The sequence below is a fragment of the Pongo abelii genome, chromosome 1, assembly GCF_028885655.2.
Source record: "Pongo abelii isolate AG06213 chromosome 1, NHGRI_mPonAbe1-v2.0_pri, whole genome shotgun sequence".
NCBI classification, from domain to species: Eukaryota; Metazoa; Chordata; class Mammalia; order Primates; family Hominidae; genus Pongo; species Pongo abelii.
Genome location: NC_071985.2, coordinates 202,478,677 through 202,767,034, shown reverse-complemented (window position 1 = coordinate 202,767,034; position 288,358 = coordinate 202,478,677). Strand labels below are relative to the sequence as shown.

Below are 288,358 nucleotides of genomic sequence, written 5' to 3'. Positions count from 1 at the left end.
GTGTGCCTTAGGCTGGTGACTTAACCTCTCTGAGCTTCTGTTTCCTCGCCTATGAAATAGAGGTCACGTTAGTTCCCTAGTGCTGCCATAAACAAACTGCCACAAACTTGTTGGCTTAAGACAACAGATATTCAATCTCTCCTAGTTCTGGGGGCCAAAAGTCTGAAAACAAGATTTTTGGTAGGGTTGGCTCTGGGGGAAAATGAGGTCCATGATTCTCTCCTAGCTTCTGGTGGTGGCCAGAGATCCTTGATGTTCCTTGGTTTGTGGCTGCATAACTCCCATCTCTCCCCGGGTCTTTGTCTTCCCTCGTGTAGGTGTGCATCCAAATGTCCCTCTTCTTATAAGGACATTTGTCAGTGGATTAGGGCCCACTCCAATCCACTGTGACTTCATTTTGACTTGATCACATCTGCAAAGACCTTATTTCCAAATAAGGCCACATTCATAGGTACAGGGGTTAGAACGTGAGCTCGTTTTTCTGGGGAACACAATTAGACCCACAAAACTGTTGTGGGTTGTGGTGCAGATCATACAAGTAATTCATCTAAACCACCCAGCCCTGAGTCAAACTCACAGAAAGTCCTCAGACAGCAGATGCTGTTATTCTCACTTTGATTCTCCCACCCCAGCAACCAGCCCCAGCTTTGACTGTCTACCTGTTGCCCAGCCCCTCCAGGTCTGAAATCCTGACTTGTGCCCCCAACCTCTCAAAGGCTGCACTAATAATAAAAGCCTTTTTTTTTTTTTTTTGAGTCAGGATCTCACTCTGTCACCCAGGTTGGAGTGCAGTGGTGTAACCCCAGCTCACTGCAGCCTCCACCTCCCAGGCTCAAGTGATTCTCCCACCTCAGCCTCCCGAGTAGCTGGGACTATAGGTGCACACCACCACGCCCAGCTAATTTTTGCCTTTTTTGTAGAGATGGGGTTTTGCCATGTTGCCCAAGCTGAAGAGCTCATATCTATTGAGCACTTACTGTATGCCAGGCACTGTCTAGGCACTAAACAAATATCATCTCATTCTGCCCTGATAACAATCTTGCGAGGTAGCAACTATTCTTACCTTCTTTTACAAAGGAGAAAACAGATTCAGAGAGGTTTAGCGATTTACCTGGGGTCACCAGCTAGAAAGCAGCAGCACTACTCAAACCTAGTGGGTCTGGCTTGGAGCTTTTAATTCTATAGCCTTCCTGCCTCTCGAACAGCAGCCCCCAAGCACAGACCACCAACCCACCTCCGTGCCTGCTTCTCCTCTTGCCTGTTGCTGCAACTGTCCCCAAGCATCTTTCTCCCGGGGGGTTCCGCCTGACCTCTGTCTCTGATTCTCCCACTGCTGAGCCTGCCCAGGCCCAGGGCTCAGCCGTGCTGCTGGGCTCCAAGGAGAGACTACATTTTTTTTTTTTTGAGATGAAGTTTCACTCTTGTTGCCCACGCTGGAGTGCAATGGTGCAATCTCGGCTCACCGCAACCTCCACCTCCTGGGTTCAAGCGATCCTCCTGCCTCAGCCTCCTGAGAAGCTGGGATTACAGGCATGCGCCACCACACCTGGCTAATTTTGTATTTTTAATAGAGACAGGGTTTCTCCATGTTGGTCAGGCTGGTCTCAAACTCCCAACTTCAGGTGATCTGCCCGTGCCTCGGCCTCCCAAAGTGCTGGGATTACAGGCGTGAGCCACTACACCTGTCCAGGAGAGACTACATTTTAAGTGGCACAGCTGGAGGAGAGGACCCCAGTCCAGGCAGGAAAACAGCACAGGTGTGGAATTTGGAAAGAGTGAGCAGTGGAGGCACAGGAAGTGGACACTGGGCAAAGAACGGCAGGAGATAAGATGGGAAGGCAGGTTGGGGCCTGGTTGTGGGGAGCCCTGAAGGCCACACTAAGGTTTCTGATTGGGACCCTGCAGATGACGGGGCACATGGGAAGGGGATGGGAGCAGGGCAGGGACACGGTCAGGCTAGTATGGAAGAAACCCTCCTCCAGCACCGCAGGCTGGGCGGGGTGGCAGAGAGCACCTGGAGGCAGTCCCCAGAGAGAAAGCTGTCACAGACTTGGCTACAGGTGAGGGACTTGTGGGCCGATGTTTCCCGGGTGTAGCTGGACTGAGGCCCTGCTATGGCCCCTGCAGCCCTGCATGTGTGCAGACCCCCCATGTGCTGTCTCATCAGGACGGTCCCCAGCCTGGTGGCCATTTCTGTCCTCATGAGTTAGATGGATGTTCTCATTAGTTAGCAGGTGTAGAGGTGACCTGAGAGCAGGGGCACCATCTGGCCTCCGCCCCATCCTGAGCTGAGTCTCCCCAGAATAAGACAGGTCACACTAATAGCTAAAATCATATTTACTGAGCAGCGACCATGTGCCTGCTGCTGTTTTAAGCATTCACTGTGGATTAATTTCTTTACTCTGATGACCAACCCTGTGAAGCAGGTGCAATTATTATCCCCATTTTATAGATAAGAAAACTGAGGTTAGGAGAATTGCTAAGGCCACATTTGCTAAGTGCTGGGGCTGGACTTGGAGCACACACCCAGGTCCAGAACAAACTCTGTGCACCTGGGAGGGGCTGAGAGCTGGAGTTGGACAGATTTGGGATGGAACAAAAGTCAGTGTAGCTGTGACTCTGAGTGCCGGCCACAAAGGAGGAGTAGCATCTCAACGGGGGCCAGACAACCCCGAGGACAGGGCTCCAACCCCCGCACCTGCCACTCAAAAGCTCCTCTGCTCAGTCTCCCCAACTTAGACATAATCCCCAGGTAGGAGGTCCCCAAATGACTAAGATTATGTTTCTGCTATACTCAATGAAATGAGGGCTCAAAATAGAAATCCAGGTCAGTGATAAAAAAGAAAGTTATATTTCTTATGCATCCATTTTGTGACTTCATACCTGATATGAACCCATTGTACAGATGGGGAAATTGAGACTTAGAATAAGCAGTGAAGATGAGTGTGGATGACCTCCAGGGCCCCAGTGATGAGCTCACACTTCACTCATTCAGTTTGAGTAAACCTACTATACAGTGGAACAAACTGGGGCTTGATACCTTGACAGTTCCTAGGTTCCAATCCTGTCTCTGTCTCTTGGTCACTGTTGAACAAATTGCCTCTCTGAACCTCAGTTTCCATGTCTGTGAGATGGACTAGTAATGCCCTCCTTCATTAATTTGCTCCACATACATTTATTGAGCATCTACTATGTGCCAGGCACTGTACTAGGAACTGGGGATACAGGAATGAATAGACTTTTGGGGCTATGTCAGGATCTACCTGATAAATCATGGGCCATTCCCTCTTCTTTCCTCACCCTGTGGGTGTGCCCCACAGCACCTGCAGGGTATAGTAATATAAATACCTGCCTGGGCATGGTGGTTCACACCTGTAATCCCAACACTTTGGGAAGCCAAGGTGAGCGGATCTCCTGAGGTCGGGAGTTCGAGACCAACCTGACCAACATGGAGAAACCCTGTCTCTACTAAAAATACAAAATTAGCTGGGCATGGTGGCACATGCCTGTAATCCCAGCTACTAGGGAGGCTGAGGCAGGAGAATCACTTGAACCTGGGAGGCGGAGGTTGCGGTGAGCCGAGATCATGCCATTGCACTCCAGCCTGGGCAACAAGAGCAAAACTCCATCTCAAAAAAAAAAAAAAGTAATATAAATACCTGTCATGGTGGCTCTAAGATGCCACGGCTAGAAGACTGCAGTTCTCATGGAGTGTTGTCTGAGAAGGGAGACAACTGGATGAGGCTCCAATACCTCTGTGTTTTCCAGAACCAATGGCCTACAGGGCCAACCTGCTATCCTGCTGCCAGAGGTGTGGCCTCAGGAGTGGAAATGGAAGTTGCATGGCGAGGCTGGCTCTTAGCCACTGCTTGTACACAGGAAAACATTCTCATGTGTGGAGGCGAAGTCCCAGGAATCCACCCCAGCCAGGCTGCCTGGGACAAGGGCTCCCAGCCTGCCATCTGAAGAGTAGCCCCATCCAGAGCCAGCCCTGGGCAGGGTTATGGGAGGCAGGGGTGTGTGTGTGCTTGCATGTGTGTGTGTGTTTGTGTGTATCTCTGTGTGGGTCTATTTCTGTGGATCTGTAACTCTGTGGATCTGCGTGTGTTTATGGTTGTATACCTTAATATTACCAAGTTCCAGAGGGGAGGAGTACCCCAGACTGTCCTATACACACAGTCACACTGAGGCAGGAACACATAATTCATATATAAAGACCACACACAGACACACAGACAGACACATATGCATATACTCAAACATCCACGGTCACAGTCACACCACATATCCACAGTCTTCTAGGTTCATAGATTTATATGTATACACAGACACACACCCGTAAGCACAGACACACACAAACATGCCTTCACACAAGGACATATAGAGAGACACGGGCAGGTACCCAAGGGCTGGTGGGACCAAAGCTCAGGAAGGGAGGCCGGAGCAGGAGGTGATAACTAAAGGCAGGCAGTACATGCCCGAGGCTCCCAGCCTAGGAGGACATAGTTATGCGGATCCCTCACTGGAGCACACGGTGGGATGTAACTGGAGAGGGCCAGAGCAGGAACGTTGGGCCCAGAGGAGGGAGCACCCAGCTCTGTTGGACCGGGGTGAGATCAGGGAGGACTTCCCAGACCCAGTGACAGAGTGTGCTTTAGAAAAGAGCCTAGGCCGGGTGTGGTGGCTCATGCCTATAATCTCAACACTTTGGGAGGCCATGGCAAGAGGATCACTTGAGCCCAAGAGTTGGAGACCAGCCTGGGCTACACAGCAAGACCCTGACTCTACAATAGAAAAAATTCTTTAATTAGCCAGGCATAATGGTGCACGCCTGTGGTCCCAGCTACTCTAGAGGCTGAGGCCAGAGGATCATGTGTGTTCAAGAACAGGAGTTCAAGAACAGAAGAGAAGGAAACCAACAGAGTAGAGAGGGGAAGAGTCCCAGCTGATCCAGGTGTTCCTGAGCCGATACCATCCCATGCCTGCCAGGGGTGAAGCCAGTGCAGCTCATTTTTCATGTATTCTGGTTGGGTTTCTGGTACCGAAAACTAGAAGACACCTGACTAGCACAGTCCCCTTCTTCACTATTTCTCCCATCTGCCCTTGCCCCATCACCATCACCTACGCAGCCCCCTCCCCACCATAAGCTCTGTCTCACCTACCTCTCCCTCCTCCCCAAATCCATCCTCCAGAGCCCCTGCCTCTCTCCTTCAGTCCTGCATGACCAACCCTCCCCAGAAGGGGCTGTCCTGGGCTCTACGGGCAGCTGAAGGTCAGATTTCACAAGAGGGGCCTCTGGGTTCTATTCAAGGCTGGAAGCTCTGGAAGTAATGAGAAGGGACAGTGGCTGCAGGCAGCCCACAAGGCTTGGCTTCAGGCCTGGGTAGGGAACCTGGCCTTCTCTCTGTTAGCAGGCACCGATACAGCCGGCCTGCCCTCGGTCAGGCTTGGGTACCTCTGCCCCATTTGAAAGCATCAACCCCTTCTCTAGTCTCTCGGCCTCCAGTCTCTCTCCCCTCCAACCTAGCGTGCATTTGTGGCCAGAGAGAGTTTCCAAAAACGCAAATCTGACAATGTCACTGCCCTCCCCACAGAACTCTGACAGCTCCCTGTGCCCTAGGAGATAATAGCCTTTAGTCTGGTTATTAGCTAGGATACAGGTTGAGCTTCTAAAGCAGAGACCCAAAATAACTCTGGCTTAAAGAAGAGAGAAGTTTCTTTATCCCTCATATAATAATTTACATATCAACCATTAAAGGCTGGTGCTCCTTGGCATAGGGGACCCAAGTTCCTTCTGTCTTGTTAAGCTGTTGTCATTCCGTGTTGCCCTCATTCACATGTTCAAGATGGGACCACCTGCACCTTCCGCCAATGGCGGGGGAAAAGGGACGGGGCAGGCACACCACTATCTTTAAGTGATCAAAGGGAAACAGCCTACACTTCTGCTCGCATCCTATTGGCCACGTTAGTCACATGGCCCCACCTGGCTGCAAAGCAGGCTGGGAAACGTAGTCTTTCTTCCAAGCTTCCATGTGTTATGGATATGAAAGGAAAAACAGATATCATTGCAAAGCCAGCAGTCTCTGCCACATCGTGGCCATTTGGGGTTCTTCATATCTTTGCACATGCTGTGCACCACTGCCCACCTCCCTCTTTCTACCTCCTGAGTGCCTGTTCATTTGTAAAGACTCAACTCAGGCTGGGCAAGGTGGCTCATGCCTGTAATCCCAGCACTTTGGGAGGCTGAGGCGGGTTGATCACTTGAGGTCAGGAGTTTGAGACCAGCCTGGCCAACATGATGAAACCCCATCTCTACTAAAAATACAAAAATTAGCTGGGCGTGCTGGTGCGTGCCTGTAATCCCAGCTACTTAGGAGGTTGAGGCACAAGAATCGCTTGAACCTTGGAGGCGGAGGCTGTAGTGAGCCGAGATCACGCCACTGCACTTCAGCCTGGGCGACACAATGAGATTCTGTCTCAAAAAAAAAAAAAAAAAAAAAAAGACTCAGCTCAAATGGCACCTATTCTGGGAAGCCTTTCTTGACTACAACCTCCCCAGCCTGGAGGAAGAGTCTTCCTATTCATTGATGACATGGTGTCATGTGTAAGGAAGGATTCATCTCCCCCTCTAGATTGGAAACAACGTCAGGACAGAGACTGCGACTGATTCAATTCTGTGTCCCCCTGACCAACACCAAGCCTGAAATGGATGGGCATTTGGAAATACAGAATGAATGAATGAAAAAATGAGTGAGTAAATGAACTATTTAAATTAGAAAATTTTAACTGATAAGTGATGATTGATTGAGTGAATGATTGTTGGCCCAAGGAGACACCTGAGCATTGATGGTGCACTGATTAGCCAGGCAGGACTCCCCTGGGGGTCTTATCTCCTCATAGGCAGGTCCTTCCGGCAGAAATGCTCTTCCCTTTGGTGACTGTCTAGCTCCTGCTCAACACTTACATCTCGTCTTAAATTCACCTTCTGAGAGAGGGCTTCCCTGCCTCACTCCTCCCTCACTCCAACCGCACTCTTCCCTCCCGCACAGTCCACAGACCACCGTCCTTCCACTGAAGCACTCAGAAAAACTGACACTAAGTATATGCCATGTACTAGTTTGTCCATGAGACTAGGAGCTCCATGAGGACAGGGTCAGGTCTGTCTCTCCCACTGTTGTGTCCCCAGCCTGGCACAGTGCTGGACAGAGTAGCTGTCCAGTAAAAGTTAAATGAGAACCCAACTTCTTAGAGTGTATCTAAAAGGATTGACATTTTGGCCCCAAGAAGGGCCAGGATAATGTTTGTGGCATAAATGAGTAGGTGGCAGCCTCAGCTCTGCATGGCAGGTGGCACTAGGAGTCTGTGCCCAGAGGTGGCCTGGCTGAGGGACCTGTGGGGACAAGAGACAAGCAGAAAACTGCCCACAAGCATCTAATCACAGGGCCGTGGGTACGGTTGGCTATATAAAGAATAACCAAGGGTTGGGAGCCACACCTTCACCTTGACTGCTGGAGAGAGAGGGGCTTGCTGGAAGGCAGGAGACATTGTGATGCAGATGGCAAGTTACTTAACTGCTGTGTGCCTCAGTTTCTTCACACGAAGGGAGTTAACAAGAGCACCTTCCTCATGGCATTGTCATGAAGACTAAAAGATTAACCCATGTAAAGTGCCGGGACTTGGTTCACTGTCAATGTTTGCAGATCACATGAAGAGGCAATAAAAATATCTGTGCTCCCAGGTCAGACAGAGCCCTTGCTGAGCCTCAGTTTTCTCACCTGTAAAGTGGGACCACCAATATTTAACCCCAGGGGCTTGGAAAGATGCAGTGAGACAAGGCTGTAAGGGGATTGGCACCGTGCCTGGCACCAGGGAATCCTCACCCCTTCCCCTGAGACAGAGAGAAGAGTGGTGAGTGCAGAGAATGCCTGCCTGCCTCGCCTGCCACAGGCACGAGCCTGGTGAAGTGGGGAGGCCCCCTGGTGACTAATCTCGTTAATAGTAATCATCACCCTGGTTCTCATTAATATAATAACACTGGGCTCCCAGCCGCTGCCTGGCTCCAGCGCTGGCTCCTCGTTGCCTCTCATCTCTGCCTGGCGGGGGGCTCTGCAAACACTCATTACACTCTAGTCCCTGGGGAGGCCGCCAGGAGAAGCAGCTATTCCAGGCACACAGCGCAACTCTGGGCCGCGGGCTCTGCTTTTAATAAGCACCATCGTACACACTCGAGCACACACACACACTCACATGCACACACAGGTGCTCACACACACAATTGTGCAGCACTTTGCAAGCTCTTCACTGACCATTAATAATAATCGCTCACAATGACTAAGCCTTATGTGATAACAATGATCGCGGATGCCTGCTAAATACTTCCACTTGCCAGGAACAGTTCTAAGTGCTCGCTCCAGTAGTATTAACCCATTTCATCTAAACGAGCATTCCTGTCGTTTCCATTTTGCAGCTTCGGAAACTGAAGTACCTGAAGGTTATGAGACTTACCCCAAATCACCGACCCGTGGAGCCACAGAGCTGGGATCCGAATGTTTAACACTGTCTCAAAGGATATTAGCTCCTCAAGTCAATCCTCATGGTGATTCCGTCCTTATTCTCCCCACTGCACCAGTGAAGACGTGGGCCCAGAGAAGCGATGTCATTTACCCAAGAACACACAGTCAGGGAGGCCTGACCAGAGTGGCGGCCTTACCACTCCCCAGGGGTGGAAGTAGGAAGGGAAATACTATTTCCCTTTTAAAAAGGGAGAAACTGAGCCACAGAGAGTTTACACAGGGATTGGTGGAGCCCTGGCCCCCTCTTCTTGCCTCCCACCCTCACACCCACCTGTCATCCTCCCACCTTGGAGACCTTAATGAAGACACAGACCAGCTGGCTTGGCCATGGGGAACTCAACGTCAGAGGCCCTCAGGCCACCTGGGGCTCCCTGCAGGCCACTGATGTTCTGTGCCACCACCTCCTAGCTGCAGGTCCCTGGACAAGTCACATCACCTCTCTGGGCCTGCTTTTCCTCAAAATGGGGGAAAAAGCTGACACTTAGGGAGCATTTACAACGTTCCAGGCCTATTCTATGTACATTCCACATAGTATGTCTCTTTTTTTTTTCTTTTTGAGACAGAGTCTCACTCTGTCACCAGGCTGGAGTGCAGTGGCACAATCTCAGCTCACTGCAACCTCCGCCTCCTGGGTTCAAGCGCTTCTCCTGCCTCAGCCTCCCGAGTAGCTCAGACTACAGGTGGGCACCACCACACCCAGCTAATTTTTTGTATTTTTAGTAGAGACAGGGTTTCACCATGTTGGCCACTATGGTCTCGATCTCTTGACCTCAGGATCCAACCGCCTTGGCCTCCCAAAGTGCTGAGATTACAGGCATGAGCCACTGCACCCGCCTTCCATGTATTTCATTTTGTTCTCACCACAACCTCAGAAGGAAGATATTAAAAGAGTCTGTGGTTTTTTAAGATTCTGTTATTCTATAGAATAGAATTCTGATTCCCACAGAGTCTGTTATGAAAGATTCCACGATCTTAGAAAGATTCCATTATTCTGGGATTCTCAGGTACTGGAAGGTTCCATCATTTTATAGATCATGGTGTTAAAGAATTTAATGAATTGGTGATTCGTTGCACCTCAAGGGCAAGAGGCAATTTGTCAGCCCTTGGACAGCCTTGAAGGCCACCACTGTCCGCCCCCTGCCCCTGTCCCCTCCCTTGGCTATGACATCAGAGCCAGCCAAGGCAGAACAACCTGTCTCTATGGCATGGCCTTGAGTGTAAGGTCAGTGAGGACTGTGGAGACCGCCAGAGCGCTTGGTGGGTGACTCGGCGGACAAAGGGCTCTGTGCACCCGCCTCTGCTGTCCTGGCTGGGCCTCACACACAATGGAAGGACCTTTCGAAGCTGCACCCAGACTGCCCCCTCCCCCAGCCAGAGACACCCAGAGATGCAGCTGAGCTCAGTCTCAGAGCAGGCCCCCTCCCTGCTCAAAAGGTCCACGGAGAGGAGGTGGGGAGGACAGGGCACAGAAAGGCAGGAGTGTCCCCACTCTTTCTTAGCTACCAATGGTTCCCACCTCTCTACCTTTGCCCATGCTGTTCACCCTGCCCGGCATTCCCCTCTCCCTCTACGAATCCTTCAAGAGCCCCCTCAAGTCCTACCTCCTCCAGCAAGGCCTGCCGGGTTATTCTACCCCACCCCCACCCCATTTCTTCTTTCTCCAAAGTCCTGTTGGGTGGTGCTGGGGGCTCACATGGGGCTCAGAGACTCCCATCTCTCCTTTCCTGTCTGTCCTCCTTGCTACCACCAGAGTGATCTTCCTGGAACACAAATGTGTTCTTGTCACGCTCTTTCTATAGATGCACACTCGGAAGTGTGGTATGCAAAACTTCCCAACTCAGGCCCCATTCTTTGTGTCTGGCTTCAATTTCTGCCTCAAATCCATGCGCTAAAGCTTGGCCAGATGAAGTGGGGATCTGCCCTCCAGACACATGGGCACCTGGGCAGCCCTTCTGAGACTGGAGCAGCTGAGACCCTGCCTTGATCGCAAGACACAGGCACTGAGGGTCCCCTTCCCCACCCAACTTCACACACACACACACACACACACACACACTTTGGCTGCCACCAGGGAGCCCACTGGGATTGCAATGGTGTGTGTTAGTACCAGGGACAGTGCTGGGGGAGGGCAGGCTCTGAGGGCTGTGAAATCCACTGACTCAGGGGCATGCATCTGTTTCATACAGCAGGCATTTGTTGAGCACCAGCTGCATGCCCCACCCCTACTGGGTGTTACAGAAAATTCCAGAGGAAAAGACATGTTGTCACTGCCCCCAGGGTCCTTAACAGCCTGGCTGGGGAACTGATAGCCCTGCCACCAACCTCCCACCTACCTCCCTGCAGACTGCCACAGCCATTTGTATAAACCACAAATTTGACCATATCTCTCCCCCCTTTTTTTCTCTTGAGATGGAGTCTTAATACGTCACCCAGGCTGGAGCGCATTGGCATGATCTCAGCTCACTGCAACCTCTGTCTCCTGGGTTCAAGTGATTCTCCTACCTCAGCCTTCCTCCCAAGTAGCTGGGATTAGATGTACACGCCACCATGCCCAGCTAATTTTTGTATTTTTTGGTAGAAACAGGGTTTCACTTTGTTGGCCCGGCTGATCTCAAACTCATGACCGCAGGTGATCCACCACTTTGGCCTCCCAAAGTGCTGGGATTACAGGCATGAGCCACCGCACCCGGCCCCATATCTCTCTCTCTTAAAAGCTCCATGGGACACACACACACACACACACACACACACACACTCATACACACACACATACATGCACATCAATTGCTTATAAGACAAACTCCAAACCATTGAGCATGATAGTCAAGGCCCTTTCTGACCCAGCAGGCCTAGCCACCCTCCTGCCCTCACCACCATCCCCACCCTCATGAGTCCAATACTCCAGCCCCACTTGACTTCCTTCATTCCCCAGACATGCAAGGGCGCTTTTCTCATTTTTGTCCCCTAATCTAGAGAGTATTTGCCCTTCTTCTTTTTCACAGAGAACTCCTACATAGACTTCAAAACTCAAACCAAATATTTCCTCCTCCAGGAAGCCACAAAGTTAGTTGTTCCCTCCTCTGTATGCCAAGAGGCCTTGTACCTGTCTCTGTGTCACTTGGCATATTGAATTCTGAATTACCATGCATCCCTCATGTGAAACAGAAGTTAGCTACATTTGTCTGGGCCTGTTAGGAAAGGCGTGGTGGTTGCCAGAAGTGGAGGGGCTTTCTAAGAACTGTAACTGATTAATCACTGTGTCAGTAATAGTTGTATTTGACAACTTTAGATTTTCTGGAAGCCTAAAAATAATGTCAAAGCTGTGCTTTGTATGCTACTTTTTAGCTCTAGAAGCCTGTCTGTCTTATCTTTGGGAAGAGAGAGCATTATTTATTGTGTCTACCATATGCCCAATAATTGTTAGAATATGATTAAATAAAACATAGCCTCTAGCAGATCAATGCAGACATCAGATCCAGCCCTCCTCCTTCAACGTTATCGGTGTTCTCAGGTATCTGACTCCACATCTGTGTTCCCCACACCAGGCTGTGAGTTCCCTGAGGGCCGGGACTGTGTGTCTTTTATTTCCCTGGTACCTAGCATGGTGTCTGGCACACGGTAGGTATCCATCAGTATTGGGAGACTAACAAACTAGAAAGAATCACATGGGTTCCAGGGTCAGATTGCCTGGGTTCAAATCCTCATTCTGCCACGTACTTGGCTGTATAATTTTAGACACGGTTTTAACCTTTCAAAGGGAGCTCTATTTTCTCACCTGTAAACTGCGCATATTACTAGTATATGCCTCATGGAGTTATGGTGACCTCTATGACACTATGTAAAAAGGACCAGGCATACAGCCTGCCCACTAGTAAACACCTCATTGTTATAGCGGTCATTGTTATGGTCACTAACGTTGGGTTGAATTGTGCGGTTTAGACTTAAGCACAACAGGAAGTCAAAGAAAAGAGAGGGCGCCTTCACCAATAATCCAAGATGACTTGGATCATCCAGGTCAGTATTTACTGAGTACTTTCTATGTACCTTGAATTAATGATGAAACCTCATGGCAATTCTATGAGGTGGGTACTATGATTATCCCCATTCTATTTCCATAAGCAGCCAGGTAAAAGGGGTCAAAAAACTTGCCTGGGATCACCTAGCCGGTAAGCAGAAGAGTCAGGGGTCAAACCAGGGCAATTTGGCCCCAGAGTGGGGCTCTTCACTTGCATGCCACAGAGCCAACCTCAAGGAAGCTGGAGGCTCAGCTGGACTTTGCAGGACAAGCCACAAGACAGAGGCACCCCTGCTGGGAAGAAGGAACAAGGACTTCCCCTCATGCACTTCCCATGATCCAACCCAGGGTTTCTCCCGAAGGCCTGCATCCTTCTCTCTATTCTCTCACCCCTGCCTTTCCCACCCTGCCAGCCTCCCTCACGCCCTTCTTTCCCTTCTTCTTCCTGTTGTCCAGGTCTAAGAGTTCATCCTGGCCAGATGAACTGGGAGGTTCCCAGAGCGGGTGATGTTGGAGTAGGGCTTTGAAAGATCCGTAGGAGTCTGCCAGAAGAAGGTGGAGGAGAAATCAAGGTTGACTGTACAGTTGTCTCCCTACATTCTCGGCATTCTGGGAGTGTCCGTGCTTCAGTTTCCTCATCTGCAAACATGAGAGTAATGAGTACCTACTGCTTCTCAGGGTTTTAGTAAAGATTAAATAAGCTACTACATGTACAATCATTTTATTTAATAAGCACTCCTGTAGTGCTTACCACATCCAGGCACTGTTCTAAAGGCCTCACACTATTAAAAAGCGCTTAGAGCATGCCTGGCACATGGTAAATCCAATACATGTGTCTTCTGCTGTTATTATTACAGTCATGCTCCACATAGCAATGTTTCAGTCAACCACAGATCACATATACAGAGGTGATCTCATAAGATTGTAAGGGAGCTGAAATATTCCTGCCACCTGGTAACAGCATACACTGGTGTGAACAAACCTACTGCACAGCCCATTGTATAAAAGTCTAGCACAGGGCCGGGCCTGGTGGCTCACGCCTGTAATCCCAGCACTTTGGAAGGCCGAAGTGGGCAGATCATTTGAGGCCAGGAGTTCAAGACCAGCCTGGCCAACATGGTGAAACCCTGTCTCTACTAAAAATACAAAATCAGCCAGGTGTGGTGGCGTGTGCCTGTAATCCCAGCTACTTGGGGGGCTGAGGCAGGAGAATTGCTTCAACCCAGGAGGCGAAGGTTGCAGTGAGCTGAGATCATGCCACTGCACTCCAGCCTGGGCAATTGAGTAAGACTCGGTCCCAAAAAAAAAAAAAAAAAAAAAAAAAAGTCTATCACATAGGATTATGTACAGCACATAATAATTGATAATGATAATAAATGACTATGTTACTGGTTTATTTACTATATTATACTTTTTGTCACTATTTCAGAGTGTACTCCTTCTACTTATTAAAAAAGTTAACTGTAAGACAGCCTCAGGTAAGTTCTTCAGGAGGTATCCAGAAAAAGGCACTGTTACCACAGGAGATGACAGCTCCGTGCATGCTATTGCCCCTAAAGACCTTCCAGTGGGACAAGATCTGGAGGTGGAAGACAGTGATACTGACGAACCTGACACCGTGGAGGCCTAGGCTAATGTGTGTGGTTGTATCTTAGTTTGTAACAAAAGAAGTTTAAAAAGCAAAAATAAAAATTAAAAAATTAAAAAATAGCTAGAATAAGGACATAAAATGTTTTGTAGAGCTATACAATTTTTTTTCTTTTTTTTTCTTTTTTTGAGATACAGTCTCACTCTCTCCCCCAGGCTGGAGTGCAGTGGTACGATCTTGGCTCACCGCAACCTCCATGTCCCGGGTTCCAGTGATTCTCTTGTCTCAATGTTTTACTTCAATAATACAGGTGTGCACCAACATGCCTGGCTAATTTTTGTATTTTTAGTAGAGATGGTAGAGTAGAGTAGTAGCCATGTTGGTCAGGCTGGTCTCGAACTCCTGACCTCAGATGATCTGCCCATCTTGGCCTCCCACAGTGCTGGGATTACAGGCGTGAGGCAACACACCCGGCCTACAATGTGTTTTAAGCTACGTGTTATTACATGAGTCAAAAAGGTAGTTTAGGGGTTTTTTTGTTTTGTTTTTTGTTGTTTTTTTTTTGAGACGGAGTCTCGCTCTGTCGCCCAGGTTGGAGTGCAGTCGCACGATCTCAGCTCGCTGCAAGCTCTGCCTCCCGGGTTCACGCCATTCTCCTGCCTCAGCCTCCCGAGTAGCTGGGACTACAGGCACCTGCCACCATGCCTGGCTAATTTTTTGTATTTTTAGTAGAGATGGGGTTTCACCATGTTAGCCAGTATGGTCTCAATCTCCTGACCTCGTGATCTGCCCGCCTCGGCCTCCAAAAGTGCTGGGATTACAGGTGTGAGCCACTGCACCCGGCCAATTTTTGTATTTTTAGTAGAGACAGGGTTTCACCGTGTTAGCCAGGATGGTCTCAATCTCCCGACCTCGGGATCCACCTGCCTCAGCTTCCCAAAGTGCTGGGATTACAGGCATAAGCCACGGCGCCCGGCTTAAAAAGTTTTTAAAAATTAAAATTTTATGAAACGTTGAAAAAGTTACAGTAAGCTAATTATTATTGAAGAAAAACATTGTATAAATGTAATGTATGCAGTGTGCACTGACAGTCCTGCTAGCTCCATTCATGGCAAATGCCCTATACACATGCACCATTTTTTAATCTTTTATAGAATATTTTATTGTACCTTTTATTTATTTATTTTTACAGACAGGGTCCCACTTTGTCACCCAGGCTGGAGTGCAGTGGTGTAATCATGGCTCACTGCAGCCTCAACCTCCTAGGCTCAAGTAATTTTCCTGCCTCAGCCTCCTGAGTTGCTGGGACTACAGAAATATACCATCACACACAGCTAATTTTTTTTAATTTTATTTTTATATATAGAGAGGCTCACTATATTGCCCAGGCTGGTCTCAAACTCCTGGCCTCAAGCAATTCTCCCACCTCAGCCTCCCAAAGTGCTGGGATCATAGGCATGAGCCCCTGCGCCCAGCCTCTTGCATTTTTTCTATGTTTGGATATGTTTAAATACATAAATACTTGCCATTGTGTTACAGTTGCCGCAGTATTCAGTAGAGTAGCATGCTGTGCAACTTTGTAACCTAGGAGCAATGGGCTGTACCATATAGCCTGGGTGTGCAGCAGGCTATCCCACCTCGGTTTGTGTCAGGACACTATGATGTTCACAAGGTGAAATCGTCTAACAACATGTTCCTCAGAACACATCCCCGTCGTTAGGTGACGCATGACTGTACTGTGGTATCTTTGGTGTCTTCATTTTTAGTGCTGTGCACCTGCTGTGTGTCATTGTGCTGGACACTTAGATCTGCCCACTTTTTGGGTCCTCACAAATCTTCTCTGCAGCGATCATCACTGTGCAAATGACACAGAAGAGGAAGCCAAGGCTCAGGGGGTGGGGAGGAGGTGAAGGGGCTTCTCCAGGATGACCTAAGAAGAACTTGCTGTGGCTAACTGTGAATGACACCTGTATGCCCCCAAACCCATGCCCTTTCCTTACAGCATGCCGGTAAGACTATTTCAATATTTCCAGCAAGACAAGATAAAGGTCTAGACTTGGCCAGAGCCTTGAAAATGGGCAGGGGCGGGCAGTGAGAGTAGGGGATGGTGATGAACAAATCTAATGTCCTCCAAGGTGGGAGGAGTAATCCCCAGCCAGCCCATCTCCCAGGACTGATGTGAATGGCAAGCAAGACCAAGGACTTCCTGGACAGTGCTTCATGAGCTGAAACACATGGCTCACTTGGGAAGGGCTGCTTTTGCTACTTTCTCTGGCAATGGACAAACACCTCTGGAGGAGGGAAATAGCTGAAACCACGTCAGTCATGACAATTTCATGCAAATTATTTCAACAGAGCCATTCATAAGAGTCAGTTTTCATAAAACGGGAGGGAACAGGGTCCATGAAGGCACTGACCACTTGGAAGTGGATGAAGTAGAGCTGAGGAAAATATGGCATTGCGGGAGTTCACAGGCAGGGGTTGGGCAAATGGCCAGGGCCCTAGACTTGCAGCAGGGGAGCCAGCTCTGCATTTCCTGGGGGTGCAACCTCAGGCCCCTCTGGGAATTGCTTTCTTTTACTTTTTTTTATTTTTTTTTTATTTTTTTTTTTTGAGACGGAGACTCGCTGTGTCGCCCAGTCTGGAGTGCAGTGGTGCGATCTCGGCTCACTGCAACCTCTGCCTCCAAGGTTCATGCCATTCTCCTGCCTCAGCCTCCCCAGTAGCTGGGACTACAGGCGCCCGCCACCATGCCTGGCTAATTTTTTTGTATTTTTTGTAGAGACTGGGTTTCACCATGTTAGCCAGGATGGTCTTGATCTTCTGACCTCGTGAAATGTCCGCCTCGGCCTTCCAAAGTGCTGGGATTACAGGCGTGAGTCACCGCGCCCAGCGGCTTTCTTTTCTTTTAAAGCACTTTATTATGGAGAATTTAAAATGTAAACTTAGATAGAATAATATAATGAAGCCCCTATGTGCCCATCACTCAGCGTCTATAACGATCAACTCAAGCCCCATCTTATTTCCTCCGTTCCCTCGCCCACTCCTCCCCATGTTATTTTGAAGTCAATTCCAGACACCTTGTCGCTTCATCTACAAATATTTCAGTCTGTATCTCTAAAAGGTAAGGACTCATTAAAAAAAAAAAAAAAAAACATAACTACAGGGCCTTTATCACATCTAAGAGCATTGACAGTGAATCCTTAATAACAAATATTCACTCGGTCACTTGAGCCCAGGAGTTTGAGACCAGCCTGGACAACATGGCAAAACTTTGTCTCTGCAAAAAATATGAAAATTAGTCAGACGTGGTGGCGAGCACCTGTAGTCCCAGCTATTTGGGAGACTGAGGTGGAAGGATCACCTGAGCCCGGGGAGCTCAAGGCTGCCGTGAGCCATGAACAGACAGACCACTGCACTCCAGCCTGGGCGACAGAATGAGACCCTGTGTCAAAAAAAGAGAAAAAAAATATATATAAATATATACATTTATGTTTTTACTCATTCACTCAGTGTTCCATTTCCACTTGCCTCATAACTGGAGCATTTTAAAAATATAATTTGTTTGAATCAGGATCTGAATCAGGTTCCCACATTGATTAGTTAACATGTCATTTAAGCTTATCTATAAATTCTCCATCTCTCTCTTTTTTTGTCTCCTTATAATTTATGTGTTGAAAAAAAACTGGATTGTTTTTCCTATAGAGTGTCCCACAGTGTGGATTTTGCTGATAGGGCCAATGTGTTTATTGTAAACACATTTTTATGATAAAATGGGGGTAATAATTGTCTCCAAGAATTAAATAAGATAATGTCTATGAATGAACGACGATAATTGGAAGGCACCCCACAAATGTCATGTGTTAATGCTTCGTTAGAGCCTTTTAGTAACACCCTAGTGCTCCTGTTGTTCTGATGACATAACTGAGGTTCAGAGAAGCTTGGTAACCTGCCCACCCTCACAGCTAGCTCTTGGTAGGGAGGAGACAGCAGAATCCCACCGCACCTTCCAATTGCTCTAGGGCTTTGGGATTCTGCTGTTTGAGCCTCAGTTGCTCCATTTGCAACAAAAGGCCAAGAGACCAGACCTGGGGCTTAAATGAGCTAACATGATACCTGGTACCTGGCATAGTGCCTCACCCTATTCCTCTTGCTGTCTGCCCTCTCTCTTCCCTACTGGTTATCTGGTGGTGATAAACCTAGATCCTCATGTGCCCTGAGCCCACCCTCAGGCCGGCAGAGGCAGGGTGGGCGGCCCTGGAAGCTGAGCACACTCTGTTCTCAGGGAAGCTTGGGCCGGGTGGCTGTGACCTCTTGGGCTGCAGGAAACAATCAGCTATTCTTCCTCCTTCCCTCTTGATTCTGTTGCTCATATCTTGGGTGAGGGGCCCAGAGGGAAGTGCTCCAACTTCCAGCAGTGCCCAGCCTATCTGTGCCCAAATACATGGTTTCCAGGCTCTGCCCTTGGCTCTAACAAGCCTAAGTCATAGTTCATACTAGAGCTGACCCTGATAGTTTGATTTCTACCCAAGCTCAGTATCACTTATTCAATCAATAGGCAGTGTGCTGGGCCCTGCAAATAAGAATAACAGTAATAGTGATAGCAACAACAGCAGTAATAATTGCCCACATTTGTACAGCACCTACTCTATGCCTGCCGTAGTTCTAAGCACTATGCATATGAGGCCAGTACTAGTATTGCCCCCATTTTACAAGTGAGGAAACTGAGCACTGAGTTTGAATTGCTCACCCAAGGTCACATAGCTAGTCACTGACAGAGCTAGGATTTGAATAAAGTTTGCCTGGTAAAACGTAGGTGCTGCAAAGAGAATATAAATCCAGCTGCAGATGGGCATGTATGCCATGCTTCATGCCTCCAAATACCAAACTTATTGTCCTCATTTGCCTTCAAGGAAATCAAGGCTCAGAGAAGTAGAGCAAAGAGTCTGCTTGACTTCAAGACCATGCTCTTTCTACTCCTCCAAGCTGAAAATAAAATCACATCACTAGAACTCAAGAGAGAAGGGGAGAAGGGTAGGAGGGAGACGGCGGGCTGACAGCACTCAGAAAATGGGGCATTGCCTTCTGAAGCTTCCTGCGTGAACAGCCACTCATGCTCGGCTTTGAATCTTGGTAAACCAACTCCTCACATCATAGCAGGTGTCTAACTGGCCCACTCCTGTGAGGACCTCCCAGTGGCAGGTCTGGCCCCTTCACCCCATTTTATAACTGTTCAGACTGAGGCTCCAAGGAGTCAAACTGTCTGAGGTCCCACAGTGAGGCCCCGGGCACCAGGGCTCTGTCCCTGAACTGCCTAGCAGTGAGGGGCAATCTTAGTGGGGCTTGGAGGTGGCAGCTGAGAAAGAATGACCACCCCCCAACCACCATCACCATCACAGACCAGTGTCATCACACAGTCACAAGACTCTGGTTGTCAGCTATCTCCCAGATAGACTGTACATGCTCTAGGGAGAGGGGTCGGGGCTGTCGTGGGGAACCCTCGGCTCCCAGTTCCAAGCACAGAGCCAGGCACAGAAACTTCATTGGAAGGAGGGAGGGATGGGTAGGATGGTGTACCAAAGCCATAGGCCTCAGGCTCCAACCCACTCCCAGGGCCAACAGCACCCTCCCTATCACGTATTAAGAAGAAATTTCTTTTTCTTTTTTTTCTTGAGACAGGGTCTCACTCTGTCACCCAGATTAGAGTGCAGTGACGCAATCTGGGCTCACCGCAACCTCTGACTCCTAGGTTCAAGTGATTCTCCTGCCTCAGTCTCCCAAGTAGCTGGGATCCTGACCCAGGCACCCACCACCACGCCCAGCTAATTTTTGTATTTTTAGTAGAGATGAGGTTTCACCATGTTGGCCAGGCTGGTCTCAAACTCCTGACCTCAAATGATCCACCCGCCTCAGCCACCCAAAGTGATGGGATTACAGGCGTGAGCCACCACATCTGGCCAAGAAGAAGAAATTTCTAGAAGAAATATTTGTAGGACATGTAGAGCTTTCCCTCGAAGGAGAGAATTTTGTGACTGTTACACCCATATCTGGGGGCTGTCCCATTGCAAGGGGCAGAACAATCCCGCGTGCCCTCAGAGCCTATGAGCACTGGAGACGGGCAACACTGGAGAGACAGATTTCAGCTGAAATTAGGAAGTACTTCCATATAGGCAGGGTGGCCCACTGGCCCTCGGGACACACCCAGCTGGCTGGGGCAGGAGTTATGCCAAGTGGGAGCTGGAAAAGGGATTTCTACACCAAGGAGGGCCCCGAGGCTGGCCCAGCTCTATGACCCTGTGATGTCAGGAGTCGGCCTGTGATTCTGGGTCACATTCTCCCATCCCAAGGTTCTATTCTGTTCCAACGCCATCATCAGAGCCCCTGTGAGCTACGCATTGACTGTGGCAGGTGCCGTGCTGAGCATTCTACCTCATGCGGTCCTCACAACATTCCACGTTGGGGACATTCTGACCCCATTTGACAGATAGGGAAACTGAGACTCACAGAGATCAAGTGGCTTGTCCAGAGTCAGCGCTAGGAAATGTCAACACCTGGACTTGAAAACAGACTTCAGACTTCAAAGCCATCTCGTCTCGTCTCGGCTGCTCTGATTCTGGTATCCTGTGGTCCCAAGATTTTCTCTGGGGCCTAAAGCCAGAGTTCCCCTGGGGGTGAACCACAGGCCCCTCTCACCACTGCCCGGCCCCTCCCAACCACAGCCCCCATCCCGGCCTCACCGCAGCGGCTCCGTGGTTTCCTGGACACTCTCAACCAACAGCAGCTTTTACCATAGTGGTTCCCACGAGGGGCTGTTAGTCAATTTTCCCTGCTTGGTTCTCAATTTCTTTGATGGGGGAAGATGGCTGGGGCCCAGGGTGCGGCCATGGGCTGCCCTCCCCAAATGACCATATTTATCTCACACTCTGGACACGGCACAACATTTCAGCTTGATTTTATTTCCTTTTATAAATGGGCACAGCACAGGAAGTGTTAAAAAACAAAAACAAAAACAAAAACAAAAACAAAACCAGTTCCTTCACAAGGCTGGAACAGGTGAGTACCCGCAGTGGGGCAGGTGCCTTGGTCTCTTTTTTCCACTGTCTTTTTCTTTTGTTTTTCCTTATTTAAGGTTTTGGCCATGAACTCAGGACAGGTACGGTTAATAAACAGGTTACAGGGGAGAGAAGGGGCAGGGAAGGCCTGGGGGAGGGAATGGCAGACCCCCACCCACCCCAGGCAGGATCTGTACAGGAGAAAGGACTCACAGGAGGGAGGGACACTGTCTTCAGGGGGCTCTCTGGAGCCACGCCGCCTACGAAAAATATTTACATGCATTTGCCACGCTGAGGCCAGGGTCACTGTGGTGCCAGGCAGGCACCTGGGGGATGCTGGGGCCATCGGCTCTCAGATGGCGACTCCCAGGGCCCAGTCTCAATGCCTCTAAATCTGTACAGTTTGCGGGCTTCTATTTACAGGCAAGAGGCCTGGGAAGGCAAGTCCAGGGTTGTAGTTGTTGGGAGAAGAAATCCAGAGAACACAGGAGGCAGCCACTCCTACCCCATGAGGCAGAGGGTCTGCTCCCTGCGTCCAGGGGCCCCCACCAGGAGGCCTGACAGGCGGCTTTGCCAACCCCAGGGGGGTTTGGCCCACACACCCTAAGCCCTGCCCAGCCCAGGTTGCCACCCACACGCCTCCAGCGATCAAGGGGACCAGTCTTTCAGGCAAGGACCCCATCTGGCCCCCTGGAGACAGGGTCTGGGCTCTCCAGGTCCTGGCCTGCCTCGTGCTCTGGCAGCCAAAGCCCCAGAGGTGCTCAAGCCACACAAGCTCCCTCTCGTTTGGAACTCGCTGTGCTTCCAGCAAATGCCAAAGCCCCTCAGAACACTCCATCACAGGCAGGGGTAGGGGGACATGAGGGCCCTGCACCCACATTGCACCTTGGAGAGCCTAGCTGGTCCTCATTGAACTCTCTTGGACTGCCTTGCCCTGGTCAGGCCAGCCAGGGCAGATTTGGGCTGGTCAGACTCTTCAACCTCACGAGGATAAAGCCTGGACATCTGCCTTGGGTCCAGGGATCCATGAACAAGGCCCCTGGCCTCTTCTCTCAAATGCTAAGGACACAGAGAAGAGAAGCCAGTGCCTGGAGCCCAAGCCCCAAATCAGAAGCCAACCCCTGGGATGTGAGGAGCCAGGCCTGCCGGGGCCACCCCCACCATGGGCTCCAGCCCTACCGAGAACCTGCACCCACTGTTGGGTCTCTCGCCCGAGGTCCGGCGTCTTCTGGGGCTGGGGGCCCAAGCTTTCTTCTCCTCTATCCTCCCTGGTTTCTCAGCCTCGGCCTGCCCAGGCCGTCTCACCAGAGCTGTGCTCTCCAAGACAGCAGCACCCCAGGGAGCAGGGTAGGGAGGCTGAGCCTTGTGGTCTCTGGCCCCAGGACCCAGCCCTTCTGCTCCAAAGATGACTGAGGCCAACACACCCCCTCCAGATATCGGGGCCCCCCCCCATGCCCACTCTTCTAAGGCTGGGTCCACCTGGCTTCCTCACAAGCCTCTGGGCCCTGTGAAGGAGGGTTTTGGGACTGGAAGATGGCGCCCAGCCTGGAAAAGACAGGCTGTGGGACAGCCCCCGGAACCTCCCCCTCACTGCTACACACCACTACCCCTCATCCTGCAGAAATCTGCTGCCAGGGCATCTTGAAAAGGGCCCTGAAATAAAACCTGCCTTCCTGACTGGAATCTGGGATGTGGGTGAGGGGTGGGGGTGTGAGTGCCAGCCAATCACAACTCACACCACATCCCTTTGGCTCCAAGAGGCTCCCTGCCAAGCACATCCTCCCCCAAAGATCTGTGACCCCACATTTAAAATACCGATGGAAATAGCCCTACTTGCTAGGTAACAAAGGAAGTAACCCCTCCCCCACTATCACCTGGTCTCATCCCTTAAACCCTGACCTCAGGGCCTGAGGCATCTGCAGGGGCTGCTTCCAGCCATGGCCCCTGAAGCTGCAGCCAGAACTGTTTGGCCAAATAGGTGAGGGAGTGTCCACAGGGAGGGCCTCTGGGCAGGTGGGCTGAGGTTGGCCTGCCAGGCAGAGGGCAGAGGGTGCGGAGGGCCCGCCCTCACAGGCACTTTGGAGACTTGTGTCCTGGGAGGCAGAGTCAGCCCCCTAGCTCAAAGCAGGAAGGAGACACAGGGAGATAAAGGAGCCCAACCACATGCCCCCTCCCTGCTCTGGGCCTTCCGTCCTGGGAGACCCAAGATCCCCCAACAACCTGGGGCCAAATTTCCTTCCTCAGCCTTAGAGGAGCCCCCAGGCTCCCAGCTAGTGGGGGTCTGGCCCCAAACCTCCCCCGTTGCCAGCTGCAGTGGGGAGGAAGCAGGTAGGGGTGAAGCCAGGCCCACCTGCGTGCAATGCCCTAAAAGGGCTGTGGCCCCACACTTTTTCCAAGAAAGGCAAGGGCCTGCCTGTTTCCCTCCAGCATTGAGAGCAGGTCATGTGGAGTGAGACTGTGCATCCACATGGGATTGTGTCTGACACTGGCTGGGGTTGGTGGCCGCATGTTTGGTGTGGGCACCATGGCATGCGACTGAGTATGACGGGGCAACTTAGGGGGACCCAATATGGGCTGATTGTTCCTGCTCGATTCCACCCTCCCCAGTGAGCCTGAAAGCTGGAGACAATGTGTGTGGTGCCAGAGTGTGGGTGTATTTGGGGTAGGAGGAGGCCACACTGTCACTGTCATGTGACCATGACTAGTGACTTGCATTGCAGTATGTGTCTGGGGGTGTGTAAGTGATGCGTGAGGATAAACATTCTTGGAAGGATGAGTGTCTTCTGTGATATGTCTTGATTGGCTGGGCGGTCAGGATTGCGTATGGTTTTGTCATTGCATGCTTTTGTCTTGTGTGTGACTGCGTGAAAATATGTGTGACAGTGTGGGCAATGGTGTCTGTGCAGAGTCCCCTCATAGGAGGGACATCAGAGCAGCCCCTCCTCACCAGTGGCTGCCCCAGCACCCTCAGAAAGCTGTTTCTTGGGGGAAAATGCAGAAAGAAATGAAGTCTGGGGTACATGTGTACTTGGCAGGCAAGAGGAGAGATTCAACAACCCCAGAGAGACCAGGACAAAACAGGCTGGTGACAAGGGACACCCTCTCACCCAGCCAGAGAGAGGCCCTGGGATACGAGCAAGAGGTTGCAGTGTCTAGATGATTTCAAGGGCTGTGTTTACCAAATGTTTGTCCTGAAAACCAGCCTGAGTGCCTCTCTGCCCCAAAAAGGAGATCTCAGTGAGCCCTGTGGGTGCCAAGTCAGGGCTCAGGCTCATCTCAAGCCCCACCCTTTCTTCCACCACCAGCCAATCAGGAGCTTTCTTCCTCCCATCCATCTGACATGAGGTCCTGAAGCCCCAGACTGGTGGCAGGGATGAGGGGAACAAGAGATGAGCTCGTAAGGGCACAGTCTGGGGCAGATGGCAGCAGCCCCTCTTCCTCGGGGAAGATCTGTGTGAGGCTGGCAGCCTGGGCAGACCTTGGGAGAGAGGACAGAGAAGAACTGGGGCCAGGTTCCAGGCCCAGTCCCAGGCTTGGGCTGGTGGGGCCAGGCTGGGGACTGGACAGCAGGGTGGTGTCGAGGCTGCAGGGAGGCACTGTGGCTCCACTAGGCATAGAACTCCTCCTGCTTGTCAGGCTTCTGGTATGTGACGCTTGCCTGCTTGGGTTCCTCCAGCGTGTAGCTGCCCTCATCCTTTTTCTTCATACGATAGATGAGCAGTGTGACCAAGAAGGCAGCAAAGAGGGCGCCCACCACCCCGCCCACAATCACAGCTGTGGAAGAAGAGGGCACAGGTCAAGGCCCAGAGGCGGGGTAGAACCAGGGCAAAGGGTCCTCAGGGGTGGGGACCAGGGTGAGGAGAGGGCTGGGAGTCCCAGATCTGAGTTGGAGTGATGATGGAGTCAGTACTACTACTACCAGCACTGGGTACCATTATAGGCCCTCACTGGCTGCACTCTAATCACCCAACACACTAACTCACTGAACCCTCACACCAGCCCTATGAGGGAGGGGTCATCTGAGGGCTTCATCAAATTTAAAATGCCATCAGTCATAAGATGCCCCAGTATTTTATAACTGCTAGGAAAGAAAAAGCTCTGCTAACTAAATATGACATACCCCAATTACAGAAGAGTTAACATGTGAACAGATGTGCCTCTTAGAATTGATTAAGGGCAAAATGACTATCCCCATTCTACCGATGAAGAGAAGGAAGACTGGAGAGGTGAAGTACCTTGCCTTGAATGCAAAGCCAGGATTTGAACCAGGAGTCCACAGACTCCCTAGATGCAGCCAGGGCAGGTCCACAGGGACTGGGGTCAAAAACTGGGGAAGGTCAAGCTGAAGGATGGGTCAAAGATTAGCATCTAGGAAGTGAGGTCCCAGGGGGTCAGCCAGTATGGCCCAGGAAAGCCGGGATAAAAGTCAGAGTCCACAGAGGGGTCAGAGGACACTAAGGAAAGACCTAGAGATGGACATGAAGTCAGGGTTGGATATTGGGAAGAAGGAAAGTTGGGAGGAGCCCGAAGGCAGGTCCTGGGGGGTTGAGTTCTCAGGTTTCCTTCCTATCTGGCTCCCAGAAAACCACGCCCTGATCTCCTTTCTGGGTTCCTAGAGGCAAACTGAGGCCCAGCCAGCTGTCTCACTCTGGTATCCTCCCAGGCTCCCCTTGGCCCAGACCCCAAGCCTCACCTACGAGCACCTCCTTCCGCTCCAGGATACTCTTCTGAGGCAGCTGAGCAGCTGAGCTGCCCGAGTCGATGGCATTGTCCAGGAGGCCAGGGCCCGGGCGGGCACCCTTGGGCAGTGTCCCAGGTGGAGATGATGGCTTGGCCGCAGCCCCTCCCACAGCTACCACCTCATTGGCTGTGTCTGGTTGTGTGGTCTCTTCTTCTGGCAGCTCGAAGTCTCCACTGGGCCCCCCACTCACCGGCACCTCTGGCTCATCCCGGATTGTGGTCAGGAAGGTCTCTGGAGTTGGGGTCTGCAGAGAGGGTGGCATGAGCCCAGGACAACCACACATGAAGGCATAACCCCCCACCACCATCCTACTGCCCTGGGGGGCTAACATTTAGCACTCCCTACATGCCAGGCACTGTGCTACACACTATCCCCATGAAGGAGTGTAACAATGCCCCCAGTTTACAGAGCAGGAAATCAGCTCAGAGCATAAATGACCTGCCCAAGGACACACAGCTAGTAAGTGAGGGAGAGAACTAAAATTCAGATCTATCTGTCTCCAGAGTCTGTGTTTCTAACCACTAACACACTGCCTCTGTTCTTGCTCTGGCCACATCCTGTCCCCCTCATGTCCCCTCCAGCTGCCTTAGTAACACTCCTCGGGGCATTCCTGCCGAGAAGCTGTTTGGGAACTGCTGGGTGCGGCTGCTATGGACGTGGGCCTGGTCCCGGTCCATGCCTAAGGCAGGGGAGCATCCTGTAGCCTGGAGGCCAGTCCAAGAGCACAACCTGCAGAATATCATGGCCTCAGGGGCAGGTATCCCGGAAACCAGCTCAGTGACTGACAATCTCTAGGGCTCCCACCACTGGGAGGCAGGATCAGAGCTGGGAATGAGGGGACCAAAGTCGGGGCTGTGGGAGCCATTAGAGCAGGGATGTTGCTATTTCAAAGGTGGGCATGGAAAGGCGGGCCTGGTGTCCAGGCTGAAAAGAGGCTGCAGCAGTGCCCCAGCGTACACAGCGTGCACAATGGCTCCTCCAGCAACCTGGACTCTGTGCACCTTCTCCTGGGCTCCGTGCCCCATCACTGTTTCCCCTTCCTGCTTGGCCAAGTCTGTGTGAAAACACCTGGCTGCCCCAGCTGCTTGAGGAGGCGAGGGAAGGGCCTGCATCCTGCTGGAGCTGGCTGGGAAGTCAGAGGGACTGACACTGACCCCAAGGCAGCTCCACGGCCCAAGGGCCTTCCTCAGTGAGGCCAGCTGTAGAGGGCTGTGGCACCCAGTCCATGTTCCCACCTCTCCATCTTACTCAGTGCACCCAGCTGGGACCAGACCACCTCTCTCATGTCCTTGGGATTCATCCATCCCTGGCACTCCTGACATCTTCATCCTCTTCCCATCAATTCCCCTGCTCCATCCAGAATATCCCAAATGCACACACATGCAGCCCTAGCCCTGTGAGACTGCCCGGCTCTGGCACCAACTGCCTGGGTTCAAATCCTGACTGTCATCACTGGCTGCGGAGCCTTGGGAAGTGGCTTCACCTCCCTGTGCGCCCGCAGTTGCTCGTCTGTAAAATGAGATGACCACAGTGCTGCCCCCAGGGTGGGCATGAGGGCTGGGGCTAACACAGGTAAAGTGCTGAGCACTGAGCCACACCCAGGCAGCCCTCCACAAGGCAAGTGATGCATTCTCATACACCAGCTCTTAACCACCCTCAGACCCATGATAATAACAACTGTGATGACGACAGCAGCTGAGAACCCACTGGCTGTAGCATCACCAGGCGCTGTTCTAAGCACTGTGGATGTCCGGAGATTTCATGCTCACAATGAAATTGATACACATTCTATTGTTTTCTCCTTCCGTAGATGAGGAAGCGGAGGTATAGAAAGGATCAGGGACTGGCCTGAGGTCCCGTGACTAAGAAGTGGCAGTGGAAAGATTCTAATACAGCTGCCAGACCACTGAGTTAATGCTCTCAACCGAAACACTCAGCCCGGCCCCCCTTGTCACCAATGCACAAGTTCATCCAATTCCTTCCCCACCAATGTCCCATCCTATTAGGATCCAACCACCCCAGCCCTCATTTTCTGTCCCTCTTCCCTCCCTATCCGATCTCTGTCCCTTGGTCCTGCCCCTCGCCCCCATTTTGTCTGGCTCAGCTCTATAGCCCCCTGGTCCTCAGTCCTGTCCAGCTCCATCCTCCTCAACCCTCCCCTGACCCACCCTTCTCCACCCTCCTCCCTGTCCCTTCTCAACACCCTCACCTGAGCCACCTCTGTGGGTCCAGGGGCAGTGGTCCCCAGGGGCAGGGTGCTCCTCTCAGGGATGTCAGGCTCCTGGGTGGTGGCCGGCCTGGGAAGGGCTCTTGGCCGGGAGGTAGCTGTGCTGACCAGCCTGGGTGTTGGGGTCTCGGTGTCCAAAACAGCCGCCGTGGTGGGCGGGGAGGGTGCCTCGGGGGTAGTGGCCCGTGCCGTGGCCGCTGTGGTCGGTGGAAGAGGCAGAAGCCTCCGTACGCCGGTGGTCCTTATAACAGCAGTGGTGGCCGTAAAAGGGGGTGCTGCAGGGGTGCTGGGGGCGGCGGCGGCCACCGTGGCAGGCGCTGTGGCCACAGTCGGGGCCCCTGTGGTTGTGGCAGCAGTAGTAGCCATGGTAGCGGAGACAGTGGTGGCTCTCTGGCTGGGTTCTTCCGGGACTTCTGTCACCACCAGGGGGCTGGTGGCTGGCTCCGGGGTGGGGCGCTCAGAGGGGAGCTCTTCAAATGGTGTGCCCACAGGCTGGATGTTCGTGGTGGGCAGCACCGCAGGTGTGGTGGACACCGCCAGGGCTACATCTGGGCTGAAGCGCATGGCTGTCTCAATGCCCGACTCCTGCTCGAAGTCTGAGGGGGTGGGGGAGAGGGAGAGAGCTAGGGAGCTGGGTGGTTGTGAGGGGCATGAGGATCCCAGGTAAGCAATGGCCATCAAGATTGGTCTCCCAACCCCCTCTCTTTGCCCAACTTTCCCAGAAAAGATGACAGAAAGGAGGAAGGCACAGCCCGGCTAGAGGTGGCCAGTTGCTAATGTTCCCCAACTTCTCTCTGCCAAGTCAAAAATTCTGGGGGCCGCTTCTCCCAGGAAGCCTTCCTTGACTATTCCTGCCCACCCAGCCTACAGTTTCTATGAGGTTGAATCCAGGCAGCAGCAACTGAGGCGCTACTGGCTGCAAAACTTGCTGGGGCTTGCAGGGGAACACAGGAGTGGCATTCTGGGAAGAGTCAGACCCCAAAGGCACCCCTACCACGAGCTCAAGGCAGGAGTGGTACACTAAGGGCTTCCCCCAGAGACAGAGGCAGAGGGTAAGAGGGAGAAGAAGCCCTTGAGGCAGGGGAACTGCTTGAGCAATCTGGCTGATGCAAAGCCGGGACAGTGAAGGAACTTGGGAGGAAATGAGACAGGGGGGTGAGGGATGGGGGAGGGAGAAGCCACAGCCAGCTCCTGGGCTCGGAACCAGGCAGGAGGGAGAGGAGCCAGGGAACTTTGCGAATAGAGATGTGACCCAACAGAAACGGGTTTTACAAAGATTAATTTGAAAGAGGCTCAAAGGACTTGGCTAAGGAGGGGAGACCAGAGGCAAGGGCTGTGGGGAGCCAGCTCTGTGGCGTGCAGACCCCGTACCATCTCCTCAGATGCCAGCCCATGCCCTCACTGGGCCCAGTCTCAGCTGCCTTCTTTTTGCTACCATTTTGAGAGCTCCTTCTCTGTGCCAGACCCCAACTTCCTATCCCAAACTCTCCTAGAGGCACTGAGAGGAAGTCATATTTCTCACCATCCACAGGTGAAAATACAGGAATTCAGGGAGGGGGAGCACCGAGGGGCACACATGGCAAAGTGGGGTTCCCAGCGCCCTTCTCTCCCGAGATTCTGCTAGACCCAGCTGACCTGGCTCCCCTTCCCCAGGGCGGGGCCATACCGGGCACCACTTGAAGTACCTGCCCTGTGTCACTGCCCTAACCCCACCATTGGCCACAGCTTATTGCACCTGACGGGACCACCGGAACCAAGCAAGGTCTGCAGAGGGAGCCACATAGCACACACAAAGATGCAGACGTGGGACCCTGGAGAGCTGGGCATCCTGAGCCCTGAGGTCCTCCCAGGCCTTGTTCCATCCCCAGAAGGATGTTCTGCCCTTCTTTCTGGGGATCCAGAGCAAGAAGAACTTGCCGACCCATACAGTAAATGCCCCCTGCCTCACTGAAGCAAGCCCCCCGTGGGCTCCTCAGAGTTGGGGCTGGATACAGACTGGTCACTGCCCCCAGGCAGAGGTAGGGAGGGGGGTACTTACAGCCCGAGCCCGACCCCGAGTAGAGGTCATCCAGTTCATCATCAGGAAAGGAGTCATCATCCCCAGAGCCCTCCAGGTCCACGGGTCTCTCGAAGTTCTCGCTGCGCCAGCGCTGGGCCTAGGGAAGGTAGAGGTGGACACAGGGCTCGGCACCCGAGACTGGCAGCAGCCTGGGTGAGCCCAGAAGGGCGACAGGTGCCCTTGTGGGCTGAGTGACATCCATGTGGATGACAGAGATCTTGTGTGTACCCTGAAGGAAAGGGCGTGTACGTGAATAATTCACAGGGCAGGGTTGGGGCAGGGCAGGTCACCTGGGGTCCCATCCCAGAAGGCTTTCAGTGTCTAGCTGATGACTTTCTCTTAGAAACTGGTCATTTTTCATCTTGACTGCACATCTGAATATTGTGAAAACTAAATTCAGTGGTTCTAGGTCTGAGGTGGTCTCTGAGCAGCCGCAATGTTGGGCTGGCTGTGGGGAGCCCTGGGGCATGTGTGAGCAGGGGAGGGCTGCACTGGCCCTCCATTTGGGGCCCAGCCTCTCATCCCCTGCCACTGATGAGCCCCCTTCTGGAGTTGATACAGAGCCAGAGTGAGGATCTCAATCCTGTCTTCATATCCCCAGCCTCAATCACCTGCTCCAGAACCCTGCCCAGCCCAGCCAGGGCAGGGAGCCAGGAGGTGCCCCCTCACCAAATGCACACACACACATAGTCTCCAAGTAATGAATTAATCAGTATTTACTTTCTACCAGTGAGTCATGGAGTGGAACAATTAGTGTAATTGCTCCCGTGACGAATTGCTGGGTCTTCCTCCTTTTTAGACATTCTAGGAGCTCAGAGCAGTAGGGCCCAACTTTTCCCCAGCGCCCCTCTGCCCAGAAAGACAAATACTCAGGGTGGAGGAGCTAGAGCTCCCCATGCCACTCCCTCCACAACCTGAACCAGCCAACTCAGAGTCCCCGCTCCCTCCAGCTCTCTGGCAAGCAGCCTGAAGTCACACAGAAGAATGGGGACTGAGCAGGGACCCAGGCTCCAGTTCCTGCCCCTGCCCAGGGCTGTCTTCACTGTCTTTCTATCCTTCCCAGCAGGCTAGGCAGTGGCTGGGAGGCCTTTAGCTGGAAGGAGGGATACTAAGAGGTCTGTGGTCCCTGGAAGCCCCCAACTGAGGTAAATGTGGGTGCCAAAACGAGGGAGTCTCCAAGATTCCTCAGTGACCAGTGCCACTTAGCCCCTAACTTCCTGCTCCAAGAAAAGCCTGTACAAACCCAAAGACCTACCCCCAAGCCACACAGACCCTTGAAATGACACACCCCAGAGACACAGCACATGCACAGACACACACTGACACATGCTCACCTAAAAGCAGCCACAGAGGGCTCAGTGTGTCGGCATGCCTGGGGGTAAAAACAGCCACTCACATGGGGCAGGAGGAGCTGGGCCTGCCGTGCAGCTCTGAGCTCAGAGACAAGCATCGAGCCTCCTGGAAACCCATCAGCCTCCACTCAGGTAGCGCTCACCTAGATACTATTCATCCCCAGCTCAGTAGCCATCGACATGACAACCGTTACCATGACGACCATCTTCTCCATGCTAAGGACCAGGAGCTGCAGCTCCCCACAGAGATGGGGCGGGTACAGGAGAGAAAGAGATCACGGGGGAACTGAGAGGATGACAGGGAGGGGGGAGGTAGAGACAGAGACGGTGACAGACAGGCGAGGACTGAGGGAGGCCAGGGGGCAGAGGGGCAGAGACCGGGAGGGTGGGCTGGGGGGTACAAGACAGGGAGAGAAGGCAAGGGTGGGAGGCAGAGGGGAGAACTCACACATCCTAACTTAGCCTTATGCTGATGAGGCAAGGCTGGGGAAGGGGCCACCTCAGTAATTTGCCAAACCTGCTTCCAAGAGCACATTCTTTCCGAACAGCAAGCACCCTCAATGGCAGGGTGTGCAGGGGGAGGAACGGCCCAGGCACCCCTGAGCCCACCTGGGACGCTCAGCGGGAACTTAATTCGAGGACACCTGGGACCTGCAGGCATGGGCGCCGGGACTCAGTGAGGCCCTCTCAGGAACACTACAGGGGGGGGTGCTGGTAGCTGCAACTCCCAGAGGGGACAGAGAAACGGGGGTTGGGGAACGGAGGCTGGGAGGCAGCAGGGAAAGCCTTAGGAGTCACACAATGCCTGAGGAGGAGGGTGACAAGCAGCCTTTGACCCCCAAACGACCTCCGCATTTGCATAATCCATCATAATGAGCATAATTATCCATGCCATTCCCTTAAAGGAGAACTGAATCCAAAAGCCCCAGGACGCTGCCAGCTTCTCCTTGACGCTCACTGTGCCCCCTCCAGGTAAACACAACCCCCCCATGCCTGATAGGAGGCTTCCACACCCCCAAGACATGCGCGCGTACACGCACGCGCACACACACACACACACACACACACGACAGCCCAACATCCTCATGCATATACATTCTCCTGCATGTACTATGCACCCCAATAGGATACACACACACACTAATCAAGTGCAATGTTTGCCCACACCGATCTGTATACTCACCACAGCCTATAGGCAATACAGCCCAGCCCACACCAGCACACACTCGCCCATCTACTTCACCCCTAGCTGCATGTACACATGCCCTAGGGTACTCACAGACACACACACACACTCCTCTCCTCACCACACACCCCACGGATGCCACCAACAAACCTCAGCACATTCTCCTGACCCCACGCACCACACTCACCTCACCAAGGCCCACAACACGGACCCACCGCCATGGCCACGTATGTTCCCTAAACACACATCGCTCCTAGACATCACCCTCGGCAGGTGCATCCTCTGACTCAGACATGAACCTCACAACTCAGATACAACCTTTCCTCTCGGCTGCACCCCACACACACAGTGAGCGTGCCCGGCGGAAGCACAGAACCTTCTGCTTCCAGCCACCACTGATCTCGGGAGGGGACACCCAGCGGAGGCTCCCCGAGCAGCCCATGAAGCCCTGAGCATCAGGTCCCAGGGGAGCTGCTGAGCATTCCCAGAGCACTCTAGAGACCTCTGCCCACTGCTGCTGAGGGCCTGCCCCAGGCCAGGTGCTGGGAGCATGTTACTTGTGCAGCCGCCTTTAAGCATCACAACCGCCCAGGGTTTTATCATCCCCATTCCACAGATGCAGGAACTGAGGCAGGGGTTAGAATCCAGGCATGAGGCCTCTGTCTCTGAAACCCTTGTCCTGGACACTCCTGGGCCACCCCCAGACCCATTGCTCGTCCAGGGCTGAATTCATACATCTGTGCCCCGCAGCTGCCCCTCACCCCCTGCATGCCATCAACTCAGCAACGCCCACAGCCATCCACGCCCACCCAACATCCACACCCGCGCGCCAGCACATGATGGTGATAAGACTATGCAGCTCATAGCATTGCGGGAGAAGGGGCTGAGCACAGGACCCAACACACCGGACGCTCCCAACACCCTGCCTCCACATGTGCGCAGCCTACTTGTCCCTCCCTGAACCTGCCCCAGCAGACATACACCCCGCCTCACATGCCATTAACAGGCCCACAATACCTGCATCCCAGTTCCCTCCACACACACATGCACGCAAACACGCACTTTCCTTCCGAGTACACACAAGTGCACACACACATCGGGATGAAACGTAGCACCCTTCCTAATGGACTGATGCCCCCCACTTCCATTTTTCCTCACAGTCCCCTAGTCACCACACCCTCCGGAACTAACCCACAGCCTCACTCCACAGAGGCACCTCAGGATCCCAGCCCAGAAGGGACCAGGCCCAGCAGTGACCCACAGGCCCCCTCACTCCACATCCACTCCCACCGATCCTCTCCTAGAGTTTTAGAGCAGCAGCTGGGGAGGCTCCCCTGGGCCAGGGGCAAGGAGGTGTCACCTCCCAGGTTGCCCAGCCCCCTCCCTCCCAGGAGCACCCCGTCAGGGCTGTGATGGGTGAGGGTCCAAATGAGCTGGATATCAGCTAAGTCTCCTCACTTTCACGGCTACCTCTACCCACTCACTCATCACTCACTCTGAGTGCAGGGGACATGTTCAGGAAGGCCAGTGCCTTCCTCCCACCCCATCCTCCCTCACAGCCCACTCCAGAGTTTGGGGTCTCTCGTGCCCAGCCCCCACACCACCATGAGCCTTCCTAGAGAAACAGGTCAGCACAGAGGCAAAGCGTAATGAACCAGCTCCTCTTTACTACCCGGCTGGCTGTCAGGCAAGCCGTTTAATCTCGGCACCTCAGTTTTCTCATCTGTAAAATGGAGATGATGATAAGACTATGCAGCTCATAGCATTGCTGTGGGAAGGGGCTAAGCACAGGACCCAACACCAAGTGAAAAATGAATAAATCAATGTAGCCATGATTGCTGTTAGTTTATGTTAAAATTTCTATTATTATTTCCAAGTCTTTATCTCATGTAAGCCTCAACCTCCTCATGAGGGAAGCCGAATTGGGATGACTACACCCAGGCAGATGAGACGATTAATGCCCAGAGAGGTTAAGTGGCATTGCCAAGGCCACACAGCAGGGGAGAGTGCAGAGAGAGACAAAAAGAGAGAGGTTGGATGAGGGGGGTAGAAAGGGCAAGTTACAGAAACAGACAGAAGCACACAAATTAGGTCAGCAGGCTGGGGGCCAGGAGCCCGGCACCCCTGTGCAGTGCTAATCGTGTTGCAAAAAGCCAAGAATAAAATCGAGTGTAATTAGTTCTGCCCGAGCTTCCTTCCCCTAATTAGCCAGACTCAGGCCTCACCTTCCTGGTGACCAGAGGCAACATGAGCAAGGGGTGGGGGCCCAGCTTTAGGTTCTGACAGTCTTGGATTCAAATTCAGCTCTGCTTACTTGCTGGGTGACTTTGGACGTGTTACTTAACCTCTCTGAGCCTGTTTGGTTAAATGAGGCCAACGATGATACTTCATAGGGCAATTGTGAGAATCAAGTGAGATCATGCCTGCACACAGTCGGAGCCACATAAGGCTTTGTCTGTATTCCTACAGCCTGCACTTCACACCTCAGGCTGCAACTTCAAGGCTACAATGGGCCTGAGGGATCACTGAGTTCAACTCTCCCCTCCTACTGATGTGGAAACTGAGGCAAAGAAAGGGGAAAGCCTTGCTTATCACACCCACTGAGAAGAAAGGAGGGGCGAGGTTAGTCTGCCACGAAGCATTTAGAGAGGTAAAGTGATTTGCCCAAAGACACACAGCGACGTAACGGCTAGCTCCTCGAGGCAGGGAGGGAGGGCGTCTCAGCATGGCCCTCTGGATCCCTGCAGGCTCCGTCCCCAAAAAGCCCTCAGTCCTGTGAGAACTCAGTGCCCCTCACGCTCACCAGATCCACCCCGGAGACCCAGAGCATCACCGCAGGAATGTGGGCTGGGGCCAGGCTCCGGGCAGCAAGACAGCCAAGGGGGCTGCACAATGGGGAGCCTGGACCAGGAGGGGGATGTCTCAGTCCCCACCCCCACCCAGCCACAGCTGCCCTGGCCAGGAAGCCAGCAGTCCCACACCTACTTGTGGCTGGAGATGAGGGGCACAAGGACTGCACCTGCTGGGGAAGGGGCCATGGAGCCCAAGTCCCAGAGAGCAGAAGCCCGGGGAGGAGTGGAATGGGGAGGGCAGAGAAGGCCAAGCTGAACACCACATACCCCCCCAAGAAAAATCCACCAAGCCCAGACACACACCCTCCCACTCGCCCCAACTCACACACTCAAGCCTCTCACCAACCAAACCTATCCCCACCCCCCACTCCCATCTACAAAGGCAGCTCAGAGGGCAGGAAATGTTCCCTTTGGGCCCGTCCCATCCCAGTCAACTCCTCTGCAAAGACATCATGGCAGCAGAGCCCTCCCTACCCCAAGCCTGTATCTCCCCTGTCACCTCCAGTCCGCCCTCTACCCAGCCCTGTGTTCCCACCATCCCCCCCAGGATGCCCTTTTTCTCACTGTGGCACCTGCCTCCACCCACATCCCCACCCCAGCCCCAACAGGAGAGCAGGTAGCAGCCCTGGCTCAGGCGCCCACAGCCTCCAAGACCGTGGGCAAATCCTCTTCCCCCTTCTCTGCCTTTTGCCCCATTGGCAAAATGGAAAACCAAGCATGGTGGTCTAAGGGCCTTTCTGATTCTGACACTCTGGACTCCCAAGACTTTGGTCCTTAGGTCAAGGAGATCCAGGACAACGTTATTTACGAGAGGGAAAAAATGGAAATAACCCACATACCGAACGACAGGGGACAAGTTAAATAAATGAGGGCACAACCATAACATGGAATATTACGCAGCTATCAACAATTGAGTTCTCACAAATCTACACTGTCTAATTAGGTTATTAAAAGACATAAATGCATCATAGAAGGCTTTTTTTTTTACTTGCTACAAGGAATATTGAAGGATGCGGGAAAATGTACATATTGATCATCAGAAGACAAGACAGTATAGCTGTTGATAGGAATATGCAGATGGCTCTCTCAATTCCGATGTGACCTTGGGCAGACATTTAACTCTCTCAGGCTGCTTTAACGGGTAAAACAAAGATAAGAATGCCCACCTCGTGGGGTTTACAGAAGGAGGCTGGGCATGTTCACACATTAACAAATTGCTCAGTAAATGCTGGCTATTAATATGAGTATCATCATTATGTTTAAAAAATAGGTTACAAAAAGTATGTAGAACTTGATCCTGTTTTAATGAACTCACTACCAAAGTGAATTTCTAAATGCTGCATTATAACTAAAGGTTCCCAGAGGCTCTCTCCGGGTGGTGGGATTACAGGCAGCTTTAATTTCTTCTCAGGACCTTTCTATATTTTCCACAATTTCTACAATAAACCCATAGCACTTTTGTTATTAGAGAGAGCACATTCTCCCTGAGTCTCCATCCCTGGTGTTCTCTGGTCTGTGAAACTTCCGGGTCCCCTGGTTCTGCCGAGACCCCATTGAGACTGTTCGTGAGGAACCTTACGAGGAAACAGAAAAGGGGGGTGGAAAGGAAATGAACACAAAAGCCTCTGAGGGAGCTGGCAGGGCCCAGCGGCCCGACCGAGCCTCACCACAGGCGGGCTGGCTTGGCAGGACCTGGCTCCCTCCCCTGGCATCAGCCTGTCTGGCAGCCACCTTGGCCTGTGGTGCCCAGACACCCGCCCGCCCGCCTTCTCCCATCAGCCCTGTTCCTGCCTCGGCCGGCCTGGCCAGTCTCCGTTGAGGTGCAGACTGGCTGCCCTACAGCAGCCTACTCTGTCCCCTGCGCCTAGACAGAAGCTGACAATGCAATCCTGGGAAAGCCAGGCCCTCTCCTCAACCCGGGGCTGGGACGCCTCCGTCACCGCCCCATCAATCCCAGCCACCTGCCCTCTCACGTCACTCTTAGCCACCCTGACTCACACTGCTCATTGATGCCTGTCCCCAAGCTCGTGCCTGAGAGCAGGACCACCCACTGAGGCCCCGTTTCCAGACCCAGCAGCACCCTCCACACCCCGCTCCCAGCTGCCCACCCCCATACTCCTCCCACACAAAACTATTTACAGCTCTGGGAACACGGGCTCCTTCAGGCCTGTTCCTGCTTCCTGGAATACCTTTCCCCACCATCTCTGCCTGGCCAGCACCTACTCAGCTGGTTAATCAGTAAAACAAATGGTTATTAAGCACCTACTGTGTGCCAAGCACCATCCTAGGCACTAGATATGTCTTCACAAAGCTGGCTCAGCTCATACAATGCCTCCTTTGTCAGCCTGCTTGAATGTCACACACGCACGCCAACCACCTCCCTGGTCCAAGTCAGGAAGTCCTTTCTTGGGGACTCAGTACCTCCACTGTGTTGTCATTTACTAAGGGAGAAGGCCCACCAACCATGCTCCCATCACTCTAACAGGACCTTCCACCGGATCACAGTGAACCCACTCAGCTGCCCTGGGAAGCAGATAATAATGGTCTCCATTTATAGATGAGGAGACTGAGCCTGTTAAGCCACCAGTGGGGTCACACAGGAGTTGAATTCTGGCCTTGCTGAGTCTAAATCCTGTGTTCAGTGAACTCCTGAACCCCTGAGAATGCATGCAGGGAACCCCAGTTTGTGATTCAAGACTCCTTCCACTGAGCACTTTTCTGGAAAAGGCTGGGCCATTCCATCCCTTACGAAAATGATCACAGCCCCCATGGAGGGAGCCCTCACTAAGTGCCAGGCTCCTTATATGCACATTGCCTCATTTCTCTTCTCAAACACTTTACCAGAAAGGGATTGTCATTCCCATTTCACAGATGGGCAAACCAAAATTCAGAGAGGTGAAGCAACTGGCTCAAAGTTACACAGCAATGGGCCAGGATTTGAACCCAAGATTAGCTGAACCCCAAAGACCATGCCCTTTGGATTGTAGAGCACACCTGCTCCTAGCCCTAATCAGTTTCCCCTACCAGAAGACTCTCAAAAGCAGGGCAAACGTCAAGATCAGCACCACCTCACACTCAGCTCCCTGCACAGAGACAGCCTGAAAGCCTGGGAGTGAGTAGAAATGGAGGACAAGGCGCGCTCACACGACAGGTGGCCCAGCTCAGGTAGGCACACCCCGCCCCCACCATGACTCACCAGCAGGTGCCTCTAGGAGTCCGTCTCCAGGCTCCACAACTGTCACTGCCAGCAAACACGGCAAGGGTTGCCCACTCCTGGGGCCCAGGAGTCTCCGAGGAACAACCCAGTATGGAGTTAGGTGTTCCCGCCCTGGCTTCCCACTCTCAAACTGGTTACCTGATCACATCCCTTCGCCTCACTGGGCCTCACTCTGTCCTCCTATGAAATGGGAATAATGATCCCCAACACACAGAGATACCAGCTGTCACATGCCTAGTGGTGATAGGCAGTTAGTAGGCGCTGGGACATGACACTGTATCCCCACTCAAAGCTCACGTCCCTGACCACCAAATCCACCCAAATGACCTCCCCACATGCCCAGCTAGTCTGCAAAACCAGGGCTAGTCCTCAATCGCTCACCACGGCCTGAAAATTGGCTGGTTTATTTCCGGGCTTCACAGGAATGTGTCTGTCTCCCCCTCCAATTGCTCCTGGTGGCAGTGACTGGGTCTGTGTGGTCATTTCTCTAACCCCAGGGCTCAGACTGCTTCTGGAACACAGTCAGCCTCCATCAGTCTTTGTTCAGTGAATACTGTGGGTTGTATCACCCCCCAGAGATCTGCATCACCTGCCTCCTGCTCCCAATCGCTATGGGATCCCGAGGCAGGCCCTGCTCTTCTCTGGCCTCAGTCTCTGTGTGTGTAAAACTGAGGAATGGACAAGAGTTCTCTCTGGTCCCTCCAAAATCCAGCCAGGAGGACTCCAAGTGAGCTGGGATGAGGGAAGAGAAACAGATGCTGATCCCAGCATATTTTGTCATAAAATGTTTATGTAAATTATATGCAAATATGCAGATCAGTGGGCTCCCAGTGGAGCCTACATTCTGGCCATTTCTCAACCAGGACTGGAGGAAAGCAGCCTTCACTGAGCACACACTAAGCACTGGACTCTACCTTCTCAGAAGCCAGGTGAAATGGGCCTCCTTACTCCACAGAGGCAGAAAGCCCAGGCGACTTGCTAGAGGTCAATGAACTCAGCCGGAGAGTCAGGATGGGATGCAGGACTGGAGCAGGGAGAGGGAGAGCAGGCAGGGTGGGACGTGGCAGTGGGAAGGGGCTGGAGGAGCACATGGAGGCCCCTAAGAGCAGAAGGATCCTCAGCCTGACCTTGGAATCACTTGAAGCCAGGTGAGGGGGCTCCAGGGACCTCACCAGCCCTAGAGCTCTGCTGGGCTGACCCCAGCCTCCTCCAGGGAACTGAAGAGAACCTGCTGGAGTCAGCCTGAGCAGGCCCAGCCCTTCCAGCTGTCCCGGGAGCCCGCACAGCTCTGACGGCTCCCCAAAGCCCTCCCCACACACATGCTGAGCTTACACCCTGGGCACACACAGCACACACACACATATAACTGAAACGGCCCTGTCTGTAAGAATGTGTGTGTGTGTCCAGGCCTCTCCTCCTGAGGAGGCGGGCTGTGGTTCCCCGCACCCTCCTGTTTGCTGGGTTATTTATAACCAGCCCAAACTCACACACAGTGGAGATGCCACTCCCCGCCCCCAGCCTGGAGCAGTCCCACTGGCTTCTCGGCTGCTCCTCTTCAAGGGACAGAACAAGCCAGACTCAGATGATCTGAGCCACAGCAGACTTGGGAGTCACCACCACCATCACCCAGATGGGAAACTGAGGCACAGAGCAAGGCATCAGACAAAAAGCCTGGAAGAAGGGCTGGCAGGGCCCTCAAAAGCCAGCCTTGGGCCACACTTGCCCCTAGGACTGTCTCCAACCCAAGATGAGGCTCTGTGGGACACAGTGGGATGAGAAAGGGAGGGAAGGAGGGAGCAGACATGTCCAAGCCCTCACCCTCACCTCCAGAGGCCTGGGAGACACAGCAGGGACTCTGATGCTAGACTATGTGGCTCCAACTCCCAGGACGGAACTTCACCAGCTACGTGACTCTGGGCAAGTCAGTCTACCTCTCTGAGACTCAGTTTCTTCACCTACTAAATGGGCATAGTAATAGGACTGACCTCAGGGGTTGGGAGGATTAAATAAGATGATCCAAACAAGGCTCTCAGCCCACAGTCTAACTACTTCTCAGCCTAGTGACCCAGAACAAGCTGTTTGGCCTGAGCCTCAGTTCCGTCATCTGCAAATGGAAAAATGATATGGCCCAGAGGGTCATAAGGACTGAAGCACCGGTTCCCACACACAGTACGTGGTCAGCACGTACAGATTCCATCCTCTTTTCCTCCATTCCCGGGGGCCCCATGGTTCCTGACCACCCCCAGATCCTCTCCTTGATACTCCCTGTCTCCTGTCTCTGAGCATCTACTATATGCTGGGCTGGGTGGGGGTTGTTCTAGATATGATGCCATGGAATCTTCTAAACAACTCTTCAAGGGATAAATTCCCTCCCCAGCTCTGCAGTGGGCCTTCTGCCTTGTTGAATATAGATGTTCTATAAATACTTGAGGGATGAATGGATGCAAGAATGAATGTGATCAAAAAGTCAGATAATCACAAGCGTTGGCGAGGATGTGGGGAAATCGGAACCCTCACACACCACTGGTGGGAACGTAAAACAGCACGGCCGCTTTAGGAAAGAGGCTGGCAGTCTCTCAAAATGTTAAATGGAGTTTCCATATGACTCAGTAATCCTACTCCTAGGGTATATATTCAAGAAAAATGAAAATGTATGTCCACACACCAAAAAAGGCAGCATTATTTATAATAGCCAAAAGGTTGAAACCACCCAAATATCCATCAGCTGATGGATGAATAAATAAAATGTGGTATGTTCATACAACAGAATATTATTTGGCAAAAGAAAAAAAAACTAATACTGAGGCTGGGCATGGTGGCTCACACCTATAATCCCAACACTTTGGGAGGCTGAGGTGGGAGGGTCACCTGAGGTCAGGAGTTCAAGACCAGCCTGGGCAACATGGTAAAACCCCATCTCTACTAAAAATACAAAATTAGCAAGCTGTGGTGGCACGTGCCTGTAGTCCCAGCTATTTGGGATGCTGAGGCAGAATTGCTTGAACCTGGGAGGCGGAGGTTGCAGGGAGCCGAGATCATGCCATTGCACCCCAGCCTGGGTGAGAGCAAAACTCAGTCTCAAAAATAAACAAATAAACTAATACTGATACTACAATGTGGATGAACTTTGAAACCATTATGTTAAGTGAAAGAAATTGGTCACAAAAGACCACATATTCTATTATTCCATTTATATGAAATGTTTGGGATAGGCAAATCCATACAGTCAGAAAATAGATGAGTGATAGCCTATGCCGGCAGGGATTGTGGAGAAACAGGGAGCGACTGTTAATGGGTACAGGGTTTCTTTCTGGGGTGATAAAAACGTTCTAAAATTAGTGATGGCTTTACAATTATGTAAATATACTAAAAACCACTGAATTAAATACTTTAGATGGGCAAGATGTATATGAGTTACATATCAATAAAGCTGTTGTTTCAAAAATAATAATGAATATGAGACTGAGGCTCAGAGAGGATGAGAAACTTGCCCAGGGTCACACAGCAGAGCCTGGACTCAAGTTCAAGTCCTCCAGAGAAGCCCAGCGTTCCTTATCCTGACAACACACTTGTCTTGGCCCTGCTCACCTCCTCTCCCATTTGAACATCTTCTTACCAAGCCCCAGGTGAAGCCTCCACAGCCCCTGTCCCCGGACAGGCAAACGTTTACTCCACAGACCACAAGGGGGAGAGGCTCAGCTCATCAACTGCCTCTTCTAGGCTGTTCAAAGGCCACTTTGTCAGGTGGGGCCAGTGGAGGGGGACAGGCTCAGACCAGAGTCTTCAGAGACTCCAGGGACTCCAGACCCGGGCTGGCTGCCATCCCCAACCCTCGACCTCAGCGTTCCAGCTGCAGCCCTCAGTGGTTCTGGATGCCCCACCCCACCCTCTGACCATGTGCCTCATCCCTGGCTGCCCTCAGGAAAAGGCATGAGGATATGTCCCTGCCACAGAAGGGGCAGAGCCTGTCAGGGCCCCAGTGGTAAAACACGCCTGAATTTAAACTCAAGTCCATCTGCCCTCTGTCCCCATGGCTGTCTAGGGCAACCCTGAGGACAGGCGCCTCTTCAGGCCCCACCTTTCATCCTGGCCCCATCTTCACCTGGCTCCCGAGCACCAGCTCCGCCCAGCACAGCTGGCAGCCACCAAGCCCCTCGGGTGGTTTCCACTCTACTCTCTGGCAGAGGTCTGTCTGTCTGTCCTGGGCTAGGCCTGGGCTGGAGCTACCAGGCCTTTGTCTGGAAGGTGCTCGGTAACCCCCTCTCTCCTGCCTGGCTGAACTCAGGTATGAAGCCTAAAACCCCTTAGGCCCTGTCTTGAGCCTCAACACCTTGGCTTTGCCTCCCAGACTCTGATCTCTCAGCCATTAAGAAGGGAGGAGGAGGCCAGGAGCAGTGGCTCACACCTGTAATCCCAGAATTTTGGGAGGCTGAGGTGGGTGGATCACGAGGTCAGGAGTTTGAGACCCCGTCTCTACTAAAAATACAAAAATTAGCTGGGCGTGGTGGTGCGCACCTGTAATCCCAGCTACTCAGAAGGCTGAGGCAGGAGGATGGCTTGAACTCAGGAGGCGGACATCGCAGTGAGCCAAGATCACGCCACTGCACTCCAGCCTGGGCGACATAATGAGACGCCATCAAAAAAAAAAAAAAAAGAAGAAGAAGAAGAAGAAGGGAGGAGGCCTCACAGTGCCTTAGACTGCCAGGCAGGGACCACAAAGGATCCTGAGTGGGGAGGCCAAGAACTCTACAAGGACCCCCTGCCCCTCAGCAATGGGGTGCAGGGAGCCAAAGAAAACCCAGTGCTCACCCCCCCACCCCAACATCCTCCTCCAGCCTCCTGCAGGTCCTGCGTACCCCAGGTGTCCTGCCAGGCCCTCCTCCACACAGCTACAGGCTCTTCCTCTCCCCCACTGAGCTCAGAGTCCAAACACCTGCCAGGGCTCAAGGACCCTGAGTGCCCTGGCCCCTATCCCTGCAGCCCAGGGATGAGGCCTGCCCTCCACTCCTCATGTGTCACCTGAACGTGGCTTCCCTGACCCAAACTGCTTCAGGTCTCAGCTGACCCACCCTCTCCACCAGGAATAGCTCCCTGAGCCTCCCCAGGCAGGATCAGAAGCCCAGCTGTTGCCAGTAGGGAGCTCCACCAGGGCAAGGTTGCCCACCAGCCTTAGCCCCAGGCCCCCAGGCCCCCAGGGAATGAATGAATGAACGAATGAATGATCCTAAAACAGTCTACCAAACAGAAACCAAAGCTCTGCAGTAGACAGTGCTTGTGGGAGAGGAACTGGGCTAGAAAAGATGGACTCAAAGTTGGACTTCAGGCAAGTGGCTGTTGCTAGAACAGTCTTGTTCCCCAAACCCAGGACAAGGATGGGTAGTGACTGCCACCTCTGTGATGATGGTGGGACCTCATGGCCACTCCCCCAACATTTACCATGACTAGTAGCAGCCTGTGAGCAGAGCAGTGTCCTGGACTCTGCGCCAAGTAAGCCCTAGCTCTTGCAACACCCTGTAGCACCACAGTCACCCTCCAGCTTCATAGAGGACAACACAGGCTCAGAGGATGACACAAGTACAGTGACCTGCCCAAGTTCACCCAGCTGACATGCAGAGGTCAAAGTCCAAGTCCAAGTCAAGTCTCAGCTGATTCATCCTCCCCACCAAGAATCCCTCCCTGGGCCTCCCCCAGCAGGATCAGAAGCCCAGCTGCTGCCATTAGGGACAGAGTCACAGCAGCGTGGCCCCCTCCCCTATAGGGAGCTCCACCAGGGAAAGGCCAGCCCAAGAGCCAAGTTGGGCTGATGCCCAAACGCCCTCTTTCCACCATTTATCACGGCCATCCCCTTAGAGACAACACAGGACACACATCCTCTAAACATGGAAAGGCAAAAGGGAGGGAAGTGCTGAGAGGGGGGAAGGGGCAGGGTCGGGGGAATCGGCCCATGCAATCTCTGTGCACCTCCACGGTGCCCCAGGCAGTGTGGAATGTTCCTCCCTCCCGCAGCATAACAAAGACAGTCTCACCGCTGTGCCACGGTCCATACCCACCCCACCCACCAGGAGCACCCCCCCCACAACCCCACCATGTCTCATGACCAAACATTTGTCAAAAGCAACACTGTTGGTACCTGGGCAGGATGATTTTCCACCAGCAGGACTGTTCTGGACACTGTAGCCATTTAGCAGCCCGACCCCCACCCGGCCAATGCCAGCCGCACTTCCACTACTATGACAACCAAAAATTTCCAAATGCCCCAGGAGCCAGCACCCTCAATGCCCAGCTCACGCGTCTCCTCCTCGTGGAGGCGTCCCCATCCCACCCTAGTCTCAGGTGACCACTCCTCCTCCCTGCTCAGGGCCCCAACTTCAACATCTCTTGGTTGGGCATCATTTTCCCATAAGTCAGAAATGCTCTGATCAAAGAAACAGAATCACCCCCAGAAATCAGAATCCCCATGAGGCCTTAGTGCCGAAGACTCTGATCAGGGTTTCCCCAGGCAGGTGGTGAAATAAAGGGACCCGCGTCTCCTGGCTTCTCTGACCCCAACTGTCAATTTCCTCAGGGGCACAGCCACACCCCTTCTCCTGCCACCCCCAAGCCTGCCGGCATCCAGAGTTTGGTAAACAACATATAACTGAATCTCCGAAGGAATCCAAGGTTGTTTTTTTAGTGGAGGGTGCAGGGGAGTGAAGAAGTGTCCCTGGAGGTCAGGCAGAAAACAAAGCTCTGAGGCCCTCCACACACACACCACATACACTGCTCCTGCCTTAATCACCTCTAACGAGGCCAAATGACCAGCTGCCCCTCTGGCCTGGGCTCATAGACCCTGGGATTAAGAGTTGGGATTAAGGACAGACATATTTTGGTAGCTCAGAGCCCCAGCAGTGTGTGTGTGTGAGACAGTGTGTGTGAGTGTGTGTGATTGTGAGTGTGCGTGAGTGGGTGTGGGGGTGAGAGTGCATGTGAGTGTGTGGATGAGTGTGTGTGGGGGTGACAGTGTGTGTGTGGATGAGTGTGTGAGTGTGTGGGTGAGACTGTGTGTGGGGGGAAGTGAGAGTGTGAGTGTGTGGGGGGTGAGAGTGTGTGCATGAGTGTGTGGATGAGTGTGTGGGGTGTGTGAGTGTGTAGGTGTGTGGGGGAGAGTGAGAGTGTGTGTGGGGTGTATGCATTGAGTGTGTGGATGAGTGTGAGTGTGTGTGTGGGGGGGAGTGAGTGTGTTTCTGTGGGGGGTGAGTGTGGATGAGTGTGTGTGTGGATGAGTGTGGGGGGAGTGTGTGTGAGAGTGTGGATGTGTGGGGGGGAGTGTGTGGGTGTGAGTGTGTGGGGGTGAGTGTGTGTGGATGAGTGTGTGTGTGGGAGTGTGTGGGTGTGTGTGGATGAGTGTGAGTGTGTGGATGAGTGTGAGTGGGTGGGAGTGTGAGTGTGGGTGTGTGGAGTGTGTGTGTGGGGGGGGTGAGTGTGTGTGGATGAGTGTGTGTGTGGGAGTGTGTGGGTGTGTGTGGGGGAGTGAGTATATGTGTGTGGGGGTGAGTGTGTGTGGGTGAGTGTGTGTGGGGGGGAGTGAGTGTGTGAGTGTGTGGGGGGTGAGAGTGTGTGGATGAGTGTGAGTGTGTGGGAGTGTGTGGGTGTGTTTGGTGGGAGTGTGTTTGTGTGGGGGGTGAGTGTGTGGGTGAGAGTGTGTGTGGATGAGTGTGTGGGAGTGTGTGGGTGTGTGGGGGGAGTGTGTTTGTGTGTGAGTGTGGGGGTGTGTGTGGATGAGTGTGAGTGTGGGGGGTGTGGGTGTGTGGGTGTGTGTGGATGAGTGTGTGGGAGTGTGTGGGTGTGTGGGGGAGAGTGAGTGTGTGAGAGTGTGTGTGGGGGGGAGTGAGTGTGTTTGTGTGGGGGGTGAGTGTGGATGAGTGTGTGTGTGGATGAGTGTGGGGGAAGTGTGTGTGAGAGTGTGGATGCGTGTGGGGGGAGTGTGTGTGTGTGAGTGTGTGGGGGTGAGTGTGGGGGTGAGTGTGTGTGGATGAGTGTGTGTGGGGGGGAGTGTGGGTGTGTGTGGATGAGTGTGAGTGTGTGAGTGTGTGGATGAGTGTGAGTGTGTGAGTGTGTGGATGAGTGTGAGTGGGTGGGAGTGTGAGTGTGGGTGTGTGGAGTGTGTGTGTGGGGGGTGAGAGTGTGTGTGTGTGTGGATGAGTGTGAGAGTGTGTGGGAGTGTGGGTGTGTGTGGGGGAGTGAGTGTGTGAATGTGTGGACGGTGAGTGTGGGTGTGTGTGTGGATGAGTGTGAGTGTGTGTGTGGGTGTATGTGGGGAGAGTGAGTGTGTGTGGGGGGGTGACTGTGAGTGTGTGAGTGTGTGGGTGTGTGTGGGGGAGTGAGTGTGTGTGTGTGAATGTGTGGGTGTACACAGGCATGCACATGCACACATCCAAGCACATTCAGGGGTGTTTCCGGGCGTGTGTCTCTGTCTAGGTGCATCCATGTGTGTATGCCTAGGGCTGTCTGGAGTGGCTTAGATGCCTGTGTGGGTCTGAGTGTGTCCGTGTTAGCGTGGAGGGCTGTGTCTCTGAGTGGTACCTGTGCACATGGCAGCGTATGTCTGTACCTGTCTCTGTCTCTACATGTGTGCACAGGACAAGGGCATTTGCACAGGTCCACGTTCCTTCATTTGTAAGCATGCATCTGAGCCTCCCAAGGTAGAGAGAGCGTCTCCCAACTTCCTTAATCCACAGTGTTGGGGGGAAGACCCTGGAGCTGAGGCAGGGGGAGGGACAGCAGTTGGGGGACTCCTGATCCCCCTGGCATAGGCTACAAACACTTTTTCCTACAAAGACACCAGGGCCCCATGCATCAGCACAGACACACAGCAACATACCATCACACATGTTGCAGGTACACGCAAACTCTTAACCCAAACTAACATCCTAAACAGAAACATGGCCTCAGCTCCACGTGGAAAAAGGATTACCTGGCCTCACTTGCAGCCTTGCAGACCATCCCTCAAGACACAGCTGAGCTACCTCTGGATCTGAGATTGTCCCTACAAGCCCCCCAGCTCCCCAGCTCACATGAGAATAGGATCCCGCCAGCCAGGCTCAGCTCCCAGAGGCCATGTAGGGGCTTCAGCCCCGGGGAAGCTGTTCCACTTCTCACTGCTGAGTGACCCTGAACAGCCACACTTCATCTCTGGGTTCAGTCTCCTCATCTGAACAGCAAGGACAGGGCTGATTCCTGGCTCTTTGCCCCAAAACTCCATTTCAGGAGGGACGGATGCAGGGAACTGTGAGTTCTGGGGCCAGGAGGGCAAGGAACTAAAGAAGAATCAAGAATCCCTCTAGCCTTGGTCCTAACTACCCCCTCAGCCCTCGAGACCCCTGTCCCCAAGGGGAGCCCTCAGGTCCTGGCCATGGTGAGTCACAGCCAGGGATATGGGAAGTTCCAACCAGCCAGGGAGCAAGATAAGGGCCTCTAGGTAAGCAGAGCAGGGGGAGGAAGCGAGTAAGAGGAGGAGGGTGGGAAGAGGGAGGGAGGGAGGGGGGCTGAGCAGAGACGGAGGAGGAGATGGAGAGGAGGGAGGTTGGAGAGGAGGGAGGTTGGAGAGGAGGGAGGTTGGAGAAGAGAAGGTCTCCTCAAAACCGAGCCTGAGCCTCCGAGTCCACAGTTTGTCCACCCTCCAGAAAGACGGAGCCAAACAGGCTCCAGTGCACCCCTCCCCGCCTGCACCTCCACAGCTCACTGGGTGCCCACTGCTCCCTGCTGCCAGGCTCCACTTTCCTCTTCTCCCAGTCTTGGGGGTCACATGAGCAGGGGGCTGGGGAGAAAGGACCAAGTGTGACAACAGGGGAGAACTAGAAGTGAAACAGATTGAGGACGTGTGAAAGCAGGGAAAAGAAACAAAGTAGCAATGTCAGAATTTGGGGAAATGTAACAAAGTACTATGTGTGAGGGTTGGAGGGGAGATGATGTAATGGGGAATTAGCAGCTGCAACAATGTATCCAAGTGAGAGCTCCAAGGTGGTAACAATGTAACCCTGCGGGGAACCAGCCACTACGAAGTGAAATAACAGAATTGGGCTTGGCAAAGAATCCTAACAGGTAGAAGAGGCACCTAGGAACCTAGAAGACGGAGGCAGGAGCGAGGGGGCTGAGGAGTGGCTCACTGTGCTTGGGGGCTGGTAGGAGGGGTCATTATTGGATTCCCAGAGGAGGGGACATCTGTGCTGGGTTTTAGAGTATGAGTAGGAGTTCACTGAAGAATAAAGGAACAGTCCATGAAGAGGGAACAGCACATGGGTAGGCATGAAGAAAAAAGAGACAATGGTATGCTCTGTGCTCAGGGTGGCTGGTAGAAGTTTGGGATGTACAGACTGGGCTTACATTTGGGAGCATTTTGGGCTCAGCATTTTGGGAGGCTGAGGTAGGTGGATCATTTGAGGCCAGTAGTTCGAAACCAGCCTGGCCAACATAATAAAACCCCGTTTATACTAAAAATCCAAAATATTAGCCAGGCATGGTGGCATGGGCCTGTAGTTCCAGCTACTCAGGAGGCTGAGCCAGGAGAATTGCTTGAACCCGGGAAGCGGAGGTTGCAGTGAACCAAGATCATGCCACTGCACTCCAATCTGGGCAACAGAGTGAAACTCCATGTCAAAAACAAAAAACAAAGAAATAGAAGTGTGGGAAGGCAAAGGGATGAGGCTGGAGAAGTGCATTGAAGGCACTGACGGGAATTCATTTGGCATAGGAAATACTGGGCATATGGGCAGCTGGGGTGGTCAAGGAAGGCTTCCTGGAAGAAAGGTGTGGGAGGAGCTGAGCCTGCATTCCGGACAGAGCAGAGACAAGTACAGAAAAGAAACATAGTACAGGGGATAGTGCCCTGCCCAGGAGTCAGGAGACAGAGCTCTTAGTCCCAGCTCAGCCATCAACTTGTTGTGTACTTTGGACAAATCATTGCACTTCTCTGATCCTCAACTTCCCCAAATGTCATATAAGAAAGTTGAATTACAGACTCTCAGAAGACACTCATGATGACTCGAGATCAACGCTTTGGCCTCAGTGTCCCCCTTGGAACAATGAACAATTTGGACAAGAGTATTTTCAAGGGCCCTTCCAGCTGAAATCCTCTCCAGCCATCTGATCTTTCCCCAGCCTGGGTTAGCCTCTGCCCATAGCTCCATACAGACAGAAAACATGCTGCAGAGAACAGATCCATGTGGAAGCCAGGAGCCCAAAGTCCCGGGAAAGGGCCTGCCCGACAACAGCCACACAAGTTCAGGTACCCAGCAAGGCCTGATTGGCCCTACGTTCATCCTATACGGATACCACACTTTACAGTTTGCAATGCACATGGCAGCATGAAGCAGTGCTTATGTATTAGATGGGACTCCAGGGGCAGGCTGCTTGGGTTCAAATCCCAGCTGGGCCACTCACTAGCTCTGTGACCTTGCACAAGTTATTTAACCTCTCTGTACCTTGATTTCCTCTTTTGTAAAATGAAGATTACAATGGCATCTCCCTCATAAGGCTAAGGATTGTTGATAGATGAGACATTTGGCAGAGTGTTTTGCGTGTGGCAGGCACTCAATGGGCAGAACTCAATATTGTCACCTCTAAGCTCTGGCATCTCATGCTATCTCCTCATGACAGAAAGGCAGCACCCTCTACCTGCAGGACGGTACCCAAATGCCTTGGTTTGGACTCAAAGCCCACCTTGTGAGCCAGTGAGGTCTTCCATGTGGAGGACCTGTGGGGTTCAACTGTTCAGCCCAAGAACACTGAGGCACAGGGCCAGACACCCACGAGGTACCTGGCGACTGTCTGTTAAAGGCATGAAACAACACTCTCATCAGAAAAGGCGGCCCCCTACAGCAGTGACCCCTCGCCGCCAAGGGAGGCGTGTTCCCCTCTCCACATGTGGTAGCTCCCTGATATACTGCCACCTTTCCCACTTCTCAGACTTTGTCCATCCTAGTCCCCCTATCAATGTGCTGCCATCTGTCGAGGCCTGGTACAAAGGATGCCTCCTCCATGGAGCCTTCCTAGTCTTCAGGGTCTAAATCAACCTCTCATTCCCCCACAGAATTGAAAGCTTCCTAATGTCAGGGACCAAGCTGAGCCCCCTGGGGGTCCCTAGTGCTCGGCTGAGACCAGACACAGATGGACCATCAGTAAACAGTAGCACAATGGGGATAAGGATCCAGGTACTGGACTCCCTGCCCAGCCCCCAGCTAGCTTGGAACTGATGATCATGTTCCAGGGTTCAGGGAGGGAGGTGGTGCCCAGCGTGATGAGCAAGGAAAGAGATGCCTCCTACCCTGGCCCAAGAGGAACCACAGACAAGCCACGTGAAGGGAGCAGGCCTCCCCTCCCCACCCGTGCCAGCCGTCCTGCCTGCCCTTCCCCACCAGGCCAACTCTAGGTCAGGCCCTGTCTCTGGCCTCAGGTCTTTCTGATAGTTCCTCAAATCTGAAGACTGCAAGGGCTCCTGGGTCATCATTCACTCTTCCCATTTAACAAATGTGGAAGTGGAGGCCCAGAGAGGGAACAGGCTGCCTGTTACCACTTGACAAGCTAGTGGCAAATTCACCTCTGAGACACAACCACCTTGGGGAATGTATAATAATTAAAAGTCATCACCCGGCAGCAGGTTCCTTTTAACCAGCTGCACCTCCCACCACTCCTCACCACCACCTAACAGGTCAGGGATCACTGGATCCGTCTGACAGAAGAGGAGACTAAGGCTGAGTCAAGAGTCACTTAGCCAAATCCACCCACTTCTTCATTTTGTTGTTGTTGTTGTTTGAGATGGAGTCTCGCTCTGTTGCCCAGACTGGAGTGCAGTGGCGCAATCTCAGTTCACTGCAACCTCCGCCTCCCGGGTTCAAGCAATTCTCCTGCCTCAGCCTCCAGAGTAGCTGGGATTACAGATGTGCGCCACCATGCCCAGCTAATTTTTGTATTTTTAGTAGAGATGGGGTTTCACCATGTTGGCCAGGCTGGTCTCGAACTCTTGACCTTGTGATCTGCTCGCCTCGGCCTCCCAAAGTGTTGGGATTACAGGCATGAGCCACCGAGCCCCGCTTGTTGTTTTTGAGACAGAGTCGCATTCTGTCGCCCAGGCTAGAGTGCAGTGGTGCAATCTCGGCTCACTGCAAACTCCGCCTCCCAGGTTCAAGCAATTCTCCGCCTCAGCCACCCAAGAAGCTGGGATTACAGGCACCTGCTACCGCCTGGCTAATTTTTGTATCTTTAGTAGAGATGGAGTTTCACCATCTTGGCCAGGTGGGTCTTGAACTCCTGACCTCATGATCCACCCGCCTTGGCCTCCCAAAGTGCTGGGATTACAGGCGTGAGCTACCTCGCCCAGCCAAAATCCACCCACTTCTAATGGCAGAGCTGGGGCTCGGCCTGTCAGGCAGGAAGGGTAGGGCTTCCTCCCTGCTTCTCTTCAATTCCCCCCTCGAGACCTCACAAAAGCACATGCACCTGCCACCAGTAAACCTGCCTGAAGCAAGACATGGCCAGACAAGACACAGGACACACACAACACAACTGAACACTGACAGCCCCCTTGCACAGGGCTTCATATACAGCAGGTGCTTAGTAAATGTCTGCTGAGTGAGCAACGCAATCAATCAAGACTGGCGCCCATGCAGGGACCCACACGTCTGCCTGATGCCCTTGTGTGGGGAAAAGAAAGATCAAAATGGAGTTTCTTATGTCTTCCTTTTCTACATAGACACAGTAACAATCTGATCGCTCTTTCTTTTTCCCACACCCTTGAACGAGCATCTCCATAAGCACCCAGGCTCCAGGCTCAGAGTCCTGCTAACTGCCCCACTGTGGGCACATTGCTCAACCTCTCGGGGCCTCTGTGCCCCCATCTGTAAAATGGGGTAACCATGCCTGCCTCACAGGGCCATAGTGAGGACCCACTGAGATAAAGCATGTTAAGCACTTAGAACCACACCTAGCACATGGCATGCAGCTGTAAGTATTGGCCGTTATCTTTGTCATCATCTTCCTCGTCATCGTCTGTGCTTGTGTCTGTCTCCCTGACACAGGGAGCATCTTGAAGGCAGGAACCAGGTAAGATGCAGCTGCAGACACCCCCCACAACGGCATCCAGGCCTTGAGGATGGGGCAGTAAGCAAGGGGTGGATGACAGAGAGTAAAGACTGACACAGGCACCTACACCCCAACTGTGGGCCTGGACAGGGAATAGTGTATGGCTTCTGTCAGAAAAAAAGGCCCTTCCCCTGCTCCCAAAACAACAGTCCATCTCCCCCCAGCTCTCCAGGAGCCTTGCCTACTCAGGCTCTGCATCCTCCATGGAGCACCCCCAAGCCCCAGCCCAGGGAGGGGGACAGGTCTAATGAGCCGCCCGCCGCCCCCTGGTGCCCGCAATCGAATTGGCAATCAGTTTGCTGCAATTAGATTTCCCAGATCCCGCTGGTGATTGATTCTAAATTACCCTCATTAAAGTCTGGGCTGGCGGGCAGGGATGGGGGAGGGCAGGATGGATGGGGGGGGTCCTAGCTGGCAGTGCACGGGGTACAGGAATCTCTAGGGGCGCCTGGGCGAAGGCTAACCCCAGAGTGAAGCAGCAGCAGACAGCAGCCTGGAAGCCCATGGCCCACCCAGCAGCAGAATGAAGGCCCAAGTCAGTGTTATCCCCAGTCCCAGCCCCACCCCCAGAAAACCCTGGCTCTGTAGGGGATGTGATGACAAGATCAGATGGGGCTCCAGGGTAGGAGAAGGGGCAAATGAACACCAGGCTCCACCAGCTCCTGGCTGTGTGTGCTTTGGCAGGTGGCCTAATATCTCTGAGCCTTCCTCTAAATAAGGGGAATCCCACCAGCCCCTCAAGAGTGGTAGGAGGCTCAGTGGGACCATCTAAGGCTGGAGAGCCAGCCCCAATCCATTGGCAAGACCCCAGGCTGTGGCTGGGCCATCAGCTGTGGGATGTCAGGCTGTAGGGCTGGCCATCTCTCTAGGACTCTCCACCCCTGAGATCCTGTGTAAACATCAACAGTCACCTACTCTGGGCCAGGGCCCATGTGACAGACGGAACACAGCCGAGATGCTCCCTGGCTAGGAGGAAAATGGAAAGCACCCAGTCTCAACAAGTCCTGGGCTCAAGTTGCAAATAACAAGGCCTCTCTGGAGTTCCAGGACTGGAAGGGCCTGAAGAGTCCTCATGCAGGATGGACTACAGGCTGCCCAACAGCTCTGGAGAACCAGTCCCCCAGAAACTCAGCACCACGGACCCTGGAATGTGCTTCCTCTAATCTGGCTTAAGTCCTGCTGGCTCCAATTGGGAGTCCGGCCCATGGTCTCCTTCTAAGGGTACCCCCACCCCCAGAGTTCTCCTTCAGGCCATCCATGATCATTCAAACTTAGTTCCCACTCTCTCCAAAAGAAAACCCTGCTCCTCACCCGCAAGCAGTAGTTCTTCAGTAAGACCCAGAGAGGGACAGGAAAAGAACAAAAACCAAGGCAGGTGAATGGAAAAAAACAAGATTTGCAGGAGCAGCCGGCTCCTTATTTACTTTAGTACTTTATTTACTTTATTACTTTATATTACTAATTCTCAAGCAACCTTGAGGCCCCATTTTAAAGAAGAGGAGACTGCGGGTTCAGAGAGGTTAGGTGAACTCACCAAGGTCACACAGCAGGAATGTGACAAAGCCAGGATTTCAACCCTGAATCAGCTGGCTCCAGGATCCCTACTCCTTCGATGACTTCAAGCTGCCCCCTCAGGCTTGGGACACCCCAAAACAGACATAGCACCAAGGCCAGGGGTGAGGAGAAGGCAGGCCTCGGCCAGCTGGGGCAATAGGGGTTGTAGAACCCTCTCCACCTGGTATAAAAAGCCAGCATAGGCATTCCCTGCTCTCCACCCACAGCAGCCAGGTAAAAAAAGGGCCAGATCATTTGTCGGGGCCACTGCCACCCCCACTGCTGGGCCCTCAGCCATGACCGCTCAGCCTCCCCCTGTAATCACGGCTTCCTGTTTGGCGCTGAGACTGGGCTTGGCCAGTGGGGGAGGGGAGTGGCTGCCCCTCTGGCCATGGCAGGAGGGGGGCCGGAAGTGAAGGCTACCAGGCCTCCTGGAATCTGGGAAGGCTGGGAGCCAAGGATAGTGAGGGTGTGGGGGGTGCCGTCAACAAATATTTACCAAGAGCCAGCCCGATGTTCCCAGGATGTGAAGTTAGGGAGGACAGAGGCCTGGAGGGGCCAGTGAGACGGGTCAGGAAGTCCAGGACCAGCCCAGACCCTGCTCCCTGCTGGGACAGGGGTTCAGGGAGATGATGGGAGCAAGGGCCTGGGGCCTGGGCAGCTCCTGGCTCTGGCCACCCTGTCCCTTGAGACACAAAATCACAGGGCTCCAAGCAGCTGGGCTGGAGCCCAGAGCCACAGTCCCTCGGTCCTGCCCAGATGTGGTGGTGGCAGTGCCTTGGCACTCAGACCTCAGACTGAAGGCCCGCACGATGCAGCCCCCTGGCGCCTCCCAGCCCACAGGCACACGCCTTGCACGCAGCAGGACTCTGCCAGCCTCACTGTCCCTAATCCACCCACACAGGAAAGGACACAAGCCCCCGCCTGGGCTCCAAAGCTCACAGTCCTGGCTTCCTTCATTCCTTTATTCCCTCATTCATTCATTCACTCCTCTGAATCATTCACTCAAGCCTGCGCCAAGCACAGAGTGGTCCCTGGGGGTTCAGTGAGAAAACATGGCAGCCACGAGCCTGCCCAGGAAGCTCAAGGTCTATCAAGAAAGCACTGACGTCACTCCTGACAGCTGGGGCACCCCCACCAAGTCACACCCCATCTCTAAGCCTCAATCACTATTAGACCAGAGAGAATCTTGGCTGCAATGGGGCCAGTGCTCAGAGATGGGGCAGGAGGAACATGGATTTGGCCTCCGCACACTTTCTAAGGGCCAGAGGGGGTTAAAGGCAGGCCTGGTCACCTCTTCAGACTCAGCCCCCAACACTGGAAGCATCTGGCACATATCAGGGCTTATGGTGGCTTTTTAGACCCCTCTCATCCTGAGATTCCAAACATTTCCCCTCTCCTGTGCCCTGACCACATGACCCAGACATAAACTCCCTTCTGCACACACGTGTGGGCACACACACACAAATGTACACATTGCACGCACACACAATCTTGCTGACAGCCCTTCGCAGTTTATAAAGCTCTCTCTCCCCACCCCATACACCCCCAGTAGCCCTCAGAGTAGCTGCTTTTATGGACTACAGAGCCTTGGGAGGCGGTAGAGGAGGAAGAGCCCTGGCCAATCCCTCCCACATGGTGAGACAGCATCACCGACCTCCAGGGCTGTGGGAGAATTAAGTGAGAAAAGATATGGGACCAACCCTCTTCCCAGCCCCACCCCGCCACAAGAGCAGGCATTTACTAAACAGTAGCTAATGCAGACATAATCCGGGGGGTAGGGAGGCCCCAGAGAGGTAAAGCAGCTTGCCTAAGATCACACAGCAAAAGAGGGTAAATTTAGGACTGCAGCCCAGTCCCATTAGCCTGTCAGGCCCTGGTTCACACTAGCTCTGCCACATCTGGCTGTGTGACTTTGAGTAAGTCACTGAGCCTCTCTGTGCCTCAGTTTTCTCATCTGTAAAATGGGGGTTCTGGCTGGGGGTTGTGGCTCACAACTGTAATCCCAGCACTTTGCGGGGGCCGAGGTGGGCAAATCACTTGAGGTCAGGTGTTCGAGAACAGCCTGGGCAACATACCCCATCTCTACTAAAAATACAAAAATTAGGCAGGTGTGGTGTCATGTGCCTGTAATCCCAGCTACTTGGGAGGCTGAGGCAAGAGAATCGCTTGAACTCAGGAGGCAGAGGTTGCAGTGAGCCAAGATCATGCCACCACACTCCAGCCTTGGTGACAGAGTGAGACTCTGTCTCTAAATAAAATAAAATAATAAAATGCGGATTCTAATAATTCCTACATCAAAAAATTATCATAAGGATGAAATAAGCCAATACGTGTAAAGTGCTTGGTGGGCAGGGCTCTCGGTAAACATGACCTCTCTCTCCCACTTGGGATCAGCCCCCCCTCGCTCTCGCCCCCACTGCCACCACTCCTGCTGCCCCGGACCCCCCAGGGACCCTATGCCCCCTTGTATGAAGTGGGAGGAGCCACTGGGTTTCAAAAGGCCATATTTTTTGTTTTTTATTTGTTGTTTCCTTTCGCTTTTTTTCTCCAGCACAGCTCACCTCGCACCAACCCCTCCAACACATTGAACTCACAGCTGGAGGCATTGTGCTCACTCCTCCCCAGAGAGCAGGAGGCTTCAGGTTCAAATCCCAGCTCTGCCATGAGGATAGAGTCACAGCCCCCAGTAATGATTCTAAAAGCCAAGTATTTGCCCCCAGTTGACAGGTAAGAAAGCTGAAGGTCAGGGCAGGCTATAGCCTGCTAGTGTCATGTGATGACCACTTTCATTGCTTAGCTCAAAACCCTCCTCTTCCAGGAAGCCTTCCCTGTCCCCATCCATGCTCCCTCCCAGAAAGGTCCTATCTCCTGAGAGCACTACGTGGCAGGTGTGCTCGGTCTACTCAAGCAGCTCATTTCCAAATCACAACATCCCTGTGAGGCTGACACCGTTACTGTCCGCATTTTATAGACAAGGACTTTGAGACAGAAAGAAATCCCTCACTGGAAATCATACAGCAGGTGTCTGTCCCCAGAGCTCCTGGTACCTTGGGAGCTAACAGGCAGCATACAGCTGTGGTGTCCCTGTGCCTGTCCCCCAAATGCTGGAAGGGGAGATGGTTCACCCAAGAGCCTGGCCCAGAACAGCCCAGGGGCCCCCAACTTTCCATTTTTTTTGGTGAGGACTATCTCATCCTGGAAACCCAAGGCTCACAGTCACCTAGGAGAGCCTGGAGGGGAGAAGAGCAGGGATGCTTGAAACGGGGTGAGGAGGGAACAGAAACTACCAGGCCTGGGGCTGAGCTTCAAAAGAATTCCCTACTAATTTCCCCGCCCCCACCCCCACCCCCACCCCTACTCTCTCTCTCTCTCTCTCACAAACACACACACCCACACACACACATACACACACGTCTCCTACCCTTCCACTCCCCACCCCTCCCACCTTCCCAACCACAGTACAGCAACTTTGTAAAAGAACAAGAAATCCACATTTGTTGAGCACTTAGTAGGTGCCAGCCACTGGGCTAAAAGCTTTCCAAATTAAGCCCTTCCATTCTCACATTGTCTCCATTTTAAAGAGGTGGAAACTAAGGCACAGAGAGGTTAGGCAACTTTCACAAGGTCACACAGCCACAAGGTAGTGGTCTCCCATCACTGGGAGTATTCAAACAAGACTAACACCTAAGATCCCTTCCAGCCCTGGACTTTTAAAAGAACACGTTTCAAAAGCTAAAATGTTCGGCATCCTCACACTCCAAAACTTTGAGTGGTGACTTAAGTACAGTAGCTGAGGTGGCCTTAAAGGCAGATGTCCCTCAGAGTCCTGGTAACTTGGTCTGTCAGAAGAGGGACTCCTCAAAGGAGATGCCAGGAGACAGACAGACACACACACACACACACACACACACACACACACACTGCAATTCACCATCTGCAGTGTGAATGAGGCCTGCTCTCCCTGCTATCCCCATCCTGAAAGACACGAAGAAACACACACACACACACACACTCACACAAAGGCTGGCAGGCAACCCAAGGGTCATCATGTCCCTGCCCTTCCCTGCCCTGAGCCAGCCACTGCTCATCTACCAAGGCCACCCCTGGAGCTTCCCTGGCTGGGGCTCTTCTGATCTAACCTCAGTCCCTCCTGCTGCAGGCACTGCAGGGGGTTCTCCCTCTGGTGCGGAACCCCGGCAACCAGGTACCACCCATTAACCCTTTTCCTCCCAAGCCAGATGAGGACAAGAGGGATGATGCCCCTCCTCGACAGCCTGACCCCTGGGAAGATGTGAGGCCTGGAGGACACTCCACTTCCCACCACCTCACCAGGCGCCCCAGTCCCTGCCCTCCCCCAGGCCCCACCCACCATTTCAGCCTCTGGGCTCAGACTCTCGGGGTCTGCTCGATCTGCCACCCAACACTGGGTCTGAGCCACACCTCTCAGATTCAGGTCACCTGCTTTGCGAGGCCCTACTGTGCATGAAGCTATTAAATGCTCTCACTAAGTCCTTCCACCACCTCGTGGAGTATGAATTATTAGCCTTATTCAGCAAGGAAAGTGGCCTGCCCAGCGCTCCACCTGGCCTCCAAGTCTAAAGCTTTCGTCCTGAGCCCCTTTCATTCATGTGCACACCACGTGACTCCTGAGCTCCTTCTCAGGACACTCGTCAGTCATCCCATTGCATTTTTGCCCTCTGAGGAAGGGGTCATTAGCCCCATTTCACAGAGGGACAACCAAGGGTCAGAGAAGTAAGAGGACCTGCCCAAACCATGCCATGAATCGGTGGGGGTAGCAGGACTGGAACCCAGGGTTGTGTGATTCCCAAGCCTTTGATTTTAACGATGGGCTTTCAGAAATTTGGCTGAGAAGGCGACCTCAGCTGCTAGGGTGTGCTGAGTCTCTATCCCTCCCAGGGACCTCTTTCTCTCACCCCACTTGGGGGAGAGCTGGGAATGAGACATCCTGGCCAGCAGGCACTTCACACAGGTCAGCCCTCAACACTTCCCCTCCCTCCAGCTGACAGCCCCCTAGATGGGGAAGGCTGAGGAGGGGCCTGTCCATCCAAGAAGCAAGCTTGGAGCCCCTGCCTGTCCTCCTCCTGTCTTACTGACTGGTCCACTGAGGCTGGAAGAGGGAAGGAACTTGCAGAGGCTGGCTGGGCACCCAGTGTTGCTTGAGAGGCCTGGGTCCTTTTCAGCCTGGGGGATGCAGGACAGTATAGCTCCTGGAAGCAACCCGGGAGGCTGGACCTAGAAATCCCCAGCCCGCCTGAGCCAGAATCTGGACACCTGTCCAACAAGAACTCATTTGGGGCCTGGATCCCCTCAAAGGGGGATGAGGTCCTTCCTTCCTCTGCCCTCCCTGACAGAGCTGGGACCAAGCATGGCTGCTGCGGTCACTCAAAGGGACACTCAAGGGTCACCTCATACATACCATCACCTCCACCTGCACATGCTTGGTCCCCCTCAGGGGTCCTTGTCCCAGGTCCAGGGTCCCCCATGCACCTGCATGCACACACTGCTATGTGCACTCACACACATTCATGGGTCCAAGCACACGCCCACCAGAGGTCTTTCCACACATACCCTCACCCACTGCAGCCACACACGGCCATAGCCAACAGTGGCCCAGCCTGGCACAGGCACACATCATGCACAATGGGTCACCCTCCTACGACCACGGACGGGAGGGCACGCTGGCATCCACCCATGTGGCAGACACATCCTTCACCTGCACACGCCCCACAGGTCCCCGCACCCCTCACTGAGTTGGCCACACACGCCCACACACAGGGTCACCCTCACTCCCCCCTCAGGTCACCTTCACCAAGTCACCCTCCACCTCCACCTCCCCCTCCCGGGCCCACTGCCCTGGCCGGCTGCTGCGACCCTGGGAAGAACCAAATGCACACCCTCCCCTCGGAGGGGGAACCGATCCGATTCCCAAAAAGTGGCCACGGTCTGGGCACACCCACGAGGCAAAAGCCAGGCTCACTCCCACCCCAAGACACACCCAGCCGGGACGGCGACCCCCAGCCCGCCGCCGGGTCCTTCCCGCACCTCCCAGGCCAGGGCAGGGGTCCCTGCTTCGTCCCCGGGGAGACAGTTCCCGGAGCCACCGGGAGGTGGGGGAACAGGGCTGAGGACCAGCGATCGGGTTCCCGCCCGGGATTCCCTCTGGGGAGGGGTCCCAAAAGGAAGGAGAGATGCGCCCCCCGAAGATGACCAGCGGCGGGGGCGGCCTCTCCCCGCGGATGCCAGCTAGGGGGAGATTCGGGGGGGGGCAGGGTGCGGAGAGGGGCGCTCGGGGGTGGGGCGAGGGGTGGCAGGGACCGCGGCCCCGGGGGAAGCAGCCGGTGGGCAGGGAGCGGGGTCCCGGGGTGGGGGGTCGCGGGCGGGAACAGGCACCCCGCGAGGGGAGCGGCCCCGGGGAGCCGTGGCGGGGATCCGGGCGCGTGTCACTCACCCCCGCGGCGCGCCCCGCCAGCAGCAGCAGCAGCAGCGGTGGCAGGAGCAGCCCGCGGGCCCCGGGCCCGGCCGCGGCCCCGGCCCCGGCGCCAGCCCCGTGGGCGGCCCCGGCACGGTGCGGCGGCCCCGGCTTCATGGCGGCGGCGCGGGCGCGGGCGGCGGGCGGCGGACGGGCGCCTTTGTTCCCGAGGCGCGGCGCGCGGGGCGGCTGCTTGGCGGCGGCGCGGCCAGGCGGCTGGACCGACGCGCACTAGGCTCGCGGGCTCCCGGCTCGGCCGCCCGGCTCCGCCTCGCAGCTCCGCGCCCACAGCGGCCGCGCCCGCAGGAAGCGTGCGCCGCCGCCGCCGCCGCCGCCGCCGGGCCGCCCCCAGTGCGTGCGGAGCGGGAGGAGGGGCCGGGGCGGGGCGGGCCCAGTGCGCCCCCCGCGGGCTCCGCGCCCTCTGGCCCCAGGCCCAGCCCCCGCCCCCACCTAGAGGGAGCCCCGCGCTGCCGAGTGGGCACCCGGACACCTGAGTGAGCAGCCGGCCTCGCCGATCCCGGGGCTGGAGGGCGCGGAGCCCGCCGGACGCACCTCCGCGGCCACCGAGCTAGGTAGAAGGGAAGGGTCCCGCGTGGGAGGCCAGGGCCCGGGCCTGGCTCCCTGGAGTCGCCGAGCGGAGGGGTTGCATGGGCGTTTTCATCCACAGCCTCCCCCTGTGGTTCCACGCACGTGTCTCTTCCTGGACTCCCATCGTCACCCTCACACACTCAGCCAGTCCACCCAGTGGGCCAGAGGTCATCCAAGACCACGGGCTTTCATGCCTCCAGGACACCCAGGGGCTGTGTGACCTCTGACCAGGGCCCGGCCCTCTCTGGGCCTCGGTCTCCCCAGGGGACCATAGGAGTGGTCACTTCTGGGCCCTGTCACTGTGGATCTGCAGAGGAAAAGCCAGGCAGACCTGAGCGCAGCTGCTTCCACACCAGCTGTGCGCCTCCAGCAAGGCCCCTAGTTCTCTGAGACTCAGATCCCCCATGGTTGAATGGGATCACCCCCTCCAGTGCAGGATGGCGAGAAAAGTACATCTCTGAATGGCAGTCTCTAGCGCTGGTGGTCTTTCTACCCTGTGTGGTCACGGTGCCTTTTCCCCCTTCACCTTCACCCCCAGCGGCATACCCCACGCTATTCTTACTTCTCTAAGTCTCCAATGGCCTGTGAGCTCCAGCGGGGGCAGGGGTTTGTGTCTGTCTTGTTCACTGCTATGTCCCCAACACCAGCACAGGGCTAGGCATGACATCGATGCTCAATCCAAATTTGTTGAATCAATGAATGTGTTTCCCATTTACTGGGGCTCACCCCCATCCAAGTGTTTTGGGGCAAGATGGGGGAGAGTGAAACATTTCTTAAACCCTGAACACATACCAGGTGCCCAGCGCTTTCATGTGTTATATCATTTCTCAGGAACCCCATAAGGTCGGTCTGTCAATATCCTCACTTCTTAGGTGGGGAAGCTGAGAGCCAGTGAGAAGAGGTTATTTGCTGATGACAGCTGGCTGGACGTCTCTACCCTCAGTTACTCTCCTCTCTGCCCCTGTGTCCCAGCACCCAGCTTAGAGTCTGCCATTAGAAAATAGGAATGAAATCAGGCCGGGAGTGGTGGCTCACGCCTGTAACCCCAGCACGTTGGGAGGCCGAGGCAGGTGGATCACGAGGTCAGGAGATCGAGATTATCCTGGCCAACATGGTGAAACCCCGTCTCTACTAAAAATACAAAAAATTAGCTGGGCGTGGTGGTGGGCGCCTGTAGTCCCAGGTACTCAGGAGGGTGAGGCAGGAGAATGGTGTGAACCCGGGAGGAACTTGCAGTGAGCCCAGATCGCGCCACTGCACTCTAGCCTGGGCGACAGAGCGAGACTCCTTCTTAAATTAAAAAAAAAAGAAAGAAAGAAAGAAAATAGGAACGAAATTGAGTTGAAACTGGAACAATTTCCTCAAGGAAAGGGGAACCAAAACCAGGATGAATGGAGGGGCAGGCCTAGAGGAAGAGACTCTGGGGGACCAGTCATGGGTTTTTGGTGTTGGGGGAAACTGGACTTGTCCTGCAGGGCCCTTGGGAGGAGGACCAGGGGACAAAGGTCAACTCAACATAAAGTAGAGATGAATTAGAAGGGGCTCCCCGGGAGGGAGGGAGAGCCCAGTCCCTAAAGGGTATGAAAGGCAAGCTCACCACCCTTTGACAGGGATCCTGGACGGGGAAGACAGGGAGACTTTCGAACTGGGAATTCTGAGGTCCCAGCCTCTGAAAATTCAATTCTCAAATCTTTTGGAATTCTCAAATCTTTTCGCATGACATCAATGCTCGATCCAAATTTGACTGGCACCTTGGGGAGATGGGCAGGGAGGCTGATGGGGTGCAATAGGTGGGAAGCTGGTTTCTGTTGAGGTAGCACAGCTTGGAATTGAAGAGCTCTGGCTATGGGTCGGCCAAGTACCTGGGTTCAAATCCCATTTCTGCCAGTTATGAGCTGTGTTGTGTTGGACGTGTGACTTAACCTCTCTGAGCCTCAATTTCCCAACTGTAATATAGAGATAATGACCACGTGGAGTTCATTCATTCATTCATTTAGCAAGTATAAATTGGGTGCCTACTGTGTGCCAGGCCAGGTGCCAGGTTGTGAGGATTACATGAGCTCTTCCCTGACATTGTAATGGAGTTCAACGAAGGTGGCTAGGATGAAGCTTATAAAGGAAGGGACTCAGATGTAGGGATAACATCATATTTCAGAGGGGCTGAGCAGATCTCAGGAACAGACCAATCCTGAGGCGCTCCCAAAGGGCCGGCAGGGTTAGGGTGGGGATTATGAGGAGCCAGATGTCAGCTGGCCACAGACAGCAGTGGCAATTCTAAGAGGCAGTAAGTACAGTCTTGAGAGGTATTCAAGGCTCGGAGAACTATCTAGCAGGGAGACCATTAGGATGGTTTCCATGAGTAAGGTGGGCCGTGAGCATGGCCCATCTTCAGAGGTTCCTGCCAGCTCTGAGACTTCTGGAAGCAGCAACTCCACTTCCCTGACATCCTGGGGAAGAGGTGGGGGCGGGGCAGTGAAGACTCTTTGGTCTGGACAGGACAGGAGCGCCACCTGCTGCTCTTCAAAGACATGGTCGCAGCTAGAACTAAGACAGGTCTGGGCCCCTGAAGGTCCTTCTCATCTCGCTCCCCCGCTCCCCGTCCCAGGTCTCCCTGGGGTTCACAGATGCACACATTTGCCTGCCCTCAAGCACATGGGTCATCTGCACAGTCACCCTTGCCCAGGCCTCCTTGTGCATTGGAGCCACATCCCCACATACTCAGGGTCTCCTTTCATATCACCATAACCTCACCCACAGGCACCAGCTGCTGTTGCCTCCTGGCACAATACTCACAGCCCCCTCCGGACTTTAGAATACACACTGCCTCCTCTGGGAAGTCTTCCTGATGTCCTCTGGGTGATTAGGCCTGGTCCTGTCCTGCCGGCATCCTGATCACACTCATCCTGCACTCCCCACCCTGCTTTCAGTCCCTACTGTCTGTCTTGCTCAAAAGTGGGAGCATTCAGTATCCCAAATGAACAGTAGCTATAGAAGGGCCCAAGTGGAGCTGATTATGGGCCAGGCACTGCTCTATCAAATGCACACTCACATTAGCCCCATTTCCAGATGAAAAACCAATGCACAGAGAAGATAGGAGATATGCCGAGGCACCACGACTGGCAGTGAGAGCTGAGATCCTGACCCAGGCCAACAGTTAAACTGCAATGCCAGGCCCAGTGGTGTATTGGGAGGCATTTGATGAATGAATTAGAGTCACCGAGGGGATTCACACAGTCACACACCAACATGCAGACATACTCATGCAGTCTGGCCCCTGGGGAACCCCACAAGGCACGCCTAGTGGCCGCATCTCAACCATTCCACCTCACCCCTACCCCAGTCAGAGCCTTCTCTGCCCTTGACAGGGCCTCCTAGCTCTAACCAAGCAGCAGAGGTGTGGGGATGCCTCAGCCGCATCTCTGAACTCCACTCAGGTGAGCCTGAGATGCCTTATTCAGAGTGGCACGCCCAGGCCTGACACAGAGTGGGTGCTCAGTAGCTGTCACCTGACTCTACCTGTCCCCCAGGGGATTGGCTAAGCCAACCAGCTCTCTGGACCTCAACAGTCCCATGGCATCCTAAAAGCCAAGATTGATGGAGGCCTTACTACCTGCCAGGCACTGTTCTGAGCACTTGCCAAACACACCCTCATCTACTCCTCCCCACAGGCCTGTAATTTGGGCACGACAAGCTAACTCGCCTCCCAGGGCTGCCACTATGAGGACCAAATGAGTGGCCAGCCCTGGAGTCTGGCGCACAGTGAGCCCCATCCAGGTGCTTGCTCTCTACTTCGTCCCATTTTACAGCTGGGGAATCTGGGGCTCGCAGGAGTTCAGTAATTTATCCCAGGTCACCCAGCCAGGAAGTGGGCAGCCAGGATTTGAACCAGGCATGTGATGACAGAGCCCTGGCTTTTCACCCTGTGCTGAGCTGTCCCTCGTGGGCAGAGGAGACTTTATGATCCTTACCAGACCTCCCAAACACAAGTGCTGTCTCAGCTCAAGGCAATCACAGGGCTTGCAAAACAAGTCCCTGCCTCCCCTCCCCACCCCCATCTCCATCCTGCTCCCTCCCCACCCCAACCATCTCCCATCACAACTTCCGGTCTTGCCCAAGAGTCAGGATGGAGGCCACAGCCCAGGCTTGCTTCTGAGAAAGTCCAAGTGGCAGCAGTCTTGGAGGTCAGTGACCCCCAAAACTGAGGAACTAAAACAGGGCTCTGACAAGAGGGCTCCAGATCAGGAGGACCCCAAAGTCCTCCTAGGGAAACCTGGAGAGACTCAGAGGCCATCTGGTGCCCCAGTGAGTGGAAATCTCACTGGGGAAGGATCTGCAAGGCCTGTGGCGGGGCCACGGTGACTGGTGAGAAGGCTTGGCCTCCCCCAAACAGAGGTCCTCCATCGTGGGGAGCCTCCTGCCCGCCCAAGGGACCTGGCCCATGTGAGGGTCTCACAGAGCCATGCTCCTGCCCTTAGTACAGAGCCAGGCTCGGCCAGCCTTCCCTGACATCCCTGAATGCTGGGAAAGTCCTTGTAGGGTGAGAGGGTAGGTGACACCCCAGGACACACGGCTGCTAGACGCAGGTTAGGATTTGAACTCAGGCCTCTTCTAGGTCTGTGAGCTGAGGGTTTACAAACTGTGGATCCCAAAGCGTTCCTGAGGGCTGATGGATCCCCAGGTCCCTCAGGACTGGTGTGTGAGGAGGGAGAGTAATCAGATTTTGTTTGAGCTCAGTGGTCTGTAGGTCACAGAGCAAGGCCTGGGCTGGCCTTGTAGGAGGGAAGAGGCTGTGTAGACTCAGCAGGGCCTGTGGCTGAAGAAGCCCCAGATTGGCAGTCAGGGAGGGGAGCTGCTTGAGGGGAGAGGAGAGCTCTGGGACCCCAAGCTGGGTAGGGATGGAAACAAGGTGGGTCCCACCTCTGTGGTGTCTGAAGTTTATACGGTTTGAAGGGATCTCGAGTACACAGTTAGGAAGAAGGCTTTGGAAAGCGGCTGTGCAAATGAAGGGCTCTGAAGCATCAGCTTCATTTTATGACAAATGTGCCTCTGAATGGCCGCCCGCCACCCCGCCGGATACCATCGCCTGAATCCAGCAAAGTCAGAAGTGGACTGGGCTAGGTGTTGGCTCACGCCTGTAATCGTAGCACGTTGGGAGGCTGAGGAGGGCAGATCACTTGAGCTCAGAAGTTCAAGACCGGCCTAGGCAACATGGCAAAACCCCATCTCTAAAAAAAAAAAAAAAAAAAAAAAAAACATGAGCCGGTTGTGGTAGTGGGCACCTGTGGTCTCAGCTACTCAGGAGGCTGAGGCAGGAGGACCACTTGAACCTGGGAGGCAGAGGTTGCAGTGAGCTGAGATCATGCCACTGCACTCCACCCTGGGCAACAGAACAAGATCTTGTCCCACAAAAACAAAGGAAAAAACAGAGGGAGCCTGGGCAGGGAGTAGCTACCTCCTCTCTGAGGAAATCTAGGAAGGCTTCTTGGTGGCGGTGGCGACATCTCCACTGGGCCATTGCAGGCATGCCTTGGAGAATTGGGTGCTTTGAAGTGGTCCTACAGGAGCTGAGCCCTGCCTGGGAGGAGAGCCTCTAAGGCCCTGAGCTCCAGCTTGAGGCTTCATCCTGACATCGTGTGTGGACAAGGCTGAGAACATTCTGGAGGCTTGTTCCCTGTGATCTAGAATGGACAGAACAGGCAGGGCCTACTTAAACTGCCCATTTCACAGAAGAGAAAACTGAGGCCTTAAAAGGGAATGTGACTGACCCCAAGGTCACATAATAAGCCTGTGGCAGAGCTGGGACTAGAACCCAGGTGGCTTCACTCCTTGTCCTGGGGCCTTTCTCTCTTCCACTCCCTTCTCCTGGACCAGCTGCTCTGTTTTGACAGAGCTCTTAGGATATGCCCCCTCCCCAACCAAGGTCTTCATTCAAACCCACAGGCCGTCCCACTCTGTCCATTGAAGGTCACAGGACTAGGAAATGACCGTTGGCAGAGCCCAGGCCCAGGAGCTGTGCTCACATACCTGCCCTCTTCTCTGTGCAGGGGTGGGGAAGCTGGGTGAGGAGAGAGGAGGGGAGGAGAGAGAAAGGGGAGGATGGGAGGAGGGCACTGCCCCAGAAGCCATTCCAGGAACACACCCCCGTGCCTGGGAATAAACTGCTCATTTGGAATCATTTTCCTGGAACCAAAAATATGCCTCCCTAAAAATATATTTTCTTTCTCACCTCATTCTGAGGCTAGAACAGCTCAGCTGCCTCTAGGAGGTGGGCGGGGGAGAGTGACCGGGGCCTGTAGGGGGAGATCCCCTTTTCCCCAGGGCTGTGGATACTGACCACTGGGTCCCCCTCTCTGAGCACAGCTGTCATTGGGATATGCAGTACATCATGTTTGTGTGTGTGTTTGGTTTTTTAGATTTTCAAGACTGTTGGACCCACATTCAAACTTCAACCTAGAGTTATCAAGCCCCAGCGAGGGCTGGGCACAGATCTGGACACTGAGGGAGGTCCCACCAAGGGTGGGAGGCAGGCAACAGGCAAGCAACTGCACAGGGGACACCCTAGTGCTGCCCTCGCCTCCTGTGTGCCCCTGAGCAGGTGCTTCTCCCACCCTGGGCCTCAGTCTCCTCGTCTGTAAAGGGATCAGATGCGGGTAGCCACCCTGAATTCTCTGCGGGCAGTCCTGCCGCTGACCATGGCGGAGGGGAAGAGCAGCTGCCCTGGCAGCACTGGCTCCAAAGAGAGGCCTGGGGCACTCGGGGCCCAAATTCTGGGTCTGCCACTCCCAGGCCAGTGGCCAGGGCCAGTTTTCTCCCATGCAAGTTAGGGTCAGTAATGGCTCACAAGGCTGGAGGGAGGTAAGCAAAGCAACGCAGAACAGCACCCAGCACAGGGCAAGGCCCACAGTCACATGCAACAGACCACTGTGTTTTTGTTGTTGTTGTTTTTAGAGACAGGGTCTCACTCTGTTGTCCAGGCTGAAGTGCAGTGGCACAATCACAGCTCACTGCAGACTCTATCTCCTGGGATCAAGAGATCCTCCTGCCTCAGCCTCTGGAGTAGCTGGAACTATAGTGGGCCACCGCGCCCAACCCTAGGCCGCTATTTTTGTTTTGTTTTGTTTTTTTGAGACAGAGTCTCGTTCTGTCGCCCAGGCTGGAGTGCAGTGGCGCGATCTCGGCGCACTGCAAGCTCCGCCTCCTGGGTTCACGCCATTCTCCTACCTCAGCCCCCTGAGTAGCTGGGACTACAGGTGCCCACCGCCACGCCTGGCTAATTTTTTTGTATTTTTAGTAGAGACGGGGTTTCACCGTGTGTTAGCCAGGATGAACACACGATCTCCTGACCTCGTGATCCACCCACCTCGGCCTCCCAACGTGCTGGGATTACAGGCGTGAGCCACCACGCCCAGCCCCTAGGCCACTATTTTTAAGTCATTCTTTTTCTGGTTCACCCCAGGCCTGAGGTGGGAGGGCGAGGATACCCCACCCATCCCCCACGGGAACTGAGAGAGTCTGAGATTCCAACGGGAGGGGGCAGGTGGCTGCCAGGACCCTGGAACAGGTTGGCTTCGGCCCCTGGAGTTGTTGGTCCAGCCCTGCCCAAGGACATGTTCCCATGCTGGTATCTGGGAGCACCAGGAAGTGTAATCCAATTACACACTTTAAGTTACTTTTAAAAGTATGATTAAATTATTATTATGTTAATTTTAATTTTTATTTATTTATTTATTTATTTATTTATTTATTTATTTATTTTGAAACGGAGTCTTGCTCTGTTGCCCAGGCTGGAGTGCAGTGGCGTGATCTCTACTCACTGCAAGCTCCACCTCCCGGGTTCACACCATTCTCCTGCCTCACCCTCCTGAGTAGCTGGGACTACAGGTGCCCACCACCACACCTGGCTAATTTTTTTTTCTTTGTATTTTTAGTAGAGATGGAGTTTCACCGTGTTAGCCAGGCTGGTCTCAATCTCCTGACCTGGTGATCCACCCATCTTGGCCTCCCAAAGTGCTGGGATTACAGGCGTGAGCCACCGCGCCCGGCCGATTAAATTATTGTTGACTAGGCCAGGTACAGTGCCTCACGTCTGTAATCCCAGCACTTTGGGAGGCCGAGGTGGGCGGATCACTGGAGCCTAGGAGTTCAAGACCAGCCTGGCCAACACGGTGAAACTCCGTCTCTACTAAAAATACAAAAAGTAGCCGGAGGTAGTTGTGTATCCCTGTAGTCCCAGCTATGCGGGGGGCTGAGGCAGGAGAATAGCTTGAACCTGGGAGGCAGAGGTTGCAGTGAGCCAAGATTGTGCCACTGTACTCTAGCCGGGGCAACAGAGTGAGATTCCATCTCAAAAAAAAAAAAAAAAAAAGATCCGGGTGTGGTGGCTCATGCCTGTAATCCTAGCACTTTGGGAGGCTGAGGTGGGTGGATCACAAGGTCAGGAGTTCAAGACCAGCCTGGCCAAAATGGTAAAACCCCGTCTTTACTAAAAATACAAAAATTAGCCAGGCATGGTGGCAGGTGCCTGTAATCCCAGCTACTCGGGAGGCTGAGGCAGAGAATTGCTTGAACCCAGGAGGCAGAGGTTGTAGTGAGCCGAGATCGGGCCACTGCTCTCCAGCCTGGGTGACAGAGTGAGACTGTGTCTCCAAAAAAAAAAAGGTTATTATTGACTACAGTCACCCTTTTGTACTATCAAATACTAGATCTTATCATCCTTTCTTTTTTGTTGCACCCATTAACTGTCATCCCCACCTCCTCTCCTCTACCCCCTCACTAGCCTTCCCAGCATCTGGTAACCATCCTTCTGTTCTCTATCTTCCTGAGTTTAATTGTCTTGATTGTTAGATCCCACAGATAAGTTTAAAGTGCTTCTTTGAGTGAAAAGCAATTCATGAACTGGGAAACAACAAACCAGAAGAGGTTTAATGTTTCAGTGACAAATCGTCAGAGACAAGTATTTAAGGGATAAACACAGAAGTAAAATAAATTATTTGATTGGTTGCAATTATATAGTTGTTTATTTGGTCTATGCCATTAGAAAGTCCCCAGTTATATAAAAATTAGTGGACTACTTCTGAGTGGTTGAGCTGAAGTTCTGTTTTTCTTTAATAGAGGCATTTACAAGAAATAGCTCAAGTTTTGCTTATGTTTGCAAATCAAGCAAGGTTGAGGTCATGTATGAGGCCTAACTGGTTTTGTCTGCTCTGGGATTCTTCAGATCTGGTCTCCATTTTAATTTAACAAGTTAAAGTGTTATAGGGTCGGGCACAGTGGCTCACGCCTGTAATCCCAGCACTTCAGGAGGCTGAGGCAGGTGGATCACCTGATGTCAGGAGTTCAAGACCAGCCTGGTCAACATGATGAAACCTTGTCTCTACTAAAAATACAAAAATTAGCCGGGTGTGGCAGCGCGTGCCTGTAATCTCATCTACTCAGGAATCTGAGGGAGGAGAATCGCTTTAACGTGGGAGGCAGGGGTTACAGTGAGCTGAGATCACACCATTGCACTCCAGCCTGGGCAACAGAGGAGACTCCATCTTCTTTTTTTTTTTTTTTGAGACAGAGTCTCACTCTGTCACCCAGGCTAGAGTACAGTGGTGTGATCTCGGCTCACCACAACCTCCGCCTCCCAGGTTCAAGCAATTCTCCTGCCTCAGCCTCCCAAGTAGCTGGGATTACAGGCACCCACTACTGCGCCAGGCTAATTTTTGTATTTTTAGAAAAGATGGGGTTTCACCATCTTGGCCAGGCTGGTCTCGAACTCCTGACTTCATGATCCCAAAGGCCTCGGCCTCCCAAAGTGCTGAGATTACAGGTGTGAGCCAACATGCCCAGCCTCAGGAGACTCCATCTTGAAAAATAAATAAAGTATTACAGGACTATGGTTCCTGTGCCCACTGCACAGTAACAGACCCCATTACATGGAGACAGCAGGGTTTGCAGAAGCAGAAAGAATTTACTGATCGCAGGGCACCAAGCGAGGCGATCCTCAAATCCATCCCTCCAAGGAGTTCTGGGCTGGGATTTCTAAGGGGATTGTTGAGGGTGAGGGGCTAGAAAATTTGGGTCATTGATGGTTTTGAGTAAGGGGGATGAAATCATCAGGACATGGAAACTATTTTTTGGTGAGTCAGTTCTTCAAACCAGTCAGGCCCTTCAAACCAGCTGAGTCAGCAGTTTTCCTCAGTATGCAGGACCTGAAGGAATAGCTCAAAGAGAGAACTTAAGGCTTCCTAATGCTCAAGTTGTTATCTGTAGAGCAGCTAAGGGGAACTATCATCCTGTAACAGGGTCTCGTGATTCTAGATCAACAGGCTGCAAAAAGCAGCTGTGAGGAGGCAGGTCAGAGAGTGAGCTGACCTCAAAATAAAGGCTGAACGTGCTATAAGCTCAGTTTATTTTCATTTTTCCCCCTCTTCTTAGCTGATTAATTTTATAAAGTTTACAGGGGCAGTTTCAAAGGCAAGCTGAGAGTGTGACCAGAGTGTGGCATTATTCTCAGTTACCACCATTAGCCCAGTCACTGGAACACAGCCATGTAGATGCTATCATCAACAGCTGCGTTAGGACGTGTGGTCTTGTGGTCATTGGTATCCAAAATTGCATAACCACTACAGGCCCAAGTGGTGGGCTTGCTGAGTTCTCCAGGTTGTTAAATCCTGCTGGCAATTATTCGATATGCAAGTGGCTGTGGGAAAGCATTTATTTATATACTTATTTTTTAGAGACAGGGTCTCGCTTAGTCACCCAGGCTGGAGTGCAGTGGCACCATCATAGTTCACTGCAGCCTCAAATTCCTGGGCTCAATGATCCTCCCACCTCAGCCTCCTGAGTAGCTGGGACTACAGGCACACGCCACTGCACTGGGCTAATTAAAATAAAAATTTTTTTAGAGACAAGGTCTTACTTTGTTGCCCAGGCTGGTTGAGAACTCCTGGCTTCAAGCAATCCTCCTGCCTTAGTCTCCCAAAGTGCTGGGGTTATGGGGTGAAACGGTGTCATTTAAAACCCTTGAGAGGATACAATGCACAAAGGGGGTGAGTATAATAACTATAAGGAAAATAATAGCCAAGGACTGAAAAATGCCCTGGAACAAAGATTCCCAGGAGCCAAGATTTCACCAGCTAAAACATATCAATGAAGGAGGTAGCACCTATCTGCTAAGACTTGTATTCGTTTCTTAAGAGCCTTTATTAGCCAGGTGTGGTGGCTCACACCTGTGGTCTCAGCTACTCAGGAGGCTGAGGCAGGAGGATGGCTTGAGCTCAGGAGGTCCTGGCTGCAGTGTGCCATGATAGCACCACTGCATGCATTCCAGCCAGGGTGACAGGGTAAGATCCTGTCTCAAGAAAAAGAGCTTTAAATTTGGGGCAACAATTTCTTATTAACATAAAAGCAATTTTTTTGTTTTTGAGACAGAGTCTCACTCTGTTGCCCAGGCTGGAGTGCAGTGGCGTGATCTCGGCTCGCTGCAACCTCCACCTCCCAGGTTCAAGTGATTCTCCTGCCTCGGTCTCCCAAGTAGCTGGGATTACAGACGTGCACCACCACGCCCGGCTAATTTTTGTGATATTTTAGTAGAGACGGGGTTTCACCGTGTTGGCCAGGCTGGTCTCAAACTCCTGACCTCAGGTGATCTGCCCGCCTCAGTCTCCCAAAGTACTGGGATTACAGGCGTGAGCCACCGTCCCCGCCCTGGCCGAAATATTTCTTAATCAATAAAAGCACAAGCTCCTCCTTATTAAGCTGTGAAGGTATCAAGAACTATGTTGGAGTACTATTGAGGCAAATTGTTCATTTCAGATTGTATCCCTTGAAGGGGATTCAAGGTTTTGTTCTAGGAAAACAAAAGAAAAACAAAGGTTAACATCTGGAGCAAATTATGATGTTAGTTTTTGAATCTGAAGGGCAGCTAGCTGAGATGTCTAGATGTGAGTGGGAAGCATCTTTAGATGACGGAATGAAGATGGCGTTGAATGCCTCTGGCTATGGCATCAGGCAGTATGCCAGTAAACTCTCCACATGACCCATATAGTAGCAGGCATGAAAGTTGTCCGTACATGATCTGTTGTACTGATATTTCTAAAAATTAAAGTCATTGAGTTTCAGCTTATAGGGCTTAGGAAAGGAACAGTTTTAGTTTTTAGTGAAACTGGAAAGTTTCAGAATTTAATTCAGTTTACAGATAGATAACAAAACCTCAAAGAAAATGAACAGAACTAGAATTTGATAATGGGTGCACTATAGTGTTTAACTGAAATAACAATCTTTTTTTATCGTCACTCCTGTTTTTACCAAAAATAATCATAGTTCTTTTTTTCAAAATAAGTCTAATTCCATTAAATTTGACCTGATTGTTTACAGAAATGTAACATAATAATTTCATGTATATTTTTAAATATGATACTTTAATCAGAGCTCTGTTCATATCCAAGGGGCTTTGGTGACTTTGTATCAATCAACCTTAGTTTTCAAAAACTGTCTGATAATGAGAAATCTCAGAACAGGTATTTTAAAACTTCTTGAAGAAGCCAAACTAGGAACTTGCCCAATTATGTTCTGTTATGAGAACCAATTTTTATTGAACCTATGCTAATGCTCATATTGCAAATAAAAATATTTAATAAGAGTTTCCAAATTCTGGAGTAATCAGGTAGGGAGAGAAAGATAAATGTTTCATTTTTGTTTACAAAGATATATATATATATATATATATATATTTTTTTTTTTTTTTTTTTTTTTTGACACGGAATCTCACTGTTGCCCAGGCTGGAGTGCAGTGGCACGATCTCAGCTCACTGTAAGCTCCGCCTCCCGGGTTCAGGCCATTCTCCTGCCTCAGCCTCCCGAATAGCTGGGACTACAGGCACCCGCCACCACACACAGCTAATTTTTTTTTTTTTTTTTTTTGTATTTTTAGTAGAGACGGGGTTTCACTGTGTTAGCTAGGATGGTCTCGATTTCCTGATGTCGTGATCCACCCACCTTGGCCCCCAAAGCGCTGGGATTACAGGTGTGAGCCACCGCACCCGGCCTACAAAGATATATTTTATCAAATTGCTATTAATTGTAGACAGTTAAGGGAAGAGAAAAAAGTCTCCTTAAATTTAGAAAATAAAACATTTCTTAGAACCAGCAATGCTTCAAAGAAAAACTCATAAAAAATTAAAATTATTTTCATCAGTAATTTAGTCTCATATAATTAATTTTTGTTTTCCTTGATATTGGATTAGCAGTTTTATGAACCCATCAGTTTCCCATTACAGTTTTGGAAATTTTTACACAGTTCCATAGTATGATCTTATCAGAAAGCTGTATTGTCAGCCTTTTCTAATGAATCTCTTGTGCTTTTGTATCATAGTGGCATTCAAATGCTTTCAGGAAGGAAATTTGGTTGTTTTGTGGCATATAGCATCTTAAGATAATAATTAGATTTATGACTGATAACAATATACCAGGATATATCAGATTTCTAGGATTTCTATACATTTCCTGGGATACTCATATCAATAACACACATAACTTAAAGAAGAATTAGTATCACTTATTATTTGACAACATCTTCCATGCAATTAACATATCAAATAAGCCTAATTAGTTTAACACTTCTCATTTACAAGGAGAGAAAATAAATTATTTTGAAATATTCCAGGGACACTTCTGGAAACTCCCAAAGTTAATGTGAGGTGGAAAACACTTAATTTAGAATTAATTTTGAGAAGCTGTCAAAAATGTCAAAATGTTTAAAACACTTGATTAAAAAGGATCATAAGTCACTGTGAAACAATACCAAAGTAATAAAAGATTTTAAAGGCAAATAGAGAAAGTTACATAGTTAAAGCTTGGCTTTTTTTTAAATACCGAAGACTAATTTTTCTCAAATAATCAAAGACCTACTAAAAAACAACACAATTTGGACTGCAGGGAAGACAATAAAAACAACAACATCAGGCTGGGTGCAGTGGCTCATGCCTGTAATCCCAGCACTTTGGGAGGCCAAGGTGGGCAGATCACTTGAGGCCAGGAGTTTGAGACTAGCCTGGCCAACATGGTGAAACCCCATCTCTGTGTGTGGTGTGTGCATGCCTGTAATTCCAGCTACTTGGGAGGCTTAGGCAGGAGAATCACTTGAACCCAGGATGCAGAGGTTGCAGTGAGCCAAGCCTGAGTGACAGAGCAAGACTCTGTCTCAAAAAAAAAAAAAAAAATTATCTCTATACAACACAATCTTTGTTTTCTTGGGCAATTATTTAAAAGGTAAAGAAAAAAACATTCATAATCAAGAGCAAATCAACACTCCAAGAACATGTTGTCCTTTTAACAGAGAGAAAACAGAATTCGAATGACCTCAGCACATTATTGAGCTGTTATATATAAAACCTATCTCACCTTAGTAGTTTGACCACACAAAAAGTTTCTCTTTCACACACCTTCCACAATTTTCTGTATCCGTTCAATTTTTGTCTCAGTCTTTTTCTCCTTTTTTATTCTGGAACAATCAGTCATCTTGCTTTAGGACAAAATTATTCTTTTTGTCTTTAATGAAAATATATACCTTGTATACTTTTCCTATTAAATATACCTACTATATTTGTACACTTTCATATACAGCTGTTTTTCTTTTACCTCATTATTTCTAGTAATTTGAATTGCATATGTTAATTAAAATTCTTAGACCTTAGTAATCTTAATTTTACCTTCTTTTTTTGGAGACTAGGTCTCACTTGGTCACCCAGGTTGGAGTGTGCAGTAGGACAACCACAGCTCACCACAGCCTTGACCTCCCAGGCTCAAGCAATCCTCCTCCTTCAGCCTCCTGAGTAGCTGGGACCACAAGAATGTACCACCACATCCAGCTGATGAAAAAAAATTTTTTTTTTGTAGAGATAAATTTTCCCTATGTTGCCCAGGCTGGTCTCAGACTCCTGGGCTCAAGCAGTCCTCCCACTTCAGCCTCCTGAGGAGCTGAGACTACAGGCACACACCACGGCACTGGGCTAATTTGTTATTTATTTTATTTATTTTTATTATTATTATTATTTTCTTTTTTTTTTGAGACGGAGTCTTGCTCTGTCACCCAGGCTGGAGTGCAGTGGTGCCATCTCAGCTCACTGCAAGCTCCGCCTCCCAGGTTCACGCCATTCTCCTGCCTCATCCTCTCGAGTAGCTGGGACTACAGGCGCCCGCCACCATGCCCAGCTAATTTTTTGTATTTTTAGTAGAGACGGGGTTTCACTGTAGCCAGGATAACCTTGATCACCTGAGCTCATGATCTGTCCACCTTGGTCTCCCAAAGTGCTGGGATTACAGGCATGAGACACCGGGCCCGACCTGCACTGGGCTAATTTAAAAAAAAAATTTTTTTGTAGAGATGGGGACTTGCTTTCTTGCCCAAATTGGCCTTGAACTCCTGGCTTCAAGTGATCCTCCTGCCTTAGCCTCTTAAATTGCTGGGATTACAGACACAAGCCCCTGCACTCAGCCATTAATTTTTCATGAAAATTAGGAAATACATGATTTCATAGTTTTTTGTTTTTGTTTTTGTGTTTTTCAACAGAGTCTCTCTCTGTCGCCCAGGTTGGAGTGCAGTGGCACCATCTCAGCTCACTGCAACCTCCACCTCCCAGGTTCAAGCGATTCTTCAGCCTCAGCGTCTCGAGTAGCTGGGACTATAGGCACGGGGTACACACCTGGCTAATTTTTGTATTTTTAGTAGAGACGGGGTTTCCCTATGTTAGCCAGGCTGGTCTCAAACTCCTGGCTTCAGATGATCTGCCCACCTCAGCCTCCCAAAGTACTGGGATTACAGGCGTGAGCCACCGCACCTGGCCAGTTTTTAAATAGCATATGTTTTCTTTTTCTTTTTTTTTTTTTTTTTTTGAGACGTAGTTTCGCTCTTGTTGCCCAGGCTGGAGTAGTGCAATGGTGCGATCTCGGCTCATCACAACCTCCGCCTCCCAGGTTCAAGTGATTCTCCTGCCTCAGCTTCCCCAGTAGCTGGGATTACAGGCATGCACCACCACCCTGGCTAATTTTGTATTTTTAGTAGAGATGGGGTTCCACCATGTTAGTCAGGCTGGTCTTGAACTCCCAACCTCAGGTGATCCCCCGCCTCAGCCTCCCAAAGTGCTGGGATTACAGGCGTGAGCCACCGTGCCCGGCAACAGCATGTGTTTTCTTGGAGCATGTGCTGTGCCTACCAGTGAACCCAACTCTCTCTAGTCTTTAATAAGAAGCCAAAAATACATAAGCTTAAATTTATGTTCAGGAATTAATGTTTTAGTAGTCTATTTTATTTGGATATAATGTAGGTGTTTAATAAATATCTATCATTTAATTTAACTTAATATAATTTTATTTATTTATTTATTTATTTATTTATTTATTTATTTATTTGAGACACAGTCTTACTCTCTCATCCAGGCTGGAGTGCAGTGGCGAGATCTCAACTCACTGCAACCTCCGCCTCCCGGGTTCAAGCGATTCTCCTGCCTCAGCCTCCCGAGTAGCTGGGATTACAGGTGCCTGCCACCACGCCCGGCTAATTTTTGTATTTTTTGGTAGAGATGGGGTTTCACCATGTTGGCCAGGCTGGTCTCGAACTACTGACCTCAGGTGATCCGCCCACCTCAGCCTCCCAAAATTCTGGGATTACAGCGCACCGCGCCTGGCCTACTTAATATAATTTTAAAGTTTCAAGTTTTCACAAAGATTTTGGAAACTTTTCAAGCAGACATCTTGTAACATTTAAAAACCTACTTGTCACCTCAGGTTACTTATCTTGTTAACAAATTTTGTAACAGAGATAATATGAGTTTAACTAGTAAAGCTAAGTAGAATATGAATATCCATTAAGAATATCAATTTTTACTAAATCACCAACATTCTTTTTTTTTTTTGAGACAGGATCTCCCTCTGTTGCCCAGCCTTGAGTGCAGTAGGTGGGTTTACAGCTCACTGCAGTCTCGACCTCCCGGGCTCCAGCCATCCTCCCACCTCAGCCTCCCAAGTGCTAGAACTACAGGCTTGCACCACCATGCCTAGCTAATTTTTGTATTTTTGTACAGACAAAGTTTCCCTATGTTGCCCAGGCTGGCCTTGAACTCCTGGGCTCAAGTGATCCTCCCACCTCAGCCTCCCAAAGTGCTGGGATTACAGGTGTGAACCACCATACCTAGCTTAATATTCTTATTAAAGATATTCAAGTCATGTAAAACTTAAAAAGCATTTGAATTAGTTGCTTTCTTTTCTGAGAAAATAATTTATGTGAGCACTTATTTTTCTGTAGGTCAATTAAGTATTAAGAGCTCTTTTAATATTTTCTTTTAGTAGGGAAAAAGATAATTATAAATTATTTCTGGCCAGGTGTGGTGGCTCACACCTGTAATCCTAGCACTTTGGGAGGTTGAAGTTGTCAGATCACCTGAGGTCAGGAGTTTGAGACCAGCCTGTCCAACCTGGTGAAACCCCGTCTCTACTAAAAATACAAAAATTAGCCAGGTGTGGTGGTGCATGCCTGTAATCCCAGCACTTGGGGAGGCTGAGTTAGGAGAATTGCTGGAACCCAGGAGGCAGAAGGCTGCAGTGAGTTGAGATCTCATCACTGCACTCCAGCACTGGGCGACAGAGAGGTACTCCATCTCAAAAACAAAAAACAAACAAACAAAAAACAAAACAAAACAAACAAAAAACACAGAGAAACCCTGTCTCTACTAGGAATAAAAAAATTATCCAGGCGTGGTGGCACATGTCTGTAATCCCAGCTACTCAGGAGGCTGAGGCACGAGAATTGCTTGAGCCTGGAAGGTGGAGGTTGCAGTAAGCCAAGATTTGTACCACTGCATTCAGCCTGGGTGACAGAGTAAGACTCTTATATGTGTGTGTATATATATACACACACACACACACACACATATACATATATATGTATATACATATACACACACATATATACATATATATGTATATACATATACACACACATATATACATATATATGTGTATATATATACACACATATATACATACACATATATACATATATATGTATATGTATTATTTCTAATAATACCATCTGGAGATAGAACAGTATTACATTTAAATAACATAGACATACATAGGCCAGGTGCATTGGCTCATGCCTGTAATCCCAGAAATTTGGGAGGCTGAGGCAGGTGGGTCATTTGAGGTCAGGAGTTTGAGACCAGCCTGGCCAACATAGAAACCCTGTTTCTACTAAAAATACAAAAATTAGCCGGGCATGGTGGCACATTACCTGTAATCCCAGCTACTCAGGAGGCTGAAGCAGGAGAATCGCTTGAACCCAGGAGGCAGGTGGAGGTTGCAGTGAGCTGAGATCGTGCCACTGCACTCCAGCCTGGGCAGCAGAGAGAGACTCAGTCTCAAAAAATTAATTAATTAATTAATTAATTAATTACAAAACGAATAACATAGACATACATAAACATACAGACAGACACAAACAGAGATTCACGGCTTCTGTTCTGAAATTTGAGCCACGCGTCGGTCACAATAATATAAAACTCCCTAACTGGATCCAAATTGTGTTCTTGACATTAAAGTTACCTGTTCAGATGGCCAAAGGCTTTCATTAATGTTTTTGGAAAAGACATTCAGGATTCTTTCATTTGCCACTTTTCTAAAAACTTCTTTGTTTTTTTTTTTTTTTTATTCTGATGAGTCATTCTTTGAAGTTTGCATTTTAAAGATTTAAACATTTCTAAGGCAGAAAGCCTGTTAGGTTTTCACCAAAAAGGAGTCTTGGAGCATATTTACTTAGTATTGGGAGTCAATCTTGTTGAGACTGTGGATTGAGTTTTAGGTAAGTGACAGGGGAGAAATCCAATTTTTTTCCAATTAGTCTCAGGCGGTTGCTTTTATAATAGCCAAGTTGTGTGCAAGACCAAGATTTGCATTTAGTTGTTGCAGATACTCCTGGCTCATTTGAAGATATCTTAAAGGAAGAGAGTGTCCAGAATATTCAAGTATTCAGATGGAAAAAGACAAGAGATCAAACAGCCTTGCAGATTCAAAATAATTTTTTTTTCTGTTTTTGAGACGGAGTCTTGCTCTGTCACCCAGGCTGGAGTGCAGTGGTGCGATCTCGGCTCACTGCAGCCTCCACCTCCCGGGTTCAAGCAATTCTTGTGCCTCAGCCTCCTGAGTAGCTGGGATTACAGGCGCCTACCGCCACGCCCAGCTAATTTTTGTATTTTTTTTAGTAGAGATGAGGTTTCACCATGTTGGCCAGGCTGGATTTGAACGCCTGACCTCAGGTGATCCGCCCGCTTCGGCTTTCGAAAGTGCTGGGATTACAGGCATGAGCCACCACGCCAGCCTCAAAATAATTTTTATGAGTGTGCTGTAAAGATCTCTTTAGAGAGGCTTTTCTTTTTAAAGTCATTCTGTCTTTGGGAAGCTTCTGTGTACCATCAAAAAATGCATCTCATTGTTTCTTAAGTACTCAGGATCATCTTTTTTTAATGTACCCATAGATGAATAATTTCATCTAGAGTAAAACTTCCATATTGTGGCCACTATAATTGTAAGTTATATTCCTGAGGCGCATCCATTTCACTAGAATGGCACAGGTTCTGAATCTTCAGTTTCTAAACATAAAATTAGCTGGAGCTCCAGACAGAGAAGTTTCAGACTCCCCAGGTTCTGATGAACCCACAATGCCCTGTCCTTCTAAATATGTGCTTACTTGAGGCCTCCAACTGGACCCTGTTCATTTCCTGTCAAACACCCAATTCAACCTCCAGATCCCAATCTGGATTCCAGTCTGGAAGTCAGTATACTAGACTGGACCTAGTCCAGCTCCTGTCAAACACCCAGTTTCACCCTAGTGAAAATTGCAAGGGCCCCAACATAGCAGGGAAAAATTGGAGGTAATAATAACTCCTATTTATGGCTTATTGTGTGCCCAGCCCTGTGTGTGCCAAGGGCTTCCAATATACCCTGTGAAATAAAGCTATTATTAACCCCATTTTACAGGTGAGGAAAGAGATGAAGGCAGATGACTTACAAAGGTCACATGGGGCCAGGCGGAGCTGGGATTTGAAGCTCAGTCATTAAAATAGACTCGGAGGTGTGAGTTGTTTGAAAGATTGGTGCAAAAGCCAGGCTGTGGCCCCAGAAAGAGGCACCAGGGTTGCATTAACAGAGGCAGGGGGCTGCTACCCTGTCTTCGTGTGTGATCTCACACTAGCCCTGTGAGAGTGACAGGCCTGGTCTACCACTCCAGGTGATGGCTGGAGAAACCACGGTCCAGAGAAGTCAGTGATTTGCCAGAGATTACATAGTCAAAGGCAAAGCTGAGGTCCGTGAGCCAGGTCAGTGACCATACCCTCTCACCCCACACCCACCATACCCTGACACCCTGTGTGTGTTAGGGCCTAGTGCTATGCACTGCAGATGCTGGAGGAAGCAGGAGGAGAGGGAGTGAAGAAGGGAGAAAGCTTAGTTTCAGGGCAGATGCCAGACCTCTGGTCTCTGGGAGGGATTCCTAACTACACTCCTGAGCCCTTCAATCCAGGGGAAAGCCATCCCAACCCAGACCTTGAACCCTTAGGCCTCCATAATACTTGCTTTAGGTGACAGCACCCTCGTGTGGCTACAGATGGTAACTACATAAAGTTACAGATTTGCTCCCTCAAAAGGATGCCTCACTCCCCAGGGCCTCACCCTTCTGCAATCCCTCTGAGCCTCAAAAAGAGAAGACAGCCATTCATGGGAATAATGGCGGGTGGCAAGGGCAGGATGACATGGACAGAGCACTGGGCTGGGAGTCAGGAACCCTCAGATAAAATCCTCACTTGGTTACTGACTGCGGGGCTTAGGTCTCAAACTCCTCATCTGTATAAAGGGCTGAAACATCTCCCCTCCCTGACTCCCTAAAGCTTTCTACAAGGACCAGTGGTATCTCAAATACAAAGTACTCTGTAAACTGTAAAGCACTGTGAGAGGGTAAGGGTTATTACACAAACTGAGGAATTCACGTTGGAGGGACTCTGGAAGAGACCAAGAATGCCGGTACCCAGGGTGTGATGACAGCCCGGGCCATAGAATCCTTGGGACGGACTTGGTAGCAGAGTAATGGTGGTCAGAAGAGGGGGTGGCCCAGAGCCCAGGCCGCTCCATGAAACTCAATCCTGCAAATGGAGGGGTCTGCCTCCATGCCTCACATGATGAACTAAGGGGAAAGCTTTATTGATCAGAGTTGGTCTATCAAAAGACTTGCATCAGATACTAGGACCTGTTTCCACACATCTGTGAGATAGGGATAGCTGCATTCTTCGCAGGGCTGTTGGTTCCCAGAACAGTTGTTGAGAATATGTAAAAACCATCTCATGGGTGACTTGACGCAGAGTCGGTTCACAACAAATGACATTATTATGTAAACTAATGAACAAAGATAGTTTTGTTCATCAAAAACTGGGCAGGAAAACTGGTATCATTTATTACACCAGTATGCTGGACACTGAATTTAATTGCCATAATTTCCCATGACACGACAAGAGAGCCACTTTACATAGATCTGTTACCTTTGGTCCACTTCCAGCAAGGAATTTGGTGAAAGATGAGGTGAACTAACTTGCCCAAGTGCACACGGAGTGGCGAGACCCACATGTGACCCCAGGTCAATCTGACTGGAATCATGGTATCAGAGCAGCATGGACTGCAGTTCCCAATGCCTGCAGCATGCCACCTCTGCAAGCGCCATGATTGCTACTGCAGTGGGGAATGCTGGGAAAGGGCCCCAACGACAGCTGCTGAGGCAAAATCACGTGCTGGACTGGAAACCTGCATCCCCTCAGCTTTCTTTTCTTCTCCCCCTATTCCCAGGGCCTGTTAGTGATTAGCCCTTCCCCTCGAGGGGCCCATGTGAAGTTTCTTCAACCATCCTGAGGCTCCACTTCCAGACACCAGCTGGTGTGGGCTCCCACCTGGCCTCTCTGGCTGGACCCAGCCTGTAACTGCCAACACTTACCAAACCTGCCCCTGGAGCAAAGTCGGTGAAGAAGGGCAGATGGCATCCTCAGGCCTGGGCCTGGGCCACAGGCACAATGGTAAGCTCCAGCCTCCTGTGTTACAAGCTAGAATAGGCTCCCCAGTCTAAAGACATGAGCATGCTTGGACATTGGACCGCTTGGCAGGCCTCAGTAGTGGGCACAGGTTGGCAGGGTGCAACTGGAGCAGCCCAAACAGAGGAAACGAGGAGGAGAGGCCCAGACAGACGGTGCTATAACCCAGACAGCTCATCTGAGGGGCCCAAGGAGAATATTCTGATGTGCAGAGTGAGTTGGAAATCTGGATTTGTATGTGCAGTATCTTGATTCTGAATGGACTGGGCAGGCTGAACCAAACATCTTTGGTTTAAATTGGGCTCAAAGAGCCATCAGTTTGACACCCCTCCCCGCACCCTCACAAAACAACAAAACAAGCAGTAAGAAGCATGAGCAGGAAAGGGCTGTCCTGGGGAACTACAATGGGGGTGGGGCGGGGGGGAAAGTTTAAAATAAAGCACAAACCCAGATTCCAAAGTTCTGTATTTTTCAAAATAAAGATCACACATTGTTTAGAGACAATCTACACAAGAGTTACAAAAAATAGTTGCCCAGGCATAAGCATACACAGGTTTGTTAATTATACACATATGGTTACAAGTGTGCTTGCAAAAAAGTTCATTGGAAATATACACAAGGCTCTGGAAATGTACACCGTGTAGTGTTACAATTCTATATTCAAACAAGGAAAATTGACAGTATGTTACATTCACTTACAAGTAGACAAAATGCAAAATACAGTTCATCTTCTGTACAAAAGGGAAGGGCGATTCACACTTTACAAGGTGAGAGGGTCTCTGATTGTAAGGAAAGCTCGGGCAGGGCTAGACTTTTGCACGTCCTTTTGACTGTCACAAAATCAAAACATTACTTTTTTAGGATTAAAAAAACACTAGTGAGAACTCAATCTTGAATAACATTTAGAAAGAATCTCGCTATACTTGAGACTAGATGACAAATAAAACCAAGCTACTTTTTTCTTTTTAAACATTAACTAGGCTGTATAAAGAACATTTATTTCTTCAAAAGAAAAAAATTTACTTCTGGTTGAAATTACAATTTACAATATACAACACTATATGCTACGACCATAAAAGGTGAGAATATACACTGAATGCACAGGGCTGGCTAATTCTCTTTTCTTACCAAAAAACGTGTTTATGTTGATTCAAACTTCTCCACATTTACATTACAGGTATACAAATGTACAATTGTACAATCAAAAGTATGTTCGACTACTAGGGTACATTATAGATACAGATTAGACATCAAAACAAGAAAATACTACAAATTTGTATATATGCAAAGTCTACACCAAGTATACACTATATATTTATAGAAGCAAGACCAAAAGCAGAGTTGGATTTTTTTTTCTCATGCTAAATAATCAGATTTTACCTTTCAATGTTAATAGAAAAAAATCCAGTAGGCAGTAAACAATCACACCCGCCCAGCCTCAAAAGACGTTCTGGGTGCTCGCATCTCCTCCTCACGAACAGCCTTCTTCAGCATAATATAGTCTCCAAAAAAGGCATTTTTTAGAATTTCATAAACTTAATGTCACAAACTGAAGCTTTAGCAACTCTGAAACCTTTTTCATTATATATATATATATATATATGTATATATATTTTTTATAAACAGTGTTAAATGCCAGTTTGGGGTCATTTAACTACAATTCAAACTTCTCAGGTTTTTTTGTTTTTGTTTGTTTTTTACTAAAATGAGGAGGTGGGGAAGAGCTATTTGCAAAACTTGCCGGTTCAGGCAAATGAGCTAAAAACCTTTTCTTTTTTTTCTTTTTTTTTTAAAAGCTTTTTTTTTTGTTAAACCAACCACCCTGAAAGTTTCCACATGTGAAATATAGATACAACAGTGAACAAAATATGTGGCCTCCCATGTACATTGGTTACCTATGTACAAGTATCCTATACACCAGTAAAACAGCAGGGCAATTAGTCAATTAAAAAAAATAGTACATGTTATGTGTAATAAAATTAAATTTACAAAGGCTTTTCCACTCGTGGATTTGATTCCTTTTTTGGAGGAGGGAGTAATCCTGGAGCAACCACTTGCCCGTCTCAGACTCTACACTAGAACATTTCTGGTTGCTGGTTGGATTTGCCAGTGGGCCAGTGAGGTCAGCGGGAATGAGGGAACAGCGGGTGACACTGCCTCAGATGATACCATTAGGGGGGCCACAGATGGGCCCTAAGTCAACGCCGTTCTTCATGTAGTACTTCTCCAGCTTGGCCAGAATGTGCTTGCCATAGGTGTACTTACGAAGAGTTGCAATGTGGGGCCGGATCTGGGGAGGAAAGACAGTCTGTTACATGGCCTGAGACGAGACTTGGGGGCAGGCTTCCCGGACATCCATTTGCATGTCATGCATCTCACACACACACACACACACACACACGCACGCACACCCCACAGCAATACCTTTCACTGGTTCAGCCCAGTCCCCTGACTTCTAGAACTATGGCAACCCATGAGATGAGGAGAGGAGCTCCTACCCTGAGTGGTGCCACAGGGCCTGAGGACCCTGGAGGCTGGGTGGCCATGGGCCACTCCCAGGACAGCACATGGAGAAAGTGCATCCTAGCTGGGAAAACACACTGCCCACCACCCGCCAGCTGCACAGTGCTTCCCTGCAAGCATGCACACAGGCCCCTCTGGCCCCATGCACGGCATCCAGACTCTCCTGAGCAGTCGGGGTTATTTCTGGGCACCAGAATCCTGAGCTCACCACTTGACCCTGTCTCTCCAGGTCACAGTGGATACAGAAAGCTAATCAATGACAAGAAGAGAAATGACGAACATCATGAGCTGGTGTGATTATCCCCATCTTACTGACGGAAAACATGAAGGCAGAGTGGTTAAGTCACTCAGCCAAGGTTGAATGGCTAACAAAGGACAGCACAGATAGCTGAGCCCAAACTGTGTGGCTCCTCCACAAATCAGGTTTCTCCCCACTGTGCTCTCAAGGCACGCCCGCCACACCAGCCTCATCCCTCATGCTCTCCGACCTATGCTCTGAGTCACTTCTCCAAGCATTCCTTTCTGTTCTTCCTTCCCTGGGCTGATCCATTTCAAGAAGTCCTACATTGCAGAAAACTTGAGAGGTGCTTCTTCTCTGGAAGCCCCTTTTTTCTGTGAGCTCAGGGAGCATTCTACATACCTCAGCTGTGTCTGCAATCTTTTGCTTAATTATCAATCTTTCCATATAAACAGTAAAGGACCACAGTTTATTCATCAGATTCCCCATCCAAACCTGCACCTGTATACATAAACACACTGGATAAATGTACCGCAGTAGACAGAGGCTCTCCAGGTTGAGAGCTCCATGAGAGCACCAATTTTTGTCTGTTTAGCTGTGTCCTCAAAGCAAGGAAGGGTTGATCTGGTCTAGAAATCACCGTGCATGCTTCCCAGGACACAGAGCTGCATCGGGTGTCACATTCCCACTTCGGAGCCTACAGGGGAAACTGGCTGGGGGCAAACAGTCCTTGGTTCCAGTTTTACCTCCCTTAAACTCACCTGTAAAACGGCATATGCAATAATGCTACACTTTCCTTTCAGTTGTAGTACTATGTTACTAATGTTTCTGTCGTGAGAATTTGAGGTTCAAGATCCCCTTGCTTTTGGTAGCTTTCCTTTTAGAAAATAACCGAAATCCAATCCATTCCTCCGTCCCTGGAACTGGCTGCTGACAAGTCCAGGCACTTCACCTTTGTACTTCCCCAAAACAAAACAAAACAAAAAACCCCTAACAAGCCACACACACACAACATGCTGAACTCCATTTTTTATTGGATTTAACAAGAGGTGAAACGTTAATTACCTGCTTCTCTCCTTGTGTCCCTTTTGCTGAAAAGGATACCACTTAGTAATGGAAGAGCTGAAAAACTAAGAGGGCTTCTCGGGACTCTCCCCATCAACTCCCTCAGCCAACCAACTGCTAAACCCTACCAATTCTAGCGCCCTATTCTGTCCACTTCTCTTCAATCCCAAACCATCACCATTTGGTGCCTTGACAGCCTCCCATGTGGTCTCATCACTGCCTCCCTCCTCTAAACTACAAAGGCCACATGGCAGCCAGGACAATTATTTGAAAAACAAGTGTGATTTTGTCACCACACTCCTCCCCCACTGAACTTGTTTTACTTCTTCAGATACAACACGGTCTGGTCTCTGGCTTCCAAGTCTTCACGCACCATGTTCCCTCTTCTGGAAAGGGTCATCACTCTATGAAGTATCACTCCGTTAGAAAGCCTCCTCTGTACCCACACGTTATAGAAGACACCCTGCCCATTCCTGGACAACCCTTTCCCCTGTACTTCTCCAGCGTCCCAGTAACTATCTGTGCACAGCACTATCCCGTTTACCAATACAACCCTGCTGAGAATAGGACCTGCTGTACAGCAGGTGTTTAGCACTGAATGAATGAATGAATGAATGAATGAACATGTCTTAAGCTTCTACTTACCTCCAACACTCCCTCTGCCTTCACCAGCATCCTGAAAACCTACAACTTTAAGAACTTGGGACTCCCCCAGCCTTCAACTGCCACTGCCAACATCAGTGCAGTGGTTTGGATTGGTTTAGCTTGACTCAGGGGTGGCGGGTGTCTTGTCTGGCTCAGAACTTGAGTCCATTAACAAAGATTCTCATTACTGAACTTTGTTCTCAGTGAGGGCAAGTGGGTCATCATTGCCAGACAATGGCCAACCAACCCCTCAATTGAGAAGGGCTCAGTGAGTTCAGAGCCCAAAAGCTGCAGGCTCAGATGAGAAGCACCAGAGGCTGGAGGCACTGCCTAGCACAGACACAACTGTAGCACACCCTGCCTGTGGGTCTGTTTTGCCTCCTGGGCCCTGTGGTGTCTGCAGTGCTCACTGGACCCACGCCGTGACTTGTCGAGAAGCTGTGGGTCTGTTCAGGTGACTTCTCTTTCAGTTGCCCACTCACAGCACCTAAGTATTCTCATTTCTGTTCCTTCTTCCCTGTCTAACTCTTCTTTAGCCTTGCCTTCTCCTGCAAAGCCGGCCCTCAGGGACTCTGGAAAGGGTGAGGGGTCCTTCTCATGTCCTCACCACTGCTCACCACCATGGCTCTTCCCCACCAGAATGCACTCTGTGGGCAGGGATCAGGTGTTAGTCATCTCTGTGCTGATGAAGTCTGGCATAGAGTGGGCTTCAGGTCAATGTACCAGGCTATGCACCATGCTGGGCAGGCCCTTGTTCAACAGATGTTGGTGGGATGAAAGAACAGGAGGGAGGAGTGAGAAAAGGAAATGAGGCAAGTTGATTTGTTGGACTCATAAGCTGATTCTCTAGAGATCAGGGATGGAAATACTCTAAAAAACATAGCTTAAGACTCTCATACCAGTGTGGCTATTGATAACGGAGGGTTGGCAAATGTGTAAGGACAATGGTGACTCCACATAAAAGAAAAACAGAACACAGCATGGGACAGAGGTCTGTGACAAACTCTTCAAAAACAGCAAGGCACCCACCCTCCTTTTTTGTTTCAGAAAGGAAGCCAAGGCCTTGCACACTTTCTCTAAGACGCTGCCCAGCCCAGCCTACCTTATGCATGACGATCTTCCGCTGGCCTGGCTCCGCCACGTCAATCATCTTCTGGACCACGTAGTTGGCATACTGGTCCTTCATCATGGTGTATAAGGCACTGTGGGGACCGTCGTTCATGGTGCACACCTCATCGATGAGCACAGCGCGCTCCGTACGTGAAGCGTGAGTAACACACTTCTCCACAACATTGCTGTAATGAGATAAAACCAGGGACAACTCTTACAAGAGGGGCCCCTGTTAGTGAGGCTATGCTTGCCTAGCTTCTGCCCTGACCTCTGGACCAGCAGGGAGAGAGAGCTATTTAACATTTGAGGAAGATGAGTCGCCAACTATCTGACTCTCTCAGTCTCTGACTCTCCACCTGTGCCATCTGTGGCATCCAATTGTAGGAAAGGGGGAACGTGGCATTAAATCAGATTTTTTCTCCAAACCACGGGGACTATAGAGGGTGATCAAATTATACACTGCCATACTACTGCATACTGACCACCCAGAGAGACCAGGTCTTCAAGGACATGGGATCTGGCCCTCTAACGGGTAAGGGTAAGGAGCCCAGGTAGGTGAGGAGACTTAAGCACAAGGTTCAGGACACTGGTTCACCACCCAGCTGGTTATTATTTTAACACTTACCAAAATCTGTCCATTCTTTCCTCACCTCTGTGAGTTCACCAAGGCCAGGAATGAACCTTACGTATGGCTATCTCCCTGCTGCCAAGCAGGGCATGGTGGTGCGGGACTGTAGCTACTTGGGAGGTTGAGGCAGGAGAACTGCTTGAACCGGGAGGCGGAGGTTGCAGTGAGCCGAGATTGTGCCACTGCACTCCAGCCTGAGCGACAGAGCGAGACTCCACCTCGAACTCCTGACCTCGTTATCTGCCCACCTCAGCCTCCCAAAGTGCTGAGATTACTGCCTGGCCTCAAATAAGTAATTTTTTTTAAAAAAAAAAAGGTAAAAATAGAAATTTTAGAAAAGGAAAATATAACATCTGAAATAAAATTTACTGTATGGCTTTAATAGTGGATTAGAGATGACAGAAGAGTCAATAAACTTGAAAACAGATCAATAGAAGTAAACAAAAAAATACATCAGTGGCTTTCAGACATTTATTTTTTATTTTATTTTCATTTTTGAGACAGGGTCTCACTCTGTCACCCAGGCTGGAGTGCAATGGCATGATCTCGGCTCACTACAACCTCTGCCTCCCGGATTCAAATGATTCTTCTCCCGCCTCAGCCTCCCAAGCACCTGGGATTACAGATGCCCGCCATGACACCAGGCTAATTTTTGTATTTTTAGTAGAGACGGGGTTTCACCATGTTGGTCAGGCTGGTCTCAAACTCTCAACCTCAAGCAATCTGCCCGCCTCAGCCTCCCAAAGTGCTGGGATTACAGGCATGAGCCACCGCACCCGGCCCTATTTTTATTTTTGCAGAAGCAGGATCTTGCTGTGTTGCCCAGGCTAGTCTTGAACTCTTGGCCTCAAGCAATCCTTCTGCCTCGGCCTTCCAACATGCTGGGGTTACAGGCATGAGCCACTGTTCCTGCTTTCAGACATTTTTGATGGTGACCCAGAGTACAAAGTAAATTTTTCCACCATTTGAAAAAATTTTTGTTTGAGACAGAGTCTCGCTCTGTCACCCAGGGTGGCGTGCAGAGGCACGATCTCGACTCACTGCAACCTCCACCTCCTAGGTTCAAGCCATTCTCCTGACTCAGCCTCCCAAGTAGCTGGGACTATAGGAGTGCGCCACCGCGTCCAGCTAATTTTTATATTTTCAGTAGAGATGGGTTTCTGCATGTTGACTAAGCTGGTCTGGAACTCCTGGCCTCAAGTGATTTGCCTGCCTTGGCCTCCCAAAGTGTTGGGATTACAGGTATGAGCTACTGTCCCCAGCCCCTATTTTTTCTTTTTAAAATAAGATTCTCGGCCAGGCACGGTGGCTGAAGCCTGTAATCCCAACACTTTGGGAGGCTGAGGCAGACGGATCATGAGGTCAGGAGATCAAGACCATCCTGGCTAACATGGTGAAACCCTGTCTCTACTGAAAATACAAAGAAATTAGCCGGGCGTGGTGGCAGGCGCCTGTAGTCCCAGCTACTCGGCAGGCTGAGGCAGGAGAATGGCATGAACCCAGGAGGCAGAGCTTGCAGTAAGCCAAGATTGCGCCACTGTACTCCAGCCTGGGCGACAGAGAGAGACTCCGTCTCATAGATAGATTAGATAGATTAGATAGAATAGATAGATAGATAGATAGACAGACACATACATACATACATACATAATTTTCTACTAAAATCTCCTATCTTTTCATTCACTACAGCATATTTTCCTTTACATCCTGAGTATATTTAAACAGCTGCTATATAATCCTTCTTTACTAATTCCAATAACTGGGTCATTTTAGACTACCCATTGATTTTTATTTCTTTTTTCTTGAGTATAGGTCACATTTTCCTATTATCCAGATAGACACTGCGAATAACAGGCTACAGAAACTCAGACTTCTGCTATGTTCCACCAAAGAGAAGTGTCCTCCACTCCTGTTTTAGTGCAGTTAACTTGGCTACAGTCAAACTACAAACTTCTCCCATACAGTAAGCAGCAGCTGAAATCCCACTTCAATTCTTTTAGCCTTAGTTGGAAATGTGGTTCAGGGGTCAACCGGACTTGGGGGAAGGTTAAAATTGGGCCCCCCATGAACCCCTGCCGGCTCTCTATCTTTCTAGGATTTCTCTTTGTTGTTGCCCTGAGGATTGCCTATTCCAGCTTTAGCTGCCCAGCATGGAAAAGACTGGGAAGTGACCACAGGCTAACAGCCATCAGAAATAAGAAATTTCCCCAGTGCAATTCTCTTCTTCCAAATGCCAGCCCCCACCTCTCTGGTCTCCACCTGCCCTTTGGTTACTCTCTAGTGTCTTCAGGTAGTTCTTGTATTTTTGTCCACAGTTTATACATGTTATCAATGGGAGGAGTGGGCCCACAGTAGCTACTCAGTTATTAATTCTAATTGTTGTAGCTGGACTTGGTGGTGCGCACCTACAGTCCCAGCTACTTAGGAGGTTGAAGTGGGAGGACTGCTTGAGCTCAGGAATCCTAGGCTGCAGTGAGCTAGGATTGCACCACTGCACTCCAGCCAGGGCAACAGACTCTGTCCCTCAAAAAAATAAAAACTTTTTTCTTTAATTGTTTTTGAATTTGTTGTAGTATTAATTAATGCTTAGGCTATATCCAAGGGTGAGAAATTAAATACTGTGAACAAAAATGTAAACAGGAGACTGACCCGAAGAAGAGAACCCAAGAGATTCTGACTCCCATTCCTCAGTCCTGGCAACTGGTCAAAAGGAACCCCCCAAAACAAAACAATATAAAGTCGTAAGAGATAACCCTGATAGGGATAGGCTATGGAGACACTGGATCTACAAGTACTTTCATTTCTTTTCTCTATTTTTCCATGCTGTGACATGTTATAAAATTTCACAAATTTAAAATTAATAAGGCCACGTACTGGTGGCTCGTGCCTGTAATCCCAGCACTTTGGGAGGCCTAAGTGGGAGGATTAAGTCCAGGAGTTCAAGACCAGCCCCTGGCCAACATGGTGAAACCCTGTCTCTACAAAAATACAAAAAGTAGCTGGGTGTGGTGGCGTGCGCCTGCAGTCCCAGCTACTCAAAAGCCTGAGGTAGTAGGATCAATTGAGCCTGGGAGGTGGACCTTGCAGTGAGCTGAGACTGTGCCACTGCACTCAAGCCTGGGCAACAGAGAGTGACCCTGTCTCAAAAAATAACATAAACAAATTAAAAACATCAAGGTTGTATGAGTCCTGTCCTGACTTGCAATTTATTATAAAAACCAGAGAAGAATTCCAAAATAAAAATAATTCCAAAATAAAAAATAAAAAACACTATGTTATGTGGGCAGTAGGACATATACAGTATCTTCTCAGAAGACCATACCACTATCCACATGGAAGGGCCATTGATTCCTTCTCCAACCTCTGCTACTTACAAGTGACCTAAGACACCTTTCACAATCTGGGAATAACTACTGCATTTCATTCTTGAGCTTGCACAATATGAAGACTGGAAAAGAGATCCTAAGAATACTAAGGCCTCTACATAGATATACATATGGTAAACTGCCTTTCTTTCAGGTGCCAAAAAGGGAAACTGAATAAACAACATTTCAGAATTCCAAACAAACAAGTTAATAAAATATTCAGTTCATCAAAGTGTAACACTTACATTCTTTAGTAACATATTCCCCAGATTTCAAAGTGGCTGACTCTATCAGAGTAAGAAGCCCACTAAGGGACCGCTCAGAGTTTATACTTTGTAATAAAACTATTTGACTTTTTAAGCTATATATACTTTGAAAACAACAACAACAACATTAAAAAATAAGATAATTATAGTTCAATACTACTAATCCTCTCTTCTGGGAAATAGTCCTTGTAACTCAAAGCACATACCTTGCAAATTTGTGCTGACTCAATACAAGTACATTGCCTCGGATTTCTGCTACAATTTTGCTTTTATCCTCAGGACGACCATGCTCCAACACATGTTGGATTACATAATTTCCATATTGATCCTGTTTGAGAAACAGTAAAAGAAATAAAATGTATGTGAAAGGCAGTTCTGTGGGTTACCTAAGTCCTTATATCTAATTAAGACCTATCTTTCTTTTAGCATCATAATGGTTTATATGAATACCAATGAACACACAATTTTTAAGACAGGTAGTAACATTTTTCTCTATTATTACAAAACAGGAACATATTATTACTAGACAATAGAATATATATATTCATTTTTAAAACGGGAGGGAGTGTTATGGCAATAAATATTCATTTTTCTCAAACACATATACAAATGGTTCACTGCACCTATCTATAACAGAGAAAAACTGGAAATATTTATGTCCAACAAAAAAACAAGGGCATACCTAATTATTTAATCAGTGGTATAAGCAGAGAATGTATCAAAGCTAAAAACAAGAAATCAACAAATCAACTTATTTCATTTAACAATTATGAAACAGAGACCCAGAGGGATTAAATGTCTACCTAAGGTGACACCACAAGTACATGACAGAGTTCTGGAAGTCAGATCTCCTGACTCCAGGGCTAGGGCTCAATTCACTACCCATATTCATAAAACACAAACCAAGCTGCTCTGAATACAAATACAACCACAAGATTCAAGGGTATTTAAAACACATTAACCTCTTCTGGAACCTACACTGACAAAACATACAAACTCTGGCCCTGCAAGAGCCCACAGGTGTTCACAGTTCCGCTACTGGCAACTCCACTACCTGTACAAGCTGCTCTGTGTGCTGGTGAAGCTCCTCTAAAATAGGGAGTGTCTGGTCAGGGAGACAGTGCTCCAGGATTCTCTGAATCACTCGGCAGCCATAAGGATGTGTGGACAAGGCAAATACCTAAGGGTAGACAAACACAAATGAGAAGCAAAAATGACAGTCACCACCTTCAATGCTTCAGTATTGTTTATATATATAGATGTATTATCCCACTAATCTTCACAAATTAACTTAATGGCATTTAAGTTCTCTCTACACATAATAAGGTGTGTGTGTATCAATAAACTCATCACTTATCTATTTTAGGAATTCATAGATGTGCATAATTCAGAGCTGAAAAGGACTTTTCCAAGCCTCCAAGAAACAGATAGCTAGTCAAAGTCACGAAAAACACACTTAGTTAAGAGTCAAGTGTGTCAACTGACAACCTCTCCAAAAGACAGCGCTAACAACAGAAAAGGGAAGGACTGGGACCAAATCCTGAATGCTTTCACACCGCCAGAACAACCAGAATGCAATGTTCTGATTTAACTGTGACGTTTTTCAGCAATAAGAAAAGATTCTTTTGCTGGGTTTGGAGCAATAGAAAAGCACACCACCCTTGAGATTCTGCCCTTCCTAGCTTAATGGCATACACCTCACAACTGCAATCAAGAATGATAATAAGAGCAATAATAGCAGCCAACACTTACTGGATGCTTGCCAAGTGTAAGTCATCACACCCAGTGCTTTCTGTATGACTTTGTTTTGTTTTGGAGACAAGGTCTCACTCTATCACCCAGGCTGGAGCGCAATGGTGATCACAGCTCACTGCAGCCTTGAGCTGTTGCACTCAGGTCATCCTCCTGCCTCAGCTTCCCAAGTTGCTGGGACTACAGGCACTTGCCACCACATCTGGCTACTTTAAAAAAAAATTGTGTGTAGAGACTGAGATTCGCTATGTTGCCCAGGCTGCTCCTGCACTCCCAGCCTTAAGCAATCCTCCCACCTTGGCCTCCCAAAGTGCTTGGATTACAGGTGTGAGCCACTGCACCTAGCCTTATGTGTGACTTTATACATGTAGCTTTATGTTTACAATTGTAAAGATAAATAGTATACTGTATGGTTCTGCTTGAATTTAGCTTTATAAAAATGCTACGCTTGTAGTCTGGAGCAACTTGATTTATTTCACTCAACATTATGATTCCCATGTTCATTTACAATACTGTGAGTTTCTGTAGTTTATTCTGCATGGTATATACAAAGAAATTTTTTTTTTTTTTAATTACACAGAGTTTCACTCTTGTTGCCTAGGCTGGAGTGCAATGGCACCATCTCGGCTCACTGCAACCTCCGCCTCCCGAGTTCAAGCAATTCTGCCTCAGCCTCCAGAGTAGCTGGGATTACAGGCACCCAGCTAATTTTTTGTATTTCTAGTAGAGACGGGGTTTCACCACGTTGGCCAGGCTGGTCTTGAACTCCTGACCTCAGGTGATCCACCCGTCTCAGCCTCCCAAAGTGCTGGGATTACAGGCGTGAACCACCATGCCCAGCCATGTATATGACATTTTTTAAAAATGCAATCCCCTGCTCATGGTCATCTGGGTTGCTTAAGTCTTTTCAGAGAATAATGGTGTTTAAACATGTCTAAATAGGTCTCGTGGTATACATGTACAGATACTTCAACAGGATCACAGAAATTATGAAGGTTGAAATTTGAAAGACAATACTAAATTATTTTCCAAAATGGTTGTGCCAATGTCTATTCCTACCAGCAGTGTACCTCATTCCTGTCAGCACATAGCAACTGATAGGTAAATAATAGTCTATCATTTGTGGCTTAATTTTGCATTTTCCTTGTTCCTAATGGAACTGAGTAGTTTTTCATGTCTACTGGCAATTTGTGTTTCTTCTATGAAATGTCAACTTGTGTTCTGGGCTCACTTTTACATCATGTTGTATCATTTTCTTTCATTACAGAGAGGTTCTTTATACATTCTAGTTATCAATCCTTTGACCGTCGCATCTTGAAAATATTCTCTCCTGGTGGATTAATCGTTTTACCTTTTTTGTTGTATAATTCCATAAATGTAACATCTTAATGTTAAGGTAAACAGATCTACCTCTTTTTCATTAACTCAGAAACTCCCAATAACCACGTGGGTTGCTGTCAGTGATCAACCATTGTGGTCATTGAGCAAACAGCAAAACCTAAAGATTACTACACATCACATATCACTCTATACTCAGCAGTACATAAATTATACCTGAAAATCTATGTGCTTTTTCTCATTTTTCCCCCTTCCCTAAAGAAAGACCAATTTCACACACCCAAAGGGGAGCTGAGTTTTACTGTCCTGTCCCACCCACCTTAGGAGACTGTAAGGACTTCGTGTTTCGGGGGGAAAAAAAAAAAAAAAAAAACTATAGCCAATTCAGAAGCAATTCTGGAAAAAGGTATTTATATATAAAAGTAACAATCTTACTTGGAAGCTGAAGCTAAGAAGAGATTTTTGATATACAGGAAAACAGGAGAAACTAGAAGTTATCTCTGGTTATTTGGCCATTTAATACAATTCAAACCAACCTGGACTGCATCCCCTCCAAAAAAATTTAAGCAAAAAGCACCTTGTTATTTTAAAGATATATTCACACATGACCTACAACATTAGTTCCATAAATTACCTGAATTTTAAACCAAATTTAAAACGAAAGCACTGAAATATCAGAATAAATAGTACTTAACCAAGGGAAATAATTTATTCTTCAAATATGAGATTTCATCTTAGAAACTCTTATGATGGTGTTTCATCCCAATGTGAGCAGACAACTGCATTAATGGCGGAAAGAAGGCCCAGAGACCCAGACACTTGGCAACACATAGACAGGTACCTGACAGTACTATACAGGACTGCTTTTTACTGCACGCTAAAGTACATTAAGATCAGGCACAGTGGCTCATGCCTGTAATCCCAGCAACTTCGGGAGGCTGAGGCAGGTGGATTGCTTGAGTGCAGGAATTCAAGACCAGCCTGGGCAACATGGTGAGGCCGCTGTCTCTACAAAAAATTTAAAAATGAGCCAGGTGTGGTGGTATGTGCCTGTAATTCCAACTACTTGGAAGGCTGAGGGGGGAGGATTGCTTGAACCTGGCAGTTCATGGCTGTAGTGAGCCGTGATGGTGCCACTGCACTCCAGCCTGGGCAACAGAGGGGGATCCAGTCTCAAAAAAAATAAAGTACATTAAGCATATTGAGAACATGCCACAAATCCTACTCTGTTTTCTGCTCACAGAGGAAATAAATTTGTTTCCATTATTTCTCTCCTGGGTCACTTACCTGTCCCTTAAACGCATCGATGATAAATTGCAAAGACTGGGGCTGTACACATTCAATGCATTTCTGAACCACATGATTGCCATTCTGATCTTTCACACACTTCAAGACATGGCCATCTAGTTCCCGAACCATCTCATTCTATTGGAGACAAAGAAAGCACCACCAGAATCACAGCAAGCAAACATGTGGACAAAGAATATTCTTTTCACCAAACATGAAAGCACTACTGAACAGAGAATCTGTGATGATGAAAGTGGAATAGCAGCTGTGGAACAATGACAACAGGGAAACAAATGAGGACCTGAGTCTTTTCAGACATTAGCAAATTTACAGTAAAATTTCTAGCAATAAATTTACTGTAACAATAACCAGTAACCAAAAAGATCTCACACCTGTAAAAACAAAAAAACAAAGAAAAGCCTCTTAAGAGTGCTTTTGTGTGTTTTTTTTTTTTTTTTTTTTTTGAGATAGAGTCTTGCTCTGTTACCCAGGCTAGAGTACAGTGGCATGATCTCAGCTCACTGCAACCTCCGCCTCCCAGGTTCAAGCAATTCTCCTGTCTCAGCCTCCCGAGTAGCTGGGATTACAGGTGTGTACCACCACACCTGGCTAATTTTTGTATTTTTACTAGAGACGGGGTCTTGCCATGTTGGCCAGGCTGTCTCGAACTCCTGACCTCAGGAGATCTGCCCTCTTCGGCCTCCCAAAGTGCTGGAATTACAGGCATTAGCCACCGCACCTGGCCAACTCTTAGAGCTTAAAAAAAAATAAAGGGTAGACATCTTCAAATATAAAGGAGCCTACATCAGGAACAGATACTCCTTAATTTATGAAAGAATTACATTCCAATAAACCTGTCATAAGTTGAAAATATCATTAACTAAAAAATGCATTTAAATATCCCTAATTTACAGAACATCATAGCTAATCCTAGGCCCTCAGAAGTGCTCAGAGCACTTACAGTACCCTAGAGCTGGACAAAATTATCTATCACAGAGCCTATAATTTAAAAAAATAATATATCATAGGCCAGGTGCAGTGGCTCATGCCTGTAATCCCAGCAATTTGGTAGGCACAGGCGGGCAGATGACAAGGTCAGGAGTTCGAGACCAGCCTAGCCAAGATGGTGAAACTCCATTTCTACTAAAAATACAAAAATTAGCCAGGCATGGTGGTGCGTGCCTGTAATCTCAGCTACTCGGGAGGCTGAGGCAGGAGAATTTCTTGAACCGGGGAGGGGGAGGTTGCAGTGAGGTGAGATTGTGCCACTGCACTCCAGCCTGAGCGACAGAACAAGACTCTGTCTCAAAAAAAAAAAAAAAAAAAAATTATTTTACATATATACTTATATACATATATATATAATAAAAACAATAAAAAAGATTCAAAGTACAGTTTTGAAAAATCATAAGTCAGGGGATATTTGTACACTGTATTAAAGAATTTCTACATGGCACACAGCCATAGTCCCAGCTACTCTGGAGGCTGAGGTGAGAGGATCACCTGAGCCCAGGAGTTTGAGGCTGCAGTGAGCTATGGTAACACCACCAGAAGCCTGGGTGACAGAGCAACACCCTGTCTCTAAAAATAAAACTAAACCAAACTAAAGAATTTCACGTACAATTCATCGTGTCTTTATTATGATAACCCTGTAAAGTATTACTAGTAATGATACTAATTAAGCTAGAGTTTACCCTGGTTAGGAATACCTCTAAGCGTGTAACATGTTTTAATTAAATTTTCCTAACAATCTTACAGAGTGGACACCACCATAGATGGAGACACCAAGGAAGAGGCAAATTAAAAGACTTACAAAACTATAGACACTAGATTCCCAAGACTCAAACCCAAGCAATCTGGCTGAACTGTATGGTAAACCATTATGTCAGTAAACCAAACTGTCAACAATACATTATCCTGAACACCCCACCTCTGCTGGTATATAAAAGAAACTGAGACAGAGGAGGCTTAAGTCACATATTTCAAACTATGGATAGAAAGTGACAGAATTAGAATTCTAGCTTAAGCTGTGACTCCAACACCTATGATCTTACTACTAGGTCATAGTGACTGCAGAGTCAGCAGGAATGGTTCTCAATTAATGAAAAGTGTGCAAACAAAGGAAGTAGATGAAATGGCCAGAAACTGAGTCTGTGAGTAGGAAATGGGTGATGGTAACAGGATATATAGAAAGAGAGACACTGGGATTTTGACTGGAGCCCTTCCCCCAAACTCATTGCCCCAGGTCTTAGGTATCTTGAAATTAAATGCCTGCACCATGGCTATACCTGGTGCCTCCTGCCCAGTTTCCCTGCTGTCTCCAATCTCTGTACACTGGCTAAACTATGCTGCCAGTAGATTTATGTTAGAAGACTGCAAGTCACATCAAAATAGTGATGTCAATGAATGCAATGTCTTAAATGCCCAAAATGTTGAGTACCAAAAAGCAACTAAGATATCATCTAATTAAAGAAATTAAAGATTACACTGGAAGGGGCTAAAGAAGCAAAAGGCAAGAGACACAGTGATTAACCAAGTGTCAGAAGGGAATAAATTTTTTTTTTTTTTTTAAACAGGGTCTCTTAGGATCTGTCACCCAGGCTGCTCACTGCAGCCTCAACCTCCCGGGCTCAAGCAATCCTCCTGCCTTAGCACCCCATGCAGCTGAGACTATAGGAGTGCACCACCAAGCCCAGCCAACTTTCTATAGAGATGGGGTTTCACTATGCTGCCCAGGCTGGTCTCAAATTCCTGGGCCCTAGCAATCTACCCACGTTGGCCTCCCAAAGTGCTGGGATTACAGGCATGAACCACTGTGCTGGGCCCAGAAGAGAATAATTTACTCTGAAAATACAATTACGGGAATGATGGGAATTGTGGGAATAATTATGACAATGAAGCTTATACAAAAATAAAGTCAAGGAATACTTATAAACAAAATGAAGGAGAGATGGCTTCCCTGGATATTTTTGTGATCCAGAAGAAATAAAAATTCCAACAAAGATGAGTTAATTTTACCTAAAATGATAAACTTGCATCTAGAAAAGAGTAAAATAATCCACGGTAGGAAGCATAAGTCAGGCCCAGAACAAGACACCACAGAGAAACATGACCAGAAAAAATATGTGCAAAAATATAACACAGGAAAGAACAATAGCTGGGTATGGTATCTCACACCTGTAATCCCAGCACTTTGGGAGGCCAAATCAATTGAACCCAGGGGTTCAAGACCAGCCTGGGCAACATGGTGAAACCCCATCTCTACCAAAAATACACACATTAACCAGGGGAAGTGGCGTATGCCTGTAGTTCCAGCTACTCAGGAGGCTAAGATGGGAGGACCACTTGAGCTCAGGAGGTTGAGGCTGCAACAAGACACAATTGTGCCACTGCACTCCAGCCTGGGTGACAGAGTGAGACCTTGTCTCCAAAAAGAAAGAAAGAAAAACAAGAAAATTAAAGAAGAAAAATTCAACTATCTATGAAAATCCAAGAAAAATTAAAATTGGCAATGATCTGAACATTAAAAGAAAATTTAAAATAGCTTCACACTTGCTTCTAATTACTTATACTTTCTTATTAATGCTACGTCTCTAGTACTAAGCACTGAATAAATGAACTCCAGACCTGCTCTATCTCCAACATTCCTCTCTCCCTTCACCAGCATCGTGGCACATACCTATGAAACTTATCACTTTAAAAACTTTGGACTTCTTCAGCCTTTAACTGCCACTGCCAACATCAGTGCAGTGGTTTGGATTGGTTTAGCTTGACTCAGGGGTGGCGGGTGTCTTGTCTGGCTCAGAACTTGAGTCCATTAACAAAGATTCTCATTACTGAACTTTGTTCTCAGTGAGGGCAAGTGGGTCATCATTGCCAGACAATGGCCAACCAACCCCTCAATTGAGAAGGGCTCAGTGAGTTCAGAGCCCAAAAGCTGCAGGCTCAGATGAGAAGCACCGGAGGCTGGAGGCACTGCCTAGCACAGACACAACTGTAGCACACCCTGCCTGTGGGTCTGTTTTGCCTCCTGGGCCCTGTGGTGTCTGCAGTGCTCACTGGACCCACGCCGTGACTTGTCGAGAAGCTGTGGGTCTGTTCAGGTGACTTCTCTTTCAGTTGCCCACTCACAGCACCTAAGTATTCTCATTTCTGTTCCTTCTTCCCTGTCTAACTCTTCTTTAGCCTTGCCTTCTCCTGCAAAGCTGGCCCTCAGGGACTCTGGAAAGGGTGAGGGGTCCTTCTCATGTCCTCACCACTGCTCACCACCATGGCTCTTCCCCACCAGAATGCACTCTGTGGGCAGGGATCAGGTGTTAGTCATCTCTGTGCTGATGAAGTCTGGCACAGAGTGGGCTTCAGGTCAATGTACCAGGCTATGCACCATGCTGGGCAGGCCCTTGTTCAACAGATGTTGGTGGGATGAAAGAACAGGAGAGAAGGAGTAAAAAAATATGGAAGGTGGGTTGGATGAAAGTTTGACTTGTTGGAGAAAATGATGGCTTATTAGTATTTTACCTGCTTTAACTAATGCGGAAAAAAACCACCTATAAAAACTGAACCTATTAAAGGCTAAGTTCTAGCCAATGGAAGAGTATTGGATACCACAGGTTTTAATACAAGATACTTGATCTACAATAAGTTTAAATTATTTGCACAGTTCATGCTTGCCATGCACAAAAAGGCAGCCATAAGCAACAATGCAAAACCATAAAAGAAAACTGAAAATTGACAGAATTACAGGGTTCACTACATGTACCATGGAGAAACATCAAACACCAAGAGAAAAGTTAAAGGGGAAACTTACAATTACCTGCTGGTCTGAAGGAATAAACTCAAGAGCTTTCTGGATAACACGGCAGCCATACATCTGTAGTGCCAATGACAGGACATGGCCTCGAATCCGTTCTGCCAAAGCCAGCTTCTGTTCAAGACTGCCAAACTAAACATAATGTGTGGGTGAACACCATTACTTAAGTAAAAGGAAATAAACCAGAGAAAGCAAAGCATTCATTATTCTGCATCAACCACTGGCATAACCTCTTTTAGCCCTGATACCCGTGATTAACTAAACCTTTTATTTAAAGAGCCATTGTTTCTTCAAGCCAGTAGTTCTCGGTCTCTAATTATGAGTAACCCTTTTTAATGTTAAAAAGTTTCTCGGATACCAAACAATAGTAGTTTCACTATTAATATCTGCTAAGCAAACACATAATTCCTCAAAGCTGTCATTAATTCATACTATTAAATGAATCCGGCCAGGTGCAGTGGTTCACACCTGTAAACCCAGCACTTTGGGAGGCCGAGGAGGGTGGATCACCTGAGGTCAGGAGTTTGAGACCAGCCTCGCCAACATGGCAAAATCCCGCCTCTACTAAAAACACAAAAATTGGCCGGGCGTGGTGGCACACTCCTGTAACCCCAGCTACTCCGGAGGCTGAGGCAGGAGAATCACTTGAACCCAGGAGGCAGAGGTTACAGTGAGCTAAGATAGTGCCACTACACTCCAGCCTGCCCAATGGGGAGAGACTGTGTGTCCCAAAAAAAAAAAAGAATCCATACACTTACTGCCAAAGCACACATGGACACACTGTTTCGAAATAGTATTCTACATCATTAAGAGAATTGATTTTTTTTTTTCTCCTATTTACACAAGGTAACAGAGTCAGGAGGGGAAAAATTAGTAGAATCAAGAAGTAAGGCTACACAATGTTAAAATTCTACTTAGAATGATTTTCCATCCTTGGCTTTTTATTTTCATTTGAATCACATAATCGTGAGACTGGAGGAGACTTTATGAATTCTCAGCCCATCCAACCTCCTCATTCTCCCAAGGGAAACTAAGATCCAGAGAAGTTCTCGAGCTTGGTCCAAATCATATGGCTATAATCCATTGTACATTTTGTCACCCCAAAGTGCATCAGCCTCCAGAACTAAAGAGCTCAGTATTTTTATATATGTGACAAAACGGCAGTGCAAAGTCATTCTAAAATCAAAAATACAAAAGTCATGTTTAGATTGGTTTCTTAGTCCAAAGCTGAAGAATTCAGGGTGAAAAAAACATAAGTCTTCATGAAAAAACTTTGGAAGGTAAAATTTGAGTACGTCATTTTTTCATCTTCATACAAATCAAACAGGATGAGATGTTAAGACATTTACAAATTTGTTTTGTGTTAGGTAATGTGCAGAATTCCAGCATTTTCCTCCCCATACCAGACTCCTCATCTCGAAGTTTTGTGCCATTCTGCATCTATAACTTAGGGTTGCCAATACCAGATAATAAGGACTACAATGGTAAGCAAAAAAAATCCCTGCCTCTCTGAAATTTTACCTTACTAGAGGGAAAAGACATTAACCTAACAATCTCATTCTTTCCAAAGACAATGATAAAACAAGTGAACATTATTCAAATTAACAGAAGTAAAATAGGAAATCAAGGCCAAACGATCAGCCAAGAAGCAGCATTTAACAATTCTTGTGACCCTAGCTGATAATGAAACATACTGGAGTTGGTATCCAAAGACAATTCTCTAAGAACCTTAGAAAAGTTTGTTTTTGGCAATATTTTATTGTGATCCTGCTAAAACTACTTTACAAGGATTATTTCCTTCTTAAGTGACATGTTTTGTGAAACTATTGTAACAATCTGAAATAATGTGCTGGCTCCTAAATGGGGACACCAGTTTTCAAAACACATTTCCAAAATAGACTGGCATTATCTGCTTGGGTATTTAAACCATACAGAATAGATAGACTGCTGCTAATGAATTGGAAACACACTAAAAAGCTCTTCAAAAAGACCACACATCCTTCATTCTGAGGACTGGAATGGGACTGCTATGCTTAAAAAGGCTAATGAAAATCAAAATGCTCTGCAGATTCTCTTAAGTCAAAGGATAGAAAGAACAAAGGCTTACTTCAAAGAACTTCTGAATGACGTAATTTCCAAACACATCCACCATGAGCTGGTAGGCAGCCTGGAGGATTTCATTGAAGACAAGCTGGCGCTCAGCTGGTGTGGCACGCTCCAGTTTCAGCTGAATGAATCTGAAGTACAAAGTAAAAAGGGCAATCACAGCACTGAAGGAAGACCTGGAAATACGTCAGTGTACCTCGGTTTATAGACTGCATCCGTTCTGAAACATGTGAGTGAGCGTGTATGCACACACATGCACACAATAAACCAAACTTTATTTGAATGAATCACTTGAACTCCCTTGAAGAATTTTTAAATAGAGGAAGAAGGTCCTAACTTAATTGAGCTTTGAAAATTACATATAAATCTTGGCACATTTCATTCCAGTTGGGCATGCGTACTGAATCTTATTTATGTGCAAGGTGGGAGGGAAGACGAAAGCGGGGGGGCGAGAGGGGCAGGGGTGCAGGAAGAGAGGAGGGGTGGAGGGAGACATAACACAACATGTACCCTACTTGACTTTTTTCCTTTAGAAACCAGCCTCACATCAATGAACTCAAAGCTTACAGTCCTTACTATATTCTTTAACTTATTTTCATATAAAACAGTACTCATCAGCTACTCGGGAGGCTGAGGCGGGAGAATGGCATGAACCCGGGAGGCAGAGCCTGCAATGAGCCAAGATTGCGCCACTGCACTCCAGCCTGGGCGACAGAGCGAGACTCTGTCTCAAAAAACAAAACAAAACAAAAAAACAAAAACAAAAACAAAACAGTATTCATTATCTTCTGAAGTAGTAACAGTCTGCCTTTTTTTAGTCCAAATGACCACTATCAGGAAAATCATGTTGCCTCTGAATCTAGCCTATAGAATTCAAATACGAGAAATTTTGGCCCAGTAGCAAGCTGGCAGAACTTAAGGAGGAGGTAGCTTCTGTAGAAACTGTTTCACTGGACACAGTATCAGAGAAAGAAACAGAAACAGAAATGGGAAAGAAGGATGGGTGCTGTCACCATAATTATGCTCAATCCCCAGGACCAGATTCGCTTTCTGTGAAGCCCACTGAAGCAGCCCAACAGGAAGGGGTAACCCAAACCAAATTCTGTCTTCTATAATAGTTTCTTCTCTCATCTCTACATAGACTGTCACTTCTACAGAGCGGAACAACAAAGAAAGGTGGTAGAGCTGTCTTACTCCTCAGCACCCTAGATCAAACTTGTATTTGAATAGCAACTCTTTAAGAGCAAAAGATTCTTCATAATGCTTAAAGCAGCCAAAGTGTATGTATGTCTTTGTGTTCATGTTTGTTTCTTAAATCCCTATGAAATAATGTGATGCAAACTAAGAGGCACGCTTTTAAAAAATTACTATATGGCAATTTATTTCAGTAGATACCCATCTGAGCCAAGACAGTTAAGGCATTACAATTTCGGGTACCTTAAAGTGCCAAAGCCAAGTACTCACCTGGACCCATGCTGGTCTTGGGAAAATTCCATTATATGTCCAGCAATCTCCCGCAGTTGTAAATTGGGGTACCGGTTGTTTCGAAAATCTTCCAAAAGCCTGCTCCTGCCAGAAGGCATGACATCAGACATTCCATATCGCAAACGAGAGGAAGAGAAAAGAGTGCTGCTCGGGCTGAAGAGGCTGGAGGCGCTGCTTGCACTGCGGTACTTGGCTTCAGCGCCTGGAGCAGCAGAGATGTATCTTCCACTGCCGTTCGTGAGTCCTCCTGTTGGTTACAGAACAGGATAACTTAAGACCATTCTTCAGCAACTTCATTCAAGAGAGAAAAAAGCATTCCCACACCCGAAAGCCCGCACCATTTCTGATTTCTTCAATGCTGTTGTTTTTGTGTTAAGACAATTCTATTAGCGTCATGACTTTCGTAGGTCCACTCAACAACCTGGAAGGAAACTTTTGCACAAAGATTGAGAAGGGAATGCTTTTACCGTTGATGGTAGACTGCTAGTAAGACTGGAGCAACAGTTAGCATGGCCCCTAGTAAATGAAATGAAGAAGAAATGTGCCTACCAGGTGAACCTAGCACCTGAGCACCAGCAATAAAAACTCAGAAAATGCAAAATACACTCAGACTTGAGTGGTTTTCCATTCTGAGATCTGTGGAGATTCCTTTCATTCTTGAATAACCCCCATTTCCATCTGAAACCCACTCTAAAAAATCAGGCATCCAGATTGGTCTGTTTTATACAGGGGATCCCGTGAAAAAGCTTTCTTTGAAGGAATGATTTTGCCACTAAATACAAGTGTGAAAATCACTAAGACGTTCCAGGCCATGGATGAGACATAATGAGTACAAGACAGGAGATGCCTTAAAAATGAAAAATTTTCGAGTTTTCATTACAAATGGACAGCTCTTAACAATTTCTATTGTGACATAGCCTGAAATGACTGTAGTTTCAACAACCTTCATGCCACCAATAATGCTGTTTTGATGGGTGACAAAGGAATAATTGTGAATCACAGATAAAACAAACATATGACCAAAAGGCGTATCAAAACATATAGCAGGCCAGGTGTGGTGGCTGATGTCTGTAAACCCAACACTTTGGGAAGTCGAAGCAGGAGGATGGCTTGAGCCTAAGACTTCAAGACCAGCCTGGACAACAGAGAGAGACCCCATCTCTAAAAATAAAATAAAAATAAAAAATTAGCTAGGTGTGGTGATACACACCTGTAGTCCTAACTACTTGGGATGTTGAGATAGGAGGATCACCTGAGCCCAGTAGGTCGAGGCTGCAGTAAGCCATGATTGCACCACTCCACTCCAGTCTAGGCAACAGAGCAAGACCTTGTCTCCAAAAAAAAAAAAAACCAAAAACAAACAAACAAACAGAAAAAAACAGTATAGCAGCATAATAAATTATGAGTATTTTAAAATAACAAAATAACAGGCCAGAGACGGTGGCTCACGCCTGTTATCCCTGTAATCCCAGCACTTTGGGAGGCCGAGGTGGGCCGATCACAAGGTCAGGAGATCAAGACCATCCTGGCTAACACGGTGAAACCCCGACTCTACTAAAAAATACAAAAAAAAAAAAAAAAAAAATTAGCTGGGCGTGGTGCCAGGTGCCTGTAATCCCAGCTACTTGGGAGGCTGAGGCAGGAGAATAGTGAACCCGGGAGGCAGAGCTTGCAGTAAGCCGAGATTGTGCCACTGCACTCCAGCCTGGGCGACAGAGCAAGACTCCGTCTAAAAAAAAAAAAAAAAAAACAAAAACCAAACCAAACCAAACCAAAAAACAGTTCTTATTTTATTTTAAATTTTGATTGCAATAGAAAAAAGATGCCAAGCCTTTCTGGGGTTGTTTCCCCCACCTCCTTTTAAACAAAAAGGCCAAAGTAGGTAAGAAATATTACATAAACCACAAAAAGTTTAGATGAATAACAATTAAAAATCCACGAGAAAAGTCATCCAATCTTAACTACTTCTCAACTCTTCACAAGTCTTAATAAATGTCTGGTTTGGGGTTTAATGGTAGCCACAAAAAGATACTCAGGCTGGACTTCACAGAATTCCAGGGCCCAGCTTCAAAAGTCTGGGTCTCAATCAAAGTGATGAAACCAAAAGAAAATGACTCAATGCAGAAATTTGTAAAATATTTACTGAGCATTTGTCCTAAGCCTAATTCTATGTTAGAAGTTTTTCATATACACTTTCTCTAGAATTCTCACTGGCATTTTGGAAAAGGAGTTTGCAATTCCCATTTATGTAACAAAAAATTAAGCCCAGAGATGAAATGTTCATCCAAAGATACAAAACCCAAAATTGTCATGGCCAGAATTCAGAACAGGGCTCTTGACTCCAGGGTCAAGGCCCTTTTGGGGTCTGAAATTCATTTTCTGACTCAGTTTCATCAAGTTTTCTTGTTCTACAGAACATTCTTGTCAAATTCCACAGTATTTCTGAATTCAAATGAAAACTGATTTTTTTTTTAAGGAAGAAAAATATGAAAACAGTAGTCATAAGACTGTTTTGTTTTTTTGTTTTTTTTTTTTTTTTGAGATGGAGTCTTGCTCTGCCACGCAGGCTGGAGTGCAATGGTGCAATCTCAACTCACTGCAATCTCCGCCTCCCGGGTTGAAGCAATTCTCCCACCTCAGCCTTCCAAGTAGCTAGGACTACAGGCGTGCGCCACCACGTTCGGCTAATTTTTGTACTTTTAGTAGAGATGAGGTTTCACCATGTTGGCCAGACTGCTCTCAAACTCCTGACCTCATGTGATCCACCCATCTCAGCCTCCCAAAGTGCTGGGATTACAGGCACGAGCCACGGCGCCCGGCCAAGACTGTTCTTTATTCCATTTCAGAAACAATTCTGTCTTACCTGTCTGAGGCTGGGGAGAAATGGGCAAAGAGGTGGTAACAGGGTAGGTTGGCACGTATGGGGAAAGTGTGGCAATCTCAACAAACATGCCAAAGAAGAAGGTATGGGGCGAACACACAATGTTTTGAAAACAATTTAAAGGGATTTTAAGAAACTGGTCACTGACCAAAATGGAAGGTAAATTATAAAGGAGCCAGGTCCTTGGTGACAATGTTTAATGATGAGACAAACCAACCCTGAACACTGCCCTACCACTATACTTCCAGTTATAAAGGCCAATAAAAGCACTTATTGTTTAAGCCACTCTTTGTTGGATGTTCTGTTATTATGGGCAAAAACATAATGACTAATCCACACACAGGACTGGACTGAATAACAGTTAATATGCCTACAAAAATGGTTAATACATTTACCGTGAAGTTTTGATTTTTGCCTCTTATCTCCTTAGATGTCAGACAAGTATATACTACAAAGACATTCATACACACACACAGACACACAGCTTTTATTACTAAGAAATATAGACATCTTTGAAGAGAAATTTTCCCAGATACTAAATTATAAATGGCAATGGCAAACTGACAGTTCACAGACATATTTTATTTGAGCCAAGCAGTACTTCTTTCAACATTAAGCCAAAGCTTAAATTTTTGCTCTAAATTGTAATTATCTTGTTTTTGAAAAAAATGTGTGACAAATAGTAAATATTTGACCATCAGTAAGTATTTGTTGACTGAATCTCATTTAGATGGCGAATGCACAAATGTGCTTTCTGATTCACAAGATTCTGAATACCAACATGTTCTTGCACCCAAACCACTATAGCTCTGGGGGTTTGGGTGCAACACTCTGGAAGTGTTTAAATTTGCAACTGTTTTAAAAGAAACATTTCTCATAAGGCTTCAAAGGGACAGTGGTGGATTTCACAGGAGTGTGCCCTATGACAACTTTCCAGACAGTAAGGGCTTAAATGTTTTATTTAAATTAATAAGTGCTTCAGCTATTTTGCATAATTGTATATAAGGGATTTCTGCCAGTGGTCATGTAGTATGTTATGCCCTTGCTACGTCGAATGTTCTCATTTACTTGCTTTTTGTACTCATTGATCTAATAGATGCCTAATGGGCAAAGCCCTGCCTTCCCATCTTTAAAGAAAAATTCCCATGGTCCCCAATATCTAGTTCTGTGTTTAATACAACCAGAAACAACAATGTTCATCAAAATGTTTTAAAAATAAGTTCTCTCCAATTCATTCTCCAACACAACACCAAGGTAGCTCTAAATTAAATAACCCTGAAAACTGATCATCTTAGTGCAAGATTAATAAGGAGTCCAAAATACGTTAATTGTCACATGGTTGGTTTTACAGCTGATAAGTCTCCTTCAGAGAACCAAGTGAGAAATCATAAAATATTCATTTCAATTCAGAATGGGGAAACACCTAAACACATACATGACTACTGCTTACTGACCAGTAACTTAGAAACTTCTCCTTCAGTTCAAGCAAGGACAAAGAAAAATATTTTGTGTTTGAGCTGTGCTTTTCCTAAAAAACTAAAAGGCGCATAAAACCCTGAAGATAAAGGACAGAAAGAATACATTTTAAGAAGATAATACTTCTATCATGATAATAAAACTAAATGCTTTTTCATTTAGAACTAAATTGAAATTTAGTTAGAAATGCTTTCATTCTTTTGCCCTGGACAGCTTATGAACTTTTGAGCTCATTTTTACTATTATATATTTCATTTCTGAAGTAATGAACAACCATAACACTTTTCTTCCAGGGCAAATGAAAAGCCTGGGTGTCGTCAACAAAAAACTGTACCTGCTACCTCTTGATGTCTAAGAGTTTTTAAATGATACAGCCAGGGGATTGTGCAAAAAACTGTAAGCATGGAGAAGCATTCTAAGAAATGAGGGGTGAGAAAGGGGGGAGTAGGATAAACAGATCTATGGGTAGGCAGGGCATGAAACCATTACAATCGGTCTTTGAGGACACTCATATCCACATCCCTTACTTTTTTTCTCTTTGAGATGGGAAGTAGAATTTACTAGACATGGATGTTTCAGTTATAGGTGAGAGTTTAAGGTTTTCTATGTAACCCACATATAAACCACAAATGAGAGTTACAGATCTACTTGTTAAGAAAATTCATATTTATTAACTATGATTAATAATACTGTTAAATTGAGACATGTAACACATAAGTCAAACAAAATAAATACTTGCAACATCTGCCTTTTTCAGGGTCACAACATATTTTATATGTACACATTCATGGGTATATATGCATGTATGGGGAAGATGGGAGAGGAAGATTGAGAGAGAGATTTCACTTATTAAAATAGTACATTTTATGCTAACAAATTTGGCGTTTTAGATGAAATGGACAAATTCCTAGAAGGCCACAAATTATCAAAACTGACTCAAGAAGAAATAAAAATCTGAACCTATAAGACCTATAAGATGTAAAGAAATGGGTTAAGTAAAAATCTTACTATAAATAAATGCCCAGGCTAAGACTGGCTTACCTGGTCAAGTTTATCAAATGTTTAAAGAAATAATGCTAATACTCCACAAACTCTTCCAGAAAACAGAGAGGGATGGTACACTTCGAAGTTCATGCTATGACGTCGGTATCACCCTGACACCAAGCCACAACACACACCTCACGAGAAAGAAAAACACACATCCTTCATTAATACAGATTCAAAAATCCTCAACAAAAATACAAACACACCAAATCGAACATGACCAAAGTAAGATGTATATCTGGAATGCACAGCTGGATTAATATCTGAAAATCAATTAATGTAACATACCACATTCACAGAATACAGGATAAAAGCCACATGATCGTCAATTAATGCAGAAAAAATGGCCGGGCGAGATGGCTCACACTTGTAATCCCAGCACTTTGGGAGGCCAAGGCAGGCAGATCATGAGGTTCAGAGATCGAGACCATCCTGGCTAACACTGTGAAACCCCATCTCTACTAAAAATACAAAAAATTAGCCGGGCATGGTGGTGGGCGCCTATAGTCCCAGCTACTCGGGAAGCTGAGGCAGGAGAATGGTGTGAACCCAGGGGGCAGAGGTTGCAGTGAGCCGAGACTGCACCATTGCACTCCACCCTGGGCTATAGACCAAGACTCCAGCTCAAAAAAAAAAAAAAGAAAAAAGCATAAGAAACACTTGACAAAAACTAAAACCCATTTGCAACAAAAACGCTCAATAAACTTAGGCTAGAAGGAAACTTTTTCAACCTAACAAAGGGCATCTACTAAAAACCAACTGTGATTATGCTTAATGGTAAAAGACAAACGCTTTACCTCCACCCCCCGCCAAGATCAGTAACAAGGGAAGGATGTGTGCTCTTATTTCTTCCATTTAACACAGTCCAGGTTGAGTACCCTTTATCCAAAGTACTTGGGACCAGAAGTGTTTCAGATTTCAAAGTCTTTCAGATTTTGGAATACTTGCATTATATTTACCAGCTGAGCATCCTAATACGAAAATCAAAAATTCTAAATGCTCCAATGAGCATTTCCTTTAAACTTTGTTAACTTTCAACAAAGACTTTGTTGATGCTCAAAAAAGTTTTGGGTTTTGCAGCATTTCAGATTTTTGATTTGGGATTCTCAATCTGTACTGGAGGTTCTACACAGTGCAATCAGACAAGAAAAAGAAAAGTCATCCAGATTGGAAAATGGCTTTCATTCTTAGATGATATGATCTTATATGTAGAAAATCCTACAGAATCCACCCAAAAACCATTAGAACGACCAATAAACAACTACAGCGAGGCCACAGTATATAAGATCAATATACAAAAACCAATTGTATTTCTATAAGCAAACAATAGTCTATCAAAAGATAAAACCAGAACACAATTCTATTTGTAATAGCATCAAAAATATATGCAATTAGGAATAAATTTAACAGAAGCAGTGCAAGACCTGCACACCAAAATTACAAAGGAAAATGGTGCTAGGACGACTAGAAATGCATGTGCAAAAAGATGAACCCTGACCTGACATCCAAAATTAACTCAAAATGGATCACAGACTTATATTTAAGAGATAAAACAATAAATTTTTTTAGAGCAAAACATGAGGAAATATCCCCAGAGTTTGAGTTAGGCAAAGATTTCTTCGATACTATTCCAAAACCAAGATAAATTGGACCTCATCAAAATAAAAAACTACTGCATTTTAAAAGACAACATTTTAAAAATGAAAAAAAAAAAGGGACCAGCCTGGCCAACATGGTAAAACCCCATCTCTACTAAAAATAAAAAATTAGCTGGGCATGGTGGCACGTGCCTGTAATCCCAGCTACTCGGGAGGCTGAGGCAGGAGAATCACTTGAACTGGGAGGCAGAAGTTGGAGTGAGCCGAGATCACACCACTGCATTACAACCTGGGCCACAGAGTGAAACTCTATCTCAAAAAAATAAAATAAAGAAAGAAAGAAAAAAAGGAGCCAGGAACAGTGGCTCACACCTGTAATCCTAGTGCTTTGAGAGGCCAAGGCAAGAGGATCACTGGAGGCCCAGAGTTCAAGACCACCCTGACCAACATGGCAAGACTTAGTTTCTACAAAAAAAAAAAAAAAAATTATTTTAATTAGCCGGGTGTGGTGGTGTGTGCTTATAGTACCAGCTACTTGGGAAGCTGGGGTGGAAAGATCCTTTGAGCCCAGGAGTTTGAGGTTACAGTGAGCTATGATAGCACCACTGCATTCCAGTCTGGGCAACAGAGCAAGACCCTGTCCCAAACAATAAAAACGGGGGGAAATAGAACTCAAAAAGGTTTGTTTTTAGTCTGAACTTTAAACAATCAGTAATGAAAAACCATGCCACTCAATAAGTGATTTTTTTTAAAAAATAGGAAAAATTACTAAACAGGTCACTGATTTTGTTAAAAGATACTAACGCATATCTGCCTACTGGGACAAAGTGTAAAAAAGACAAGATGGGGAAAAGATCCACATGAGATATAGGCTGGTATGCGCATTCAAACACTAGCTTTGTGGTTGGTATCATTAGCAATATTAATTAAGCCACGCTGAGTTTTAAGGAGCGAAAGGTTCTTTTGAGTATTCAACACAATGAATATAAAACGCTTAGTATGGCTGCCCATCACTGCTGATGGCTGGTGGCAGCAGTGAAGTAGTATTAACAACAGAAGCTGTATTAGGTGTGGGCCAGAAAGAAATGTTAAGTTTCTTATACTAAAATGTCTTTAAGGCCTCTGTATGGAGATTGTTAAAAACCAAGTAGCACACCTCTACTTTCTCAAGGAAACAGACTGAGCTGAGGCAAAGCTGTACTGAGACAAAGAGTTCCTCAGGAATGGCATGTACGAAATATGCACTACACACAACAGAAGTCCAATGCAAATGTACACTAAGAAACTGCTTGAACAAGGTGGATGTTTCCAAAGAGAAGAAGTTATGTTAAACATAAAACTAGGCAGGCAACAAGTCATTTGACAAGAAATAACTCACACTAATAGTTATTTCCTTCTTCACAGGGAAAACAAAAATTAAGAGGTAGTATTATATTAAATTGGTGACACTTTAGAAAAAGGAAAGGTATCATGCATGAAAGTAGTATTTCTGGCTCCATTTCCACACACCAAGAAACCACAGCTTTTTATTTTATTTTATCTTATTTTATTTTGAGACAGGGTCTTACTCTGTTGCTCAGGCTGGAGCACAGTGGCATGATCTCAGCTCACTGCAGCCTGTCTCCCAGGTTCAAGAAATTCTCCCACCTCAGCCTCCCAAGCAGCTGGGACTACAGGCACGCGCCACCATGCCTGGCTAATTTTTGTATTTTTTGGTAGAGGCGGGGTTTCACTATGTTGGCCAGGCTGGTCTTGAACTCCTGACCTCAAGTGATCTGCCCACCTCGGCCTCCCAAAGTGCTGGGATTACAGATGTGAGCCATCATGCCTGGCCCATCTGTTTTTATAAATAAAGTTTTATTAGAAGATAGCTACATATTCACTCATTTACATTTTGTCTGTGGTTGCTTTCACACTTCAACAGCAGAGTTAAATATTCACTACAGACACCATCTGGCCTATAAAACCTAAAACATTTACTATCTGGCTCTTTATGAAAAAAAACTTAGCAGGTTCAGTTTATTTAGTATGTAGTATGGGATGACACAGTTCACATGTTTTTAAGCCAAGAAATTAAAAGATACATACTTCTGGATTTGGTAACGGACTGGTTCAAGATATCCTGAGTATATCATGTAACAGGATATACACTGAAACTGCATGCTTTGGAGTCGAAAAGGCTTGATTCTAAATCTGTTCAAATCTGAGATGACACAGGCTAGGCAAGATATTTAAGTCCTGAGACACGAAATAATACCTATACCTTCCAGTGTTGTATGTACAGGACCCAAAACCATTAACACCAGCAGGTAAATGCCAGGTCAATGAACATTAGTTCCTTCCTTCTAGCCACATATCAAACTGGGAGTTTGAAAGCTCTCTCCAGATTTTGCATTAACCCCCAGTCTTTAAAGCCAGGCATTGTGTCACTAGGAAACACTGTTGTGCAATGTACCCCATCCCCCTGTCTACCTATTATGGACCTACTAATCAGGAATGTCATAGTAACTTTTATAAAGTGATGTTCACATATAACCTGAGAAAATGAGTTCTACAACTAAAGTTCTTACTGTATAAAACTTCCGGATACGCACACACATGCCAATGTGTATATATAAACATAGTTTTGACTTGAAACGCGCCTCTTTCAAACTCAAAGCTATCACTCTTAGGTCTAGAATAATAAGTCTATTACCCTACCTACTTCAGACTTCTCTTCAATCTTATAAATCACTTTCTAGTCTGCCTATCCAAACGAAGGCATCCTGTTTGTTTTTAGTCAAGTTCTCACTTCTGAGTCCATGAAGCCACTTTTAATCTTGCTGGTTAAAAACAGAATCTTCTTGGTAAAGTGGCCACACGTGCTGATTTGCCCAGGACAGTCCTGATTTAGGCCTATCATCACCAAGTAATTATTCATAGCACCCCCTTCCACTCACAAAAGTGTTCTGGTTTGCATGATACATTATATGGTGACTCTACATCTAGGACTCAATTTTCCCCATCTAGCAAATAAATCAGTACTTCAAACTTAATACGTAACTGCGGGAGAGGAGTATGCACCATGCTTGAGATGAGAAAACATCTCCCATGTCCTGAAAGATTTAGAGATTTGCCACCAAAAAAAAAAGGTAATATAATTTTCTTTTCATTCTTATAGCCTGCTGCTTGGGATCCTCTTTTTCTCTCCCTATTTTCTAGAATCTAGATGGTAATATTTTAAAATCCCATGCATAAAAGAACCTAAATATTTAACAGGGAAATATACATCTCCTCATTAACATACTATATGGTTTGAGAGTTTATATTTACACATATTTTAAAATATGGCAAAATTTTAAAAATAAAATGCTTTTTATGAAAAAGCAAGATATTATATGTACATATAGCAGAGGGGAAATTTTGAAAGGAAATAAGGCAAAATATTAACTGTGGTGGTATTTCAGGTGGTGATACTAGGTGATTGAATTCTGTCTCTGTGTTTCCTCGCTTCACTGAAATGAACCTGTGTTTATATTGTTTACATTGAAATACTCTCACAGGTAGCCAAAGAATAAAATGTTCATACTAAAGCTAACTGAATATACAGGGAATGTACCCAAACTATAATAAAGCCAAAACTGCTATACTATCTATAGGTACAGCCTGAATAACATGAGGTATTTACGGAAGGCACAGAACACCCAGGACACTTCTAGTATAAAGGGACTGTCCTTTGCTTATGCAAAGTTCTTGTAATGTCATCGGTGGCAAGAGAGTTCTAGAGTTCAAGGTGGTGTTAGAGTAATGGTTCTTACCCAGGTTTAAGCTTGAAGAGGATCCATGTGAAGAGAGGGAAGGAGGTGGTGTCTGTGAATGTCCTGGTCCCTGACTAGGGAGAGGCATGCCCACGGGTCCAGGAGAGGAGGAAAAGCTAAGGCCGTTATAAAAACTGTGTCCAATGGGGGTCAAGCTGCTCGATGTCCTCTTATAAAGGTCACTGCTGCCAGTCAGGGAGTCACGGCGGGAGCCACTGCCAGTGTTGGAGTTTGCAACTAAAATGGAATTAAAACAATGCAGATAAGAACAGGCCTGTTCTTCGAAGAACAAGCCCAGTGACCTGTTCCTAACACTTTGATCCAGACTCCTTACCACCGCAAATTTGTCAGCAGAGACAGCCTAACTGTTAATGTAGCAGTACTAGGGGCAGATAAGTAATAAAGAGGACATGGCTCAGGTTAACATGACCATCAAACATATGCCAAATTTACCTTCCTATGGTGTCGTATATTATAGGATAAGGGAGGGTTAAAAAGCTCTGACGGCCGCATGAACTATGGAAAAGGTGGAAGAAAATGGACTAGAAGAATGCCTTTCATCAATTGAAAAGGTTCAAGTAGAAAAATGGGATACAGAAAAAAGATTTGTAAATGGGGTACTGCCCCACTACACAAGACTTCTATATGAAAGCCTGTTTTCTCAGTGGGTTCAATCGAGAGTTAATGCTGCCCTCAATTCCAATTAAGATACTTTCTTTCACACATGCCCTTCTATTTAGGGATCACTTTTGTTTGTTTGTTTGTTTTTTATAATCTCTGCAATTATCCCATTATTCACCATACTACACTCCTGCTTTTTTCATCAAAACATTAAAAATATCTGGGTCTAATATCCTTCCTCCTAATTTTCCACATGTCTACCTTAAATTCTACTCAAAAGACTGAAGAAAACTTGTAACTCTTTAAGGCCTGCAGGCCAAGAACTCGGCTCAGTCTCAATTGTGGAGTATTTCAGCTCTATCTTTAGTAAGTCCTCCTCCCTCAGTTTTTGATATCAATTTCTATAGTTCCCTCAATATTTTTCCCAAATACAGCAAAAATCTTCCCTAGATTTCAAATCCCTGAAAGAAACTGATTAAGTAAGTAGCCACATGAGCATGGATTGAAATAGGTCCCATCTGTATAACTTGATTTCAATAGTCTATCATCTCACAGATTATGTGGGATGGCTGGATTCCCACAAGGCTTGGTCCAGATCTGCCTGTGGTTCCATGCATTGCCAGTATTCCAGAAGGATTGTAAAAATAATTAAAATTCAATCTTAAGAGCATATCAGTCTAATTTCTACCTGCTGTTCCAAACCCTCCAAGGGCGGATCCCAGGGTGGCGCCGAGAGAACTGCTACTTCCGAATCCCAAGGATGTGTTGGCAGGCTGGGCAGAGCCCTGGGAGAAGAGGGAGCTGCTCTGTGAATTGCTGTTCAGAGAGTTGTTGCCGTAGAAAGAACTGGATGCCAGGTTGTTATTGGGCTGCTGCTGGGGCTGGGGCTGAGGCTGCTGTGTTCCTAAAGGGCGAAATGGTCCATTTGTTGTTCCAGCAAGACCACCAGCTGCTCCATTTGCTGAAGCTGCGGCTGCTGCAACAGCTATGAAGAAGAAAGCAAACCGTTTGGCTATGAAAGGGACTGGCCACATTTCCAAACTACATTTTTATCTTTTTTTCAAAAAATCTTTTAATGCTGCCTATCTTTTCAAAACAGACACAAACCATACAAATCTGTCTTTGATTCCTTCATATGAAGCTTCTATTTTCTGTTTCTACTTTCAATTTGAACTCAAAATACCACTAGAACAAGTTCACTATGCTGGTAGCTTTTAAGAGTCTACAGATTAAAAGGGGTATAAACATCAAATGTATCCATTAAATACAACTACTTCCTAAAATCTTAAATTCCATAAATATCTATGTTGAGGGTTTCCTCTAGAACCATGTAATGCATATACACATCCTTCAAATTCCTATTTTAGCACACTGCTGTCTTCTAGATGTTCCTGTTATTGTTCCTAATTCTAAAAAAATAAACACTTAAAGTAAAAAACTATTACTCCTCCCAACCAAATGTATTATTCTGTCACTTCTCACTACTCTTTCCCATGTCCTCCACTCATGCCCCTGCGGCAAAAAACAACCCCTCCTCTAAAATTATCTTAAAATAATGACTTGGATTTCTGCCAACAAAGCCATTTTGTGTGAGTAATGCAACTTCTATGTTCTCAGTGGAGCCAGACCTTGCTTCTAACCAGCTGGCACATGCCGTCCCCCCTACCCCACCAACCCCCCAACAAAGTAGAATCCACCAAGGTCACTTATTGCTTCTGATCTCTTTTTGAAACATTACAGGTTAGAACTGACATACTGAGAATTGCCAAAAGTGTATTTCAACATACTTTAAGAATCTCACTATCAGTCGCCACTTTTAGATCTCTGGCAGGAGTCCACTCAGATGTGCGCTCACCTGCTTGTGCAGCTGAGGAACTAATGATGACTGGGGCAGGAGCTACAAGTCGAACCGGAGCTCCAAGACCATTTCTCGCGCCTGCATTCACTACAAGGGCACCAGTTTGGTCATAGTAAGCAGCAGGAGCCAACACCGGATAACCTAGAAATATCAAGCCAACAGAGAAATGTATATGTTAAACAAGCAAGTATGTCCTGGGCACCAACATATTGTCAATAATCACAAACTCAGCTTTGGGGTTGAATTGACCTAGATTTATATACTGGCTCCATCACTTAAATAGTTGAATAAACAGAGGCTACAAATGATTATAAAAATCACAGTACTTTCATACTACATAATAATCTAAGAACAAATATCCCGCAAAATAGCAGGAAAAACCTAGATAGGCTTTAAATAACATGATCTTTCAATATTATGTGAGACAGAATCTCCAAATCCCAGTTTAAGCCATATGAAAAACTGCAGGTGACTTCCTAAGAACACACAAACGCTCAGTAACTAAAAAACAAATGAAACAGGTTAAAGTTATTTATTGAATTCATAAATGGCTCAGTTAAATTGACTATGCTCTATGATCAGTAAAGGTCCATAAAAATAAGCTGACATCTCTCAAAGACTTGTTTCATATGTAGAACATCAAACTACATCTAATCCCATGCAAAGCACCAAACCAGCTGACAGTGAACCAAAAACAACATATATTCAAGATGTATCTATATAAACATGTATCTCAGAGGTAGGCAGCTAAAAAGAACCCCTACTATTGGTTTAAGAGAAACCTTAAAAATGTAAGGGATGACCCTATCAAGGTGTACCAGAAATTTCTCACTAATCATGCTGTTCAAAAACATCAACATAAAGACTAAGCCTTGTAAACTAGCTTGGCCACTCCATCTATCCCTAATTCTGAAACAGAAAACAGATAATCCACCAAGGAAAAACCACATACTCCAAGCTGCATGGACATTTAGATACCTCCAATATGACTTAAGACTGGCTCAGAACAATGCTCTCATCAGTGAACTATAGTCTAAGTGAGGGCAAGTGTGTATCATCCTTGCCAGTCTCCAAATCATGACAAGCCTAAGCAAGGTGAAAGCACTGCTCATTCCCCTCTGTAATCACCTCAAACGTGCAGCCTTTTTCCCTGCCAAAGTATTAGGAATAACAAAGCAGCCGCACCTGGCATGCCTGCTGCCAGACCTTGTCCAAAGGCAAGGGCAGAATTCACTGCTGCAGCTGCCACAAGGGGATCTGTTTGCTGTCCCTGCTGGTTCTGGTTTGGGGTCAAAGGACGTTGGCTGGCTCCTCCACGGAGAACCTGGGAAAGGAAGACAGAAATAACTCAACCACTTTCTTTTCACTGGAGAAGACCTACCCTATGCTCAGGTTGGGTCAACTTTTAAAACTTAATTGTAAAACAGTTTCCCTATAATAGTTTTTATATGTCACAGCTGTTAGGGTATAAATTCAATTAATAACATTTCATAGAGTGGAATTTCATTCTACCATTCTTACTTTAAACACATTACCTTTATAAGCAGCAAAAAGCACAAAAAAGTGATGATTCATTCATTCAAACATTTTATCTCATCTGCCTCATAAAGTTCTTGTGACAATTAAGTTAAAAGATGAATTTGGAATACCTGGCATCAGCAAGTGGTAGTGTTATCAAATATTTAATGCCTACCATGTGGCAAATGGGCAAGTGAGACAGAGCAATGAACAAGACCAACAAAGCCCCTGTCCTCATGGAGCTTTTATCTTAACGAATGAGACAGACAATAAACCATACTATATAATGTCAGTGCTCTGACAAAAAGGGGGTGAAGAAAAAAAAAAAAGTGTAACAGGCCAGGCGTGGTGGCTCACGTCTGTAATCCTAGCACTTTGGGAGGCCAAGGCAGGTGGATTACCAGAGGTCAGGAGTTCGAGACCAGCCTGGCCAACATGGCAAAACCCCGTCTCTACTAAAAATACAAAAATTAGCCAGGCATGGCAGCAGGCACCTATAATCCCAGCTACGGGAGAGGATGAGGCAGGAAAATTACTTGAACCTGGGAGGTGGAGGCTGCAGTGAGCTGAGATCGAGCCACTTCGCTCCAGCCTGGGGGAAAGAGCAAAACTCCATTTCAAAAAACAAAAAACAAAAAACAGAAAAGAGTATTAATGGGGGTCGGGAGGGGTTCCAGACAGGATGAACAGGGGTAATTTACCCACATATTTAAAGTCAACTGAGTCTCACATGCACACAAAAGATGGAATGAGAATATTTCCTCTTTAACACTAATATATTTATCAAGGTCCACATGGCCCCAAATGAGTTCACCAGATTCGATTTGGTAGGGCTCTCACCTGACTATTTCTATTTCCCTCTCAGAAATTCCACAAACATACGCATTAGTCAAGTCCAGTGCAGAATACCAGTTATGCCACTGTGATAGAGGATCTACTTTTTTTTTTTTTTTTGGTGGGCGGCGGGGGGCGCGGAGTGCAGGGAAGAGACAGGGCCATGCTCTGCTGCTCAGGCTGGAGTGTAGTGTGGCACAGTCTCAGCTCACTGTAACCCATGCCTCCCAGGCTGAAGAGATGCTCCCACCTCTCCTGAGTAGCTGGTACTACAGGTATGCACCACCAAACCTGGCTAATTTTTCTGTTTTTTGTAGAGACAGGGTCTCACCATGTTGTTCAGGCTAATCTCTAACTCCTGGGCACAAGCAATCCACCTGCCTTGGCCTCCCAAAGTGTTGGGATTACAAGTGTGAAGCCACTGAGCCCAGTCAAGGATCTACTTTTTATTAATGAAACACAGACATCAAAATGCTAGCATCATTATTATTCTGAATGATGTGAAGAATCTATCTCACAAGATCTACACACTCCAGCAAGCAAAAATGCAAAACCCACAAACCAAGGCTAAAATTACTACAGTTCCTAACAATGTGTTTTGCCATATTGTCAAGTGCACAGTTCTTATCAGATCACTTTCAATTTCACTGTGTTATTTATAAAAGTTAGACATATGGTCAAGAAAATGGGTACAAATTATTCTTGGTACCAGTGGTAAAAAAAAATGTAAAAAGAGAAACAACACCAATAACCAATTAAATATTTGTTAAGTGAGTATAAGGTGACCAACACTGTCCACACTGGCAAGAAGGGATGTGTGGACACTTAATTTGCTCAATCTTTTGCTTCTATATCAGCAATAAGCAAGAATTAACAAATGATCTTGCAGATTTGCTGGAAATATCTGAAATAATGTGTTTAAGCCACACTGCCTGATACCTAGGAGATCATCAATAACCAATAGCAAATCACTATTATCAAGGTATTATATAATTTGTTTCTGATCTAAAGAACCTAACCAACTTTGTAAGAGAAAGTGTGTTTCAAACTACATAGATAGAAGAGTCAAGGGGCTGTACAGGTGAGTTTTGCCAAATACTTAGAATTTACATACCCAATAACTCAAAAGAGATCTCACTCTAGGATAAGTAAACAGCAAGCACTTTTGCCAGATACTTAGAATTTACATACCCAATAACTCAGAAGAGATCTCACTCTAGGATAAGTAAATAGCAAGCACAGAAATATGGCAAATGCTAATAGTTCAAAATTGCTGAAGACTTTAAAAAACAATGAAAGCATTGCTTTCACAGAATATAAAGAAGTAGGTTTATGTTTGATTAGGTGTTCTGTGAAAGGGTGTGGTAGAGTGGACAAGGTACCTAAAGAGGTAGTCTAAGACTATTGATGAGTCTTGTAATAAGGAAGGAAAACAGTGTTAGCTTTTTGTCCACTCTCTAGAAATCTGATCAGTACCCCTAACTACAAATAAAAGTCCTTCAGTTATCTGCCAATATTCATATATTTTCATTTCATCAATAGCTGTCAAATCCATGATTTTATGGAAACAAAATATACAGTTTCACAAGTAACGTTTTAAAGTCTACTAAATCACAAAATGACTGAATTTATAAAAACTATCCTAGAACACTCAGCTTGCCTAGAATGCAACATATACTTTCTGATAAAATACAAGGGCCCAAAAGGCCAACAGCAAAGTTTAAAAAGAGCCTCTCATTTTAATTACTACGACAAGGCAGTTTACCAAGAAAATCATATTTTCCTCAAATACTTAAAACCAGAAACTGGCACCCAATAAAAAGGAACTAAAACAATGGCTGCTAATTAAAAACTAATGCTAAAAACTTCTTCTTAGTAGGGTTTGACAGAACCTGTAGGGCATGACAAAAACTGAAAAGTTAATGATTATTATGTCCATTTTGTAACAAAAATATATGCATTTAGAGAAGCATGCCCTAGTTGTAGCTAGTTAACGGCAGAAGAAACACAAGATCTCAGATTTTCTTTAAGTCAAGACATCACAATATGGTCAGAAGAAAAGTTGTCAAGACAGAGGCTTATGTTCAAATCTTAACAACTTTGTATTTGTGTGACCCTGGGCACACAAATTGTATTTCCTCAATCGATTTCCTCTCAATTATGAAATTCTATTTCATAAAACGAGAAGTTGTACATCTATCATAATTAGTATGAGAAATAGAAATTACATGTACAGCACTTAACTCTGCACAGAAAGCTTTCAATAAACAGCAGCTATTAGTATTATTCTTGTTCACTGTATTAGAGCTAATTTTAAAACATGGTAATTACTTTAGTCTTCCAAATGCATAATAATTTGGCAGCCATTTAAACAAAAAGATGATCACACATATACAGACTTATCCACAAAGAGCAGTTATTAAGAAATTTATTTGCTAGGTGCAGTGGCTCACACCTGTAACCCCAGCACTCTGGGAGGCCAAGGTGGGTGGAACACTGGAGGTCAGGAGTTCGAGATCAGCCTGGACAACATGGTAAAACCCCGTCACTACCAAAAATACAAAAACTAGCCAGGTGTGGTGGCACGTGCCTGTAATCCCAGCTACTAGGGAGGTTGAGGCAGGAGAATCTCTTGAACCTGGGAGGCGGAGGTTGCAGTGAGCAAACATGGCACCACTGCACTCCAGCCTGGAAGACAGAGCAAGATTATGTCTTAAAAAAAAAAAAAGAAAGAAAGAAAGAAAGAAATTTATTTAATAGGTCAGGCACAGTGACTCATGGCTGCAATCCCAGCACTTTGGGAGGCCGACGGGGGTGGATCACTGAAGGTCAGGAGTTCGAGATCAGTCTGGCCAACATGGTGAAATCCCATCTCTACTAAAAATACAAAAATTAGCCAGGTGTGGTGGCACACGCCTGTAATCCCAGCTACTCAGGAGGCTGAGACAGAAGAATCACTTGAACCCAGGAGGCAGAGGTTGCAGTGAGCCAAGAGCTCACTGCACTCCAGCCTGGGCAATAGAACTAGACTCCATCTCAAAAAAAAACAAACAAAAAAAGAAATTTGGCCAGGCGCAGTGGCTTACACCTATAATCTCAGCACTTTGGGAGGCCAAGACGGGTGGATCACCTAAGGTCAGGAGTTCGAGACCAGCCTGGCCAACATGGTGAAACCCCGTCTCTATTAAAAATACAAAAATTAGCCAGGCGTGGTGGTGGGTGCCTGTAATCCCAGCTACTTGGGAGGCTGAGGCAGGAGAATCGCTTGAATCCTGGAGGCAGAGGTTGCAGTGAGCCAAGATTGCGCCATGGCACTCCAGCCTGGGCAACAAAAGCAAAACTCCGTCTCAAAAGAAATTTATTTTAACAGATCATTCATTCTGTCAACAAATTATTTACTGACATTTCCTTATATATATGGTATGAGAACTGTATCTGTTGCCAAGAAAATCACTTAATAGTGTCCAAATAACGGGGAGAATTTCAAGACCTGTTTGTTTTTTTTTTCTATAATTGTGTGGAATCTTAAAAAAAAAAAAAAAATTAAACATACACCCTCTGAGTAAGACTGATGTCAAGCAAAAAATTCCTGTTTGGATCATTTAATATATTCATATATGAGCAGGGTGTTTTGTCTCAAATGACAGCTTTTATCTGACAATGCGTATCGAAGCCTAAATGCTGATTTCATTTGCTCCAGAAAAACTCCATTACTAGGAATTTTTTCCAAGGATAAACTTATGTAAAGGATGTTAATCAGTCTCATTTAAAACACCAAAATACTGATATAAATGAAATATCAAATATAATAGTCAAAATAAAGTATCCTTTGGTGGATTTAAATGTACCTAGTAAAAATGTCATTTAAAAGAACACTAAATAACACAGTAAAGTATGAAATCAGAATGTAAAACCACGTGGACAGAATAATGACAATTTTGTAAAATATTAAATAATAAGGCTAAAATAACAGATACCAAACATAATAGCATTGGTTTTCTGACATAAGGATTTAGGGTAATTTTTTTTTTCAAGTTTTCTAGTTTACCACAGTTTCTATCAATAAAGAGGTGTTATTGGCCAGGCACGGTTGTCACGCCTGTAATCCCAGCACTTTGGGAGGCCGAGGCGGGTGGATCACGAGGTCAGGAGTTTGAGACCAGCCTGACCAACATGGTGAAACCCCGTCTCTACTAAAAATACAAAAATTAGCTGGGCATGGTGTAGCGTGCCTGTAATCCCAGCTACTCAGGAGGCTAAGGCAGGAGAATTGCTTGAATCCGGGATGCGGAGATTGCAGTGAGCTGAGATTGCACCACGGCATTCCAGCCTGGGAGACAGAGATAGACTCCGTCTCAAAAAAAAAAACAAAAAAAACAAAAAAAAAAGGTGTTACTCTAGCAATCAAGGAGGAAATGACCTGTTTAAAAAAATAAAAGATGTAGTTTTGCAGTTTACCGTCCTTTCTCAACTCAAATAAAAAGCTAACACAGATATGATAGTTTAACATTTACATCCAATCCAATAGGTACTATAAATAAGCAGTCTAAAAATCTAGTACCCCTGCTTTAGTGTCAAGCCCCTTGCAAAACCCTGAAATGATCTGAAAGTGGTGCTTAGCAAGCAACCACAGTATGGCAGAACAAAATTTTACTATAACTTTGAAGATCCACTTTGCCACTTGCAGCTAAGCAATTTCCCTACAGGTGAACTGGTTAGTATCATTACCCCACCTAGGTACAATAGTGTCTAATATATAAAAGACATTTCATAAGAGTAGTTAAATCTGAGCCTGAACTCAGACACACACACACATATACACAAGAGGAAATTCATGCATTCACAGTGTTTTTCTATTAGGCGCAATATCACCTATTAATTATCCACAATACTACAATTCCCACTTAGAAGAGGTAAATTTTGTCTACATTTACCTGCTGCTGTCCTTGCTGAGCCTGTGGGGTGGTCTGTTGATTAGCTGAATTAGTTGCTGCAGCGGCAGCAGCAGCTTGCTGCTGGAAAAGACTGGCAGGGTAGACTCCCCAGGGAGTAACTCCATAATACTGGTGAGGGACCACAGCTGGGCCTAAAAATAGCAAAGGAAAGGTAAAGAAAGTCTGAACTACTGAGGCTCATCTCAGGCTTTCCAAAACTACACCTGACTCAATAGATCCTACTGTAAAATATTAACTTAAAAGTATATATTAATTTATGCTAGCTAATCATTAACTCTTTTTAAAGAATAGTAAACATTATATGAGATCCTTACACCAGTCTTCTAATATAATCCAGGCCTAGAGGAAGAAGCAGTGAGGAACGAAACATTAGAAAACTAAAAGGGGGAATCATTGATAGAAGGGGTTCAATTTAAGAACAGATGGAGGATGTAGCATAGATAGAGACAGTATCTGTTGGTAGAAGGGAGTAAATGGAGGGTTTGTGTGCTTAAAGTGATGGAATAGAACAAAAGGTTAGGATGTATCCCATGTTCAATGATAAGAATGGCACCTAAGGTGATTTAACCGAGTGCTGGTGTTTCATTAACTCCAGAAAAACGAACATCTATCAGTCTGACAACAAAACCCAGACACTCAACTGAACCTCCACTGCAACTTCAAAGCTGCTGTTACTGTTTGTTTTTGGTTTTTTTTTTTTTTTTTTTTTTTTTGAGACAGGGTCTCTCTGTCACCCAGGCTAGAATGCAATGAGGCACTCTCAGCTCACTGCAACCCCGACCTCCTGGGCTTAAGTGATCCTCCCACCTCAGCCTGCCTAATACCTGGGATTACAGATGCATGCCACCATACCTGATTAATTTTTTTTTTTTTTTTGTAGAGGTCTATGTTGCCCCAGGCTGGTGTCAAACTCCTGGGCTCAAGCGATCCATCTGCCTTAGCCTCCCATATTGCTGGGACTTTAGGTTTGAGCCACCAGGCCTGGCCCCTATTTCTATTTTTAAAGTCACAAAGGCATTCAACACAACTACATTCAGACACTGATATGTGAAATTTTAAATTTAAGTCAACGTTGAACACAAATAGAAACAAAAAATACAACACCTTGACTTGTTACAGACCTGCTGAGAACCTTAAACAAAATTAAGCATTCTCTGTAACCCCAGCATTATGGGAGGCCAAGTTGGGCAGATCACTTTGAGGTCAGGAGTTCGAGACCAACCTGGCCAACATGGTGAAACCCCATCTCTACTAAAAAAAATTTATAAAAAATTAGCCGGACGTGGTGGCAGATGCCCGTAATCCCAGCTACTCGGAAGACTGAGGAAGGAGAACTGCTTGAACCCAGGAGGCAGAGGTTACAGTGAGCCAAGATTGTACCACTGCACTCCAGCCTAGGCAACAGAGCAAAGAGTCTGTCTCCAAAAAAAAAAAAAAAAAAAAAAAAAAATTAAGCATTCTGCTTTAATCCAAATTATCTGTTCATTTTCCTTGGCAACAAAGTACAGCTGCAGTCAGCCACATAAAGTACACAACAGAGACAACAAAGTTATGCAGATAACAACCTAAGTGTGGCAGAAATCTAATCATAGAATTCTATGACGAAGCTGGTAGCAAGAAACACCAAAGACACATTTGCTAACCAGGAAATGGGCTCAAAGTCAATTCTTCAAATCTGCTGAAACATATCTCCAAGCTGAACTTCCTTAAAGCAGAGAGTTAAATATTTCCAACTTGATTCATTAACAGTAACCAAACCCTCCTTACACTGAAGTTCTGAAGAGCTGTTTAAAATATTACAGCTACTCTGATGCAACAGCTAATTCTGGAGAAACACATACTTCATTAAGCCAAAATAAATAGACACATATTCTTGTTTCCCCATTTTAAGCTTCTAAAACACAAATAAGTCAAATTGTACCACTGCCCAATATAAATATGTTTTGACATTTCTAATTTGGTGTTTTCTATACCTGTGGGCTTAGAAAAGATTAAGAAGCTCTGTTTACAAGAAAGGGTGCACACTGAAACACTATAGCTGGGTACGGAATAAAGGTATTGCTAAGAAAAGCTGTTACACTATGAACTATTTTATTATAAGAAGAAAAGGGGTTAAAACATTTTTTAATTTGTCAGAAACTGAACAGCCCAAAAGCCATGTATTCAAGTTAAAAAAAAAAAAAAAGAGTGATAGAGCCTCATACTCATCTGATTAGTGTCTATAAAGCAGGGTGGTCTTGGGCAATTAAAGAAAAAAATAAGAGAAAAAACACAAAAAAAAGACCCTAACTGTGCCTTAGTTTCCTCACCTGTAAAAATGGGTGAACAGGTAGAGTGTTCCTTAACCAAAGTGCTTGGGACCAGAAGTGTTACCAATTTCAGACTGTAGACTATGTGTGTGTGCAAGAGTTATCTTGGGGATGTGACCCAAGTCTAAACACAAAGTTCATTTCTGTTTCATATACGCCTTATACACATAGCCTGGGGGTAATTTTACTTTTCCATTGGGGATGCTGAATAAATGAACTGTGTGTTATCTATGTGCCTGTGGTTTTGACTATGACCCATCACATGAGGTCAAGGTCAAGCGTGGAATTTTCCACTTATGGTGTCATGTTACTACTCAAAAAGATTTTGAATTTTCAGATTAGGGATGCTCAACCTGTAATACATGTTGGGAGTACAGCCGTATCTACCTTGAGTGAGTGGTTGCAACGTGCAATAATAGTCCCAACACTCTCCCAAAAGCCAACAAAAGCGAACCTCTACTGGGCAAGGACTGCTATTACCATTAACATCTGCATTATTCTCTAAATTTTCTCAACTGGCATTTCTACTACTGTACTCTGGTCACATGGCCTAAGGTTAAATTTAGGAAAACATCCCAGGGCAAATCAACTGAGGTTGGCACATCAGGATGCCCACTTCAATTCCTGTGTGACTGACACCCTCTAAGAATACACATTTTCATAGTTTTAACAGTTAACATTTCCTGTTATTTGTGAAAGTATTAACTCATTTTCGCCCAGGCTCAACTGACATATACAAAAAACAAGATTCTGATCACCAAACTACCATCTCAGTGACAGCAGCAGTGTTAACCCTAAGACCAGTTCTTTGTTTCAAGTAACATAAATTAGTAAAGACTTCTAAAGAAAGTACAGAAAAGACAATTCAAGACAGACAGCACAAGCATTCTATATACTATAGTGAAGCACATGCATGAGCTTTGGAGTTAAACCTGGTTCAAACCCCAACTCCATAACATTTAAATTGTGTGACTTCAAATGAGACAGCTCTCTCTAGGTTGGGCGCAGTGGCTCACAACTGTAATCCCAGCACTCTGGGAGGCCAAGGCGGGTGGATCACTTGAAGTCAGGAGTTTGAGACCAGCCTGGTAAACATGGCGAAACCCCATCTCTAATAAAAATACAAAAATTAGCCAGGCGTGGTGGTGGGTGCCTGTAGTCCCAGCTATTCAGGAGGTTGAGGTGGGAGAATCACTTGAACCCAAGAGGCAGAGACTGCAGTGAGCCGAGATCGCACCACTGAACTCCAGCCTGGGGGACAGAGCAAGACTCAGTCTCAAAAAAACAAACAACAAATAAGGCAGCTGTCTGAGCCACAAATTTCTAATCTCTAAAATCATCATCTGACAAATCATATGAAAGAAAAGCATTCAGGACAATGCCTGACAAAAGTTAAGTGCTCAATAAATATTAATGATGGTTAGCAGAGATCACTCTCCTACGAAGAGCTTTCTGTTTTCCCCCAAAAGGGGAATGGACCACGGACAGACAGATGACCCTATGTTAACTATGTTCCCATCATAACCATGCCAAAATGTAAACAATTTTTTTAAAAATCTAAGAAATTCTAGGCTACATTTAAGTTCATAATTGCAAATTACATGTTACATAATAATAAGTAAAATTTCAAAGTAATAGTTAGTCATGATTAACTTGACTTGGAGGGATCTTCCCCCAATGAATATCTAAACTGGAAGGCATTTTGTTTGTCCTAATGTTGAATTCAACCCATCATACATTTATGGTCCCATCACGGTGACAGTAACTGTGCAACACAGAGTCAAATAACAAAGATGTCTGTCTTTTAAAAATCTAGTCTCAAGGGAAAGAAAAAAACACTCATAGGCTGGGCACAGTGGCTCATGCCTGGAATGCCAGCACTTTGGGAGGCCAAGGGAGGAGGATTGCTTGAGCCCGGGAGTCTGACACAACACCAGCCTAGGCAACACTGGTGAGACCATCCCATCTCTCCAAAAATTTAACAATTAGCTAAGTGTGGTGGTGCACAGTAGCCCTAGCTACTCAGGAGGCTGAGGCAGGAGGATCCAGTGGGCCCAGGAATTCAAGGTTACAGTGAACTGTATTCATGCCACTGCATCCCATCCTAGGCAACAGAGTGAGATCCTGTCTCCAAAAAAAAAAAAAAAGAGAGAGAAAGAGCAAAAAAAAAAAAAGAGGGGAAAAAACTCATGTATACATCCCACAAGCAAATAAAAACAGTGTAGTAATTAGCCAACTAGGGAACTTCACAGGCAAAGAATGGGAAAAAGAGCTTACTACAGAAGACCACAGTGACCAAAGACAGGGGCCTAAACCAGTGCAGTATCTGCAGCAAACTAAAATCAGATCTGTATTGCTACAATGTACGGTGTTAGCCAATGGCAGTCCACTAGGAAGGGAATTGGGTGGTACATATGTAGCGACCTGTATGAGGCATGGTGATAGAGCCCTATATGCTGTGGGTCCCAACCCTAGCTAACCCACAGAATTATCTGGAAGCTCCTTAAAAATACTGATTCCAAGGAACAAAACACCACCACCTCTACCCCGACTCCAAGTAAGTTGTAATGATCAGCCATGTTTGGTAATAACTGTAGTATTCCATACTAGGGTAGAAAAAAGGGAAATCAATAAAAGGTTTAAGCAGAAAGATGAAGAGGTAAGATCTAAGTTTGAAATCATTTTCTTGAACAATTTAGAGGGGAAGAGGAGGTGAGAGGGGCAAGGAAATTAGAAATACATTAGAGACCAGTAAAAGTACCTGAACTATATGATAGACTAGAGGTGGTAGGAGATCTGGGCAACGGGAGAAATTCCCAAAATATAAATGAGCATCTGGTGGCTCCATGGATCAAAAATAGATATGCAAGGGGTATGTGATCAATTTGCCTTTGAACATTTTCAAGTCTGAGGGGCCTATGATACAGCTACAGAGAGATATTAAGCTGGCAGGTAGATGGCACTGAAAATCTGGATAATCTTCACTGGAGACATGGATTTGGGAAAGAGTATAAAGAATGCACGCCCATCTCAAATGACTTTTCAGCAGGTGAGAAAATCCCTCATGCAGCAGAATGTCTCACCTAGTGTCGCTGCTGCAGCCAATCCAGCTGTGTAGGGGTCCGTCCCTGGGGGAGCAGCGCTGATGATGTATGGATTGGGGACAAACGCAGCGGGAGCTAAACCTGCTGAAAACATACCTGTCAGTAAAAACAAACTTGACTAAAACTGCAGCCCTATCAAATACCTACACAGTTTGGCTATTCACTCCAGGTTGTAGATAAGGAAAAAATGAAAAAAGAGAAGACGGGACAGGTTGAGGGTAAAGAGAAATTTTAAAAAGATAACTGCTATACTAAAGATTATAATGAAATGTTTATATAGTCAAATTTTACCTTTGCTAAAGAAATATTTAACTTAAAACTGTATATAGTTATAAATTCAGCATAATTTCTAAAAGATTATTAAAATTGCAACAGCCTACAATAGAACAATTTTAAAGACTAATATTAAAATGGGATGAAGTATTTATTTCTATTTAAAACAATTTTCCAAACAGTTTTCATGAAATAAAATGTATGGGTATTTATAAAGATTACCATCTACAACTATACATTATCAGACCCAAGGACTTTATGCCTGGCCTTTATTTATTTAGGTTGGAAGTAAGTATATTCTTCTACAGCCTATCACATCCAAGATTAGCTATCTCCTTTCTACTCAATCATGCCATTTTGACACATTAAAAAAAAAATTCTACTTCTACTTGTTTACACTTAATGCACTCTATTTCTAAGAGACCTTAAGAAGGTCCAGGGGAAGAAACGTTTAGGCAGTACAATGAATACATCGCTCAAAACTTAACAACTGCTACAGGAAAAGGGCAAAGCTACTTTAAAATCGGTAATTATATGAGAATACCTTTAAATTTTTTCAATGCATACTTACTGGAAAATGGATTTATACTGTTTGTTCACAAAATGAGAATCTGATATATTTACAGTCTATAGAACCACAGCTTATTTAATCAATGTCATCCAAATCTTACCGAAAGAGCTAATGGTAGTCACCAGTCACTACTGTGATAAATACTTTAAATCCTGAAACAGCTGAGGTAGGGCAATGGCTGAACACTGAAGAAATTTTATAATGCGGGTCTACAAGCTATGTCAAAACTAATGTGGCTGGAGACAACTGGACAAAAGGAAGAGGCCACTTACTCTGTCTGAGGGATTTGTCTGAACTTTTATAATCAGTTTAAATTACTGGGTTTCACAGCAACCAGTTATCCTAAAATGGCGGCCACACCTATCATGAAAGAGCTATGGGCTTAAGGACTTACCGATGTGCGGCTGATGAGCAGCTGCCAGTGCATACTGCTGCTGCTGAGCAGCTGTCAACTGCTGGACAGCAAGCGCATTAGGTCTTTGGAACAGCTGAGGCAAGAGGAAAAACATGGTGTGGTTAGGGAAACTGTCTTACAAAATCATTTAAAAACCTCTCTGACTAAAAATTTTAATAAACACTTGTTTAGGCATGACACCTTAACAATAAATGTTCTCACACTCTACTTCATTCTCATGGGATTAAAATGTTTCATACTTCTGTTCTCCCTGTCTTTCGTTACTTCAATTTGCTGTGTCCTGGTTCCATGAGCTGACCACTTCATAGATTATATGTCCCCTGAATCACAAACACACACACTCTCACACACACACACATATATGAGATATCTATATCTATATCTATATCTATATATCTATCTATATATCTCATATATATGCATTCAAAGGCCCTAAAGATTATCAGGTCTACAGGTCCTGCCTGATCCAAGGCAAAGTTAAAAATCAGACAAATGTACTACCAACTGATTTGTCACATTGCCCCTAGTGCTGAATCTCCTTTCAGTGCTTTCAAGACCCCACTAACAACTGAATTAATCCTCACCTACTCACATTTTGGAGAAGAACATGAAAAGTGTTCACTTCATCCTCTGAGCTGCCTCTTCCTGGGAAAATGGTATTGAATAACTTCCTCAACTAGTAGCTTATCCTAATGGGTAAATTAAGACACCTCCCAACTTTCGGGAGCTCCAGAGTCTTCTGGGATACTATTCTTTATATGTTAAAAATAAAACAGCAGAAACACAGCAGCTACTAACAAAACTTGGATTATGAGCTCACACCTAGCACACTTCTTAGTTCTAAAGAAAAGAAAGTTCAAAGGCCTTAACAACACTAAGAACGTCTTATGATTCTACGTTAATACAAAACCAGTCATTCACTCATTAATTCAACAAATATTTATGAAACAAATGATACCTGCTAGGCACTGTGCAAGGAACTAGGGATACGACAGTCAATAAAACAATACATAATCCTGCCCTGATGGAGATTACATTTTAGTATGAATAGTATTGGTATAAAGAAAGGGGATGCCAGTAACCTAATTTGTGGATCACCTTAATGGGCCTCCTTCCAAGGAGTCATACTGAAGACTTCAATGTTTGCTAAAATCAGACTGAAAGCACTTACTGAAGTGACCTCCCTGGATAGGACCTTCAACCTACCTGCTCTTCCTACAGGATTTTTCAACAGCTCAGCTGACATTGCTGGATGATGTTTAACAGACACCATGGATCTTGAATTACAGATGTCCTCATAAAGAGACCTGATTGTTTCAGACATTAGGAGATAATGTCATTCTAGCAACTCAGCTTAATTATTGTCATGACTGGACTTACTCTTATCTTAGGTGGTGGAGAGATTTTATCCTGAGATTTGGCTACCCTCTACACCTCAAACATGAGGAGGCTAATTTTAGATTAAAAGAAAACAAAAAGTGAATACTTTGAAGGTATTGGCCAATTTCACCTGTTAACTCTTTAGTCTTGGTCTCTGCTTTTGGAGTATGAACGTCAAAAGTAACCATGCACAGATTTCAAAAATACTTTAGTTTTTTTTGTTTTGTTTTGTTTTCCCCAAAAGTTAAAGAAAAACTTCATTGCGATGCTGGTAAAAAAGAAACAGTATTACTAAATATCAAGTCTTAAAAAGAAATAGGGGAACTGAATCTACTGACAGACATTATCAAAACATTTGTCCTCCAGGAAGGGAGCCAGTCAAGACTATTTGGTAACAGTGTGCTTGTGATTTCTGCAAGTTGGTTTCACATTTCTGTTTTACTAAGATGTGTCTCACACAGTATTCCCTCCAACAGGAGGCAGTCCACCCAAGAGGGGCAGCCAGGAGTGGGAAAATAAGTAAAACAGTAGAAAGTTACTTTTAAATTATTTCCAAGGTTGTGAAAACATCTCATAGTTCCACTAAATATGTACTGCCTCTTCAATGGGTTTCTGGAATTTTCTTGGCCTAAAACCTTTTGCAACATTTAACATATCAGACACTGCTTGTGCTAGCTGCTTCTCTCTACCCTTCTTTGCCCTACTGCAAACAAAAGAATTCATTTCATTCAACAGATGTTTTTCGAGCACCTATTATTAGGGAGGTGCTGTGACATGGAACTGGGGAAATAAAGACAGTATGTTCAGAACACAACTCTTAAGGGTATCTCAATTTATTAACCAAAAACAGTAGTCCACTGCCATTCCATCTGACTTAACCTCACTTCATATATTTTTGTTTGTTTGAAGAGTCGGAGTCTTACTCTGTCTGTCACCCAGGCTTAAATGCAGTGATGTGATCATGGCTCACTACAGCCTCAAACTCCTAGGCTCAAGCAATCCTCCTGCCTCAGCCTCCAAGTAGCTGTGCATGTCACCACGCCTGGCTTTTTTTTTTTTTTTAACTTTTTTGTAGAGATGAAGTCTACGTTGCTCAGGCTGGTCTGGAACTCCTGGGCTCAAATGATCCTTCCACTTTGGCCTCCCAAAGGACTGGAATTACAGGTGTGAGCCACCACACCTGGGCTATTTATTTTTTTAATATTACATGTAAGTCATTTTATGTATGTGTACCATATCTGTAAATATACATGGAAATACATGGCATGTGGGAATACCACAAAAGTAATCATTCCATATAACATTAGCTTGTGGTTTTCACCACCACATTAAAACATTTTGAAAGCAGGAACTATTACTTTTAACTAAAAGCAAACAAGCCTTACAAGAGACCCCATATAGCCTATGTTTGAGAGCTGATTAATATCTTAGTAATTATGGTGAACAGAAAAGGATTTTCTTGAAACCATTTTGCAATAAACAACTTAACAAAAGTAAATTATACATCTACAGCAGACAGATTTGATTACAGAACAGATTACAGCAATTTTGGCACATTCTCTTTATGTAAATGGTGCAATATTAACTGGAAATACAGAGTATTCAAAACAAATTGGGTAATTGGCAAGTGACAGATTCCAAAGGATCCTGAAAAACTCACACAAATGCCATCTGCTGGGCAAAGCACTGAGCTCTGCTAACATTTTCATGTTTTTCACAAAGCAAGCGAATATCTCATAACTGAGAAACAAAATACTGTGAGTTGGGGGAAATGCTTAAAGGTCAGTATAATGATAAATGTGACGCAGTTAATTATAATTCACTTGGGTAGATTTCACAAGTTGTTCAAGAGTCTGAATGCTGGGGAAAATGTATCATCTACTTCAAGCATATCAAGGTTCCTAATAAATACTGAAGGCATAGTTTAAGAAGTAGACAAGCTGGTTTGCCTCCTTTCTCTGTCACTTACTATATTAAAAACAATCTACAGGGCTCTTATTCCAGAAAGGAATCCAGGCAGCCAAAAACACCCAATATAGTGACTGACATGTAGTTGGCATCTTATAAAAGATAGCTACTACTATTATTACTGTTGTTGTTATCAATAGCAGTTGCTGACATAAAAAAATTATGGCTTTTTTTTCTAAACCTGGAGAAGTAATGTCTAAATAAGGAGTTAGTAAATGCAAAAGACTACCGCCACCACTCCCCCCTGGCCACTGGCCACAATAAAAGGTACTGCCAGCCTTGACTTTTTTTTACCAGTTTAGACTATATACATAGTAGACAGGGGTTAAGAGCACTGACTCTGGAGCCAGACAGCCTTGGTTTCTATCTCAGCTCACCAGTGACTTGCTATGTCACCTCTGGCAAATCGTTTAATCTCTCTGTGCCTCATTCTCCTCTTCTCTTTAATATGACAATAAAGATAATATGTAACACGGCAGGTTGTTGTGGGGATTAAAATTAACACATGTAAAGATTTATAAGAGTCCTTTATGTGTGATGTTCTTTCTGATGAACGGGGAGAGCACCCCCAACAGACTCAACCCTTCTGAGAGTCACCCTTTACAGTTCCTTCCCAGAGCCAGGCAGCCCAAGCAGACCAAAAGCAGAGGGCGGGACTCCTCCTAGTCTGTATTAAGAGTAGAAATCAGCCAGGCAAAGTGGCTCACGCCTTTAATGCTAGCATTCTGGGAGGCCGAGGCAGGCGGATCACCTGAGGTCAGGAGTTCGAGACCACCCTGACCAATATGGAGAAATCCCATCTCTAATAAAAATACAAAACTAGCCAGGAGTGGTGGTGCAGGCCTGTAATCCCAGCTACTCGGGAGGCTGAGGCAAAAGAATTGCTTGAACCCAGGAGGTGGAGGTTGAGGTGAGCCGAGATGGCCACTGCACTCCAGCCTAAGCAACAAGAGTGAAACTCCATCTCAAAAAAAAAAAAAAAAAAAGAGTCAAAATCTCACTGCACCAAGACCACCAGCTGCTATCAGTGGGTCACAAAGATAATAGGGAAGAAAGAAAACCATTTTTGTTTTTATGGATGAGTACTTTCTGCATTATACTACTTTAAGAAAAAGCTATGTAGTTGAATTTGAAGGTGAGACAACTCCGCCTATTAAAAGGCTCTGCGTTTCTAATACAAAGTTCAAAAGAAACAGCCTGAAGCTAGAAACCAAAATAATAGTTATTTGCATAGCTTGTACTAGATGACCTTCAAACAAGTCCCTAAACTTCACTGATTTTTTTTTTTTTTTTTTTTTTTTTTTTTTTTTGGAGACAGAGCGAGACTCTGTCCTCGGGGCTGGAGTGCAGTGGTACAATCTTGGTTCACTGCAACCTCTGCCTCCCGGGTTCAAGCGATTCTCCTGTCTCAGCCTGTGGAGTAGCTGGGATTACAGGCTTGCGCCACCACACCTGGCTAATTTTTGTATTTTTACTAGAGAGGGGGTTTCACCATGTTGGCCAGGCTGATCTCAAACTCCTGACCTTGGGTGTTCTGCCAGCCTCGGCCTCCCAAAGTGCTGGGATTACAGGCATGAGCCACCGTGCTTGGCCTCTTATGTGTAAAAATAAAATAGCTGCCCTACCTCATGGGCTTGTTTTCAGGGTTCACAGAGAAAATCCCTTCGAAACAGTAAAAGCACTATATCAATGATGGAATTCTAAAATTTTAAGAAAAAGGTTTATTTTGGAGTCATTCCTCAGCATATGAAATTTGTGAAATCTTGTTACTGTTTGAAGCTTCTAGATAAAAGCCCAGTTTATACCAGGTTATTTGAACTACTGCAATGATCAACTAATGATTACAAAGATTTTTGGTAGGCGCATACAAATTAAACCATGCTGCTAAACTAAAAAAATCATCATCATCATCATATCTGTGCATTTCTTTGGCAGATGAAGAATCTGATTCCAAAACAAATGATTTCTAAGGTCCTAGGGAAGAACAAAACACATCCCTTCACTAAGTATTATTAATACCTTTTGAGAAAAACTTCACCATAAGTAAAATTTGAACGAAGTCAAATAACAATAGAGGTAAGCTTCAACTGATCAATTATTAGTCACTCTTTGTCAGTTACTATACACACGACACTTGATAGAATAATCATTTGTAAATTAAACAGAAAGTTGAGCATATTAAATATCTACATTAAAAGTATATACACACTTGGCCTCACAAGAATGACATTTAATCACACTGCCACACTTTTAACAACACATACCGATTTCCACTCCCCTGACTGTGGTCGTGCAGGAATGAATACCATACTTCAACTTTCATTTTCAGAATGTTGAATCTTTGTTAAAATTCATGCTTAACAGATGAGAGTTTTAGTACAACAGTGTCCAATTTTGTGAAACATACTACATTAGGCTATTTTTAGATTAACTGAATTCTAAATAAAGATCAACAATACAATTAATTCTATGCTGATATAATCCTGGCTTTGGTCTGTGCCACGTTTGTAACATAATACAACCTAGTAATAAATTTTTTTTTTTTTTTTTTTAAGATGGAGTCTCACTCTGTCGCCCAGGCTGGAGTGCAGTGGCATGATCTCAGCTCACTGCAACCTCCGCCTCCTGGGTTCAGGTGATTCTCCTGCCTCAGCCTCCCGAGTAGCTGGGACTACAGGTGTGTGCTACCACGCCCGGCTAATTTTTGTATTTTTAGTAGAAAGGGGATTTCACCATATTAGACAGGCTGCTCTCGAACTCCTGACCTCATGATCTGCCCACCTCGGCCTCCCAAAGTGCTGAGATCACAGGCGTGAGCCACCACGCCTGGCCAAAACCTAGTAATAATTTTCTAAACTGCATTTAAGGAAACAGGCAACTGTATAGCATTCTGTAAAAAATAAATACTGCTCCAACATCACAGTACAAAATGGGATGAACACATTATGCATGAACTGCTCACAGCTGTTTTCCAGCATTAAGAAGACAATGAAGTGAATTTGAGACAAAGGAAGAACATTTTAGAAATAACAACGAGCATTTCAAGCTGACAAAATACTCCAAGTCAGAGGTTCTGAACCCAAGATACTTGTACTTGAGTGGGTAATACTGCATCTTTATCTCATGCACATCTACCTGAAATTTAGCATGTTCTTCAATTATGATTGTAGACAACAAACTACATTAACTTTAGCAATACACCTATGACATTATCACAAACAGAAATCACATACACTTTCATGTTACTTTACAGTTGTTACAAGTATCTCAAAATCTTGTTTATGCTCATTATGACAGCTAGTACATCTACTTCTATTTCATGCATCATATCATAAATAAGTAAATATATAATTAACTTTGTTTTTAAATATGACAGCTATTTTTATACCACTGGTTTCCTTTGTAATCCTACTTTATACACTTTAAACATTATTCTGAGAAGTAGTCCACATGGTTCACTTATTAAAGAAGTTCACGGCACACACAAAAACAAAAAATAATTAGAAACTCCTGCTCTTATAAATAAACCTTAAAAGAGTTAAATTCAGAGTGATTAACAGTGACCAGACAACCAACTGACTCATCAAAATCCCACGTCACAGCTAACAAGAACTAAGTTTGCAATGAATTAAATGAAAATTACCTTTTCCCTATTTGCAGGCTGCTCCATGTCATGTATCTCATTATAGGCTGATAATAAGTTTGATGAAACCAGCTTATTACACCAAATCAAAGCCAAGATTGGAAGAAAATATAACAAAAGAGAGAATTACTTATTTTGTCAACCTCCAAACCAGATTCCTATTCTAAAAAATCACAAATAAAGCAAACCTACCATTTGCAGCAAACAACTCTAAACCAAGAAACATGATCACCTTTGATGCTTATTTCAGAAAGCCAAGATAAAAAGAGCAGAATGTGCAGAAAAATATGTGCTGCACTAGATCTCTGGTCCAACCCTCAAAAATATGTGCTGCACTAGATCTCTGGTCCAACCCTCACAATCATCAGTACTGTCTGAGACTCCCAGCTGGTTCTCAAGGCCTCCGGGACTCAATTTTCAAAGGCATCTGTACCTCCTTGTCCTCTTCTACACTCATCTTCTACTCTCTTCAGCCTAGGACCACACCACGGTCATTCCCAGCTCCATACCTCTGCTCTGACCTGCAACAAAATGTATTCCACCTGTCCTTCAAGTCAGTTGCATGCAACCTTTGTCCTCATTGAGCCCTCCCCTTGTCTGATAGGATTCAGAACCCATTAATTTAGCACTTAGTTCCCCAAATGTTCCACTACTGTTTCATTCAGAACCCAAGGTTCCTAGAAGGACACAACAGTCAACAGTTAACTGAATAATAAGAGTAAGAGAATGTCTCAAACTGCTGCTAAACTCACACTAACCACAAAAAACTAAACTATAATAATTAAGTAATTCCTGCTTTAAAGTGTCTTCTCATTTCCTACAGGCAACACAGCATAAGACTCACAACACTCTCTCTTCAACCTCTCTAGTTATTTTTCTTCAACCTAAACCACCAACCAGACTGACTACTTCTACATTATCTACTGAACACATATCTGTTTTACTATTTCCTCCACTAGAATTCTCATTTTCTTCCTATATAAACAAGTCTTTCAAGGCACAGCTAAAGAACTACCTCTTTAGTTAGGTAGTTTAGTTTAGGCCAGGTGCGGTGGCTCATGCCTGTAATCTCAGCACTTTGGGAGGCCAAGGAGGGCAGATCACCTGAGGTCAGGAGTTCGAAACCAGCCTGGCCAATAAGGCGAAACCCCATCTCTGTCAAAACTACAAAAATCAGCCAGGCACGGTGGTGGGTGTCTGTGGTCCCAGCTACTCGGGAGGCTGAGGCAGGAGAATCGCTTGAACTCGGGAGGCGGAAGTTGCAGTGAGCCAAGATCGTACGTACCACTGCACTCCAGCCTGGGCAACAGAGTGAGACTCCGTCTCAAAAAAAAAAAAAAAGAACCACCTCTTCCACAAGTCCTTCCCTTCCCAAGAGACCAGAGTACACTCTCCATAGTTGTAGGGTTCCAAGGATATGGGCATAAATGGTCTCATCACTTGTCATCGAGTACTTCCATGCACAACTTAAATGATAAAATGAGTTACAATGACTAACCTGAGAGCAAATCAAGAAGAGGAAAGGGAATCTTACTCTATTCATGAAAGATATGGTTGGCTACAAAGAACAAAAGAAATGAACAGAAGGTTGTATCTGTAGAACACAAATCTGTGGTCTCCCTGAAGCTATCTACAAAACTGAGTGTCAGAGAATTATGTACATTTTTCTCATGAGAGAGACCATGGCTTCTCATCAGATGACAACAGAGTGAGCTTTAAAATATTAAGTTCTGATCCAAGAACTAGCTTTCCTGGATATTATACAGTATAGTTATTTGTATATAAGGGGTAAGCTGGATCCAAATGACACACATTAGAAAACACGGTAGTTCTCAAAGAGTAGCCTCCAGACTTCCTGAAAGGCTAGTTTCAAATTTTAATTTTGGGAAGCATATTATGTACAGAGGATGCACTGAGATATTATAATAGGGATGAGGGAAAGTCCCCTGAAAGCTTGTTCTGCTAAAGCAATGCAGAGAAAATGGAATAAGGTTCAGTCTTTGCCCTCAAGGAGCTTACAATCTGGCAAGGACTGTTAGACAAGTAATCACAACACAAGACAAAACATGGTAATACCTTCTCTTAAAGGAAACACAAAATGCTATGGAGTTCAAGGGAGGCAGACATGACAGCTTTTTGGTTTGGAGACTAAGGAAGGTGACAGTACTGAACCTTGACAAATGAGGTGGATGTAAATTAGAAATGAAAAGTGGAATAAAATGTAATGAAAACTAAAAGGATAAGGGATAAAATGTAAGAAACAAACACCAATTTCCAATAGAAAAGGAATCCTTCCTTCTTGACAACTACTAGCTCTTATACAGGAACACTGAGGGATTGAGGGTCTTAAAGATACTAGGAGGCTTACGCCAGTGGTTCCCAGGTATGCTATTAGGGCCCCCGGTACAAGAATGTCTAAAACAAACTACTCAGAAAAGAATTATGGCCCATGAGATAAAACAACACTCACATCATGACAGCGGTGTATCTGTGTAAAAATGCCCCTATGTTGCAGCAACCAAGACATGCATAGGAAACCTGAATCCAACATGAGATTAACTTTCAAAATAATGTTTACTTTCAAAAACTGCTGAGACATATGGTGAGGGCACCCTTGGTTTTATATTTTTGAATAAGTGGTAGCTATGATGTAATCATGCTAACTACTTGTGGGTACATAGAAGTACATTTCTGTTCAAGTTCTAATAATTGTCCAGTCTCCAAAAACTGGTAAAATTATTTTGAAACCAAAGATCAATAAACCAAAAAAGAATATCAACTCTGATTATGAAGTAAAGAACAGTTTAAAAAAAAAAGAGAGAGAACCATATATTTTTGTTCATTAGAAATCTGAGACAAACTCTTCTTAAAAAACACAGAAAGGGTTAGATTGTACTACACTGGGAATGGGAGCTAAGAACCAAAAATGGACATAAAGAAGAGAAAAAAGCACAGAAAGTCAATTCATATAGGGAGGCAGCCATATCTACTAAGAACTGCACGGAGAAGAGTGTATACTTTTAGTTTACTCTCTCTGAAAGATATTTTGTTAATTTAACCTTATATGAATATGCACATTCACACAATCCCTTAAAGGTATTTATTGTTCATAAACCACACAGGAGACTTAAAGGGAAACTTCACATGTTTAACTTTTTACTCTATGAATCAAAATTCATTTTGTATCAGCCATTTATGACAATAACTAAAGGTACAACATGGCATAACTAATCTCCAAAGACCATAAGCTAATTTCCCTACATAGAATTTCTAAACTTCAAAATGAGATGCTAACCTTTCAAACCTAGAAGTCTGTATTAACGATCTATTACAAAACTACTAAAGAGTAACAGAAATTCACGGTCAATCAAACTGCTTCCGCCACAAGGGAGAACTTAACAAGATTGGGAAACTAAGCCCATCTTTTGTAGTTCAGACAACTGACCTTTATTTAAAAAATAAATAAATAAACACAGAGATCAGTTAACCCTAGAGGTAGTCCTACATGTCTTCAAAAACAGAAGGTATACATACAACATCTTCAGGGACTCATGAATTTAAAAAAAGAAAAAGAGCCAAGCAATTTCATGGTAGATTTTAAGTTGAATGATTTGTGTGTGTGGTTTCCTCTGATCGCATTCTAATACTTTTGAAAGATGCCAAATCCTTATCTATGTTATCTGGAGTAACTTGTTTAACTGTAAGACACAACTGGTAAGATGACCTGGCACTACACTCCTGACAGCGGTGGACAGTAGAGTTTACTATTTTAAAAACAAAACAAACCAACAGCATCACAACCACATAAATCTTCAGAGATTAATTTAGCACCCAAGAGGGTTGTGTTACAAGGGGCAACACTACCTCATCTACTCCCCAGCTGCTGAGGAGAGAGAAGAACCAAAGGAAGTACATACAGAGCAGGGTGGCCTCTTGCCAGTGACCTCAGCATAGGGACCAGCTTTATGAGGGGACTCTGTAAATCTACATCACTAACAGGTTCATAAGGGCTAGCTATGGATAGCCTGAAACAATGCCACCACCTCCCCCATCCCCCCATCCTTAATTACGTGAACAACGTGCTGGCTGGAGGGAGAGTAGAGAGGGTGACAGAGACACACACAGTACCTGTTGTTGAGAATTGTAGTCAAAAAGTCCCACAGTTGCTGCTGCTGAGTCCACAGGTACCTGCGTGCCTGAATAATCAAACTGAAGAGGCTCCATGCCCACATGTTCCATGGGGTCCAAGGGGACACTCTGGGACTCCATGTTGGAGAAATCCTCCACAGGCTTGGCACCATTGGTGCTGGTCAGCTGGGCTAAGCCCTCAGAACCATTCTGGTTTGGACCCAGAAGATCCACTTCATTAGCAGAGTTCTGGCAATTACCAGGGGTACGGCTAAACAGAGAAAGTAAAGGGCATTAAACCTTATTTTCAGTGGGGAGGGACTATAGCAACCCAAGTTTAAGGACAACGTCCTCAACATAGCTCATTATCAACAGTATTTAAAACTATTTCTATAAAACAACCAGAGATACTTTATAGGGCTTACAGGGTTACGTCTTCTAAATTGATGCTTCTATTGCCGGCAATTCCATGTAACTCACCCCTTAAATTCACATTAATTGCTATTAATTTACATCCCTTCAACAAGGGGGCCAGGTTTGAGGAAAACTGAAATAAAGTGGAAAAATCACTGTCTATAGCAACCATGAAAGCAGATCCCAAAATGCATCAAAATGCAACATCTACTCTATCTACCCTTTAAATACAGAGACAATGGAAAAAGTTTCTGGGGAAAATTCCACAACTCAGTGACTCTAAAAAGTTTTTATGTTCCTGGCATATTTGTGAGGAAAGAAACAAAATGAAAAAAGTTTTTACATATCGTTGGTATTACTGACCAATACTAAAACTAACTCCCCTTTCTAAGAAACCGAAATACGCAGACTATTCCAAAGTAGTACAAGATGAACTCATTATCTAGGATATGCCCCTGTTAAGGAGACAATTCTAAGACTTAAAAGTAATGGGAAGATGTAATTTATCATCCAAACCAGGACATGCCTAAGATTAAAAAAAAAGGGGGGGGGGGAACTATTGATAATTATTGTGGGACACAAGGTTCTGGGTAACCCAGGGTCTACCATCACCTTATATAAAAGGACATCAGGATTATATGATCCAAAATCAGACTAATATATAATATTATATTAACAGAAGAGTGTAGCCTGTGGCAACATTCAATGCCCTTCTTCTCCACCTCCAACTCCCTACCCCAGAAAATCCTGTAGTCCAGTAGCTGGTACATATTAAAGGTATTATTCTGGTTCCTTCTCTTTCTTTCTCTCACTCACACACTCACCACCACTACCACCAGCCCCCATTTAAATACAACAAAATACTGCTACAGGCTGCTGGATATTCAAGGTGGAGAGAACACCTGAACTCATCTGAAAGACCTTAGGTAAGTATTTATTACCCTGTGCCTTAAATTTCTTTCAAAGATTGTAATTCAGGCCGGGCATGGTGGCTCATGCCTGTAATCTCAGCACTTTGGGAGGCCAAGGCAGGCAGACCACTTGAGCTCAGGAGTTCAAGACCAGCCTAGCAACATGGCAAAACCCCATCTCTACAAAAGATATAAAAATTAGCCGGGCATGGTGGTGCGCGGCTTTAGTCCCAGCTACTTGGGAGGCTGAGGTGGGAAGATTGCTTGAACTCAGGAGGTGGTGGCTGCAGTGAGCTAACTTCGTGTCACTGCACTCCAGCCTGGGTAACAGAGTGAGACCCTGTCTCCAAAAAATAAATAAATAAAAATAATTTTTAAAAACTTTAAGACTGCAATTATTTACATGTGCAAGATTAATGATAATTAGATTAGGAATACAAAACAACTGACACTTGTCCTACAACGATGGTCCAAAATACATTTTCATTTTGACTTTGGCAGACATTAGAATAAACAGAGGGGTGTGTGTGTGTGCATGCACACACATTAGCTTTACACTGATATTAAAATTACTCAAAATTAAATTCTCTACCTGTACTATCGCACTGGAGATTTAAAAAAAAAAAATCCTCTACCAGTATATAACTGGACAAGGATTTTTATAGATTTTTCAAGAATACGTGCCAACTGTGGGAGATAAATATACATTATTTTAATACTGTGTAACTTAAATAATAGTGTAAAACCTGTAAATTAATCGTGACCAGAGATGGAATGAGAGGCATCTGCAGAAGAGATATGATTAAGAACAAATCATTCAAGCTGCATCTCTGGTTCTTCAAAATGAGGAAAATGATACCTGGTCCACCTACCTCAGAAGGAGCTCATGAGACTCAAATGAGATAATACACAAGTTCTCAACTGTTTTTCCCTCTAAACCACCAGAGGGATATGACATACTCCATTAGTAACCATAGCTCTCTAATACAGTAATTTGGGAGAAACTTAAGAAAGGTCCCAAGGCATCTATCCTAGGTGATTTTAATATCTGAGAATCACTGAAATAGTCTTCTCTGGAATCTTTCTTCAAATTTTAAAGTTCTATGCAAATGGAAAATCTACCATTTTGGCAACACTTCAGGCATTGACAACTTTTAGAAAATTCCACCTCACCAGTTAATTTACAACCTTTGTAGCATAGCCTACACTAGATTGGATTCTTAAAAAGAAAACATGAGGAGGGGAAGAAAACGAAAATCAAAGTAAAACTAAATCAAAACAAACAAAATCCCATAGCCCACATTCAAAAATCAGAAGTGTAAAACATACAAACCTAAAATCTTTGACGTCTGCATCAATCCCATTCTGCACTGGTAAACCATTGGTCTTGTCCATCACATCACCCTCCTCCTTCAAATCTCCTAGCTTATCTCCATCAAACGTACCCTTGTTCTTCTTTTCACCTTTGTCGTTTTCATCACTGTCTGCATCCCTTGGGCCCTGTTTAAAAAATAGCTTCAGCTTCACTAATCGTCATCAACTAATAATAACGGGCAACCGTTGTGGGCACCAGACTACACTAGATGCTACTCAGAAGAGGATAGTGTTGTGCCCTTTCACACATTACAATCTAATTAACAAACAACACAGAGGCAGGAACACTGCAGAAGGTCTTGCCAAATGAGGGAGACAGACATACATTTATGTTACAGAGTTCAGAACAGTCTTACTATATCCAATGTCCCACCAACCCATTTTCTTCCTTCCTTTTTTATCTTCCTACCCAAAGCCCAGCCATAACTTTGTAGCTCTTGGTCAAGTTCTCTACTCCCAAACCTAACTCTATATAATAGCATGACTCTTAATAAGCCCCACGTATGATAACTAATAGCATAGAAAAAAAAATTATTAAGCCTGTAAAAAGAATTTCATACTTCTCCACTGCACTATGTAAATTCCTCCCTTACTTCTAAATATTGAGCCAAGTGTGGTCTGACATCACATCAACTCAATTATTCTGTATCTGATCTTGGGATATATGCCCTGTCAATTTACATCACCTCCCAACTCTACCCTATAAGCCTCACAGGTATGCATCAACAATTCACCGATGACCCTTAAATTTTTTAATGCCTCAAAACAAGTTAACTCTGAGATTCTTTCACCAAAAGTATTCTAATAACTATCTTCTACCATCTACCGGTAACAAAGATTATTCATGAGATCTCTAAGTGGGAGTATGTTAAATTGAAGCATTTGATACAAGAGAATTTCTCTCTGAAGTGTCTATCTCCTCTTACCAACATCCCAAGTTAAGCCCTGGACATATAAAGTACATGTACCTTGATTTCCAAAAGGAAAAGATTTGGTATAGTGACTTGACATAGTACAGAGAGATTTGCAGAACCTTACACCAAAGGGTTAAGGGTTTAACCCTTTGTTCTTTTAAACTAGAGGGAAGCAGCCTTGCTTTTCCCCACGACTGACTCCTGGTTTAAGGAAGAGAAATGCACATGGACCAAGTTCAAGTTCCTGGTACAAGGCAAGATCCACTCAACAGAAGATGAGAGTGGCTGCAAAGCATTTCCAGTCACCAAAACCAAATGTCAATGGGGAGAAATCAACAATGGAGGACACAGCAGCAGACACTCGGTTATAAATAGACTGACTGTGGACGGGCCTGTAGATCCAAAACCAACAGATGCTCTTAAGAGATCACTGGGCCAGAAAGGCTGACATTCTTAAACCTTTCAACTACTACTTTAGAGCCCATTTTACTTCTAAAGTTATTCTCTGTTCAAATGTGATACAGAAAAAGATAATATAAAAAAGGAACAAATATGACAAGGAACTGAGAAAGGATATACAACTTAGCTTCATGTGGCATCAAAACAGTAAATCACAGCTTTGATGGCCATTGAGATGTGCCCTTCAGAATAGAATCTTTAAAGTATGTGGCTGTTATTGATTTAAAAGGACTGAATGATAACCAATTATGCACCACATTGAGATTCCTCAAAGCAGAGATAGGAATATGATAGGGTTCTAAAGGCAAAAAGATCTTTCAAAATATCCAAAGGCAGTAGCTTCCTCCATACTGCAGAGGCAAAACTGACTAAAGCTGTGTACTCATTTTTATAAAGGTAGCACTGAATGCAGTGCCTGATAAAAGCTCAATAAATATGATGAAGAAAATTAAAAGGAACAAAAAAATCCTGCAAAACTGAACTGTTAAAATAAGAATGATCTTCCTGTTGTCCTTATCATCATTAAATAAGAGTCCTGGAGGTGGTAATACGGTCTAGATGACAACTCTGCCTGAATCAGAAACCATTAATGTCAACAGCAAAAGAATATTACAAGAATCATCCCACTGCCACGCCTAAGTCATCATCTTCCGCAGTCTACAAATCAAATCACTGGCTCAGAAGAAACAGTTCAGCTCCAATTTCTCAAAAGGAGTTCAAAAGGTCTGTAGGCAAAAATGGAAAGAAAGGGCCAGGCGCAGTGGCTCACACCTATAATCCCAGCACTTTGGAAGGGCAAAGCAGGATCACTTGAGGTCAGGAGTTTGAGACCAGCCTGGCTAACATGGTGAAACCCTGTCTCTAAGAAAAATACAAAAATTAGGCAGCACCTGTAATCCCAGCTACTCGGGAGGCTGAGGCTGGACAATCGCTTGAACCCAGGAGGCGGGGGTTACACTGAGCCGAGATCACACCATTGCACTCCAGCCTCGGCAACAAGAGTAAAACTCTTGTCTTTTTTTTAAAAAAAAAAAAAAAAAGGAAAGAAAGGAGGATAAAGCAGCAGTAGGAAGTTTCAACAACAAGCAAGACAGCTGGTTGCAGGGGATGTGCACTAGTCAAATCAATGCTCTGCATTATCTTTCCTCAGGGGCTCTTCACAAGGGCTTTACTGAGAACCTGCTCAGCTCATCTACATGCTGACTGGCCTGAAATCTCTTGTGGTGGTGGTGGTGTTTTTTAAGACGGAATCTTGCTCTGTTGCCCAGGATGGAGTGCAGTGGTGCAATCTCAGGTCACTGAAACCTCCACCTCCCAGGTTCAAGTGATTCTCCTGCCTCAGCCTCCCCAGTAGCAGAGATTACCGTCATGCACCACCACGCCCAGCATAGCCTGAAATCTTGACCGCTAAGTTACACTTTCAGCCACTAATTTACATTCTCAGTTATACTGCCACGGGCCAGATTTTCAAATATTTCCCTGCAATGTGTTGCATTTTACCAATCTCGTACAGGCCATTCCTACAAAATACCTGGTTTTCTACTCTGAATAAGCTATTGATGCCTAACCAAAATAGTGGGTTCCTACTTTTAGAGAGTGGGGAACCCAAGGGAAGTTTCTAATTCTTGATCTGGGAAGGTGTTATATAGGTGTTTTGATTTTGCAGAAATTCAAGAAGAACATTTATGGCTCGTACACTTCTCTGAACATAGGTCATATTTCAATAGAAAGTTTACTTAAAAGAAAAAAGAAACTCAAGAAATCAACAATGGCCCTCCATAAAAATGGCTGGCAGAAGTCTGACTTCTGAGTAAAAACAAAAGCACAAATAGGAAACCATTCTGTCAAAAGTCTGTTATTAAGAGATAGTATCAGCTGCACGCAGTGGCTCATGCCTGTAATCCTAGCACTTTGAGAGGCAGAAGCGGAAGAATCTAGGTTGAGGCCTAGAGTTCAAGACAAGCCTGGGCAACACAGAGGAGATGCCATCTCTTAAAAAAAAAGTTAAAAAAAAAAATTAGCTGGGCAAGGTGGCATGCACCTGTAGTCCTTGCTACTCAGGAGGCTGAGGCAGGAAGACCACTTGAGCTCAGGGGTTCAAAGCTGCAGTGAGCTGTGGGGTGGGCACTTGATCTACTCCAAGAATAGATAAAATAAAGGATACGAAAAGAAAAGAAAAATAAAAGACTGATATTTTGAGCTCCCCTGTTATTCTGAAAGCTGCTCTCCTGAAGTTTGAGATTCCTATGGGGAATACAACCAAAAATTTACAGTGAATGCTCAGAACAAAATATGCACTGCCAATGCACTCCAGTCTGGGGACAAAGTGAGACCCTGTCTTTATTTCATTAATAGACAGCAGTATGAGGTTCAAGATCCTTAAAATGGTCTCTTAAAAACATGAAGACCCTAAAGACAATAGAAGAAAGGTATAAATAGGCTAAGTTTTATGAAAATGTTACACTTCTGAAAAATATTTAAGATAAACTACTCATAGCTGTGTGATTTTTTATTTTTTATTTTTTGAGACAGGGTCTTACTCTTTCACCCTGACTAGAATGCAGTACTGCAGTGATAACTCACTGCAGCCTTAACCTCTAGGGCTCATACGATCCTTCCACCTTAGCCTCCCAAACAGCTATGACTACAGATGCACACACCATGCCTGGCTGATTTTTATATTTTTTGTAGAGATGGGGTCTTGCTATGTTTCACAGGCTAGATTCAAACTCCTGGCTTCAAGTGATCCTCCTGCCTTGGTCTCCCAAAGCTCTGTGATTACAAGTGTGAGCCATAACACCTAGCCCAGTCTTTTAAAAAATACCGAACCCGCCAGGTGTGGTGGCTCACGCCTGTAATCCCAGCACTTTGAGAGGCCGAGGCAGGCGGATCACCTGAGGTCAGGAGTTCAAGACCAGCCTGGTCAACGTGGTGAAACCCCATCCCTACTAAAAATACAAAAATTAGCCAGACGTGGTGGTGCACACCTGTAATCCCAGCTACTCGGGAGGCTGAGGCAGGAGAATTGCTTGAACCCAGGAGGCAGAGGTTGCAGTGAGCCAAGATCGCACTGCTGCACTCCAGCCTGGGTGACAGAGCATGACTCTGTCTCAAAAAAAAAAAAAAAAAGTACTGAACCAGGGTGCACAGAACCTACATTCTATCTCAACTGCTAACACTTACTGGTCACAGGACTTTGGACAGGTCATTTAATCTCTGAGACTTTGTTTACTCATGAATAACAATGAAATAATGCATGTGTAAAAGTTTTATAAAGATAAGCCATTTTACACAAATGTAATATAATAGTAGTAATAAAGAGACGCACTGGGATGGTATTTCTTATGTAACACTATACATGACATCAGGAATAAAAATCTTAAATGTCCCAATTAAGTGGTTTAAATCCAAATACAAGTATATGGCCAATATGGCCCTCCCAGGGGCATTGTCATTTTCACAAAGCAGTGGTTCTATGATTAGGGTTAAGCATCGCAATCTTTTTAAATTCACAGGTGGCTGGGCCCACCCTCTGCACCAGAGATTGATCTGATTGGTCTGTAGAGGTTCCTGCAAATGTTGTGAAAAGCTTCTCCTCAAATAGCTCGGGTAAGTATCCACAATTGAGAACCAAGGTAATTAAATGCAACATAAGCATCAGAAAGGCATGGTTTGTGATGTGCTTTCTTGTTATATATTATCTAGTACATACAGTACTGGAAAAGTCTATCAGCTAAATGAATAAATGAAAAAGGCTTAACAGCATCTTTTAATTATGGGCTTTCTTGAGCTGAATGTTAACCCAAAGCTATAGTGCTCAAATACAAACTTCAGTAAAATGCTCAAATTGCAAGTGGCCAAGCCCAATCAAACTCTCAAGAGTGGAACCAAGATGGGTGCTGAGAGATCCCAGACCTACAGAGAGGCAGAGAAATTGCTAAATATCAAAGAACTGGGAGAAAAGCAGACGTAGGTAGAACTATATATTGTTGAGGTCAGAATCCATGCACTTATAGCTCAACTTCCTCAAAAGACTCACATAAAGGGGGGAATACTTCCTAATATACCTATTAATTCTGAATGAAGTCAGAAGATTTCAAATCTATTTACTACTCTTACTGCAGTGATTTTAAAAGAAAGCTTCACACAGCAGAAGTCATATTTAATGGGATTAGTCATTTTCCTCCCTTCTTTCTACAAAGTATTTTGTATCTGCTTGACACACTGAGTCCAAAAACTCTAAGAATGTTAACTAAAACATTGGTTTCTTCTGCACACACTTACCCATTTTCACAAAATGCCAAAAAACTGAAATGTCTAATTCCTTTGAAGTACAACAATGTCAAGCTCTACTGGTAATTTAAAATTTCAAATATAAATTAGCTGGGTGTGGGCCGGGCACGGTGGCTCACGCCTGTAATCCCAGCACTTTGGGAGGCCGAGGAGGGCGGATCACGAGGTCAGGAGATTGAGACCATCCTGGCTAACACAGTGAAACCCCATCTCTACTAAAAATGCAAAAAAATTAGCTGGGCATGGTGGTGGGCACCTGTAGTCCCAGCTACTCTGCAGGTTGAGGCAGGAGAATGGCATGAACCTGGAAGACGGAGCTTGCAGTGAGCCGACATCGCGCCACTGCACTCCAGCCTGGGCGAGAGAGCAAGACCCCATCTCAAAAAAAAAAAAAAAAAAATTAAATTAAATAAATAAATAAATAAATTAGCTGGGTGTGGTGGCACATGCACTCCTGTAGTCCCAGCTACTGGGGAGGCTGAGGCACAAGAATCACTTGAACCCAGGAAGCAGAAGTTGCAGTGAGCTGAGATCACACCACTGCATTCCAGCCCAGGTGACAGAAAGAGACTGTCTCAAAAAAAAAAAATTCAAATATTAAAAATTATAAATTTGAAACTGCTAGCCATGTGAAATACTTCTTAATTTAACATATTAAATCTGATCCTTTGTTGAGGATTCCTACTCACAAACAATGCCAGTATGGCACAGTTGAAAGCAATATAGCTAAAAATTGAAATTAGAACAAAGTTTGAATTCAGCCCATTTCTCCTCTAAGACTCATTTTTCTCATCTATAAATTAATAGAGACAATAGTATCTACCTCAAAGTGTTGTTCCAAGGACTAAACAAGGAAATTCATGAAAGTACAGTTGTCTTTTAAAAAAAAATACTTCATCCAATTTTCACATTTTTTCCCCATTGCCTTTTTCACAGTGCCCTCACCGGCCCTCCCCACCAAGGCTTAAAAATTGCTAGACATACTATGTTTTTTCCCCCAGGAAACTTTTAAGGCTCTAATCATTAGACTCTTTGTCCAGCTGAGTTTTCTGAGATACGCATATGATAGCAGTGCTTATCAAACTTTAATGTGCATACAAATCATCTGGGTAGTCTTGTCAAAATGCAGATTTTGATTCATTCACTCTGAGATACGATCTGAGATTCCGCGTTTCTGATAAGCTCCCAGGTGATGCTAATGTTGTTGGCCCACTGACTTTGGTAGTTAAGACTTCTAATGTTTACAAAGCATTTTCACATATGCTACACAGCTGTATGAATTAGACTTTGTTGAGTTTTGATTATCCTCATTTTGCAAATGAATTAAGGTCCATTTGAAACTCAAACCCCTGATTTCTATCTGCATTACATTGTACGGAAGTTTTCAAACAAAACCTATGAAAGTTAAGTAGCACTGGTTACCTCAAAGTAAATGCAGTGAAACCTAGACAAACAAGTTTCACAGCCCAAATAGATGTATACTACGAATGTGTACACATCCTCCAGATCAAAAAGCAGATACTCTCTATAGAACAAACAGAAAGACCTTCCCAATATATTTTTTCTAAAAATCTTTCTTCTGTGAGGTTAAGGTGGTCATTACCCTAATCAAAGTTTAGAGTGGTCTTCTCATTTCCCTGGACACCATAAACCAGCAAGGTAGAAATCATGATCCACTTTTTGGCTGGCTAGGCTTCCACATATTTGAAAAAGATCAGCTGGTATTCCAGAGAGCAGGGTCCTTAGATGACAATCTCACCCACGGGCCTCAAAAATACAATAATTACATCTGATTTTGTAACCACCCTGAACCATGGGGGGCTGTGGGGCGAGCACCTGTTCTACTCCAAGAATAAATAAAACAAAGGATACGAAAGAAAAGAAAAATAAAAGACTTGACTGATATTTTTGAGCTCTATTATTCTGAAAGCTGCTCTCCTAAAGTTTGAGATTCCTATGTGGAATACCACCAAAAATTTACAGTGAATGCTCAGAACAAAATATGGTCGCCAGATTCTTCTTGTTAGCCGGAATGTATTCTCATCACAGAAGCCAAAACCACTAAACTGAGACCATTTGTACAATCAAAATGAATTCAAGCTAGACAATGAGCTAAACAGCTTCAATCTAGCTGTAATCAGGAAAGTTCACTGAAAATGGTAAACCACTATATAGAGATTTATTTTAGTTCTGAACCACCTTTACCTGAAAAGTTGAAGTCTTGATTATCTGTTGTCAGTGTGTAAGAATAACTTCTTAGTTACTTGCTTTGAGGTCTACAATCACTATACCATCGGAGATGTTGTTTTCAGCTCTCAGGATTAAAGTGAGGCTTACTGGAGTTAATGTTGATACAGCTACCCCAAAAGTAAAAATACCTGGATGCCCTGACCCCATACACTACCAAGTACCACTCCTCCTTTAGAACAATTATCTACAAGAAGCAGAAATCCTATCTTCCTGGTTCTCTGAATTCAACACTTTAAATGACAGACTAGATTTTAAAAGAAAAGGCTCACTTTCCTCAAGAAGATGCATGCATACTATGACAAAAATAAAGTGATTCAGGCTTCCACAAAAAGAGCTTTGGTCAGGTGTCATCCTGACCAACAGGCAGAGCAAAGTCAAGTTAGGTATAAAATCAAGAGGATACAACCACAAAGCTGATAATCAGTTCACTGGCTGGGCGCGGTGGCTCACGCTTGTAATCCCAGCACTTTGTGAGGCCGAGGTGGGAAGATCACCTGAGATCAGGAGTTTGAGACCAGCCTGGACAACACGGGGAAACCGGGTCTCTACTAAAAATACAAAAATTAGCTGGGCATGGCGGCAGGCACCTGTAATCTCAGCTACTCAGGAGGCTAAGGCAGGAGAATCGCTTGAACCCTGGAAGTGAAGGTTGCGATGAGCCAAGATCGTGCCATTGCACTCCATTCTGGGAGACAAGAGTGAAACTCCATCTCAATAATAATAACAATAATAAAGATAATCAGTTCACTGAACCACAGGTCTCCATCCACCAGAAGACTGTATACGCCAACAAGTGGCTTGATGTCACTAGATCAGTCCTCTTGTATCACTCTATAGATGCAATCTAAGTCAAACTATGGGATAATATTCCATTACCCACAATCTTCCTTGTAAAAGAAGCTGGAACACAGATTTGGAGAATTTTCATTTATCTTTATGCATACCTCAGAATTTTCATTTATCTTTATGCATACCTCAGAAGCTCAGTAAATTATCTTGATGGTTAAAGTCCAATCTTCTGACCCCATCTATCTAGCCTGAAGTCTTAACCTCCTCTGTCACAATCCTTTTGTAAAAGAGGTAAATCACCAGTCTCCCAGGACAAATGATACAGCTTTTGTCATCAAAATAACTGTCTAGTGAGATGATTGTTTAAAGAGAGAAAAATGTGGCAAAATGATTCAATCCCACCATGTATCTTCCTCCTAATTCCAACTATTTTTCTGCCTCCTACAAGCTTCACAGTAGCAGGCACATGCCTCCTGGTTAGTGCCCAAGAATTAGAAACTGATCACACACATGACAAAGAATTCACAGCTAGAGTCACAGGTTCCAGTTCACCACACTAGCAACCTACTGACGCACAACACTAATTTCTGCTGAGGAATTTGTGCTCATAAGATGAGGAAAGAGTGAGGACAAAAAAAGAGGTGAGCTGGGGATAGGGTGAAGAAAGAGAAGTAACCCACATCCAAAGGGTAGATCTTGTTCTTCCCAAGCAGCCCCTTGGGAAGGCTCAAATAAAAGGAACCATCTCCTATCTGATTCACAAGCTACTAAACCTGACCTAGGTCTCTGCAGGGTCAAAACACCGAAAAGCAATCAGGTCAGCTTTAGAATAGCTAGTACTTAAGAACTGTACTTGACACTTGAGGAAGCTGCACCAAAAATGAACCACTGTTACTCTAACAAAATTTAACATGGAATAGGGAAAACAGGACCAAGCCTCTGATACCCAGCAAAAGATGTATAACACTAAGAAATACTGAGCAACAAATGCTGTTAAAGAAAGACAGTTATAATATTAATTCTTAATTTGTGGGAAAGAAGGTTCTTCTGCTGTTCTTTCCCACAAATTACATTAAAATCTCTTAAATGACTGCTATCAGGTGGTATCAGCCCAAAATGACTGCAGGGAGAAATGTCTTTGAAAAAGTACAAAACAAGTTTAGACAGGAGAAAGGGAGGGAAGATGGATTCATGTGCCTCTCATGGCCTTCCTGTCTGTGACCTGGAATATGACAACAGTCGCAGAATTCAAAATGAGGAAGACTCAAATGGAAATACATCTTAACACTTCCCGATCTAGAAAGTTAATGATAAAGAAAGAAATTGTTTCGAGAAAGGCTATCACAGATGCTCACAGAAAAATGCTTAAGACTTAAAAAGAAAGAGGCTATAGACACAGAGACTTATTTGACTACAATTTAGCATCAGAGAGGTCAGTGACAATGAATCAAAAAAAACATAAGAAAGAATTAACAGAATCCCTAATTTCTTGATAGGCCAGGTGTGAGAAACAAAGCCGTTCAAGGAGGGCCAAAGAGGATTCTATAATTAAATCGTAGCTAACAAAACAAGAATAGCCCTATAATCTGATCTATATTAAGGTTTCTCAGGTATTGGCAAATCACTGCTCTCAAATCTGGAATTCCCTGTTAACATCCCAGCATCAGCTTTATTTTTTTAATTCCTTCACCACCCCCCTTTTGTTTTTACTTTAAAGTAAAAATGGTGTTTTCTGATAGACCAATGAACTTTGATCTAGATTTCAGTTCTTATCTCACAATACTATCAATGTGTCCCCCCCGACCAAAACATTATTACTTTAGTTTTTAGAAGTTGAGTTTACATCTCCTACTATGTTTGCTGAGTTCTATTTACAACAAACGTTGTTTGAAAATACCCTGTAATTAATGCTGTGAACATCTAAGGAAACTAAACAGGCATGTTCTGCTTTAGGGGAAAAAAAGAGAGAGAGAGAGAGATAGGAACAAGTTCCTCAAGCCAACTTACAAATCCTCCTTTTCTTAGACAGGAATCGCCCGGGGATGAGCTCAACACATACTCCACCATGCTAACGCCTAGTCCCCCACTCTCCGATCGTGGGGACAGTACAGAATTGACCTCACTGTTCACATGGAAACTCTGACCAGGTCTTCTCTGCACCATGATTGGCTGGGAAACTGAATGATCTACAAAAAAGATACACAAGCATGATACAGTGCAGCCAGAGGCTCAAACAAATTATGAGTGATGTCTCATGGATAAACCAATGGAATCAGGAAACTTGCCATGGTCAGTTGAGCCAAAACCTCCTATCGTGTCTCTCACTGTATGATATTCAACATAAGCTAAGGAAATGGAACACACTCCTCATTTATCCAGGATAGCAGAGGAATACAACAGTTTATCTAGCTTATCTGGTTTATCTAGCTGAGTGGATAAAATTTTTAACCCTTTATAAGTAAAAGGATTTCTTTTTTAATATATTTTATTAGTATTACTAAAACAAAATATGATTTTACTGCCCTTTTTAAAAACAATATAATTTATTATTTTCTGATAATTTACTGTCATCACGAGGTTCCATGCTTACGTTGTACTGTAATACATGACATTGGGTTTTGGGTTTTCTGTCTCCTTCCTCCCTATCATGTCACTTTTTCTGCTGTCAGTGTGTCTGCCTCTGTAAGTTCTCCCCATCCCTCTTCAGGGGTAGTATGCCAGGAGAATGTCCATGCCCAGTGACTTGATTTGGTCCCAATCACGTTTAAAGATAGATCATTCCATACACGGTACACAAGGGCAAGGGGAGAAAAAGAAACATGAACTTCAAATGGCAGGTGTGGATTTTCTAATTCCAAGTATGCTGACAGCAGTACAGAACAAAATGTTACAGCTGAAATTATGGTCGTTTCAAATAAGACCACTCCCCCGTGGCTAGCACTTCAAAAAATATTGAAGATATGATTTTGTGTTAATTATGTTTTAATAAATTACATCATATAAGCTCCTTAATGGCAATTATACTACAGGAGAGGACACTGCTTGACATGCTTATGTCACTGATGTAAAATTCATGACTTGCCAATTGCTAAGGAAAGGAGCTCTAAGACAGGCATAAATCACAGTACAGATGCTAGATCTAGATTACCTGATGTTCCCCAGGCACTGTCTCGCCATTGATCACCCAGGAATATTCCTTTTGGTCCATCTTTGCTGGATTCATCTGTTTCCCAAAACTTTTTACCTGGCAAGAGCTGCTGCAAATTAAAAATAATAGATGCTTTTAAAGAATTCATAAAGGATGAAAGTACAGCAGTCAACACTTTCTTTTAGACAAGGGTACTGAAGATGCTCACGTGCCCTGAAGGTCTTTAATTAAAGTGTTCCAACTACACAACTGTGGTCAGAACACTGCTATATATTTGGTAAAAGTCACAGAGAGGCCTAAGGCAAGGTGGGGGGCAGGGGTGGGGACACTGATCAAACCATCCAATAGAGGCCCAACTTAAATATCTAGAATTACTCACTTAACCCATGCCAAGATTTTTAAGGAGGGGGGAAGGGAACTAACAGTGACCCTATTAGCTAAATACTAAGTGGACTCTTACTGAAAAAGAAAGTATTTACAACTATTAAAACACTTCTCTCTATATGTGTACTAACTACCAGACAAAGTTACTCAAGCTGGAGCATGAACCAGCTATGAACCTCAGCTATGGAATGCCAGAGGCAAAATTCACTTCCTTTATACACAGAGACTCCATTAACCAAAATACTTCCCAACCACAACACTAACCTATTCCAAGATTTTGGAAGGACAGAAAAGCTATTCCTTCATTACTGGAAGGGAAATAAAATCTCCTAACCTCCATTAATTTTTTAACAATACTTGGTAATGCCATTAAAGTGACTTCACAAATCACTCCATGCTTCAGAGAAACAGGGATCGCTGGCCATAAGCCAACATGAGAAGTTTATACTAGCTTCAACAAAAAAATGCAAAGTACCCTTCAAGCAAGACACAGTACAGTTTTGCATAAGATCAAAGCACCAGTGACCAGGCTTACAAAGTAAAATTCCACAGAACTCTATCATTCTTGGTTCTGGTCATCAGCTTTACTGACTAAAATGCCCCCTCTTATTTCCTCTAATTATGTTTTCAACTGCTATTACACAGGAAACTAAGATGTTTGAGATAGTATTTCACCACCATTTTTGAGCACAAAAATACCTGGAGAGTTGAATTTCTCAAAGGAACACAATAAAAAAGCAGAAAGCACAAAACATTTCCTCTCCTTGACAATAAAGGTTTAACTTTCCCATTTAACCCATAATCCAATGATAATGGAAAAATAATTAAACTCTGCTCTCACTAAAATAAATTTCTGCTTCCCAAATCTAATTTCTGGGTTTCTCAGCATAATTTTCATCTACCTTTAAGTGGCTCTATAATCTATCTCATGGACATGGGTTACTGCCTGGACCAAAGCAGTTTGCCATATACTTTGCTCTTAAGGACCTAATTTGTTGTTTACTAATTAAACAAGATTGAGACAAAAAACACATTTGTCTGGTATGTAATTGCACAGATACCTAAGTTGCCTGGAAAATGAACAGTTGTAAGTAGCAGTCTTCCTGGTGTACCACTTACTACCCTAAGGGCATCTGGGGGAGGGCGGGGATCAGGGTAAAAAATGGGAAAGGAGCCCCGATCGACGCTAAGCATTAGGGTTGGGAAGCACTGAACTGGACAACTTTGAAGTGCCCTAGGAAATCTTACTAAACTGCCCTGAACCTCACTCTCTTTTTATTAATGAAGAAAATATCGTTCAAGTTGCTGTGATGATTAGAAATATTGTTGATGAGTGCCTAGCACAACAGGTTCTCAATAATGTATTCAAAAACATCACACCTAGGCAAAATAGCTGTCAAACCAGGTCACAGAGGGGATACTGAAAATTAATGTAAACTATGCAAAGGACAATTCAAGAATTATTTTTAAATTTATTTTTCTCCTTTTAATCTCAAAAATGTCCTGCCCGCTGCAAGGCCGGGTGCGGTGGCTCACGCCTATAATCCCAGCACTTTGGGAGGCTGAGGCAGGAGCATCACGAGGTCAGGAGATCAAGACCATCCTGGCTAACACGGCGAAACCCTGTCTTTACTAAAAATACAAAAAAAAAAATTGGCCAGGCGTGGTGGTGTGTGCCTGTAGTCCTAGCTCCTCAGGAGGCTGAGGCAGGAGAATAGCTTGAACCCAGGAGGGGGAGGGTGCCGTGAGCTGAGATCGTGCCACTGAACTCCAGCCTGGGCAACAGAGCGAGACTCCGTCTCCAAAAAAAAAAAAATATCCTGTCTGAAGATTACAAATAAAATTTCTTTCCCCATTGGTTATACCCTTTCTCCAATCAAAATTCTGATTTTTTTTCTCCCATATTTTGTGCAAAGCAAAAGCAACTACTCTTTTGTATTCCAGAAGAAAGAATGTCAGCCTAAGGAGGGTCTCACTTGTTTTATGCTCCACATAATATTGCAAAGAATGCCCAGGTGATCAAAACCATTCTTGTCCTTTAAATGTTTTAAGAGTTCATTCCTCACAGAAACTTGTAAATCTTTATTTAAAACTCAAGGAACAGGGCCCAGCATGGTGGCTCACGCCTGTAATCCCAGCACTTTGGGAGGCTGAGGCAGGTGAATCACCTGAGGTCAGGAGTTCGAGACCAGAATGGCCAACATGGCAAGATCCCCGTCTCTACTAAAAAACACAAAAATTAGCTGCGTATGGTGGTGCACACCTGTAGTCCCAGCTACTCAGGAGGCTGAGGCACAAGAATTGCTTGAACCAGGGAGGCAGAGGTTGCAACGAGCCAAGATCACACCACTGCACTCCAGCCTGGGCAACAGAACAAGACTCTGTCTCAAAAAAAACCAAAAAAAAAAAACACCTCAAGGAACAGTTTCCAAAAGTACCAACCTCCACATGTAAATATAGTCTTTATCCATAATTTGTAAAATTGCTTACAGAAAGCAGCAGCCTTTCAGCTCAAGGCTTCAAAAATCAGTTCCGGGATCCTGTCACCTTTCATGATAGTATACCAGGTTGTCATAATGTGCAAAGCCAAGAGAAGCAGGTGAACACATAAGCAAGGCTATTTTCAGGGTAAATTCTCTCAAAAGGAAACAACAATACAGCAAACATGAAGCAAAGTGCTATTAGGTTGGTGCAAAAGTGTGGTTTTTGCCACTATGGCAAAAAAAGAAAGCAAAAGACTGAACCAAGGTGCTTGGGCAAAGACAGAAGCAAAATTAGCAAAGCTCTTAAAAGTCTGGATCTTACTCAGTCTTTCTCCCTTGCCTCCAAAACATATGCATCTATACTCAACTGCTGTGGTTAGCAGCATCTGAAATGACTCTTAATGATCTTCACTTACAAGTACTCATACCCTGAGTAATCCCCTTCCCCTGACTGTGGGCTAGACCTATGACATGCCTCTAAGAAATAACATAAGACAAGTCATGGGACGTTCCTTTCAAGATGTTACAAAAGCTGTGATTTCCATCTTGCTTGTCCTCTCCTATCTATTTGTCCTGATTGCTTACTCTGATGATGACTGCTATGTCGTGAGCTGCCCTATACAGACGCCACATGACGCCAAGAGAGAGACATCTCTGGACAACAGCTACATATACAAAGCTGTTGCTCCGCAGCTTCCCACTGAACTCTGCCTCTGCCCTGGGTCATTTACACATAATTAAGAACTGAGATCCTCCGTCCAACAACCAGCAAAGAATGGATTCTGACATCAACCACATAAGTGAGCTTGGAAACAGACCTTTCTCCAAGCAAGTTTGAGACAGACCTTTCTCCAAGCAAGCTTTGAAATGAATGCAGCCAAAGTTGAAATCGTGACTGCAGCTTGTGAAGGACCCTGAAGCAGATGACTCAGGAAAGTCATGCCTAGGTTCCTAACCTATAGCAACTGTGAGGCTTAAACAACTGTCTTGTTTTAGGCAGGGCATGGTGGCTTGTACCTGTAATCCCAGTGCTTTTTAAGGGTGAGGCCAGGAGTCTAAGATCAGACTGAGCAACCAACATAGCGAGACTCTAGCTTTACAAAAAACTTTTTGAAAATTAGTCCAGAGTGGTGGCACACCCCTGCAGTCCCAGCTACTCAGGAGGCTGAGGTGGGAAGACTTCTTGAGCCCAGAGGTTTGAAGCTGCAGTGAGCTACGATTACACTACTGCACTCCTGCCTGGGCAACAGAGTGAGACCCTATCTCTTAAAATACACCCACATACACACACACACATACACACTGTGTTGTTTTAAGCCACTAAATTTTAGGGTGATTTGTTAAGCAGCAATAACACAGTTGTGAATATGTGGAAGTATTTTTGTATATTTGAAACACTTCTTTAGGAGTCTGTTTTTAAGAAACACTTCTTGTTCCATTTCTAATATTTAAATGTAAGTGATGAAAAGTAAAATCCTTTTCAATTGAAAAAAAGTAATTACCTTTGTTCCACTGCATCTTTTCCCCAAATTTGTCTTATAGCCCTTCTGTATTAAAAAAAAGACTGGCTTTTTTAACTCGGCAAAATCAGATCAATTTAGACATGTTGAGCTTACTGAGAATTAGCAGCAATCACTTATATTCAACAGTCAGCTAAAAGATAACTAACTGTTCAAATCTGATCATATTAAAAGGAGTTAGAAACTACTGAATTATAAAACCAAATGACAATGTGTTATCCAAGTACAATTTCAAATTCAACAGTAAGCTCTCTGGAGGTAACATCATCCACAGCACTGGGTAAAATATCCTAGTTTGCCAATCCACTGGCACAAATACCAGCAGTTGCCAAATCTTCACTTAACACACAATAACCAAAAATGTAAATGCATCCAACCTATGAAAAGATAGTTCCTATCCACCCCATCAAGAATTTGGAAATAAAGACTGGTTTTTTTGACAAGGCGAAAAGTAACAGATCACAAAAGAGATGTACAGAGTTTGTTTTAAAGAATAACTTGGCAGTGAGAGGATTAAACGATGTGACAATTCCAAAAGAAGGTAACAGGAATCAGAAATTGGTCCAACAAAAGCAAAAGAGACCCAAGGAGTCAGAAGTAGCCAGTATTATGCAGGTGACACATTTAAGGGCAGGGCATACAATGCACAAAGAAGCCTATTCTTATCAAAGCAATTAATGCATCTGGTTAGATAGTAGCTTAATTACACTGGACACTAAAAACACCCAAGTAATCTCCCTGGCTCCAACTCTGCTTACCAAGCCACCTTCTTAAAGGAACTGGCTTCTTCCTATAGCCAACCATGCCAATCACCAAACACAACCATCCTTGTCCATCTAAGAGTTGTTTTTTTTTTTCCTTAAAAAAAAAAAAAAAAATCAGCAGACTGCATTTTGGTTTTCATACGTTAGCCTCTTGTTGTTCTGGTTAGTGTGGGGTCAATATCATAACCCAATCATCTGAATTAGTATTAACAGTCCATTTCAAGATCTACAAACTGAGAACCATGACTTGGGGAGTTCTATCATCCCCAGCAATAAAATAAATAGACCTTGTACTCTTTCTTGTAATGTCACATTAAGTGGAATTCCTAACTGCCCCACCAACAGTGTGTGCTCTCAAATCTCTGGGAGAAACACACACACGTACACTATTTATCCCATCCTGAATCATAAGTTTATAAAATAAAAAAACTTATGAAAAGTAAAAAAAAAAAAAAAAATCCGTAAGCTTATCCATGAGGCTTCTGGAAAACAAAATAGAAGTCAACCACTGGTTTACAAGCAATGTCAGCCACTTGAGACACTTCTTTTAAATTCTGCCTGGAAACACCTTTTTTCCTTTCCATCTAACAAAAAAGAACAATACGCAAAACCACACTTAACACTTAACTATCAATCATGTCATAAACCCCTACACCAAGAACCCTTAAAACACGGATTAAGACAATAAAAAGTGGAGAATATCAAGAAACTCTAGGCTTCTTATTTTAAGAAGTGATAAAGACCCATGAATGCTCTGAAATCACTTTATTTTAAACTAGTTTTAAATTCCAGCTGTGTGAATTTTATCCTCTTCTGCTTTTTCTCACCTATAAAATGACCTATTGTGTACAATGAAAGAGATAACACATGTAATGACATAATACAATGCTGAAACAGTAAACAAAAGATCAGCTACTATCCTTCTTTAAAAGAGCAAAGTAGCAGCCAATAGACATCACAATACTAATAGTTTGTCAATGAAATGCTCCTATGTCAAACTATCAGACACAGTGATCATGGCATCACCTAGGCCATGTCAGTACAAACCTCATTACATTAACTACCCCAACAAAACAACACTACAAGAACCATGATTACGGCTTTTCAGGAACTGCAGAGGCAAGACAATTATTGCCTGGACTTGTTTGACCGTACCACCACTAATATTTGAATAGGGATTTATCAATGAAGTTTACTGATGATCTCAACAGTAAAAGGGCTCTCCAGCAACTACTCTGTACTCAAAAGGAATAAAATATTAGGTAACTGCTTACACACTCAATACAGGCTGCACAGAGCATCTCAGAGCAGAAATTGAGCATCTTAAGAAATATTACTAATACGGATGTTACAACCTTGCAGACGTGATCAGTTTGATCATGTTATTATCTGGCATCTCTAACTTACAACACAAGCTTAGTTTCACTGGAATGTAGCCAATGCAGGAAACAAATGCTTGATATTTAACTAGCTAGTAAGACAGACCAACAACCAAAACAATTATTAATCTCTTAGTATATATCTCACCACACTCTCAGTACATTAAGAGAAGATGACATCAACTCAGAAAAAGGACCTTTCAGAACTAACTGAAATGAAGAAGTTTGATTGGTAACCACTGATAATCACATGTGGTAGTCTTACTTGTAAAAATTTTATATTTTTCACAACTTAGTCTCTCCATACCAGAGTGTTGTTGTGAAATCAAGTGAGATAGTATATGAAGTGCTTTTATAAATACTAAGAACTATACTGATATTAAGTTATACTAAAGCTTTATTTAAAGCTTTAACTTATTAAAACATATCTTTAAAAAAAGCCAAGTTCATCCATTCCTGGTTAGCATAATTCTTTTGTAAGGGCCTCAGAAACTACATATATATCAAGAATCACAGCCAGGTATGGTGGCTGATTCCCTGTAATCCCAGCACTTTGGGAGGTGAGGCAGGAGGACAGCTTGAGTCTAGGAGTTCAAGACCAGCCTGGGCAACATATGACAGCCCATCTCTACAAAAACTTTAAAAAGCCAAGTGTGGTAGCACATGCCTGTGGTCCTAGCTATTCAGGAGTCTGACTGAGGTGGGAGGATCACCTGAGCCCAGGAGGTCAAGGCTGCAGTGAGCCGTGATTGTGCCGCTGCACTCTAGCCTGGGCAACAGAACAAGATCCAGTCTCAAAAAAATATATATATATATACATTCAAAGTGTTTGTAAGAATAAAAAAAAAGTTGAGGCTGGATGCAGTGGCTCATGCTTGTAACCCCAGCACTTTAGGAGGCTGAGGTGGGAGGGTCACTTGAGGAGTTCGAGACCAGCCTGAGCAACATGCCAAGACCCAATCTCTATTTTTAAACATTAAAATTATAAAAAATAAAAATAAAAAAAGTTGAAAGTAGGCCTGTAATCTCAGCACTTTGGGAGGCTGAGGCGGGTGGATTGCTTGAGTTCAGGAGTTCAAGACCAGCCTGGACAACATGGTGAAACCCTGTCTCTACTAAAAATACAAAAATCAGCCAGGCATAGTGGCCAGGCCCCTGTAATCCCAGCTACTCGGGAGGCTGAGGTAGCAGAATCACTTGAACCCAGGAGGCGGAGGTTACAGTGAGCCAAGATCGTACCACTGCACTCCAGCCTGGGCGACAGAGCAAGACTGTGTCTCAGAAAAAAAAAAAAAAAGTTGAAAGCAAACTGCAAACTAAGTATTCAACAATAAATTAGCTGTGGGCCTGGTGCAGTGGCCCACACCTATAATCCCAGCATATTGGTAGGCAGAAGGATCACTTGACGCCAGGAATTCAAGACTAGCCTGTGCAAACATAGTGAGACCCTGTCTCTTTAAATAAATAAATAAGCAAGCAAACAAGTTGTAGTACAACAATGTAAGCTCACCAAAAATAGCCATAATGACTACAAGTAATATTTATAAAATAACATTACATTTTAAAAGTAAAATACAAAATTGTACATGTAAAGACTGCTTCTCCTCATGCATTCTTCCCTTTTGGATCAAGACTGGAAAGAAAAATAAAAGCAGAAGAGTGTTTGTTAGTACACTGGGATTGTGGATTACTTATTTCAAAATATACTTTTGTTATGATTTTCAACTATTTCTCTAATAAATAAAAACTGAGATTATGGTGGTCTGAAATTCACTGCAAATAAATAAGGCATATCTCTCAAGCAGATACATTTCACTTCAACATAACTTCTTTTCCTTTTGAGATGGAGTCTCGCTCTGTTGCCCAGACTGGAGTGCAGTGGCACGATCTCGGCTCACTGTAAGCTCCGCCTCCTGGGTTCACGCCATTCTCCTGCCTCAGCTTCCCGAGTAGCTGGGAATACGGGCACCTGCCACCACGTCTGACTAACTTTTTGTATTTTTAGTAGAGACGGGGTTTCACCGTGTTACTCAGGATGGTCTTGATCTCCTGATCTCATGATCTGCCCACCTCGGCCTCCCAGAGTGCTGGGATTACAGACGTGAGCCATCGCGCCCAGCCACTTCAATGTAATTTATTTATTTATTTATTTATTTTTCTTTCTTTCTTTTTTTTTTTTTTTGAGATGGAGTTTCTCTATTGTTGCCCAGGCTGGAGTGCAATGGCGCGATCTCAGCTCACCGCAACCTCTGCCTCCTGGGTTCGAGCATTTCTCCTGCCTCAGCCTCCTGAGTAGCTGGGATTACAGGCATGTGCCACCACACCTGGCTAATTTTGTATTTTTAGTAGAGATGGGGTTTCTCCGTGTTGGTCAGGCTGGTCTTGAACTCCCGACCTCAGGTGATCCACCCGCCTCGCCTCCCAACGTGCTGGGATTACAGGCATGAGCCACTGCGCCTGGCCACTTCAATATAATTTCAAAAGGGCAAAAGTTAATAGCAATTTTAAGAAGAGAGCTCATGTCCTAAATTTCAAATATTTTTAAGCAAGCTGATACAGGCTTAGCATCCTTAATCCAAAAAAATGCAAAATTTGAAATGCTCTAAAATCCAAAACTTTTTGATTGCCAATGTGACAGTCAAAGGAAATGCTCACTGGAGCATTGCAGATTTCATGTTTCCAGATTGGGCTGTTCAGCTAGTAATTATAATGTAAATATTCCAAACATCAAAAAATTCCAAAACATTTCTGGTCCCAAGTATTTTGGATAAGAGATACCCAACCTGTAATAAACTTCCAACTCATTTTGAAAATTGTTGCTTAAATAAGGAATATTAAAAATGTTGAGTGTTCCATCACAAGCCAGTTTTTTTAATTAAAAGTAAGTATATAAAGCAAAGAATTTTTAAGTTTTCACCTTCTCTTTCAGTGAAAGAATAAGATCTTCCAAATTCTCATTTTGCATTTATATATATGTATACATTCATGGTATTAAAAATAATCTACATATAAGCAGAGTAAAGTGCATCCACTTTAATCAGTTACTCAATACTTACATGTAAAGATGTTAAATGTTAAAATTTGTGTTCTCATTAATTTAATTTAATTCAAATCACCAAAAAAACTGTCTAAGAATCAACATCTCCAATAATTTTCTTCATATTTCTCTACTAGGTATCATCACAATCTGGCATGTAGTAATTACTGCTTAAAATTTTTACCCTGTTGTTGCAAATGGTTACTACCGAAAACAGATTTCCATAGACATGGTGGTGTCTTAACAAAATACCTCTTTTGGCTGAAATCTAATATACTGCTTTTAAAAAAAGCAAACTTTAATCTGTTGCATAATTATAATTATGCAGTATATAAATTAACAGATTTTTTAAAGGTTTTCCCAGGTTATTAAGCACCTTTTATAAGCACTGTTAATACCTGTATCTAATGCCTTTAAATAACACTTCCTCCACTAAGGATGAAATCAAGGAGATCGCAGAGTATAGGACAAGATGAGGTAATCTGATCTTCTCTCCCACAACTGGGAAATCAACACTGCTTTTCTGACTATTGAAAAAATAAATTTCAGTATTTGAAGTACTTGCTGATGCCCAAAAGTACTACTTGCACACACCCTAAAATGCACAGCCTGCATTAGCCACTATTGGAAAAAACAAAAAAAGCAGTAAAAGACATTCTTTGCCCTGAAGGAACTTAAAAGATTAAAAAGAAAAACCAGAGTCAAACGGACAAGTAATTTTAAGATAAGCATACTACCTAATAACGGAGTACAGACTGCTAAAATTCACAACCTACTACAGATGAAGAAAGGAAGAGTAACCAACCACCAATGAAGAAATGAACCTGGGATAGGATGGTCAAGAACTATCTTAAAGAAGGGGACAGAATTTAGAGCAAGCTTGTCCAACCTGCAGCCCAAAACTGCTTTGAATGTGGCCCAATACAAATTCATACACTTGCTTAAAACATTGAGATTTTATTTTGCGATTTTTTTCTTTTTTTTTTTTAGTTAATCAGCTATCACTAGTGATAGTGTATTTTATGTGTGGCCCAAGATCACATTCTTCCAATGTGGTCCAGGGAAGCCAAAAGACTGGACAACCCTGATTTAGAGTGAGTGAGACAGTGCAAAGGACCTTCTACAATGAACCAAGGTAGGCAGAAATGAAAGCAAGTGGAGCAGGTGCCCAGCTGGAAACTGGCCATCAACACAGGGTAGCAATAAGAAGAGGGTGAAAAATCACTAATGTCAGCTGCCAGTGAGACTACAAAAAGCACCCCTAGGGCTCTAATCCAATAGGCAACAGGTAGTAACATTATAAAATTTATCTTTAAAAGACTGATCTGACAGTCCTCTATAAAATTGGGTGAAGGAAAGCAAATGAATGTTGGGAGTCTAAGCAAAGAGGCCAATGTAGTAATCCAGACGTGAAATGGTAAGAAAAGAACTGTGGAAGTAGGGGCAAGGACAAAATTGCTGCTGAGAGACTCTTTTCAAAATAAGGTTTTTTTTGTTTTTGTTTTTTTAAGCTATATAATTTTACCAGGCGCAGTGGCTCATGCCTGAATTACCAGCACTTTGGGAGGCCGAGGTGGGGGATCACCTGAAGTCAGGAGTTCAAGACCAGCCTGGCCAACATGGTAAAATCCCGTCTCTGCTAAAATACAAAAATTAGCTGGGCGTAGTGGCGCATGCCTGTAATTCCAGCTACTTGGGAGGCTGAGGCAGGAGAATCATCTGAGCCTGGGAGGCGGAGGTTGCAGTGAGCCAAGATCTCGCCACTGCACTCAAGCCTGGATGACAGAGAGAGACTCCATCTCAAAAAAATAAAAATAAAAAAAATTAAAGGCTGGCGAGGCGTGGTGGCTCACGCCTCTAATCCCAGCACTTTGGGAGGCCGAGGCTGTGGATCACCTGAGGTCAGGAGTTCGAGACCAGCCTAACCAATGTGGTGAAACCCCATCTCTACTAAAAATACAAAAAATTAGCCAGGTATCATGGCATGCACCCGTAGTCCCTGCTACTTGGGAGGCTGAGACAGGAGAATTGCTTGAACCTGGGAGGTGGAGGTTGCAGTGAGCCAAGATCATGCCACCGTAATCCAGCCTGGGTGACAGAGCAAGGCTCCATCTCAAAAATTTTAAATAAAGTAAAACAAAATAAAAGCTATAAATTTCAAGAGTCATTGCCCATTCTGATGATCAAGAATGAATTCACTAAGTATACATAAGCCAGTCTATCATTGGAGTTCTTTTAATTAGGACTCTATTCTGCAGAGACAGCTGAGTGCAAAAGCTAAATGAAAACAGAATCCATTAAGTCTCCTGTGTGGTACATGAAGAAAAAGAAAATTCAAAAATAAAAAATAAAAACACAAACAGATCCAAATGTGTGCATATAGTATCAAAAGTTTAAGTTTTATGCATCCAAAGGGTATTGAGGCTGCCCTGAAGATCCTCTGTAGGCTGCTGGGCGACAGTAAGAGCAAAAAGAGCAATCAAGTCGAGATAAGAAGAATTTGGTAGCTTTTAAATTTTAGGACAACCAGGCCGGGTGTGGTGGCTCATGCCTGTAATCCTAGCTCTTTGGGAGGCTGAGGCAAGCAAATCGCTTGAGCCCAGATTTTCAAGACCAACCTAGCCAATATGGTGAAACCCTGCCTCTATCAGAAGTACAAAATTAGCCAGGTGTGGTGGCAGGCGCCTGTGATCCCAGTTACTTGGGAGGCTGAGGCACGAGAATCACTTAAACCCAGGAGGTGGAGGTTGCAGTGAGCCAAGATAGTGCCGCTGCACTCCAGCCTGGGCAACAGGGCAAGACTCTGTCTCAAAAACATAAATAAATAAACAAATTTTAGAACAACCACAAATTAGATATTAGATAGAATTGCAAACTTGATGACTATCATTAAACTTCAAAACGCACAGGGGTTTCCTGTTTTCTGCACACATCAAAGAACACAACCCTGTCTGTCAACGACTTCATCCTAGAAACCAAGCACATCAAAAGATATCATTCATACTTTCATAAAGCAAGTCCATTAAAGAACATTCAGAAATACTGTTAGCACCTTACACTCCATGTTATTTTGTCATGAATTAACCTGAACAGGCTCCCATACACGTGCCCTTCTGAATCTGAAAGTAAAGGTTTCTTTATACCTTCACATTTTGTTAATGGAACAGAGCCAAGAAACTTCTCTTCTCTACTATCTTCATAAAACCTGACAGACTGACAGTAAAGTACGTTGATAAAATGATGAAATTCCCATAGTGAATCTGGCTTTTCTGCATGATACAGGAACAGCATATAAGGGATGTTATGTTATCTACAGGTTACCTATAAATAAGGTCACGTGTTTTTACATATGAATAAACTACACAGGTTTTTTTTTTTTAGATTCAGAGAGCAAATGCGCAGGTTTGTTACATGGCTATAATATATTGTGTGACGCTGAGATTTGGGCTTCAACTGAACCTGTCACCCAAATAGTGAACATAGTTACCCAATAAGTAGTTTTTCAACCCTTGCCTCCCTCCTTCCCTTCCCCTTTTTGGAGTCCTCAGGGTCTACTGTTCCCTTCTTTATGTCTATGTGTACCCAATGTTTAGTTCCCACTTACAAGTGAGAACATGTGGTATTTGGATTTCTGTTTCAGTGATTAATTCACTTAGGATAATGGACTCCAGCTGCATCCATGTTGCTGCAAAGGACATAATTTCATTCTTTTTTTATGGGTATAGGTGTACCACATGTTCCTTACCCAATTCACTGTTGCTGGGCACCTAAGTTGATTCCATGTCTGTGCTACTGTGAATAGTGCTGCAATAAACATGCAAGTGCAAGTGTCTTTTTGGTATAACAATTTATTTTGACTACATGGTTTGATCTATAGCATAACCACATTCATTTTATAATAGGTCTTCACTTTAATAATTACATATTACAGTACTTGTGAGCCCAGTATACAAAAGATAAGCTCCAGACCCCTCAGGATACTGTAAAGTTCACAAATACAATGATGAAAACATCTAGATTGCTTCATGACCCCCTCACATCCCCAAAGCAGGAAGCAAACAGCCCAACTGAGATAACAAAGAATACTCTGCATCAAGATGGGACCAAATACTCTAATGAACCCACACCCAGTCAGCCTCAGGGAATTTTAAATTTTTGATCTGAAAAAGACAAGGATCTCAATACTGAGTTCCCCTTTTCCTTCATTATACGCAATAAATATTCCATAGATATGCCTGCTATGTATATAGGGAACACAACACAGAAAATAAACTTTTGCTACATGCTTCACCACAATGAGAACCACATCATGCACCAATTAATCAAAATACAATGGATTTGCTTTGATGTTCTGGTTCCTTATAAGCAAGGTTACAGTAACCAAGAAGGAATTACACACAACATAGTTTAATACCAGCTTGAGAAAGCAATGTAACAAAAGTAATTCTATTTTTCTAAACATCATTATGTCTGGTTACTGTATATATAATGAGGATGTATTTCCATGCTCCAACAGATGGCCCAGAGAAAGTACCATCGATCTGTAACAACGTTAACAACTATATTAAACAAAAGATTCTTTATTTAAAAATGCCTTTATATATCGGATTCAATTTGGGTAACAGCACTGCTGATTTATTGTGTCTTCTATACTTTATTTTTGCAAAAGTAGCTAATGAATAGCTTTTAAATGTACATATTTGCAGACAGCCTGAATATATGCTTTCAGTTCTGTCTGTTCCTTATTCTCTCCCTGTACACTCCAATATCCCTGAGAGCAGAAAAGTCATGTGAACAGAAAATAAAACCAATATTTACTAAATTGAAGTGAGCTCCCTTGGGGGATAGACAAGGATACCAATTTCTGATGTAAAAGGAAAAATAAAGAGGAAACCATGCTTAGGAAAAAATATTTACTGATATATGATTCTTTCAATACAATATATTTAGCAGGTATTGTTTACAAAGCACATTATTAGCTGAAGCCCCACCCTCAACAAACTTTTGTATGAGAAAAAAGAAAACATCACCGTATATACACAAATCATTATGTATAAAACAAACTGGGCCATGATTGTTGAAACAGTACTTGAGAGTCCCGTATGCAAAAGATAAAGCCCAGACCATCTGGGTATCATCTGGGGCTTTGATAAGCCCCAGATCATCATTTGTATCATCTTTGTAAGAATACTACAAATCACTTGCTACTTGAATTCCCCTTCACAGCTTCTAATGGGAGGGAACAAAAAAGCTTTAATGAGGGAGCTGATATCTGAAGCTAAATCTTGAATAAGTAGACTGTGAATATGCAGAAACCAACCAGAAAAACTCAGGATTTTAGTTATAAGAGATCTGGGTTCAAACAGAGGTTTAATGATTACATTAACCTCTCTAATCCTTGTTCGCCCCAGCTAAAAACAAGGGCATCATAATATTGCAGGACCACCCTAAAAATTGTAACATACATGAGGTGATTAGCATAGTTCTGGGAAAATTGTATACACTCAATATTTTGTAGCTATTATTACTTCCGAGCCTAGAAAAAAAAAACAGAATTTGAAGATAATCCCCATCTTGACACTTAAGAATTTAGCTGGAGTCATTTAATCTTAGGGCTCATTCTGCTCATCTAAAAAAAAAAAAAATGGAAATAATACCTCTCAAAAACCTACTGGGAGATTCATATCGATAATGATATCATATAGATCATTATATTGAAAAGTGTTACCGTTTATTAGTCTTCCCTCCAATAAAGCATGCTAGTATGGATAAAAGAGTAACATTTTAGCCAAAGGAGGTTGATGAAAGGGAAGAAATTTAATGAAGACAAAGTAAGCAGCATGTGGCAGGAGTATGATTTGCTGCATTCAAACATTCCAAGACAGCTTAACATCTACATACAGTAGTATGTTCCTGGTCTTCCCAGTGCAGGTTAGAAGACAGACAGAAGAATGGGTGGGGTTTGCACATTGGTCTCAAAGTCAGGACAGACCTGGGAACTATGTTCCAAATCAGTTATGACCACATTTCCTGGGTTAGAAAACACCTTCTCCTATCTCATTCCTCAAAGTGTCCAATCCCAATCCCAAAATTATTATTTTGGGTCCCAGGAACCTCCTCAAACAATACTGATAAAAAGGTCACTTTACCTCTAACAGTCATCAACCTAAAATAAGCCATCTACCAAGATCTTGTTCCTCCAGGCCACTTGGCGTGGCTAGCTGTTTTTTTCTAAAATAAACATTTCCTTTTAAGAGCAAGATGTCAAAAAAATACCCAAAAAACATAAAGTTAAGGGAACTAGGGTGTTTTTACTATTCCTATTGTACGCGAAAGCTACATTTTGGCTGGGCGCAGTGGGTCACGCCTGTAATCCCAGCGCTTTGGGAGGCAGAGGCAGGTGGATCACTGAAGTCACAAGTTCGAGACCAGCCTGGCCAACATAGTGAAACCCTGTCTCTATGAAAAAAAACAACAACAACAACAATTAGCTGGGAATGGTGGCACACGCCTGTAGTCCCAGCTACTTGGGAGGCTGAGGCAGGAGAATTGCTTGAACCCAGGAGGTTGAGGTTGCAGTGAGCTGAGATCGCACCACTGCACTCCAGCGTGGGCGACAGAGTGAAACTCCATCTCAAAAAAAAAAAAAAAAAGATACATTTTGAGGAAAAAAGAGAATTAATTACACTGCTTGGTCACATATTTTTATATTAATATACCTCAAGGCATTATTAATTTTTCATCTCTTCAGCAAGAAAGTCTATATGATTTTGCTGGCAGACATCTTTCCAAAACTCAATCCATTTTGGAGTCAACTGCGCTGCTTTTATGGCACCCTAAGTGCAAAGAACTGCCAGTGTTAAGGTAGCCCTCCCAGAGCTGTGGATTCTAGAAGTCCTTTTAGCTATTTAAAAGCCTCCAGTTTTATTAAGACACTGTTTGCCATAATAGAAAGATGTGGAAAAAAAATTTAACAGATTTAGTCTCCATACTGGAGTCAGGCTAATACTTGCCCTGACTCCAGTATTACCAATCCCACGAGTTCTGATGAACTTCAATGTCTTGGGCAGCTGCAGACAGTAAGTCACTTCAAAGAACCCAATGAGGCCAGGCGCGGTGGCTCACGCCTGTAATTCCAGCACTTTGGGAAGCCAAGGTGGACGGATCACAAAGTCAAAAGATAGAGACCATCCTGGCCAACATAGTGAAACCCCGTCTACTAAAAATACAAAAATTAGCTGGGCGTGTGGTGGTGCACATCTGTACTCCCAGCCACTTGGGAGGCTGAGGCAGGAGAATCGCTTGAACCCGGGAGGCGGAATTTGCAGTGAGCCAAGATCGCGCCACTGCACTCCAGCCTGGTGACAGAGCGAGACTCTGTCTCAAAAAAAAAAAACAAAACCCAATGAAAAGTTACAAAATCTCTAAATCACAGGGGGAAAGTCAATCTAAAAGGATATCTTTTAGACACTCTCTACTATATCCTAAAAAGGCCAGAACAATTCCTCTTTTCTATCTTTTTAAAGAGAGAAAGAAGGGCAAGCTCCCAAAATCTTAGACCTGAAAAGGTCCTAGGAAACTATCTAGTCCAACATCTTTGTCTTACGGGTAGAAAAAAGTAAGTGCAAAGAAGATGAATGTTTGAACCTAGGCTCTAAGAAGTTGTGGTGTCAGAGTTCTGGCCCAATCCAATGCTACCTCTACCCCCACCAAATTTTGCCTTTCTTTGGATTAACAGCTCACCCAAATCACTATCTAATTCCTCCCTCTATAAGCCATTCTGCTATCCCACACCTATGGATCAAGTACTATATAATGTCTAATGAGAATATAAAGCTACAATTTAAATATATCTCAGGTTATCCTAATTCCTGTGAACAAGGTAGGATTTGTTATCACTCTGTATATAGGAGCACTTTCTAGATTTCCTTTGTCAGGTTTACAAACTTGTTATAGTCAAGGGTATGCTTTTCTATGCTACAGCTTTCTAAGACAAAGATGAAGAGTCACATATCTAAATACAATCCATTTGTTGTAGAAATAAGCTAGTATTCACTACTATTTTAACTTCCCTGGAAGTTGTCAAGTTCACTACACATAAAACATTAAAGAATCTTGAGGGAAAAAAAGGTCCTTGATTTTTAAAAGTTAAAAAACCAATTATGCAAACAAAGTACCTTTCTGTCAAACTCTCAAAGTACTTTCCAACTACAACTTCTCTCTTTTTTAAAAATCCATCCTTTTCTAGGTCATGAACAGTAACAATGCTGCCAGCTTACAGGTGGAGCAAACAGGTTATGCAAGATCATAAACCAAACCAATTTAGAAATAGAGCCCAGAAGCCCAAGATCAGTGAGCCTTCCTCTCTACTACAAACATCCTTTTCTAGAATCCTCGATTAGCGATTAGCGGACTGATCTCTTCATATGTAAATAAAAGCTGCTAAAGTATGTGCCTTTAAACTTTTCAGGGCTTTAAGCCAAATGAAAGGGGCTAATAAGGAAAGTAGACAAAATTTTTAAATAATTTGTGGCCCTGATCCTAACATCTTTTCCTATCTTTTTTATATTAGCTTTGTAGAATAGGAGGCACATAAAGCACTTGTACTATGAGTCCTTCAGCTAAGAGCAGCTTGGAGAGTGATATTTTTAAGTAGTCACTTCTTAGCAAGATTTCTTCTAAGAAATACTCTAAACCTTTCAAAGTGACACCAACAGGCCAACAGTGGCTTTGAAGAAAAAAATGTAACAAGAGTCAACCAGCACTAATTTTTAACTACTAGAAATCAATTACTTTGAATGGAACCAATTCTATTTGAATTCTAAAGACTCCACACATTCTTTACATAACTAGCATTTACCCTAATGACTCACACAGATACATATGCGCATAGGTGCCCACACATCCACAAAGAAACCAAATAACTGAAATGAAGATATGGTGCCTGGCTTAAAAGTCATGCAATTTACTTCTAGTGTTTATATGGGTAAATACTGGTTTGTTTTTTGCCTTTTTTTTTTTTTTTTTTTTGAGACGGAGTCTCACTCACTCTGTTACCCAGGCTGGAGTACAGTGGCACTATCTGGGCTCAGTGCAACCTCCACCTCCTGGGTTCAAGTGATTCTCCTGCCTCAGTCTCCCAAGTAGCTGGGACTACAGGCGCACACCATCACGCCCAGCTAATTTTTGTATTTTTAGTAGAGATGGGATTTCACTATGTTGACCAGTCTGGTCTCAAACTCCTGACCCTCAGGGGATCTGCCCACCTCGGCCTCCCAAAGTGCTGGCATTCCAGGCGTGAGCCACCACACCCGGCCAGTAAATACTGTATTTATACACACTCCCTCTCAGAGATGTTTTATTGCTAAAAAGGAAGAAAATTTAATGAAGTTAATTAGAAGCTGTTCTTTTTTATTATAAAAGCTTATTTTCCACCGGGCACGGTGGCTCACGCCTGTAATCCTAGCACTTTGGGAGGCCGAGGTGGGCGGATTGCCTGAGCTCAGGAGTTCGAGATCAGCCTGGGCAACACAGTGAAACCCTGTTTCTACTAAAATACAAAAAAAAATTAGCCGGGCATGGCAGCATGCACCTGTAGTCCAAGCTACTCGGGAGGCTAAGGCAGGAGAATTGCTTGAACCCGGGAGGCGGAGGTTACAGTGAGCCGAGATTGTGCCACTGCACTCTAGCCTGGGTGACAGAGTGAGACTCAGTCTCTTAAAAAAAAAAGAAAAGAAAAAAAGCTTATTTTCATTTTTTCTTTTGTGCTGTTCTCCCGTTGCTGCAAAAAAAATTCTCTTAATCTGTACCTATCCAAGGCCTAACTAAACCAGAAGATGCTTTTTAAGGAATATCTCTCCTCCTCCATTAAAGTCTAACTAGTCCTGTCAATAATGATCCTGCCTTCTCTGAACTCCAACCATACGTAGAAAAAAATTTACTGTTTATATGTATATTCATTCTTTCCTTAACTAGCTAAAGAAAGAACTCCTTGAATACAGAAACCTCACTCCACACTTAGGAAATGTTTTACCTCTCAATTATTTTACAAATATTAACTTCATTTACCCTAATTAAGGGCACATGCCTTTCAGTGGGAGGAAGCCAGGGAAGAATCCTATCACTTACTAGATGTGTTACCTTGGGCAAATTATTTCGTCTCTCTTGGCCTTTTTCCTTATCCGGATAATAGAACTGTCCTCATAGAGTTACTAATCAGATAATGCATAAAAACCCCTTAGCATCTACCTATAGTTGATAAATGGTAGTTGTTACTGTTACTTGTGAATAGTGGGGAAAGGAAGAAGAATGACACAGCATTACTGATGGAATATACTTTTTTGTTATTAACATATGCCTATATCCATGCCCAAGGAATTATATGCATATACCAAAAAAAAAAAAAGGCGTTTCTGGAAGAAGAAAAAAATGATAAAAAAAGAATTTAACACTGTCAACTTGTCATTTAAATAAACTTTACCCTCTACTGAAATTGTCTGCTATTCAATTAAAATTAAGCATTCAGTGATTATAAACTGTTGTTCACAAAACAATAATAGGGCATTATTCTTATCTTGTATCATTAATTTTTAAAAAATAAAAACAGGCTGGACACAGTGGCTCATACCTGTAATCTCAACACTTTGGGAGGCCAAGGCAGAAGGATCACTTGAGCCCAAGATTAGTCTGGACAACACAGTAAGACTCTCTCTATTTTCATAAAAAATTCAAAAAAGAAAGAAAAACAACCTGGAATTGGATTTTTGGTGGAATACACCAGCTTAGAATTATAGGAGTAAGAAAGACAATAAATATAGTTTCTCTTTCTATACTTAATATCCAACAAATATGTTAACTTTCTGCTCAAATCTGCTCCAAAAACTTAGTGACAAAGTCTTTTAGACTTTCTAAACCATACAGGGTTTATTGATTTGCATTGTGTCAGTGACATTAGGCAGGCACAGGAAACACAAGGACATCTCCCAGTCATCTCCTAAAGCTCTAGGAGGAAAACAGACCAAAAATGCATGAACTCAAGATGATAGGACACTGGACTCTGTGGCCACAAGATGATTCAGAAAGCTGGAAACAAAATCTTGTAACAAAGAAAGCAAGAATCTCAGTTTAAACATCAACAATTTTTAACTGTTCACTGCCTAACCACAAAGGCAATCAAGGCATATTTGCTTCAAACTCAGAAGAGTAATTATCCTAATTTTGACCTCAGAACCTAGCACAGTGCCTGGGGATCAAATATTTGCTAAATCAAAGAACAAATGTATCTAATAAATGGTATAAATAAGGACCCTAGAATAAAGTAATTCTCCCTCTTGTGAAACATTAAAATCGATGTAGGAGCTATCAAATATTAGATACACAAAAAATGAAATGGAAGAGAAAACCTAACGTTACTTTCCAGAACAAGAGAGCCACAACAAATGTCACTTGTGGGCCTGTGGTATTTTAATTAGTTAATTCAAACTGTATATTCTGTCATCAATACATGCTTATTGTCACAGCTACAATAGCCAGCAGTTAGGCTACATGTTAGATATCTATACTCCCCTTCCTTTTTAAGACTTATGGCAACCCTCTCTATTGATGTAATGGATAAGAGTAAATTTTGTTTCTGCAAATTTTAAACATTACAATCAAAGCAAAATTCTTATTTCTGAATTTCCTGTAATGGATGACTGGCTCAGGTCTCTACCTTCTGTAATTCCTCCACCAGAAACCTAACAACTTCCCTTTCACAATGGAGCTCTAAACAACTTCCCCAAAAAAGGCACTACTCTAAAAATAGGTTACTGACATTTTCTGATTAGCGGCCAATCTAAGACTCCCTTTGCCATTGGCAGGGGGTAGGGGGTGGGGGGTGGGTGGGTCGGGGGAAAACCTAGCCACTGGAAAATGAGGTAAAGGTTGGCCTTTAATTTAATGCATATAAAATTAAAATACTTCTTAAACTTTTAATGTCTCAATTTATAGCTGACATTAATATTCAATAATTTGTGCTCACATTTTGGCTACTTTGTTTTGCTTTTAAGACATTAGGTTATGGTTAACATTCTTCTTTTAAAGACATAGTTTTGGCAAAATTCTCCAGCATCCCATTCCTATCGTGAGAATGGCAACAAGGAAAAGCAAGCACATATTTCTGGAGACTAGATTTGGACACGTTTGATGAAAGACAACTCCAACCTTCCCTTAAAAACAGACCCACTTTTCTGACACACCAGTTCACTTACCTCTCCCATCGCTCTTCCCTCCAGAGCGAGTGCTTGAAAATCATGATTCAGTTCATCCATGGAACGCACCTATTGTTTAGAATAGAGAAGGAAAAATCTTCAAGTCAGCATCTTGAATTTTACATACACATTACACACAATTGAAAATTTCTTCTATGTTACTTTCAGACATTGGCAAAGACAATAGCAATGATCAAGTGACTAAGAGATTAAACATTCACTTACCTTTAACCATCAGGGTTCAGCAATGACCCCTACTTTCTCCCCTCCCATTCCCTTATATTTTCAAAACATGAAAAACACAAAATCCAAATATATGAAAAAGCAAATTCCACCATGAGAATTATGTTAGCTATTTTTCATACTTTTTAATTTAATAAGTAAAGACCAACATTCTGAAGAGCAATGATGTCTTCAAGATGACTATGTGACCTAATGAGTCAAAAGATCATGGCTCCTCCCCAGTTGTGAACAGTTAAGTTAAATTAGGGAGTGCATTTGATCCAATCCACTATTTCTCTTTGGTAAACCTCAGGAAAGGGGGATGCAAACCCTATAATGAAGTATCCCTATATCTCTCCATATTGGGAGATCCCTGGGGGCTCCCCAAACCTAACTAGGGCGAGAAAATAACATGTCACAAGAATCCCTCCAAACCTTACTCATTGTTAAATGTAATCCTACCTACAGCATAACAATCTCTTTAGGTTTCAATTTACCTATCTCCAAAGCCATTCCTACAAGGTAATAACATCAAGGATGATGTGTGAAATAGATTATTCAAAACAGTTATAATTCAGCTAGTTTACTGGTCTTCTTTGTTATGAGCAGCAAGCATGTCTCTGCTGCCTGAGGCTAGAGTCACCACCTACCCCGGGCAAAGGATTCAAGAGTACATTCCTTTGTTTATTAAAGACGTAGGCTCCCAGCCTGGGGAACATGGCAAAATTCCCCTCTCTACAAAAAAATATAAAAATTAGTTGGGCTGTGGTGGCACACACCCAGATACTCAGGAGGCTGAGGTAGGAGGATCACGTAAGCCCAGGAGCTAGAGGCTGCAGTGAGCCATGATCGCACCACTGGACTCCAATCTAGGTAATAGAGCGAGATCCTTTTTCAAAAAAAAAAAAAAAAAAAAAAAAAAAAAAAAAAAAAAAAAGGGCTGGGCGCAGTGGCTCAAGCCTGTAATCCCAGCACTTTGGGAGGCCGAGGCAGGAGGATCACTTGAGATCAGGAGTTCGAGATCAGCCTGGCCAACATGGTGAAACCCTGTTATCTACTAAAAATACAAAAATTAGCCAGGCATGGTGGCAGGCGTCTGTAATCCCAGGAGGTTGAGGTGGGAAAATCACTTGAACCCGGGAGGCAGAGGTTGCGGTGAGCCAAGATCGCGCCATTGCACTCCAGCCTGGGTGACAGAGCAAGATTCTGTCTCAAAAAAAAAAAAAAAAAGACGTAGGCTTTGCTCTTCTGCCTACATGAAAAACAGTGTTGACTACCTGAAGCAGGAGTCTCTCAAACTCCTTCCTCTGATCTCCACTACCTTCCAATGTCTGTTTACAATTTCTACCACTGGATAAACGTATTGAGGGTCAAGTTAGGGCCAAGCAATGAGAGAAAAGAGTATGGAGAACATGAGCCAGAATACAATTAAGAGAATCAGTTTAAGAATTTTATTTGAGGCAAGATCACTAAAGCCCAGGAGTTCAAGACCAGCCTGGACAATGTAGTAGCGTAACCCGTCTCTACAAACAAAAATTTAAAAAATAAAAATAAAAATAAAATAGCTGGGCACGGTGATGCACGCCTATGGTCCCAGCTACTCCGGAGGCTGAGGTGGGAAGATAGCCTGCACCCGGGCAATCGAGGCTGCAGTGAGCGGAAATCACACCACTATACTCTAGCCTGGGTGACAGAGTGAGACAGTCTCCGGAAAAAAAAAAAAAAAAAAGGATTTAATTAACATGCTGCCTAGCTGCCTATACATTATATCACCTAAGAATCTTAACTGTCAGAACTAACACTGCATAAAGATACAGTTGCATTATTGTTTTCAATCACCTATTTTAAAAACCCACAGCCAATAATATGCTACAAATGAGACACACTGTATCACTAAGATACAAAAGACTGGGAATGCTCACTAGAAATTGAAATTTATAAAACTCAAAGTAAGAGTAAAATTCAGTTAGTTACATGAGCACAAAGAGACAGACAAGGCTTATAATATTGTGGTGTTTTAAAAAGGCCCTGAAACAGGAGCTATGATCATTTTACATGGTGTTTACATTATTTAGATGAGCACAATAAATAGACTCCTAAACTGTATATAATAAAAATAAAGGAGGGTAGGGAGGATGAAGACAGGATGTTAGCTGAGAACCCTACAAATGTTATATGAAATGATAAACCTTTAGGCCAGCATTAACATTGACAAAGCATGTAAATCAAATGCACAAAGCTCTGTATCTAGCTCTTTCTGTGGAATCTAATTATACATTTAAATAGAGCTAGACATTTCTTGGAAATCCAAAAATCTACAAATACAGTTTCAACCAGAAATATTAAAAATTCTATTTATATGTCCCAAAGAAACTAAGTAGGAGGAGTAAGAAAAAAAGCATGCGCTGTGTATATTTATGTAGCCATCACAACAATCTCACAGTGATTATTCCCATTTTAGAGATTAGGAAACTGATCCTCCGAGAAATGCCTTCTCCAACCATTGTTAGGTAGGGAAGAGCACAGGAGGAATCTAAGGCTCAGAGCACTTAAATGGCACTGCCAGGATCTTAATCCAAGTCTTCCAATTTAAAGTTCAAGGCCCTTTCTGTACCACCAAGCTGCCCCCTGGCAGTCAAAGGAAGTTTCCACCTCCAATATTCTATTATTTTACTAGATAAAACTGCTGTCAGTTTCTGCTGTGGGCTTCGATGAATGCGCTCTCTTGGTCTTGCCTTTGCTTTTCACTATCTCTTCCCCTACCTTCAAAACTTGCTCATCCTGTCCTTGTAGCATTTTCCATTCCTTTCTACACTATCTTCCTGCCACCATTCTCTTTCACCATTTATTTACACTCTCTTGGATATGTGCACTCTCTCTCCCTGCCTCCCCTGGCCCTCTCTCTCTGGTGTCTTCTCTCCCTCTCTTTTTCTCTCTACTCACCCTCCCCACCTCCCTCTTTCAGGGTATCTCCCGCTGCCTCATTTATACAAGAACCACACTCTTTCCCTATCCCTGTATACCACCCTCCTGCCCTACCTCTTACAGTCCATTGTTGAGAAAGGAGGCTCAATTTCTAAGAGTTTTGCTAGTGCAGAAACTCCATTTTAAACCATTCACCCACGTTGACTACATGAGATAAACCAAGTCATTCTCTCACAAAAGTTTTTAACTATATGGGAACTTATTTATCCATACTGGGAGCTGTATTTTGTACAGTCACTGGCACAGGGCAGACTCTCCAGACAAAATTCTTCCTAGGAAACAAAACTAATACTCAGAAAAAGATGCTCAAGAATCAAGAGAAATCAAAAAATGAAGGCACTGTAAGAAATATTTGTAAGAAATATTTTAGAAGTGAGAAGTTATTTTCCATGATAAAGGAGAAAAGCTGGCTGTCAATTATAATCAGAGTAAATGCTCCCATCAAGGTAGAATAAGCCTTTCAAGTTCCTTCTACACTTCCCTTTTCTCTAGCAATCTATTTGAGTGGCAGGTTAATGTTTTGTTTTGTTTTTTTGAGACTCCTGCTCTGTTGCCCAGGCTGGAGTGCAGTGGCGTGATCTTTTAAAAAAAAAAAAAAAAGGTTTTTAATCAAATAGATAAACCTGGAACTACATTACCACATTTTGGAAAATGAAAAATTAAAAGCATCACTTTACAAATCTTTTGGCATGTGCCTGTAGTCCCAGCTACTTGTGAGGCTAAAGCAGGAGGACTGCTTGAGCCTCGGAGATGGAGGCTGCAATGAGCCAAGATAACGCCACTACACTCCACCTGGGCCACAGAGGGAGACCCTGTTTCAAAAATAAAATAAAGTGGGCCAGGCGTGGTGACTCACACCTCTCAGCACTTTGGGAGGCTAAGGCGGGCAGATCACCTGAGGTCAGGAGTTCAAGACCAGCCCGGCCAACATGGTGAAACTCCGTCTCTACTAAAAATACAAAAATTAGCTGGGCGTGATGGCGCATGCCTGTAGTCTCAGCCACTCGGGAGGCTGAGGCAAGAGAATCGCTTGAACCCTGTCTCTAAAAAAAATACAAAAAAAGAAAAAAAAACGTTATTTTCCTTGACCACAGTGTAGGCTGGCAGAAATAAAAGGTGGAAATCTAAATACAGGGCTAGGAAGAGAATTAGGAGACCATATTGGTTATCGAGCCATGAAATAAAGGAAGTTTAGAAGACGACCTTACTGATTTTTTGTCTGTTTGTTTGTTTGAGATGGAGTCTGGCTCTGTTGCCCAGGCTGGAGTACAGTGGTGCGATCTCACCTCACCGCAACCTCCACCTTCCAGGCTCAAGTGATCCTCCCAGCTCAGCCTCCTGAGCAGCTGCGACTATAGGTATGTGCCACCACGTCCAGCTAATTTTCATTTTTGAAGAAGACGAGGTTTCACCATGTTGCCCAGGCAGGTCTCGAAGCCCTAAGCCCAAGTGATCCATCCAGCATGGCCTCCTAAAGTGCTGGGCTTACAGGTGTTAGCCACCACACCCAGCCCATTTTATTTTTTTGAGACAGGGTCTGGCTCTGGTACCTAGGCTGGAATGCAGTGGCGCAATCACAGCTCACTACGGCCTCAAACTCCCACCTCAACCTCTCGAGTAGCCAGGACTAGAGACACACATCACCACACCCAGCTAATTTTTTTTAATTTTTTTGTAGAGACAAGGTTTCACTATGTTGTCTAGGCTGGTTTTGAATTCCTGACCTCAAGCAATCCTCCCACGCCTTCTAAAGTGCTGGGATTACAGGTATTAGCCACCGCACCCAGCCATGGAAAATAAATTCAAACAGACTTGGGCACAAAGGAATTCTGAATTGTAAGAAGTTAATGATCCAAATAGAAATTCAATTATTTGAATAATTACAATTTATCCATTTTTCAAGCAGGTATTATTGAACATTCAATCTTAAGCAGAATAAAGCAAACATTATGTTAAACCATGCATTCTGGAATAAAATCACTAAAAACAACACAGGTTTTGCTAGCATTCTGGTTCAGTTCTTGTACTTGCTTTGCTGGCATTCTTGTCCTGAACTGCTGTGTGTCTTTACAATGAATGTCCCTTTACTGGAGCCGATTTGACTAGTTGTCCGTTGCCTGATTAGAGAAACCAAACTCAGTTACAACAGAGTATCACTGAGTTAGGGAGTCCATTAAATCACACTGAAAATTTCCATATTAAAACAAATGTACAGGCTCACACCTGCAATCACAGAACTTTGGGAGGCTGAGGTGGACAGATCACCCGAGGTCAGCAGTTCAAGACCAGCATGGTCAACATGGTGAAACCCCGTCTCTACCAAAAATACAAAAATTACCCGGGTGTGGTGGCTAACTGACGTATAAGCAAAAGGTAGCAGTCAACATAGAGAAAGAAATGTGCTGAAAGAAGCAGAGACAAGGGACTACAGTGCCCTTAAAAAAACAGAAAGCCTCCAAGTATTCAGGAAGCCCAAGTATATATTTCTTGCTCTGAGGTTCAGAGAGTCCTTAGTGTTCTTTCATTAAATCCCCTGAATTTTTGTTAACTAGAGTAGATTTCCATACTTTAATAATAAAACTGCCTTTGCTAGATTATTTCCTCATAAAGACAGGCTATTCATCTCCACACCTACTTTTGTTCTCAAGGATTTTTTGCATACAGAAACCTAGATCATGATGGTTCCATTTCACTAAAAGAGATCAGAGCAATATAATCAGAATAGTTGATGCCAGGAACCATTATGGAAAGGAGATACCAGTGAGAAAATGGCAGGCAAAGAGGAGAAACTTGAGCAATGAGAAAAGGAAAGAGAATATAAGAATTAATCTAATTTGAATTTAATCATCAAAGGGAAAAAAACCTAGTAAATCTGTTCTACAGCATCTTCTGCACACGATATATCTGTATTAATAACAACTATTACTAAGACTTACTTTGTGTCTGGTCCTGATCCCATAAATACTTTATACACTTTATCATCTCTTTTAATAGTCATAACTACACAGGAGGCTGAGGTAAGTGGGTCCCTTGAGCCTGCGACCAGCCTGGGCAACATGAGAAAATCCTGTCTCTATTAAAAATACGAAAATCAGCCAGGCATGATGGCACATGCCTGTAATCCCAGCTACTTGGGAGGCTGAGGCACAAGAATCACTTGAGCCCGAGAGGCAGAGGTTACAGTGAGCCAAGACTGCACCACTGCACTCCAACCTGGGTGACAAAACAAGTCTATCTCAAAAGAAAAAAAAAAAGTCATAACTACCCCAAAAACACAGATACTATTATTCCCATTTTGGAAGCAAAGCAAGAAGTTGCTGGGGCGCAATGGCTCACACCTATAATCTCAGCACTTTCGGGGGCCGAAGCGGGTGGATCACCTGAGGTCAGGAGGTCGAGAGCAGCCTGACCAACATGGAGAAACCCCGTCTCTACTAAAAATACAAAATTAGCCGGCCATGGTGGCGTGCACCTGTAATCCCAGCTACTCAGGAGGCTGAGGCAGGAGAATTGCTTGAACCTGGGAGGCAGAGGTAGCAGTGAACCGAGATAGCACTATTGCACTCCTGCCTGGCCAACAAGAGTGAAACTCTACCTCAAATAAAAAAAAAGGAAAGAATAGCAAGAAGTTATTACAGCCCTTAAACAAAATATAGATAAATCATTCTTTCCTAATTACTGGAGGGGAAAAAACCCAAAAACCTCTTTAGGTATAAATGGCTGCAAAACCTATTGCATGATATTATGAATGAATGTTCATATCATTTATTAACTGTCAATAACAATAACACTAAACACCAGGCACTGCGCTGCAAAACAGACATCATTCCATTTTATATATGAGGAAACCAAGGTTTACAGAAATTACTTGTCCAAAATCATGTAACTGATAAAGATCCGAAATAGAATTCAAACTCAAGTTTTTTGTTTTTTGTTTTTTTTTAGTCTCACTCTGTTGCCCAGGCTGAAGTGCAGCGGCACTATCTCGGCTCACTGCAATCTCTGCCTCCCGAGTTCAAGCAATTCTCCTACCTCAGCCTCCCCAGTAGCTGGGACTACGGGTGCGTGCCACTGCACCTGGCTAATTTTTTGTATTTTTAGTAGAGACAGGGTTTCACCATGTTGGCCAGGCTGGTCTCGAACTCCGACCTCGTGATCCGCCTGCCTCGGCCTCCCAAAGTGCTGGGATTACAGGTGTGAGCCACCATGCCCGGCCCAAATTCAGCTCTTTATGCTTTTTACCACTTGTTCCTATTGTCATCAAAGGCAAGAGCAGACCGGACAGGGTGGCTCACACCTCTACATAGCCAGTACTTCCGAGGCCGAGGCAGGAGGATCACTTGAGGCGAGGCCAGGAGACCAGGAGTTCAAGATCAGCCTGGGCAGCAAAGCAAGACTCTCATCTCTACAAAAAATATGTTCAGGCAAACATCCTGCTCCCCAGTCAGGGAACATGGCTAAAAGTGGGATTGAACGGCAGGGGAGGCAGGGATTCGGAGCACTCTGAGGCCTCAAGCTCTCCAATGGGGAGCCGCTTAGTGTTCTGTTTTAAGAATGCTATGAAGTTCCTGGCTATACATGAGGACACGTTTAGGTCTTTGGAGCCACACTCAGAGTACACGAAGGGTAGGTAAAACCACACAAGGCAAAAAACTTACATCAAGACCAGGCCTAAAATACATTAATGTGGGTGGTTCAGCACAAGGGCAGTTGTATGATGGCTATAATGAAGAAGAGTATGACTGTCCCATTTTAGATGAAGATAAGAGTAATTGATGAGTCAGATAACCATATGAGAGAAGGTAAAGATACTGCTGACTACCACGGTTGTGGTTTCTTCCCTGAACACTGGCTTCACATAGTTTTTTGTGCTGAGAACAGATACCAACCAGTGTATTGTACACAAGACTTAAACAAGGGGTTAAGGTCAGAAGAAACTAAAAGACAATATTCAGTGTGAGATTTTTCACTCTTTATGAAGCCACAATATCCTACAAGGAAAAACCAGGCATCGACTATTCAGCAATAAACCAGAAGAGCTAGAAAATAATATAGATCAGATCTTGAAATAAATTGAGCAGCGGATCAAAGATCGTAACACTTGGATTATAAGACTAGCCACTTCACAATCACTCCTGTTGATATTTCTCTGCTGACATGACAGAAACTGTCCAAGTATCGGTGACACTTCATTAAAATTATTTTCCAAGACTAGCAGGTGGACAGTGAAAAGGTTTAAGTCTGGGTATCTACTTCCCCATGAGAAAGCTAAAGATCTAAAATATAATGAATTTAGGCTGGGTGCAATGGCTCATGCCTCCAAGCACTTGGGAGGCCAAGGCGGGTGGATCACTTGAGGTCAGGAGTTTGAGACCAGCCTGGCCAACATGGTGAAACCCTGCCTCTACTAAAAATACAAAAAATTAGCTGGGCGCGGTGGCGGGCACCTGTATTCCCAGCTACTCAGCAGGCTGAGGCAGGAGAACTGCTTGAACCAGGGAAGTGGCCAAGATTGCACCACTGCACTCCAGCCCGGGCGACAAAGCACGATTCAGTCTCAAAAAAAAAAGAAGGAATATAAGATTATTCAGGATTTAAAATAAAAACTGGCATCATTTAGGGCCGGGTGTGGTGGCTCACGCCTGTAATCCCAGCACTTTGGGAGGCCGAGGTGGGCAGATCACGAGGTCAGGAGATCATCTGGCTAACACACTCAGGAGATCAGCAGACCATCCTGGCTAACACAGTGAAACCCCGTCTCTACTAAAAAATACAAAAAAATTAGCCAGGCCTGGTGGCAGGGGCCTGTAGTCCCAGCTACTCGGGAGGCTGAGGCAGGAGAATGGCGTGAACTCGGGAGGCGGAAGTTGCAGTGAACTGAGATTGCGCCACTGCACTCCAGCCTCGGCAATAGAGTGAGACTCCATCTCAAAAAAAAAAAACAAAAAAACAAAAAAAAACCTGGTATCATTTAATACTTCAACTGCTAAAGAATAAATAAATATGGCCAAATGGGTGGATATCTTTTATTACAGAAGAAAATGCAGATGATCTTTAAAGCTAAAGGTTAAAAAAAAAAAAAAAAAGAGAGAGAGAAATATGTTCAGAGGAGAACTATCAGCTACCAAGCATGCCCACAGTGTTAGTCTCCATGAACTGAGGGGGTAGAAATTATTTAAACAAGGGGGAAAAACTTTAACCAGCGATGACTTCTCTAGTTGATTTGCTCTCCCTTTGCGATGGACTAGGCATTGCAGAAATGTAGACTACTGTTCAAAGACCATGGTAGACACTACTTTCTACACTCTTCTTAACATCCGAAGTAACACCCGCCAAGTACCAAACCGCACCTTATTAACAGTGCTATGGTGATTTGTCTTATCTCCCTAAAAATAATCCCTTGAGCATCTAGCACAGTATCAAAAACATGACAGGCATTACATATAAATATTTGTAATGTGAGAAACTGCCCTTAGTCATACAAGCGGTAAAACAGCAGAAATAGTACTGCTAGAGCTAGGTTCTTTAAGATGATTCTTACCCTTTAAAACACGCACACAAATACACACAACTTTACCTTGCTTTATTTGACTTTTCTGGACATCTGACAATATGTAATATGGGTTTGATTAATATTCATGCCCTTTGATCTGGTAATTCCACTTCTAGGAATTTAACCTAAGCAAATCATGAGAAATATGGGCACAGATTTGTTAACAAACATCTTTAACCTGGTACTGTAACAGGAAAAGAGGGAAACAGTCTAAATATAGCAGTAATTATTAAAGCATATACTTAGATAATTTATATAGCCATTTAAAATGTTTTAAAATTTTATATATATATATATATATATATATTTTTTTTTTTTTTTTTTTCCTTTTCTCTTTTTGAGACAATGCCTCATTCTGTCACCCAGGCTGGAATGCAGTGGCACAAATACAGCTCATGGCAGCCCCGACCTGCCAGGTTCAAGCGGTCCTCCCACCTCAGCTGCCTGAGTAGCTGGAACTACACGTATATGTCACCATGCCTGGCTGACTTTTTAATTTTTTTATAGCAATGAGGTCTCCCTGTTACCCAGGCTAACAAAAAAAAATTTTTTTTTTTTTTGAGGCGGAGTCTTACTCTGTCACCCAGGCTGGAGTGCAGTGGCACGATCTCGGCTCACTGCAAGCTCCCTCCGCCTCTCAGGTTCATGCCATTCTCCTGCCTCAGCCTCCCGAGTAGCTGGGACTACAGGCGCCTGCTACCACACTCAGCTAATTTTTTTGTATTTTTAGTAGAGACAGGGTTTCACTGTGTTAGCCTGGATGGTCTCAATCTCCTGACCTTGTGATCCACCTGCCTCAGCCTTCCAAAGTCCTGGGATAACAGGCATGAGCCACTGCACCCAGCCTACCCAGGCTAAAACTTCTTAAACACAGAAAAATGTATGTATGTGTAAGGATTCTATAACGTAGGCTATAGATGGGTGTATATAAAAAGATGTTAGGCTGGAGCCAGTGGCTCACGCCTGTAATCTCAACACTTTCGGAGGCTGGGGCAGGCTAATCACCTGAGGTCAGGAGTTCAAGACCAGCCCAGCTGACACTGTAAAACCCCATCTCTACTAAAAATACAAAAAATTAGCCAGGCACGGTGGCACACTTGTAATCCCAGCTACCTAGGAGGCTGTGGCAGGAGAATCGCTTGAACCCAGGAGGCACAGGCTGCAGTGAGCCAGAGAGCTGAGATGCTGCCACTGTGCTCCAGCCTGGGAGACAGAGCAAGACTCTATCTCACAAGAAATTAAAAAAAAAACTCATGCCGGGCCCAGTGGCTCACACCTATAATCCCTGGGCGACAAGAGCAAAACTCCATCTCAAAAATAATAATAATAATAAATATTAACAACCAAATACATGAACTGTGTCTTATCACTGAGAATTCTGATTCAGTAGGTCTGGACTTAAGCCCAAGAATCTCTTTTTTTAAAAAAATAGAGACAAGGATCTCACTATGCTGCCACAGCTCTTCGAGAACTCCTAGGCTCACACGATCCTCCCACTTTGGCTTCCCAAAGTGCTAGGATTACAGGCATGAGCCACCATGCCCCGCCAAGAATCTCTTTATTGAAACAGCTTCCTAGCACCGGATGGTAAGGGAAAAAGTAAATATTAAACTCCAATACAGGAAGCTAAAAGCTTCAATGAGATGTGTACGACATACAATAGTGGCATCAAAGGCAGGCACCCAACCTTGGAGAAAAGTGGGAGTAAAGGAGTACATTTATTAGAGATGAAGATACATTAGTTGAAGCTTGAAAGATGAGGAAAAAGCCAGGTGAATGAAGAAGGTAGGGGATTCCAAGTAGAGAAAACTACATAAATAAAAATAACACTAGTATGCTGAGAAACTGCACAAACTATAAAAACAGGATGGGTATTCACAAAACTACAAATACTTTAGTATAGCCGAAATGGAGCACCAGTAAGGACTGGAGAGGCAAGCTGGACCAAAACACAAAAGACAGCTGGGCATGCAAAGGCATGTGCCTGTAGTGCCAGCTATACAAGGGGGAAGGGACTGCTTGAGGCCAGGATTTCAAGTCCAGCCTGGGCAACAAAGTGAACACCCTCATCTCTAAAACTAATAATAAATTTAAAATAAAAATATATGATATCTTCAAAAAAAAAAAAACATGAAAGGTCTCCTATGCTATGAGGAGGAGCTTAGAAGTTATCCCAATAGCAACAGGAAAGAAAACGCACACACACACGAGTGCGTGAGCAAAAGGGTGAGACATAAGCAGATCGTATCTTCAAAAACATCAATTTGGCAGCGGCACAGACAATGGCTACAAAGAAGAAAAGGGGAGATGCAGGAAAGCCAGTGAGAAGACTACTGAACATCTCCAGGCAAGAAACATGAGCCTATCAAACAAAGCAACATAGGTATAATCTCGGAACTACTGTGGGCAGAAACAGGAGGCAGAAATCTAGGAAAGCTCCTAGCATGCCACAAATGGATATATCAACCACAGAAACAGAACACAGTACAGGAATTGAAGGAAATAATTAAATTCAATTTTGAATAGCATCATGCCATTCACTGAGCACTTAGGAAAACTAAACTCTTAGGCTTTTTTAATTTTTTTAACAGATATGGGGGTCTTGCTATGTTGCCCCAGCTGTTCTCCAACTCCTAGACTCAAGTGATCCTCCCACCTTGGCCTCCCAAAGTGCTAGGATTACAGGCACGAGCCATCACGGCCAGCCAAAAAGTAAATTTTTTTTTAAAGAAAAGCTATCCTCTGGGGGGTGGGGGGTGCGGGGAAAGGATATTATACTTTGATATAGCTTGGATGTTTGTCCCCTCCAAATCTCATCTGAAATGTGACTTCTAAGGTTGGAGGTGAACCTAGTGTGTAGTGTCTGGGTCATGGGGGCCGATCCCTCATGAAGTACTTGATATCCTCCCCATGGTAATGAGTGAGTTCTTACTCTATTAATTCACACAAGAGCTGGCTGTTTAAAAGTGCCTGGAACCTCTTCTCTCTCCAGCTCCCTCTCTTGACCATGTGACATACGTGCTCCCACTGTGCCTTCTGCCATGAGTAAAAGCGTCCTGAGGCCTCACCAACAGCAGATGCTGTACCTTACTTCCTGTACAGTCTGCAAAACTGAGACAAATAAACCTCTTTTTGTTATAAATTGCCCAGTCTCCTATATTCCTTTATAGCAACACAAAATGGACTAACATATTTTAAAAAAAATGAGAAGGATAAAAATGTGCATACAGTACTGAGTGGTTCAAATCATGTAAAAATATTAAAACACTTCCAGGACAAAGCGTATGATTACTTGTTATTAATTCTAGATACAGAAAGGAAACATTTATACTAAAATAAAATTATCTCTAGGCCAGGCCCGGTGGCTCACACCTGTAATCCCAGGACTTTGGGAGGCCGAGGCAGGTGGATCATCTAACGTCAGGAGTTCGAGACCAGCCTGGTCAACATGGTTGGAACCCTGTCTCTACTAAAACTATAAAAATTAGTCAAGCATGGTGGTGCATCCCTGTAATCCCAGCTACTCAGGAGGCTGAGGCATGAGAATAGCTTGAATCCAGGAGGCAGAGGTTGCAGTGAGCTGAGATTGCGCCACTGCACTTCAACCTGGGCGACAGAGACTCTGTATCAAAAAATAAATAAATAAATAAATAAATAAATGAAATGAAATAAAATCACCTCTAGATCTCATTGAATACACTCAACCTATTTCAGCAACCTATATTCAACATATCTACTAACCTTTTTAAAAATTAAGAGAGAGATAATTAATGTAAAGGACAGCACTTCATCGGGGATAAAAGCTAAATAATTTCGATTTCCAAGGTCTTTTCTAACATCAAAACTCCACTGGAAATGTGTCAACCATCTGCTTTCACTCAAAATGGCAGACCAAGCTCTTAACAGATGGTATAAGGTTTATCTGTTTTTCTTTTTTAACTGTTTGAAATTCAGAAAATACAAAATGGACAAGAGCAAAGCATACTACCTGTAATTTCTCCATGCATACAAATATAAATATTTTGCAGTACTTTCTTCCAGTCCTTAATCCATGTACATCACTTTTAAGGGCTACACTGAGCTTAAAGACCATTTTCTTAAAAGACAGGGTCTCGCTCTGTTGCCCAGGCTGGAGTGCAGTAGCACGACGTCGGCTCACTGCACCCTCCACCTCCAAGAGTCAAGCCGTTACAGGCATGCACCAGCTAATTTTTCTTTTTTTTCCTCAGTAGTGACAGGGTTTCTCCATGTTGGCTAGGCTGGTCTCAAATTCCTGACCTCAGGTGATCCACTCGCCTCATGTGCTGGGATTACAGGCATGAGCCACACAATTATCTTTATAATTCCCTCCTCCCTTTATGAAACTAAGTTTCTCCAAAGGAAGAACATATTAATTTCATTGTTTTGCATTTTACAAGGCTTCTGACCCTTAAAAGTGGTATCTCCCTAATTTGGGACAACTGGGTGGGGGAAGCAATTTGACTCAATAAACTCTAACAAATTAAAGAACATTTCCTTTTTTTTGAGACGGAGTTTCACTCTTGTTGCTCAGGCTGGAGGGCAATGGCACGATCTCAGCTCACCACAACATCCGCCTCTAGGGTTCAAGTGATTCTCCTGCCTCAGCCACCTGAGTACCTGGGATTACAGGCACCCCCCATCATGCCCAGCTAATTTTTTTTTTTTAGTATTTTTGTAGAGATGGGGTTTCACCATGTTGGCCAGGCTGGTCTTGAACTCCTGACCTCAGGTGATCCACCTGCCTCAGCCTCCCAAATTGCTGGGATTACAGAGAACATTTCTTAATAATTAACACCCAATTTGGTGATTTTTAAATACATATAATAACCAAGGCTAGATTAATGAACTGTCCCCTTGTTAAAATTCTTAGGGAACTTGCTTTAATAAAGAAAAATTGTCACCAGCAGATCAATCAACTGTATATTCATTGCATCTAAAGAGTTTACAGAGCTCACTGAAAACACCTGTTCTCTACAGTTTAAGCACTCCTCTTCCCGGGGTTGTAAACAAGTTTATTTACAGTGTTAGCCCGCAAATACTTCCTTCATAGAGAAAAGAAAGTAGTCATTAGCCCCAGTAAAATGTGTGGCTTGGAAAAATTCCAAATCCATAGTGTAAGTTGTAGATAAACTAATCCTCCCATCCCCCATTTCTAATGAGCACTGGCCCCAGTGAAGAAATTTGTTATTTTTGTACCTATACATTACAAATTTATGCACTCTCAAATCTGAGAAATGAAAGCATGTCTACAGAAAAAAACTTGAACACAAATATTGATAGCAGCATTATCCGTAATAGCCAAAAAAGAAGAAAAAAAGGCCCATCAACTGATAAATGGATAAATTAAATGTGGCAGATCTATACAATGAAATATTATACAAAAATAAAAAGAAGGCCGGGCGCAGTGGCTCACACCTGTAATCCCAGCACTTTGGGAGGCTGAGGCGGGAGGATCACGAGGTCAGGAGATTGAGACCATCCTGGCTAACACGGTGAAACCCCGTCTCTACTAAAAATACAAAAAATTAGCCGGACGAGGTGGCAGGCGCCTATAGTCCCAGCTATTCGGGAGGCTGAGGCAGGAGAATGGCGTGAACCCCAGGGGGCGGAGCCTGCAGTGGGCCAAGATCGTGCCACTGCACTCCAGCCTGGGCGACAGCGAGACTCCGTCTAAAAAAATAAAAAATAAAAAAAAATGATGTACTGATAAATGCTACATACAACATAGATGAACCCTTAAAACATTATGCTAAGTAAAAGAAGGCAGTCACAAAACACGCTTCATTTATGTCCAGAATAGGCAAATAAAGAGACAGAAGGGGACTGGTGGTTGCCTAAGACTGGGGAGTGATGGCTACTGGGTAAGGGATTTTTGGGGTAATGCAAATATTCTAAAATTAATGATTATGATACCTGCACAACTATGAATACACTAAAAACTAAAAACTACTGAATTATACATTTTTTTTTTTAAGATGGAGTCTTGCTCTTGTCCCCCGGGCTGGAGTACAACTGCATGATGTCGGCTCACTGCAAGCTCCGCCTTAGCCTCCAGCCCAGCTAATTTTTATTGTTTGTTTTTTTTTGTTTGAGACAGAGTATAGCTGTGTCACCCAGGCTGGAGTGCAATGGCACGATCTCGGATCAATGCAACCTCCGCTTCCCGGATTCAAGCAATTCTCTTGCCTCAGCCTCCTGAGTACCTGGGATTAAAGGCATGCGCCACCACGCCTGGCTAATTTTTGTATTTTTAGTAGAGACGCGGTTTCACATGTTGGTCTCGATCTCCTGACCTCGTGATCCACCCGCCTCGGCCTCCCAAAGTGCTGGGATTACAAGCGTGAGCCACCGTGCCCGGTCTTTTTTTTTTTTTTTTTTTTTAAAGTAGAGATGGGGTTTCACCATGTTGGCCAGGCTGTTCTCGAACTCCTGACCTCAGGTGATCCACCAGCCTCGGCCTCCCAAAGTGCTGGGATTACAGGAGTGAGCCACCGTGCCCAGCTGGAATTATACACTTTAAATGGATAAACTACATATCTGTAAAGCTGCTTTTTTTTTTTTTTTTTTTGAGACGAAGTCGTCACCTAGGCTGGAGTGCAGTGGTGTGATCTCAGTTCACTGTAACCTCCGCCCCAACAGGGTTCAGGCGATTCTCCTGCCTCAGCCTCTTCAGTAGCTGTGATTACAAGTGCCCACCCCCACACCCGGCTAAATTTTTTTTGTATTTTCAGTAGAGACAGGGTTTCACCATGTTGGCCAGGCAGATCTCAAACTCCTGACCTCAGATGATAAACCCACCTCAGCCTCCCAAAGTGCTGGGAATTACAGGCTTGAGCCACCGCACCAGCCAAAGCTGCTATTTTAAAAAATCTTTAACAGGCCAGGCATGATGGCTCACACCTGTAATACCAGCACTTTGGGAGGTCAAGGCAGGAGGACTGCTGGAGGCCAGAAGTTCAAGACAAGCCTGGGCAACATGAGACCCCATTTGTACAAGATGATAATAATAATTAATGAATAAAAATAAATTTAAAAATATTTAGGGCCCCCAATTTCCACAAACCTAGAAGAGAACAGTTTTCCTGATGAGACTCATAAAAATATTAAGAAAGGTACTTGGACCATAAAAGAGCACTTACTAATGGCAACAGACAAATCCACATCTACTAAATCTAGTAAAACCATTAATAAGCTATCAACAAAAATCAATAGTTCAGGCTGAGCCCAGTGGCTCACACCTGTAATCCTGGCACTTTGGGAGGCTGAAGCAGGTGCATCACCTGAGGCCAGGAGTTCAAGACCAGCCTGGTCAACATGGCGAAACCCAGTCTCTACTAAAAATACAAAAATTAGCTGGACGTGGTGGTGCACGCTTATAATCCCGGCTACTTGGGAGCCTGAAGCAGGAGAATCGCTTGAACCCAGGAGGTGGAGATTGCAGTGAGCCAAGATTGTGCCACTACACTCCAGCCTGGGCGACAGCGTAAGACTCTGTCTCAAAATAATTTAGAAAAAAAAAAAAAGGGCCAGAGGCGGTGGCTCACGCCTGTAATCCCAGCACTTTGGGAGGCCGAGGTGGGCAGATCACCTGAGGTCGGGAGGTCGAAACCAGCCTCACCAAGAAGGAGAAATCCCATCTCTACTAAAAATACAAAATTAGCTGGGTGTGGTGGCGCACGCCTATAATCACAGCTATTGGGGAGGCTAAGGCAGGAGAATTGCTTGAACCTGGGAGGCGGAGGTTGTGGTGAGCCGAAATCGTGCCACTGCACTCCAGCCTGGGCAACAAGAGTGAAACTCTGTCTCAAAACGAAATTTAAAAAATCAACAGTTTTCAAAAAGTATTACACAAAAAACATGAAGAGCATTCCCCTGGAGAAGTCTAATAACTGCAGGGGTTTTTTTGTTTTGTTTTTTGGGGTTTTTTTAATTTTTATTTTTATTTTTTGAGACAGAGCCTTGCTCTGTCACTCAGGCTGGAGTGCAGTGGCGCGATCTTGGCTGACTGTGTAACTTCCGCCTCCCGGGTTCAAGCGATTCTCCTGCCTCAGCCTCCTAAGTAGCTGGGATTACAGGCGCCTGCCACCACACGTGGCATGTTGGTCAGTCTGGTCTCGAACTCCTAACCTCGTGATCCACCCACCTCCACCTCCCAAAGTGCTGGGATTACAGGCATGAGCCACCACGCACGGCCCAATTGCAAGTATCAACACATTTACACCATTCAGGGCCAAGTTCTTTAACCAAATTCCCAAGTATTAAACTTACCCAACCTATTGCCAATCACTGAACCCACCACTTCTTACATGGAGGTGTGAGATTATATTCACGGCAGGCTAGGCGCAGTGGCTCACGCCTGTAATCTCAGCACTTTGGAAGGCCAAGGCGGGCAGATCATAAGGTAAGGAGTTCAAAAATCAGCCTGGCCAACATAATGAAACCCCATCTCTACTAAAAATACAAAAATTAGCCAGGCTTGGTGTGCACACCTGTAGTCCCAGCTATTCAGGAGGCTGTGGCAGGACTCACTTGAACCCGGGAGGTGGAAGTTGTGGTAAGCCGAGATCGCACCATTGCACTCCAGCCTAGGCGACAGAGCGAGACCCAATCTCAAAAAAAGATTACATTCACAGCAAGCAGCAAAATGCCAGGGCAGCCAACAACTACACACTGAGCTGAAGCCACAGTGCTATTATGGCTCTTTACAATATCCAGAAGTCAAAGAAACTGAATGTAAAAACCAAAGAGATTAGAAATCTCTCAAAAGGAAAAAAAAAAAAAGATGATTTACCCTACCCTCACCTCAGCACTTCAGCACTGACTCCTCTCCTGGCATTATGTTGTCAGTTCTTTCATCCTGTATGAATGTTTAAGTCCTTTCACAAGAGTGAATAACTAGATAGATTGTAATTGTTAAAGTATTCTTTCCACACACCCAGAAACCTAATTTTGTACTCAGGCTTAGCCTGCAGAGTATTCAGCAAATGCTGTTGCCTGAGAGAAAATGGACACATGCACAAAAGACATGTGTGTCTTCTGAAAATACAGAAATCTGTCATGAAAAACAAGTAATAACATCCTACTGGCTGGGCGTGGTGGCTCACTCCTTTTTAATCCCAGCACTTTGGGAGGTAGAGGTGGGTGGATCACCTGAGGTCAGGTGTTCGAGACATCCTGGCCAACACGGTGAAACCCCATCTCTACTAAAAGTACAAAAATTAGCTGGGCATGTTGGCATACGCCTGTAATCCCAGCTACTGGGGAGGCTCAGGCAAGAGAATGGCTTGAACCCAGGAGGTAGAGATTGCAGTGAGCCAAGATCGCACCACTGCACTATACAGCCTAGGCGACAAGAGTGAGACTCCGCTAAAAAAATTTTTAAAAGGCCGGACGCAGTGGCTCACGCCTGTAATACCAGCACTTTGGGAGGCTGAGGCGGGTGGATCATGAGGTCAAGAGATCGAGACCCTCCTGGCTAATACAGTGAAACCCCGTCTCTACCAAAAACACAAAAATTAGCCGGGCGTGGTGGCGGGTGCCTGTAGTCCCAGCTACTCGGGAGGCTGAGGCAGGAGAATGGCATGAACCCAGGAGGCAGAGCTTGCAGTGAGCTGATATCGCGCCAGTGCACTCCAGCCTGGGCAACAGAACGAGACTCTGTCTCAAAAAAAATAAAATAAAATAAAATAAAATAAAATAAAATAAAAAATAAAGAAATAAAAAAATCTTATTGCTTTACAGTATACAAAGCACTTCAACCACATCTATAACTGAAATCCAAACACAACTCTTCCTAACTGCTGTTAGGAAGTTTCTAAGTAAGAATCTGAGGAATCATTATGCTTTCCTCTTTTCTTTAGCCACCAGAACCATCAGGGTAAATTCTTTTTTATTTTTTATTTATTTATTTTTTTTGAGATGGAGTCTTACTCTGTCGCCCAGGCTGGATGGAGTGCAATGGTGCGATCTCCGCTTACTGCAACCTCCGCCTCCCAGGTTCAAGCAATTCTCCTGCCTCAGCCTCCTGAGTAGCTGGGACTACAGGCACGTGCCACCATGCCCGGCTAATTTTTTGTATTTTTAGTAGAGATGGGGTTTCACTGTGTTAGCCAGGACGGTCTCGATCTCCTGACCTCATGATCGGCCCGCCTCGGCCTCCCAAAGTGCTAGGATTACAGGCTTGAGCCACCATGCCCGGCCCATCATGGTAAATTCTATAACCCATTATTCTGGTACATATTTCTAACTTTACTCCAATTTATTTTCCTATCATGACCTTTTATTCCCACAGTCACATCTCACTACCACCTATCATACAACTTTTACTAATTTCACATCAAATACCTTTTGAGGCCAGGCGCAGTGGCTCACGCCTGTAATCCTAGCACTTTGGGAGGCTGAGGCGGGTGGATTACCTGAGGTCAGGAGTTCAAGACCAGCCTGGCCAATATGGCAAAACCCCGTCTCTACTAAAAATACAAAAATGAGCTGGCATGATGGCACATGCCTATAATCCCAGCTACTCAGTAGGCTGAGGCACCAGATCGCTTGAACAAAGGAGGCAGAGGTTTCAGTGAGCCTAGATAGTGCCAGTGGGTGACAAAGTGAGACTCTGTCTCAAAAAAAAGAAAAAGTTATAGTTAAAGAAGGCCTGCTGATGATTCCTTTGACCAAGTACATAATGTTAAGCCTTGTGAATTCTAAGCATAATAAGGCTCTAAGAGTACATGCATAAGAGAAACAAAATATGAAAATGGATTATTCAGCTTTAACATGTTAACCAAATTCTACTAGTACAAATGCTAAGGCAATCTACCCAGATAGACAAGATTCATTGTCTAAGAGAGTCCATCAGCAGGTACAACAGAAAGACATTTCTAGGGAATGTAGAGACTCCCCAGTTTGGGAAATACTTGGGCTCCCTCCCAGTTTAACATAGTAGTCCCTGTTGATTACAAGGTATAAAAATTAACTGGAGCTCTTTCCTTTTGTCTCACTGCATTCCTGAGAGCAAGATGGGTCACCAGCAGCTCTACTGGAGCCACTCGCAAAAATTCAGCCAGGGTTCTCTCTCTCGTTGCGTACGCTCAGACCAGCAAGATCTGATCCAAATTACGGCCTCAATATGCCCCGCCAGTGTTTCTGTCAGTAAGCGAAGAAAATGGGTTTCATTAAGTTCGGCTGCATTAAGTTGGACGAAGTGATCTTCCTTGAATGGATTATCCAAGGCATCCACCCCAATGAAAAAAACCATGATAGCTCTTTTTTCATATACAATAAAAATAAAACTTTTAAAACCCTTCAAAAAAAAAAAGACTAACAGCACTGAAGAGTAAGACTGGTTGACACATCAGGGGTGGGTATCAGAATATCGTTGTAAGATGGCCACACCAAGTGAAAGAAAGAGAAGGTACAAGTGGAGTCAAAATATATTTATCCACTGAATTTTTTTTTTTTTTGAGACGGCATTTCGCTCTTGTTGCCCAGAGTAGGGTGCAATGGCACGATCTCGGCTCACCACAACCTCTGCCTCCCGGGTTCAAGCAATTCTCCTGCCTCAGCCACCCAAGTAGCCGGGATTACAGGCGTGCGCCACCACGCCCCACTAATTTTGTATTTTTAGTAGAGATGGGGTTTCTCCATGTTGGTCAGGCTGGTCTCGAACTCCTGACCTCAGGTGATCCGCCTGCCTTGGCCTCCCAAAGTGCTGGGATTATAGGTATGAGCCACTGCACCTGGCCTCATCCACTGATTTTTTGCCTGGTTCTCTGGAATTATCTCCTATAGGCTGTCAATCTATGGTGGATACTGATATATCCTAGTGCTAAAAGAGTGCAAGCAAAGTGGGTAAGCTCTATGGAACTGTCCTCCAAATTTCCCTTCCCCCAAGGCAAAGCTTCTATCTATCTCTGTCCCTCATAATCCAGTACAACAGAGGCTGCAGTTCAACCAATCGACTTTAATTTTTTTGCCCTATTTCATCAACCAGTTTATCTATCCCACAGCAGTTTACAGAGACAACAGATTTCACAATACAAGAATAAAACATTCTCAAGTCAAAGACTTGACCTTAGGCTTTTAGTAATGAAATTTTCAGTGTTATTCAGGACAGAAAAAAATCTAAAGGTATACAAATTACTGTCAAAATAAGTAACTTTTTTTCTTCTTTTGAGACGGAGTCTTGCTCTGTCACCCAGGCTGGAGCTCAGTGGTGCGATCTGGGCTCACTGCAAGCTCCACCTCCCGGGTTCAAGCCATTCTCCTGCCTCAGACTCCTGAGTAGCTGAGACTACAGGCGCCCACCACCACGCTCGGCTAATTTTTCGTATTTTTAGTAGAGACGGAGTTTCACCATGTTAGCCAGGATGGTCTCGATCTCCTGATCTCGTGATCCACCCGCCTTGGCCTCCCAAAGTGCTGGGATTACAGGCGTGAGCCACCGCGCCCAGCCCAAAATAAGTAACATTTTCAAATACATAACTCATTTGGGTGGGAAGATGTGTTTTCTAGTATTTGTTTTTTTTTTTCAAAGAGACAGGATCTCACTGTCACACAGGCTGGAGTGCCTGAACTCCCTGGGCTCAAGTGATCCTCCCGCCTCAGCCTCCTGAGTAGGACTACAGGCATATGCCAACATGCCCAGCTAATTTTTTTCCTTTTTATTGTAGAGACAGGGTCTCACTACATTGCCCAGGCTGGTCTCAAACTCCTGGCCTCAAGCAATCCTCCTGACTCAGCCTCCTGAGTATCTGGGATTAGAGGCAGGAGCCAATGTACCCAGCTTTGTTTTCTAGTATTTTGCTCCATATCCATTATCTTTTTTTTTTTTTTTTGAGACAGAGTCTTGCTCTGTCGCCCAGGCTGGAGTGCAGTTGTGCGATCTCGGCTCACTGCAACCTCTGCCCTGCTTCCCGGGTTAGAGCAATTCTCATGCCTCAGCCTCTCGAGCAGCTGGAATTACAATAACGCGCCACGACGCCTGGCTAATTTTTGTATTTTTAGTAGACACGGGGTTTCATCATGTTGCCCAGGTTAGTCTCGAACTCCTGGCCTCAAGTGATCCGCCCACCTCGGCCTCCCAAAGTGCTGGGATTACAGGCATAAGCCACCACGCCTGGCCCAATATCTATCATCTTTTTTTTATTATTATTATTTTTTTGAGACGGCGTCTCCCTCTGTCGCCCAGGCTGGAGTGCAGTGGCGGGATCTCGGCTCACTGCAACCTCCGCCCCCCGGATTCAAGCGATTTTCCTGCCTCTCCTGAGTAGCTGGGATTACAGGTACGCGCCACCACACCTTGCTAATTTTTGTATTTTTAGTAGAGACAGGGTTTCACCATGTTGGCTGGTCTCAAACGCCTGACCTCGTGATCCACCTGCCTCAGCCTCCCAAAGTGCTGGGAGTACAGGAGTGAGCCACCACGCCCAGCCCACATTATCTTAATTGTATACTATGGGTATAATTTTACAGGCAAAAAAAAAAAAAAATTTTTTTTCACGAGACTTCTTTCCCTCACTTCCCTCTGAAGACCTCAATTTGGCCCAAAAATGAGGGCTCTCTGCCAGGCACAGTGGCTCACGCCTGTAATCCCAGCACTTTGGGAGGCCGAGCGGGGGGCGGATCATGAGGTCAGGAGATCGAGACCAACCTGGCTAACACGGTGAAACCCCATCTCTACTAAAAATACATAAAATTAGCCGGGGGAGGTGGCAGGCGCCTGTAGTCCCAGTTACTCAGGAGGCTGAGGCAGGAGAATGGCGTGAACCCAGAAGGCAGAGCTTGCAGTGAGCGGAGATCGCGCCACTGCACTCCAGCCTAGGCGACAGAGCGAGACTCTGTCTCAAAAAATAAAAAATAAAAATAAAAAAAAAAGAGGGCTCTGAAGTTTCTACCTGTACCAGATACGATTTTATGTATTATACCAAATGATATATTTCTATTATTAAAGTAGAAAAAAAGAAAAATAAAGAAAGACCATAAAGAGCTTGCCTGTTTTAGGCCAGGAATGGTGGCTCACACCTGTAATCCCAGCACTTTGGAAGGCCGAGGCGGGAGGATCACCTGAGGTCAGGAGTTCAAGACCAGCCGGGCAACATGGTGAAACCCCATCTCTACCAAAAATAAAAAATAAAAAAAAAAATAATAATTAGCCAGGCATGATGGCAGGTGCCTGTAGTCCCAGCTACTCAGGAGGCTGAGGCAGGAGAATCACTTGAACCTGAGAGGCAGAGGTTGCAGTGAGTCGAGATCGAGCCAATGAACTCTAGCCTGGGTGACAGAGCAAGACTCCATCTCAAAAAAAAAAAGAGGAAAACTCAACCACTTAAGAGGATTTGCCACATCAAACAGGAAAATCTCAACTTCAAAAGGTAAACTTTTTTTTTTTTTTTTTTTGAGATGCAGTCTCGCTCTGTCACCCAGGCTGGAGGGCAGTGGCACAATCTCGGCTCACTTCAATCTCCACCTCCTGGGTTCAAATGATTATCCTGCCTCAGCCTGCTGAGTAACTGGGATTATAGGTGCATGCCACCACACCTGGCTAATTTTTTTGTATTTTTAGTAGAGATGAGGTTTCGCCATGTTGGCCACGCTGGTCTCAAACTCCTGACCCTCAAGAAATCTGCCCACCTCGACCTCCCAAAGTGTTGGGATTACAGGTGTGAGCCAGCACACCCGGCCTTTTTTTTTTTTGAGACAAGGTCTCAACTCTGTCATCCAAAATGGAGTGCAGTGGCACAATCTCGGGTCACTGCAACCTACGTCTCCTGGGCTCAAGTGATCTTCCTACCTCAGCCCTCCAAGTAGCTGGGACCACAGGCACAGCGCCACCATGCCTGGCTAATTTCTGTATATTTTGTAGAGACAAGATTTCACCATGTTGTCCAGGCTGCTCTCGAACTCCTGGGGGCTCAAACCATCCACCCTCCTCGGCCTCCCAAAGTGCTGCGATTACAGATGTGAGCCACTGCGTCCAGCCAAAAGATGAAAAACTTTTTAATGTAAGTATACAAGTGGCCCAGGAACGGTGGCTCATGCCTATAATCCCAGCACTTTGAGAGGCCGAGGCAGGTGGATCACCTGAGGTTAGGAGTTCGAGACTAGCCTGGCCAACATGGTGAAACCTCGTCTCTACTAAAAATACAAAATTAGCCGGGCGTGGTGGTACACACTTGTAGTCTTAGCTACTGGAGAGACTGAGGCAGGAGAATCACATGAACCCAGCAGGCAGAGGTTGCAGTGAGCTGAGATCATGCCACTGCACTCCAGCCTGGACTACAGAACAAGACTTTATTTTTTTTTTTAAAAAAAAAAAAAAAGGAGTTTTGAGACCAGCCTGAGCATGGCAAAACTCCACCTCTACAAAAAATACAAAGATGAGCTAGGTGTTGTGGCACGCGCCTGTGGTCCCAGGATAGGGAGGCTAAGGCACAAGAATCACTTGAGCTGGGGAGGCAGAGGTTGCAGCGAGCCTAGATGGTGCCCATTGCACTCCAGCCTCGGCAACAGGAGTGAAACCCTGTCTCAATAAATAAAAAAAGTGTAAAAGCAATTGCTCTTAATAGGAGTAATTACGAGAGAAATAAAGTACCTGGCATGACAAAGAGTTCCCCTCCCTCCAATGCTACTGGCATCACAGCCTATGATATTCTTTACTTCACTAGTTCACTGGTGAAAGCATCCTGCCAATTTGATCTTAAACTTTGTTTATTATGCCAAAGGGCCATTAAAAAAAAAAAAGGCCCAGTAGTAGGGTAGAATGAGCTGGCAATAGGATCACTTTATATTGAGTCATTCTGTCTCTAGAGATAATTTTCCATCCACATTACCACTTAGAACATATATGTAATAAAAAACAGAACTGAAGAAAAATGGACTTTACCATTACTGCTTTTGGGAGTTGGGGGCAAGTACTCCTGCAGTTATAGGAGAATGGTCAACATTTGTATTCATCTCATTATTAAGTTTACAGTCTCTAAATTTCAAGCAAAATTATGGCAAAACAATTCTTTGGCCCTGTAATGTGCCACTTGGTGCATAGTTTTGTCTGGTTTATCTTGCCTAGGGAAGCAGAAATCGATCTAGAACGTGGACACTGGAATCAAAGACTGATTTCAAAAACCAGGTATTAGCTGGTAACAAAGCCTGTTTCTCACTTTTCAAAAAAGGGTATTTATCTCCTTCATAGGATTGCTGTAAGGATTATATATAGGAAATACAATAGCCCAATGCCTAGAACATATAAATGTTTCCATTATCATCAGTGGTTCTCAACCTCTTTTCCTCTCTGACCCACATGACAGATCAGGCACCCTCTTACACCTCCTATCCGTAACAGTGGCTAATAAGGGCAGAGATTCTCCACCTAGAGATGTGCCCCTTTGCTCTTCAATTATACTACCCTCAGCACAGCTGCCTATCAAGTGGCCTCTACTTGTTGCCATGTGTTTCCCAGCAGGATGACTGAGCTGTAAGACCCACTCCTTTACCTGAGCGCAAAACTGAAGAACCTCTGGTCTTCCCTCATTCAATCAACACGAAAGTTTCATAATACCTCCTGGAAAAGGGGCATGAAAAACACAAGTCTCTGATCTAGAATAGTTCAGTCCAGAAGGTGAGAACAACACTAAAACCAGTACAATACACTATAATGACTACAGAAAAGTAATCTGTGGGTGGTCCACAACTGCAACATACCAACTACCCTGAGTTCCCCAACGTTGTTCATTATTTCATGTGTCCAGCCCAAAGAATTGTGTTGTAATGATGAATGCCAATTCCAAGGTCACTGGTTTAGGCCACCTGGGTGGGAAATAGGTTTTGCCATTTACTATTATTAACTCAAGTTTGCTAACTGACCTGGATAAAACTGCTCAGTAAGTCAGATGTGATTCCTTATGATAGGGCTCAGTGTAAGACAGAGGCCTGAGTAAGCCTTCAATAAACACTTCTTAACTTGCACAGCAATAATCAGATCTTAGAGCTCTGCCAAGGACTGACCTAGAGTTTGATTTGCTCACCTAGCAAAGAACAGGCCAGGCACCCTGACTCTCCCTTTCACCTTCCGCCCATCAGTCTATCATTAGGAAACACAATAAAAGATCTTATAGATCTTTATTATAGATTTTAAAAAACCAATGTTCATGATTTTTAAATAACATTTAGCCAAATAGTACAGAGATTACAGGGTTTGTTTTTGCCCCACTACACAGATGCCACCCAAATCAAATACCTCCTACCTTGATCTCCCGCTACATGTAGAGCTGCCTACAGTATACACCTAGATATTCTGCTTCTACCTCAAACTCAACAGGTGTCCTATCAAATGTAATCACCGTGTCCCAAACCAGAGGCACTCTGCACTTTTCCTCCATTACTTCATCTTTCCAGGATATAAGATTTCTAATTCAATCACCAAATTCTGTGCATATCTTCATTCCAAAGAAAATCTTTCTTTTTTCTTTTTTTGGAGATAGTTTCGCTCTTGTCACTCAGGCTGGAGTGCAACGGTGTGATCTCTGCTCACTGCAACCTCCGCCTCCCGGGTTCAAGCGATTCTCCTGCCTCAGCCTCCCAAGGAGCTGGGATTACAGGTGTGCACCACCATGCCAGGCTAATTTTTTTGTATTATTAGTAGAGACGGGGTTTCACCATGTTGGCCAGGCTGGTCTTGAACTCCTGACCTCAGGTGATCCACCTGCCTTGACCTCCCAAAGTGTCGGGATTACAGGCGTGAGCCACCACACCCAGCTGAAAACCTTCTTTTTCTTTTCTTTTTTTTTTTTTTTGAGACAGGGTCTCACTCTGTTGCCCACACTGAAGTGCAGTGGCATGATCTCTGTTCACTGCAACTTCTGCCACCCAGGCTCAAGCAATCCTTCCACCTCAGCCTCCCAAGCAGCTGGAAACACAGGCATGTGCCCCCACGCCCAGCTAATTTTTTACTTTATTTTTTTGAGATGGAGTTTCACCCGTTGCCTAGGCTGGAGTGCAATGGCAAGATCTCAGCTCACTGCAAACTCCCTGTCCCAGGTTCAAGTGACTCTCCTGCCTCAGCCTTCCAAGTAGCTGGGATTACAGGCATGCGCCACCACGCCTGGCTAATTTTTGCATTTTTAGTAGAGACAGGGTTTCACCATGTTGGTCAGGCTGGTCTCGAACTCCTTACCTCAGGTGATCCACCCACCTCGGCCTCCCAAAGTGCTGGGATTACAGGCGTGAGCCACTGCACCCAGCCTGTCTTTGTTTCTACAAAAGTAAAGAACTGGCCAGGTGCAGTGGCTCACATTTGTAATCCCAGCACTCTGGGAGTCCAAGGCGGGTGGATCACTTTGAGCCTGGGCTCAAAGTAGAGCCTGGCCAACATGGCAAAACCCCATCTCTACAAAAAATACAAAAGTAGCCGGGTGTAGTGTTGCACACCTGTAGTCCCAGCTGCTCAGGAGACTGAGGTGGGAGGATCGCTTGAACCAGGGAGACCGTGATTGCAGTGAGCCAAGATCATATCACCACACTCCAGCCTGGATGACAGAGCCAGACCTTGTCTCAAAAAAAAAAAAAAAGAAAAAAAGAAAAAAAAAAAAAAAAAAAAAAAGCCTGGGCACGGTGGCTCACACCTGTAATCCTAGCACTTTGGGAGGCCGAGGCAGGTGGATCACTCGAGGTCAGGAGTTCAAGACCAGCCTGGCCAACATGGTGAAACCCTCTCTCTGCTAAAAATACAAAAATTAGCCAGGCATGGAGGTGGGTGCCTGTAATCCCAGCTACTCGGGAGGGTAAGGCAGGAGAATTGCTTAAACCTGGGAGGGGGAGGCTGCAGTGAGCCGAGATTGTGCCACTGTACTCCAGCCTGGGCAACAGAGCGAGACTCCATCTCCAAAAAAAAAAAAAAAAAAAAAAACTATAGTTCACTTTTGGGGGGATCAGAGGAAGTATAATAAATTCAGACTTGCAGGTATGTTTGTACCTGATTTTTTCTGAAGTAAAACAGAAGCACTAGAAGCCTAATGAAAAATGTCAGTTCTTGCTAATCAGTACTGACGGGTGACACAAAATGAACCTTTCCAAATTCAACCTATACCCAATTTCAAAGAATACCCTGATCAAAACAGTCTAATCTTTTGGTTGGTCATTATCAAGAAATCAGGAAACATGGATCAGGCTAACCTCTCTTCTCAGTAAAATATGCTATGATTCCTGCTATGGTTTTAGATTAGTAAGACTGAACATGTTAAAATTAAAAATTAAACAACAAGAGGACAAAGGTGGTTAAAACCTAAAAGCCACAACCACTTCTCTGACACAATATATCAGTCCCATTTCAAATAAATTTCACTTGAGCAACTGATGTTATCAACTTCCCCCCTACTTTCAACTACAACATCTTAAAATCAAGTCACCCACACCCAAGAGAAAAGATTCAAAAATATGTATCTGTCCTATAAACACCCTAGCAGTTCTTATGTCAATAGTAAAAAAAGTATCCTTTGTTCCAAAAAAAGTGTTCTTAAAAATGCATTGTAGGCCGGGCGCAGTGGCTCATGCCTATAATCCCAGCACTTTGGGAGGCCGAGATGGGTGGATCAGGAGGTCAGGAGATCAAGACCATCCTGGCTAACACAGTGAAACCCCGTCTCTACTAAAAAAATACAAAAAATTAGCCAGGCATGGTGGAGGGCACCTGTAGTCCCAGCTACTTGGGAGGCTGAGGCAGAAGAATGGCATGAACCTGGGAGGCGGAGCTTGCAGCGAGCAGAGATTGCGCCACTGCACTCCAGCCTGGGCAACAGAGTGAGATCCCGTCTCAAAAAAAAAAAAAAAATGCATTGTATAGGCCGGGCGTGGGTGGCTCACAACTGTAATCCCAGCACTTTGGGAGGCCGAAGCGGGCAGATCACTTGAGGTCAGGAGTTCGAGGCCAGCCTGGCCAACATGGTGAAACCCCATTTCTACTGAAAATACAAAATCAGCCAGGCGTGGTGGTGCACACCTGTAGTCCCAGCTACTCAGGAGGCTAGGGCAGGAGAACTGCTTGAACCTGGGAGGCGGCAGCTGCAGTGAGCCGAGATCAGGCGACCACACTCCAGCCTGGGTGACAGAGCGAGACTCTGTCTCAAATGAATGAATGAATGAATGAATGAATTGGCTATTTACTATTTAGCACCAGCATGATAAATGACCCAGTAACAGTATTACAATGATCAACCTTTAAAACAAGTAACTGTTTGTACCAAATGAAATTAGCAATTTAAGTTTTTTAAGACATTCATTGAAAGCAGATATCCTAAGTGGACAGTGATTATAAAGGAATGTCAAAGCTGAAATAGTGAACTTTTTTTTACCTGATGTTCTGCATGAATGTTATCCCCAGTAGGCCATCGATGTTTGCTATTATTATAGCCGCCTCCTCCACTTCCTCCTCCCCCAAGCTGCTCACCATGCTGCCTCTGAAAGAAGTAGTCCACCATAGCGTCGTCCTGGGAACGGCCTGCAACTCCTATAGATCCTGGGACAGGGCTGGAGTGAGTCCCAGCTGCAAGAGCCTGATTTGCAGCTGGTTGTGGCTGCGCTTGCGACCCTGTTCCAGATGTCAAAACAACAGGCATGTTGGGATTAGCTGGTTCTTGAGGGTGATGTTTCAGGTGGGGGCTGAAAGAGTCCTGCCAAAGCACTGCTTTTCTCTTCAAGACACATGCAACGCTCATTCCACCAACACCTAAGGACAAACAGGTTACAAATGTTTAATATTTCCATCTTTTGAAACACAAAACACACTAAGATAAAAACATGAACCCCATGTCTTTTGCAATAAATAAAGTCGTTGGTGGCATGCACTCTGGCAAGGTATTGAGATCAGAACTCAATACTACCACTTCAGAGAAGTTTATGTTGTTAACCAACATGTAGCAATACAGAATTAGACTTCTATCAATCTCCCCAACTTACTTATACCTCAAACCAACCGACAGTTTTTAAATGAACAAAAGCTTTTTTTTTTTTTTTTTTGAGACAGAGTTTTGCCCTTGTTGCCCAGGCTAGGGTGCAATGATGCGATCTCGGCTCACTACAACCTCCACCTCCTAGATTCAAGCGATTCTCCTGCCTCAGCCTCCCGAGTAGCTGGTACTACAGGCGCCCACCACCACGGCCGGCTAATTTTTTGTATTTTTAGTAGAGACGGGGTTTAACCATGTTGGCCAGGCTGGTCTTGAACTCCCGACCTCAGGTGATCTACCTGCCTCAGCCTCCCAAAGTGCTGGGATTACAGGCGTGAGCCACCGCGCCCAGCCCCAAAAGCCTTTTTAAAACTATCACAACTTTGGCCAGGTGTGGTGACTCATGCCTGTAATCCCAGCACTTTGGGAGGCCAAGGTGGGTGGATCACCTGACGTCAGGAGTTCGAGACCAGCCTGGCCAACACGGTGAAATCCCGTCTCTACTAAAAATATAAAAATTAGCCAGGCATGGTGCTGGGGGCCTATAATCCCAGCTACTCGGGAGGCTGAGGCAGGAGAATGGCTTGAATCCAGGAGGCAAAGGTTGCAGTGAGCCGAGATCGCGCCACTGCACTCCAACCTGGGCAACAGAGCGAGACTCTGTCTCAAAAAATCAATCAATCAATCAATCAATAAATCACAACTTTACAGCTGGAGCAGACATATGCTAATAACTAAACAAAAGCCTAAACCCATATATAAGTAGCAATGGCTCAAATTGTGTAATTTGAAAGGATCCCTTAAATTGTCCAACATATTGGCCAGGTGAGGTGGCTGACGTCTATAATCCCAACACTTTGGAGGCCAAGGCAGGTGTATCACTTGAGGTCAGGAGTTCGAGACCAGCCTGGCCAACATTATGAAACCCCATCTCTACTGGAAATACAAAAATTAGCTGGGTGTGGTGGTGCACACTTTTAATCCCAGCTACTTGGGAAGCTGAGGCAGGAGAATCATTTGAACCCGGGAGGCAGAGATTGCAGTGAGCCAAGATCGCACCACTGCACTCCAGCCTGGGTGACAAATCGAGACTCTGTTTCATTAAAAAAAAAAAAAAAAAACCCAATATATTGATAGGCTATTTCTTAAAGAAACAATAAGACCCTCTGACCAAGAACAGCAGCAGAATGCTCTTAGCCTAAGCCTTCTCGTCAGTTGTCACTGATTTTTAAAAGCATCAATATTTTTACCAGTAACTTGCAACTATTAACTGTAATCACATTATGCCATTAGTACTTCAACTACTATAAACAAGGTGAGACCAAACCAAATTTAAACACTTCACATTAGTGTAGAAAGCCTCACTACAGGCTGGACACAGTGGCTCACTCCTGTCATCCTAGCACCTTCGGAGACTTAGGCAGGGAGAATCGCTTGAGCCAGGAGCTGAAGACTAGCCTAGGCAACACAGTGAGACCTCCATCTCTATTATTTTATTAAAAAATAAGGCTCTAAGAAGGCCAATGGAGGCTGGGCACAGTGGCTTATGCCTGTAATCCCAGTACTTTGGGAGGCCGAGGCGGGCGGATCACGAGGTCAGGAGATCGAGACCATCCTGGCTAACATGGTGAAACCCCGACTCTACTAAAAACACAAAAATTAGCCAGGCTTGGTGGCACACACCTGTAATCCCAGCTACTCGGGAGGCTGAGGCAGGAGAATCACTTGAACCAGGGAGGCAGAGGTTGCGCCACTGTGCTCCAGCCGGGCGACAGAGCGAGACTCTGTCTCAAAATAAATAAATTAATTAAATAATTTTTTTAAATTATAAAAAAAAAGAAAGCCTCACTATAAAAATCAGAAGCCTCAGCTGGGTGTGGTGGCTCATACCTACAATCCCAGCACTTTGGGAGGCTCAGGTGGGCAGATAGCTTGAGCCCAGGAGTTCAAGACCAGCCTGGGCAACATAGCAAGACCTAGCTCTACTGAAAATAATTAGCTAGGCATGGTGGCATGTGCCTATAGTCCCAGCTACTGGGGAGGCTGAGGTGGGAGGATCATTTGAGCCCAGGAGCGGGAGGTTGCACACCGGCTTGGGTGACAGAGTGAGATCCTGTCTCAAAAACAAACAAACAAACAGAAGCTTCAACACAGTAACAGTGTAACAAATATATCGCAGACATTGTCTCATCACAAAAGCATTGAAAGGCAGCCATTATTATTTCTATTTTACAAATGAAAACACTAAGGTACAGGAGAAAAATGGGATGTGTCCAAGGCCATTCAACTAGCAAGTAGCAGAGAAAGGATTCAAACCCTAATCGTTCCCAAGCTTACTTCTTTCTACTAACCCCTTGCAAGAGTAACTCAACAATATGTCTCACTCGTATCCTCTACGCCTCTGGAAGACCAACAAAGAATCCCTCAAATGTTACTATGAAACATTAAAGTTCCTTAAAATCAAAAACTGCATCTGTACTTAAGATAGAACACTTGCCAGCCTGTGGGTGCTTTTAAAAAATGCTACAAAATGTCCAGGCACGGTGGCTTACGCCTGTAATCCCAGCACTTTGGGAGGCGGAGGCAGGAGCACCTCGAGGTCAGAATTCCAGACCAGCCTGGCCAATATGCTGAAACCCCGTCTCTACTAAAAAGTAGCCAGGTGTGGTGGCATGCGCCTGTAGTCCCAGCTACTCGGGAGGCTGAGGCAGAAGAATCGCTTGAACCCAGGAGGCGGAGGTTGCAGTGAGCCGGGATCAAGCCACTGCACTCCAGCCTGGACGACAGAGTGAGACTCCATCTCAAAAAAAAAGCTACAAAGTAAATAAATCAGTTACCAATTAGGACACACCTGTCCACAGCCACGGTCTAATTTCAAAGCCATCAGCCCAACAGTCTACTGCTACAAATGCTTTATCTCTCCTCCCAACCCCCACTGTGATGCTTCAAAAACAAATGAATAACAAATCTACTATCTCTCTGTTGAATAAATAAACCTTCTGATAAAGTAGCATTTGCTTCTCACAACTAAATTCATGTTTTTGAAGCCAGCCTAAGAAGACACAATGGAATTTGTAATTTGTTTAAAGCCTAATTTGGAAATGCCTAGTCTAGGTTAAGAATTCCAATCCATCAGAACCTTAGCAGGGTACTGGAGTAGTCTAACCTAGACACTAGTCCATGCTCAAGTACCAAAATCAAAAAGTCATAGCCCGGTTTCACCACCGGTCTTTCAAAAGTGCAAATCAGTTTAATGCCTCCCTGCTTGGTTTTTTAAAGAATTCATTACTCTCTTAGTACCAATAGTAGACAGTCCCATTCTGTCCTAAAAGGAAATCTCGATCTAACAATCTTTGTTCTAGAGCAGGCCAAGAGTTCCGAAACCCAAGTTCTTGCACTAAACCAACAACCTGTTTCCTCATCTAGAAAATGAAAGAAATCCTTCCTCTATGACTCTCAATGTTTTGGGTTTTTCTTAATGAAAATGAGATAAATATAAAAGTTTTTGGTAAATTTGAAGTCATCGTGCTTAAGACTCTTAGAATTTAGTTACCCCTAGTTAAGGCAATGGAACTCCAGTTCCTAACAGAATTCCTAAAACAGCAAATGCAATCTTTTCTGAAATAAAAGCCTTCTCAAAATAGTTATCTAGGAGGGTGAGAGAAGGATAATGAGAGATTACCTAAGGAGGACAATGTACGTTATTCCAGTGATGGACACACAAAAAGCCCTGACTTCACCACTACGCAATACACGCATGTACAAATTACACTTGTACCTCACAAATTACACAAATAAAATTTTTTAAAAGAAAAAATAGTTATCTGAGAAAGAATATCCACATAAAAGAGGAGTTTATCACTGAAGCACACTAAACACAACTTCATTCTAAAAGGAATGGGGGAAAGGAAAGACTCCTATAAAAATGTTCAAACAAAACAGTTGGCTTTTGTAAAGCTATCTGTATGCCCTAAGACTTCCTGCTTTACCTAAAGAGGCAAGGCAGTTTCTCAAACCAGAGAAAACCTGGCAGAACAGTTTCAAAGTGAGCAAATACCTAAGCAATTAACATGTTATCTTGGGTAGTTTTGTAGTATTTTGGCAAATACGGCACAAAAATTAAAAACTCAGTATCCTAAATATCAGAAAAGCTCACTAAAAACTTACGTGTAGCATTTAAAATGTGATTTTTTTACAAATGACACCTTATTAAGTACTTTAAGCAACTAGAAGTGCTCAGTCTAGCTACTCTTTCACAGCTTTCAAATGTTTACAAAGTTTTTTAAAATATCACTAATTGAGTTGAATTCAAAGGAACACGGTTTACTTTATTTCCATGGCCCACCTTTTACTAAAATGCCTAGTGGTTTAAAAGGTGTTTATTTTTACCACACTTAACAAACATTCTGTGGTCATAAATTTATCTTAAAACAGTTCATCTCAAACCTAAACTAAACAAATTCCAACTTCAAAAAGCTGTGGCCTTGAACAAAATGAATTCAATTGTCGCTAACGCAAAACACTAACTCAAAGTTCAGAATCCGGAGAGCGTTTCCCAAGAGCCCAGATAAAGAATCAACAGCTCCCGAGTGTTTTATAAAGTTAAAATTAGCAAAGGGTCAAAATGTTTATTTTGCTTACGAAAACTGCATCGGAAGCCACATTTCTTGGGGTTGGGCCTGTCTTAGTTTTTAGGTGCTTTCAAGAAACAAAATGCTAAGCCTATTGTTTCAGAAGTTAACTGAGTTTAAACAGAACCCAGGAAAAGCTTCATAAAATCTTATTCTTAATTAATCCCAGTAATAACAGGAATTGAGCAAAATGGTATCGAGGGCTGAGAACAGTGTTTTCTTAATTGAACAATAAAAGGTAACAATCCTTTAAGCTACGGGAGGATAAAGCCTTCTCTGGTAATGCTGTGTGTGGGTTTCTGGCTTTGTTTTTTCGGCGGGGGGGGCTAGAGGAGGGAAAAGTTACAGGAGTGTATTCCTCACTTGACGTGAGAATGGCACTGACAAGTAAAACAAATGATCTATGTTTACCAAGCACGTTTGTGAGGACTAAAACTAGTATTGTGTATCTAGATTTTCCTACTAGCAAGGGGTGAACCCCTCTTTGAGTTAAGAGAGACACCAACACCAGGAGGCTCAAAGAGGAAGAACCCACCAAAAACACAAGCTCACACGGAAACAAAAGGCCACAGCACCCAGGAGCCTAAAAAGCATTCTGAAACTTCCTGATCGCCACTTCTCCACATTTAAGGCTCGCAAAGTTCCCCCACGGTGAATCTCGCCTGTAGACAAGGGCCACGGCTGCTTCTAAAGCGATTTATTGTTCCTCCTCCTCCGGCGCTGCCACAGAAGCTCAAGAAGTCGAAGAAATCGGGGTGGCACAGAATTACACTTCGTGGCCACACAGAAGACTCGGGGCTTCGCAAACCCATCAAAAAAAGCAACCCGAATGGCAACATCAATCTTCGGTGGTTCCCAACAGGGCCGGGCAAAAACGTAGAGGCACGTCTACGCCCTGGGCTCGGGCCTAAACCCCCAGCATTTTCCTAGCTTCGACCCCGCTCCCCACCCCCTCCCTCCTTTGATAACAATAGGGGCCTTGCTGCTGACTCCAAAACATGTACGAGAACAGCGAGTGAGAAGCCTCAGCCAGGGCCCCGGCGGCTTTTCCAAAGCCCTTCTCACCCCCACAACCGCTCTCAAACACCAATACGAAGGGACAATCTGCTCGCTAGGGGTCCGGAGCAGCGTTTGGGGCCGATGGGGTGCGGATACTCACGGGCGGAGCGGTAGGATGAAGATGGATTTCAGCCCCCCGATCTTCTCTCTCCGGCGCTCTCGCTCCCCCTTACCTTTCACTCCGACAACATGGCGGCCCACTGGGGACTGGGCTGGCGCGGTGCATCCTGGGATAGGCTCCGGCCCCGGCCCCGGCGGTGGCAGCGGCATGTGCGGAGAAGGCTGGCGGCTCTGGAACAGGTTGCCTGGTTGCCATGCCAACCCAGGGCCTGTGTGAACTCGGGAAACTCGCAAGCAACACAAACGCTGCGCGCGAGTGCCCGCCGGCTAGGCGAGCGCGCGCCGCCAGGGCCGAAGGCGGAGTCCCGCCGGCCAGCACCTGGGAGAACACGACCTGGAGCTGGGCACGCGGGGTCGCGCCGGTGACGCTCGACAGAGTCTCGGACGCGCTCCCCGCGCCCGCCGCGCCCTCGCAAGCTCGCCCCCGAGCACCACAGCCCGCAGGGTTCGCGGACGGCCACCCGCACTGCCCTGGCCGCGGAGGTGCAGGGTTCAAACCCCTTCTCTGCAGCTTTCTAGCTCTGAGGCCTTATTTAAATCGACCTGCCTGCATTTCCACATTTGTACAATGAAGAAGAAAATAACCCCCACTTAACAGAATGGCCTGGAGGATTAAGTGGAATAATGTATGTTAAGTGCTTAGTACAGTGCCTGGGCCTGGTAAGCGGTTCCACAACATACAGGACGAGGTGCGGTGCAGAATGAAAAATGAGGGGTCCCTTGTTCAAATATTATTACGAATTTCAAGATGGCAACACCACAACATTAAACCAAGAACATGAAGCTGCCCTGCTTGTAAGCACTGAATGTTAATGTTAGCTGTTATTCTATCCAGTTTCAAATATCAATGGAAATTTGGCCACTTGATGAAAGTGACTTTTCGAATCACTAGTATTTGTTAAGATATAGTCATACTATCTCTTTTTTTAGTATTATTTTTTGAGACGGGGTTTCGTTCATTGTTGCCCAGGCTGGAGTGCAATGGCGTGATCTCGGCTGACTGCCACCTCCGCCTCCTGGGTTCAAGCAATTCTCCTGCCTCAGCCTCCCGAGTAGCTGGGATTACAGGCATGCACCACCACCCCCGGCTAATTTTGTATTTTTAGTAGAGACAGGGTTTCTCCGTGTTGGTCAGGCTGGTGTCAAACTCCCGTCTTCAGGAGATCCGCCCGCTTTAGCCTCCCAAAGTCGTGGGATTACAGGCGTGAGCCACTGCGCCTGGCCTTTAAATCATACTATCTCAAACTAAACTCAAAATAGATTGAAGGCCGGGCGCGGTGGCTCACGCCTGTAATCCCAGCACTTTGGGAGGCCGAGGCGGGCAGATCACGAGATCAGGAGACTGAGACCATCCTGGCTAACATGGTGAAACCTCGTCTCTACTAAAAATACCAAAAAAATTAGCCGGCCGTGCTGGCGGGCGCCTGTAGTCCCAGCTATTCGGGAGGCTGAGGCAGGAGAATGGCCTGAACCTGGGAGGCGGAGCTTACAGTGAGCAGAGATCGCGCCACTTCAACCTGGGGGACACGGCGAGGCTCCGTCTCAAAAAAAAAAAATAGATTGAAAACGGACAAATCGCAATTTACTGTAAAAGACCAGAAGAAGATATGGGGGGAAGCTCTATAATTGGAGGAGGGAAAATGTTTATACTCATGAATCAAAGTCAAAAGATCTTAAAAGAAAATATTGAAAGAAATATCTGTACAAGAAGAGATGCCATCAACAAAGTAGAACAAATGGCTAAAAAATATTTGCAGTACACGGCCAGGTGCGATGGCTCACGCCTGTAATCCCAGCACTTTGGGAGGCCGAGGGGGTGGATCATGAGGTCAAGAGATCAAGACCATCCTGGCCAACATGGTGAAACCCCGTCTCTACTAAAAATACAAAAAAATTAGCCGGGAGTGGTGTCGGGCGCCTGTAGTCCCAGCTACTGGAGAGGCTGAGGCAGGAGAATCACTTGAACCCAGGAGGCGGAGGTTGCAGAGAGCCGATATTGTGCCACTGCACTCCAGCCCGATGACAGAGCGAGACTCTTTCAAGAAAAAAAATATATATATATATACATATATACATATATATGTATTTGCAATACACATGGTAAGGAAATGGTTGATCATCATGATAAATGCAAAATTTCTCCCATCAGGGTCCTGGTGGGGTAGCTCACACCTGTAATCCCAGCACTTTGGGAGGCGGAGGTGATAGAATTGGTTGAGGCCAGCAGTTTGAGACCAGGCTGGGCAACATAGTGAGGCCTCGTCTCTACAAAAAATTAAAAATTATCTAGGCATGGTGGCACACATCTGTAGTCCTAGCTACTTGGGAGGCTAAAGCAGTAGAATTCCCTTGAGCCCAGGAATTGAGCTGCAGTGAGCTATGATTGGGCCAGTACATTCCAGCCTAGGAGACAGAAAGAGGCCCTGTATCAAATAAATAAATAAAATCTGTAATCAATTTCTAAAAATCCGAAATGGGCTGGGCACAGCGGCTCATGCCTGTAATCTGAACACTTTGGGAGGCCAAGGCAGGCAGATCACTTGAGGTCAAGAGTTTGAGACCAGCCTGGCCAACATGGTGAAACCCCATCTCTACTAAAACTACAAAAATTAGCCGAGTGTGGTTATGGGCGCCTGTAATCTCAGTTACTCTGGAGGCCGAGGCAAGAGAATCACCTGAACCCAGGAGGTGGAGGTTGCAGTGAGCCGAGATCAAGCACTTCCTGGGAAACAGAATGAGATTCCATGTCAAAAGGAAAGAAATAAATCCAAAATAAACAAACATAACAAAATCACATACAGCCAAGAAACATAAAAGTAGCCTGGGGTTGAGGGATGAAAGAGCAGAAATGGGAAGGTACTGCTAATGGGTATGGGGTCTCCTTTTGGAGTGTTGAAAACCTTTTAAAATTAGACTGCGATGATGGCTGTAAAACTCTGTGAGTATACCATAAACCACCAAAGTAGACACTTTACGATTTAAATGGTGAATTTGTATTTTATTTTTGTTTTTTGAGACAGGGTCTCCCAGGTTAGAGTGCAGTGGTGTAACCACGGCTCACTGTAGGCTTGAACTCCAGGGCCCAAGCGATCCTCTCACCTTGGCCTCCCAAGAAGCTGGGACTTCAGCCATGCACCACCACACTTAGCTAATTTTTTTTTTTTTTTTTTTTTTTTTTTTTTTTTTTTTGAGATGAGTTCACCCTGTGTTGCCCAGGCTGGTAAATTAGTGAATTTTAGGCCATGTATGGTAGCTCATGCCTGTAATTCCAAAACTTTGGGAGGCTGAGGCAGGCTGATGACTGGAGGTCAAGAGTTCAAGACCAGCCTGGCCAACATGGTGAAACCTCGTCTCTACTAAAAATACAAAAATTAGCCAGGCGTAGTGTCAGGTGCCTGTAATACCAGCTACTTGGGAGGCTGAGCAGGAGAATCACTTGAACATGGAAGGCAGAGGTTGCAGTGAGTAGAGATCGCACCATTGCACTCCAGCCTGGGCGACAAGAGCCAGACTCCGTCTCAAAAATATAAAATAAAATAAAATAGTGAATTTTATGGTATATAAAATATATATCGGCCGGGCATGGTGACTCATGCCTGTAATCCCAGCAATTTCGGAGGCTGAGGCAAGCGGATCATGAGGTCCCTAGATCGAGAACATCCTGACCAACATGGTGAAACCCTGTCTCTACTAAAAATACAAAAATTAGCTGGGCGTGGTGGTGTGCACTTGTAGTCCCAGCTACTTGGGAGGCTGAGGCAGGATAATCACTTGAGCCTGGGAGGCGGAGGTTGCAGTGTAATGAGATCTTGACACTGGATTCCAACCTGGTGACAGAGCAAGTTTCCATCTCAAAAAAAAAAATTATGTATATATATGTATATATGTATATATGTATATATGTGTATATATACGTATATATGTATATATGTATATATGTATATATGTATATATGTATATACGTATATATATATAATCTCAAAGCTGTAAAAGATGAGAAAAAATAACTAATAAAAGAAATGCAACTTTAAAGTACAATATTTTCATCCACTAAACACACTGGCCAAAATTAAAATGGTTATTAACATAGTGTTTCTACAAGTGTATAAGAAAATCGGTATCCATGTTGTTTACATTGTTTGAGCATGTATTATCTTTATTTTTTTTTTACTTTTTAATTTTTTTTGAGATGGAGTCTCGCTCTGTTGCCCAGGCTGGAGTGCAGTGGCACAATCTCGGCTCGCTGCAACCTCTGCCTCCCAGGTTTAAGCAATTCTCCTGCCTCAGCCTCCTGAGTAGCTGGGATTACAGGTGTGCACCACCACGCTCAGCTAGTTTTCCTATTTTTAGTAGAGACGGGGTTTCACCATGTTGGCCAGGCTAGTCTTGAACTTCTGACCTCAAGTGAGTCACCTGCCTTGGCATCCCAGAGTGCTAGGATTACAGGCATGAGCCACCATGCCCAGCCTATCTTTACTTTAAAAAACAGAATTTTACTTTTGTTTAAAAAAATAGAAGAGAGAGATTTTAATCTCTGGATGAGTTGGAAGTTAAAGATATGAGCTTTGCTATTTTCTAGCCATGTGACCTTGGGAGCATGAGTCCAGCTCCCTCATCTGTTAAATGAGGATATCTATACTTTTCTTGCATGTTACGATGGTTAAATTAACTAGCACACAGTAGTGTCTGATACAGCCAGGCGCAGTGACTCACATCAGTAATCCCAGTTATTCCAGAAACTGAAGAAGTAAGATCTTTTGAGCGCAGAAGTTCAAGACCACCCTAGGCCATATAGACAGACTCCCTCTCAAGGAAAAAAAAAAAGTATCTGATACAGAATTATTATTATTTTTTTTTTTTAAAGAATAGAGATGAGGTTTCCCCATGTTGCCCAGGCTGGTCTGGCTCAAGAGCTGGATTTCCGAATACAACATCTTATGGGGTTGTTGAATTTGAGTGTTGACACTTTTATTTTTTTGAAATGAGGTCTCATTCTGTCACCCAGGCTGGAGTTCAGTGGTGTGATTACTGCTCACTGTAACCTCAAACTCCTGGGTTCAAGCAAACCTACCGCCTCGGCCTCCCAAAATTCAAATTCAACAACACCATAAGATGTTGTATTCGGAAATCCAGCTCTTGAGCCAGACAAGAAATCATTTACTTAACCTCTCTGAGCCTCCATTTTCTCCCCTATAACATGGGTCTAATATAATAGCACTAAATGAAATAAAGCTGATAAAGCATTTAGCCCCATGGGGCCAGGACATTGCAAAGTGCTGGTAACCATAATAGGAAAACCTGCAGGAGGAAATTGAGGAAATGAGCACACATGAGAAAGTTACAAAGTTTTCAGTTTTCAGAACCTTACCACAGCTTCTGTGCTGCATGATTTCATTCTGAGATCCATGACTAACTCCTTAGGTTTTGTTTGTTTGTTTGTTTGTTTTGAGCCGGAGCCTTGTTCTGTTGCCCAGGCTAGAGTACAGTGGCGTGACCTCAGCCCCCTGGGTTCAAGCAATTCTCCTGCCTCAGTATCCCTAGTAGCTGGGATTACAGGCCTGCGCTACCACACCCAACTGATTTTTGTATTTTTAGTAGAGACAGTGTTTCACCATGTTGGCCAGGCTGGTCTCGAACTCCTGACCTCAAGTGATCCACCCGCCTCAGCCTCCCAAAGTGCTGGGATCACAGGCATGAGCCACCGTGCCCAGCCACTCCTTAGTTTTAACTTTAGCTTTTATTATTCAGGTGTAGAGATTCTTTTTTTCTTTTTTTTTCGAGATGGAGTTTTGCTCTTGTTGCCCAGGCTGGAGTGCAATGGCATGACCTCGGCTTACTTCAACTTTCACCTCCCGGGTTGAAGCAATTCTACCTCAGCCTCCAGAGTAGCTGGGATTACAGGCACTCGCCACCATGCCAGGCTAATTTTTTGTATTTTTAGTAGAGATGGAGTTTCACTATGTTGGCCAGGCGGGTCTTGAACTCCTGACCTCAGGTGATCCACCCGCCTCGCCCTCCCAAAGTGCTGGGATTACAGGCGTGAGCCACCTCACCAGGCCAGGTGTATAGATTCTAATGTCAGTTTAGCCACAGCCACGTGGAACCAACCTTCAGGTGCCTCCCCATCCAGTCAAATGATGCAATCCCAACAGAATACTTGACACTCATCCATAGATTTCCCTTAAAGAATTACCTTCCAGGGCCTGAGGCACCAGCTCAGCCCCCAAATAATCCTATCAGAGCAGTGCCTCCAACAAACACTAGAGACTGTCCTGTTAGCAAATGTTTACCTGTGCCACACACCGTGTTAAGATTTCTATAATTGCCTGGCACGGTGGTTCACGCCTGTAATCCCAGCACTTTGGGAGGCTGAGGCAGGCAGTTCGCTTGAGCTCAGGAGTCTGAGATCAGCCTGGGCAACATGACAGAACTCTGTACTAAAAAATACAAAAGTTAGCCTGTAATCCCAGCATTTGGGATGCCAAGGCATGCGGATCACTTGAGGTCAGGAGTTCAAGACCAGCCTGCCAATGTGGCAAAACCCTGTCTCTACTAAAAATACAAAAAAATTAGCCAGGTGTGGTGGCGCATGCCTGTAATTCCAGCTACTGAGGAGGCTAAGGCAGGAGAATTTCTTGAACCTGGGAGGCAGAGGTTGCAGTGAGCAGAGATCACGCCACTGCACTCTAGCCTGGGTGATAGAGCAAGACTCTGTCAAAAAAAAAAAAAAAGGCTTTTATAGTCATTATTTCATTTAAAACTCCCAAAATATCTATGACATGGACAAAATTATTATTCCCATTTCCCATGAGAAAACTGGCTGGGCATGGTGGCTTATGGCCTGTAATCCCCAATTGCTTGAGCTCAGGAGTTCAAGACCAGCTTGGGCAGCATAGTGAGACCTCCATCTCTACAAAAAAATTTTAAAAATTAAAAAAATTAGCCAGGCATGGTGGTGCACACCTGTGGTCCCAGCTACTCAGGAGGCTGAGGTGGGAGGGTGGCGTTGCAGTCTTTCTGCTCCTTAGCTCAGCTAGGTCTGAGTTATTTACCTAGAAAAAGGAAAAATTAGGAATATGGACACTGGAGAGTGAGTGGAGTAGAATTTATTAAGCAAAAGGAAAGCTCTCAGCAAAGAGGGGATGTGAGGGGTGGTCCCCTTACCCTACTTGAAAGCGGGCAAGTCCCCCAGGTGGTTGGGTCTGGGGCCCTTTATGGACTTAGAATGGAGAGTGTGTGCTGACTGGTTTGTGAGTATGCAAAAAAGGTTCAAGTAAAGACACCACTCAAAGGTGAGCACAACAGTGTAGAAAAACCAATTAGGAAAGGGTAGGTATATGTAAAACAGGTGAAGGGTGGGGCCCAATCAGAGGAAAGTACACCAAACAGGAAGAAAGTTCTCAATACAGTCGGAGGATTTAACTTGTAGCTTGGCCTTCAGGCTTTAAACGGTCTTCAGCTTGGAGGTGGGGTTTCACCCGGGACTCGCCCTTATCTGCCTAGGCATTTGTCTGCCTCCTGCCACTCTCCCTGGCAGGCCCTGGAGGTCAAGAAGGCAGTGAGCTATGATGACACCACTGCTTGCCAGCCTGGGCAACAGAATGAGACTCTGTCTCTAAAAAAATAGTAATTTAAACAAAATTAAAAACTAATTTTAAAAAAGATGAGACAACCGAAACTTGAAGAGGTAAAGGAAATGGATTAGTATTTATCCAAACAGTCTAAGGCTGTTTGCTGAGTGTTGTCTGATCAAGACAATGTGGAAATTATGTCTAAAACTTGGCAATCTTCTCAATTCATCTGGTTAAGCGGATACATAATAGATAATATCATCAAACTTTGGGGGTTTGTGGAACCTAAAAATCTAATCAAGCTGACCCAGGGAGAGGATTAAGGTGGATTTGAGAAGGGTATTTTTATTAATCTAATCAGGAAAACCTAATCCATTCCATTGTAATCTAATCAGAGAAAGATAGAAATCTCAAAATAGAAACTTTTAGTGCAGGTCATTCTAGAAAGCCTGGGTTCAGGAATTTTGAATGCTACTTCTTCATAGGGTAGCGGTTCTCAATGTGTGCTCGGAGGCTTAGCGGTGAATCAGCCAACCTGGCCCTGCTGACGATGAGAACAAAGTCCACAACAGACAACTGTGATACAACTCCAGATTTTCATTCTCTTACAACCACCTGTACTTGGCTAGTATGTTACTATCATCTGGTATTTGTAAACTGAATGTAAAGCATTGGCAAGTAAAGTTTACATCCCTCAATTTTCAGGAAGGATTTTTCTCTTTGGGGGAGGTGGATATTTTGTTATAAGTGTTTGAGTTGCTTTTTCAACTATGTTACACTTGTGTTTTTCTATTTGTAGAATCTCCCTTGGATGGCACGTCAGTTCATTGTTTTGGTGCTTAGGTAATTGTTACACTGTTAGCATTTCCACTGTCATTTTGTTTCTTAGCAAGTCGTGATTATTAGAGTGCTTTTCCCATGGGAAAGTAGGAGTGAGGAAGAATTTGGACTTCTGGTATTGGTAACTATGTAATTCTGACCAACCCTGGTAAAATTGGAAAAATATTTTTAAGATCTCTGCTTGATATTATTGGAAAGCCAACAAGGTAGTGAAGAATTACTGAGCCAGGATTTCTGAAAGGAAGGAGACCGAGGGATGTAAATCCCACATTTAGAACTACTTTTCCAGGTGAGGTATTTCCTAACAGATAGCTAAGACGGTGAATGGTGTTTGGTTTTTGTTTTTGTCAAAGACTTGTTTGAGATCTGGAGTGGTGTTTTTATTTTATTTTGTTTTTTGTTATTTATTTCTTTATTTGTTTATTTATTTTTGAGGCAACATCTCACAGTGTCATCTAGCCTGGAGTGCAGTGGCACCATCATGGCCCACTGAAGCCTCAACCTCCCAGTCTCAAGCAATCCTCCCACCTCAGCCTCCTGAGCAGCTGGGACTACAAGCAGGCACCATCACACCCAGCTAATTTTTCAGTTTTTTGTAGAGACAGAGTCCCACTATGTTGCCCAGGCTGGTCTCCAACTCCTGGTCTCAGGTGATCTGCCCACCTTGGCCTCCCAAAGTGTTGTGAACCACAATACCCAGCGTATTTTGACTTTTTTTTTTTTAACTTTATTTTATTTTGACACAGGCTCTCTCTCTGGCACAATCATGGCTCACTGCAGCCTCGATCTCCTGGGCCCAAGTGATCCTCCTGCCTCAGCCTCCCCATTAGCTGGGACTACTGGCATGTACCACCACACCTTCCTAATTTTTTTATTTTTATTTTGTAGAGCAAAAGTCTCACTGTGTTCACCAGCCTGATTTTGAACTCTTGGGTTCAAGGTATCTTCCTGCTTTGGCCTCCTAAAGTGCTGGGATTACAGGCATGAGCCACCATGCCCAGCTATTTTATTTATTTATTTATTTAGAGACGGAGTCTTACTCTGTTGCCCAGGCTGGAGTGCAGTGGCGCGATGTTGGCTCACTACAACCTCTGCCTCCCAGGTTCAAGTGATTCTTCCTCAGCCTCCTGAGTAGCTGAGATTACAGGCACCTGCCACCACAGCCAGTTAATTTTGTTTGTTTGTTTTTTTAGATGGAGTCTAGCTCTGTCACCCAGGCTGGAGTGCAGTGACACAATCTCGGCTCAGCCTCCTGGGATCACACCATTCTCCTGCCTCAGCCTCCCGAGTAGCTGGGACTACAGGCGCCTGCCACCACGCCCGGCTAATTTTTTGTGTTTTTAGTAGAGACTTTCTCCATGTTGGTCAGGCTGGTCTTGAACTCCTGACCTCAGGTGATCCACCCACCTTGGCCTCCCAAAGTGCTGGGATTACAGGCATGAGCCACCTCGCCTGGCCTTTTTTTTTTTTTTTTTAGATGGAATCTCGCTCTGTCGCCAGGCTGGAGTGCAGTGGCATGATCTCGGCTCACTGCAACCTCCTCAAGGATCAAGGGATTCTCCTGCCTCAGCCTCCCGAGTAGTTGGGACTACAGGCACGCACCACCGTGCCCAGCTAATTTTTGTATTTTTAGTAGAGACAGGGTTTCACCATGTTGGCAGGATGGTCTTGATTTCTTGACCTCATGATCCGCCAGCCTTGGCCTCCCAAAATCCTGGGATTACAGATGTGAGCCACCAAGCCCAGCCTAATTTTTATATTTTTAGTAGAGACAGAATTTTGTCATGTTGGCCAGGCTGGTCTGAAACTCCTGACCTCAGGTGATTCACCTGGTTCGGCCTCCCAAAGTGCTGGGATTATAGGCATGAGCCACAGCACCTGGCAGTATTTATAACTTTTAAACCAGAAGAAGAAAACTTTGTTGTGAAAAGAGCAAAAACAATGTACAGTAAATAGGAGATATAAAATATAGCAGAAAAAAGTCTTAAGAGTAATTCCAATAAATATAGAAGGGTTAAACTTACCACTAAATACAAGAATGCTATGATGGGGCTGGCCGGGCATGGTGGCACACTCCTATAATCCCAACATTTTGGGAGGCCAAGGCAGATGGATCACTTGAGGTCAGGAGTTGGAGACAAGCATGGCCAACATAGTGAAACCCCATCTCCACTAAAAATACAAAAATTAGCCTGGGCATGGTGGCTCGTGCCTATAATCCCAGCTACTTGGGAGGCTGAGGTGGGAGAATCACTTAAACCCGGGAGGCGGAGCTTGCAGTGAGCTGAGATTGCGCCACCGCACTCTAGCCTGGGAGACAGAGCAAGACTCCATCTCCAAAAAAAAAAAAAAAACTATGATTGGGTAAGATTATCAGAGGGATAGTTAAAAATAAATACCACCTAAATATGAACCTAAAGAAAGCGAGTATAAAAATGTAAATATGTGATATAATAAACTTAGGTTTAAAAATATCAAAAGGGCTACTCTGTATGATAGTACACAAGTGGATATGGCTGGGCCCAGTGGCTCACGCCTGTAATCCCAACACTATGGGAGGCAGAGGCAGGCGGATCACCTGAGGTCAGGAGTTCAAGACCAGCATGGCCAACATGGTGAAACCCCGTCTCTATTAAAAAATAATAATACTACAAAAATTAGCCAGGTGTGGTAGCACTTGCCTGTAATCCCATCTACCCAGGAGGCTGAGGTAGGAGAATTGCTGGAAACTGGGAGGCAGAGGCTACAGTGAGCTGAGATCGCGCCACTGCACTCCAGCCTGGGCGACAGAGAGAGACTCTGTCTCAAAAAAAGAGAAAAAAAAATTGTATACATGTCATTATACATTTGTCAAAACTCATAAAATGTGCAAAACCAGTTGTGAACTCTAATGTAAATATGGACTTGGGGTGGTGATGATGTGTCAGTGTAGGTTCATTGACTGTAACAAATGTACCATTCTGGTGCTGGATGTTGATAGTGGTGGAGGCTGTGCATTTGTAAAGGCGGGGGTGCATGGGAACTTTCTGTACTTTCTGCTCAATTTTGCTGTGAGCCTAAAACTACCATAGAAAATTGACTCTAATTTAAAAATATATGTAGGTAGGCCCAGCACGGTGGCTCACACCTGTAATCCCAGCACTTTGGGAGGCCAAGTCAGGCGGATCACCTGAGGTTGGGAGTTCGAGACCAGCCTGACCAACATGGAGAAGGTCTGTGTCTACTAAAAATACAAAATTAGCCAGACATAGTGGTGCATACCTGTCATCCCAGCTACTCGGGAGGCTGAGGCAGGAGAATAGCTTGAACCTGGGAGGCAGAAGTTGTGGTGAGCCGAGATTGTGCCATTGCACTCCAGCCTGGGCAATGAGAGCAAAAATCCACCTCAAAAAAAAAAGTATGTATACATACATATGTACACACACACATATATATAATAAGGGTAAAGGGTAAATAAGTATGTTATATATTGATAAAATGAATATGTGGGCTGGGCATGGTGGCTCACCCCTGTAATCCCAGCACTTAGGGAGGCCAAGGCTGGTGGATCACCTGAGGTCAGGAGTTCGAGACTAGCCTGGCCAACATGGCAAAAACCCATCTCTACTAAAAATACAAAAATTAGCCGGGAGTGGTGGCAGGTGCCTGTAATCCCATGTACTTGGGAGGCTGAGGCAGGAGAATTGCTTGAACCCAGGAGGCAAAGGTTGCAGTGAGCCGAGATCATGCCCTGCACTCCAGCCTGGGCAATGGAGAGAGACTCCATCTCAAAAAAAAAAAAAAAAAAAAGAATATATGGCCATCGTAAACTTTATTTACTTTTTTACAAACAAGGTCTTGCTCTGTCACTCAGGCTGGAGTGCAGTGGTGTGATCATAGCTCACTGCAGCCTCACCCTCCTGAGCTCAATCAATCCTCCCATCTCAGCCTCCTAAGTAGATGGGACCACAGGTATACACCACCATGCCTGGCGATTTCTTTTTTTTTTTTTTAAGATGGAGTCTCGCTCTGTCTCCAGGCTGGAGTGCAGTGGTGCAATCTCGGCTCACTGCAACCTCCGCCTCCTGGGTTCAAGTGATTATCCTGCCTCAGCCTCCCAAGTAGCTGGGACGACAGGCACCCACGACCATGCCCGGCTAATTTTTTGTATTTTTAGTAGAGGCTGGGTTTCACCATGCTGGCCAGGATGGTCTCAATCTCTTGACCTCGTGATCCACCTGCCTCAGCCTCCCAAAGTGCTGGGATTACAGGCGTAAGCCACTGCACCTGGCCAATTTTTGTATTTTTAGTAGAGACAGGGTTTCACCATGTTAGCCAGGCTGGTCTCTGACTCCTGGCGTCAGATGATCCGCCTGCCTCAGTCTCCCAAAGTGCTGGGATTACAGGCATGAGCCACCGCACCTGGCAGATGCCTGGCTAATTTTTTTTGGAGCAGGGGAGTAGGAGAGTCTCACTACATTACCCAGGCTGGTCACAAACTCCTGGGCTCAAGTGATCTGTCAGCCTCCCAAAGTGCACAGCCCTCTCTCAATCATTTTACTTATTATATCCTTCAGTCTATGTTTCTGTTTCTGGGGTTATTGTGTTATTTTTTTCCTTTCTATTTATCTCATTATTTTTCAACTAGCTTGTCTTTTTTTTTCTTTTTTCGGTAGAGATGGGGGTCTTGCCATGGTATCCAGGCTGGTCTCAAATCTTGGGCTCAAGCATTCCTCCTGCCTTGGCCTCCCAAAGTCCTGGGATTATAGGTGTGAGCTACTGTGCCCAGCTGTTCATGATAAACTATAGTATCAATAACACAGCCTGAGCCGGGTGTAGTGGCTCACGCCTGTAATCCCAGCACTTTGGGAGGCCGAGGCAGGTGGATCACCTGTGGTCAGGGGTTTGAGACCAGCCTGGCCAACACGGTGAAACCCTGTCTCTACTAAAAATACAAAAATTAGCTGGGCATGGTGGCACACACCCATAATCCCAGCTACTCGGGAGGCTGAGGTGGGAGAATATCTTGAGCCCAGGAGGCGGAGGTTGCAGTGAGCCAAGACTGAGCCACTGCACTCCAGCCTGGGTGACAGAGTGAGACCCTGTCTCAAAAAATAAATAAATAAATAAATAAAAATAACAACAACAACAAAATTAACACAGCCTGCAAATACAGAAATGTGACCGACAGAGCTGCAGGAAAAAACAGATACATTAACCATTATAGTTTTCAACATACTTCTTTCAAAATAGAGCAAATAGACAAAATATGTAAAATCTGTCTAGATGCAGTGACTCATGCCTGAAATCCTAACACTTTAGGATGCTGGGGCAGGATGCTTGAGCCCAGGTGTTTGAGACCAGCCTAGGCAACATAGCAAGATCTGTCTGTAATAAAAATTTAAAAATTAGCTGGGCACAATGGCATCTGCCTGTAGTCCCAGCTTCCCCAGAGGCTGAGGTGGGAGGATTGCTTGAACACAGGAGGTCAAGGCTACAGTAAGCTGTGGTCATGCCACTGCACTCTAGCCTGGGCAAGACCCTGTCTCAAAAAAGAAAAAAGAAAAGAAAAGAAGAGGCCAGGCGTGGTGGCTCACACCTGTAATCCCAGCACTTTGGGAGGCCAAGGTGGGCGGATCACAAGGTCAGGAAATCGAGACCATCCTCGCTAACACGGTGAAACCCTGTCTCTACTAAAAATACAAAAAATTAGCCGGCATGGTGGCAGGCGCCTGTAGTCCCAGCTACTCAGGTGGCTGAGGCAGGAGAATGGCGTGAACCCAGGAGACGGGGCTTGCAGTGAGCTGAGATCGAGCCATTGCACTCCAGCCTGGGTGACAGAGCAAGACTCCGCCTCAAAAAAAAAAAAAAAAGAAAAGAAAAGAAGAAAGAAAGAAAACCACAAATCCTGTACTTGAAACTAAACAACGTTATTAAAAAACTGTTAAGTTAAAATAATTGTAGAGGAGGCCAGGCATGGCAGATCATGCCTGTAATCCCAGCACTTTGATAGGCCGAGGCGGGCAAATCACTTTAGGACAGGAGTTTGAGACCAGCCTGGCCAACATGGTGAAACCCTGTCTCTACTAAAAATACAAAAATTAGCCAGTCGTGGTGGCGCACACCTGTAATTCCAGCTACTCGGGAGGCTGAGGCATGAGAATTGCTTGAACCCAGGAGGCAGAGGTTGCAGTGAGCTGAGATTGTGCCACTGCACTCCAGCCTGGGTGACAGAGCGAGACTCCTCTCAAAAAAAAAGACAATTGTAGAGGAAATTGCTTAGAAATGAGTAATGAAAACACTACACATCAAAATTTGTGGGTCAGAGCAAAAATGGAACTTGGGGGAAAATATGAAATTTAAATACATTTTTTAGGAGATAAAATTGTTCAAAATGAACAGGCTAAGGAATTCAATCAAGAAATAAGAAAAAGTTACAGAGCAAAAGCCTAAAGGAAAAAGAAAGGAAACCCACGTGGATTCTTACAAGGCAAAAGCCAAGAGAATATTAACACAAGAATTAAAACTGCAAAAGATTTGTTGGCTGTTATTCTCCATGGAGATGCCCTTGGTCAATTTTATGATCTTGCGGAACATTTTTTAAAGTGTAGAAAATTACTAGACATATCTGTTCAAGGGAAAATATGTATATATATATAAACACTGTTGTTCAGTGGACACCGTGACTCTGTTTGTGATATTAAAGATATATTATCCAGGCTGAGTGCATTGGCTCATGCCTGTAATCCCAGCACTTGGGGAGGCCGAGGCAGTTGGATCAGTTGAGCCCAGGAGGAGTTCAAGATCTCAAATGATTCACTTGCCTCGGCCTCCCAAAGTGTTGGGATTACAGGTGTGAACCACCGCAGCTGGCCAATTTTTTTTTTTTTTTTGTAAAGATGGGGTCTCACTAAGTTGCACAGGCTGGTCAACCTATTATTATTATTATTATTATTATTATTATTATTATTAGAGATAGCATCTGGCTCTGTGGCCCAGGCTGGAATGCAGGCCCAAGATCACACACAGTTCACTGCAGCCTCAATCTCCTGTGCTCAAGCAATCCTCTGTGTAGCCTAGATGTATTTTATATATATATTTTGTTTGTTTGTTTGTTTGTTTGTTTGTTTTTGGGGGGGACAGAGTCTCACTCTGTTGCGCAGGCTGGGGTGCAATGGCACAATCTCGGCTCACTGCAACCTCTGCCTACGGAGTTCAAGCGTTTCTCCTGCCTCAGCCTCCTGAGTAGCTGGGATTACAGGTGCATGCCACCACGCCCGGATAATTTTGTATTTTTAGTAGACATGGGATTTCTCCATGTTGGTCAAGCTGATCTCAAACTCCTGACCTCGTGATCTGCTCACCCCAGCCTCCCAAAGTGCTGAGATTACAGGCGTGAGCCACTGTGCCTGGCTATATTTTTTAAGCTCAGAAAGCTGAGGGTAGAATCTTAACTTGGTAAATGTTTTATACCAAAAATCTAAGCAAATATTACATTTAATGGAGTCTTTTTTTGGCACATTTCTTTTAAACTGAAAACAAAGGCCGGAGGCCCAGCATAGTGGTGCGGGTCTATGGTCTCAGCAACTCATGAGGCTGAGGTGGGAGGATCGCTGGAGCCCAGGAGGTCGAGGGTGCATTAAGCCAAGATTGTGTCACTGCACTCCAGCCTGGGTGACAGAGAGGGGCCATATCTTTGCAATTTTTTTTTTTTTTTGAGACAGAGTCTCCCTCTGTCACCCAGGCTGGAGTGCAATGGCACAATCTCAGATCTTGGCTCACTGCAACCTCCGCCTTCTGGGTTCAAGTGATTCTTATGCCTCAGCCTCCAGAGTTGCTGGGATTACAGGCGCCTGCCACCACATCTGGCTAATTTTTGTGTTTTTAGTAGAGACAGGGTTTCACCATGTTTTTCAGGCTGGTCTCAAACTCCTGACCTCAGGTGATCCACCTGCTTCGGCCTCCAAAAGTGCTGGGATTACAGGCGTGAGCAAAAATTTTTTTAAATAACGATAATAATAAAGAAAATAACCAGGATACCCAATCAGCACTCTTGTTTACCACATGACTAGAGATCTGGGCAATGCTGTGAGGAAAGACAAAGGACTTAAAACAGATAAGGTTTCAGGGCGAACGTGGTGGCTCACAACTGTAATCCCAGCACTTTGGGAGGCTGAGGCAGGTGGATCACTTGAGGCCAGGAGTTTGAGACTAGTCTGGGCAACATGGCAAAACCCCATCTCTACAAAAAATACGAAAATTAGCTGAGTGTAGTGGTGCATGCCTGTAGTCCCAGCTACTAGGGAGACTGAAGCATGAGAATTGCTTGAACTTGGGAGGCGGAGGTTTCAGTGAGCCAAGGTAAGCCAAGATCAGGCCACTGCACTCCAGCCAGGGTGACAGAGTGAGACTCTGTCTCAAAGAAAAAAAAAAGGATGGGGGCCAGGCACGGTGGCTCACACCTGTAATCCCAGCACTTTGGGAGGCTGAGGCAGGTGGATCACCTGAGATCAGAAGTTCAAGACCAGCTTGGCCAACATGGTGAGACCCCAACTCCACTAAAAATACAAAAATTAGCCGGGTATGGTGGCGCGCACTTGTAATCCCAGCTACTCGGGAGGCTGAGGCAGGAGAATCGCTTGAACCAGGAAGGTGGAGGTTGCAGTGAGCCAAAATTGTGCCACTGCACTCCAGCCTCGGTGACAAAATGAGACTCTGTCCAATAAATAAATAAATAAATAAATAAATATTCAAAGGAAAGAGCTGAAATTATCACGGCTTGCATATATCTATCTACTGAGAAAAGCCAACAGAATCATCAGAAAAACTATTAGAATCTATGCAAAGGCTGAGCAATGTTGCTGAATATATTATCAAACCACTAACATCAAGAAAATTTCTCTACCAGCAATAACCAGAGAAAATACAATTCAAAAAATAAGAGGCTGGGTGTGGTGGCTCACACCTATAATCCCAGAACTTTATGAGGCTGAGGCAGGAGGATCATCTGAGGCTATGAGTGTGAGATCAGCCTAGGCAACATAGGGAGACCTCCTCTCTACAAAAAATAAAAATAAGGCTGGGCGTGGTGGCTCACGCCTGTAATCCCAGCACTTAAAGGGAGGCCGAGGCAGGTGGATCACCTGAGGTCAGGAGTTCAAGACCAGCCTGGCCAACATGGTGAAACCCCATCTCTAATAAAAATACAAAAAAATTAGCCAGGTATGGTGGCAGGCACCTGGCTCCTCAGGAGGCTGAGGCAGGAGAATCACTCAAACCTGGGAAGCAGAGGTTGCAGTGAGCCAAGATTGCACCACTGCATTCCAGCCTGGGCAACAAAAGTGAAACTCCATCTCAAAAAATACAATACAATACAATACAATACAATACAATACAATACAATACAATACAATACAATAAATAAAAATAAAAGTAAATTAGCCAGTGTGGTGGGGCACGCCTGTGGTCCCAGCTATTTGAGAGGCTAAGATGATAAGATGGCTTCAGCCTGGGAGGTCAAGTTTGCAGTGAACTGTGATCTTGCCTCTGCACTCCAGCCTAGACAACAGAAAGAAAGAAAAATGTCAGAGTACCAACAGAAACCTTAATGTATTTAAGAACTAAGCAAAAACATGCAGACATATACAGAGAAAACTTAAAGATTATATTGAAAGGCTGGACATAGTGGTTCATACCTGTAATCCCAGCACTTTGGGAGGCAGAGGTGGGAGGACTGCTTGAGCCCAGGATTTGGGGACCAGACTGGGAAATAATAGCAAGAACTTCTCTACAAAAAAAATTAAAAAAAAAAAAAGCATAGTGATGGACATAGATGCTAATCTGTATAAACAAAGAGACTAGTCTTAGATGAAATAACCAAACATTATATACATGTCACCACTCCCTAATATTCCATAAATTAATTGCAGTCTCAATAACAATAATTCCAGATTAAAGGTCCACAAATAAAGTTCCATCTTGGAAAGCCTGAATGGGCCGGGCGCGGTTTCACATGCCTGTAATCCCATCACTTTGGGAGGCCAAGGCAGGCAGATCACAAGGTCAGGAAATCGAGACCAGCCTGGCCAAGATGGTGAAACCCCATCTCTACTAAAAATACGAAAAAAAAAAAAAAAATTAGTCGGTCATGGTGGCGGGCCCCTGTAGTCCCAGCTACTTGGGAGACTGAGGCAGGAGAATGGCATGAACCCAGGAGGTGGAGCTTGTGGTGATCCGAGATCACACCACTGCACTCCAGCCTGGGCGACAGAGCGAGACTCCGTTTCAAAAAAAAAAAAAAAAAAAAAAGCCTGAATGAACAGGGAGGATTGGGCTTCCTAGATATTCGGGCATACTGCAAAACCATAGCAACAAAATTCATTGTGGCATTGTTCAAGAACAGACAAATAGACCAATGGAATAAACTAGAAAGCTTGGAGCCAAGCCTACGTAGATATGAGAACTTAATACACAAGAAAAGCAACACCACAATCACCGGGGAAGGGATGGCTTATTTAGGAGGTGGTGCTGGCAAAACTGGCTCACAATAAACCTGGTGACTGCTTAACACAACAAACAAAGGTAGACTCCTAATGGAATAAAGGCATAAATGTGAAAGGCAAAAATCACCAGTTAATCAAAGAAAATACTGTAGTCCCCCCACTTATCCACAGGGGACACAGGTAACACCTCCCAGTGAATGCCTGAAACTTCAGATAGTACCAAACCCTCTATAAACTGTTTTTTCCTACATGTATATACCTATCACAAAGTTTAATTTATGAACTAGGCACAGTAGGAGATTAACAACAAATAATAAAATGGAACAATTGTAACAATGTACTGTGAGGACTAAAAATAAAAATTTTAAAACCAACCAGACTCCCTCTTGGCCTAGAGGATCCAAGAGAACCCTTAAAAACTGGCAAGAGAGGTTAGACACACCTCATTATACCCCTCCTTTTTGTGGTTTAGATACAAGTGGCCAGCATTAATGCTAAAATAGAAATCATAAGACTGATGAAACAGACTCTTTGTGACAATAAGATACCAAATTATAAACAATACTCGACCGGGCACGATGGCTCATGCCTGTAATCCCAGCACTTTTGGAGGCCAAGGCGGGCGAGTCACCTGAGGTCAGGAGTTTGAAACCAGCCTGGCCAACATGGCGAAACCCCATCTCTACTAAAAACAAAAAAAAAACAAAAAAACAAAACTCAAGGCCATGCTAGGCAAGGGTTAAGCCATCCACCCCTACACTTAAAGAACAAACTATGTTCTAACTGCCGCAAGTTTTTCTTTCTTTCTTTTCTTTTCTTTTTTTTTTTTGAGACGGACTCTCACTCTACTGCCCAGACTGGAGTGCAGTGGTGTGACTTCGCCTCACTGCAACCTCCGCTTCCCAGGTTCAAGCAATTCTCCTGCCTCAGTCTCCTGAGTAGCTGGGATTACAGGCATGCACCACCATGCTAAGCTAATTTTTGTATTTTTAGTAGAGATGGATTTCACCATGTTGGCCAGGCTGGCCTTGAACTCCTGACCTCAGGTGATCTGCCCAGCCACAAGGTTTTTGTTTTTCTCTGACAGCCAAACAAGCACTGGCCTGGAGATAAACAACCTTAAAACAATTGCAATGCATCCAACACCAGACGCTGACAAACTGACCCCCGCGGCCGGTACCACAAACCGTAACTACAGCTTTAACTGGGCTAGTTCAGTGACTTTCTCCTGATAAGAGACCACCAACCGTGGAGTGGCTCTGATGGTTTACAGAGGCTGTGCACTTTGAGTGCCTTCATGTCCCTGTTTTACCCTATGTCATATAGGGCCAGATTGTAATGCATTTAAATGTTAAGTCTTCACTCTAAAGTAAACAAGAGATGTATGAAACATACATGTTTATTTAATATACATGTATCGGGACTCCCTTCATAAATATTCATAGCTCCTCCTAGGCCGGGCGCGGTGGCTCATGCCTGTAATCCCAGCACTTTGGGAGGCTGAGGCAGGCAGATCACGAGGTCAGGAGATCGAGACCATCTTGGCTAACATGGTGAAACCCTGTGTCTACTAAAAATACAAAAAATTAGCTGGGCGCCATGGCAGGCAGTTGTAGTCCCAGCTACTCAGGAGGCTGAGGCAGGAGAATGGCGTGAACCCAGGGGGCAGAGCTTGCAGTGAGCCGAGATCATGCCACTGGACTCCAGCCTGGGCAACAGAGCGAGACTCTGTCTCAAAAAAAAAAAAAAAAAAAAAAAAATTCATAGCTCCTCCTATAACCTGTTGAACAACGTGACCAACCTGTTCAACATAAATCCCTGTTCCACTCTCCACTTGCTCAAAGTGCCTGCCTTTCAGTCTGTACTGGAGGCCACACTTCCCAGCCTATCAGAAAGGCCCCCTTACAGGCTGTAACCCATGTAAAAAGTAAAGCTCTGCTTTCTAAATTTATAATTTGTTGGCCAGGCACAGTGGCTCACACCTGTAATCCCAACACTTTGGGAGGCCAAGGTGGGAGGATCGCTTGAGTCCAGGAGTTCAAGACCAGCTTGGGCAACACAGTGAGACCTCGTCTCTACAAAAACCACAAAAATTAGGGGCTAGGCGTGGTGGCTCATGCCTGTGATTCCAGCACTTTGGGAGGCCAAGGCAGGTGGATCACTTGGGTTCAAGAATTCAAGAACAGCCTGACCGACATGGTGAAATCCCATCTCTACTAAAACTACAAAATTAGCCAGGCATGGTGGCACATGCCTGTAAACCCAGGTACTTGGGAGGCTGAGGCAGGAGAATTGCTTGAACTCAAGAGGCAGAGGTTGCAGTGAGCCGAGATCAGATCATGCCTTTGTACTCCAGCCTAATAACAAGAGCAAAACTTCGTCTCAAAAAAAAAATATATATATATATATGTATATATATGTGTATATATATACGTATATATATATGTGTATATATATGTGTATATATATACGTATATATATATGTGTATATATATACGTATATATGTGTATATATATACATATATATGTGTATATATATGTATATATATGTGTGTATATATGTATATATGTGTATATATGTATATATATGTGTATATATGTATATATATGTGTATATATGTATATATGTGTATATATGTATATATATATGTGTATATATATGTATATATATGTGTATATATATGTATATATGTGTATATATGTGTGTATATATGTGTATATATGTATATATATGTGTATATATGTATATATATGTGTATATATATGTGTATATATATATGTGTATATATATGTGTATATATATATGTGTATATATATATGTGTATATATATATATATACACCCACACACAAAAATTAGCCAGTATGGTGATATACTCCTACAGTCCTAGCTGCTCGGGAGGCTGAGACAGGAAGGTCACTTGAGCCTAGGAATTTAATGCTGCAGTGAGCTATGATTGTGCCACTGCACTCCAGCCTGGGCAGCAGAGTGATACTCTGTTTCAAAAAATATATGTATTATTTTAATTTGCAATACACTTAACTACAATTCCAAGAGTATACATATGTTAAATGATTGTCTTTGAGGGGAGTGGTGGCAGGGGAAGGTGATGGAAATGGTGGGAGCAGAAAGAACAAGGGAGTGAGAAGGAAGAGTAGGATAGGAGGTCAGGCCTCTGGGGCCACTGCAAGGCTAGCCAGCCAAGATATTGATCAGGGCTGCGTGATGCAATCTGACTTAGGTTTCTCAAAAATCACTCTGTATGTTGCGTCAGGAATAGACTGTGGCAGGCCAAGGTAGAAGCACAGAGACCTGTTTAGAGGCTATTTACAGTAAACTTGGAAAAAAGATAATGACAGCTCAGACAAAAGTGGTATGAGTGGGACTGGTAAGAAGAGTCTGGATTCTGGATATTTTTGAAGGTAGAGTAAATAAGATTTCCTAAATGAAGGAGTCATGGAGAAGGTAAAAGAAAATAAAGGAATCAGACCAGGTACGGTGGCTCATGCCTGTAATCCCAGAAGATGCCGAGCTGGGTGGACTACCTGAGGTCAGGAGTTTGAGACCAGCCTGGCCAACATTCTGAAACCCCATCTCTACTAGAAATACAAAAATTAGCCAGGAGTGGTGGCAGGTGCCTGTAATCCCAGCTACTTGGGAGGCTGAGGCAGGAGAATCGCTTGAACCCGGGAGGTGGAGGTTGCAGTGAGCCGAGATCATGCCACTGCATTCCAGCCTGGGCGACAGAGTGAGACTTGGTCTCAAAAAATAAAAAGAAAAATTAAAAAAAGCAAATAAAGGAATCAAAGACAATAATATACCAAGGGAGTTAGTTGTGGTGATAAGGTGGTCTTCACTGGGTTTAGGCAACAAGAAATAAAGATGTGCATTGTCAGTGAAGAATTCTAAAATAGACTAAATGTTACTCTGCTATTCATTATCATCATGTACCAGCAATTTTAAACAATGTCTAAAAGTTATAAAATATTTCTCGGCCAGGCGCGGTGGCTCACGCCTGTAATCCCAGCACTTTGGGAGGCCGAGGCAGGTGGATCGCCTGAGGTTTGGAGTTCGAGACCAGCCTGACGAACATGGAGAAACTCCATCTCTACTAAAAATACAAAATTATCCGGGCATGGTGGTGCATGCCTGTAATCCCAGCTACTCAAGAGGCTGAGGCAGGAGAATCACTTGAACCCAGGAGGCAGAGGTTGCGGTGAGCTGAGATCACGCCATTGTACTCTAGCCCAGGCAACTGAGTGCAATGCCGTCTAAAACAACAACAAAAAAATTTCTCCCCACCTTAGCAGACCACTCCTACTGCTTATTTCCATCAACCTTGGTGTGCCCTAAGATGACTTAAGGATTTGAGGACTAGAGTACTAGAAAGTTTTGCTGAGGGCTGGGCAAGGTGGCTCACACCTGTAATCCCAGCACTATGGGAGGCTGAGGCAGGCAGATCACAAGGTCAGGAGTTTGAGACCACCCTGGCCAATATGGTGAAACCCCGTCTGTACTACAAATACAAAAGTTAGCTGGGCATGGTGACGGGCGCCTGTAGTCTCAGCTACTTGGGAGACTGAGGCAGGAGAATCACTTAAACCCGGGAGAGGTTGCAGTGAGCCAAGATTGCATCACTACACTCCAGCCTGGGTGACAAAGTGAGACTCTGTCTCAAAAAAAAAAAAGAAAGTTATTCTGAATTTTGTTGGGAAAGGCTATGATCAGAGCAGGTTTTAGGGGAGGGGAGGGGTGCAGGCGAGATTGGGAGTTCAGTTCTGAACATTTTAAATTTGAAATATTTATTCAACATTCAAGCAGTTTAAGCAGTGTTGTTGGGTAGAATAAGTAAGTCTAGAGTTTAGGGAAAAGATCTGGGCTAGAAATGTACCTTTGGAAGTTGCTGGCGTACAAACGGTTTGGTTTTTTGGTTTTTTGTTTGTTTGTTTTTGAGACAGGGTCTTAACTCTGCCGTCCAGGCTGGAGTGCAGTGGCGTGATCTCGGCTCAGTGCAATCTCTGCCTCCTGGATTCAAACAATCCTTCCACCTCAGCCTCCTAAGTAGCTGGGACCAGAGGCACGCACCACCACACTCAGTTAATTTTTGTATTTTTTGTATAGACAGGGTCTTGCTACATTGCTTGGTCTGGTCTTGAATGTCTGAGCTCAAGCAATCTGCCTGCCTTGGCCTCCCAAAGGTCTGGGATTACAGGCCTGTGCCCCCATGCCCACCTGATTTTTGTACTTTTAAATTTGTATTTATTTTTTTCATCATTCTTATGTGAGGCAGAGATGATGCAATTCTTGTATTTTTTGTAGAGTTGGGGTTTTGCCATATTTCCCAGGCTGGTCTCAACCCCCTGGACTCAAGTCATCTGCCTGCCTTGGCCTCCCAAAGAGCCAGGATTACAGGCATGTGCCAGGGCACCCAGCCACAGATAGTACTTATTTATTTATTTTTATTTATTATTATTATTATTTTTTGAGACAGAGTTTCGCTCTTGTTGCCCAGGTTGGAGCGCAATGGTGCAATCTTGGCTCACTGCAGCCTCCGCCTCTCAGGTTCAAGGGATTCTCCTGCCTCAGGCTCCCAAGTAGCTGGGATTACAGGCATGCACCACCACGCCCAGGGAATTTTTTGTATTTTTAGTAGAGACAGGGTTTCTCCATTTTGGTCAGGCTGGTCTTGAACTCCCCACCTCAGGTGATCCACCCACCCCGGCCTCCCAGAGTGCTGGGATTACAGGTGTGAGCCACCGCACCCAGCCACAAACAGTATTTAAACCGTGAAATTGGATGAGATTAGCAAGAGTGTAAAGCTAGAGAAGGGAATGGGACAGAACGTGGAGCCCTGGAGCACTCCTTCACTGAGAGTTCTGGGAGAAGGGAAGGGACCGACAAAGAGACAGAGAAGGAAGCAGATGATGTGGTGTGCCGGAAATCAAAGAAGTGCATTCACAGAGGAGTGAGTAAGTTTGTTAAACAAGGGAAAGATCAAAAATTGACCACTGAATTTAACAAAGCAAAGGCCATTGGTGACCTTAGCCAGAACAGTCTGGGGCAAAAACCAGATTGGAGCAGGACTGAAAGAGAATGAGAGGATAGGAATTAGAGATAGCGGATGGACATAGCACGTTGGACGACATGGGTTTCAAAGAAGCTGTAACTGGTAGGAAGATGAGAAGTGTTTTTGTTTTGTTTTGTTTTGAGACGGACTCTCACTCTATCGCCAGGCTGGAGTGCAGTGGCGCAATCTTGGCTCACTGCAACCTCTGTCTCCCGGGTTCAAGCAATTCTCCTGACTCAGCCTCCCAAGTAGCTGGGATTACTGGCGTGCACCACCATGCCCGGCTAATTTTTTTTGTATATTAGTAGAGACAGGGTTTCACCATTTTGGCCAGGATGGTCTCGATCTCCTGACCTCGTGATGCGCCCACCTTGGCCTCCCAAAGTGCTGGGATTACAGGCGTGAGCTAGCGTGCCTGGCTGTGTTTTTTTTTTAAGATGGGAGAATTAGAATGTTTGTAAACTGATGAGAATGATCCAGTAAGAGAGCAAAAGTTCATGATATTGCAGAGAGAAGAAGAGTTGCTAGAGCTCTGTCCTTGAGTCTGATGGCTCCGAGGAGATAACAGCTTTAGAAAGGAAAAAAGAAAGCACATCTCTGGCAGCTAGTAGGAAGGCTCCTGTATGTGGGTACAGATTTTGAAATTTCCATTGTTTGCCAGACCATTTCATTAACCAAATCTCCACTCCGAAGTCAAAACACATGGGCCAAAGTTTTGTAATGACAGAACATAACAAAATGTTGGGCATATAGTAAGTGCTCCATAAATGATAGATATGATAATATTATCCTCCCTAGTTCTTTGGTTTCATTAGGCTCAAGTCTCTGCCCATTAGCAACCAGCCAATCTCTCTCTTCCGCTTCACAGGCCAGTATGTTTAAACAGCTGTCTACACACACTGTTTCTACTTCTTTGCTTATCACTCACTCTTCAACTATTGAAATCTTGCTTCACTCTTACTACTCCAAATAAAACCTCTCAATGCTAGATCCAGTGAACACGGCTTTGTGTTCATCCTCTCTGATCTCTCACTGATGCTGATGACTATGTCCTATTTCAAATTTTTTTTTTTTTTTTTTTTTGAGGCAAGTTTTCACGCTGTCCCAAGGCTGGAGTGCAATGGTACAATCACTGCTCACTGTACTCTCTGTCTCCTGGGCCCAAGTGATCCTCCTACCTCAGCCTCCTGAGGAGCTGGAACCACAGGCATCCCACGACACCCAGCTAAGTTTCCTTTTTTTTTTCCCCAAGATGAAGTCTTGCTCTGTTGCCCAGGCTGGAGTGCAGTGGTGTGATCTCAGCTCACTGCAACCTATGCCCCCCGGGTTCCAGTGATTCTCCTGCCTCAGCCTCCCAATTAGCTGGGACATGGGTGAGCACCACTACACCAGGCTAATTTATATATATATATATATTTTTTTTCTTTTTATTTTTTTTTTGAGACGGAATTTCACTCTTGTTGCCCAGGCTGGAGTGCAGTGGCGTGATCTCGGCTCACCACAACCTCTGTCCCGCAAGTTCAAGGGATTCTCCTGCCTCAGCCTCCCGAGTAGCTGGGATTACAGGCATGAGCCACCACACCCCGCTAATTTTGTATTTTTACTGGAGACGGGGTTTCTCCATGTTGGCCAGGCTGGTCTTGAACTCCCGACCTCAGGTGATCCTCTGGCCTCAGCCTCCCAAAGTGCTGGGATTACAGGTGTGAGCCAACACTCCTGGCCCTTTTTTTTTTTTTTTGAGATGGAGTTTCACTCTTGTTGCCCAGGCTAGAGTGCAATGGCACGACCTCAGCTCACTGCAACCTCTGCCTGACAGGTTCAAGTGATTCTCCTGCCTCAGCTTCCTGAGTAGCTGGGACTACAGGCACGTGTCACCACCCCCAGATAACTTTTGTATTTGTAGTAGAGATGGAGTTTCACCATGTTGGCCAGGCTGGTCTCGAACTCCTGACCTCAAGTGATCCCCCCACCTGGGCCTTGAAAAGTGCTGGGATTATAGGCATGAGCCACCGTGCCCAGCCTGATTTTTGTATTTTTAGTAGAGACGGAGTTTCACCACATTGGCCAGGATGGTCTTGAATTCCTGACCTTAGGCGATCTGCCTGCCTTGGACTCCCAAAGTGCTGGGATTACAGGAATGAGCCACTCCACCGGTTTCTGTTTCTTTGCCTCCAATAATACCACTCCCTTGTGGGGACCACCTTCTATACATCGACTTCCTCCTTTTTCATCTCTTTACTTGAGTTATCTCCATTGTCTGTGTAATGAGTATTGGTGGCTTTTGTATACCTAGGCTCCATAACCCTTCCAACTCCTAAGCATGTCCTTTTTTTCCTGTGGGGAATAATTCTTCCACAACTCTCAATCCTCTTGGTTTGGGGAACCCCAAATCCACCACACACAGGAATAAATATATGGTCCAGGCCTGGCCAATTAGTCACTGTTCAGGAAATGTCTGATGACTCAATAGGGATCATTAAGGATTGTCTCCATGACTTTTGCTGGAACTATTAAGAAAGAACTGGGGCCAGGCACGGTGGAGGTTGCAGTGAGCCAAGATTTCGCCATTGCACTCCAGCTTGGGCGACAAGAGCAAAACTCCATCTCAAAAAAAAAAAAAAAAGAAAGAAAGAAAGAAAAGAAAAGAAAGAAAGAAAAAGAAGGAAAGAAAGAAAAGAAAAAAGAAAAGAAAAACTGCTCTGGTGCGATGGCTCATGCCTGTAATCCTAGCACTTTGGGAGGCTGAGGTGGGAGGATCATTTGAGCCTAGGTGTTTGAGACCAACCTGGGCAATATAGTGAGATCTCCTCTCTACAGAAAAAATTTTAAAAATTGGTCTGGCATGGTGGCTCATGGCTGTACTCCCAGGACTTTGGGGGAGCCAAGGCAGGAGGATGACTTAAGCCCAGGAGTTTGAAACCAGCCTGGGCAACATGGCAAAACCTCACTTTTACAAAAAAAAAAAAAAAATTAGCCAAGTGTGATGGTGCACTCCTGTACTCCCAGCTACTCAGGAGGCTGAGGTGGGAAGGTCACTTGAGTCCAGGAGGTAGAGGCTACAGTGAGCTGAAATTGCATCACTGCACTCCAGCCTGGGTGACAGAGTGAGACCTTGTCTCAAAAAAAAGAAAGAAGAGAAGGAAAGAAAAGCCTAGATCTGCTGGTTCCCATTTTTGCCACCTCATAGGAAGATTCTGCCTGAGAGCAAAGCTAACCCAGAGGGAAACAAAGCTGGTGACAGGTGGCGACCTAATGACACTGAGGTAGGGATCTAGCCATGCCCAAAAGCTAGTTCTATCACCTGAGTCAGTGGATTCTTTTGTTTTGTTTTGCTTTTGCTTATGTCAGTTTCAGTTAGGTTTCTGTCATTTATAGCTGATCACAGGTAGCGATCACAGCTCACTGCAGCCTCAAACTCCTGGGCTCAAGGCATCCTCCTGCCTCGGCATCCTCCTGCCTCAGCATCCCTAGTAGCTGGGATTACAGGCATGTATCATCAAACCTGGCTAGTCTGCATCTTTTTTTTTTTTTTGTATTCAGACAGAGTCTTGCTCTGTTGCCCAGGCTAGAGTGCAATGGCACAATCTCGGCTCACTGCAGCCTTCACCTTCCAAGTTCAAATGATTCTCCTATCTCAGCCTCCCGAGTAACTGGGATTACAGGCATGTGCCACCACGCCTAGCTAATTTTTGTATTTTTAGTGAGATGGGGTTTGGCCATGTTGGCCAGGCTGGTCTTGAACTCCTGGCCTGAAGTGATCCACCCGCCTCGGCCTCCCAAAGTGCTGGGATTACAGACGTGAGCCACGGTGCCCAGCCTTAGTCTGCACTTTTTTTTTTTTTTTTTTTTTTTTTGAGATGGTGTCTTGCTCTGTCACCCAGGCTGGAATGCAGTGGTACGATCTCAGCTTACTGCAACCTCTGCCTCCTGGGTTCAAGCGATTCTCCTGCCTCAGCTTCCTGAGTAGCTGGGATTACAGGCGCTCGCCACCATGCCCGGCTAATTTTTGTATTTTTAGTAGAGACACGGTTTCACCATGTTGGTCAGGTTGGTCTTGAACTCCTGACTTCGTGATCTGCCCGCCTTGGCCTCCCAAAGTGCTGGATTACAGGCATGAGCCACGGTACCAGGACCTTAGTCTGCATCTTATATGTTGCTGTTATTTGTGTTTTTAAAATGGATTCTTTTCTTTTTCATCCATGAAAAAGATTCCATCCATGCAGCTATAATTTATATACTAATTGTGCTCAAATTTAAATCTCTAGTACAGACTTCTCTGCCCAGCTCCCGGCTCCCACATCCACCAACTGCTTATTAGACTTTTCCACACGTGAATATCCAACAGATATCGAAAATCCAACATATCTAAACATTCACATATCATCTTTGCCTCCTCTCCAAATGTACTGTTGTTTTTGTTTGTTTGTTTGTTTTGAGACGGAGTCTCGCTCTGTCACCCCAGCTGGAGTGCAATGGCATGATCTTGGCTCACTGCAACCTCTGCCTCCCGGATTCAAGTGATTCTCCTGCTTCAGCTGCCCAAGTAGCCAGGACAACAGGCAGGTGCCACCATGCCCAGCTAACTTTTGCATTTTTAGTAGAGATTGTGTTTCACCATGTTGGCCAGGCTGGTCTCGAACTCCTGACCTCAGGTGATTCAACCGCCTTGGCCTCCCAAAGTTCTGGGATTACAGACGGGAGCCACCACACCTGGCCACCAAACCTACTATTAATCCCTATGTCTGTGAGTGACACCAGCATTCACCCAGTTGCCAAGAAAATTATATTTGACTTCTCTCTCTCACCCAGTGATCCCAGAAATCTCAGGTATTGTATTTCCTTTACCTACATTCCTTCCTCCAAGTCACCACTGAGTGTGTTAAGGATTAAATGAGCTAATCCATACAAAGCATTTAGAATAGGGTCTGAAACATAGTAAGTTTACCTTTCTATGTCTTCCATTAGGCCAGGGGCCAGGGGCTGTGAGTGGTCCATCTTTAAATCTCTGGTATCCACGCTGGGCGCGGTGGCTCACGCCTGTAATCCCAGCACTTTGGGAGGTCGAGGCGGGCAGATCATGAGGTCAGGAGTTCAAGACCAGCCTGGCCAACATGGTGAAACCCCGTCTCTACTAAAAATACAAAAATTAGCTGGGCATGGTGGCATGTGCCTGTAATCCCAGCGACTCTGGAGGCTAAGGCAGGAGAATTGCTTGAACTGGGACCTGGGAGACAGAGGTTGCAGTGAGCCGAGATGGTACCACCGCACTCCAGCCTGGGCTACAGAGCGAGACTTCGTCTCAAAAAAAAACAAAAAACAAAAAACAAAAAAAAAACCTCTGATATCCTTATTGAATGAATGAATAATGAGATGGCAGAAGAAGACAGACTAGAGAAGCTATTCAAAGATACATTGTGGTAGTGTTGAGGAAGATAGGAAAAAGAACCAATTAAAAAAAGCTTTGAGGAAGGGAATAGATGAAACAAGATAGTACTGCATTTCAGGAAGCCAAGACAGTGTGAACTTGGGAAAAAACAAGACTGCCAATAGGGTCCTGTACATCGGGAGACAGAGAAAATGAGAATAGAAAGAAGCCACTCTATAGAATGATTGGGGGTACTCCTTGCAGGGGGTCATTTCAGGCTCTCCCTGTAGCCACACCTCTGTTTCCATCCCCTCCCGGAAGCAATGGTCATGGGATAACGATAGAATCATAAAATAAAATGAAAAAAATAACATTTTTAAAAGGTCAGGCATGGTGGATCACACCAGTAATCCCAGCACTTTGGGAGGCCAAGGCAAACGGATCACTTCAGGTCAGAAGTTTGAGACCAGCTTGGCCAACATGGTGAAATCTCATCTCTAGTAAAAATACAAAAATAAGCTGGGCATGGTAGGAGGCACCTGTAATCCCAGCTACTCAGGAGGCTGAGGCAGGAGAATTGCTTCAATCTTGGAGGCGGAAGTTGAAGTGAGCCGAGATCGTACCATTGCGCTCCAGCCTGGGTGACAGAGTGAGACTCTGTCTCAAAATATAAATAAATAAATATGTAATCTAAAAGAATCTACAAAATGAGAATTACACAGACATAACGTCACAATTACTATGTAAGGACCTGCTAATTGTATCATGTCAACTGTTTATTATTATAGAAACTCTATGACCAGCGAGGTGGCTCATGCCTGTAATCCCAGCACTTTGGGAGGCCGAGGCCAGAAGTTCAAGATCAGCCTGGCCAACAAGGCAAAACCCATCTCTACTAAAAATACAAAAATTAGTCGGGTGTGGTGGCACACACCTGTAATCCCAGCTACTCGGGAAGCTGAGACAGGAGAATCTCTTGAACCTGGGAGGTGGAGGTTATAGTCAGCCAACATTGTGCCACTGTATTTCAGCCTGGGTGACAGAGAGACTCAGTCTAAAAAAAAAAAGAAGGAAACTTTATTACTACAAATATTAAGTACTGCTAAAGTTTACTAGCATATAACATTGACATGATTTCTTCCTATTTTTTTATTAGGTTAAAATACATGGGCTGGGCATGGTGGCTCACACCTGTAAGCCAAGCACTTTGGGAGGCCAAGTCAGGCGTATCACATGAAGCCAGGAATTCGAGAGTAACCTGGCCAACATGGTGAAACGCTGTCTCTACTAAAAATACAAAAATTAGCTGATTGTGGTGGTGCATGCCTGTAATCCCAGCTACTTGGGAGGCTGAGGCACGAGAATCACTTGAACCTGGAAGTCAGAGGGTGTGGTGAGCTGAGATTGCCCCACTGCACTCTAGGCTGGGCAACAGAGCAAGATTCTGTCTCAAAAAATAAATAAAATAAAATAAAATAAAATACATGAGCTGGGCATGGTGGCTAATCCCTGTAATCCCAGCACTTTGGGAGGCTGAGGTGGGAAGACTGCTTGAGCCGAGGAGTTTGAAACCAGCCTGGATAATATAGCAAGACCCCATCTCTTAAAAATAAATAAATAAATAAATAATTAGCCAGGCATGGTGGCTCACACCTGCTTGGTGCTACTTGGTTTTTCTGCTTGTTTGCTTGTTTGCTTTGAGATGGAGTCTCGTTCTGTCACCCAGGCTGGAGTGCAGTGGCCCAATCCTGGCTCACTGCAACCTCTGCCTCCTGGATTCAAGCGATTCTCCTGCTTCAGCCTCCCGAGTAGCTGGGACTACAGGCACGCGCTACTATGCCCAGCTAATTTTTTTGTATTTCTAGTAGAGACAGGGTTTGGTCATATTGGCCAGGCTGGTCTTGAACTCCTGACCTCAAGTGATCTGCCAGCCTTGGCCTTCCAAAGTGCTGGGATTACAGGGGTGAGCCACCACACCAAGCCCTTGGTGCTGCTTGGGAGGCTGAGATGGGAGGATCATTTGAGCCCAGGAGGTCAAGGCTCCAGTGAGCTACGGTCACATCACTACACTCCAGTGTGAGTGACAGAATGAGACACTGTCTCTAAAAAACAAAAAACAGAACATAAAGTAAAATTGATGAAATGAACTATTGCTAAGTGTACAGATCAATTGCACTGAATACATTTATAGTGTTCAACCATCACCACCATACATCTTATTATTTTCTCTTGTAGAACTGAAACTCTATACCAGTTAAACAATTATTCCTCATTTACCCCTCCCTCCAGTCCCTGGCAACCACTATTCTACTTTCTGTCTCTATAATTTTGACTATTATAATTATCTTATATAAGTAGAGTCATATAGTATTTGTCATTTTGTGATTGGCTTATTTCATTTAGCATAATGTCCTAAAGTTTCATCCATGTTGTAGCATACTACAAAATCTCCTTCCTTTTTAAGCCCGAATCATAATAGTTCATTGTGTGCATCTACCACATTTTGCTTGTTCATTCATCTCTAGATGGACACTTGGATTGTTTCTACATGTTAGCTATTTCGAATAATGCTACTATGAACATGGGCATACAAATATATATTGGAGACTCTGCTTTCAATTCTTCTGGCTATATACCTAGAAGTGGAAGTGCTGAATCATAGAGTTAAACTTCTATCTTTTTTTTTTTTTTTTTTTAGACAGTCTTGCTCTGTTGCCCAGGCTGGAGTGCAGTGGCCCGATCTCGGCTCACTGCAAGCTCCGCCTCCCGGGTTCACGCCATTCTCCTGCCTCAGCCTCCCGAGTAGCTGGGACTACAGGCACCCGCCACCACCATGCCCGGCTAATTTTTTGTGTTTTTAGTAGACACAGGGTTTCACCATGTTAGCCAGGATGGTCTCGGTCTCCTGACCTCGTAAATTGGCCTGCATCAGCCTCTCAAAGTGCTGGGATTACAGGCGTGAGCCACCACGCCCAGCCTTAAACTTCTATTTTTAATTTTTTTGAGGAACCATCATACTGTTTTCCACAGCAGCTGCACCATTTTACATTTTCACCAAAAGTGCACCAGGGTTCCACTTTCACCATATCCTCACCAACACTTATTTTCTGTTTTTTGAAAGTAGCCATCCTAATGAGTGTGAGGACACTGATATTATTTTAGACTGTTGTAAATAATAAAATCCTAAATCATGAAATAATTTCTCCCCAGACATCAGAAAAAAATGTTTATTTTATTTTTTTCCATTTAAAACATTTTTTTTTCTTTTGAGGCAGTCTTGCTGTGTCTCCCAGGCCGGAGTAGAGCGGTGCAATCATCGCTTATTGCAGCCTCGAACTCCTGGGCTCAGGCAATTCTCTAGCCTCAGCACCCTGAGTAGCAAGGACTACAAGCACATGCCACCACACTTGGCCAATTTAAAATTTTTTTCTTTTGTAGAGATGAGGTCTGCCATATTACCCTGGCTGATCTTAAGGTCCTGGCTTCAAGCGATCCTCCCTCCTTTGGCATTCCAAAGTGCTGGGATTACAGGTATGAGCTACAGTGCCCAACCAAAAAAAAAATTTTAAATCATGAGATCCAGGAAAAAAAAAAAAAAGCCTGTTAAAAAAATTTTATTGGACGGACATAGTGGCTCACACCTGTAATCCTAGCACTTTGAGAGGCTGAGGCAGGAGGATTGCTGGAGGCCAGGTGTTTGAGATCAGCTTGAGCAACACAGCAAGACTCCATCTCTACTATTTAAAAAAATGGGCCAGGAACGGTGGCTCACACCTGTAATCCCAGCACCTTGGGAGGCTGAGGTGGACGGATTGTTTGAGTTCAGGGGTTTGAGACCAGCCTGGGCAACATGGCAAAAACCCATCTCTACCAAAAAAAAAAAAAAAAAAAAAAAAGGAGACGAAAATTAGCGGGGTGTGGGGGCGTTCCTCTGTGGTCCCAGGTACTCAAGAGGCTGAGGTAGGAATGGATCACTTGAGCCAGGGAGGCAGAGGTTGCAGTGAGCCTAGATGGTGCCACTACACTCCTGCCTGAGTGACAGAGTAAACCCTGTCTCAAAAATAAATAAATACATACATACATAAATACATAAATAAATACAAGAAACTTATTTTTCTCTAGACAGCAGGGCAAATTTCTTTTTTTTTTTTTCGGTTAAATTCGTCCAATATTTGTTGAATTGTGAACGGTTGCAAACGTTGCCGCAATCAGAGACTCACCCATCCTGATGCCTTTCTTGGCTCCCCTTTGAGAAGGAAGCCTGAGGTGGGACATCCCCCAAAATCTGGGAGACAACCGGGGAGACATGGGGTATGCACAGAGATATGATGAAATCAGGGAACAGGAGTAGGGTAGGGCGGTGTGGATTCCAGGGAAGACACATGCAAGCAGACTCTACCACACAGAGGTAAAGACCAAGGGTGTCAACCTCTGCCCCCAACAGCAGCTGCGAGAACAGGGGAAGACCAGGCGTCCATGAGACATTTCAGTCCATCCTGTCATGAAGCGTCTGCTGAGAGGTACTGGGTCAAGGTCCCTGGACTCTGCCTTCAGGGCGCATTAGCCCTGAGCCAAGGTGGCTTTGATGGCGGCCACCAGCTTCAGAAACTTTTCTGTGTCCGCATAGCCATCACCTTTCTTCTTAGAGTGAATCAACTTCCCGGCTACCATTACTTCAAAGAACCTGGTGGCCTGGGGAGTTCCCTCGCTGCAGATGTCCAAAGTCCAGAGGAACTCATCTTCTTTTTTTTTTTCCTTTGAGATGGAGTCTCGCTCTGCTGCCCAGGCTGGAGTGCAGTGGTGCAATCTCAGCTCACTGCAACCTCGACCTCCTGGGTTCAAGCGATTCTCCTGCCTCAGCCTCCCAAGTAGCTGGGACTACAGGCGCCCGCCACTGTGCCAGGCTAATTTTTTTTGTATTTTTAGTAGAAATGGTGTTTCATTATGTTGGCCAGGATGGTCTCGAACTCCTGACCTCACGATCTGCCCACCTTGGCCTTCCAAAGTGCTGGGATTACATGCGTGAGCCACCGCACCAGCCAGGGGAACTCATCTTCTAACTTCTTCTTGAGCTGAAGATACTTGGACTTGTAGCCTCAAGCGCCACATAAACCACTCGTGAGAGCCATGGCTCTGGGCTGCCACACTTGCTGGGAGCAGAGGCCTGGGTCACAGCGATCTCCTGCCTGGATGCATGAGGTCTGTGCCACAAATTTCTTTAAAAAGGAATTTTATTCATTTAAAATATATGCATACAGTTGCTTACTATAATCTAGGCACTGTCTTAAGCATTTGTTTCCACCAGCCACACTAAATGACTCATCTACATCACCAGATTTCAGGAGAAATTAGATGCACTGCCAGAAGAAAAGGAAATACTTTAGATACTAGTTTTAGAAAAACATTGCATTAATACGTTGCAGATGGAGCAGGATGTGAATTTACCTTCAACTTCCACACTCCGTAACTGATGGATTTTGAGAAAAACTAGGAAAAAACACTGACAAAGAATCCATTAAACCAAATTACTTTTTGACTGTATATCTACTTGACCACATAATTTTGCATATTAAACAGCAACTGTAGTTAAAATTATCTCAGATAAGAATCTTTTTCTTTTTAGTTTGTATGTATGTATGCATGTATTTATTTTGAGGCAGGGTCTTACTCTCTCACCTAGGCTGGAGTGCTGTGGTGCAATCACAGCACACTGATGCTTAAGTGCACACCTAGGCTCAAGTGATCCTCCCACTTCAGCCTCCCCAGTAGCTGGGTACACAGGCAAGGGTCACCACCTATAGCTAATCGTGTTACTTCGTGTAGTGACAGGTTCTCCCTATGTTGCCCAGGCTGGTCTCAAACTCTTGGGCTCAAACAATTCTCCTGCCCCAGTATCTCAAAGTGCAGGGATTACAGGCATGAGCCACTGTGCCCGGTCTTTTTTATTTTATATATTTATGTATTTATTTATTTATTTATTTTTGAGATGGAGTCTTGCTCTGTCGCCAGGCTGGATTGCAGTGGCACAATCTCAGCTCACTGCAAGCTCCTTTTCCTGGGTTCATGCCATTCTCCTGCCTCAGCCTTCTGAGTAGCTTGGGACTACAGGCGTCTGCCACCACGCCCAGCTAATTTTTTTGTATTTTTAGTTGACACGGGGTTTCACCATGTTAACCAGGATGGTCTCAATCTCCTGACCTTGTGATCCTCCTGCCTCGGCCTCTCAAAGTGCTGGGATTACAGGCATGAGCCACTGTGCCCGGCCGCCTTTTTTTTTTTTTATTAATAAGAGATGGAGTTTTGCTTAATTGCCCAAGCTGGTGTGCAGTGGTCTGATCATGGCTCACTGCAGCCTTGAATTCCTAGACTAAAGCAATCTTCCTGCTTCAGCCTCCCCAGTACCTAGGACTACAAGCATGTGCCACCACGCAGGCTGATTTTAAAAAATCTTTTTGGGCCGGGCGCGGTGGCTCATGCCTGTAATCTCAGCACTTTGGGAGGCCGAGGTGGGCAGATCACGAGATCAGGAGATCGAGACCATCCTGGCTAACACAATGAAGCCCCATCTTTACTAAAAATACAAAAACTTAGCTGGGCTTGGTGGCACACGCATGTAGTCCCAGCTACTCAGGAGGCTGAGGCAGGAGAATTGCTTGAACCCGGGAGTTGGAGGTTGCAGTGAGCCAAGATGGCACCATTGCACTCCAGCCTGGATGGCAGAGTGAGACTCCATCTTAAAAAAAAAGAAAAAATTGTAGATATGTGGTCTTGCCATATTGGCCAGGCTGGTCTCAAAATCTTGATTGCCCAGGATGCCAAAAATCTTGTTATTTTCTAGAATCTAATATGACAACCGTTGAATAATTACAACATATTTGCAACAATGATAATTTTCTATTATCTTATATTCAATATTTGATTTGTATAATTTATACAGAATCATTTAATGCTTGTCATAATTGTTATTCTTTAAAAAAAATATTTTTTGTAGAGATCTTACTATGTTGCTGAGGCTGGTCTGGAACTCCTGGCCTCAAGTGATCCTCCTGCCTCACCCTTCTAAAGTGTTGGGATTATAGATGTGAGTCAGTTCAATGCCCAGGTATGCCCAGTCTTATAATTGTTATTCCCGAGAAATAATAAACTAACTTACATAATGTCTTACTGGAGTATGGAGCAACTTTTTGTAATTCTCTAAAATAGGGATCAGCAAGTACAGGCCACAGGCTAAATTCTCAACTTGCTTCCTGTTTTCTTTTCTTTCTTTCTTCTTCTTTTTTTAATAGGCTTTATTTATTTATTTATTCATTTATTTATTTATTTATTGAGATGGAGTCTCACTCTGTCACCCAGGCTGGGGTGCAGTGGCATGATCTCGGCTCACTGCAGTCTCCACCTCCTGGGTCAAGCGCCCGGCTAATTTTTGTATTTTTAGTAGAGACAGGGTTTCACCATGTTGGCCAGGCTGGTCTTGAACTCCTGACCTCGAGTGATCTGCCCGCCTTGGCCTCTCAAAGTGCTGGGATTACAGGCATGAGCCACCATGCCAGGACTATTTATTTTTTGAGATGGAGTATTGCTCTTGTTGCCCAGGCTGGAGTGCAATGGTGCAATCTCGGCTCACTGCAACCTCTGCCTCCTGGGTTCAAGCAATTCTCTTGCCTCAGCCTCCTGAGTAGCTGGGATTACAGGCATATGCCACCGTGCCTGGCTAATTTTGTATTTTTTTAATAGAGACGGGGTTTCACCATGTTGGCCAGGTTGGTCTCAAACTCCTGACCTCAGGTGATCCCCCCAACCTTGGCCTCCCAAAGTGCTGGGATTACAGGCATGAACTACCGCACCTGGCAGACGGGCTTTATTTTTTAAGATCAGTTTTAGGTTTGTGGCAAAATTGAGCAGAAGATACCATATTTCCTGTATACTTCCTACCCTTATACATGAATAGACTCCTCCGTTTTCAATATATCCCCCATCAGAGTGGTACATTTGTGACAACTGATGAATCTACATTGACACGTCATTACCACCTGACTCCCTGTTTTTGTGGGACCCCTGCAAGCCAAGAATGATCGTGACATTTTTAAAGGTGGGGAAAAAACTTTAAGAGTACTATTTCTTGACACTTTTCTGCAAATGATATGAAATTCAATTTCAGTGTCCATAAATAAAGTTGTGTTGGAACACAGTCAGACCCAGTTGATTAAGTAGTGCCTGTGGCTCCTTTTGTGCCCCACAGCTGAGTTGAGTAGGTACCACCATGATCATATGGCCTACGAAGCCTTTGGGAGGCCGAGGTAGGCAGAACAATTGAGGCCAGGAGTTCGAGACCAGCCTGGCCAACATGGTAGCCATGCTCTCCAGCCTGTGTGACAGAGGCTGGATCATAGTTCACTGCAACCTTGAACTCCCACCTTGATCCTCCCACCTCAGTTTCCCACATAGCTGGGACCAGGCACACGCCACAGTGCCCAGACAATTTTTTTTTTTTTGAGACGGAGTTTCACTCTTGTTACCCAGGCTGGAGTACAATGGTACAATCTCAGCTCACCGCAATCTCCGCCTCCCAGGTTCAGGCGATTCTCCTGCCTCAGCCTCCCGAGTAGCTGGGATTACAGGCACACGCCACCACGCCCAGCTAATTTTGTATTTTTAGTAGAGATGAGGTTTCTCCATGTTGATCAGGCTGGTCTCGAACTCCTGACCTCAGGTGATCCGCCCTCCTCAGCCTCCCAAAGTACTGGGATTACAGGTGTGAGCCACCGTGCCCAGCCAATTTTTTTATTTTTTGTAGAGACTGGATCTCACTTTTTTGCCCAGGCTGGTCTTGAACTCCAAGGCTTAAGTGATCCTCCTGCCTTGGCCTCACAAAATGCTGGGATTATAGGAGAGAGCCACTACACGCAGCTATGTGTCCCTGAATTTGCCAACCTCTCCCTTTAACTCTCAGGACCCAGATTCTTGGCTCTCCAATCAGGTATGTCCTTTTCCCATTCCTGCACCCCTGCCCTTGCCATTCTGGTAAATAGAAATGGGTCATGTTCTACTGAGAGGCCTCTGGAGAGTGGCAAGGCCTGCCCTACTCCCTGCCCTCCCCACAGGCTTAACTGAAGGGACCCATGATAACCCCCAAGGGCCAAGATTTCCTCACAATTTACTTTCCATAGTCTGCATTAAGAACAAAGTTAGAGTTTCGTTTTGCATTTTCCAAAGAAAAATGCTGTTGCAATATGTAATATTCTTCTACAAATGGCTCACTCATGCAGGGAATACTGCTACACACCCTTCCTTCTCTCCTCTTTTCCTCCTCCCTTCCCCTGCATTCCTCGGGCACATTTATTGTATCTTACTTTCCCCAGGTCAGAAGCAGGCTGTTGGAGGGCCCAGTTGGCAACTTCTCCACCTGAGAGGCCCCAGAGCCTGCCCAGGGTGGGGAGCAGTTAATGTTTAATGAGTGAGTGAATGAATACATTTTAAAAGGTATGAAGGCCAGGCCTGGTGCCTCACGCCTGTAATCCCAACACTTCGGGAGGCCCAGGTGGGCCTAGGAGTTCGAGACCAGCCTGGGCAGCATAGGGAGTCCCCTGACTCTACAGATAATTTTTTTTTTTTTTTTTTGAGACGGATTCTTGCACTGCTGCCTGGGCTGGAGTGCAATGGCATGATCTCAGCTCACTGCAAACTCTGCCTCCCGGGTTCAAGTGATTCTCCTGCCTCAGCCTCCCGAGTAGCTGGGATTACAGGTGCACACTACCACACCCGGCTAATTTTTTTTTTTTTTTTTTTTTTTGAGACAGAGTCTCACTCTGTCGCCCAGGCTGGAGTGCAGTGGCACGATCTCGGCTCACTGCAAGCGTTGCCTCCCGACATCCGGCTAATTTTTTTTGCATTTTTAGTAGACACAGGGATTTACTATGTTGGCCAGACTGGTCTCGAACTCCTGACCTCATGATCCACCTGCCTCGGCCTCCCAAAGTGCTGGGATTACAGGCGTGAGCCACCGCACCTGGCCCAGATAATTTTTTAAAATTAGCCAGATATAGTGGCACATACCTCTAGTCCTAGCTACCTGGGAGGCTGCGGCAGAAGGATTGCTTGAGCCTCGGAAGTTGAGGCTGCAGTGAGCCATGATTGTGCCACTATACGCCAGCCTGGGTGACAGAGCAAGACCGTGTCTCAGAAAAAAAAGGAAAAAGATAAAAAGTATGAAGGAAATTGGGGAACTATGCTCTCTCCCCGGGGACCTTTTTGCTGAGTCAAGGTGGCCTCTCTGGGCAGCAGGATGAAGCCCTACTCCCTGGTCAACTCATTGTTCACGAAGTCCTTTCCCACAGCAGCTGAGGAACAAAGTCACAGTCCCTGCCCAGTCCTCTGCACCAGCCACCCCTCTGGTTTAACCTGTCCCAGGTCTTCCCCCTTGACTACACCCTCTAAATCCTAGAGTGGGGAGAGACTGAAGATGTGAGGTGACACATGAGGTCTCTTCCCCAGCCAGAGGGTGCAGAAAGCCCCAACATAACAGATGTCCTGAAACCCAAAGAGAAGACAGAAATTGTCAGCAAAGGTTAGCTAGCTCCTGGGGTCATAAGCAACCTTATTTTAATTTTATGTTCCCAAATGTGTTGTCTGGAACATGTATACATATTACGTATTAAAGCAAAAGCAAAAGCAAAAGCAGAATAAATATTGCCTTCCAAGTTGTCTTTGTGTATGTGTTTTGGTTTTGTGGTTTATTCCTCTTTCTTTTCAGTTGGATAGAAGCCAGGCTCCTTTCTCCCAACACACACACAGACTCAGCACACACAGAAACCCCAGGAATTAAATGACTCTCCAAAATGATAAGTAGGAAGAAGGGGGTGGGGTAGAGAATGGAGGAAGGGGGAGGGAGGAGGCCTTTTCCTCTGACCTGGGGAGGAGCCCTAGTCCAGGAGAGGTCAGGGTGTGCAAAGGCCTCTGGGTAGGAATAGGAACAGGGCCATTGGCCAAGTGCCCTCTGCTCTGTTACTCCCAGAGCCGGCTCCCACCCTCAGGCCTGGGAGCCCGCCCTCTGCTAGTAAGGGGCTTCAGGAGTTGGGGGAGTGCAGATGAGGAGCAGCCCTTTTTCTCACATTCCCTCTTAAACCTCAGTTTGTTTTTTTTTGAAAAAGAGAAATGATTCTAAAATTAGCCAGATGTGGTGGCACGCGCCTGTAATCCCAAATGCATTTCTACTTAGGAGGCTGAGGTGGGAGAATTGCTTGAGCCTGGGAGGTTCAGGCTGCAGTGAGCTGAGATCAGGCCACCGCACTCCAGCTGGGGAGACAGAGGGAGATCCTGTCTCAAAAAAAAAAAGGAAATAATTTTTGTCCTTTTTCCATAAGCATCTTTTAAAACTTTTTTCCAGGCAGGGAGCGGTGTCTCATGCCTATAATCTCAGCACTTTGGGAGGCCGAGGTGGGCAGATAACCTGAGGTTAGGAGTTCAAGACCAGCCTGACCAACATGGAGAAACCCCGTCTCTACTAAAAATACAAAATTAGCTGGGCTTGGTGGTGGGCGCCTGTAATCCCAGCTACTCGGGAGGCTGAGGCAGGAGAATCTCTTGAACCCGGGAGGTGAGCGGAGATTGCGCTATTACACTCCAGCCTGGGCAACAAGAGCAAAACTGTCTAAAAAAAAAAAAAAAAAAAGGCAGCACTTTGGGAGGTGGAGGTGAGAGGACAGGAGTTTGAGACCAGCCTGGCCAATGTGATGAAACCCCATCTCTACTAAAAACACAAAGATTAGCCAGGTGTGGTGGTGCACACCTGTCATCCCAGCTACTCGGGAGGCTGAGGCAGGAGAATTGCTTGAACCTGGGAGGTGGAGGTTGCAGTGAGCTGAGATCACGCCACTGCACTCCAGCCTGGTGCCAGAGCGAGACCCTGTATCCAAAAAAAAAAAAAAAGAACTTTAAAATAAATAAATAAATAAATGATTTGCACAGCAACTTTGTGAACAGAGCCCCCTTCCCTTTCATTTTCTGCCTGACTACCCACAACAGACTCCCGAGTGGGGGTGGGAGGGTCAGGGATGGGCTGTGGCGTCTGCATGCAGGCTTGCCTCCACTGGCCTGAATCTCAGCAGGAAGAAGCAGCTCTTCCCTCAGGCCAAGCAGGAAATGATTCTCCCACAAAACACGTGACCCTGAGACCTTCCCAGGGAGTTGCACAAACTCGTTTTATAACCAGCATAGCAATTCTGAGGGTTTTAGAGTGGGAAGGGCTTGCTCCTAGTTCTCCTAAGACTGTCTACTGTTTAATTACGAAAGCTACTGTTGTGCTCAACAGCTGAGGAAACACAGGAAGGATCAAGAAGTGAACTTTCCCTGACTCCACCTCCCCATACTGCCTCAGAGACCCAGGAACAGGCTGTCCCCCAGAAAGGGCTGCCTGGAAGGACTGAGCAGGCACTGACCGCTCATGCTCGGGAGCCAGGCCAGTGAATGCAGCTTTGAATCTACGCTGGATCACCTCCATGTCCTCATTTGTAAAATCATGCCAGGCACGTCACATGCTTGGTACACATTCATTCATTGCATCTGGGCCACAACCCTGTGAGGGAGGTGTTACTATCATCTTTGTTTTACTGAGAAACCTAAGGCACAAAGAGGTTAAGAATGTTACTGGGCCAGGTGCAGTGGTTCATGCCTGTAATCCCAGCACTTTGGGAGGCTGAGGCTGAGCCTGGAGTATCGCTTGAGCCCAGGAGTTCAAGACCAGCTTGGGCAACATAGTGAGACCCCCGTTTCTACAAAAAGTAGAAAAATTAGCTGGGCGTGTTGCACGAGCCTGTGGTCCCAGCCACTTGGGAGGCTGAACAGGAGGATGAGGATCACTTGAGCCCAGGAGGTAGAGGCTGCAGTGAGCCATGATGGTGCCACTGCACTCCAGCCCCAGTGAGAGTGAGACCATGTCTCAAAAACAAAAAAAAGTTACTAAGGCCATATATCTTGTGCATGTATACGTGAAATTTGAGACCAGGCAACCGGGCACCACTAGGCTCTACTGCTCCTATGAGGAGCACACACTTACCTGTACCTGTCTCAGAGAATCTCTTCGAATTAAAGGAGATAACGCAGGTAAAGTGCTCTGAACAGAGCCTGAGACTTAGTACTCTCAGTAAACACAAGTCCAACATCATCATCATCATCAATAGTCTTACCTATTCAGAATTCTTTATTATTATTATTGTTACAGAAGGGGTCTCACTGTGTCACCCAGGCTGGAGTGCAGTGGCATGTTCATAGCTCACTGCAGCCTCAAACTCCTGGGCTCAAGCTATCCTCCCACCCCAGCCTCCCAAAGTGCTAGGATTACACCAAACCTGGCCCAGTCAGAATTCTGAAGCAGTCACACTCCTGGTCCTGGCTGCACATACATGGTGGAAACCATATATGCTTTAAAAAAAATTGTACTGGGGCCGGGCACGGTGGCTCATGCCTATAATCCCAGCACTTTGGGAGGCCAAGGCAGGTGGATCACGAGGTCAAGAGTTTGAGACCAGCCTGGCCAACATGGTGAAACCCTGTCTCTACTAAAAATACAAAATTTAGCCTGGCATGGTGGTGGGCACCTGTAATCCCAGCTACTCAGGGGGCTGAGGCAGGAGAATCGCTTGAACCTAGAGACAGAAGTTGCAGTGAGCCAAGATCACACCACTGCACTCCAGCCTGGGCGACAGAGTGAGACTCCATCTCAAAAAATACAAAACAAAACAAAAAAACAAATTGCTTTTAGTGGTTATTGCCAAGCAGGATTGTGGGGGAAACTCATGTTTCATAGACCTCTATAATCATAACTATTTTATATAGTAATCATGTATTATTTTGTAATTAGGAAAATATGCATAGATAGGCCAGGTGCAGTGGCTCACACCTATAATCCTAGCACTTAGAGAGGCCGAGGCAGGCAGATCACTTGAGGTCAGGAGTTCGAGACCAGCCTGGCCAACATGGTGAAACCCCTTCTCTACTAAAAATACAAAAATTAGCAGGGTGTGGTGGCATGCGCTTGTAATCCCAGCTACTCAGGAGGCTGAGGCAGGAGAATCACTTGAACCCAGGAGGCGGAGGTTGCCCCCAGATCATGCCATTGCACTCCAGCCTAGGAGACAGAGCGAGACTCTATCTAAAAAAAAAAAAAAAAAAAAAAAAAAAAAAAAAAAAAAGAAAAGGAAAGAAAAAGAAAAAATAATAACATGTATAGATGAAGACATAATGTATAAATGCCAAGTGCATGTAGTGAACACTCAATTAACTTGTTTGTGTATGTTTCTTTCTTTTCTTTTCTTTTTTTTGAGACAGTCTCGCTCTGTCACCCAGGCTGGAGTACAGTGGCAAGATCTCAGCTCACTGCAACCTCCGCCTCCCAGGTTCAAACAATTCTTCTGCCTCCCTCATAGCTGGGATCACAGATGCCTGCCACCTTGCTTGACTAGTTTTTTTTTGTATTTTTAATAGAGACGAGGTTTTACCATGTTGGCCAGGCTGGTCTCGAACTCCTGACCTCAGGTGATCTGCCCGGCTTGGCCTCCCAAACTGCTGGGATTACAGGCGTGAGCCACCACACCCAGCCCCTCTTTTTACTTTTTTTTTTCTTTTTTGTATTTTTAGTAGAGACAGGACTTTGCCATGTTGGCCAGGCTGGTCTCAAACTCCTGGCTTCAAGTGGTTTACTGGCCTCAGCCTCCCAAAGTTCTGGGATTATAGGTGTGAGCCACCATGCCTGGCTTGTTCATGTATGTTTCCCTCTCTCTCTCTCTCTCTTTTTTTTTTTTTTGGAGACAGAGTTTTGTTCTTGTTGCCCAGGCTAGAGTGCAGTGGCGGGATCTCGGCTCACTGCAACCTCCGCTTCCCGGGTTCAAGTGATTCTCTTGCCTCAGCGTCCTGAGTGGCTGGGATTATGGGTGCCCACCACCATGCCCGGATAATTTTTTTGTATTTTTAGAAGAGACGGGGTTTTGCCATGTTGGCCAGGCTGGTCTCAAACTCCCGACCTCAGGTGATCCACCCGCCTCAACCTCCCAAAGTGCTGTGATTACAGGCATAAGCCACCGCGGCCAGCCCATGTATGTTTCTATTCACCATTTATGGAGCATCTATTGGCTACCAGGCCTTGGCTACAGGAACTGCTATGTGGCGTCAGAACCCTGAAGAAGTTCCCAGTGTGATTCACTGGATGGGGTGGGAATAATCTTCTATCTGCTATGGTAGGAACAGAGGGCTGTGTGCAGGTGACTGGCCAGGCCTGGAATGTGAACCTCTAATTCCCCATCAAGTGTGATAGAAGATGATGAGTGCGGTGGCTCACGCCTGTAATCCCAGCACTTTAGGAAGCCAAGGCGGGCGGATTACTTGAGCTCAGGAGTTGAAGACCGGCCTGGGCAACATGGCAAAACCTCATCTCTACACAAAATACAAAAATTAGTCAGGCATGGTGACTCGTGCCCGTGGTCCCAGCTATTTATGGGGCTGAGATGGGAGAATCGCTTGAACCCAGGAGGTCCAGGCTATGGTGAACTGTGGAAGCACCACAGTACTCCAGTCTGGACGACAAAGTGAGACTCTGTCTCAAAAAACAACAAACAAACAAACAAACAAAAAAGAGGTGTGATAGAAACACTGAAAGAAGCAGGCTGTCAGAACAAAGGTTAGGTTTTTGGGTTTTGTTTTATGTTTCTTTTTGAGACAGAATCTCACTCTATTGCTGAGGCTGGAGTGCAGTGACATGTTCATAGCTCACTGCAGCCTCAAACTCCTGGCCTCAAGTGATTCTCCCACCCCAGCCTCCCAGAGTGCTGGGATTATACCACACGTGCCCCAGTCAGAATTCCAAAGCAGTCACACTCCTGGCCTTGGCTACATAAATATGGTGGCACCCTTATATGCTTAAAAAAAATTGTACCAGGCCGGGCGCAGTGGTTCATGCCTGTAATCCCAACACTTTGGGAGGCCGAGGGGAGTTGATCACCTGAGGTCAGGAGTTCAAGACCAGTTTGGCCAAAGTGGCAAAACCCCGTCTCTACTAAATATACAAAAAATTAGCCAGGCATGGTGAGGGGCACCTGTAATCCCAGCTACTTGGGAGGCTGAGGCAGGAGAATTGCTTAAAGCCAGGAGGTGGAGGTTGCAGTGAGCTGAGATCATGCCATTGCACTCCAGCCTGGGCAACAGAGCAACACCTTGTCTCAAAAAAAAAAAAAAGGCCGGGTGCGGTGGCTCACGCCTGTAATCCCAGCACTTTGGGAGGCCGAGGCGGGCGGATCACGAGGTCAGGAGATCGAGACCATCCTGGCTAACACGGTGAAACCCCATCTCTACTAAAAATACAAAAAATTAGCCAGGCGAGGTGGCGGGCGCCTGTAGTCCCGGCTACTCGGGAAGCTGAGGCAGGAGAATGGCGTGAACCCCGGGGGGCGGAGCCTGCAGTGAGCCGAGATCCCGCCACCGTACTCCAGCCTGGGCAACAGCGAGACTCCGTCTCAAAAAAAAAAAAAAAAAAAAAAGAAGAAGGCCAGGAGCAGTGGCTTACGCCTGTAATCGCAGCACTTTGGGAGGCCAAGGCAGGCAGATCATGAGGTCAGGAGTTCAAGACCATCCTGGCCAACATGGTGAAACCCCATCTCTACTAAAAATACAAAAATTAGCTGGGTGTGGTGGCGGGCACTTGTAATCCCAACTGCTTGAGAGGCTGAGGCAGGAGAATCGCTTGAACCTGGGAGACGGAGGCAGTGAGCCTAGATCATGCCACTGCACTCCAGCCTGGGCGACAAGAGCAAGACTCCGTCTCAAAAACGAAAAAAAAAAAAGAAGAGGAAGAAAAAGAAGAGGAAGAGCAAGAAGAAGAAGAAGGAGAAGAGGAAGAAGAGGAGAACACTGGGGGAAAAGGAGGGAAGTACAGAATAGAAAAACAAAACTAGACTCTGGTGATTTAGGCAATCTGCTGAGTTTTTCTCCTTGGTTCTTATGTTTTATTTTTTTCTTTCTTATTTCTATTTATTTATTTATCTTGAGACGGAGTCTCACTCTTCTAGACTGGAGTACAGTGGCGTGATCTCTGCTCACTGCAACCTCTGCCTCCCGGATTCAAGCGATTCTTGTGCCTCCACCTTCCCTGTAGCACCTGCCACACCTTGCCCCAGCTAACTTTTTTTTTTTTTTTTTTTTGAGAAAGAGCCTTGCTCTGTCACCCAGGCTGGAGTGCAGTGGTGCGATCTTGGCTCATAGCAAACTCCACCTCCCAGGTCAAGCAATTCTCTTGTCTCTGGAGTAGCTGGGACTACAGGTGTGCACCACCACACCTGGCTAACTTTTGTATATGGATATAATTTTTGTATACTCTTTGTACTTATCATTCTGTTGTATTGGAAATAACTTGTTACCAGTTTGGTGCCTTTGATAATTTTTTTTTTTTTTTTTTTTGAGATGGAGTCTTGCTCTGTCGCCCAGGCTGGAATGCAGTGGCGTGATCTCGGCTCACTGCAAGCTCCACCTCCTGGGTTCACGCCATTCTCCTGCCTCAGTGTCCCAAGTAGCTGGGATTACGGGCGCCCGCCACCATGCCAGGCTAATTTTTTTGTATTTTTAGTAGAGACGGGGTTTCACCACGTTAGCCAGCATGGTCTTGATCTCCGGACCTCGTGATCTGCCCACCTCGGCCTCCCAAAGTGCTGGGATTACAGGCGTGAGTCACCGCACCCGGCCCAGTTTGGTGCCTTTGAAAGAAGAAAGGGAAGCAATCTATGTAAAGAAATATACACTTAAAATGGTGACTAGGGAAAACAAACAAAAGAAATATATACAAATGCCATGTCCTGCGTTTGCATGAGGTTTGTTTTACAGCAAAGTAGTTACGCTTGCAAACTCTAAACTCCTGGGATCAGACATTTGGGCTGAATTGTATTTGCTTATTATAATAGCATTTCTCACTATTTACCAACCTCTATTTTCATTTCCTTTTTTTTTTTTTCTTTTTAACAGCCCAGAGGTCTTTTTTTTTTTTTTTCTTTTTCTTTTTAACATCTATTATGCCATGAATTCATGGGGAATAGGTTCCAGCAGCTCAGGCTCCTTCCCACTGGTTCTCACAAAGTGCGTTTCTCTGGGTGGAACAGGCTGGCGCTTCAGTCGAACCCAGGTACCTTTCTCTTTGGCTTCTTTCTTTTTCTGATCATTTTCCTTCATGCGCTTCAGGAAGCTATCTTGACTCTTAGAATGCTTAATATGATCAATACGCACATTAATTCTCTGGCAAGAATCTTGCCCTTAACTTGTTTATTTACAACAATGCCAACAGCACGCTGAGGAACATTGTAGACTCTTCCAGTTTAGACACGGTAACACTGTGGGGCATTCCTTTTTGAACAGTGCCCATTCCCTTGATGTCTACAATATCACCTTTCTTATAGGTTTGCATATATGGGGCCAAAGGAAAAACTCTATGTTTTCTCAAAGGCCTAGAGAACATATATCGGATGGCTCTCCTCTTTCCCTTTGTGTTCATCATTTTGGCAGATTACTGGAAGACGGTGGTTCTGGCCAAAAGAGTCTATTTTCATTTCTCACCAACCTCTATTTTCATCTGTATATTTTTCATCTGTATATATTTTTCTGCTCATTTCTACTAAACCTGTTTCAACTTTGAGCATTTTCCATGAGCAAAATTATTCTACAGCACTTTACATTCATAATCCCAGCATTTTGGGAGGCTGAGGCGGGCAGATCACCTGAGGTCAGGAGTTCAAGACCAGCCTGACCACTATGGTGAAACCCATCTCTACTAAAAATACAAAAATGCGTGGTGGCGGGTGCCTGTAATTCCAGCTACTCGGGAGGCTGAGGCAGGAGAATTGCTTGAACCCAGGAGGCAGAAGTTGCAGTGAGCTGAGATTGGGCCACTCAACTCCAGCCTGGGTGACAGAGCAAGACTCCTTCTTGGGGGAAAAAAAAGAAAAAGAAATTGGACTTTTAAACTGAACACTCTTCCTTCCCTTTGCTTTGCTTTCCTTTCTTTCTTTCCTTTCCTTCCCTTCCTCCCTCTCTTCCCTCCTTCCTTCTATTTCTTCCTTCTATTTGTTCTTTCTTTCACAGATTTATTGAGCTATAACTCACATTCATATAATTCACATATCTGAAGTGTACAGTTCATTGTTTTTGGTATACTTGGAGTTGTGCAACCATCACCACAATCAAGTTCAGAATAACTTTTTTTTTTTTTTTTTGAGATGGAGTTTCGCTCTTGTTGCCCAGGCTGGAGTGCAATGGCTCGATCTTGGCTCACCACAACCTCCACCTCCCAGGTTCAAGTGATTCTCCTGCCTCAGCCTCCCGAGTGGCTGGGATTACAGGCATGCGCCACCACACCCAGCTAATTTTGTATTTTTAGTAGAGATGGGGTTTCTCCATGTTGGTCAGGCTGGTCTCAAACTCCTAACCTCAGGTGATCCACCTGCCTTGGCCTCCCAAAGTGCTGGGATTACAGGTGTGAGCCACCATGCCTGGCCTTTTTTCCAGTCTTTTAGATGTTATCATGAACTGTACATTTATAAACATTTGTGCACAAGTTTTTGTATGGACGTATGTCTTCATTTCTCTTCAGTATATTCTTAAGAGTGGAATTACTGGGTCACGTGGTAACTCTATGTTTAACATTTTGAGGAAATGCTCAACTATTTTCCAAAGTTGCTGCATCTGTTTTTTTTTTGTTTGGTTTTTTTGTTTTGACTGGGTCTCACTCTGTCACCCAGGCTGGAGTGCAGTGGTGCAATCATGGCTCACTGCAGCCTCCACCTCCCAGGCTCAAGGGATCCTCCCACTTAAGCCTCCTGAGTAGCTGGGACCACAGGCATGCACCATCACAGCCAGCTAATTTTTGTGTTTTGTGTAGAGATGGGGTTTTGCCATGTCACCCAGGTTGGTCTTGAACTCCTGGACTAAAGCGATCTGCCTGCATCAGCCTCCCAAAGTGCTTGAATTATAGGCATGAGTCACTGCACCCAGGCTAGCTGCGTAAGTTTCTTTCTTTCTTTATTTTTGAGATGGAGTCTCACTCTGTCCCCCAGGCTGGAGTGCAGTGGTACTCTGCGACCTCTTGGCTTGCTGCAACCTCTGCCTCCCGGGTTCAAGTGATTCTCCTGCCTCAGCCTCCCGAATAGCTGGGATTACAGGTGCCCACCACCACACCCAGCTAATTTTTGTATTTTTAGTAGATATGGGGTTTCACCATGCTGGCCAGGCTGGTCTTGAACTCCTGACCTCAGGTGATCTGCCTGCCACGGCCTCCCAAAGTGCTAGGCTTACAGGCATGAGCCCCTGCTCCCAGCCAGCAGTTACTCAATTCTAATGATGTAGTGCGGAAGCAGCCATAGACAATATAGAATGAGTGACGTGTGACTGTTTCAATAAAACCTTGTATATAAAATCAGAGTGAGCAGATTTGGCCCATAGGCCATAGTTTACTGATCCTTCCAGTAGTCTGTTGTAATATATCAAATTGGACACATCTTTAATAGCTGAAAGAGACTGAGAAGTTATGGAATCTGATCTACATGTCATTAAAGACTCTATTACCGTCTGCGGCCATACCACCCAGAACGCACCCAATCTCGTCTGACCTCAGAAGACTCTATTATCCGGGGTAAAGGGAAAAGATGGAAGAAATGTGTAATTACCATGTTTGTTTCACCAGCAATAACAGTGAAATGGAATAAGTGCTGTGATAACTTATTCTATGAGTGCCTTAACCTAGTTCAGGGTGGGGACGGAAATATGAGGGGAGAGGAGAGTGATGCGGAGGCTGAGGTCTGAAGGGTGAATGGGAGCTGGTGGTAGGAACAGGAGAGTGTTTAGGTGAAGAAAACCGGTGGCAAGAACAGGATTACTGTGTTGAAAGGAACTGAGGAAACATCAGTGTTGCTGGAGCCCACAGTGTGTGAGGTGAGTTCAGAGCTGTAGGGGCCAGGCGATGAGTTTCTTGTAAACCAAGCTAAGGAATTTTTACTTTGATTTTTATTCTGAGGGCAACAGAAAGCTATGAAAGGGTCAGGCACAGTGGCTCACGCCTGTAATCCCAGCACTTTGCAAGGCCGAGGCGGGCAGATCACTTGAGGTCAGGAGTTTGAGACCAGCCTGGCCACATGGCAAAACCCCGTCTTTACTAAAAACACAAAAATTAGCCGAGCACGGTGGTGTGTGCCTGTAGTCCCAGTTACTCAGGAGGCTGAGGCAAGGAGAATCGCTTGAACCCAGGAGGCAGAGGTTGCCATGAGCCAAGATTGCGCCACTGCACTCCAGCCTGGGCGACAGAGTAAGACTCTACCTCAAAAAAAAAAAAAAGAAAAGAGAAAAGAAAGAAAGCTATGGAAGGGGTTTTAAGAGCTGTGTTTCAAAAGGATGACTCTGGCTAGGCAGACACACTCACCTATAAAACGGAAATAATACCTACTTCCCAGTGTTGCTGTGGCAATGAAATAAATATAAGCACAATGCCTCATAGTAAATACACAGTAAAATTGTCATCAGAAGCAGTAGTAAGAAAAGTGACGCATAAATCAGATTTTGATTAGACACCGAAGGGAGTAAATCAGAAGTAACAACTGTGGCTAGGCACGGTGGCTCACACCTGTAATCCCAGCACCTTAGGAGGTCAAGGCAGGCAGGTCGCTTGAGGCCAGGAGTTCGAGACCAGACTTGAGCCCAGGAGTTTAAGACCACCATGGGCAACATGGCAAAACCCCATCTTTACAAAAAAAAAAAAAAAGAAAATTACAAAAATGAGCCGAGTGTGGTTGTGTACTCCTGTGGTCCCAGCTACTCAGGAGGCTGAGGTGGGAGGATCGCTTGAACCTGGGAGGCAGAGGTTCCAGTGAGGCAAGATTGTGCCACTGCATTTCAGCTGGGTGACAGTTTGGGACCCTGTCTCAAATAAATAAGTAAATAAAAATAAAAATGAGATATCTACACCTAAAAGAAGCAGAGGAGGCAATTCACTCACCAGTGAACTAGAGGTGTTTTTTTTTTTTTTGAAACGGAGTTTGGCTCTCGTCGTCCAGACTGGAGTGTAATGGCACAATCTTGGCTCACTGCAACCTCTCCCTCCCGGGTTCAAGTGATTCTCCTGCCTCAGCCTCACAAGTTGCTGGGATTACAGGGCCTGCACCACCACGCCCGGCTAATTTGTGTGTATTTTTAGTAGAGACGAGGTTTCGCCATGCTGGTCAGGCTGGTCTCAAACTCCTGATGTCAGGTGATCCACCCACCTTGGCCTCCCAAAGTGCAGGGATAATAGGCATGAGCTACCACGCCTCTAGCTGAACTAGAGGTTTTAACAAATGTCAGGGTGATGGAAACTGAATGGGTAAAAGTTAATAATGAACCATATTGGAGAAAGCAACAAATTAGAAAATGGGGGGGTGGGGAGGACGTTGGAAAAGAGAGTCTCCCGTAATGGTAAAATTCTAGAGAAGTTTCTGACTGGGAAATGAGAATTGAGATAAAGAGTTGAAGTAATAAATGGGCTGTAAATCTAAGTGCTAATTGAATGCTCCACTCAAACAACCCTCCACCACACAGCACAGCAGACTATAACGGGAGGGTTCTTTTCTAAAGAAATTGACCTTGTCAAGCAGGGGGTCGGGGAGAGAAACTAAACACACTCTGAAGATAATGAAGACAGTTGAAGCGGGAGCTACTGTCCCAAATTAATTCTTCCTTTAGAGGTACTCTTTCACCGTCATGGCCCCTCCCACTCCTCCAAAAATGAAGCCTTCAGTCAGAAATCTAGCAAGTACAAGCGAAATCCTGGAGAGCCTTTGCATTCACTCTTTTTTTCTTTCTTTTTTTTTTTTTTTTTTTGAGATGGAGTCTCGCTCTTTCGCCCAGGCTGGAGTTCAGTAGCGTGATCTCGGCTCACTGCAACCTCTGCCTCCCAGGATTACAGGAGTCAACCACCGCGCCCGGCCTGCCTGATGTACATTTTTAAGAAAGAGTGAATGCAGCCAGTCCCGGTGGCTCATGCCTGTAATCCTAGCACTTCGGGAGGCCGAAGCAGGTGGATCATCTGAGGTTGAGAGTTCGAGACTAGCCTGATCAACATAGTGAAACCCTGTCTCTACTAAAAATACAAAAGTTGGCCGGACGCAGTGGCTCACGCCTGTAATCCCAGCACTTTGGGAGGGTGAGGTGGGCAGATCACGAGGTCAGGAGATCGAGACCATCCTGGCTAACACGGTGAAAACCCGTCTCTACTAAAAAATACAAAAAATTAGCCGGGTGTGGTGGTGGGCGCCTGTAGTCTCAGCTACTCGGGAGGCTGAGGCAGGAGAATGGCATGAACCCAGGAGGCGGAGCTTGCAGTGAGCCGAGATCGCGCCACTGCACTCCAGCCTGGGCAGCAGAGCGAGACTCCATCTCAAAAAAAATTAAAAAAAAAACCAAACATCAGGCCGGGTGCTGTGGCTCACGCCTATAATCCCAGCACTTTGGCAGGCTGAGACAGGAAGAATGCTTGACCTCAGGAGCTCAAGGCCAGCCTGGGGCCACTCACGGTGGCTCACACCTGTAATCCCAGCACTTTGGGAGGCAGGTGGATCACTTCAGTTCAGGAGTTCGAGACTAGCCTGGCCAACATGGCAAAATCCCGTCTCTATTAAAAATACACAAATTAGCTGGGTGTGGTGGCACATGCCTGTAGTCCCAGCTACTTAGGAGGCTGAGGCAGGAGAATTGCTTGAACCCGGGAGGTGGAGGTTGCAGTGAGCCAAGATCGCACCATTGCACTCCAGCCTGGGTGACAGAGCGAGACTCCGTCAATAATAATAACAATAATAATAATAATAATAAAAGACCAGCCTGGGCAACATAGTGAGACTCTGTCTCTATAAAAAAACACAAAAATTAGCTGGGTGTGATGGCACACGCCTGTAGTCCCAGCTATTCAGGAAGCTGAGGTGGGAGGACTGCTTAAGTCTAGGAGGTGGAGGCTGTTCATACCACCGTACTCCAGCCTGGGTGACAAAATGAGGCCCTGTCTCAAAACAAAACAAAACCCCAAACAAACACCAAACAAGACTTTCCAGGCATTTGAGAAAAGCTTGCTATGTGAAAGAAGACCAATATAAACAAGTATAAAAAAGGATTTCAGAGGTAGCACAGATAATTTAAGAGATCCTAGTTAGTATTTTTAGGGAAATGTGAGGCTATTGCATCCATTAAACAACAACAGTGTGCTTTGAAAAATGAATAGAGAACGAGAAAGTCCTCTTGGAACCAAAAATCTGGTTGCTAAAATTAAAAAACAAATTGTAGTTGAAGGATTTGAAATAAAACATGATAAAATTTCCCAGAATGCAGGAAATTTGAGAACTGACCCCAAAATAAATAGAAAACTTGAACAGGCCGACCATCAAGAAGAGATTTATCCAAGTCACAACACAAGAAGAAGGAGGAGGAGGAAGAGGAGGAGGAGGAGGAGGAGGAAGAAATAGAGATTGGAAAGTGACTAAATTGCTATTATTTTCTTTTCTTTTTTTTTTTTTTTTTTTGTTTGGATGGAGTTTTGCTCTTTTTGCCCAGCCTGGGGTGCAATGGCGGGATCTCGGCTCACTGTAAACCTCCACCTCCTGGGTTCAAGCAATTCTCCTGCCTCAGCTCCCCAAGTAGGTGGGATTACAGGTGAGCGCAACCACGCCCAGCTAATTTTGTATTTTTAGTAGAGATAGGGTTTCACCATGTTGGCCAAGCTGGTCTCAACCTCCTGACCTCAAGTGATCCGCCTGCGTCTGCCTCCCAAAGTGCTGGGATTACAGGCATGAGCCATCATGCCCGGCCTATTATTTTCTTTTTTTTTTTGAGATGAAGTCTTTCTCTGTAGCCCAGGCTTGCGTGCAGTGGTGCAATCTCGGCTCACTGCAACCTCTGCATCCCAGGTTCAAGTGGCCCAGGTTCAAGTGATCCTCTTGCCTCAGCCTCTCAAGTAGTTGGGACTACAGGTGCCTGCCACGACACCTGGCTAATTTTTGTATTTTTAGTAGAGACGGGGTTTCACCATTTTGGCCAGGCTGGTCTTGAATTCCTGACCTCAAGTGTTCCACCCGCCTCAGCCTCCCAAAGTTCTGGGATTACAGGTGTGAGCCATTGCACCCAACCTTAGTATTGTAGTTTTGAAAGACAGGGTCTCTCTATTGCCCAGGCTGAGTGCACTGGCACCATCATAGCTCACTGCAGCTTCAAACTCCTGGGCATCAGCGATCATCCTGTCTCAACCTTCCATGTCGCTGGGACCACAGGCACATGCCACCACACCCTGCTAAATTTTTAATTTTTTTGTAGAGATGGGGTTTCGTCATGTTGACCAGGATGGTCTCATACTCCTGGGCTAAAGCTGTCCTCCTCTGTCAATCTTCCAAAGTGCTTGGACTACAGATATGAGCCACAATACCTGGCTGAATACGATTTCTTTTCTTTTCTTCTTTCTTCTTTTTTTTTTTTCTTTTTTTTGGAGATGGAGTGCCGCTCTGTCACCCAGGCTGAAGCGTAATGGCACGATCTCGGCTCACTGCAACCTCTGCCTCCCAGGTTCAGCGATTCTCCTGCCTCAGCCTCCTGAGTAGCTGGGATTACGGGCGCCCACCACCATGCCCGGCTAATTTATGTCTTTTTAGTAGAGATGGCGTTTCACCAAGTTGGTCAGGCTGGTCTTGAACTCCTGACCAGTTGGTCAGGCTTGTCTTGGACTCCTGACCTCGTGATCCGCCCACCTCAGCCTCCCAAAGTGCTGGGATTATAGGCACGAGCCACTGCGCCTGGACTCTCTCTCTTTCTTCCTTCCTTCCTTCTTTTCCTCCCTTCCTTCCTCCCTCTTTCTTTCATTCTCTTTCTTTCCCTTTCTTTCTTTCTTTCTTTTTTTCTTTCTCTCTCTCTCTCTTTCACAGTGTCTTGCTCTGTCACCAAGGATGGAGTGCAGTGGTGAGATCATAGCTCAAGCGATTCTCTTGTCTCAGTCTCCTAAGTAGCTAGGACTACAGGCACTCACCACTACACCCTACTAATTTTGTTTATTTTTTGTAGAGATGGGGGTCTCACTATGTTGCCCAGCCTGGTGTCAAACTCCTGGGCTCCAGTGATCTTCCCACTTCAGCCTCCCAAAATGCTAGGATTACAGGTGTAAGCCACCACCTCTTCACTTTTTCAACCTCTAAATGGTGACAGTCCCCAAGATACAGCCCTTGGACTTCTTCTTACCTCTATTCCCTTTAGAGGCACTGTCATCCAATTCCATGGCTTTCAATCCCATTGCTATTCCAACAACCCCAGATTTGTGTCACCAACTCTTACCTCTCCCCTGACCCCCAGGCAAAGAATCTCACTGCCTGGTAACCTTTTCCACTTGGTGATATAAAAACCCTGTCAATTAAAAAAAGGAAGAAAAAAAAAAGTAAGTCATGGTGGTTCAAACTGAATATAACCAAAATTAAATCTTTACTTTCCCCACAAAACCTGTTCCTCTCCCACTCTTCTCCCATCTCATTAGTGACAGCTCTATTCATCTGATTTTTCAGGCCAAAAATACTGTGTCCTTCTTGATTCTTCTCTCATATCTCCCTTCTCTATCCATCAGCAATGCTGTCAGCTGTCTTCAAAATAGATCCCTAGCAGGATGCAGAGGCACATTCCTATAATCCCAGCTACTCAGGAGGCTAAGGCAGGAGGATTGCTTCAACCCAGGAGTTTGAGATCAGCATGGGCAACATAGTGAATATCCTATATACATATATATAATATGTATAATATACATATATATAATATGTATAATATACATATAAAATAGATAATATAGATATATAATACATTATATATTATATATGCATATTACATATACATATATTTATATATTTGTATAAATATATATTATATAATATACATAATATAAATATAGGCTGGGTGTGGTGGCTCTCGCTTGTAATCCCAGCACTTTGGGAAGCTGAGGTGGATAGATCACCTGAGGTCAGGAGTTGGAAACCAGCCTAGCCAACATGATGAAACCCTGTCTCTACTAAAAATACAAAAATTATCTAGGCACGCCTATATTCCCAGCTACTCAGGAGGCTGAGGCAGGAGAATTGCTTGAACCCAGGAGGCAGAGGCTGCAGTGAGCTGAGATTGTGCCACTGCACTCCAGCCTGGGGCGAGACAGAGTGAGACTCCATCTCAAAAAATATATATACATATATATATTAAACACATATATATTATATATATTAAAATATATATTATATATATAAAGTATAAATATATATAATATAAGGCAAGGTACTGTGGTGCACACCTGTAATCCTAGCACTTTGGGAGGCCAAGGTAGGTGGATCACCTGAGGTCAGGAGTTTGAGACCAATCTGGCCAACATGGTGAAACCCCATCTCTACGAAAAATACAAAAATTAGCTTGGCGTGGTGGCGGGTGCCTGGATCCCAGCTATCTGGGAGACTGAGGCAGGAGAATCGCTTGAACCCAGGAGGCAGAGGTTGCAGTGAGCTGAGATCGTGCCACTGCACTCCAGCCTGGGTGACAGAGTAAGACTCTGTCTCGAAATATATATATATATATAATATAATATATAATATATACTATATAATATATAAATACGTATGTATGTATGTAGGTGGGCAAAACTGAAAATAGTTAAGAGCCAAATTAAATAATCCAGGAGAGAGATGAGGTGGCTTGCACTAGGGTGATGACTGTGGAGGTATAAGACATATTATAGATGCGTACATATATTATACATATATACATAAACACATACATCTATTGTATTTATATATTATATACATGTATTTTATATTCTATATAACATGTATGACATACATTATATATGTATCTACATATATAATATATATATTTTAGATATGTATATAAAAATATATGTATGCTTCTGTATGTATATGTATTCATGTATATGTATGTTATAATATATGTATGTGTGCATAATATGTATGTATAATATATAATGTATATGTGTAATATGTATGTATCTATCTATACACACACACACACACACATACATGTATATCTGGTACCTCCACAGTCAACACCCTAGGGCAAGCCGCCCTCATCTCTCTCCAAATTATTTAATTTGGCTCTTAACCATTTTCACCATTGCCCACCTATAGTCTATTCTCCACTCAGCAGCCACAGTGACCTTCGAAAATTTGTCCCTTCTGTGCTTAACCCCTAATCCACAAAGCACATCATCACATGCTCACCTCCAGCCCTTCACTTCTGCCAAGAATATTCTTCCAGTGATTCACATGATTCAAATCACTGCTCAAATGTCACCTGATCAGAGCGAATGTATCCCAGATTGTCTTTCTGATCACTTCCTACCCCTAAGCCTGCTTTACTATTTTTTATGGCAGTTATCATCCCTTGATATATTTTATATTTATTTATTCATGATGATCTCTCCCCTTGTATACTTATAACCTGAATGTGTCTAAGATATACATTGTCAAGGGAAAATAACAGGCTACATACAGCACATCTTCAGTAAGTCCTCTTCTACATCCATATCTGTATGTAACTGAAAGGCAGCCTGAATGGATATGGGCAAGGAATTCATGGTGGTATATGTGCTTGTGAATTTGGAGTGGTCATCTCCCATAATGCCTGCTTTGCCCACCTTAATTTTGTTTACCTATATTTTCTATTTTTTTCAAATTAATTTCAAATCTGAAAGGAAAGATAAGGGATAAATACATTCAGAAGGAGGGATAAGATCTAATAGGAATACCAGAGAGAATAGAAAGAGAAAAGGCATTGTAGTGCTTCACAGATAGTCGAACCACACAGACCTTCAAAGGGAAGGGGTTAGCATCTCCAGCTGATTATTCCTCGAATGCAAATTTTGGGTGGGTTCGGTGGCTCATGCCTGTAATCCCAGCACTTTGGGAGGCTGAGGCGGACAGATTGCTTAAACCCAGTAGTTTAAGGCCAGCTTGGGCTGGGCAAGGTGGTTCACACCTGTAATCCCAGCACTTTAGGAGGCCGAGGCGGGCAGATCACCTGAGTTCAGGAGTTCCAGACCAGCCTGGCTAACACGGTGAAACCCGTCTCTACTAAAAATACAAAAATTAACCGGGCATGGTGGTGGGCACCTGTAATCCCACCTACTCGAGAGTCTGAGGCAGTAGAATCACTTGAACCTGGGAGGCGGCGGTTGCAGTGAGCCTAGATTGCACCACTGCACTCCAGCCTGGGCAATAGACAGAGCGAGATTCCATCTCAAAAAAAAGAAAAGAAAAAAAGACCAGCTTAGCCAACATGGTGAGATCCTGTCTCTACAAAAAATACAAAAATTAGCCAGAGGGCCAGGCGCAGTGCCTCACACCTGTAATCCCCGCATTTTGGGAGACTGAGTTGGGCAGATCACCTGAAGTCAAGAGTTCGAGACCAGCCTGGCCAACATGGCGAAACCCCATCTCTACTAAAAATACAAAAACATTTAGCTGGGCGTGGTGGTGCATGCAAGTAGTCTCAACTACTTGGGAGACCTGAGGCAGGAGAATTACTTGAACCTGGGAGGCGGAGGTTGAAGTGAGCCAAGATCACGCCACTGCACTCTAGCTTGGGTGACAGAGCATGACTCAGTCTCAAAAAAAAAAAAAAAAAAAAAATTAGCTGAGTGTGGTGGCACATGCCTGTAGTTTCAGCTACTAGGGAGGCTGACATAGGAGGATCGCTTGAGCCCCGGAAGTGGAGTCTGCAGTGATCAGAGATCACACCACTGTACTCCAGCCTGGGCAACAGAGTGAGATCCTGTCTGAAAAAAAAAAAGAAGGCAAATTTTTTTCCTTGCTCCTGTCTTCATAGACACCAGTTTAGAGAGGCAGCTTCTGTCAGTGTGCAAAGGATACTTTCACACACACACACACACACACACAGAGAGAGAGAGAGAGAGAGAATGGGAGTAAAGCAGCTCTGGACAGCTCAGCCTCTAAGTGACTTTCCGTGTCCTTCCAGGCTGAGAAACAACCAGCAACTTTTAAATAGCAGCTTCTCTTGCCAAACCAAAATTAAGATCTGTCTCTCCAGGCAGCTTTCTACATTATTAATGGCTAAGAGACTATTAAAACCTGCCTGGTCCTGCCCTTCTCTAACTCCACCCTATAGCCTGGGAGAAGCAGTAAGCTGGAGCCAGACAAGCTGTTAGGACCCTCGCTCCATGTGCCTTGGCTGTTCTTCTTTGCATTGCAGAAAACCAACCTGAAACTCCAGAGTAGGAGCGCCATGCTCACAGTTGCATGCCCAGTGGGCTCCCAAACTCAGATCAGACCCTAGGCTCCTGTGCCATTTCACTCAACCATGCAGGAAGGCTTATCAGATTGTGGATGATTCCGCTCAGAAAACCGTAGTCAGCATGGTGCGTATCCCCAGTGGCGTGCTGGTACGTGTTTAACAACCAGCTCTCTGAGGTGCAAAGGCAGCCCTGGTTTGTAGCATGTGCCAGTTTCCTTGGTGTGAAGTCTTTCACTGTGGCCGATTTCAAGCTACCAACTTGACATCAACCTGAAAATTAAGCAGTCAGAGCTCAGGAGCTGAGGTGCGCAGACTCCAGCACATTACGGTCAACTCAAGGCCCTTCCCAAGGACGTACAGACCCAGGGTTCCGACACCTTCTAGATCAAGTCTTCTCTCTGTCCCACCTGCACAGGACCCTGGTATTTCAAAGACTGTCACTTGTAAGGGTTTTTATTGAGGCAATGTGGACAGGGTGGGGCAGGAACTGGGGAGTTGCACAGGCTCGGTTCCTAATAATAGCCCCACCATATAAGGCCCATGCTGCCTAGCTAAGCAGCTCCACCTTTCTGGGTCTCAGCTGCCTCATCTGTAAAACTGGGATAATGATACCTGAGAAAGTTGTAGTGAGAAATAAATGAGATAATATTCACAAAGTACTTGACAGTCAGTCAATATGGCTTCCTTCTGTGTATTACTATGAACAATTGCTTACAATATAAAACAATGATTACAAATCATAATGCGGGCCGGGCACAGTGGCTCATGCCTGTAATCCCAGCAATTTGGGAGGCCGAGGCAAGCAGATCACCTGAGGTCAGGAGTTTGACACCAGCCTGGCCAAAGTGGTGAAACCCTGTCGCTACTAAAAATACAAAAAAAAAAAAAAAAAAAAAAAAATTAGCTAGGCACGGTGGCAGGCACCTCTAATCCCAGATACACGGGGAGACTGAGACAGGAGAATTGCTTGAACCTGGGAGGCGGAGGTTGCAGTGAGCTGAGATCATGCCACTGCACTCCAGCCTGGGCAACTGAGCAGGACTCTGTCTCAAAAAAAAAAAAAAAAAAAGATAATGTGGCCAGGTACAATAGCTCATGCCTGTAATCTCAGCACTTTGGGAGGCTAAAGTGGGAGGATCGTTTGAGGTCAGGAGTTCGAGACCAGCCTGGGCAACAAGGTGAAACTTTGTCTCTACTAAAATACAAAAACTGGCCAGGCATGATGGTGCATGCCTGTACTCCCAGCTACTCGGGAGGCTGAGGCACGAGAATCAATTACTTGAACCTGGGAGATGGAGGTTCCAGTGAACTGAGATCATACCAGTGCACTCCAGCCTGCGTGACAGAGTGAGACCCCGTCTCAAAAAAAAAAAAACAAAAAAAAAAAAACACAGAAAAAATTCAGGACACCAAACTCTTCCTGTGGCTTATTGTACTGGGATGGGGGTGTGGGAGATGAACAGAGAAGGGCAGGGAGTGCCTTCCCAGGGCAGTGGAGGTGTTTTTATCTTGAGAACGGTGTGGGTTACAGAAGTGTACGCTTCTGTCAAGACTCAACCAACTCCACTTAAAATTTAAGGATTTCATTCTAAGAAAATTATACCCCTGTTAAAAGATTTTAAAAAGTGGAGGAGCATGATTATAGATGACAAGTAAGTGTGCAAGTGACTTAAAAGACTTACCAACTCTGTCCACCCCCCTCCAAAAAAGGCATGCAAATTAGCAAGTGAAGATGAGAAAGAGCTGGGTGAGCAGGCCAGGCAGGCCAAAACTCTCCTCCCGGTCTGCCTGGAGGCAGCCTGCTTTTCTCTCCAGCACAGATATCTCTAAGCAGCTGCTGATCACAGTGAGCCTGGGGGCCCTAGGCTTTGGCAAGTACACTCTGTTGTCCAGCATCATCGCACCCCGGCTAAAATCTGTCTCCAGCAGGCAACTGCTCCAAGACCACGTGCTGAAGGAACTAGAAGTCGGTGTTCAGTGGAGATGTTCATTATTGGGTGGGTATGGTGGCTCATGCCTGTAATCCCAGCAACTTTGGGAGGCTGAGGTGGGAGGACCTCTTGAGCCCAGGAATTGGAGACCAACTTGGGCAACATAGCGAGACCCCATCTCTATGAAAAATTTAAAATTAGCCAGGCATGGTGTTGCGTGCTTGTAGTCCCAGGAGGAAACAGGAGGATCACTTGAACCCAGGAAGTCAAGGCTGCAGTGAGCTGTGATTACACCACTGCACTCCAGCCTGGTTAACAGAGACCCTATCTCAAAAAAAACAAAACAAACAAACAAAAAAAAGCCTTCCATTGTCCATGGGATGCTCCACAATGTGATGCAGCTGAAAAGCTGCACCTACTAGAGTGGCTAATGGATGAGGTTTATCTGACAGGCACAATAATCAACCCCAGCCTGCCTTCGAAGACTGCTAAGCACAGCATTCCCACTCCCTGGATCCCTGCAGCCAGTGCTGTGTGTGTCGTGCTGAATTCGACCCTCCCCAGCCTATTGGTAACTGTGCTCTGACTGAAGTCTGTTGCCAAGAGATCAAAGCTTGGGAAGCCCCGAGGAAAACTGTTTTGTAATATTAATAGGAAAAAAAAGGTCAGAAACATTCTCCTGAACATAAACCAAGAAGATCTACCCCCATTTATACCATTTCCTACAAAGAAAAAGAAAGTGGCACAAATAAAAGAGCCAGAAAGCAGCAGTTACTTCCAGATAAAAAAGGAACAATTAGTAAGATGAGCAGAACCTCCTTTCCCTGCCATTCAGAAGATTCTGGGCCCAAGAATCCAGCAGACAGAAATTCTTTTAGATTATATTTCCGTTTCACTTCCACTAATTTTGATCTGGATACCAAAAGATGTGCAAAATAGCCCAATAGTAAGATTTAGTTTTTAGGCTGGGCACGGTGGCTCATGCCTGTAATTCCAACACTTTGGGAGGCCAAGGCAGGCAGATAGCATGAGGTCAGGAGTCCGAGACCAGCCGGGACAACATGGTGAAACCCTGTCTCTACTAAAAATACAAAAAAAAAAAAAAAGAAAAAATTAGCCCGCTGTGGTAGTGCACACTTGTAATCCCAGCTAGTCCGGAGGCTGAGGCAGGAGAATTACTTGAACTGGGAGGCGGAGGTTGCAGTGAGCTGAGATCGCACCACTGCGCTTTAGCCTGGGTGACAGAGCGAAACTCTGTCTCAAAAAACAAAAACAAAAACAAAAAACCATCAAGTGACAATTAGAAAAAAAATTTTTTTTTTTGGTTTTTGTGTTTTATTTCGTTTTTTGAGACAGGGTCTTGTGCTATCATCCAGGCTGAAGTGCAGTGGTGTGATTATAGCTCACTGCAGCCTCTTAACTCCTGGGCTCAAGGGATCCTCCCACCTCAGCCTCCCAAGTAGCTGGAATTATAGGTGTGTGCCATCACGCCTGATTAATTTTTTAAATTTTTTTGTAGAGATGGAATCTCCCTATGTTGCCCAGGTTGGTCTCGAACGCCTGACTCAAACAATCCGCTCACCTTGGCCTCGAAAGTGCCGGGATTACAGGGACAAGCCACCGTGCCTGACCAAAAATATTTTTAAATGGCTTGTTTTTATTTTTCTTTTAAAAGTACATATGTTTTGAGTGTTATAATTTATGCTAGAATTTGACACCATGATATGAGTGCTTGAACAAGCACCAAAGTTGCTTAAATTTTTTTTTTTTTTGAGACAGTCTGGCTCTTTCGCCCAGGCCGGACTGCAGTGGTGCTATCTTGGCTCACTGCAAGCTCCGCCTCCCGGGTTCACACCATTCTCCTGCCTCAGCCTCCTGAGTGAGGCTCCTGCCTCAGCCTCCTGCAGTGAGCCTGAGTAGCTGGGATTACAGGCACCTGCTACCTTGCCCGGCTAATTTTTTGTATTTTTAGTACAGATGGGGTTTCACCGTGTTAGCCAACATGGTCTCGATCTCCTGACCTCGTGATCCGCCTGCCTCGGCCTCCCAAGTTCTGGGATTACAGGCGTGAGCCACCGCGCCCGGCCCTAAATTTTTTTTTTCTTTTTTCTTTTTGAGAAAAGATTTCACTGTCACCCGAGCTTTTTTCACTGTCACCGATTTCGGCTTACTGCAACCACGACCTTCTGGGCTCAGGTGATCCTCTCACCTCAGCCTCCTGAGTAGCTGGGACTACAGGTGTGTGCCACCACACCTGGCTAATGTTTGTATTTTTTTAAGAAATGGGGTTTTGCCACATTGCCCAGGCTGGTCTTGAACTCCTGGGCTCAAGCGATCTGCCTGCCTCAGCCTCCCAAAGTGCTAGGATTACAGGTATGAGCCACCACACCCAGCCTCTTTAATTTTTTTCTAGGGAAAAGCTGAATTAGATCACATTTTCAGAGGTTTCTCAGTTTAAGGAATTGTGTGTTGGCTGGGCGCAGTGGCTCACACCTGTAATCCCAGTGCTTTGGGAGGCAGAGGCAGGCAGATTACCTGAGATCAGGAGTTCGAGACCAGCCTGGCCAACATGATGAAACATCATCTCTACTAAAAATACAAAAATTAGCTGGGTGTGGTGGCACACATCTGTAATCCCAGCTTTTGGGAGGCTGAGGCAGGAGAATCACTTGAACTGGGAGGCGGAGGTTGCAGTGAGCTGAGATTGTGCCACTACTGCACTCCAGCCTGGGCGACAGAGCGAGACTCCATCTCAAAGAAAAAAAAAAAGAAAGAAAAGAAAAGAAAAAAGAAATGTGTGTTGGCAGGGTGCGGTGGCTCGCTCACTCCAGCACTTTGGGAGGCGGAGGTGGGCGGATCACCTGAGGTCAGGGGTTTAAGACCAGCCTGGCCAACATGGCAAAACCCAGTCTCTACTAAAAATACAAAAATTAGCCGGGCGAGGTGGCAGGCACCTGTAATCCCAGCTACTCGGGAGGCTGAGGCAGGAGAATCACTTGAACCTGTGAGGCAGAGGTTGCAGTGAGCCGAGATCATGCCACTGCACTCCAGCCTGTGTGACAGAGCGAGACTCCATCTCAAAAAAAAAAGAAAGAAATGTGTGTGTTGCAATCCACTTCCTAGTTTTTCTTTTTTCTGCCCAAATATGTGTTAATGGGTAACAAATCAGAGCATAGTAAAAGGAACAAAAGATAACCCATGGCACTGTGTACATCAAGCCTTCTTTGTCATTACGAAATAGAAATACATTGAGCATATCTGGATTAAAATATCTCTTGCAGTCATAATTAGTAAACAAGAATAGCAATAAAGAGACCACACATAGTTAGGTCCCAGGTTAAGGAGGTATTGGAAAATAAGTTAGTTTGCTGGAGAATGATCATTAAGTTCTTTGTTCCTGGTGAAAGTCATTGATACTGGCTAGCTTTCAGGCTCTCCCATCTCAGGGCTATTGAGTATAATCTGAGCAGCCATTCTGTAATCATTATGGGACTTGGATTCCTGAGTGAGGTAAAGAGGATATGCATTTATGATGGTCAGACGTGGGGTGGGATAGGTTAGGGAGCTATGAGCTGCGTAGCAGAGATGGAGGGGCCACTCAGTTATGTGCAAAATTACACATTTCACTCTGAGATTACTGTGCTAAATCAAATGACTATTCATATAGCGAATGTTATTAACTGCCTTTGAAAGTGTGTTCCACCTCCTAATACTTTAAAAATTTTAATACACTGTTAGTCTTTCATCACGGACAAGACTCTCTGCTTGTTCTTGGCAGACGAGAAAAGAAAATGGACAGGACTTTAATAGGATTACAACTACATTTTACTCTCCACATTTCCTTCTTTATTAAACTTTCTATATGCCACAATTTTAACATTGATATCAGCCGGGTGCGGTGGCTCACGCCTGTAATCCTAGCACTTTGGGAGGCTGAGGCAGGTGGATTACCTGAGGTCAGGAGTTCGAGACCAGCCTGGCCAACATGGTGAAACCTCATCTCTACTGAAAATACAAAATTAGCCAGGCATGGTGGTGCATGCCTGTAATCCCAGCTACTTGAGGGGGCTGAGGCAGGAGAATCACTTGAACCCAGGAGGCAGAGGTTGCAGTGAGCCAAGATCGTCCCACTGCACTCCAGCCTAGACAACAAGAGTGAAACTTTGTCTCAAAAACAAAACAAAACAAAAAAAAATTGATATCTTGTGCTTTTCAAAGTTGTTATGAGATATTAGACTAAATGATCCATCACTACGCTCTAAAACATTCTTTATTGCTTTATTATAATATAATTAAATTGTGGCCAGGCACGGTGGCTCACACCTGTAATCCCAGCACTTTGGGAGGCCAAGGCGGGCAGATCATGTGAGGTCAGGAGTTCGAGACTAGCCTGGCCAATATGGTGAAACCCCATCTCCACTAAAAATATAAAAATTAGCCAGCATGGTGGCAGGTGCCTGTAATTCCAGCTACTCAGGGGGCTGAGGCAGGAGAATCGCTTGAACCTGGGAGACAGAGGTTGCAGTAAGCCGAGATCGTGCCATTGCACTCCAGCCTGGGTGACAAGAGTAGAACTCCGTCTCAAAATAATAATAATAATAATAATAATAATAATAATAATAATAATAATAGTAAAATTACAGGAAAAAATGTAGTACTAAGAAATTGACCCAGAAGGAAAAGGGAAGGAAAAGGAAAAGAGGGAGAAAACAAGAAATAGGGAGGCCATTCTGAGAGCATCCAACATACAGTCCAGGAGTTGAGAATGGGGTGGATGGCAAATACTTTAAGAAATAAGATCTGAGGATTTTTCCAGAATAGAAGAAAGACATGAGCCTTCAGATTAAAAGTACCCAAATACTGAGTAGCTTCAATAAAAATAAATCATCAAACACATCAAACTGATAGCTGTGGTAGCCTCTAAAAGGGTTGGGATTGGTTTGATGCTCGTAGGAGATCTTCACCTTAGCTGTAATGCATACATTTTTTATGAGGAGACTGGATCGGTGCGTTTCACATGCAGTCAGGAACTATTTTTAAAATGACCTAACCAGACTCAAATGTTGAATTCCTAACTGGAAAGCTAATCACTTGGAAGCTAGGGAGAGACGTCTTAAGTGAGCGGCCACTTGAATCATCACACAGGGTATCTGCCCTCAAAGAGCCAGAGCCTAGGGGAGGAGACAAAACCCCAGAAAAATATACTGGGAAAACTCCCAATATAGACGGAGATATCAATTGCTGGCACCACCAGCCCCTGTTGATGATATGCTATGTGCCTAACAAACAGTAGCTGATCTAAACTTCATGGCAATCCTACAAGGCTGGGCTATCATTATTTCCACATAATAAAGAATCTGAGGCTGGGTGCACTTTGGGAGGCCAAGGTAGGCGGATCACTTGAGGTCAGGAGTTTGAGACTAGCCTGGCCAATATGGTGAAAACCCGTCTCTACTAAAAATACAAAAATTAGCCAGGCATGGTGGCACGTGCCTGTAGTCCCAGCTACTTGGGAGGCTGAGACAGGAGAGAATTGCTTGAACCTGGGAGACAGAGGTTGCAGTGAGCCAAGATTGTACCATTGCACTCCAGCCTGGGTGACAAGAGTGAAATTCCATCCCCTGTGCCAAAAAAAAAAAAGAATCTGAGGCTTAGAAATAGTAAGGTGGCCAGGTGTGGTGGCTCATGCCTATAATCCCAGCTCTTTGGGAGGCCAAAGTAGGTGGATGATATACCCCAGAAGTTGGAAACCAGCCTGGGCAACATGGTTAAACCCAGTTTATACCAAAAATACAAAAATCAGCCTGGCACAGTGGTACATGCTTGTGGTCCCAGCTTCTCGGAAGGCTGAGGTGAGAGGATCTCTTGAGCCCGGCAAATCGAGGCTGCAGTGAGCCGTGATCGCACCACTGCACTCCAGCCTGGGCGACAGAGTGAGACCCTGTTTCAAACAAATAAATAAATAAATCAGAGCTGTGCTCTTAATTAATTAATTAATTTTTGAGAGGGAGTCTTGCTCTGTCTCCCAGGCTGGAGTACAGTGGCGTGATCTCGGCTCACTGCAACCTGTCTCCCGAGTACAAGCGATTCTTCTGCCTCAGCCTCCCAAGTAGCTGGGATCAGCACACCTGGCTAATTCTTGTATTTATGGTAGAGATGGGGTTTTGCCATGTTGGCCAGGCTGGTCTCAAACTCACCTCAGGTGATTCGCCCGCCTCAGCCTCCCAAAGTTCTGTGATTACAGGCATGAGCCACCGTGCCCAGCCCGCTCTCAATTTCATATTTTGCAAATGCAGTGAGGACACAGAGGAGACGAGGTTTTAACTTGCATTTGTGGATGAGGGGCCCAGAAAGGAGCAGGGCAGGAGATATTTGACGGGGCCTTGAAGGGCAAATAGGATTTTGCCAGAGCTGGGAGAAAGGACCGTCTCACCGAAGATAACTCATGAGCAAAGTGGCAGGGCTGGATGTGGCCTGGTGGGGAGTAGGGGAAGTAGATGTGAGCTGGAGGCGAGTGTCCCAGTGAGGGGAGGTCTTTGATGGTCTCTTATGTACTTGAGCTTAAACCCCAGACTATGAATGAGTGACCCACCTGCTCTGTCCTCAGTTTCTTTTCTTTTTTTCTTTTTTTTTTTTTTTTTGAGACGGAGTCTCGCTCTGTTGCCCCGGCTGGAGTACAGTGGCACAATCTCGGCTCACCACAACCTCCGCCTCCCAGGTTCAAGCTATTCTCCTACCTCAGCCTCCCGAGTAGCTGGGACTACAAGCATGTGCCACCATGCCCGGCTAATTTTTGTATTTTTAGTAGACACGGGGTTTCACTATGTTGGCCAGGCTGGTCTAGAACTCCTGACCTCGTGATCCACCCGCCTTGGCCTCCCAAAGTGCTGGGATTACAGGCGTGAGCCACCGCGCTCAGACTCCTCAGTTTCTTTTCAGAATACATGAGATGAAAGTGCTCAAACAGTGCCTGGTGCATCCTAATTCTCAGTATGTTCGTTATAATTAGTTTTGATACAAGCAAGAGTAGTTGCCGTCTCACATTTCTGTATTGGCCATGACTTGTTTCAAGTGACAGAAACCCAGATCAGACAAATGGTTTTTATTTTGTTTTCTTTTGGAAGACTGGCATCACCATGGAAAGTGCAAGGGTCCAGGTTGCAAGGGTTCAGGGATGGCTAGATCCAGGGTCTCAGACGCTGCCCAGTCTCTCATCTCTTCTTCTCTCCACCTGAACTCTATTGTTCCAAACCTACGCTGGAGTCATGGTGGCCAGTGGCCATAGAGTCTCCCATCTTCACCACTGAACTGGAAGTCAGAGTCATTCTCTCTAGCTCCAGGTTTAAGCAATCTTGGGGTCAAATACACTTTGACGTAACATGGCCAGGGAGGTGGGGCCTGTAAGACTTGGGGGCACCCATTTGGAACACATGGTGTATGTGGGGGAAAGGAGGATAGGAACATTCCCCAGAAGAGTGAGGTGTAGTTTCTGGGCAGATAAAACAATAGAGTTCACTGTAACTTCACTTACATCCAAAAAAAAACACAAAAAATCCTTGCCCATACTGTTTTTTGTCTAGTAACAGAATGAGTGTCTTTTGTTTACAAAGATTTAACATCAATGGCCAGACTCTGTGTGTGCATGCTTGTGTGGTTTACATCAGCATATTTTCTTCTGAACACAAGATTGGAAACCTTGTTTTTCTCTCTGGAATCTTGTAACATCTTCTTTTGGTCTCTTTGTTCTGAAATTTTATGCCAAGTTACCTTGGTGTGAACCGATTTTCATCCAATTTTCTAGGAACTTAGTAGGTCCTATGGAATCCAATGTTCTTTAAACTTCTTGAGTTTTCTTTGAGGATTTCCTTCCCTCTGTTTCCTCTGTTTTTTCTAGAACTCTTGAAACTCAAATATTACACTTCCTAGACAGGCCCTCTGATTTTCTCATTTCTCCCCTATTTTATTTATTTATTTATTTATTTATTTATTTATTGAGACGTGGTCTCGTTTTGTCACCCAGGCTGGAGCACAGTGCCATGGTCTCTGCTCACTGCAACCGCCACCTCCCGGGTTCAAGCGATTCTCCTGCCTCAGCCTCCCAAGTAGCTGGAACTATAGACACATGCCACCATGCCCAGCTAATTTTTGTACTTTTTGTAGAGACAGAGTTTCACTATGCTGCCAGGCTGGTCTTG

General features: G+C 45.2%; 2 protein-coding genes, 2 long non-coding RNA genes and 3 other non-coding genes across 7 annotated transcripts; 1 reads left to right on the top strand and 6 right to left on the bottom strand.

Moving 5' to 3' along the window:
* The first annotated feature begins 9,825 nt into the window (after positions 1–9,825).
* On the top strand, positions 9,826–13,292 carry LOC134759717 (uncharacterized). The gene is made up of 2 exons (XR_010136323.1): positions 9,826–10,022; positions 13,045–13,292. It is a non-coding gene; the product is annotated as an uncharacterized LOC134759717 (long non-coding RNA).
* A 7,820-nt stretch (positions 13,293–21,112) lies between these two features.
* On the bottom strand, positions 21,113–61,314 carry SDC3 (syndecan 3). Its single transcript, XM_024231344.3, has 5 exons — positions 61,004–61,314; positions 30,235–30,352; positions 28,179–28,792; positions 25,922–26,213; positions 21,113–25,002 (listed from the first exon to the last, which is right to left on the bottom strand). Exons 1-5 carry the CDS (start codon positions 61,139–61,141, stop codon positions 24,836–24,838), a joined length of 1,329 nt encoding a protein of 442 aa, XP_024087112.1. The 5' UTR covers positions 61,142–61,314; the 3' UTR covers positions 21,113–24,835.
* A 24,185-nt stretch (positions 61,315–85,499) lies between these two features.
* PUM1 (pumilio RNA binding family member 1) lies at positions 85,500–217,679 on the bottom strand (the record flags this gene model as incomplete). The annotated part of the gene is given in 22 exon segments (NM_001134123.1): positions 85,500–86,008; positions 89,292–89,484; positions 93,765–93,886; positions 94,613–94,738; positions 97,936–98,073; positions 102,749–102,877; positions 104,853–104,982; positions 106,316–106,583; positions 117,133–117,369; positions 118,442–118,738; positions 119,609–119,752; positions 120,797–120,935; positions 126,898–127,049; positions 132,311–132,412; positions 133,570–133,663; positions 144,710–144,980; positions 147,368–147,534; positions 158,121–158,299; positions 159,262–159,370; positions 181,077–181,145; positions 211,197–211,570; positions 217,581–217,679. Coding segments are annotated over 21 exon segments (3,561 nt in total). The 3' UTR covers positions 85,500–85,876.
* On the bottom strand, positions 88,336–88,421 carry LOC112131329 (small nucleolar RNA SNORD103/SNORD85). The gene has a single exon (XR_002913424.1). It is a non-coding gene; the product is annotated as a small nucleolar RNA SNORD103/SNORD85 (small nucleolar RNA).
* On the bottom strand, positions 101,731–101,816 carry LOC112131328 (small nucleolar RNA SNORD103/SNORD85). Its single transcript, XR_002913423.1, has one exon. It is a non-coding gene; the product is annotated as a small nucleolar RNA SNORD103/SNORD85 (small nucleolar RNA).
* LOC112131330 (small nucleolar RNA SNORD103/SNORD85) lies at positions 120,607–120,679 on the bottom strand. Its single transcript, XR_002913426.1, has one exon. It is a non-coding gene; the product is annotated as a small nucleolar RNA SNORD103/SNORD85 (small nucleolar RNA).
* LOC129051712 (uncharacterized) lies at positions 200,064–209,394 on the bottom strand. Its single transcript, XR_008516138.1, has 2 exons — positions 207,553–209,394; positions 200,064–207,412 (listed from the first exon to the last, which is right to left on the bottom strand). It is a non-coding gene; the product is annotated as an uncharacterized LOC129051712 (long non-coding RNA).
* Positions 217,680–288,358: the final 70,679 nt, after the last annotated feature.

Excerpts from the sequence above, each read along its gene's own strand:
- SDC3 (XM_024231344.3), bottom strand. The coding sequence starts at position 61,141 with ATGAAGCCGGGGCCGCCGCACCGTGCCGGGGCCGCCCACGGGGCTGGC. Across the intron at positions 30,353-61,003 it reads TGGCGGGGCGCGCCGCGGGG|GCCCAGCGCTGGCGCAGCGA; the intron begins GTGAGTGACACG and ends TACCTTCCCTAG. Across the intron at positions 25,003-25,921 it reads GCGGAAGGAGGTGCTCGTAG|CTGTGATTGTGGGCGGGGTG; the intron begins GTGAGGCTTGGG and ends CTTCTTCCACAG.